Source organism: Hyperolius riggenbachi, chromosome 8 (genome assembly GCF_040937935.1).
Source record: "Hyperolius riggenbachi isolate aHypRig1 chromosome 8, aHypRig1.pri, whole genome shotgun sequence".
Lineage (NCBI taxonomy): Eukaryota > Metazoa > Chordata > Amphibia > Anura > Hyperoliidae > Hyperolius > Hyperolius riggenbachi.
Genome location: NC_090653.1, coordinates 257,565,788 through 257,833,053, shown reverse-complemented (window position 1 = coordinate 257,833,053; position 267,266 = coordinate 257,565,788). Strand labels below are relative to the sequence as shown.

Below are 267,266 nucleotides of genomic sequence, written 5' to 3'. Positions count from 1 at the left end.
GGTGTTATATAAATACTAAATAATAATAATAGGTGCTGCCAGGAATAGGTGCCTCAGTATAGGTAGCCAAGAGTAGGTGCCTCAGTATAGATAGCCAGGGAGAGAGACAGGGACACGGAGAGAGACAGGGACACAGGAGAGACACAGGGAAAGAGACAGGGACACAGGAAGAGAGACGCGGACAGGGAGAGACAGGGACAGAGGGAGAGAGACAGGGACACGGAGAGAGACAGCCACAGAGAGAAAGACAGGGACTCAGGAAGAGAGACATCCACAGGGAGAGACACAGGGAAACCGTGAGAGACCAGGACACAGGGAGAGACACAGGGACACAAGGAGAGAGACAGCCACAGGGAGAGACATAGGGACACTGGGAGAGAGACAGCTAAGGAGAGAGACAGGGACACAGGGAGAGACACAGAGAGACCCGGGACACAGGGAGAGAGACGAGGACACAAGGAGAGAGACAGCCACAGGGAGAGACACAGGGACACAGGTAGGGTGACAGCCACAGGGAGAGAGAAAGGGACACGGGGGGGGGGGGGAAGACAGCCATAGGGACATGCGGGGTGGGGGGGAGACAGCCATAGGGTTAGACAGGGACAAGGGGGAAGACAGCCTTAAGGCCCATACTCACGGGAGACGGCCGTCGCCGCAACCGCGTGGCACGCGCGTGTTGCGGCGACAGTTCCCCCGTGTGTATGATGCGCGCGCCCCGAACCGTCGCTCGTCGGAGCTGTCGCCAGGCGATTGAACTGTTCAATCGCCGGCTACAGTCGTCGCCGCAACCTCGCCGGAACTGTCGCTAGCCCCGCATGTGTATGCGGGCTAGCGACAGCTACCCACACACACCACATGGAGCTTCCGGCGGGGGGAAGGAAACTCGGCGACAGCTTCCGCCGCATCGCTAATCCCTCTGCTGCCGTGTGGATGCGGACGAGCTGTCGCCGAACTGCCGCCGAACTGTCGCGCACACGCTCCCGTGTGCGGCGACAGCTACAATTGTACCCCCGTGGGTACTTAGCTATAGGGAGAGACAAGGACACAGGGGGGAGAAGACAGCCATAGGGAGAGACAGGGACACAGGGGGGGGGGGGGGAAGACAGCCATAGGGAGAGACGGGGGGGGGGGGAGACAGCCATAGGGAGAGGCAGGGGCAGGGGGGGGGGAGAAGAGACAGCCATAGGAGAGAGTCAGGGGACACGGGGAGGGGGGAGACAACCATAGGGAGAGAAAGGGACACAGGGGGGGAGACAGCCATAGGGAGAGACAGGGGGGGAGACAGCCATAGGGAGAGGCAGGGACGGGGGGGGGGGGGGGAGAGACCGCCATATGGAGAGAGACAGGGGGGGGGGGTAGACAGCCATAGTGAGAGACAGGGACACAGGGGGGGGGGGAGACAGCCATAGGGAGAGACAGGGACACAGGGGGGCGGAAGACAGCCATAGGAGAGACAGGGACACGGGGGGGGGGGGGGAGGAGACAGCCATAGGGAGAGACGGGGTGGGGGGGAGACAGCCATAGGGAGAGGCAGGGACAGGGGGGGGGGAGAAGAGACCGCCATAGGGAGAGAGACAGGGACACGGGGAGGGGGGAGACAACCATAGGGAGAGAAAGGGACACAGGGGGGGAGACAGCCATAGGGAGAGACAGGGGGGAGACAGCCATAGGGAGAGACAGGGTGGGAGACAGCCATAGGGAGAGGCAGGGACGGGGGGGGGGGGGAGAGACAGCCATAGGGAGAGAGACAGGGACAGGGGGGGGGGGGGTAGACAGCCATAGGGAGAGACAGGGACACAGGGGGGGGGGGGAGACAGCCATAGGGAGAGACAGGGACACAGGGGGGGAGACAGCCATAGGGAGAAACAGGGACACGGGGGGGAGGGGGGAGAGACAGCCATAGGGACTAGGGAGAGAGACAGGGACACAGTAGGAGAGGCAATGCAGCCTGGACTTACAAAGCTCCAGACTCCTCGACCTCCCCACTGACTGTCTATTAGTGATGGGTCGTTCGCGAACGAGCCGGCTCTAAGAGCCGGCTCTTTGCTGCGAACGACAAGAGCCAGTTCTCAGCTTCAAAAGAGCCGATGCCTCAGCCGCCCCACACAGCTCTGGTTTGCTGTGTAATAAAGGGTGCTGAGGCATGCTGGGAGATGTAGTCCTCCTCGTGCAGCTTGTAGGAGTGTATGGGGCGGAGCAGAGCAGTAGCAGGAGGGATTGCCCGAGCCAGAGAAGCAGTCTGGAGTTGTCATGGAGACGGGGGCGGGGCTTTTACTCCGATTCTGATTGGCGTCTAGTGATATTTAATGAAGAGCCGATTGAGAGCCGTAAGAGCCGGCTCTTTAATGGGAGCCGATTCAGAAGAGCCGATTCTCCAAGAAGAGCCGGAATTCCCATCACTACTGTCTATGGCAGCAGTCCAGCAGAATTGCAGGCGACAAACACGACTCTCCCACGCTGACTCTGGCTGAACCTGCAGCTCACTCGAGGGATATGGGAGGAGCCAGGCCAGCCAGAGGTCAGTGAAGGGCCAACTGGAGCATGGAGGTGGCGGTCCGGAAGGAGTGAGTGACAGCAGCTGCAGAGAAGATGACGACTGAGGAGTAATCTCCTCAGAGATCAGAGCCAGCCCAGACAGCGTGACTTTGTTGTGTGTGTGACGTATAGCAGTCACACACACTGAAGTGGCCGCTGCTGTCTGAAGAGAGCGAGGGAGGGGGGAGATTTTCTCTGGAGACCAGGAAGGCAGACAGTGCGTGGATGTGTCTGCACGCACTGTGTCTTGGAGCCGCAAATGGAGTCAGCCGGAGCGTTCCGACGTATTAAGTGCCGCCGCTGCCAGTATAACACACGCGCAGACGGGGGCTCCGGGCCCCTCCCCTCAGGCTGCAGGAGCCGGGCCCAGTCGCGGGTGCGACCGCTGCGACCCCGGGCCCTACGCCCGTGGGTGCATTTTTAGCCCATTATTAAATAATTATAGGCCCTTTTGACACAGATATTATTTTTTTTCCCTAAAGTCAGTACATGTATTTTACTATTTGGCCACAAGATGTCCCCGCTGAGCAAAATTCTATGTAGCTTACAAGTACGCTACATAGGATACAATGTATTTGCTACATTGTAACTAGGGAAGTGACTCAAGGTTTCATTGAAAACCTGCGATCACAATGCCGACGGGGAGATTAATGAGTGGGAACTTTGTTCCCATTCATAAATTTAACTATCGGGCGGCGGAAACCGGTGGAAATTACGGTGGAAGATAGCACGGCGTCTCTATGTAAGAATAAACACTGTTTTTCAACAAAAACAGTGTTTATTCTCAGCTGTAATGTACGGATTGTCACAGGGGACTTTTGTTCCCCGCAGCCAATCCCCTCCTGCTCCCTGTAACATTGCGATCGTGGGCATCTGCTCGCACAATCGCCTGCAAACACCCCCCCCCCCCCCCCCCCCCCCCCAAACTGCAGGGACGTGACTAGCGCATCCCTGCGGCTGTACCAGCTGCCGCTGCGGACGTGATGCTCTCATCCGCACGGCATAAATGGTTCAAAAAAACTTTTAAGTATTTTACAATTGAAAAAGTACCAAAAAAGTAGGTGAGAAGGTACTGTCACAATGATTTTGAGTATTTTCTTGCTAGCTGGTGGTTTAAAAGGCATTTTATGAAAATGTGTGAAAATATTGTGAAAATATCACCTAGGAGAGAAAGAAAAAATGAATTGCATATGGGCCCGTCTTGTCACTTAGCTGTCCCTCAGAGGGGCTCACAATTTAATCCCAACCATAATTCTATGACAATGTATGTATTGTATCAAATCATACCACATTATGTAGTGGATGTATTGTAGTCTAGTGCCAATTTAGAGGGAAGCCAGTTAACGTATCTGTATGTTTTTGGGGCATGGGAAGAAACCGCAGTGCCTAGAGGAAACCCACACAGAGAGAACTTACAAACTCTATGCAGGTAGTGCCCTGAGTGTGATTCGAACCAGGGGCCAGTGCTGCAATGCTAGTCTCTGGTTGAACTCGATGGACATATGTACTTTTTCAAACCAAATAACTATGTAACCCTAACCTAAGCCTCCACAAACCAGTCCACTATGCCACCACTAACCACTATGCCACGCCCATCACTAACCACTATGCCACCACTAACCATTATGCCATCACTAACCACTATGCCACCACTAACCACTATGCCACCACTATCCACTATGCCATCACTGACCACTATGCCACCACTAACCACTATGCCATCACTAACCACTATACCACCACTAACCACTATGCCACCACTAACCACTATGCCACCACTAACCACTATGCCACCACTAACCACTATGCCATCACTAACCACTATGCTATCACTAATCACTATGCCACCACTAACCACTATGCCACCACTAACCACTATGCCACCACTAACCACTATGCCATCACTAACCACTATGCTATCACTAATCACTATGCCACCACTAACCATTATGCCACCACTAACCACTATACCACCACTAACCACTATGCCACCACTAACCACTATGCCACCACTAACCACTATACCACCACTAACCACTATGCCACCACTAACCACTATGCCATCACTAACCACTATGCCACCACTAACCACTATGCCACCACTAACCACTATGCCATCACTAACCACTATGCCATCACTAACCACTATGCCACCACCACTGGCGTAACAATAGGCCCTGCAGCACCTCCCCTCGTGGGGGGGGGGCGCTCTGGGCCATTTTGGGGGGCTGGAGGGATTGCAGCATGAGGGGAAAGCCATGCTGCACGTCGGTGGGGAGGGGGTACGGTCCCCCCTCCCTCACCTCGGGCTCTCCCCTCTGCGCTCCCGTTCAGCATCAATACCATTGTGTATGCAGGCGGCAGCTAGATACCTTCCGTGCGCTCCAGCGAGGACGTTCCTCTCTCTCTAGTATAAACAGGAAGTTGCATCAGACACTAGAGGGAGAAACGTCCTCGCTGGAGCGCACGGAGGGTATGTAGCTGCCGCTGCCCGACGCCTGCATACACAATGGTATTGATGCTGGAGGGGAGCGCAGAGGGGAGAGCCCGAGGTGAGGGAGGGGGGGACCGTACCCCCTCCCCACCGACGTGCAGCATGGCTTTCTCCTCATGCTGCGACCCCTCCAGCCCCCCAAAATGGCCCCGAGCCCCCGGGGGCCCGCTCAGAATTTCTGCAGGGGGGCCCGGGGGGACCTAGTTACGCCCCGGGCCACCACTAACCATTATGCCATCCAGAGCTGGATTTGTACTCTTTACTGTCCTAGGCCATTGTCACCAGCCACCCCCTTCAGTATAGGTAGCAAGATGACCCCCCCCCCCCCAGTATAGATAGCTAGATGACTCCTACCCCTTTCCCTCCAGTATAGGTAGCCAGATGACCCCTCCCCCTTCTCTCTAGTATATGTAGCAAGATGACTCCTCCCCCTTTCCCTCCAGTATAGGTAGCCAGATGACTCCCTTAATCCCTCCTTTTCCCACCTCCCCACCACCTTTCAGTATAGGTAGCCATCTTGCCTTCACACTGCAGCAGCCATCAGTGTCACTCATTTCTCTGCTCGTCTCCCGTGCAGAAGCTTCCTCTTCCTTTCCGTCTCCAATGCTGCTCAAGTCCATAGCCGCTGGCTACAATGCAAACATGCACAGAGAGCAAGGTGGCTGCTGCACAGGCGGCTAGCAGCAGAGTACCGCAGTCAGGCGCTCACCTGATCTCCCTGCATTGCAGCATTTGTAAGCTTGCAAATGCTACACCAGTTTAGCCTGCTGCTTTGGTACCCCTCCTCCTGTGGTGCCCTAGGCCATGGCCTAGGTTGGCCTCAGCCTAAATCCGGCCCTGATCATGCCATCACTAACCACTATGCGATCACTAACCACTAAACCACCACTAACCACTATGCCACCACTAACCACTATGCCACCACTAACCACTATGCCCCCATTAGTGATGGCATAGTGGTTAGTGGTAGCATAGTGGTGAGGGGTGGTATAGTGGTTAGTGATGGCATGGTAGTTAGTGGTGGCATAGTGGTTAGTGATGGCATAGTGGTTAGTGGCAGTATAGTGGTTAGTGATAGCATAGTGGTTAGTGATGGCATAGTGGTTAGAGGTGGCATAGTGGTTAGTGGTAGCATAGTGGTTAGTGATGGCATAGTGGTTAGTGGTGGTATAGTGGTTAGTGATGGCATAGTGGTTAGTGGTGGTATAGTAGTTAGTGGTGGCATAGTGGTTAGAGCCGAGGTGGCATAGTGGTTAGTGGTGGCATAGTAGTTAGTGGTGGCATAGTGGTTAGTGGTGGCATAGTGGTTAGAGGTGGCATAGTGGTTAGTGGTGGCATAGTGGTTAGTGATTGCATAGTGGTTAGTGGCGGTATAGCGGTTAGTGATAGCATAGTGGTTAGTGATGGCATAGTGGTTAGAGGTGGCATAGTGGTTAGTGGTAGCATAGTGGTTAGTGGTGGAATAGTGGTTAGTGATGGCATAGCGGTTAGTGGTGGTATAATGGTTAGTTGTGGCATAGTGGTTAGAGGTGGCATAAAATACCACCACTAACTACTATACCACCACTAACCACTATGCCACCACTATCCACTATGCCACCACTAACCACTATGCCATCACTAACCACTATGCCACCTCTAACCACTATACCATTACTATTCACTATGCCACCCACCACTAACCACTATGCCATCACTAACCACTATACCACCACAAACCACTATGCCACCTCTAACCACTATGCCACCACTAACCACTATGCCACCACTAACCACTATACCATCACTAATCACACTATGCCACCACTAACCACACTATGCCACCACTAACCACTATGCCACCACTAACCACTATGCCATCACTAACCACTATGCCATCACTAACCACTATACCATGACTAACCGCACTATGCCACCACTAACCACTATGCCATCACTAACCACACTATGCCATCACTAACCACTATGCCACCACTAACCACTATGCCACCACTAACCACACTATACCATCACTAACCACTATGCCACCACTAACCACTATGCCCCCACTAACCGCACTATGCCATCACTAACCACTATGCCATCACTAACCACTATACCACCACTAACCACTATACCACCACTAACCACTATGCCATCACTAACCACTATGCCATCACTAACCACTATGCCACCACTAACCACTATACAATGACTAACCACACTATGCCACCACTAACCACCACTAACCACACTATGCCACCACTAACCACACTATGCCACCACTAACCACTATACCATGACTAACCACACTATGCCACCACTAACCACTATGCCACCACTAACCACTATGCCATCACTAACCACTATGCCACCACTAACCACTATACCATGACTAACCGCACTATGCCACCACTAACCACTAGGCCATCACTAACCACACTATGCCATCACTAACCACTATGCCACCACTAACCACTATGCCACCACTAACCACACTATACCACCACTAACCACTATGCCACCACTAACCACACTATGCCATCACTAACCACTATGCCATCACTAACAACTATACCACCACTAACCACTATACCACCACTAACCACTATGCCATCACTAACCACTATGCCATCACTAACCACTATGCCACCGCTAACCACTATGCCACCACTAACCACAATACCATGAATAACCACACTATGCCACCACTAACCACACCATGCCACCACTAACCACTATGCCACCACTAACCACTATACCATCACTAACCACTATACCATGACTAACCACTATACCATGACTAACCACACTATGCCACCACTAACCACTATGCCACCACTAACCTCTATGCCACCAACCATTATGCTACCACTAACCACTATGCCACCACTAACCATTATGCCATCACTAACCACTATGCCATCACTAACCACTATGCCACCACTAACCACTATGCTACCACTAACCACTATGCCACCACTAACCACTATGCCATCACTAACCACACAATGCCATCACTAACCACTATGCCACCTCTAACCACTATGCCACCACTAACCACTATGCCACCACTAACCACACTACGCCATCACTAACCACTATGCCACCACTAACCACTATGCCACCACTAACCACACTAAGCCATCACTAACCACTATGCCATCACTAACCACTATACCACCACTAACCACTATGCCACCACTAACCACTATGCCATCACTAACAACTATGCCACCACTAACCACTATGCCATCACTAACCACACTAAGCCATCACTAACCACTATGCCATCACTAACCACTATACCACCACTAACCACTATGCCACCACTAACCACTATGCCATCACTAACCACTATGCCACCACTATGCCACCACTAACCACACTATGCCATCACTAACCACTATGCCACCACTAACCACTATGCTACCACTAACCACTATGCCACCCACTATGCCACCACTAACCACTATGCTACCACTAACCACTATGCCATCACTAACCACTATGCCACCACTAACCACTATGCCACCCACCACTAACCACTATGCCATCACTAACCACTATACCACCACAAACCACTATGCCACCTCTAACCACGATGCCACAAGTAACCACTATGCCACCACTATGCCATCACTAACCACTATGCCACCACTAACCACTATGCCACCACTAATCACTAAGCCATCACTAACCACTATGCCACCACTATGCCACCACTAACCACACTATGCCATCACTAACCACTATACCACCACTAACCACTATGCCACCACTAACCACTATGCCACCCACTATGCCACCACTAACCACTATGCCATCACTAACCACTATACCACCACTAACCACTATGCCATCACTAACCACTATACCACCACTAACCACTATGCCACCACTAACCACTATGCCATCACTAACCACTATACCACCACTAACCACTATGCCATCACTAACCACTATACCACCACTAACCACTATGCCACCACTAACCACTATGCCACCACTAACCACTATGCCACCACTAACCACTATGCCACCACTAACCACTATGCCATCACTAACCACTATGCCATCACTAACCACTATACCACCACTAACCACTATGCCACCCACTATGCCACCACTAACCACTATGCTATCACTAACCACTATACCACCACTAACCACTATGCCATCACTAACCACTATACCACCACTAACCACTATGCCACCACTAACCACTATGCCATCACTAACCACTATACCACCACTAACCACTATGCCATCACTAACCACTATACCACCACTAACCACTATGCCACCACTAACCACTATGCCACCACTAACCACTATGCCACCACTAACCACTATGCCACAACTAACCACTATACCACCACTAACCACTATGCCATCACTAACCACTATACCACCACTAACCACTATGCCATCACTAACCACTATACCACCACTAACCACTATGCCACCACTAACCACTATGCCACCACTAACCACTATGCCACAACTAACCACTATGCCACCACTAACCACTATGCCATCACTAACCACTATGCCATCACTAACCACTATACCACCACTAACCACTATGCCATCACTAACCACTATACCACCACTAACCACTATGCCACCACTAACCACTATGCCACCACTAACCACTATGCCACAACTAACCACTATGCCATCACTAACCACTATGCCACCACTAACCACTATGCCACCACTAATCACAATGCCACCACTAATTACTATGCCATCATGCTGCCCAAGAAGCTATAAGGTTGCTACAGTAATGAGGACCTTTTAGAGACACATCAGTGTAATTTCCATAATTATGAGTATTTTTCAGGACACGTTTATTCATGTGAAAAGCACAAAATTCCATTTTTGAATTACCGGTAACTTCATAATTTCATGTAATTTTCTTGTTTTGCAAGAAATGATGAATAACACTACACAAAATTACGATTTCATGCAAAATTACGACACAAAATAATGAAATACAAATTACGAATTTTCTGATAATCACAAATTACAATTTTGTGTCAATATTGCAATTTTCGTTTCTTAATTATGAAAACACGAAATTAGGGCTCATGCTAGTTCTAATCACCGGAGAGCTGATTGGTTGTAAGTCTAGAGGAGCAGACTGCATTCTGTAGTCGGATACTATGCACATCATAAGAATCCATCATATAGCAAATGGCAGGGGCAGGGGTGAGCCTGGGGTGCCTGGCACCTGGGTGCAAGATTTTCTCTGGCGCCTATGGGAGTGGTTAAATTAACCACGCCCAACCACATAACCACACCCATGTCCTTCCTAATCACACCCACACCTTCCACCTCTTTACGCATGCATGTGATACCCCATTCCTACCCCTCTTCCATGGGCTTGCTCCTGGCTGGCTTTGGCTTCCTGCGAGTGACAGTCTGCTAGTCTCTGGACTGACGAGTGCGACGCAGTCACACACTGCGTATTTATGGCTGCCTGCGGCCACCCTACTCTCGCTCGCTGACATCGGCTCCTCCCCCCTGCCAAGCCCAAGGTGGGCTGCCTGTATCTTTCCCGTTGCGCCACACAGCCTGCCAGTGTTGCCAACCTTTCACGTTATTTTTTACTGACAAATACCTAAAAATTTACTGACAAAAGATTATTTTTACTGACAAAAATTCCCCACTAAATGCACATAAGAGACAGCTTTTCCCCATGTAAATGCACATAACGAGAGACTGCTTTTCCCCATGTAAATGCACATAACGAGAGACTGCTTTTCCCCATGTAAATGCACATAACGAGAGACTGCTTTTCCCCATGTAAATGCACATAACAAGAGACTGCTTTTCACGAGCAAATGCACATAACAAGAGACTGCTTTTCACCAGCAAATGCACATAACAAGAGACTGCTTTTCACCAGCAAATGCACATAACAAGAGACTGTTTTTCACCAGCAAATGCACATAACAAGAGACTGTTTTTCACCAGCAAATGCACATAACAAGAGACTGCTTTTCACCAGCAAATGCACATAACAAGAGACTGCTTTTCACCAGCAAATGCACATAACAAGAGACTGCTTTTCACCAGCAAATGCACATAACAAGAGACTGCTTTTCACCAGCAAATGCACATAACAAGAGACTGCTTTTCACCAGCAAATTCACATAACAAGAGACTGCTTTTCACCAGCAAATGCACATAATGACAAACAGCCAGTGTCCCCAGGATATGTAGCCACGGGGTATATGTGCCCGGGATAGGTAGCCAGGGGGTATATGTGCCCAGGATAGGTAGCCAGGGGGTATATGTGCCCGGGATAGGTAGCCAGGGGGTATATGTGCCCGGGATAGGTAGCCAGGGGGTATATGTGCCCAGGATAGGTAGCCAGGGGGTATTATGTGCCCAGGATAGGTAGCCAGGGGGTATTATGTGCCCAGGATAGGTAGCCAGGGGGTAATATGTGCCCAGGATAGGTAGCCAGGGGGTAATATGTGCCCAGGATAGGTAGCCAGGGGGTAATATGTGCCCAGGATAGGTAGCCAGGGGGTAATATGTGCCCAGGATAGGTAGCCAGGGGGTAATATGTGCCCAGGATAGGTAGCCAGAGGGTAATATGTGCCCAGGATAGGTAGCCAGGGGGTAATATGTGCCCAGGATAGGTAGCCAGGGGGTATATGTGCCCAGGATAGGTAGCCAGGGGGTAATATGTGCCCAGGATAGGTAGCCAGGGGGTAATATGTGCCCAGGATAGGTAGCCAGGGGGTAATATGTGCCCAGGATAGGTAGCCAGGGGGTAATATGTGCCCAGGATAGGTAGCCAGGGGGTATATGTGCCCAGGATAGGTAGCCAGGGGGTAATATGTGCCCAGGATAGGTAGCCAGGGGGTAATATGTGCCCAGGATAGGTAGCCAGGGGGTAATATGTGCCCAGGATAGGTAGCCAGGGGGTAATATGTGCCCAGGATAGGTAGCCAGAGGGTAATATGTGCCCAGGATAGGTAGCCAGGGGGTAATATGTGCCCAGGATAGGTAGCCAGGGGGTATATGTGCCCAGGATAGGTAGCCAGGGGGTATATGTGCCCAGGATAGGTAGCCAGGGGGTATATGTGCCCAGGATAGGTAGCCAGGGGGTATTATGTGCCCAGGATAGGTAGCCAGGGGGTAATATGTGCCCAGGATAGGTAGCCAGGGGGTAATATGTGCCCAGGATAGGTAGCCAGAGGGTAATATGTGCCCAGGATAGGTAGCCAGGGGGTAATATGTGCCTAGGATAGGTAGCCAGGGGGTAATATGTGCCCAGGATAGGTAGCCAGGGGGTAATATGTGCCCAGGATAGGTAGCCAGGGGGTAATATGTGCCCAGGATAGGTAGCCAGGGGGTAATATGTGCCCAGGATAGGTAGCCAGGGGGTAATATGTGCCCAGGATAGGTAGCCAGGGGGTAATATGTGCCCAGGATAGGTAGCCAGGGGGTAATATGTGCCCAGGATAGGTAGCCAGGGGGTAATATGTGCCCAGGATAGGTAGCCAGGGGGTATATGTGCCCAGGATAGGTAGCCAGGGGGTATATGTGCCCAGGATAGGTAGCCAGGGGGTATATGTGCCCAGGATAGGTAGCCAGGGGGTATATGTGCCCAGGATAGGTAGCCAGGGGGTATATGTGCCCAGGATAGGTAGCCAGGGGGTATATGTGCCCAGGATAGGTAGCCAGGGGGTATATGTGCCCAGGATAGGTAGCCAGGGGGTATTATGTGCCCAGGATAGGTAGCCAGGGGGTATTATGTGCCCAGGATAGGTAGCCAGGGGGTAATATGTGCCAGGATAGGTAGCCAGGGGGTAATATGTGCCCAGGATAGGTAGCCAGAGGGTAATATGTGCCCAGGATAGGTAGCCAGGGGGTAATATGTGCCCAGGATAGGTAGCCAGAGGGTAATATGTGCCCAGGATAGGTAGCCAGGGGGTAATATGTGCCCAGGATAGGTAGCCAGGGGGTAATATGTACCCAGGATAGGTAGCCAGGGGGTAATATGTGCCCAGGATAGGTAGCCAGGGGGTAATATGTGCCCAGGATAGGTAGCCAGAGGGTAATATGTGCCCAGGATAGGTAGCCAGGGGGTAATATGTGCCCAGGATAGGTAGCCAGGGGGTAATATGTGCCCAGGATAGGTAGCCAGGGGGTAATATGTGCCCAGGATAGGTAGCCAGGGGGTAATATGTGCCCAGGATAGGTAGCCAGGGGGTAATATGTGCCCAGGATAGGTAGCCAGGGGGTAATATGTGCCCAGGATAGGTAGCCAGGGGGTAATATGTGCCCAGGATAGGTAGCCAGGGGGTAATATGTGCCCAGGATAGGTAGCCAGGGGGTAATATGTGCCCAGGATAGGTAGCCAGGGGGTAATATGTGCCCAGGATAGGTAGCCAGGGGGTATATGTGCCCAGGATAGGTAGCCAGGGGGTATATGTGCCCAGGATAGGTAGCCAGGGGGTATATGTGCCCAGGATAGGTAGCCAGGGGGTATATGTGCCCAGGATAGGTAGCCAGGGGGTATATGTGCCCAGGATAGGTAGCCAGGGGGTATTATGTGCCCAGGATAGGTAGCCAGGGGGTATTATGTGCCCAGGATAGGTAGCCAGGGGGTAATATGTGCCCAGGATAGGTAGCCAGGGGGTAATATGTGCCCAGGATAGGTAGCCAGAGGGTAATATGTGCCCAGGATAGGTAGCCAGGGGGTAATATGTGCCCAGGATAGGTAGCCAGAGGGTAATATGTGCCCAGGATAGGTAGCCAGGGGGTAATATGTGCCCAGGATAGGTAGCCAGGGGGTAATATGTACCCAGGATAGGTAGCCAGGGGGTAATATGTGCCCAGGATAGGTAGCCAGGGGGTAATATGTGCCCAGGATAGGTAGCCAGAGGGTAATATGTGCCCAGGATAGGTAGCCAGGGGGTAATATGTGCCCAGGATAGGTAGCCAGGGGGTAATATGTGCCCAGGATAGGTAGCCAGGGGGTAATATGTGCCCAGGATAGGTAGCCAGGGGGTATAGGGTCCCCCTTTAGGTAGTGACAGGAGCGCACCCAATCCTCCCCTCCCGCCGCTGCTGCCTCTGCCGCCGCCGCTCCCTCCTCACCTTGCAGCAGCTTCAGACCTCAATCAGCGGGCGACCCGACCAGTAAGAAGGCGGCAGGCGCACCCGCTCTATATGCGGAAGTGATGTCACTTCCGCATATCAGTGCGGCGTGCTAGGTCCTAGCGCCCGCCCGCCTGATCGAGGTCTGACGCGGCGCCGGCGGCTAGAGGGAGGGAGGGAGCGAGCGAGCGGCGGCCACAGGGGGAGAGCGGCGGCCGGGCGGCGCCTCTCAGAGGCAGGCGCCTGGGTGCCTTGCACCCGCAGCACCCGCCCAGGCTCGGCCCTGGGCAGGGGCATAACTAGAAATTACTGGGCCCCCCTGAAATGCTTTGGATGGGGCCCCTCCCCCCCCCCTTCTGCACAGGTAAACTAAGAACCAATGTTATTCAATTGGCTAGTGCACGCTTGAATGTGTTTTCCCTATGCAGGTTCAGGTTCTGCTTGGCAGAAGAGGGGACACAGAAAGGCCGAGAGGTGGGAAAAACGGGGCCCAAAGGGAGACAGAGGAAGACACAGGATGGCACAGAAGGGGACAAATGAGTCCCAAAGGGTGACAAAGGAAGACACAGGAGGGCAGAGAAGGGGACAAATGGGGCAAAAAGGGGAACAGAGGAAGACAAATGGGGCACAAAGGGGTACAGTGGAAGACACAGAAGGGCAGACAAAAGTTTGCTTTCTTAAAACAGAAAGAATTTGCGATAATTCAGGTTGGAGTGAGCTTGAGATGTCTCCCAGTGCATCACTGCTGAATATATGCAAATTAACCATTGTACCCTTAGAAGCTAAACACACCTCCAGAACCGCTGGAATGCAATGATGTGTCAGCTTGTTAATTTGTACAGAGCCATAATAATCCAACATGCATGTCTGCTGTGAAATCGATGCACAAACGCTGACCGTTCGACCGATTTCCGCCCAAAAACGATCAATCCTGTTGATCTGTCCGTGCAAAAAAATTTGCTCGATCGTCAGCGGGTCGGGAGTGCGTCAATAGCGGCGTTCAAATGTCCGACGACCGACCGCTAGCGGCAATACATTACCTGTTCCGCTGGCGCGTGTCCCCACAGTCCCTTCTCTTTGCTGAGCTCCGGCTGGATTCACTTTACTTCCTGTCGGGGGAAGTTTAAACAGTAGAGTGCCCTCTACTGTTTAAACTTTCCCCGACAGGAAGTAAAGTGAAGCTGGAGTCCAGAGTGGAGAAGAGACAGCAGAGACCAGGAGTCTTACACTGGCCGGATCAGGTAATGTACGCTGGGGCGGCGGCAGCTCCACAGACTGTGAATCAGTTTCATAGTGAAATCGATTCAAATCTGTTTCCAGTGTAGGCAGCCAATAGATCCCTCTTTCATCAGATTTGATCACAGAGGGATCTATCTGCTGGTTGATCTGGTGGCATAATCGACCAGTGTATGGCTGCCTTTATAGTCTGGAGCGTCTTATATGCCAAAAATATGGTAATTCATGAGATAAACAGAGGAGAGCTAAATCATGGGTTAAGTCAATTAAGGAGAGATAAACTATGAGTTAAGTTAGATAATGACAGATAAATCATGAGTTAAGTCAGATAAATTGTGAGTTAATAAGTAAGGTGGGATAATTCTTAAGATAAGTTTAGTAAATCAACCCCAATGTATAAAATGAAAAAAGAAAAAAAAAAGCAGTTTGCACTTATGTCTTAAAGCGGAATATAACCCTGCATTTCAACTTTGCTCTAAAACATTATTTACAGTATATTATATGCAACCAGCATTTTTTTTTTTTTACTAGACCAGCATTGGAAGAGTTACACAGGGCTTTAAAGTCCCTAGAGATTTCTGCAGACCGCATCCGAACTTGAGTTAGATACTTTTTGTTTACAAATATGTATCTAAGTTTATTGTGACTCATCTCTCTCACTGAGAAGGAGCTTGGAGGACAGCCGAAGAGTGTGTAACTGTTTATCAATAGTTACATCTAACTAAATAGAATGTAACTATCTGAACTTAAAACCTCTGTGTTTAACCCCTCCAATGCTGGTCTAGTAAAAAAAAAATGCTTTTTGCATATAATATGCTGTAAATAATGTTTTAGAGCAAAGTTGAAATGCAGGGTTATATTCCGCTTTAAGTTAAATAAAAATATTGTACACTTGCCTATTTGTTATTTCTTACTTTCTCCTGCAGAAGTTGTTTGGATGATACTGGAAGTTAACCCCACAATGAAACAAACAGGAAGATCCTGGACAGAGTCGGAGTCAGACTTTGGCCCTTATTCAATTCACCTTCACGGAACTACTGCGCCTGCGCAGTACAGTTTGGATGACGTCAGCGCGGGTGACATTAGCAGCACGCTGGAACGCAAATAGGCCTCTTTTACGGTAGGGAACCCTGGGCCACCGGCGGGGAGCAGAGCTGTGGCGAGGGCACAGTATGGCTGCCAGGTGCTGGAGGAAGCCCGGGGTAAGTAAAATCTTTTTTTTCATTCTGGACATTCCCTTTAAAGCCCCCAGCAAGCAAGACAGGGCCAGGCAGAGGCTGAGGAGGCACCAACCTCTGGACACAGAGCCCAGAATGCACGCCTGGGCCTGCCTTGTCCGTCCATATGCAGAGCAAAGAAAGCATGCTAGAAAACTCATCAGCACCACCAGGTTTTCAGCCTGTCACACTGTCTCAGCATCTCCTCTTTATGATGCTCTCTAGTAAGGGGAACCCCTGGCTATCTATACTTGGGAGGGGGCTGCCCCAATGTATTGCAGGAGTTCTGTAAACTGTAAGGGCCCTTTTCCACCAGCGCGTTTGCGCTGGCTGAATCGCAAAACCGCAAACCGCTAGCGATTTTACAATCGCTACGGTTTGCTTTTTAACATAGGAATTGCGGTAGGTCATTTCCACTACCGCGATTCGCTTTTGTCGGGAACGCGAACGCGCGGCGGAGCGATAATTGCCGCGATTTTGCTATGCAGTGCATAGCATAGCAAAATCGCGGCCGCAAACGTTGGGGGAATCGCCGGTTTTGCGATTCAGCAATCGCTAGCGTTCAGCGTGAACGCTAGCGATTGCAGGTGGAAAAGGGCCCTTAAGAAGGAATGTTTTCCTTTAAAGGTTATTATGAAATTTTGAGTTCAGGTCCGCTTTAACTTAGTCACACCAGGTAAGACACTAGAGTTTAAAAAACCTACAACAACCAGCAGGGCCAGCACACAGATAAAGGTCAAAAGGTATTCTACAGATAAACCAGCTAGTGAATTCCTAGATATCTGTCAATATGACAGATAAGCAGTGTGTAGGTATAAATTTACACCATTGTAATTTCACCATAAAGTCCACCTGCCGGCTAATTCTCTTTCCACAATCCTGTGTGCATCCAGGAGAGAGGAATTTTACCTGTCTGCTCTATGAGCTATTTAAACTTCAAACTAACCTTTATGGAAATTTGCTGAATGGATAAACTGTATTTGTAGAAGCAGAAAAAATATGCCCCGCCTTCTTCTATTAGGCCACTAGATGTCCTCAGTATATATGAAATCCTCAATAGTAATATGAATTAAAGTGATACCTCTAGCGATATATGGGCAGATTCGACCAAGAGACAAATCTCTCTCTTATCGAATCTGATAAGAGAGAGATCTGTCAGTTGCCCATACACCACAGGCTGATTCCTGATCAATTTCAGCATGAAATTGATCCGGAATCTGCCTTATGCGCCGCTGTGCCCCCTAACAGGGCCGGATTACCGACCAGGCAACAAAAGCAGTCGCTTGGGGCCCCATTCAGAGTCAAAGGGGCCCCATCAGCACATAAACCAGCCCTTGCCATCCTGTCAGCGGTGGCTGGATGGTATAATGGTTAAAGGGACTCTGAGCAGTGCAGTAACTATGGAAAGATGCATATCATTTTAAAGCTCTCTTTCTCCTCTTTCCAATGATGTATAAACGGCTGCTCTATGCCTTATAGTTTTCGATATTTTCGCAATCGAAATCGCGGCCACAGGACGACTTTTCTCCAAAGTCAGCGGTGGCTTGATGGTATAATGGTTAAAGGGACTCTGAGCAGTGCAGTAACTATGGAAAGATTCATATCATTTTAAAGCTCTCTTTCTCCTCTTTCCAATGATATATAAACAGCTGCTCTATGCCTTTTAGTTTTCGATATTTTCGCGATCGAAATCACGGCCACAGGATGACTTTTCTCCAAAGTCAGCGGTGGCTGGATGGTATAATGGTTAAAGGGACTCTGAGCAGTGCGGTAACTATGGAAAGATGCATATCATTTTAAAGCTCTCTTTCTCCTCTTTCCAATGATATACAAACGGCTGCTCTATGCCTTTTAGTTTTTGATGTTTTCGCGATCGAAATCGCGGCCACAGGACGACTTTTCTCCAAAGTCAGCGGTGGCTTGATGGTATAATGGTTAAAGGGACTCTGAGCAGTGCAGTAACTATGGAAAGATTCATATCATTTTTAAGCTCTCTTTCTCCTCTTTCCAATGATATATAAACGGCTGCTCTATGCCTTTTAGTTTTCGATATTTTCGCGATCGAAATCACGGCCACAGGACGACTTTTCTCCAAAGTCAGTGGTGGCTGGATGGTATAATGGTTAAAGGGACTCTGAGCAGTGCAGTAACTATGGAAAGATGCATATCATTTTGAAGCTCTTTTTCTCCTCTTTCCAATAATATAAACGTCTGCTCTATGCCTTTTAGTTTTTGATATTTTTGCGATCCAAATCACGGCCACAGGGCGACTTTTCTCCAAAGTTGGCAGCTCGATTCAGCACAATGCAAAGAAATATAAGGAACCCAGGGGGATATAATTACAAACATCATGCTGGTAGGTGTGAGGATGTAATGAATTAGTTGTGGGTATGCTTAAAGGCATATCCACAGGCACTGCTTGGAGTATCTTTAAGGGCTCTGCCGCTGACACAGGAGACCAGGGTTCGAATCTCAGCTCTGCCTGTTCAGTAAGCCAGCACCTATTCAGTAGGAGACCGTAGGCAAGTCTCTCTAACACTGCTACTGCCTATAGGGGGCGCGTCCTAGTGGCTGCAGCTCTGGCGCTTTGAGTCCACCAGGAGAAAAGCGCGATATAAATGTTATTTGTCTTGTCTTGTCAAATGATGCCGTGCGCTGCTGATTGTCTTCAGAGCCAGGCTCTCCTCCTAGGTCCCCCTCCTGCTACTGTGCGCTCTGCCGCTGCCCACTCTACCCTCCCTTCCCACAGAGAACCACAGCTGCAGCAAGAATGATAGCAGCAGATGGCAAACGCTCACTCACCTATCCATGATCCAAGCGATAGAGATCCCGTCATCTGAAACCCATCTGTCTCTTCTACAGTGCAGCCGCTCGCTCTGAACTTCCTGATTCTCAGATCAGACAGGAAGTAGGAAGTAGTAATAGTAGTAGTAACAGAGCGGCAGCACTCTAGAGGAGACAGATGGGCTCCGGATGACGGGACCTCTATTGCTTGGATCGCAATAGGTGAATGTGAGTCATCTGGTGCTGTCATTCTCCCCCACTGCGGCTGCCTTCTCTGCTGGACTATCGTATTCACTGGGATGGAAGCTGCATGGTGGCTGTCTAGTTTGGGAGGAAATTGGTTGTTCGGTGGTGGGGGTGGTTATGTAATTCTGTCTGGGGAACGGCTTCCGGTTTGGCGGTGTCCAGAGCTTTCTGCTATTGCCAGGCTGGAGATGCAGGGGGAAAGTGCTGCTGCTGTGATATCTGGCGCCCTCTTCACAGGGGTGCCCCAGCCCCTGAGTGCAAATGTCCCAGCCATTCATCTCTCACTCTGCATTTTGCTGCTGCTATTCCCTGCATTGTGCACCCACAGAGGAAAGCGGGGTGTTGTCCATAGCAACCAGTAGCTCGGCTGCCCGGTGTGTGCGGCATATTGCTGTGCAGCTGCATCTTCTGATTCTATTACGACATGATGGGGGGGGCCCAAATCAGTTACTTTGCTTAGGGCCCCATTTAGCCTTAATCCGGCTCTGCCCCCTAATCTAATGTACCCCCGTGCCATGTGTAAAGTGTATACATTACCTGTCCGGAATTCCTCCACTGCACACACGCATGCCCCAAGTGGTCTCCTAGTAAGGACCAGGAAACCACGTGGGGCGTGCGTGTATGGAGAGAAGAATGCGCCCGGAGCAGCGGCGGACAGGTAATGTATACTTTACACGGGGCTCCGGGGGGGGGGGGGGGGGGGAATAAATTGCACGCCGTTCACACACTCGACAAACCAACTTCGGCCCAACATCTTGCAGCATGTGCGATCGACAATGCGACCAATTTCTGTCCCGAAATTGGTCACTCTGCTGGTTGGGCATGAACTTGGCATTATAATAATTGAATTGGATGGTCGATCGGCTGCCAAGTCGCCTGATGTATGGCCACCTTTAGACTTAGAACATGCCTCAGACTGAGAGGAGCATAAATGAACTAAAAAATGTCCACAAACTGCTTACCCAACTCCCAACCCCCACTCTGCCATCGCTATCAGCTCTCGCTGATCACGCCGCTATCTCCCCACCGCAGCTTACTTGCTCTTCCCTCTATATGACGGCAGAGTTCCTGTGAGGCGTACGAGAGAAATCGCCGCAGGGAGACTTGGGCGCAGGATACAGCCGGTATGGCTCATCCTGCTCCTGCACAAGTTCCCAGCGACAATACTATTCCCCCTCTAGGTCCACGTGGATAGCGGGGAATGAAATAATTCTGCTTCCAGCAATTGCTGGAGGCCGAATTACAGTGTTTAAAAAGTAACTTCAGCTCCGTCTTCTGACGGCGCCAAAGTTACTCCCTGTGAGCTGCTATAGCCGTAATTCCTATTATGGTGTATGGTGGCGCCGGCTGCACCCAAATCTCCTGCGCTGGAATAGCAGTGTTTGCCTGTGAGCCGGGCAGGAGCTGCTTTCATTGGCTCCTGACCGTGTCTATATATATAAGCCAATGGGCAGGGTCGCCTCTAGGCATTTTCTAACTCCAGGCGAGAAAACCCCGCCCCCCCCATGGCATCTCCTTATGAAAATAATCATGGCAGCGTTTCACTAGAAAATAATCATAATGCAGCAGCATTTCACCAGAATATAATGCAGGAATATTTCACCAGAAAATAATCATAATGCGGCAGTGTTTCACCAGAAATTACACTTATTGCGGCAGCGTTTCACCAGAAAATATGCAATGTGGGCAGAGTTTCACCAGAAGATACACATAGGCAGGGCTCCACTCTCTCCTTCCCCCCCCCCTCCCCCTTCCCATTAGTTCCCCTAACAGCACTGATACCTGACTGCACCTATAAGAAGAAAAACATTTACTCACCTGCAGAAGACTCCTCTCTCGACCTCCCTCCGGCACGCAGCAGCTTCCCGATGATCTTCGTGAAAGCAACTCCAGCTGCAAGACTCCCACGCTGATAGGCAGAGCAGGGCTTCAGGAAAATTGCACCCCAAGACCTGCAATGGAGACACAAATAGTCTCCAGTGCAGTGCTTTGGAAGCCATTTTCCCATAGCCCTGCTCTGCTTGCCGGAACCCACAGACTCCGCAGGCTACAGAAGTGAGCTTATGGGCTGCTATTAGATGCCGCAAGCCTGGTCACCACCTGGGGACACAACATCTGGCTGAGGGGAGGCCGCACCCCAACCCCATGCCTCCCCCGCACACCACATTCATGACCTTCTGGTTTGCCTGGCGCCAGGTGCCTCTGCAAGAGGGTCAGAAGAAAGTACAAAGGGGACAGAAGGAGTCACAAAGGAGGACTGAAGGAGTCACAGGGGGACTGAAAGAGGCACAAAGGGGACAGAAGGAGGCACAAAGGGAACAGAGGGAGGCACAGAGGGTGACAGAAAAAAGCACAAAGGGGGAAGAAGGAAGCACAGAGAGACAGTAGGGGGCGCAAAGGGGGACAGACGTATGCACAAAGGGGGACAGAAGGTAGCACAAAAGAGGGACAGAAGATGGCAGAGGAGGTGGAAGGAGGCAGAGGGGGGGCAGAAAAAGACACAGGGAGACAGAAGAAAGCACCAAGGGACACAGAATGAGGCACAGGGGGACAGAGGAAGGCGTAGGGGACAGAGGTGGCACATGGGAACTGAAAAGGCACATGGAGACAGAAGGAGGCACAGAGGGAAACAGAAGGAGGCTCAGGAAGACAAAAGGTCACAAAGTGGAACTGAAGGAGGAACAGGGGGCAGAGGTGACACAAGGGGACAAATAAAGGCAAAGGGGACATAAGGAGGCACAGGGGACACAAGGAGGCACAAAGGGGCTCAGAAGGAGGCAGAGGTGGCACAGGGGGACTAAAGGAGGCACATGGAGACAGGAGGCACAAATGGAGACAGAAGGACAAACAGGGGGTCAGACATGGCACAAGGGACTGAAGGCGGCACAAGAAGACAGAAGGCGGCACAAAGGGGGAAAGAAGGATGCACAAGGCACAGAGGTGACAGCTGCCTGCAACTTAAGCTAAGTAGATGCAGCAGAAGCAAGTAATAGAACACCCATGGGGTGGGGCTTAGTCTGGGGTGGGGCTTAATTTGAAAGCAGGGCTTAATCCAGCAACATGGCGCCCCCCAGGACCAATGTCACTCCAGGCAATGGCCTGTACTGCCTATGCCTAGATCGTCCCCTATACTAAATATTGATTTCATTTCTTTTTTGTCGTGCCCCCATTTATGCACCTGCCTAATTTTGTTTAAACAATTATTGCACACTTTCTGTAAATCCAATAAACTTAATTTCACTTCTCAAATATCACTGTGTGTGTCTCCTATCTATATATATAATAGGCTAAGTGCCTCAATCTTCAAGCAAGAAGAAGAAGTAGCGCCCTGCCCCCAGGGCCAGTCCAAGCAAGAAGAAAAGGCCAGTCCAAGCAAGAAGAAGAAGTAGCGCCCTGCCCCCAGGGGCGGTCCAAGCAAGAAGAAGGGGCCGATCCAAACAAGAAGAAGTAGCGCCCTGCCCCAGGGGCAGTCCAAGCAAGAAAAAGAAGTAGCGCTCTGCCCCCCAGGGGCGGTCCTACAATTGTCGCTGAGCTGGAGGGGGTAGTGGGCTGGAAGGGGGTATTGGGCACACCTTGGTCTCCCATCTGCGCACCCCATCTAGCTTAAGTTCAGCAGCAGCCGCCGCTATTACTAAGAGGCAGCGGGCGGGGATAACACCTCTTCCGCGTTCCAGCGTGCGTTCCACTGTCGTCACTTCCTGCAATGCCGCCCACTTACAATACAGTGGGCGGCATTGCAGGAAGTGAGGACAGTGGAATGCACGCTGGAACGCGGAAGAGGCGAGTCATCCCCGCTCGCTGCCTCTTACCAATAGCGGCGGCAGCTGCTGCTGAGCTGGAGAGGAAGCGCAGATGGGGGTTCCAGGTGAGGTTCCGACCCCCTCTCCCCACCGCTGTGCCCAATAACCCCTTCCTGCCCACTTCCCTCTTATGCTACGCCGCGGGTCCGCTAGTTTGATATATTTAACTGACAATTTTTATCGTAACAACCGATTTATACAGAAAAATCATGATGATTAACAAGGTTGTCCAATATATGTTATATATATATATATATATATATATATATATATATAAAAACAAAATAGCAGGCAATGTCCTATATTTATCGCAACTTTTAAAAATTAATAAGTTGGTTTTGCCTTTGCATAAGTACATTGCATTACCAGTGCCCTACAGATAATAAAGCGAGGTCCTGAAATACCACACAGCTGCAGAGTGAGTGCTGTAGATTGAGCTGCTGTAGATTGTGCATAGGAGCAGTGCAGGGTTATCAGGGTGTACGCTGAACATATGTAACCTGCAGATAATGAGACGCCTATCGCCCTCGGACACACAATGGGGCAGGGAGAGGCGATCTGTAGGTATAATTATCCACGGATGAGCGTCACTGACAATGTTTCACTGTTTGCCCTCTTTTGTTTACATAATAATAATAGAACGTTTGGAACGTTTGAGCAGAGAGCAGGCGGCGCACGCGCACCAGACACAGCAGGGCAGGGAGGGGGGCAGGAAGAGGAGGCCGCTGAGTACCCAGGACAGCAGGAGGAGGAGGAGAGATGGACAGCAAGCAGCAGGAGGAGGAGGGGGAGCATTGCACAGGAACAATGGCTGAGGATTACAGAGAACTGGCCGGGCCTTCTCCATGTCATTGACCTTCTGCTACATGTCACTGACCCCCTGCACTGCAGACACAGGGTGAGAGCCCCCCCTCCACCACCACCTATGATCACTGCATGCCGCACACGGGGGCAGGGGTAGGATGTGGCATCCCAGGGAAAGGGGGGCTGATCAGGATGTCATCACACTGCTACACTGGGCAGGATTAGCTGGGGCAGAAATACCTACAGCTGCATGGATAGAATGGCAGGAGGTGCCAGGTAATGGTATAGCAGAATATGTACGGTGATCATAGAGGGCGACTTGAGCTTTGATGGAGACAGGCATGGGGATTTAATAGCAGGACTGGACGCAGAGGATCTCTGATTACAGTGCACGGATGTATAGAATTGGCATGAGATGTCAGAGTGGGGGCTGAATGTACAGAGACAGAAGAAGATGTCAGTTTTAGCTGTGTGGGGGCTGCTTGTATAGGAATAGCACAGTATCAGGAACTGGATGTATAGGAAACATACATATTATCTGGGTATAACGGGGAGACCGGATGTACAGAGATAGAAAATGTCTGTTAATGGTGTATAGGGCTGCATATGTACTTCTAACCGCCTTTGTCTGTTATAGTATACTGGAAGGTGGGATATATATATATATTTCAGGGGGTATATGGGTAAGTGTACAGTAAGGGATGAATGTATAGGTGTACTACAGAAGGTGTAGTTATGGTATAGTGCAGGGAACAAAGCTATAGTAATATCAGAGAAGGTCTGGTTATGGTATAATGCAGTGTTGCCAACTCATCCCTTTAATTACTGACACATCTAAGTTATACAGGTTCTGGGGCTATTTGCACATAATCAGTGTCTTCACTGCATCTAGATAGCCACAAAACCTGTATAATTCATGTGTCAGTAATTAAAGGGATGAGTTGGCAACACTGGTATAATGGAGGAAATGGATGTGTATGTATGAGTACAGTATAAAAGGACTGGATGTACAGGATATCTTAGTATGGTATAGAAGAGGACTGAATGTATAGAAACAACAGTGGATGTTTGGTCTTAGTACAGTGGAGTACTGGATGTACAGAAGTGAGGAGGGCTGGAGTGCTAGATGTATAGGAGTAGCAGGCAATGCCTGGTTATGGTATAGAGTACTGGGTGTATAGAAATGGTAAGGGGTGACAGGTTGGGGTACTAGATGTATAGGAGTAGCAGGCAATGCCTGGTTATGGTATAGAGTACTGGATGTATAGAAATGGTAAGAGGTGACAGGTTGGAGTACTAGATGTATAGGAGTAGCAGGTAATGCCTGGTTATGGTATAGAGTACTGGATGTACAGACATGGTAAGAGGTGACAGGTTGGGGTACTAGATGTATAGGAGTAGCAGGTAATACCTGGTTATGGGATAGAGTACTGGGTGTATAGTAATAGTAAGGGGTGACAGGTTGGAGTACTAGATGTATAGGAGTAGCAGGCAATGCCTGGTTATGGTATAGAGTACTGGATGTATAGTAATAGTAAGGGGTGACAGGTTGGGGTACTAGATGTATAGGAGTAGCAGGCAATGCCTGGTTATGGTATAGAGTACTGGATGTATAGTAATAGTAAGGGGTGACAGGTTGGAGTACTAGATGTATAGGAGTAGCAGGTAATGCCAGGTTATGGTATAGAGTACTGGATGTACAGACATGGTAAGAGGTGACAGGTTGGAGTACTAGATGTATAGGAGTAGCAGGTAATACCTGGTTATGGTATAGAGTACTGGGTGTATAGTAATAGTAAGGGGTGACAGGTTGGAGTACTAGATGTATAGGAGTAGCAGGCAATGCCTGGTTATGGTATAGAGTACTGGATGTATAGTAATAGTAAGGGGTGACAGGTTGGGGTACTAGATGTATAGGAGTAGCAGGTAATGCCTGGTTATGGTATAAAGTACTGGATGTACAGAAATGGTAAGGGGTGACAGGTTGGAGTGCTAGATGTATAGGAGTAGCAGGTAATGCCTGGTTATGGTATAGAGTACTGGATGTATAGCAATAGTAAGGGGTGACAGGTTGGAGTACTAGATGTATAGGAGTAGCAGGCAATGCCAGGTTATGGTATAGAGTACTGGATGTACAGACATGGTAAGAGGTGACAGGTTGGAGTACTAGATGTATAGGAGTAGCAGGTAATACCTGGTTATGGTATAGAGCACCGGATGTATAGAAATGGTAAGAGTGCTAGATGTATAGGAGTATAAGGTAATGCCTGGGTATGGTGTAGAGTACTGGATGTATAGTAATAGTAAGGGGTGACTGGTTGGGGTACTAGATGTATAGGAGTAGCAGGTAATGCCTGGGTATGGTATGGAGCACCGGATGTATAGAAATGGTAAGAGGTGACAGGTTGGAGTGCTAGATGTATAGCAGTAGCAGGTAATGCCTGGTTATGGTATAGAGTACTGGATGTATAGTAATGACAAGGGGTGACAGGTTGGAGTGCTAGATGTATAGGAGTAGCAGGTAATGCCTGGTTATGGTATAGAGTACTGGGTGTATAGAAATGGTAAGGGGTGACAGGTTGGGGTACTAGATGTATAGGAGTAGCAGGCAATGCCTGGTTATGGTATAGAGTACTGGATGTATAGAAATGGTAAGAGGTGACAGGTTGGAGTACTAGATGTATAGGAGTAGCAGGCAATGCCTGGTTATGGTATAAAGTACTGGATGTACAGAAATGGTAAGGGGTGACAGGTTGGAGTGCTAGATGTATAGGAGTAGCAGGTAATGCCTGGTTATGGTATAGAGTACTGGATGTATAGTAATAGTAAGGGGTGACAGGTTGGGGTACTAGATGTATAGGAGTAGCAGGCAATGCCTGGTTATGGTATAGAGTACTGGATGTATAGTAATAGTAAGGGGTGACAGGTTGGAGTACTAGATGTATAGGAGTAGCAGGTAATGCCAGGTTATGGTATAGAGTACTGGATGTACAGACATGGTAAGAGGTGACAGGTTGGAGTACTAGATGTATAGGAGTAGCAGGTAATACCTGGTTATGGTATAGAGTACTGGATGTATAGTAATAGTAAGGGGTGACAGGTTGGGGTACTAGATGTATAGGAGTAGCAGGCAATGCCTGGTTATGGTATAAAGTACTGGATGTACAGAAATGGTAAGGGGTGACAGGTTGGAGTACTAGATGTATAGGAGTAGCAGGTAATGCCTGGTTATGGTATAAAGTACTGGATGTACAGAAATGGTAAGAGGTGACAGGTTGGGGTACTAGATGTATAGGAGTAGCAGGTAATGCCTGGTTATGGTATAGAGTACTGGATGTATAGTAATAGTAAGGGGTGACAGGTTGGGGTACTAGATGTATAGGAGTAGCAGGCAATGCCTGGTTATGGTATAAAGTACTGGATGTACAGAAATGGTAAGGGGTGACAGGTTGGAGTACTAGATGTATAGGAGTAGCAGGTAATGCCTGGTTATGGTATAAAGTACTGGATGTACAGAAATGGTAAGGGGTGACAGGTTGGAGTACTAGATGTATAGGAGTAGCAGGTAATGCCTGGTTATGGTATAAAGTACTGGATGTACAGAAATGGTAAGAGGTGACAGGTTGGGGTACTAGATGTATAGGAGTAGCAGATAATACCTGGTTATGGTATAGAGTACTGGATGTATAGTAATAGTAAGGGGTGACAGGTTGGGGTACTAGATGTATAGGAGTAGCAGGCAATGCCTGGTTATGGTATAGAGTACTGGATGTATAGTAATAGTAAGGGGTGACAGGTTGGGGTACTAGATGTATAGGAGTAGCAGGCAATGCCTGGTTATGGTATAAAGTACTGGATGTATAGTAATAGTAAGGGGTGACAGGTTGGGGTACTAGATGTATAGGAGTAGCAGGCAATGCCTGGTTATGGTATAAAGTACTGGATGTACAGAAATGGTAAGGGGTGACAGGTTGGAGTACTAGATGTATAGGAGTAGCAGGTAATGCCAGGTTATGGTATAGAGTATTAGATGTATAGTAATAGTAAGGGGTGACAGGTTGGAGTGCTAGATGTATAGGAGTAGCATGTAATGCCTGATTATGATATAAAGTACTGGATGTACAGACATGGTAAGAGGTGACAGGTTGGGGTACGAGATGTATAGGAGTAGCAGGTAATGCCTGGTTATGGTATAGAGTACTAGATGTATAGTAATAGTAAGGGATGACAGGTTGGGGTACTAGCTGTATAGGAGTAGCAGGTAATTCCTGGTTATGGTATAGAGTACTGGATGTATATACATGGTAAGGGATGACAGGTTGGGGTACTAGATGTATAGGAGTAGCAGGTAATGCCAGGTTATGGTATAGAGTACTGGATGTATAGAAATGGTAAGGGGTGACAGGTTGGAGTGCTAGATGTATAGGAGTAGCAGGTAATGCCTGGTTATGGTATAGAGTACTGGATGTATAGTAATAGTAAGGGGTGACAGGTTGGAGTACTAGATGTATAGGAGTAGCAGGTAATACCTGGTTATGGTATAGAGTACTGGATGTATATACATGGTAAGGGATGACAGGTTGGGGTACTAGATGTATAGGAGTAGCAGGTAATGCCAGGTTATGGTATAGAGTATTAGATGTATAGTAATAGTAAGGGGTGACAGCTTGGAGTGCTAGATGTATAGGAGTAGCATGTAATGCCTGGTTATGATATAAAGTACTGGATGTACAGACATGGTAAGAAGTGACAGGTTGGGGTACGAGATGTATAGCAGTAGCAGGTAATGCCTGGTTATGGTATAGTGTACTGGATGTATAGTAATAGTAAGGGGTGACAGGGTGTAGTGCTAGATGTATAGGAGTAGCAGGTAATGCCTGGTTATGGTATGGAGCACCGGATGTATTGAAATGGTAAGAGGTGACAGGTTGGAGTGCTAGATGTATAGCAGTAGCAGGTAATGCCTGGTTATGGTATAGACTAGAGTACTGGATGTACAGAAATGGCACAGGGGTGACGGGTTGGAGTGCTAGATGTGTAGGAGTAGCAGGCAATGCCTGGTCATGGTATAGAGTACTGGATGTATATACATGGTAAGGGATGACAGGTTGGGGTACTAGATGTATAGGAGTAGCAGGTAATGCCAGGTTATGGTATAGAGTACTAGATGTATAGTAATAGTAAGGGGTGACAGGTTGGAGTGCTAGATGTGTAGGAGTAGCAGGCAATGCCTGGTTATGGTATAGAGTACTGGATGTACAGACATGGTAAGGGATGACAGGTTGGGGTACTAGATGTATAGCAGTAGCAGGTAATGCCTGGTTATGGTATAGAGTACTGGATGTACAGACATGGTAAGAGGTGACAGGCTGGAGTGCTAGATGTATAGGAGTAGCAGGTAATGCCTGGTTATGGTATAGAGTATTGGATGTATAGTAATAGTAAGGGGTGACAGGGTGTAGTGCTAGATGTATAGGAGTAGCAGGTAATGCCTGGTTGTGCTATGGAGCACCCGATGTATAGAAATGGTAAGAGGTGACAGGTTGGAGTGCTAGATGTATAGCAGTAGCAGGTAATGCCTGGTTATGGTATAGAGCAGTGTTTCTCAACATTTTATTGGTATGTACCCCTTTTAAAATCCTGTACTCACCAAGTACCCCCTAGCATGGTAAACATTATCACACGTACCCCTTGACAAATATATATTTAATCGTAGTACATTATAATTGGCTCTAAACAATTTCCAAGCATTTACTATTGCTTTTAATTAGCTAAAATACTAAATTTTTGCTGTTTAAATAAGATTTATCATTTTCTAAAACTCTAAATTTGTTATTTTTAGTTAAGTATATCAAGCCTGAGTACCCCCTGGTACCATCAGAAGTAGCCCCTGGGGTACACGTACCACACGTTGAGAACCTATGGTATAGAGTACTAGATGTATAGTAATAGTAAGGGGTGACAGGTTGGGGTACTAGATGTGTAGGAGTAGCAGGTAATGCCTAGTTCTGGTATAGAGTACTGGATGTATAGTAATAGTAAGGGGTGACAGGCTGGAGTGCTAGATGTATAGGAGTAGCAGGTAATACCTGGTTATGGTATAGAGTACTGGATGTATAGTAATAGTAAGGGGTGACAGGCTGGAGTGCTAGATGTATAGGAGTAGCAGATAATACCTGGTTATGGTATAGAGTACTGGATGTATAGTAATAGTAAGGGGTGACAGGTTGGGGTACTAGATGTATAGGAGTAGCAGGTAATGCCAGGTTATGGTATAGAGTACTAGATGTATAGTAATAGTAAGGGATGACAGGTTGTGGTACTAGATGTATAGGAGTAACAGGCAATGCCTGGTTATGGTATAGAATACTGGATGTATAGAAATGGCAAGGGGTGACAGGTTGGGGTACTAGATGTATAGCAGTAGCAGGTAATGCCTGGTTATGGTATAGAGTACTGGATGTACAGACAATAGTAAGGGATGACAGGTTGGGGTACTAGATGTATAGCAGTAGCAGGTAATGCCTGGTTATGGTATAGAGTACTGGATGTACAGACATGGTAAGGGATGACAGGTTGGGGTACTAGATGTATAGGAGTAGCAGGTAATGCCTGGTTATGGTATAGAGTACTAGATGTATAGTAATAGTAAGGGATGACAGGTTGGGGTACTAGCTGTATAGGAGTAGCAGGTAATGCCTGGTTATGGTATAGAGTACTGGATGTATATACATGGTAAGGGATCACAGGTTGGGGTACTAGATGTATAGGAGTAGCAGGTAATGCCAGGTTATGGTATAGAGTACTGGATGTATAGAAATGGTAAGGGGTGACAGGTTGGAGTGCTAGATGTATAGGAGTAGCATGTAATGCCTGGTTATGGTATAGAGTACTGGCTGTATATACATGGTAAGGGATGACAGGTTGGGGTACTAGATGTATAGGAGTAGCATGTAATGCCTGGTTATGGTATAGAGTACTGGATGTATATACATGGTAAGGGATGACAGGTTGGGGTACTAGATGTATAGGAGTAGCAGGTAATGCCAGGTTATGGTATAGAGTACTGGCTGTATATACATGGTAAGGGGTGACAGGTTGGAGTGCTAGATGTATAGGAGTAGCAAGTAATGCCTGGTTATGGTATAGAGTACTGGATGTATATACATGGTAAGGGATGACAGGTTGGGGTACTAGATGTATAGGAGTAGCAGGTAATGCCAGGTTATGGTATAGAGTATTAGATGTATGGTAATAGTAAGGGATGACAGGTTGGGGTACTAGATGTATAGGAGTAGCAGGTAATGCCAGGTTATGGTATAGTGTACTGGATGTATAGAAATTGTGAGGGGTGACAGGTTGGAGTACTAGATGTATAGGAATAGCAGGTAATGCCTGGTTATGGTATAGAGTACTGGATGTATAGAAATGGTAAGGGGTGACAGGTTGGAGTGCTAGATGTATAGGAGTAGCAGGTAATGCCTGGTTATGGTATAGAGTACTGGATGTATAGAAATGGTAAGGGGTGACAGGTTGGAGTGCTAGATGTATAGGAGTAGCAGGTAATGCCTGGTTATGGTATAGAGTACTGGATGTATATACATGGTAAGGGATGACAGGTTGGGGTACTAGATGTATAGGAGTAGCAGGTAATGCCTGGTTATGGTATAGTGTACTGGATGTATAGTAATAGTAAGGGGTGACAGGTTGGAGTGCTAGATGTATAGGAGTAGCAGGTAATGCCAGGTTATGGTATAGAGTACTGGGTGTATAGTAATAGTAAGGGGTGACAGGTTGGAGTGCTAGATGTATAGGAGTAGCAGGTAATACCTGGTTATGGTATAGTGTACTGGATGTATAGTAATGGTAAGGGGTGACAGGTTGGAGTACTAGATGTATAGGAGTAGCAGGCAATGCCTGGTTATGGTATAGAGTACTGGATGTATAGTAATAGTAAGGGGTGACAGGTTGGGGTACTAGATGTATGGGAGTAGCAGGTAATACCTGGTTATGGTATAGAGCCTAGGTTCTCAACGTGTGGTACGTGTACCCCAGGGGGTACTTCTGATGGTTCCAGGGGGTACTCGGGCTTGATATACTTAACCAAGAATAACAAATTAAGAGTTTTAGAAAATGATAAATCTTATTTACACAACACCAAATTAGTATTTTAGCTAATTAAAAGCAATAGTGAATGCTTGGAAATTGTTTAGAACCAATTATCATGTACTACAATTACTTATATATATTTGTCAAGGGGTACGTGTGATAATGTTTACTATGCTAGGGGGTGTTTAGTGAGTACAGGGTTTTAAAAGGGGTACATACCAATAAAATGTTGAGAAACACTGGTATAGAGTACTGGATGTATAGTAATGGTAAGGGGTGACAGGTTGGGGTACTAGATGTATGGGAGTAGCAGGTAATACCTGGTTATGGTATAGAGTACTGGATGTATAGTAATAGTAAGGGGTGATAGGTTGGAGTACTAGATGTATAGGAGTAGCAGGTAATGACTGGTTATGGTATAGAGTACTGGATGTATAGTAATAGTAAGGGGTGACAGGTTGGAGTACTAGATGTATAGGAGTAGCAGGTAATGACTGGTTATGGTATAGAGCACTGGATGTATAGTAATAGTAAGGAGTGACAGGTTGGAGTGCTAGATGTGTAGGAGTAGCAGGCAATGCCTGGTTATGGTATAGAGTACTGGATGTATATACATGGTAAGGGGTGACAGGTTGGAGTACTAGATGTATAGGAGTAGCAGGTAATGACTGGTTATGGTATAGAGTACTGGATGTATAGTAATAGTAAGGGGTGACAGGTTGGGGTACTAGATGTATGGGAGTAGCAGGTAATACCTGGTTATGGTATAGAGTACTGGATGTATAGTAATAGTAAGGGGTGACAGGTTGGAGTACTAGATGTATAGGAGTAGCAGGCAATGCCTGGTTATGGTATAGAGTACTGGATGTATATACATGGTAAGGGGTGACAGGTTGGAGTACTAGATGTATAGGAGTAGCAGGTAATGCCAGGTTATGGTATAGAGTACTGGATGTATATACATGGTAAGGGGTGACAGGTTGGAGTACTAGATGTATAGGAGTAGCAGGCAATGCCTGGTTATGGTATAGAGTACTGGATGTATATACATGGTAAGGGGTGACAGGTTGGAGTGCTAGATGTATAGGAGTAGCAGGTAATGCCTGGTTATGGTATAGAGTACTGGATGTATAGACATGGTAAGGGGTGACAGGTTGGGGTACTAGATGTTGGTGGTATATAAATACAAAGTAATAATATTTTAGCTTTATTGAGGTTGACATTACACTATTTAGGAAGGGCAGGGAAGCAGATGTGCAAATAGTCTTAAAGGATACACAAGGTGAGAGGTAAATGGAGGGTTGCCATATTTATTTCTTTTTAAACAATACCAGCTGCCTGGCAGTCCTACTGACCCTGTGTGTCTAATTCTTTTTTTAGCCATAGACCCTGAACAGGCACGCTGCAGATCAGGTACTCTGGGTTAGCCATATGCTTGTTCCAGGGTTTTGACTCGCTGCCAGGCAACTGGCATTGTTAACAAGGAAATAAATATGGCACCCTCTAATTACACCTCTCACCTCGGGTATCCTTTAAAAACGTTCTGTGCGCTTTGATTTGGCCAGTTTGATAATAAGTCCCACCCCTGTCATTTTACAGTGCGGTGGGACAGCCTTAGCTGGCGGCTGGAGGGCGGTCAATAAGTAGGGATGGTCGGAATTGGCTTATTCCGAATCGGCTCAAAATTCCTAAACTGCGCACTGAATTTAGAATTTTGCAGATTCCTAGTTTGCATTGCAAAATCGCAAACTTGTAATGTACTGTGAATATATTTTTGCACTAACCATATAAGATTAATTATGGTGAGTAAGTGTTGGCGAGCATTTGTTTACAATGGATTACAATTTTGCTTCATGTTTTCTCATTTTCACTTAGAATTTTCACATCCATTTCCCTTGAGCACGCTCAGTAGGCATTTTTCGCTACTAACGAGAATGAAAATGTTTGTGCACGACGTGTAATTTTACGTAACATTTAGAAGCTATCTATTCCGTGAATTACAAATTTTAACTTTCAATTCTAAATTGCGAAATTCCAATGCAAAAGTCCGGGTTCAGCAAGATCTGTGCACTCATCCCTAAGAAGGCAAAGCAGCTTGGCATAGGACCAGGCAAAATCGCCAGGAGGGGTATTTGGTCCAGTTCCAAATTGCACACAATATGAAGAGAAGTTGAACAGAGGCACCAGAATGAAGTAAAAAAAATTTAAAAACTCCTTACTGCTTTGATTGCCTGATGAAGTGGGAAAAAACCTGCGAAATGCGTTGCATTGTGGAGTACTTAAATAAACAGTATCTTGTTGAAACGTTAATCAACATGGTCTGTGTTTTACTTGTTGGGGAGGTTAGCCCACCACTGCCGCCCTTTTTAAACGTTTTTACTCTATTCTGGCGCCTCTGTTCAAGCTTCTCTTGGTATTGCCAAGTCCACCCCTGATGGAGGGTAGTTACCCCTTGTTTCCTATCTACAGAGAGCGACTTCTTATCCTGAGCTGGGTCAGGACGTAACATCCCCACCCGCCTATACATTGGTTGCCTTTGTGGTAACCCACATTTGTGAGTATAAGCTCTTATACACCTTACTACTACCAGTAGCTTCCTGAACGTACTATACTATTTTTGGGGTCTCTGTGTTCTTCTTCTTTTTTTCTTTTTTCTACAAGTTTAAAACGCATACAAGTTGCATGAAATGTGCATGCAAGGGGGATTTATTTGAATCTCAGTGATTTTCTGTAGCCAGTACTGGTCTCTGGAGCGACTGGAGAATGTGGCATACTCTGATGAATTGCATCTCCAAACTCCCCAGATCTCAGTTCGTGGTCACATACGTTTATTGGTGATCAGCCTGGATGCCATATTTAAAGAGACACTGAAGCGAAAAAAAATATATGATATAATGAATTGGTTGTGTACTATGAATAATTACTAGAAGATTAGCAGCAAAGAAAATATTCTCATACTTTTATTTTCAGGTATATAGTGTTTTTTCTAACATTGCATTATTCTATAATATGTGCAGATTACACAACACTCAGCATTCAAAATGATTCTTTCAGAGCAGTCTGTGAACTAATGACCTCTCCTCTAGCAGAGAAAAAGTAAACAGTTCACTTACAGTTGAGATAATAAAAGTCAGATAACAGCCCTCTCCACGACTAACTTAGTCGGAGAGCTTAATGGCTTGTTAGAGATAACTGGAGTTTCTCAACTCTTCCTGTACTGGAAACAATTAGACTGATGTATCTGATCTTAATGTTTTATTTCTTAGCTGTACTACACATACAAATCATAATATCATTTTTTTTTTCGCTTCAGTGTCTCTTTAAGACTGATCCTTGTGCAGATGCTGCTTCCTGGCAGCTCAAAATGCACTTACTGAAACAATAGAATGGGTGGGTTCGTGGAAGGACTTGCATATCATATTTAAGATCTATTCACAGATTTTTTCCTAGTTAATTAGTGACTAATCTTATTTTCATTTTTGAATCTGTGTAGAAGGTCCTCCATTTGCTGATGTTAATGAAATCTCCATTTAGGTCTTGTGTGCATAGACCTTTGACCAGTTCATCATCTGATTTCACCTTGACGTTAGTTTATCAGAGAGCTGGACGTATGCAGGTTGACAGCGCGTTACGTCTGGTGCATCATTTTTGAGTGTTTCTTTTAGTGATGGGAATTCCGGCTCTTCTCAGAGAATCGGCTCTTCTGAATCGGCTCCCATTAAAGAGCCGGCTCTTACGGCTCTCAATCGGCTCTTCATTAAATATCACTAGACGCCACTCAGAATCAGAGTAAAAGCCCCGCCCCCGTCTCCATGACAACTCCAGACTGCTTCTCTGACTGGGGCAATCCCTCCTGCTACTGCTCTGCTCCATACACTCCGACAAGCTGCAAGAGGAGGACTACATCTCCCAGCATGCCTCCTCGCCCTTTATTACACAGCAAATCAGAGCTGTGTGGGGCGGCTGAGGCATCGGCTCTTTCAAAACCGAGAACCGGCTCTTGTCGTTCACAGCAAAGAGCCGGCTCGTTCGCGAACGACCCATCACTAGTTTCTTTGATTCCCAGTGGAACTGTCTCCTCGCTTCCTTCAGACTTCCATATTGGATTGTTCACCCATTGCTCATCAGTGGTTTGACTGCAGGTTGATGTCAGCCGACCACTTTGTTTTCAGTTTGAGTTTAGGTTGACCCCAGTGAACTGATATAGATGGATCATGACCTGCTATGACCTAAAATTGAGTTGAAGACAAAGGTCATGTGCACTAGTCCTTAAATACCTAATTGATGGCCTTCTGACAGCTCTATTTCCCTCCCCCTTGTAGTCTGAACAGCCTTATGATAATGAGAGAAAGTTCTGTCATTGAGGACAGCAGTTATAGTGTGTGACTGTGCACCTCAAAGGATATGGAAGCTCAGGTATTTATTTCCTCTTAATCAATGCACATTGCTTGGCTGTCCTGCTGAACTTGTGTTTTCCTTTCCTCTGTCCTGCAGATCTGTTTGGCTGCAGTAGTGTCTAAATCACACCAGAAACAAGCATGCAGCTAATCCAGTCCGGCTTTAGTCAGGAATACACGGTCTGCATGCTTGTTCTGGGTCTATGGCTAAAAGTATTAGGGCCCATTTCCACGCGTGGCGGCACTTCCGGGTCTGCGGGTATGCAGACGAATCCCCTCAGCTGTGCCATGCACGGCTATGGGATTCGCAGCCTCCCACACAACTTCGGATGGAAATGCCGGCTGAATCGCTAGCACAAGTGGTTTGGCCGGCGGCGCTATTACTCCCTGTGGCAGAGTTTCCCTGCGATTTGCCTGCGGGGAAACTCTGCGGATTCGGCCCAGTTTCCATGCTAATGGAAGAGGATCAGCAGGATAGCCACGCAATGTACATTGTCTAAAACGGGCATGGGCAAACTCGGCCCTCCAGCTGTTAAGGAACTACAAGTCCCACAATGCATTGCAGGAGTCTGACAGCCACAGTCATGACTCATAAAGGCAAATGCATTGTGGGACTTGTAGTTCCTTAACAGCTGGAGGGCCAAGTTTGCCCATGTCTGAAGTATGTCATCCTCCACATGTCTCTCACTTCAGGTGTCCTTTAAAGGGGAACTGAAGAGAGAGCTATATGGAGGCTGTCATGTTTATTTCCTTTTAATCAATACCAGTTGCCTGGCAGCCCTGCTGGTCTATTTCTCTGCAGTAGTATCTGAATAACACCAGAAACAAGCATGCAGCTAGTCTTGTGAGATCTGACTTTAAAGTCTGAACCACTGAAACACCTGGGGCTCGATTCACAAAGCGGTGCTAACCCAGTTAGAGACTTTAGGCGTGATAACCATTGCACCATGCTGGTGAAAAGCCAGTTTAGGCGTGATAAGTTTAGGCGTGATAAGTTTAGGCATGATAAGTTTAGGCATGCTAAGTTTAGATAAGTGTAGATAGCGTGCAAAGTCCCGCATGCAAAGCAGCGCCATTAAACTCTATGCGAAATGCACCAGACTTTGCTAGCGCAAAACTTTAGATCAGCACTGCGGTACTAACCCAGTTGGTGCTTAAACTTATCACACCTAAACTTATCATGCCTAAACTGAGTTTAGGCGTGATAAAGGGCTTTTCACCAGCGTGCTAACTGTTAGCACCGCTTTGTGAATCAAGCCCCTGATCTGCTGAATGCTTGTTCAGGGGCTATGGTTAATAGTATTAGAGGCAGAGGATCAGCAGGGCTGCCAGGCAACTGGTATTGCTTAAAAGGAAATAAACATGACAGCCTCCATATACCTCTCTCTTCAGTTCCCCTTTAAGATTTATGCATTTGCCGCATGCTTGTTTCAGGTGTGTGATTCAGACACTAGTGATGCCAGAAAGATCAGCAGAATGCCAGGAAATTTGCATTGCGTAAAAGGAAATGAATGTGGCAGCCTCCCATATCCCTCTCACTTCCGGGGGTGCTTTAAAGTGGACCTGAACTCTTGCACAGGACAGAAGGAAAACAGAGAGAAATACACCCTGTATGTATTTAGAGAGTATTTAGCCTGTCTAATCCCCCCACCAATCTATGACTAATTACATGTGTAATTTGATCTCTCAGTTGTGTCAGCTGGCTTAAATTGTAAGCATCGGATGTTAACCCTATGTCTGCTTTCATGAAAGCAGGAAGTAGACACACTGTAGATTTATTGCAGGATTTGTATAAGCTTTAACAAAGACCTGTTTTTCTTTAAAAGTTATTAAGTTGGTGCTTATCTTTTAGAGCAGAGAGGAAGTTTTGAGTTCAGGTCCACTTTAAAGCTAATGGGAAGCTGTAATGGGGTTCTTTAAGGTTTTTTTTTTTAAAGTTTCACTTACCTGGGGCTTCTACCGGCTCCCTGCAGATGTCCTGTCCCTCGCCGGTCCCCCGCAGCGGCTCACTTTACATTTGGCTGACTTACAATTTGTCCGCGTCGGCGCGTCCGTGCGTGTCCTCGCTCCTGCTTATGTCACCGGGAGAGTCCTGCGCAGTCGCAGTACGAGATAACATACAGCGCCTGCGCAGGACGCTCTCGGCGAGGATGCGCATGGACACGCAGGCGCAGTGGCTGTAGTCGTCAAAACGGAAAGTGAGCTGCGGTGGTGTCTGAATAACACCAGGAACAAGCATGCAGCTAATGTTGTCAGATCTGACAATAATGACACTTAATCTGCTGCATGCCTGTTCAGGGTCTACTGCTAAAAGAATTAGAGGCAGAGGATCAGCAGGACAGCCAGGCAACTGGTATTGTTTAAAAGAAAAGAAATATGGCAACCTCCATATCCTGCTTGCTTCAGTTGCCCTTTAAAAACTGTCTCCCTGTTTGAATTCTCCACCGCGGGAGGCTTTAGCAGTGTTCGGGAGCCCGCGTGGGCTCACTATGGAGCGGCCCGTCTTTGGCGGCAGAGGAGCAGTGTTTGACCAGTTGGTTGAATACTGTTAGCGGGGGGAGCACTGCGCTGGAACGCGGGGACCGTGAGAGGAGCATGAAGGCTCTATAGGACCCAGAGCCTTTCCCTTCCTTAGGTAAGTATCTGGCTCATTTTTTTTTCTGGTTCACTTCAAAGCTCTTGCAGCCATTTTCCTGTCAGGCACAGAAGGTGTCAGCAGGGGAGAATGCGTGTGCTTGGAGCAATCTCCTCCTGCAGGCTGCTTTACAAGCTGTGGACAGGACATGGTTATGGAGTGAAAGTGGTGATGTTTATGCATGGAGGGAAGGAGTTAGCTTAGTGAGTCAGTCAGGTGTACAGAAGCGCAGGGAGGACTGGCTCAGCACACACTGACTCTACTGGGTGTTTCTGCTTTGGAGATTAGTATTCACAGCTCGGCAATAGCAGAAAACATGGTTAGAGGGTGAAGATGCCCATTAACAATGCAATGTTGTTGTTTTTTTAAAGCAACATTCATATTTTTGATAAGATCATTAAGATCCATGGAAAAGATCACATTTCCTATGATCTGCTGCATGCTTGTTCAAGATTTTTATAGTTAAAAGTATTAGAGGCAGAGGATCAGCAGATCAGCTAGGTGTTGCTTAAAGGGATACTTAAGTCAAAAATAAAAAATGATTTTTACTCACCTGGGGCATCCCTCAGCCCCCTGAAGCTGTATGGTGCCCTCGCAGCCTCGCTCCGATCCTCCTGTCCACGCCGGCGGCTACTTCCGGGTTCGGCAACAGCCGCTGACAGGCTGGGAACGCGAGTGATTCTCCGCGTTCCCAGCCGCTATATCACCCTCTATGCAGCAAAAGCGCATATGTAATACGCTACATAGCAACATAGAGGGTGATATAGCGGCTGAGAACGCGGAGAATCACTCGCATTCCCAGCCTGTCAGCGGCTGTCGCCGAACCCGGAAGTAGCCGCCGGCGTGGACAGGAGGATCGGAGCGAGGCTGCGAGGGCACCATACAGCTTCAGGGGGCTGAGGGATGCCCCAGGTGAGTAAAAATCATTTTTTATTTTTGACTTAAGTATCCCTTTAAAGGGAACATGAATTAAGAAGCATATGGAGGCTGCTATATTTATTTCCTTTTAAACAATACCAGTTACCTGGCAGCCCTGTCGGTCTATTTGGCTGCAGTAGTGTCTGAATTACACCAGAAACAAGGCATGCAGCTAATCTTGTCAGGTCTGATAATAATATTTGAAACACCTGATCTGCTTCATGCTTGTTCAGGGTCTGTGGCTAAAAGTATCTGAGGCACAGGATCAGCAGGATAGCCAGGCAACTGGTGTTACTTAAAAGGAAATAAATTAAAAATATGACCACCTCCATATCCTCCTCGCATCAGTTTCCCTTTAAAAGGAAATAAATATGGCAGCCTCCCTATACCTCTCATTTAAAGAGAAACCGTAACCAAGAATTGAACTTCATCCCAATCAGTAGCTGATACCCCTTTTCCCCTGATAAATCTTCTCCTTTTCACAAACTGATCATCAGGGGGCTCTGTATGGCTGATATTGTGGTGAAACCCCTCTTAGTTACATAGTTATTTTGGTTGAAAAAAGACATACGTCCATCGAGTTCAACCAGTATAAAGTACAACACCATCCTGCTTCCTCACATATCCCTGTTGATCCAGAGGAAGGCGAAAAAACCCTTACAAGGCATGGTCCAATTAGCCCCTAAAGGGAAAAATTCCTTCCCGACTCCAGATGACAATCAGATAAAATCCCTGGATCAACATCATTAGGCATTACCTAGTAATTGTAGGTGTGATGTCAGGACCATGGTTCTAACATCACACTGTGGGAGCCTTGTTGCATTGTGGGAAATCACAGCTGTTTACAGCTGTTTCCAACTGCCCAAAAAAAAGCAAGCAGCATCTCCTTCCACTGACATAACCTGCTAACAGTAAAAATGTCTCCATGTAATAAATTCCAGAATGTAAATCAGGGAGAGGAAGGATTTTACAATGGGCAAATCATTTATACATAATTACTGTAAAAATGAAGCACTTTTTTTATTACATTATTTTTACTGAAGTTCCTCTTTAAGTTGTCCTTTTAAAGCAGATCCGAGATGAAAAACTAACTATAACAAGTAACTTGTCTACAGTATATATCTTATCTAAAGTTTAGATAGTTTACACAGCAAATCTGACTGCATACAGCTTCAAAAGTTTATCATGATTTAATCCTGTGATGCAATGAGAGCGGCCATGTTCTGTTTGTCATCATTACACAGATAATCTGCAACTGCATCTCCACTGTAATGTCTGATTGCGCTGCCCGGAAGCTCCCTTCCACATTGAGTAGCACGCATGCTCAGTGTGAAGTTAATGATGCTGCTGGAGATAAAATACGAAATATCTCCGCTCTCACACCTCTTACACTCCCTAAATTTTTAGGGTAGGGAGGGGATCCCCCGAACGACCTCTATGCCAAATTGCAGCCCTCGAGACCCGCTGGTTCAGGAGATAGATTAGAGAAATGTATCTCGGGAACCAGCGGGTCTTGGGGGGCTGCAATTTGGCATAGAGGTCGTTCTGGGGGTCCCCTCCCTACCCTGAAAATTTGGGGAGTGTAAAAGGTGTAGGAGCGGAGATATTAGTATTTTACCTCCAGCAGCATCATTCTATAGGAAATGTGGCCGCACTGTCTCCTACTGCGCATGCGGAGCAGCGCAAATCCTCAGGCAGCGTAATCAGACACAACACCACCCCTAGCCTGTGACAAAAATCACTCCCCTCTGCCTCTGAAATCTCTGGCTAGTAACCTCCTCCTGCCCAGACTGAGCTCCCATAAGCCCTTGCTACTAAGGCTCAGAGTGCCTTGGCGTTTTGGAGGAGCTGTGGGCGAGGCTTGTTTAGTTTATAGGGAATTAGAGTACTAAAACAAAAATGTATTTGGCTTGAGGAATGCCCTATAAACTATATTGAAGGAACACAATTATGCAATGAGTAAAAGTTCATCTCGGATCCGCTGAGGAAACTGATCTGCTGGGGAAACATACACAATCTGGTTGGTATGTGATCTAACAGAATGGCAGCATTTGTAGCCACTGTCAGCTGCAAGAGTTTGAGAACGCTCAGTTGGGTCATGTTCTGCATTTTTTGAGGTTCTCTACAGCTGTTTTTTCTCAACATTTTATTGGTATGTACCTCGTTTGGTAGCCTGTGTTAACTAAGTACGGTACCCCCTGGTGTGGTAAAGATGATCTCAAGTACCCCTTGACACAGATATATTTACTAGTGGTACATGGTAATAGTTTCTAAACAATTTCCAAGTGCTTACTATTGCGTTTAGTTAGCTACAATTCTAATTTGGTGGTGTTTGGTATATGATTTATTTGAATTATCACATTCTAAAAAAAACCTTTCAATTTCTTATGTAAAATTAACTATATCAAGCCCGAGTACCCCCTGAATCCATCAGAAGTATTCCCTGTGGTATGCGTACCACACATTGAGAATCTAGGCGGACCAGAATACACTTATTGCCCCCTTAAAACGGACCTGAACTAAACTTCCTCTCTGCTCTAAAAAAAGAAAAACATTTCTTTGTTATGGCTGATACAAATCCTGCAACACATCTGCAGGGTGTCTACTTCCTGCTTTCATGGAAGCAGACAGAGGGCCTGATTCACAAAGCGGTGCAAACTGTTTGCATGCCAGTGAAAAGCCCTTTATCACGCCTAAACTCAGTTTAGGCGTGATAAGAAGAAACTCGCGCAAATTCCCGCGCGCAAAGTTCGCCCATGAAACCTTATGGGCGCTGCTCGCGCAAAACATTGCGCACGATCACCAGCACAAAGTGGTGCTAACTCAGCGGTGCAAAGGTTATCACGCCTAAAGTCTTGTAGGCGTGATAACTTGGTTATCACCGCTTTGTGAATCAGGCCCTGAGGGTTAACATCCTGTGTTTACATATTAGCTGTGTCTGCCAAGGCAGGGGAGATTCCTGAGCTGACACAGCTGAATAGATCAAATTACACTTGTGATTAGTCACAGCACATATGAGGGGAATTACACAGGTTAAACTCTCAAAACAGACAGGGTATCTTTCTCTCTGTCTTCCTTCTGTCCTGTGCAAGAGTTCAGGTCCACTAATAAAGGTCAGCTGAATAGTGTACTGGTTAAGGCGAGGCTACCTAATGATCCTGGTTGCCCGTGGTGCGCGCCCTAGTGGCTGCAGCCCTGAAGTGCTTTGAGTCCACTAGGAGAAAAGTGCAATATAATTGTGTTGTCTTAAAGGAGCTCACAATCTCAGTGAACATGGGGAGCATATCTAAAAGAGGTTATTGTATTAGCAGTTGTGTGATAGCAGTTGGTAACAGTGCTGTCACGTATTGCTATTTTTAATTCAAATAGTTCTCATTGAAGTTTTTCTTTGATGTCCTCTGTGGCCGGCTCGTGACTTGATAACTTGTGAGTTGTAAATTGTCAAAGAAATGATCATCCCCATCCTTACCTTCCCCATCCTTACCTTCCCCATCCTTACAGAGATGCCAAGCTTTCTCTTGACTCCATGCTGTGTATCACTCCTGTTATTTATTGCCTGAAGAAGCGGGACTTTACCTGCGAAACGCGTTGCATCTTTTCTTGAGAGTATATGAATAAATTGTTACTGCTTTAAATCGACAGTACATGTGTCTGTTTGGGGTTGGCTGGTCCATCACCGCAGCCCGAATATTTTAACGTTTTAGTGACTTTTATCCTACTGGCGCCTCTGTACAACTTTGCGTTACCTTCTCAGCTGTGTCACAAACTCATTAGCTGTTTATAGTGTACCTGAGACCAAAGAGGTCTCAGGTTTTATACTTACCTGGGGCTTCCACCAGCCCTCCCCCGGGCCGCTCCTGGCTGCTGCTGGACTGCTTTGTTGCATACGTGCAGCCCGGATGGAGAGCTCACCTGTCACGCTCCAGCAGGTGCAGATTGCTCCCAGCCGTGGGAGTGTGACGGGGGGTGCGTTCGGCCAGTCCGAACATGTGAGACAAAGCGACACTCGCCCAGAATACCAGGCCGTCCAGCGGCAGACAGCAGCCCAGGGACCTGGTGAGGGACTGAGCGGCCTCAAGGGAGCTGGAGGAAGCCCCAGGTAAGTATAAAACCTGAGACATCTTTGGTCTCAGGTTTCCTTTACCTTAGACTGTCCCTTCACTGTAAACTACTGCAGCCATTTTATCCCTCGTTCCTATTTTCATACGGCGATCTCTTTTTCACATCTACCAGCTGGCAGTCATGGACCGGATGAAGAAGATCAAAAGACAACTTTCCATGACACTTCGGGGTGGGCGAACGGCAGAAAAAAGCCCTGGTGACCACTCGGAGCCCATCACCCTGGAGGAGAATGGCAGCAGTGATAATGGTAAGTGACATCACCCACAAGAAATACGAGGAAAGCATGGATCATTTTGGGTGAGAGGGCTCAGGTGAGTGTATAGACAGGTCACGGACAACCACAACAACTGAAAGAATGCGAGTGGTTGGCTGGTTAGAATAGAAGAATAAAAAACTGAGAACATCTTAAAAATATCAAGAGTAAAAAAATATTAAGAAGGATAAGAATAAATACAGAACTGGTGAATGACTATGAAGTAGTCTAGCAGAGATCTTTTGGAGAATGCCAAATGGGGACAAAGTGGATCTGTTTTTATCTTATGGATAACTCTTTGGTGTTTTAGGAAAGACTAATTATAATAGGTCTGTAATAAGGAGGCTTACAAAATGTGGTCTGGGCAAGGTTGACCACCATAATTGTGTTGGACAGTTGTCCAGAAACCTTGGAGGACTATGGCAACTTGGGTTGCACGTAAGATACATTTCATACACTGGTGGTGAAAAAAGCTTTTTTTCACGCTTTGTTTTTTTTTTAGTTTCAGATAGCATTGGGAAGTTATAGAAACTCTTGTCAGGTTTGTATTCACAGCAGAAAGTCTCGAAACTAGTCCTCATATTTCTCAAACAAGGTGTGTTTTGTGGATTTTTACTCCAGAGCACAGGTGGGTTAAATAATGTTCAGTTGGCTAGATTTATATGTGCTCCTGTATGGGGAACTACAAAACATGCACCATTGACGAGGCTTGAGGACTTTTCTGAAAACTACTGGCCTAGATAAGCACAAATCCAGCAACTAGTTATAGAAGACTCAAGAAAAACACAAGCAGAAATTAAATCTTGACTTATCGTGACGGTTCCACAATCTTTTCAAAAGCTAAAATAAAAGTGTGAAGAATTAAAGTCCTTGACTATGATGATAGACGATAAATACTAGACTACATCAGGAATAATGCCCAAAGATTGGCATGGTTGGTACCAAAGGTAAAAGGATAATGAATTTCCGAGGATGATGGCCAACAGTATAGGGTTACAAAGCAGCAAGATACAAAGCTGGACTTCTAAAACTAAAACAAAAAATAGAGAACCTCCTTTGTTGAAAAGCAATAATAGTGGTAGCGATTTGCATCCCTAAGAAATTTTACCATCACTCCTCAGAAATTCAGTTGTCCTTCCTTTGGAAACTTTTCTCACGAATGATAATGTGAACATAAACAGAAAGACTTGGAGATATGTGCAATGGAGAGTATTCTGTCAGGTCCGGTAGATGAATTTCAGGTTTGGAAACCCGGGTACGGGTAAGGGCTCGTTTCCACTAGTGCGGTGCGGAATCGCCTGCATTCCACCACGGACGAAATCGCATGCGGGTGCGATTCTGCATGCGTTTTTGCAGCGATTTCGCATGCGATTCCGCATAGGTAAGGTATATGCGAATTTAACCATGTCACTGCCTGTGTAAATTAACATTAATACCTATGCGAAATCGCATGCGATTTCGCGGCAAAAAACGCATGGTCACCCCGCATGCGATTTCCCTATTAGATACATTAGCGGCGATTTGCGCACATTCCTTCTGCACACGAAATCTGACGGCTCTGCCGTGCAGATTTCTGCCGCACCAAAAAATGCTCCCGCAGCCGCACAAGTGGAAACGGCCCCATCCACTTACATTGCCTATGCGAATCCGCGTGCAGTGCCCGCATGCGGATTCGCTATAGTGGAAACGAGCCCTAAGAAAAGGAGACAAAAAGAGCACCAGGAGCGCCAATAGTGGGCAAAAATAAATACGGTCCCTTTTTGTAGAACTGGACTGTTAGTAAAGTTGCTGAGATTTTCAAAGTCCCTAACTTGGAGGTCCATAAGGGGCTTGGAGTCCTGAGCAATAGACCAGTTTAGTCCTATGGAAGCGTCAGCACTGTATTCTCTACTCCTTGTGGTAGATCATCTCACTTGTGAACTACAACTATGATTCTTCATCTTGAATTGGTCTTAAGGGTCCCTGCTACCTGATGACTAGAGGTGATCAGTTCTCCTAGGATGAATTACAATTTTTGGAGAAAATAAGGTGATCAGTTTGTACTCTTCTGAGTGGCTAGTCTTGGTCATCTCTTGGGTTCGCCTTCTTGTGTAAGCGAAAACAGATGTATAAATCAATCATATTCTTCTTCCTGAGTTATTTTTAAAGAGACATTTCCCTGGTAGAAATAATCAATCCCTACTGATGACCAGTCATAAAATGGCCTCCTCGATAATGCATATAGTCAATAACCTCTTCAGACCACACTTATATTGCCTGTCCAAAAGAAGGGTCACAAGCAAATGGGTAAGAGCCTGCTGCAGTTGGTCAGGTCTAGGTTCAGTAACGTTATGTGCTCAAAGAATGAGGTCAGTCAGCTGACTACCTGAATATACTAAATGACCACGTTATCCTAGCAGTGAATATCTTCTTCCCTGATGGTAAGGGGATATTTCAAGATGGCAATACCAGGATGCATTGGCTAAAATGAGATAAAATGGTTCAGGGAGCATGAGGCCTCATTTTCACACATGGATTGGCCACCACAGAGTCCAGACCTTAACCCCATTAAGAATATTTGGTAGTTGTTGGAGAAGAATTTGCACAGCCGTCCGACTCTCCCATCATCTCTACAAGATTTTGGCAAATAATTAACGCAGCTCTTGACAGAAATAAATGTTGTGACCTTGTAGAAGTTAAAGGTAGTCCAACAAAATCAAAGGTAAAGGTGGTCCAAAGAAATAATAGCGTGTGACCTTTGTTTTGGACAGGTAGTGTATTATTATAATAATAATAATATATTGGGAGCCTTTGATCTAAAAAAGAAGATTCTGTGAACCTCCAAGACCAGTCAAGCCATGCAGGATAGATCAAGTACCTCGGAAGTGGGGGAAAAAAAATCGAAAAGCCCATGGTGGGCTTGATTATCGAATGCTGCTCGTTGTCTTTAGGGTCCCTCCCATTCCTGGTTCTCTTGGAGTAAATGGCCGTGCCTGAGCGTTTCCAAACTGTGCATACGTAGCTAAAGGAAGCGAAGTTTAGAACCACTCTTCACCATTGGGGAGAACATCCAGGAGGCTGTGGGAATAGAGGACCTATGGCTTGAGGGGTCCCTGAAGACAAAAAAGCAGCATGAGTAGTCTTTTGGATCCGTTAATCTAGCTCACCATTGCTACATTAATAGTATCTTAGGAAGCAAAGACCACAACATTTCCTGATTCAAGCTCTTCTTCTATAGCAGGGGTGTCAAACTTGAATACAAAGGGCTCTATTCATGAAAAATTTGTGGCGAAAAAACTCCTGGAGAGAAAATACCGCAGCGGTATTTTAGACTTCTGGGTGGGCATTCATAAAAATGTTGGCAGCTGCGATGCAAGTGCGGAGATCTCCCGCTGAAGGCTGGCGGTAAGCTGCCGGAAGGCATGCGGAAACACTTACGCCGGCAGAGTGCCTCCGTACACTGCTCTCTCTGGGAGGTCTGTCCCATTCACTTGTATGTAATCCGCAGGCTTCTCGCTAATCAGAAGAAGCGGTATTTCCCGTCCACATACCGCTTCCTCTAATCTTTGTTAATGGCCATTTTGTTACTTTTTTCTAGATAAATCTAGAAAAACACTGCAGAAGGCGGAAATTTCTCGCTCTGCTGGGGGATTGTAGATTTTCATGCGGGAACAGCTTTCATGAATGCCCACTTTGCTAAATGGTTGGGAAAGTCCACTGTTTTGAGCGGAAAACTTGCGGAAACAGTTTATGAATAGAGCCCAAAGTAGGCTGAAATTGAACACTGGGGCCAAAGAGCAGGCCGACCTCAGTGTCTAGTGGCCAACTCTCTCCCTCATAAACTTTACTTGTTTCTAATGCTCCTCCCCCTATACAGTTTTATGGTGCTTAGTTTTCCTCAGTTTTTACCCTATACAGTTCCCTGGTGTCTAGTGGCCTCCTTCTTCCCCTATGCAGTTCCCTGGTGTCTGGTGGCCACCTTTATACAGTCCCCTGGTGTCTAGTGGCCACCTCCCTCGCCTGTACAGTTCCTGGTGTCCAATGGCCCCCCTCCATCGCTCATAAAGTTCTCTGGTGTTTAGTGGGCACCCTTCCCTCCCCTATACAGTTCCCTGGTGTTTAATGAAATTCCTCCCTTCCATTTAAAGTTCCTTGGTGTCTAGTAGGCCTCACTCCCTTCCCCTTTACCATTCCCTGGTGTCTAGTTTCCCCCTCCCTCCTCTTTTCATTTCCCTGGTGTCTAGGGACCCCCTCCCTTCCCCTTTAAGTTCCCTGGTGCCTATTGACCCCCTCCCCTATACAAATCCATGGTGTCTAGTGCTTTCACCTCCCTCTCCCATATGGCATCCCTGATGTGGGCTTTACCTCCCAATACAGCTTCCCTGGTGGTCTAGAGTGGGCCAGACATAATGCAAATGTGAGGAGACCACTTGTGGGCCAAAGTTGATGGCTCTGCGAGCCAGAGTTTGACATGTATCTTCTATAGGAGAAAAAGTAAGAATCCTGAAACATTGTACCTTTTGTGATACTATTAATGTAGTAAATATCACAGATTAGTTGAACCTTGCAGCTTAGATAAAACAAAAGAACCGTCTTGGAGAGTGTCTACAGTTATCTTCAAAAGCCTTCCTTTACAGGTCTACCATAACTGAATAATAGTTTTAAGCGGAGTATCTTAGTAATTAGCCATGTCATAAAAGGGAGAAGGAACATTATTTGGAGTTCATGGTAAGTCATGTGATGGATACTGTTGCTTGTTGAACGCCATGTTTTTTTCTGCATTTTGAAAAGTAATTTACCCACAAACCACTTCTTAATGGATTTTCACTGGTGAGTGCCCGCTTTGCATGCTGCTGGTTTCTGGTTAAAATCTGGGGATTTTTTTTCCGCTCTCTTTTTTTTTGGTTTGTTTCTTTTTAATTTGGATTTTTGTTTTCGTTGAATCTGTATTATTTTTTCTTTTTAAGTTAATTTATTCTTCCCTTACTGTTTTTCCCCTCTCTGGTACCTCATTTCCCTTTAAATTTGTCATTCCCACTTTTTCTGACCATTTAATTCAACCCCCTCTCCCTTGTTTCTCTATAACTATGCCATGGCTTCCTTGGTCCATTGTCTTTGCTTCCTTCGTCTTCTATGCCTCTGCCTCCTCCCCTCTTCTTCTTCCTGTACTGGATCTGTGCTCCTCCACCTTTTTGTGCTCCTTCCTCACCCCTCCCACCCTTGCTCTTGTCCCGCCCCCTCAGAGCCCATCGTCAGAAATGGGAGAAGCCTCTCGTCCCACAGCATGCAATCCTTCCTGCACCACTACACCGCCAGCTCCTTCCAAAAGCCGCCCATCCCCCGGCCCCACAGTGCCGTCTGCCGGAGCCTCAGCTCTTACCTGAACCGGAGCAGCCGACTAGGTACGTGTGTGTGCGCCCCTTTAAAGACCAATTGGGCCTATTCAGTAAGATGCTATGAAGAATTGTAATGGTGTGAAGCCCCTTAAAGAGAACCCAAGCCAAAACTCGGGTTCAGACACACATACTTACCGAAGGAGAGGGAAGCCTCTGGTTCCTAATTCGGCTTCCCACGGCATCCTCTGGTCCTACTCCGCTTCTTGGGACCCTCCAGTTGATCTGGCTCTGGCTTACTGCGCAGGGATGACCTTACTTGTGCAGGCGCAGTACGGCAGCACTCGTGCTTGAAGAGGGGCGTGTCCAAGATTGGACTACCGACAAGCCCTTGTCAGTCATTTTTGGAGGGTCCATAAGTGGCAACGTGGTACCGGTGGAGGCTGTGGGAAGCCTCATTAGGATCCAGAGGCTTCCCTCTTCTTAGGTAAGTGCGCGATTTTGTACTCAAGCTTCACCTTGGGTACACTTCAAACCAGCGCTTGACAAACTACGGCCCTCGGGGCGTATTCGCCCCTAGTGTGCTGTTACACCAGCACCCCCCCCCCCCCCGTAGAATTGCGCGTGGGCAGCAGGGAATTTGAAATTCACCTCACAAGTCCCATGTCATGTCTCCATGGCAACAGGACGTCACATGATGGCAACCAGCGTGTTGTACACTGGAACGTTCTGACGTCACATGATGTGACGTCCTGTTGCCATGGAGACGCGACGTGGGACTTCCGTGAGGTGAGTTTCAAATTCCCCGCTACCTGCGCGCAATTTTACAGGGAGGGAGGGGTGGAATTTTAAAAAATGTGCCCGTGGTCCGCACAATGTGGCCTGGGCCGCATAACCATTGCCCAGGCCTACTTTAAACCATAGCAACCAACCACACCTCACCACATTGGTGGTTTAACAGTGAAAGATGGCATTTCATTGGTTGCTGGAGATTTTGCACAGTGTCCTTGTCTTACTGAGTAAGCCCACAAGTGTGCACATCAAGCATTACGTGTGGTCTTACCACCAGACCACACGTAGCTCGTGCCTATCACTAGGTCATGTTGTGTTGTGTGTACACACCACTTTGTGTGTTTTTGTGCGATAGTTTGATTTGATCTTATATTATAGATGTATGTAAATATTTACAGTTTTAATTTATGTTGACACCACTCCCACCTGTCATTAAAGGGGCTTTTTGTTTCCCATTTTTGCTGTGTATATTTGTGTAATCCAGATCTTAGGCATGGAGTTAATTTTTTAACTTTTTCAAAGGAATTTGTTGACTTTCAGAGCTAATTATACTTCGCCTCTGTTAACTCCTCCCACCACTCTTGTCATCAGGCTTTGTAAGAGAGGTAATTCTCGTTTTTTTTATTTGACATCCATACTGTTGTCTTCCATTAATCTTGGCAGACGCCATTTTATCGTAATGAAAAATGGCTCTATGGTCTTAGCTGGAGGGGCTTGAGAAAGCTGAAAAAAACGCTATGTGTTGCCCCCCTACCAGCTAGGAAGTCTTCCAAGATTCATTTATATTGAGAAGTGTTTTAAGCTACATTTTGCATTACTTGGATGTTTTTGAATTTTTGGGGATTTCATTAGCCCTATAATTCATTAAATAGGGTCACGTTGATATTGGTGCTAGTCCCATCAAAACTCTAGAGCTTGTCCAGAGGCAAATGCAATAAACTGAATTCACTCAAATCTCACCGTGCCCGGGCGCAATAAGGCAATGCAGGTTCACACGGCCCCCCAAAAAAGAAGCAAAAGGACCCCCCAAAAAAGATTGCCTAAAACCTTTAGGGCTTGTTCACACTAGGGGGCATTTTTAGCCTTTTTTTCAAAAGCAGGCCATTTTCAAAATCGCCCGCAAAACGCTTGTGCAATGAATCTCTATGAGAAGGTTCATATTAGCGCGGTCCGTGCGCTGTGCGTTCAGCAAAGCGGTGCCTGGACCATTTTTGGGGCAATTTTTCGTATAATGGGAACGCTCACAAAACTGCTTTATGCTGCGATTTATGTTTTTTTAGAATAAATACATTGTATTTATTATTTTCCGGGTCAAAGTGTTCACTTCCTGGCTTGTGTCAGGGAGTGAATCTCAAAACCGCTCTGGCAAAGCGCTTAGAAAAGCGTCTTTTCCAAAAACGCAGCCAGCGGACAGTGGAGCGCCGGGAGGGGAAAAAGAAACCGCAAGCGAAACGCTTGCATTTGCGTTTTTGTTTTTAGGTGTGAATGAGGCCTTAGTGTATCATAGAGGTATCGGGTTTTCCAGCTGACATGTTTTGGACCCATACCGATCCTTCGTCCTAGTTGCCTATGACTAAGTACAGAATTGTCTTGTGCTAGAATCGGAACTTCAGCCAACGTATACGATAGTTCTTTTAGACCTACTGATTTTTTCCCCCTCTTGCCTTCAGTGTATTTCCTTTTCAGAAATTCCTTTTTTCAGCTGTTCAGTTCTTTGCCATGGTCATATTTTCTTCGATGATGAGACAGTGGGAAATTATGATAATTGAAATTCCTCTTCTGTTGCCACGCCTCAATCTGCAGCACCTTAAAGTGGATCCGAGATAAACTTTTACTCATTGCATAATTGTGCCCCTTACAGATGGCTTATATTGCATTCCTCAAGCCAAATACTTTTTTTAAAAATGGTTTTAATACCCTAATTACCTATAAACTAAACAAGCCTCGCCCACAGCTCCTCCAGCACCTAGGCACTCTGAGACCTATGTAGCAAGGTCTTATGGGAGCTCAGTCTGGGCAGGAGGAGGAGGAGGAGGTTACTAGCCAGAGATTTCAGAGGGAGCGAGGAAGAGAGGGGAGTGAAGCTTTCACAGGCTGAGAGGTGGAGATGAAGAACAGCTTGCCTGTGTGTAATGATCACAAGCAGAATATGGCTGCTGTCATTGTATCACAGGAAGAAATAATAAATAATCATCTACTGTTGAAGCTGTTTGTAGCTAGATTTGCTTTGTAAGCTATCTAAACTTTAGATTAGATCTATAGTAAGTTACTTGTTATAAGTTTTTCATCTCGGATCCGCTTTAAGATGATCTCATGATGCTGAGGGTAGAAGAAAATGATTATTATAGGTTTATGATTATTATTGTATTACTGTTGCTAATTTTTAAGTGCTCATGCATATTCCACGGCAGTTTATAGATTGGGGGTAACCTGAGTGACTGGATGAATCCCACGCAGACACCGGGAGAACATACTAGTTCAGCTAGGCACAAATGAGTTGATTGTGGCTCATTGTGCCAAGTCAATCGCTCCCTCGCCACTCATAATTAGATCGGAGGGTGAGCGATTCCTACACTACATTGCAAACTCAGTCTTGATAGATCTGAGCAGAGATCCATGGAGCATTGATGGGAATGCCAAGTGTTTTGTCTCTCTTTGCAATTCAGGGCTGTGCAGCCATCGATTTTTGCACTGTTTCCCCCCACCTGGTTACGCAGAGATTTTCCAACATGTCCAATCACACTTTTAATCGCAAAGCTTACCAAAATCCTTTAGAAGTCAGTTGATCTGAAGGTGATATATGTCTGGCAGATTTGATCACAGTAATCAAATCAGCCGGAAAAAAAATCGATATGTGCCTACCACCGAAAAAACTTCTCCGTTTTCTTTTAATTAACACACACAAAAAGGCTTTGTTAAAAGTAGTTTTGGCATCTTAAAAAAATAATACTTTTTGATTGAAGAAGACAAAATTGTATTTCGCCTTTATTCACGGGTTAAAATTGTTTAGATGACTATCAGAGAGTCTTTATTACCTCAGTATTGAGAATATAGCCAGTTTTGCCTGGGAACTAAGGATCTCAATCAATAACTCAGAATACTGCTATTTGTTTTTGTGTGATGTTAGTTGGTTTTAACCACAAGATGGCCAACACCATATCATAACGGTATGGCCCATGTTGAAACCTAATTTCGGTGTATAGCTGTGTATAGGTCTTCATCATCATTTCCTCCTTTTGTGGTACTTTTTGGTATATCCCTCTTTGTCTCCTGCAGTGTTGGATGTGACGCCCTCTGCCAGCTCCCCAGAATCTCTTGTCCCATGCAACCACTTTCCTTACTGAAACCACAAACTTTGCCCCCCCCTTCCCAACCCATTATAATATTGGCACTATTTTATCACTTTTGCCATGTTATGTGTGCAGGCAGTGCCTATCCTAGCCGTGCTTCAGTACCATATGCTGCTGACACTGCTTCCCTTTGGCACCATCATGGTGCTACCATGGTATCCTCTCTGACTCTCCGACACCTTTGTGGCATGGATACTGCTTTTTGCATGGCTTCTTATGCTGGTGCCACTCTCGTTCTGGAATAATGATATTGTTGGCTTTGCTTGCCCATCAGGGCTGGGTGTAATCCAGGAGCCAAGTTGGTCAAAGCCACCAATCAAGAGCTGGTATTTTGAAACTTTTTTTTTTTTTTTTTTTTTTTTTTATACAACCATCAGTGGTCCACAAACTCCCTTTTAAGCCCTTGTCCAGGCTTAAAGGGACACATAAGTCAAACAAAAAAAAATGAGTTTTACTCACCTGGGGCTTCCAATAGCCCCCTGCAGCTGTCCGGTGCCTTCGCCATCTCCCTCCGATTCTCCTGGCCCCGCCAGCAGCCACTTCCTGTTTCGGTGACAGGAGCTGACAGGCTGGGGACGCGAGTGATTCTTCGCGTTCCCAGACACATTAGCACCCTCTATGCTGCTATATGGTATATGATATATGCTATAGCAGCATAGATGGCGCTATTGTGGCCAGGAACGCGAAGAATCACTCGCGTCCCCAGCCTGTCAGCTCCTGTCACCGAAAACAGGAAGTGGCTGCCGGTGGGGCCAGGAGGATCGGAGGGAGATGGTGAGGGCACCGGACAGCTGCAGGGGGCTATTGGAAGCCCCAGGTGAGTAAAACTCATTTTTTTTGTTTGACTTAAGTGTCCCTTTAACCCAAACTTAAAATATGAAATGTAGAAATGAACCAAAAAAGTTTGTTAGCAATATAAGGAGAATCATAAACTAGAGTGACCTGAAAGGCAGGTGGGTAATGTGTGCCTATCCCCACTCAGGTCTATGATAACTCTTCCCAGGATTATCACACTCCAAAATAAGCAGAGGGTCAAATTAAAGATCTAGATTAAAACTGGGCCCAGCCTCCCACTGTAGGTGGGGCATGTCATGAAATGTAGCAACAGGAGGGGACAAAATATGTAAAATATCTAACAATCATTTTAAATGAGAAAAGGGTGGACTTTCGTTTCAAAAAATAATCCACAGTGAGTAACTGAATTTATCAAAGACACAGTGAAAACCTATTTTGTGGGAAATATGCCCAACTTCGTCAAAGATAAGGCCTTAAACCGCTGTTTGCTTAAGTTTTCCAAACTTTGGCCTCGGGCACTGAGCTTGACCTGAAAAAGTGGGTGAGATTTCAAATAAAGCCTGTTGTGTCTTTAAAGCACACCTGAACGGACAGGGATATGGAGGCTGCCATATTTATTTCCTTTTAAACAATACAGATTGCCTGGCTGTCCTGACCTCTTGCCTCTTATACTTTTTAGTCATAGACCCTGAACAAGCAGGCAGATCAAAATTTTCTAACTGAAGTCTGTCTGGATTAGCTGCATGCTTGTTTCTGGTGTGATTCAGACACTACTGCAGCCAGTAGTCTGGCAGGACTGCCAGGCAACTGGTATTGTTTAAAAGGAAATAAATGAAGGTGAAGGAGGAGTTTCTGTTTTAAGAGAAGTACAAACCAACTTCCTCCTGCTAATGTAATGGACAACTTTATTCAGGAACTGCAGCAAATGTTCAAATAAACCCAGGCAGGTTAAAATACAGGGCTGTGGATTCGGAGTTGGTGGGTACCTGGAGTCGGAGTCAGATGATTTTTGTACTCACTCCATAGCCCTGCAAGGACCTTAGAGTTGGAGTCGAGGAGTCAGAGCTAATTTTGGTACCTGGAGTCGGAGGTCTCATAAAGTGAGGAGTGATGATTTTTGTACCAACTCCACAGCCCCGGTAAAATCTGGTAAAGTCCCTGCTGGCTCTTAGACTGCACTTGCCTGACACTACCTGTCCCTCATCAATCCTTCTGGCACATTTCTTTGCTATTATGACTTGACATACCCAAGCGTAATATAGGAGTCACTGGACACTTTAAAGAAGGCGATAAATATCTTTCATTGGTGGCCATTTCATAAAGTTCTTTCATTGATGGCGATTTGAAAGATGATAAACACTTAAAACCAGTTGTAGTTTATTTATAGGCTCATTGTTTGCCTGGTTCCTGGCCCAACCCTTTACTTTATCCACTTGGCTGTAACTGACATTGCATTACCCCCTGGCAATTCAACGGAGCTGGCCCAGCAGACCCCTTCATTCTTCTGGTCTTCCATTCTTTTCACAACATTAATTGTCCTTCATACAGTACGTGTTTTGTATCTGTCTTCTTCCATTCATTCCATGGTATCGTGCTCCTTTTTATGGAATTCTCTCTCCACCATGATGTGCTAATTCCTGATGGCTAGTTTTTGTACTTTGCTCTTCTAGTCAGTCATTGCTTGACCACACTGAGGAGATTTCTACTAAGAGTTCAGGATCAGGTCTAGAGTTGATTCATATCTTCCAGACTTGACCTGTTTGGTTTGCATATCTCAGAGATATTTTGCCTCATGCAGACTTGACCTCTCTGGCATGTGATGACCCATCTCTTACACCTCTCTAGAGATTGTACATGAAGACCTAAAAATGGGCTCGGATGGAGAGAGCGACCAAGCGTCTGGCTCCTCGGATGAAGTTCAGTCACCAGTGCGAGTGAGGATGAGGAACAATGCAGCCCGCAAAATATCCTCGGAGGTGAAGCAGATGTTAACTGTTCTTTGCTTGCTGTCATCTTGTTTTTCTTACTCTACTCCAAGCAGTCTTCTGATGTTTGTGAAAAAAAAAATTCTCCCTTTTTTCCCCCCCCTCATTAGGATATTAATAAACGCCTGTCCCTACCAGCTGATATTCGTCTTCCTGAGGGTTACCTGGAGAAGCTTGCTCTTAGTAGTCCTCCATTTGATAAGCCACTCAGTAGGCGATTAAGAAGGGTCTCTTTGGTGAGTGCTGCTTGTCAACCAAGACTTGGTCTACTATAAGGTTCTTGGTTTTAACTTCATGTTTCAAGTTGGTGCTCATGCTGCTTTTGTTCTATTTTCCAGTCGGAGATTGGTTTTGGGAAGCTAGAGACTTATGTCAAGTTGGACAAACTGGGAGAGGTAAGAAACCAAAACTAGTAAAGGTTTGGTGGCTACGTGAACTTTAGCCAGATAAGGAGTCAGAAAACTTTCAGGGGAACTCAAGGTTCAGACATAACGGTAATTGATGTACCTGAAAAGATAAATATGGGTGATATAGATTCATACATCAAATAAGGGCGGAGTTATTGCTGAAATTTGAAAGTATTGTCTTTAACAATTTTTTTTTAATCGCATCTTTATCTGATATAGAATAATAAATATGTTACAAGTATTAAAAAGGGCGTGGTGTAAAGCTGGAATTGAAAACTATCGTCTAACAATGAAAATGAAAAACTATTTACAGTTGTAATGAATAATAAAAAATTATTACCGATATTTTACTACAACTAAACCTAACCCACACAGAACCCTCCCTCTACCGCTGCTCAACCCAAGAACCTTCCCTGGTGGTGCATAACCCTAAGACTTCCCACCCCAGTGGTGCCTAATCCTAGGATGCCCCCCCCCCCCTCTGCCGGTGGTGCCTAACCCGAAGACCCCCCTTCCTAAGGACTAACCCTAAAACTCCCTTTTTATGCTGAAAATAACGTAAATAAAAAAAGCAATACAACTCTACAGCAATAATTTACAAAATAATTGTGAGAACGATAGTTTTCAAGCCACAAATTCTTAAAACGAAATAATTTCCGTTGGACGGGCCTGGCCACTGATATTTATTGGGCGCCCAGATTTCTTCATTTGGCGCCCAATAGTTGATATTTTGCATTAGCGCCTAAGGGGCACCCAATCATTCCATTAGCCCCAGGTGCCCAGATTTCCTGATTACGATTTAGAGGGCGACAGTGTCATTCGTTAAGGATCAAGTAAAGTTCTGAGTGTGACATTGGTGTTGAGAATGTGTGACTTGGCATAATGATGACTAACAACAGATGGTCCAACTTACTAAGACCTTCCTTCTGGTATCTTGCCTGTAATTTAGTGGACTCTCTTTCTGTTAGGGAACCTACGCTACTGTTTACAAGGGCCGTAGTAAACTGACCGAGAACCTGGTCGCCCTCAAAGAAATTCGTCTAGAACATGAAGAGGGTGCGCCTTGTACAGCCATACGGGAAGGTGAGTGACAAACTCTCATGTATGCTTTTTTTGTAGTGAAACAATCACATGTGGACAAGGCATGCTGTCAAATTAAAAGAACAACTCTGGCCTGATCCCATAGGACTGAATGAGAAGGTGGATAGAGAAGCTGGATAGATGTAGACCCTCTCAGCAGACTCTAGGAGAGACCAGGCTGCTGTGATTCGGCAGCCCATTGTAGATTCTGAGTTTTTCGTAATACTTTTTCTCCCCCCAAAGATTGGGAGAAAAAAATCACTGCGTCGTATATTCTGCATACAGGGAGTCCCCAACTTACGAAACGCCCGCCTATACATACTGCTGACTTGCCACGATGTTGGGGACTTCCTGTAGTGTCCCCATGTCCTCCACTACTGGCCCCGCCCCCAACTCCCGGGTCCCGCATCACTCCCCCTAAGTAAACAAAAGCAGTGGCAGCATAGCTCATTTAATCCATCGGAGTCCGTGGCGATCAGAATCCTCTCCCTCACTGCTCCCCTAGTGCCGGCTTCTGCTGGTGACACCATAAGCAGAAACCGGTACTTGAGGAACAATCAGAGATAGGAGACTACTCTAATCGATAGGGGCTCAGATGGATTAGGTGAGCCGTGCTTCTGCTGTTTTCATTTATTCCGAGGGAGCGGAGAAGACATGGGGGACAGAAGGGGGCACATGGGAGACAGAAGGGGACACAGTAGGACACATGAGACACAATAATTAAGGAGAATATCTTCAAATGCTCCTTGATCATGGACAAACCAGGTTTAGTATATTTTTTCCCCTGCTTTTTGCCCTCTAAACCCAGGTGTGTCTTGAAGTTGGGAATGTCTTTTATATGCTGAAAAAAATATGGTAAATATTCAGCATTGATTTCATGTGTATGGGTAGGATATGGGCGGGATACCCTAGAGCAGAGTACCCCAACCCTGTCCTCAAGGCCCACGTTTTGCAGAAAACCACAAACATGCACAGGTTAGGTAATTAGTGTTGCAGCAGAGCTGATTAACTACCCCTGGGGATTTCCAGAAAACAAGCACTGTTGGTGGGCCCTGAGGACAGGGTTGAGGAATATTGCCATAGAGAGCAGTAGTCGGGGGAAAAAAATCCTGCCTCTGAACTTTCATTTTTTTTTTTTGTAGGAGATATTCTCATAGTAGTTGGTTATGTATCCTTTACAATTATAACAATTTATATAGTTTCATGGTTGCTTAAAAAAACACAACCTTCTCCTGTACTAATAATACCTCCTGCAAATTCTCCATTTTCAAAAATTTTGGGACGCTCTTTGAAATGTAAGTAAAATCAGACTGCGATGGTTTGCACATCATTTATACTGTTGACTGGATTGCAAAGACAAGTGTTATGCTGGGGATACACGGTACGTTTCTGTACCGTGTATCGACCAGCTGATCCGGCCAGCTGATAATATTCAGCTGGCCCAATCATGCCGCTCGATCCCCGTCGGTGGACAATGGCAGGGAATCGAGCGGTGATAAGGAAGCGCCGGCGGGGACGAGCGGCAATCGATCCGTGTGGACGAGCGGGCATGCGCCGGCATCGAGCCGCTGGCTCGATCCGGTGCATAAAACGTGCCGTGTATGCCCGGCATTACACCCTCAGTCATGCAAGGGGAGAAAGACTTTTTATGTCAACTGAAACCACGCCTCCCTGCTGTCTAAAGGCTGTAAGTCTTGAGTAGGGAGGCGTGGCTTCAGACTGATTGGGGGTGAGGAGGCAGTAGTAGGTTGCTCAGACTGTACGAGTTAATGCAAGAGAATGTTTTCCTTTCTTACACTGCAAAAAATGCAATGTTTTTACAAATATAACAATGCATGATTGATTTACCAGGATTATTCACCAAATATGTGTGATGATTTTTTAAGTGAACAAGCAGATATGTTGATATTAGGGATGGTCAGTGAGATGTTAAAGTAAATCTGAAGCGTCCTAAAAAAAAAGTATATAAATAAAATAAAATCAGATACTCACCTCATAGAGCCTTTTTGCTCCTCTCTTTATGTCCTCGTTCCTCCGCTGTCCGCCTCCAGAAGTCCTCAGAAGGCTTCAGAAACATTTGTGTCTCTGAGTGCCTCTGGAGACGTGCGCACTCGTGAATGTGCAGTACGGAGCCACCTGTCTTCGTAAGCGCTCAGATATGAGTTCTTTCAAAACCTTCCGAGGATCCTCAGAGGCTTATGCAACTAGTTGATCAAATTGGATCAATGGAGGCACCCAAGGTGGAAGGGGGGGGGGGGGGGGGTCCTGCAAAGACAGCAGTGAGAGGAATGGGAAGACTTTATGGCAGGAGTGTCCAAACTTTATGGGCCATATAGCCGTTCCGAGAGCGCTAGGGGGCTGAGCTAACGAAATTACATACAATTTTTGCTGATTGCGGTTAGGTACACTATGCTTGTGACATTTTGTCAAATAAAGAATTTCCACTGGAAATAACCCATATACTGTGCGCAGTTAGCACAGTGGCAGCTGCTAATCAGCCGTTGTTGTTACTGCTGCTGGCCTCTGCATGCTGCACTACAGCTACAGTCTGCGGGCCGCATGGACTTATCTGTAGAGAGCTTTGGGGCCACCAGAAATGGCTTGAAGGGCCATCCCCGGGCCAGACTTTGGAGGTGTCTGCTCTATGGGATCTAGAGCTTCCCCATGCATATGTTGAGTATCTGCTTTTTTTTTTCTTTTTACACATAAAGAGGAACTGTCGCGAAAATCTTAAAATGTAAAACCCACACAAATAAAAAGTACGTTTCTTCTCGAGTAAAATGAGCCATGAATTCCTTCTCTCTTATGTTGCTGTCACTTACAGCAGGTAGTAGAAATCTGACATTACTGACAGGTTTTGGGCTAGTCCATCTCTCCATGGGGGATTCTCAGCATGACCTTTATTCTTTATAAAGACACTTCCTGAAAAAGATTTATACAAAGATGCTGTCCAGCCTCCCTGCATACCTTCCACTTTTTTGGCAGTTGGATGGAGCAACTGCCATTCACTATGTGCATTGTGAAAATAAAAGAAATCCCTGTGAACCCCCCCCCCCCCCCCCCCCCAATGAGGAGATGGGATAGTCCAAAACCTGTCAGTTCTGTCAGATTTCTACTACCTTCTGTAAGTGACAGCAACATAGGAGAAAAGTAATCTATGGATAATTTTTGAAGAAACGCACTTTAATTGTATGTTTACATATATTTTAAATGTTAAAATTTTCGCGACAGAGGTCCTTTAAAAAAAAAAAAAAAGTTACTTGAATAAATACAAGTTGTTGCAACTACATTTTGTTGGCCTATTTCCATGCTGCATAAAGACTGGGATCCACTAGCGGCCTTTTTCTAAGCGCTTGTGATTTGTAAAGCCCTTGCTAATGCAATGCTATGGGGGATTTTTATAAAGCCACATCGCTCCAGTGGGATCACACCCATAGCATTACATTATCAAGAGCTTTTCAAATCACATGCACTTAGAAAAGCGCTGCTAGTGGGTTCCAGGTCTAAAATGTGCATCAACTCAGGCTCGTTCTATGATCATTATCTCCAAGATCATACTTGCATAACACCATATCTGGTTTGTTTTTCTTGGCAGTTTCTCTATTGAAGGACTTAAAACACGCAAATATTGTGACGCTTCATGACATCATCCACACGGAGAGGACGTTAACACTCGTCTTTGAGTACCTGGTTAGTGGAATTTAATAACAGTTCACTATAAATTACCATTATCATGGGGTAGGGGAGATTCAATGGCATAAATGGGAAATACATCCTAAGGTGGCCATACACCATTCAAAGCAAAATCAATCGTATCGATTGGATAGAAAAATTGAAAATTATTATTTTTTGATTGAGGAAAAACAATTTTTTGCCCCTAATTTTTTTTTAATAAATGTTGGATCGCATTTGTTGTAAAAATCAAATAGAAAAATACAAAAAATGTATTTTATTTTTTGAAAAATTGGTCCTATGTATGATATATTGGGTTAATAGTGGCTGGATAGTGTAATGGTTAAGGGCTCTGCCTCTGACACAGGAGACCTGGGTTCGAATCTCGGCTCTGCCTGTTCAGTAAGCCAGCACCTATTCAGTAGGAGACCTTGGGCAAGTCTCTCTAATACTGCTACTGCCTATAGAGCGCGCCCTAGTGGCTGCAGCTCTGGCGCTTTGAGTCCGCCAGGAGAAAAGTGTGATATAAATGTTATTTGTCTTGTCTTAATATTTCAAATTATAAGATCAAGTGGAAAAAATATTCATGTTTCTCAAAGATTAAAAAAAAAAATTAAATCGTGTGGCCACCTTAAAGAGAATCTGTACTCTGAAATTCTTACAATAAAAAGCATACCATTCTATTCATTATGTGCTCCTGGTCCCCTCTGTGCTGTTTCTGCCATTCTCTGCTGCAAACCTGGCTTGTAATTGCCAGTTTTAGGCAGTGTTTACAAACAAACTAACCAGCTTCTAATAGGCTCAGCTAAGCAGAGTGTGTTAGTCACACAGAGCCTGCAGGGGGTGTGTACAGCTTCTAGCTAATCACAAGCAGCCCTGCACATTCCAGTCTGACTGCCTCAGCCTGACTGTGCCGACTATAGAGAGAAGATTAGATCATATAACAGAGATAACACAGCTACTGTGCAATTAGGAAAAGCTGCAGTAAGCCAGACCACATTAGAAAAGGCATAGGAACTTATAGCATAGAAGAAATAAAGATAAACAATTTGTTACAGAGTCTCTTTAAGGCCTCTTTTCCATGAGCAGTTGAACTGTGTGCTCAACAAGCAGTCACCAGGCAGCAGCGAGCAGTCACCAGGCAGCAGCATGCAGTTTCCAGGCAGCAGTGAGCAGTTGTGATAGTTTGAGGGACATTTCACTGCCTATCAGCTGCCTGTGGAAAGGAGGCCTAACTCATTCAGAACGGACAGGCTCTGGCCCCTTAGCCTCCCTGGCATTCAATTTCTGCAGGATTTCTTGGCAAAACGTATTTCCATTCATTTTCATGAAATTTTTGCCTGTAACTGACCAAAATTTGTCATGCAAGCGTTTAGTATTCGTTTTGATTATAATAAAAGTTTCAAACACAATCATGTCAAAAAAATACAATTTCATTTAATTTTCCCTTTCTGTTGGGCCACAATTTCCTCACTCATCAGCTTTTTGGCAGAAAACGTGCAGTTTTTATGTTTTGTGTGCAAATTTGGGCATGCAGGTTTGCAAATCCTGCAAAAAAATTGCATACTAATGCAAATTTTTATGTGAAAAAATGCATGCAAAAAACGGGACCCAGCTTTACAACTGCTGGAGGAGCCTGACTCATCCCTACCAGTTTCAGCTATTTTTCCCTGGTGGAGTTAGGCTGGTCAATGCCACCAGGGAGGTTAGGGACCAGAACCATTTTTTCATGTTTTACTTCCTAATCAGAATCTAATCAGAATCGGAATATTTTTATTTTTATTACTCCAAGCACGACTGGGCCGTACCCGGAATTGGGTTTGGCAAGTACAGGGCAAGTGTGAAAAAGAACAGGACATACAATACAACTACATGCACGCATCAACAATATAAAGATACAGTTACAGAAATTGGTCACATTTGGATACATTCACATAGCAATATGCTTCCATGCGGTCAGATTTAGGGCCCTTTTCCACTAGAGCGATTGCTGAATCGCAAATCGCTAGTGATTTTTAAATCGCTAGGGTTGTTACTTTATCATAGAAATCACGAGAAGTATTTTCCACTACAGTGATTCGATTTGGAAATCGCTAATCGCAAATCGCAATCGCTTGCTGGAGCGATTTTTACAATGATAATGCAATGCAAATGAAAATCGCAATCGCATAACAGAATTAATGAAAAATCGCAATCACTGGCGTTTGTGATTTGTGATTGCGATTGCTAGTGGAAAAGGGCCTTTTAAGAGTTCAGGTAGTTTATGGCTGAGGGGAAGAAACTATTCCTGTGCCTTGTGGTCCTGGTGTAGATGGATCGGAATCTCCGGCCTAAAGGGAGTCTACTGAAGAAGCGAAAGCCTGGGTGGGACGGATCGTTAGCTATTTTTTGAGCTCTGGAGCGCAGTCTTGAGTTGAAGAATTGATCAAGAGAGGGGAGTGGTTTCCCGATGATTCTCTCCGCTGATCTGATGACCCTCTGCAGTTTGTGTCTGTCGCTGGCGGAGGAGCCAGCATACCAGACCAGGAAGGAGGAGCAGAGGACAGATTCAATTGTGGCTGTGTAGAAGCTCGTCAGAAGCTCGCGGGCCATACTGAACTTCTTCAGTTGACGTAGGAAAAATAGTCTCTGCTGAGCCTTTTTCTGGGTGGAGGTTGTGTTGGCTTTCCAAGTCAGGTCCTTAGAGATTGTTGTGCCGAGGAGGCGTGTGCAGGGAACATTCTCAACTACCATGCCATCAATGCTGATCGGGGGTGGGGTGGTGGCATGTTTCCTAAAGTCTACAATCATCTCAACCGTTTTTCCAGTGTTCAAGACCAGGCCGTTCTCCTTACACCTGTGGCAAATTCTGTCAACCTGAAGGCGATACTCCTGTTCATCATTCCCAGAGATGAGGCCAACAATGGTGGTATCATCCGCAAACTTGATGACTTTGACAGAGTTTGACAGTGGACCTGCAATTGTTCGTGTATAGGGAGAATAGGAACAGCAACAGCACACAACCTTGAGGGGCCCCTGTGTTCGTGGTCCTTGGTTGAGAGATGATAGTGTCCAGCTTGACGACCTGGGATCTGTCGCTTAGGAAGTCTGTGATCCAGAGGCGAAGGGTAGGGTGGACTCCGAGGGCAGCAATATTCTCTCGAAGTATTTGGGGGCTGATGGTGTTAAACAGGGGCGTTTCTAGGGTCCTTGGAGATCAGTGGCACCTGTGGGCACCAGGCGGGGAGGCAAAAAATGGGCGTGGCCATGCGGTGAGTGGGCGTGGCCATGGGTGGGGCCAAATGTACATGAACTTAGCAGCGGTGTAAGCTACGGATAACGGGCCTGCCCATCGAAATATTGGACGGAGCCCCCTGTCCTTTATTTCGATGATTTACAATCAGTATAGGCATAGATCAAAGATGTATACGCACATACAATTTTGATTGGTCAATCACTGACCCCCAATTTCCCACCCCCGTGCAGTAAGTGGGCCAACAGACAATGAATTTTATGAACAGAGCTAAAATTGGCTAATCAAAATTGTATGTGTGTACCAGGCTTTACAGCTAATACTGTACATACTGAAAGTAGCAGGGATCAGCATACAATACAGCTGGTTTACAATCAATAAAGGCACAGAGTAACACCTTACACTGTACACACTGGAGGTAAATCAGCACACAGTGCAAGCACTAGAGAACAGCGTATACTGTACATACTGTAGGCAGCAGAATTCAGCACACTGCAGCTAGCGTGCCAAAAATATGACGATCACGTTGTGCGGCGTGCTTATCGCGCCGCACCAAAAAATGGGTGGGCCATGGACCAAAATATAGGTGTGGTAACGGGTGGAGACAAATTTACATGAACCTAGCAATGGTGGGACATCAGATTAGGACAGTGGTGGCGAATCTTTTGGAGGCCGAGTGCCCAAACTGCAACCCAAAAGTCACTTACCGGTATCTATCGCAAAGTGGCAACAGCAATTTAAACTAAATACTGTACAAACGTTTTAACTCATACATGAACATTATGGAAAATCCAAGTTGAAAATAAACTGTGAAGATAAACAATTTCATCCATCCTACTCCTGAAAAATGTATTCAATTTTTTAGAACCTCCCAGTTTTATTTTCTGTTTTAAAACGCTAAAAAAGTAGGTTTAATGCTATTGTCTCATATGATAAGGATTCAGCTTTTCCCATAGTCTCGCAGTTAGCAATCATGTGACCCCCAACAAGACATATTCAGCAATCATGAGGCCCCCAACAAATCAGGAGGCCCCCAACAAGACAAATTCAGCAATCATGAGGCCTCCAACAAATCATGAGGCCCCCAACAAGACAAATTCAGCAATCATGAGGCCCCCAACAAGACAAATTCAGCAATCATGAGGCCCCCAACAAATCATGAGGCCCCCAACAAGACAAATTCAGCAATCATGAGGCCCCCAACAAATCATAAGGCTCCCAACAAGACACATTCAGCAGTCATGAGGCACATAAATATACAGCATTTCACATAAATAGGCAGAATGCCCCCTTAATATGGTAGCCCCCCCAAGTTAGGTAGTGAGTGACAGGGACCCCCAGGTTAGCTAGTGAGTGACAGGCGCCTCCAGTTAGGTAGTGAGTGACAGGGACCCCGATAGTGAGTGACAGGGAGCACCTTTAGGTAGTGAGTGAGTGCCAGGGAGCCCCTTTAGGCAGTGAGTGAGTGACAGGAAGCCCCTTTAGGCAGTGAGTGAGTGCCAGGGAGCCCCTTTAGGCAGTGAGTGAGTGACAGGAAGCCCCTTTAGGCAGTGAGTGAGTGACAGGGAGCCCCTTTAGGGAGTGAGTGAGTGACAGGGAGCCCCTTTAGGGAGTGAGTGAGTGACAGGGAGGCCCTTTAGGGAGTGAGTGAGTGACAGGGAGGCCCTTTAGGGAGTGAGTGAGTGCCAGGGAGCCCCTTTAGGAAGTGAGTGAGTGCCAGGGAGCCCCTTTAGGAAGTGAGTGCCAGGGAGCCCCTTTAGTGAGTGAGTGCGTGCCAGGGAGCCCCTTTAGGGAGTGAGTGCGTGCCAGGGAGCCCCTTTAGGGAGTGAGTGCGTGCCAGGGAGCCCCTTTAGGGAGTGACAGGGAGCCCCTTTAGGGAGTGAGTGAGTGACAGGGAGCCCCTTTAGGGAGTGAGTGACAGGGAGACCCTTTAGGGAGTGAGTGAGTGAGTGAGTGACAGGGAGCCCCTTTAGGGAGTGAGTGCGTGCCAGGGAGCCCCTTTAGGGAGTGGGTGCGTGCCAGGGAGCCCCTTTAGGGAGTGGGTGCGTGCCAGGGAGCCCCTTTAGGGAGTGAGTGAGTGACAGGGAGCCCCTTTAGGGAGTGGGTGCGTGCCAGGGAGCCCCTTTAGGGAGTGGGTGCGTGCCAGGGAGCCCCTTTAGGGAGTGGGTGCGTGCCAGGGAGCCCCTTTAGGGAGTGAGTGACAGGGAGCCCCTTTAGGGAGAGAGTGAGTGACAGGGAGCCCCTTTAGGGAGTGAGTGCGTGCCAGGGAGCCCCTTTAGGGAGTGGGTGCGTGCCAGGGAGCCCCTTTAGGGAGTGAGTGAGTGACAGGGAGCCCCTTTAGGGAGTGAGTGAGTGCCAGGGAGCCCCTTTAGGGAGTGAGTGAGTGCCAGGGAGCCCCTTTAGGGAGTGAGTGAGTGCCAGGGAGCCCCTTTAGGGAGTGAGTGAGTGCCAGGGAGCCCCTTTAGGGAGTGAGTGAGTGCCAGGGAGCCCCTTTAGGGAGTGAGTGAGTGCCAGGGAGCCCCTTTAGGGAGTGAGTGAGTGCCAGGGAGCCCCTTTAGGGAGTGAGTGAGTGCCAGGGAGCCCCTTTAGGGAGTGAGTGCGTGCCAGGGAGCCCCTTTAGGGAGTGAGTGAGTGACAGGGAGCCCCTTTAGGGAGTGAGTGAGTGACAGGGAGCCCCTTTAGGGAGTGAGTGAGTGAGTGAGTGACAGGGAGCCCCTTTAGGCAGTGAGTGCGTGCCAGGGAGCCCCTTTAGGGAGTGAGTGACAGGGAGGCCCCCCCTCTAGCCGCCGCCGCTCCCCCCCTACCTCTCAGCAGACCTCAGGATCAGCGGCGACCCGACCAGATGTACGAGCGGGCGCTGGACGCACCCGCTCGATATGCGGAAGTGATGTCACTTCCGCATATCAGTGCGGGCGCTGGGTCCTAGCGCCCGCACGATTGGTCGCCGGCTCGCCGCCTGATCCTGAGGTCTGAGACTGTCAGTGACGCGGCGGCTGGAGGGAGCCGCTGAGTCTTGACAGAGGGGGCGGCCGGGCGGAGATCCGTGGCACCCCAGGAAAGATTGGGGGCACGTGCCCCCCTAAAACAGGGCTAGCGACGCCCCTGGTGTTAAACGCCGAGCTGAAGTCAAATAGAAGGATCCTGGCGTATGAGTCAGGTCTATCCAGGTGTTCATTTACGAGTTCCAGGCAGATGTTTATGGCGTAGTCAGTAGACCTGTTTGCTCTATACGCAAACTGGAACGGGTCCAGCAGGGACTCAGTGGATAGCTTGAGGAGAGGCAAAACCAAGCTTTCAAAGGATTTCATGATGACAGATGTGCGAGCCACTGGCCTGAAATTGTTGAGGTCTGAGACACCATGTTTTTTGGGGACAGGGATGATTGTGGACCTTTTGAAGCAAGCAGGGACCCTGCCTTCCTGGATGGACTTGGTAAAGATGGATGAGAGAATAGGAGCAAGCTGCTGCGCGCAAGTTTTCAGACAGGCTGGTGAAACTCTGTCTGGGCCTGAGGCTTTCCTTGCATTTAACTTTGACAAGTGTTTCCTGACATCATCCTTGTTCACCGCTAGAGGGGGTGGGCTTGGGGGCGGGGCAGCTAAGTCAGGGGAGAGGGCAGGAGGCTCAGGGGGCCTAGCTGGAGCTGGCAGGTTCTCAAATCTGCAATAGAACTCGCTGAGGTTTTCAGCAAGCTCGGAGCTGGGGGTTGCGTGCTGGGGTGGGGGCTTGTAGTTCGTGGCAGCCTTAAGCCCCTTCCAGACAGTCCTTGTGTCCCTTGAGGAGAGGTTCTGTTCCAGTTTTACCGCGTAGTTCTTTTTGGCGGCCCTCAGTTCCCTGTTTAGGGTGTTTTTTGCCCTCCTATACTCCTCACGGTTACCCGACTTGAACGCCAGTTCCTTGCTAGTGCGCAGGTGCCGAAGTTTATTGGAGAACCATGGTTTGTTGTTTGGGTAGTGTTTGCGGATTTTTGTAGGTACACACTGGTCCTCACAGAAGCTGATGTACGAGGATACAATGTCTACCCACTCATCTAGGTTCGGTGTTTCCAGAGCCTTCCAGTCCGTACAATCGAAGCAGGATTGAAGTTGAAGTTTAGCCTCATCTGACCATACTTTGCTGGATCTTAGGACTGGTTTTGCAGTTTCCAGGCGTCTCTTGTAGGTGGGTATCAGGTGAATGATGCAGTGGTCCGATGAGCCTAGTGCTGCCCACGGGAGACTGTCCTTAGGAGGTGGTGAGAGCCCTCCGGGCACCGCTAGTTATACTGCATGCTAGTTACCCGCTCCCCCCGCAGCCTAATATCTTGCAATATGATAAGAACTGCCTAATTAATTATACAGTAGAAGTGGAGCATTTCCTTGGAGCTGTTGTTATCAGGATAAGGACTTCTACTGGCAGCTAAGCAATCTGGACCAAAGAATTCCTGTATGGACACACTTTATACCATTAGTCTGAGCTAACAGGAGAGACACTCCCGGGAGTATAAAGACATTGGTGTGTGTGGACACAGGATGATTGAGAAGCATGTTTGACACAGCCGGCTGTGTATGTCTAGGCTGAGAATCACTGTAGGCTCACGGTTTTATGGGGGATATTGGGGGGTTTGTATTGCTATTTCAATAAAGTATAGTGTGATATGAAGACTTGATGGTAGTTTGTGGTTGATTGAAAATTATTAGAGGCAGTAGATCAGCTGGCCAGGCAATGCGTATTGTTTAAAAGAAAATAAATATGGCCGCCTCCTTATCCTTCTAAGGACAGTTGTCCTTTTAAAACAGATTCTCAGATACTTACTTTTTGAGTCTTTCCTGGTGTTCTTTAACCACTTGAGGACTGCAGTGTTAACTGAAACCCCCCCCCCCCCCCAAAGACCAGGCCATTTTTTTGTAAATGGGCCACTGCAGCTTTAAGCTGTGCAGGGCCGCACAACGCAGCACACGAGTGATTTCTTCCCCCCTTTTCTACCCACCAACAGAGCTTTCTGTTGGTGGGGTCTGATCGCTCCCCCAGTGTTTATTTTTTGTCAATAGTTCTTTATTTATTTATGTTACTATTAAATTTTACTATTTTTTTCTTTATTTTTATGTTCCCCCCATCTTCCCCTCCGCCAGCAAATCAGCGTGATCGGCTGTCATAGGCTTCAGGGGACAACTGTGTCACAGGGCTGTCCCTAGTACAGCGCTGTCTTATATTGCAGTGCTGTACAGCAATAAAAGAAGGCGCTTTCACAGTCTAACAGTCTCCCAGTGGCGGCCGCTGCTGGGAGACTGAAGGCGGAGCTCCGCCATCAGAGCGGGGAGGCGCGTGAATAGGTGCCCACGATCGCCCGCAAACCGCGGCCACGAGGATCTTGCGCTGATCTGCGTTAAGCGGTCCTGGGGCTGCCGCCGCGTCCACGCCCGTTGGCGTGATGCGGTTGGGAAGAGGTTAAAGGATACCTTAGCGCTGTGACAAAGTTAACTGGGGAACAGGCATGTGTAGGATGCTCTCGTCATGCCCACCGCTCCCCCCGTTCTGCATAAAGTGCTGCAGAAGATGTCACTGCTATATAAATACATAATAATAATAATAATAATAATATGGTGGAGACATTAGACTATGACTATAGTAGGATTAGACTGAGCTCCTCTGAGGACAGTCAGTGACATGACTATGTACTCTGTAAAGTGCTGCAGAAGATGCCAATGCTATATAAACACATAATAATAATATGGTAGGGTATTAGACCATGACTATGGTAGGGAATAGATTGTGAGCTCCTCAGAGGACAGTCGTGACATGACTATGTACTCTGTAAAATGCTGCAGAATATGTCAGTGCTATATAAATACATAATAATAATAATAATATGGTATGACATTAGACTATGACTATGGCAGGATTAGATTGTGAGCTCCTCTGAGGACAGTCAGTGACATGACTATGTACTCTGTACAGTGCTGTAATAATTTTGTCTTGCTTTTTGCCCGTGTAGGACAAAGATTTGAAGCAGTATCTGGATGACTGTGGGAACTTAATAAACCTGCACAACATCAAGGTGAGGCTGTAGAGGTTATAGGCTTGTGTACTGAAAAACGTTTCTTTGTAGCACCACAGATAATAAACTTTGTCTATGTCTCCCGCAGCTCTTTCTTTTCCAGCTGCTCCGCGGCCTCTCGTATTGTCACCGGCGTAAAGTCCTTCATCGAGATCTGAAGCCACAAAATCTGTTAATCAATGAGAAAGGAGAGCTCAAGCTGGCCGACTTCGGTGAGCAAGGGGGAGGGCTGAGAGGAATGCTAGCCAGTGGACTTGCTGACGAAGGGGGAGGGCTGAGAGGAGAGCTAGCCAGTGACATGCTGACCAAGGGGGAGGCCTGGGAGGAGAGCTAGCCAGTGAGATACTAACCAAGGGGGAGGCCTGGGAGGAGAGCTAGCCAGTGACATGCTGACCAAATGGGAGGACTTGGAAGAGAGCTAGCCAGTGACATGCTGACCAAGGGGGAGGGCTTGGAGGAGTGCTAGCCAGTGACATGCTGACCAAGGGGGAGGGCTGGGAGGAGTGCTAGCCAGTGGCATGCTGACCAAGGGGGAGGCCTGGGAGAAGAGCTAGCCAGTGACATGCTGATGAAGGGGGAGGGTTGAGAGGAGAGCTAGCCAGTGACATGCTGATGAAGGGGGAGGGTTGAGAGGAGAGCTAGCCAGTGGCATGCTGACCAAGGGGGAGGGCTGGGAGGAGAGCTAGCCAGTGACATGCTGACCAAGGGGGGAGGCCTGGGAGGAGAGCTAGCCAGTGACATGCTGACCAAGGGGGGAGGCCTGGGAGGAGAGCTAGCCAGTGACATGCTGACCAAGGGGTAGGGCTGGGAGGAATGCTAGCCAGTGACATGCTGACCAAGGGGGAGGCCTGGGAGGAGAGCTAGCCAATGACACGCTGACCAGGGGGGGAGGGGCTGGGAGGAGTGCTAGCCAGTGAGATACTGACCAGGAGGGAGGGCTGGGAGGAGAGCTAGCCAGTGACATGCTGACCAAATGGGAGGACTTGGAAGAGAGCTAGCCAGTGACATGCTGACCAAGGGGGAGGGCTTGGAGGAGTGCTAGCCAGTGACATGTTGACCAAGGGGGAGGGCTGGGAGGAGTGCTAGCCAGTGTCATGCTGACCAAGGGGGAGGCCTGGGAGGAGTGCTAGCCAGTGGCATGCTGACCAAGGGGGAGGCCTGGGAGGAGAGCTAGCCAGTGACATGCTGATGAAGGGGGAGGGTTGAGAGGAGAGCTAGCCAGTGGCATGCTGACCAAGGGGGAGGCCTGGGAGGAGAGCTAGCCAGTGACATGCTGACCAAGGGGGAGGGCTGAGAGGAAAGCTAGCCAGTGAGATACTGACCAAGGGGGAGGGCTGAGAGGAGAGCTAGCCAGTGACATGCTGACCAAGGGGGGAGGCCTGGGAGGAGAGCTAGCCAGTGACATGCTGACGAAGGGGGAGGGCTGAGAGGAGTGATAGCCAGTGACATGCTGACCAAGGGGGGAGTGCTGGGAGGAGTGATAGCCAGTGACATTCTGACCAAGGGGGAAGGCTGAGAGGAGAGCTAGCCTGTGACATGCTGACCAAGGGGGAGAGCTAGCCAGTGAGACACTAACCGGTGGGGGCCTGGGAGGAGAGCTAGCCAGTGACATGCTGACGAAGGGGGGAGGCCTGGGAGGAGAGCTAGCCAGTGACATGCTGACCAAGGGGTAGGGCTGGGAGGAATGCTAGCCAGTGACATGCTGACCAAGGGGGAGGCCTGGGAGGAGAGCTAGCCAATGACATGCTGACCAGGGGGGGAGGGGCTGGGAGGAGTGCTAGCCAGTGAGATGCTGACCAAATGGGAGGACTTGGAGGAGAGCTAGCCAGTGACATGCTGACCAAGGGGGAGGGCTGGGAGGAGTGCTAGCCAGTGACATGCTGACCAAAGGGGGGGAGGGCTGGGAGGAGAGCTAGCCAGTGACATGCTGACCAAGGGGGGAGGCCTGGGAGGAGAGCTAGCCAGCGACATGCTGACCAAGGGGTAGGGCTGGGAGGAATGCTAGCCAGTGACATGCCGACCAAGGGGGAGGCCTGGGAGGAGAGCTAGCCAATGACATGCTGACCAAGGGGGGAGGGCTGGGAGGAGAGCTAGTCAGTGACATGCTGACCAAATGGGAGGACTTGGAGGAGAGCTAGCCAGTGACATGCTGACCAAGGGGGGGGGGCTTGGAGGAGTGCTAGCCAATGACATGCTGACCAGGGGGGGGGAGGAGGGGCTGGGAGGAGTGCTAGCCAGTGAGATGCTGACCAAGGGGGGAGGGCTGGAAGGAGAGATAGCCAGTGACATGCTGACCAAATGGGAGGACTGGGAGGAGAGCTATCCAGTGAGATACTAACCAAGGGGGAGGGCTGGGTAGAGTGCTAGCCAGTGAGATGCTGAGCAAGGGGGGAGGCCTGGGAGGAGAGCTACCTGTAACATGCTGCCCAAGGGGAGGGGGGCCTGGGAGGAGAGCTAACCAGTGACATGCTGACCAAGGGGGAGGGCTGGGAGAAGAGTTAGCCAGTGACATGCGACCAAGGGGGAGGGCTGGGAGAAGAGCTAGCCAATGATGTGCTGACCTGGGGGGGGGGGGGGGGGGGGCTGGGCGGAGAGCTAGCCAACGAGATGCTGACCATTCCTGAATTGGTGCAAACTTTATGCAAATATACATAGTTTCAATGCAGTGCTAATCTGCAAATGTAATCCTTGCCAGCCACAGGAGAAGCTCTCTGCCTATCCTATCCACTCTGCTACCCCTCCTCCTCTGCTGAATCGATACATCACCATGGCAACAACTGATGAGACACTTTAGCAGAGGAAGAGACCAGGGAGAGAGCTTCTATTGGGGCTGCATATTGTACAGGTTAAGGCTACTGCTTTTGACATAAGAGACCATTGTTCAAGTCCTGGCTAGGGTCAGTACTTATTTAGCAAGGAGTCCTTGGGCAAGACTCCCTGACACCGCAGGGTGGCCTATTGAGAGGGCAGCTCTCATGTGCTTTGAGTCCGACAGGAGCCAAGCACTATATGTTATTACTATTACTGTGGCTGGCGATGATTACATTTGCCGATTAGTCTCTGAATTAAAGATAAACTATTTTACACACAGGTAATACCCACATTTAAAGTAAACCTGTAATTTTAAAACAAAACAAAAAATTAATGTTAATTAAAGTGCACCTAAACTGAGAGGGATATGGACGTTTCCTGTTAAACAATACCAGTTGCCTGGCAGCCCTGCTGATCTCTTTGGCTGCAGTAGTGGCTGAATCACACACCTGAAACAAGCATGCAGCTAATCCAGTCTGACTTCAGTCAGAGCACCTGATCTGTATGCTTGTTCAGGGGCTGTGGCTGAAAGTATTAGAGACACAGGATCAGCAAGAGAGTCAGGCAACTGGTATTATTTGGAAAGGAAAAATCCATATCCTTCTCAGTTTAGGTTCCCTTAAAAGGGAACCCGAGGTGAGAATAATATGGAGGCTGCCATATTTATCTCCTTTTAAGCAATACCAGTTGCCTGGCTATCCTGCTGTTCCTCTGCCTCGAATACTTTCAACCACAGACCCTGAACAAGCATGCAGCAGGTCGGGGGTTTCCGAAAATATTGTCAGATCTGGCAAGATTAGCTGCATGCTTGTTTCTGGTGTGATTCAGTTCACTACTGCAGCCAAATAGATCAGCAGGACTGCCAGGCAACTAGTATTGTTTAAAAGGAAATAAATATTGCAGCCTCCATATCACTCTCACCTCGGGTTCACTTTAAGGCTAATGAGAGGCGCTCATACTCGACACCATTGTATTTCAGGCACTTGTATCGACCTGCGGAAGCAGGCCAAAGCCCGTGAAATGCAGTGCTTTAACACGCATGAATAAATATTTTTTTTTTACATTATACATGGTTTGTCCTTCTGAGAAGGCAAGGCATTCACTTCTCACTTATACTATAGCATACAGGATCTTCTCAAAAAATTAGCATATTGTGATAAAGTTCATTATTTTCTGTAATGTACTGATAAACATTAGACTTTCATATATGTTCGATTCAAATACACACAACTGAAGTAGTTCAAGCCTTTTATTGTTTTAACATTGATGATTTTGGCATACAGCTCATGAAAACCCAAATTTCCTATCTCAAAAAATTAGCATATTTCATCCGACCAATGAAAGAAAAGTGTTTTTAAAACAAAAAAGTCAACCTTCAAATAATTATGTTCAGTTATGCACTCAATACTTGGTCGGGAATCCTTTTGCAGAAATGACTGCTTCAATGCGGCGTGGCATGGAGGCAATCAGCCTGTGGCACTGCTCAGGTGTTATGGAGGCCCAGGATGCTTCAATAGCGGCCTTAAGCTCATCCAGAGTGTTGGGTCTTGAGTCTCTCAACTTTCTCTTCACAATATCCCACAGATTCTCTATGGGGTTCAGGTCAGGAGAGTTGGCAGGCCAATTAAGCACAGTCATACCATGGTCAGTTAACCATTTACCAGTGTTTTTGGCACTGTGAGCAGGTGCCAGGTCGTGCTGAAAAATGAAATCTTCATCTCCATAAAGGTTTTCAGCAGATGGAAGCATGAACCCACTTTTGAACCAGAAACAGCGGCAGAAGCGCCTGACCTGGACTACAGAGAAGCAGCACTGGACTGTTGCTCAGTGGTCCAAAGTGAATGAAAGCAACTTTTACATGTCATTCGGAAATCAAGGTGCCAGAGTCTGGAGGAAGACTGGGGAGAGGGAAATGCCAAAATGCCTGAAGTCCAGTGTCAAGTACCCACAGTCAGTGATGGTCTGGGGTGCCATGTCAGCTGCTGGTGTTGGTCCACTGTGTTTTATCAAGGGCAGGGTCAATGCAGCTAGCTATCAGGAGATTTTGGAGCACTTCATGCTTCCATCTGCTGAAAAGCTTTATGGAGTTGAAGATTTCATTTTTCAGCACGACCTGGCACCTGCTCACAGTGCCAAAACCACTGGTAAATGGTTTACTGACCATGGTATGACTGTGCTTAATTGGCCTGCCAACTCTCCTGACCTGAACCCCATAGAGAATCTGTGGGATATTGTGAAGAGAAAGTTGAGAGATGCAAGACCCAACACTCTGGATGAGCTTAAGGCCGCTATCGAAGCATCCTGGGCCTCCATAACACCTGAGCAGTGCCACAGGCTGATTGCCTCCATGCCATGCCGCATTGAAGCAGTCATTTCTGCAAAAGGATTCCAGACCAAGTATTGAGTGCATAACTGAACATAATTATTTGAAGGTCGACTTTTTTTGTTTTGAAAACACTTTTCTTTTATTGGTCAGATGAAATATGCTAATTTTTTGAGATAGGAATTTTGGGTTTTCATGAGCTGTATGCCAAAATCATCAATATTAAAACAATAAAAGGCTTGAACTACTTCAGCTGTGTGTATTTGAATCTAAAATATATGAAAGTCTAATGTTTATCAGTACATTACAGAAAATAATGAACTTTATCACAATATGCTAATTTTTTTGAGAAGATCCTGTATAGTTATGCTTTTAGAGCCCCTCCACCACTGTTTTTAGTATATTTTGGAAAGCACAACTCGCATAAGATGGGAATCACTTCTGTCACTCGAGGACAGAACAACTGTCCCTGGTTCAGACCTACATTTTGCCTATCGAAGTAAAGAATGTGGAGCTGCCGTTGGCATCCTCGTAACATCCACACTGTTATGTTCATCCTTAATGGCCAGACTGTAATGCTGATCTTCGGGCTAGAATGCTTAAGTGCCTGAAGTACTCAGATAAATCTCATGACTCACTTGATTTGCAGGTTTTATTTGTTGAGTGGGTCTTTGGAAAGCGTTTTAGCCAGAGAATAAGCACAGTAAGCAGGCATGCAGAATGTTAAATAATGTCAGTATCCTATTTCTTGATTGATCCTTTAATAGAACGTTATGAACTATGAATGATAATTGCCATACTGGTGAAGCAGTAGTCAGAGAATTATTGTTTATATAGCACTGACCTCTTCTGCAGTGATTTACATAGCGTATGTAGTCCTGTCACTAATTGTCCTCAGAGGAGCTCACAATCTAATCCTACCACAGTTCTAGTCTAATGCTGGATACACACCATGCGTTTCCGCGTCGAATACGTCCGTCGATACGTGTCGATTATTTCCCAGCATTTCCGAGTGCATTTCGATGATTTTTAGGTCGATTGCCATGTAAAGTATGGCAAATCGACCTAACGATCAATCGACACGTGAATCGGACATGTCGGAAATAATCGAAACGATGCGTATCGACAGATGCAATGAACGCGGAAACGCATGGTGTGTATCCAGCATAATGTCCTACCATATTATCACTATGTATAGTACTGCCATCTTCTGCAGCACTTTAGAGTCACTGACTGTCCTAAGAGGAGATCACAATTTAATCCTACCATAGTCCTAGTCTAATGTCCTCCCATATTATTATTATGCATTTATATAGCACGGACATCTTCTGCAGCACATTACAGAGTACATAGTCATGCCACTGACTGTCCTCCGAGGAGCTCACAATCTAATCCTACCATAGTCATAGTCTAATGTCCTACCATATTATCACTATGTATTTATATAGTACTGACATCTTCTGCAGCACTTTACAGAGTCACTGACGGTCCTAAGAGGAGATCACAATTTAATCCTACCATAGTCATAGTCTAATGTCCTCCCATAATATTATGTATTTATACAGCACTGACATCTCCTGCAGCACATTAGAGTACATAGTCATGTCACTGACTGTCCTCAGAGGAGCTCACAGTCCAGTCAGCGGTTTACGATTTATTGTTGACTATGAGCTGATGTGCCTATCCAATCGATCACTCTCCATTCAGATTCTGATTCGATTAATTAATTCCTTCCACACAGGGCACATCGATTATCAATAGATTCCAGCAAGATATCTATTGAAAATTTATCTAACCACAGAGCTGCATTGTTTGATGCAGTGCAACGCTATGGTCCATCGATCTACCACCAATCCTGCCCTGCCCATGATTGACAAATTGTCATATCCACTCAATACTTTCAATCAGTTTTAAGTTAAAATCTATGTAAATTGGATTGATAGGACGTTTTGGGGCAGTAGATTCCTGGCAGTTTTGATCAGTTTTCACTAAAAACTAGCGATCAACCTGGTAACCTGAAGTGAGTGGGATATGGAGGCTGCCATATTTATTTTCTTTTAAACAATGCTAGTTGCCTGGCAGATCTGACAATAATGTCAAACACCTGATCTGCTGCATGCTTGTTCCGGGTCTCTGGCTAAAAGTATTAGAGGCAGAAGATCAGGAGGGTAGCCAAGTTGCCTGATGTATGGCTACCTTAATGGACACACGAAGCGAAAATAAACTAATGAAATAAACGATTGTATCTATCTTCCTTCTCCTAAAAATGACTTTTTAAGATATTCCAGTTTTATTTTATGTTTAAATCTACTTTTTAAGTTTTTTTAAGTTTTTTTTTTTTTTTTTTTTTGCTCAATGACACATTCATTGAAGTATAAAACACTGTGGGAGGCGCCCTTACGAATCAGAATATATAGCACAACATAAATATATATCACATAGGTAAGCGTAATACGTCTTACCTGGTGCGAAGACTCAAACACATAGAGTAGTAGAATTCGAATTTATTTATTGCACTGGGGACAACGCGTTTCGCGACCACAAGTCGCTTCTTCAGGTCAAATAACGTGCTGTATGTCAGGGATGCTCAGCGTGGGTGCCCCTGACATACAGCACGTTATTTGACCTGAAGAAGCGACTTGTGGTCGCGAAACGCGTTGTCCCCAGTGCAATAAATAAATTCGAATTCTACTACTCTATGTGTTTGAGTCTTCGCACCAGGTAAGACGTATTACGCTTACCTATGTGATATATATTTATGTTGTGCTATATATTCTGATTCGTAAGGGCGCCTCCCACAGTGTTTTATACTTAATACCTCACAACGTGGGGTTATATCATTATAGTTCTATAGTGGTATTTTTTCCTCCGGGAACGGCGACCGACAAGGCCGAGTGGAGACGGTACTTCTCCACATGCTCTGATGGTGGTTGCCGTAAAAGCAACCCAGAATTGTGAGTATATTTTCACCATAATAGACCAATTTACGCAACGATAATACTCGATATCGGGCTCCCGGTGTCCTTGTGCTTTTCTGTTTCTACTAGTTCTACATTCATTGAAGTATGCAAGAGCTAAAATCTATGAACTATTGTCCCTTTTTCTCTTTCCTGCTCTCAGAAGCCATTTTCTGCTAGGAAAGATGTTTTATAGTTGGAAATTCTTATCAGTGGGGGTCACACTGTAGTCACTTCCTGTCTGAGTCAGGACTGAGTCAGCCACTTACATACCTGATGTTTAACTCTTTCAGACGGAGAAAGAAAAAAGGAACACAGCATAGTTATTAGTGTGCTAGGCATTGTACATACCCACGTCTATCTCATCATGCCACATGTCACTTCGGGTATCCTTTAAGTGAACATGGGAGGTATTGTGATTGGATAATGATATTGGGGGATTTTCCCTTTGTTTAATATTTTTTTCTTTCTATGTCTAGGCTTGGCCCGAGCAAAATCGATCCCCACCAAGACCTACTCCAACGAAGTGGTGACGCTGTGGTACCGACCGCCTGATATTCTTCTGGGGTCCACAGAGTACTCCACCCAGATTGACATGTGGTAAGTAGAAGTACAGTCCGACAACCTGGGTCTACAGCAGTTAAACTCCCAGAATGCATTGCTGCTTCCTATAACGTACACTTGTCATTGCAGAAATATGGGAGCCATCATTGCTGACTCTCAGATGTTCGAAATCCCTTGCCAGATCTTGCTTATCCTGCTGTCTTCAGTACTTTAGTGAGTCGGTAATCTGGAACACACATGTGGTCAGTGAAAGTAGAAGGTTCTAGTCTCAGGGTACCGACTCGCTAAACCCTGAAGCCAAAGAATGACCTAATGACTCTTTTATATAAAGGACAACAAGCTGAAATGTTAAAGTGTAACTGTCGGGCATAAAATAAAAAATCAATTCTTTATTTTTATCTGGTAAACAAGTAATAAGGATGCTAACCAGGCAATTCAAATGTAAAAAATCTCTTTTACTTTTCTTGTTTATAAATGATCATTCCCCAGTTTATCTGACTCTTATTTGGTACATTGCCGCAAAAAGGAAGTAGCAGGGCATGCTGGGTTGTGCTTTGTTGCTTCTGTGCATTAGTTAAGTCTGAGGGGAAATAAAGAAGCAAAAAAAGACAACCCAGCATGCCCTGCAACTTCCTTCCTGCTGCAGCGTACCAAATAAGAGTCAGGTAAACTGGGGAATGATCATTTATAATCAAGAAAAGTAATAGAGATTTTAACTTTTGGATTGCCTGATTAGCATCCTTATTACTTGTTTACCAGATAAAAATAAGAATAGATTTTTGATTTTATGCCCGACAGTTACACTTTAAGAGAACCTGAAATGCTGTAATAGGGTGTATTTATACTTACCTGGGGCTTCCTCCAGCCCCCTGAGGACCGCGGGCTCCCTTGCTGTCCCCTTCGGCCCCTCCGTTCTTGCGCTATGCCTCCCGTTAATCCGGCGACACTTTTTGTTTGTGCACGTATGGCTTGGCCGCGAGCACACCCGTCATCGAGCTTCTGCATCCGGGAGCATTTTGCACCTGCGCAGTAGTACTGCCCAGGTGCAGAACGTTCCAAGGCACGGGGGGGGGCGCGACCGAGCTGTGCATGTGCAGAAGCCCACGGCTGGCCGCCACTGACTGGATTAGCTGCAGTTATAGCACCAGAACTGAGCAGCTGAAAAGGATGGCAAGGGAGCCCATAGCAAAATCGATCAAGCGGAGAATCGAGCAGAAAAAAAACGCATTGTGTATGCCCAGCATTAAAGAAAAATGTCAGCTCCCTTATCTCTGTTTTGACACGCCTACTTTGAGGTATCGCTTACATCCCAAATCCTTTGCTTTCAGGGGCGTTGGCTGCATCTTTTATGAGATGGTGACGGGACGACCTCTTTTCCCAGGATCCACTGTGGAGGAACAGTTGCACTTTATATTTCGGATACTCGGTAAACTACATTCAAGTTTTTAAAATGCCACTGTTGAGATATATATCTATACAAATATAATATCGGATGTGTGTGCATGTGAATGTGCTGCCAGAACTCAAAAACGCCAAGTGATCAAGTGTGCCTTATTGCTGTGAGAATGACAGCCTTCTAAATTTTCCCATGGACACCAGTGGGTGAAATCTGATTGGCTGTTTGTAGCTCCGCCCAGGTATGCAGAGGGGCCGCGAGACCCACAAAACATAACATATCCCAGGTAATAAGGGATCTGTGCACCAAGTTTCGTTAAAATCAGTCAAGACATTTTCAAGTGATGGTCACACACCCACACCCACACCCACACAATTTCATTTTACTCAAAATAGGCTGGTAACTATGATAAAGTAATTGTTCTGTGCAGAGATTGCATTTTAGGTGCGTTTGTGAAACGAGCATTTACAATATGCCTCCTTTCTTTACAGGGACACCTACTGAAGAAACGTGGCCTGGTATCCTATCTAATGAAGAATTTAAATCCTACAGTTACCCCAAATATTACCCTGATCCTATCCAGAAACACGCACCCAGGTATGGACAGCTGATACTCAAATTTTCTCAAAGCTGAGGGTGATTAGACAGGTTTAAAGAGGAACTTTAACCTTCCTGGCGGTATGATTATTACCGTATTTTAGGGTCTAAAAGTGGTGCATTTTTTTAGCACGCTTTCAGACCACAAACTGCGATCTCACCCGAGGGATGCAGAGCCTCGGAGGACAGGAAGGAGAATGGCTACCGGCGTCTGGATCCTGGGGAGGTGAGTAAAAACGCCCGCTGCACTCTGCAAAGACCTCCCTGCGGCTACCATGAGTCAGACTCGGGGGTTACCGCTCTGAGCTGCGGTTTTCTGCCCCAAGCCTGACTTGGGGTTACCGTCAGGCAGGTTAATGCAATATTCAACTTCATCCTAACTAGTAGCCAATACCACACAAGAAATCTTTACCTTTTCTCAAATAGATCATCAGGGATGTCTGTATGGCTGATATTGTGATGAAACCCCTCCCACAGTGTGATGTCATGGCCATGACAGTTTCCTGTCTGTAAACCTGGTTGTATTGTGGGAGAGAACGGCTGTTGCCAAATGCCTAGCAAGTATATATAAACCAACCTTTTGGCCTTTTAGCCATTGTTAGTGGATGTATTTATAGAAAAGGACTGTCTGTTTCTGCTGTCTGTTTTGTTTTTGTGTTTTTCATGCCTGCCAGCAGTAATCGTGCTGACCTGCAGGCTCAGGGAGGTGTAAACAACATGAATTATTATCTTGATCAGTGTAGCAATGTCTTGATTTATCCCCACCCCCCACTACCATCTTTCGTTCCTCTTTAAAGCAAAGTGGAGCAAAAGTAAAGGTGGCCATACACTGGTCGATTTGCCATCAGATCCGACCAACAGATAGATCCCTCTCTGATCGAATCTGATCAGAGAGGGATCGTATGGCTACCTTTACTGCAAACAGATTGTGAATCGATTTCAGCCTGAAACCGATCACAATCTGTGGAGCTGCCGCTGCTACCGCCCCCCCCCGCATACATTACCTGTTCCGGTCCGGCGCAACTCCCCGCTGTCGTCTTCTTCTTCACCGCTCCGGCTACTGAACTTCCTGTCCAGGGGAAGTTTAAACAGTAGAGGGCGCTCTACTGTTTAAACTTTCTGCCGGGACAGGAAGTTCTGTGTAGTTCTGGAGCTCGAAGCGGAGAAGAAGACCAGGGGACTCGCACCGGCTGGAGCAGGTAATGTATTACCCGATGTATTGCGTCGGTCTTCCGCCCGGATGGGTCGACGGGAATCGACGGGAACGATCTATTTCGGACGGAAATCGATCGTTCTATCAGCGGTGTGCGCGGCGATTTCACAGCCGTTTCGATCACTGTGATCGAAACGGCTGTACATCGGCGGGAAAATCGTTAGGTGTATGGGCCCCTTAAAGCAGTTACGCAGGTCAATCAGTTCAGCCTAACTTAAGCCTTGTACACACTTTCAATTATGATTGGCCAATCACTGACCAATTGTATTACCTCAATCTGCTACACAATCTGCTCATAGTATTCAATATCTGTTGACCCTCCTCCTAAACGGAGGTGGTAAAATTGGTCAGTGAGTAGCCAATCATAATTGAAAGTGTGTTCCAGGCTTTAAACAAGGAACCCGATTGGTTCTGCTCTGAGCAATGCCTTTATTTTTGCTCCAAATTCTTTTGCACTGATCTTCATTCACCTGGCCTAATGTGTCTTTGATGCTCAGCTAAGTAGACTTTTTACTTCTTAACAGGCTGGATTCAGATGGGGCAAATCTACTTTGTAAGCTCTTACAGGTAAGCAGGAGAGATTATTTATTTATAAAGCACCCATCTATTATGCATCGCTGTACAATACAAAATGCTGGCACAACAAGTACAAACTAACGAGAGGAAAAGAGGAGCTGTCCTATCAGCCTTACATGTACGGAAATGTGGACTGTGGGGATCAGAATTCAATCCTGTGGACAACAGTTTGGGGCAGAATTTTCCACCAATTGATTTTCATTTACCTCTCAGCTCTCTGTGACGAGATGGCTGATAGACAAGATGAAACTACTGAGGAAATAGCAGTGCTGGTTTTCTGGGAAGGCTACAAAGGCCCAGGCCTAAGGCAAGGAGGTTTGTTTCACCTGAAACACAAGGCTGCGAATGGGAAGCTAAACATAGTGTTGAGCCGAAAATTTCGCGTTACTATAATTACGCATGCGAAATTTGCTATTACGATGCGAAATTATGGTAGCGTAATTGCCATTAAAATCGTAATTGAAAATACCGTAAGCGTAATTTTCAACGCGTAATTTCGCGTTTCGTTCATAACGTAATTTCGCGTTAAACCATAACGTAATTTCGTGTTAAACCATAACGTAATTTCGCATTTCTTCGTAATTTCGCGAATTTCGTAATTACTTGGTAGCAGGGTTGCTCGCGAATTTTCGCCAAAGGCATTTTCGTCTGCATGGCGAAATATCACTACATGGCGAATTTTATATGCGAAATAGCATTCCGTAACGCGAAAATGACGCGAAAATTAACGCTTACAGTAATATGAACTATCGCGAAATTACGTTATGTAACTACGCTTACAAACGGTTGCATGCAAGGCAAACGTAATTTCGCGATACCCACTGTAATACGAAAATTACGCTTACGCGGAATTTCGTGTAATCCTTCTTCATTACGATTATGTACTTACGGCCATAATCGTAATTACACTAATTACGTGAAATTTCGCGAAATCGTAATTAAGTCATTACGCTCATCTCTAGCTAAACATGGAAAAGTGGAACGGTGGATGGATGAGGGGGTTGCACATGGAAGAGGGGGCTGCACATGAAGTGGGAGGGGCTGTTTTACATAAATATTACATATGCATAGGGGGCTGCACATGGAGTGGGAGGGGCTGTTGTGCATAAATGTTACATATGGAATAGGGCAGTGTTTCTCAACATTTTATTGGTATGTACCCCTTTTAAAACCCTGTGCTCACCAAGTACCCCCTAGTATAGTCAAAATTATCACAAGTACCCCTTGACAAATATATATTTAATGGTAGCACATGATAATTGGTCCTAAACAATTTCCAAGCATTTACTATTGCTTTTAATTAGATAAAATACTGATTTGGTGTTGTTCAAGTTAGATTTATCATTTTCTAAAACTCTAAATTTGTTATTCTTGGTTAAGTATGTCAAGCCTGAGTACCCCATGGAACCATCAGAAGTACCCCCTGGGGTACGCGTACCACACATTGAGAACCTAGGGAATAGGGGCTGCACATGGAGTGGGGAGGGGCTGCTGTGCATAAGTGTTACATATGGAATCGGGGCCTGCACATGGAGTGGGGAGGGGGGGGGGGGCTGTTGCACATGGAAGGGGAGCCAGAAGAAATTTGGCCTAGGGGCAGGAAAAGTCTAGCCTTGAGGCAAAGGAAGGTAAGTAAGAGGCTAATAACTAAATGTGGGTGTTATCCATATACAACTAGTACTGTAGGCCGAGGAGGATTAACATTTACTAATAAGAGATGTAAAGAGAAAATCGCACAGGTCCCAAAATAGCACATTGGGGGTGAATGGGAGAGGTAGGTTACCACATAAAGAGATTTGGATTGAGCAGTCAGATAAATAGGAAGTGAACCAAGAGAGGGCATTTAGGTTGGTTCATTAAGCTGCGCTGCTGTAGCAGCTACAGTATGTGCAATAGTTGTGCGCAGTGTGCACATTTAAGTGACGGGTGCTCCTTTCATCTGCTGTACGACCGCGATACTTCACTAGCTTGGCCGCTACTATGTCATTTAAATAGTAGCAGTTCCTCAAAGGATCGGCACCACACTGAAGATGTATTGTTAGCACTTTAACTTTTATTGCATCATAAAAAGATGACAAGCAGCAGGTACAGGCATGTGAGTGTGGCGTGGGTTGGTTTTTTTACCTTTGTTGCTATGGGAGGGTGCTGCGGTTACTTGCTGCCTGCAGCGCTCTTCCCATATGTGAAGGGCACGCCTCCCTGCCTCTGACATCCGAGGCTACCCACCACCTATTGGCCGAAATAGGATGCAGATGATTGGCTCTCATGCTGTTCATGTGACTGAAGTCACGTGACCGGCCTCAGCGTCTCGCCGCTGTTTACACATCGGTGATTGGGAGAGAGTGATGCGTCCTTGTATTCGCCACTGTAGGGGCGTTTGGATGGTAGTTTTCAGATGAAAGGGGACAGCTAAGAGCTAACAATACATCTTCAGTTTGGTGCCAATCCTTTAAGGAACGATTGCATGTGGACCCTTCTGGTACAAGGGTGAGAACCTTGGCACACACTTAAGACTTTGAGCCTGGTGTGTGCTCCTGGACGCACGTTTGCATTTAAAGGGGCACTACAGCGAAAAACTGTAACATTTAAAATATGTGCAAACATATTTTAACAAGAAGTACATTTTTCCAGGGTAAAATGAGCCATAAATTACTTTTCTCCTATAATGCTGTCACTTACAGTAGGTAGTAGAAATCTGAAAGAAGTGACAGGTTTTGGACTAGTAGTCCATCTCTTCATAGGGGATTCTCAGCAAGGCTTTTATTCTCTATAAAGATATTCCCTAAAAAGGATTTATACAATGATGCTGGCCAGCTTCCCTGCTTGCTACACAGTTTTTTGGCAGTTGGACAGAGCAACTGCCATTCACTAAGTGCTTTTGAAAATAAATATATCCCTGAGAATCCCCTATGAAGAGATGGACTAGTCCAAAACCTGTCACTTCTGTCAGATTTCTACTACCTACTGTAAGTGACAGCAACATAGGAGAAAAGTAATTTATGACTCATTTTACTCTGGAAAAAAATGTACTTCTTATTTGTATATGTTTGCACATATTTTACATTTTACAGTTTTTCGCCCCGGTAAATAGTAGCGGCCGGGTTAGTGAAGTATCTTGGTTAATTATTGCTGTAGAGGGCGCGCTAGTGAAGTATGGTTGCGCTACTTCACATCACGCGCAGATAAAAGGAGCGCGTGTAACTTAGGCGCGCACGCTGCGCGCCACTACAACGTGCACATGCTAATTCTTAACCCTCGTTGCTGATTTTTAACTCGTGCTGCTACAGCAGCGCAGCTCAATGAATCAACCGGATTGTCACATATAACACTAGAGTGCAGCCTCTGGATTAGAAGAGGGGGTTTGACAGTTTCACAAAATAAGAGGGAGCCATTAGGGAGAACCCCGTTGGTGCTTTGAGTGTAGAGGAGCAGACCAACACCACTCTCTGTCCAGTTGGCAGGTCTGGAGTATTGTGTGAAGGGCATGCATCCATAGGACAATGCAGAAAAGTCAGAATACTATCAAAGCTACTGGAATCTCTATATATAATAGAGTAAGTGCCTCAACCTTCAAGCAAGAAGAAGAAGTAGTAGCGCTCTGCCCCCAGGGCCGGTCTAAGCAAGAAGAAGGGGCCGGTCCAAGCAAGAAGTAGTAGCGCCCTGCCCCCAGGGGTGGTCCTACACTTGCCACCGAGCTGGAGGGGGTAGCGGGCAGGAAGGGGGTATTGGGCACAGCAGCGGGCAGGGGGGTCGGACTCAACTCTTCCGCGTTCCAGCGTGCGTTCCACTGTTGTCACTTCCTGCAGTGCCGTCCACTAACAATGCAGTGGGCGGCATTGGAACGCACGTTGGAACGTGGAAGAGGTGAGTCACCCCCGCCCACTGCCCCTTACTAGACAAAGACAAGACAAATAACATTTATATTGCGCTTTTCTCCTTGCGGACTCAAAGCGCCAGAGCAGAGCAGCAGCCACTAGGGCGCGCTCTATTGGCAGTAGCAGTGTAAGGGAGACTTGCCAAAGGTCTCCTACTGAATTAGTGCTGGCTTACTGAACAGGCAGAGCCGAGATTCGAACCCTGGTCTCCTGTGTCAGAGGCAGAGCCCTTAACCAACTAATAACTTACTAATAGCGGTGGCTTCTGCTGAGCTTAAACTGGAGGGGGAGTGCAGATGGGGGACCCAGGTGAGGGAGGGGGCTTCTGCTGAGCTTAAGCTGGAGGGGGAGCGTATATGGGGGACTCAAGTGAGGGAGGGGGGGGTCCGACCCTGTGCCCAATACCCCCTTCCTGCCCGCTACCCCCTTATGCAGCGTATGCTACACCGCGGGTCGGCTAGTAATGTATAAAACATCATACTGTACTTCTGAGTGTGTAGTCTCTCTCTCTCTCTCTCTCTCTCTCTCTCTCTCTCTCTCTCTCTCTCTCTCTCTCTCTCTCTCTCAAACTCTGGTGAGGTCACCAAGTAACCCCCAGCACAGTAAACATTATCACAAGTACCCCTTGATAAATATATAATTTAATCCTAGTACATGATAATTGGTTCTAAACAATTTCCAAGCATTTACTATTGCTTTTAATTAGCTAAAACAAAAATGTGGTGTTGATTAAATAAGATTTATAAAGTTAGTTAATTCTCTGCGCCTGCTATTTAATTGAATTGACACTATTTAAAGTAGTAAAAGTAAGCACTTTTAATAAAAGTGCTTACTTTTACTACTTTAAATAGTGTCAATTCAATTAAATAGCAGGCGCAGAGAATTAACTAACTTTATTTGTACAATCGGTGGGGACGGAGCAACCCCATAATTTCTCCTTGCAGCCTTAGTTACAGGTGGAGCGCCACAGCTAACTCTATTTGGTTTTAAATAAGATTTATGATTTTTGTAAAATTCTAAATTTGTTATGCCTTGTTAAAGTGTAACTGTTGGGCATAAAATAAAAAATTCAATTCTTTATTTTTATCTGGTAAACAAGTAATAAGGATGCTAACTAGGCAATCCAAAAGTTAAAATCTCAATTACTTTTCTTGTTTATAAATGATCATTCCTCAGTTTACCTGACTCTTATTTGGTACGTTGCCGCACAAAGGAAGTTGCAGGGCATGCTGGGTTGTCTTTCTTTTGCTTCTTTATTTCCCCTTAGACTTAACTAATGTACAGAAGCAAAAAAGAGGGAGAGAGAGAGAGAGAGAGAGAGAGAGAGTACATAAGTACATAAGTACATAAGAGGGCAATACAGAAGCTTGGCAGATGAGCTTTTTGCCCCTAGGGTTGTACAACAGACCAGGGGACATGATCTGCTATGTAGAAAGGGGTCCTTCCCAGTAAGAGTGGTTTAAAATCTGGAATAACTTACCCCAGGAAGTAGCTATGGCAAACTCTGTATCTGCATGCAGGCTTTGTTCACATTATAAATCGCCAGCGCTATCACAAGGGCTGAGCGTTTTATGAAGGGTTTTTCCTCCGCTTTTCCCTGCACTTTGCACTTAGAAAAGCGATTTTCTAAGCGCTTTTGCAGAGCGACTTGTTTTTTCACTTCCTGATGTCAGTGAACTTTCACCCGGTAATGAATAAATACAATGTATTTATTATACAATACAATACAATAACATTTGTAAAGCGCTTTTCTCCCATAGGACTCAAAGCGCATATTCATGAAAGCGCTGGGGAAATCTCTATACAAAGCGATTTTTCAAGCACTTTGCGATTTCCGTATACCTTCTATTGAGCAAAAGCGCTCAGAAAATGGTACAGGCAGCGCTTTGGTGAGCGGATCGGAAACAAACCGCTCAGATGTGAACTCTCTCATAGGGAATCATTGCACAAGCGCTTAAAAAAACCCGAAAACTCCCTAGATGTGAACAAGCGGGCTTGGATGCTTTACTTGCATTGAAGGGCATCCACGGCTATAATTACTAGATAATTCCTGGGAGAGTTGATCCAGAGATTTATCTGACTGCCATCTGGAGTCATTGGTTATTGGCTCAGGCCTTGTAAGGTTTTTCGCCTTCCTCTGGATCAACTGGGATATGTGCGGGTTCAGGATGGTGTTTTTTTTCCTGGTTGAATTTGATGGATGTACTTTTTTTCAACCAAACTATGTATGTAGAATTGTGATTCCTCTTTTGCAGTTGGAGGGAAGGAGAAGGATATCCGCGGATGAAGCCATGAAACACTCGTACTTCCAGGAACTGGGCGACCGAATTCATAAGCTACCAGACAGTAAGGGCCGTCCAGTCTTATTTGCATTTTTTTTAGGACAGTAAAAAATTGTGCTTATTGTTTCCCATGCGGGTGTTGCATTTTGGCATTTTGGTTTCTTTTGCTCCAAAAATAAGTACACTGGAATTTGGACAAACTCACTTTCACATGTAGGAAGTCAGGGCTGATCCCATGAATGGTGGATTAACTTGCAAATGTCAAAATTGCTCCCGCGGTTTGTAAAGTTTGTTCCACGGATGGACAAAAATGCCGATGTCCGATTCCGTTAAAATTCTGATTTCCACCATTACAGATTACCGATTACGCAGATTTCCGATTTCATTTTCACAGAATCCAAATGAGCTTCTCTAGTCTGTTCAGTTTTCATTCTCAGCTCTGAAATGACCTCGGAATATTTTTGTAACTCATAACAAGCCAAGCGTCTTTGAAATTGAATTTGAAGTCTGAAATGCCAAAACAACAAAATCTGTGGAAGTGCCATTATTCCCCCCCCCCCCCCGGCCTCTAAAATGTCTTTATTAACCCCTTTCCGACAGCCTAACACCGATAGGCGTCGGGAAGGTGGCAGCCCCAGGACCGCCTAACGCCGATCGGTGTCAAGGGTGGTGGGCGGAGATCGGGAGTGCTGTTGCGCACGCATCCCCATTTGAAGCTGCTGCTGCGATTGCCACTAGCAGACTTAAGGTGGCCACACACGATACAATAAAATGATCCGATTTTACAGTAATTCAATAAAAACGATTGTATCTCTCAAAAAAATCGAAAGCTTTTTTTTCATTTGACCGTTTTTTTTTTTTTTCCGATTTAAATCGTTCCGGAATGCCAGATATTTCTCTTCAATTTCTACTAAAGATTGTACGGTCTGTGTTGGATTGTTAATTTATTCATATACATACCCTAGCAATTTTCTCTGAGTTTCCAATCATTTTTATCATAATTGAGGAAAAAATTGAACATCGGTGTGTGGCACATTGGTCATATTTTTGAAATGTTACAATCAGTCAGAAAAATTTATTGCAATTCTTAAATTGAACAGATATTTAAAAAATTGTATGGTGTGTGGCCACCTTTAGATGGATTGTACAGCGCTGCGATCTACTGCAGCGCTGTACTGGGGACAGCCATACCACTCGGCTGTCCCCTGGAGAGGCTCCGATTGCGATCCCCTCTCATAGGCCGATGCCTCAGGGCTCGTTTCCACTATAGCGAATCCGCATGCGGGCACTGCACGCGGATTCGCATAGGTAATGTAAGTGGATAGGGCTGTTTCCACTTGTGCGGCTGCGGCAGCGTTTTTTGGTGCGGCAGAAATCTGCACGGCAGGGCCGTCAGATTTCGCGTGCAGAAGGAATGTGCGCGAATCGCCGCTAATGTAACTAATAGGGAAATCGCATGCGGGGTGACCATGCGTTTTTTGACGCGAAATCGCATGCGATTTCGCATATGTATTAATGTTATTTCACTCAGGCAGTGACATGGTTAAAATCGCATACAGCCTTACCTATGCGGAATCGCATGCGAAATCGCGGCAAAAACGCATGCGGAATCGCACCCGCATGCGATTTTGTCCGCGGTGGAATGCAGGCGATTCCGCACTAGTGGAAACGAGCCCTAAGAGAGAGAATTGCCGTGATTGGCTGTCGGGGGAAGGGAGGGAGGGGAGAATTTTTTTTTTTAAAGAATAGCAATTTTTAATGATTAAAAAAATAAGAAATTAATAAAAAAATAAATCTGGCAGCAGCGATTAGAGCCCACCGACAGAAAGCTTTGTTGGTGGGCAGAAAAGGGCGCGCGCGGGGGGGGGAATCGCTTGTGTGCTGAGTTGTACGGCTCTGCAGCGAGGCCTTAAAGCTGCAGAGCACTAAATTGTAAAAAATAGCCTGGTCACTAGGGGGGTTTAAGGGCTCATTTCCACTAGTGCGTTGCGGAATCATGGCGAATCACCGCAGGCGAAATCGCTTGCGGGAGCGATTACGCATGCGTTTTTGCCGCAATTTTGCATAGGTTAGGGTAATGCGACTTTAACCATGTCACTGCCTGTGTGAATTAACATGGGTACCTATGCGAAATCGCGACAAAAAACACATGGGGAAAACGCACGCGATTTCTCTATTCAATACATTGCGTGCGATCCGCCTGCATGCCACACGCAAGCGAATTCTGAGGGCTCTGCCGTGCAGAAAAATCCTGCACAGAAACATGCACAGCAAAACTGATAAGTGGAAACAGGCCCATCCACTTGTATTGGCTGGGCGAATCTGCATGCGGGCAACGCATGCGGATTCGCGATAGTGGAAACGGGCCCTAAGCCTGTGGTCCTGAACTCGTTAAAGTACCCCTGATCCAAAATGAAAATGACTGAATGAAGCCCGTGGTGCGTCAGATTACTTCCTCCTGAGTGTGCCGACGCTGCTTGTTATCCTCGTCTTCTTCATATTCGCTGGGATCTTCCAGTCAGATGCCTTTTCTCCCGAGAGGCAACGCGCAATTTAGAATTGCACCTGTGCTGCTCAGAATGGCTCTGCGCCGCTTGCAGGAAATTCATGGAGGCTGCAGAGATAAGAGGACCAGATACTGGGAGCAGGGGAGACCCTGAGAACAATCAGTAGTAAGGGCTGGAACCCACTAGGAACCACTGCAGCGCTTTGAAATTGCGCCAGCGCTGTGTGCAGCGGTTTCATAGGGCAATTGCGACCGCATTTTTGCTAATATTTAATGCATTAGAGATTCAGTTTTTTTTCAAATAAACTTTATTATACATACCAGGTGTCCTGATGTCCAGCTTCTGTCCATTGCCCCACCCCCTAAAGGAAGAGGTCATAGGGGCTCCTCTAGAACCAATCAGAGAAGCGCCTGTGACCTCTTCTGCTAGGAGGTGGGGCTACAGACAAAAGCTGGATACCCGGTAAGTATAATTACGGTAACTTTATTTAAAGATCAAATTGCTGCAATTTTGCAGCGTTTCTATACATAGCATTGAGCGCAAACACACTGAAAATGCTGCAATTGCTATTAAAGTGGAACTGAAGATCATTTTAAAACAAATGGTTTCACTTACCTGGGGCTTCTGCAAGCCCCCAGCAGCCATCTTGCCCGCGCCAGTCCTACACGATCCTCCGTTCTCCCGTCGCCAGCTACTTTCGGTTTCGCTGCCAGGCCACTGTGCAGCTCTGGCCACACGTATCCTTCTTCGCGTTCCAGTCTGCAATAGCGCTATTGCAGACGGGAGCGCGTAGAACGGATACGCTTGGCAGGCCTGCGCTGGCCTCGACTTACAATTCGAAAAACGGAGCGGAGGATCGAGGAGGACCGGCGCGGGACAGGTCGGCTGCTGGGGGCTTGCAGATGCCCCAGGTAAGTGAAACCGTTTGTTTGTTTTAAAATGATCTTCAGTTCTGCTTTAACCCTAATCACAATCGGAATAGTGGGTTCCCCACTATTTAAATACATCGGAACAGCGTTTTTTGGAATCGCCGGCGATCTAAAAACGCTGCCAAAAATGCCCTAGTGGGTCCCTGTCCTAACGGCGCACTCAGTACGAGGTAATCTGGCCCACCATGGGATTCCATTAATAGGGTACTTAAACTTCTGCAGAGCTGGACGGGAGGACAAGAGGCGGGGCATTACCTGTTGGAACAGACAGATGGGTTACCAGTAGCAATGGTCAGCCAGATGCTAATAATTCTGTCTTGCATGTAAATTTAGTGCAAACCATGTTTTTTTTACATTTAGAACTGACCAATCATTGGCTGATCAAAATCGAAAGTGTGTACCAGGCGTTACCCCCTCTTCTAATGCCCAACACGAAGCTCCTCCTCCCAGTGCCTAACATCAAACTCCCCTTGTCCTAACATTAATCCTAGCAACAAAATGACTGCTATATGTTGCCGACCAGCTGCCTATAGACTATTGGCTGTAACAATTCTACCCTACATAGTAGCCAATCGGCTACTATCTGCATTGCACGCCAGACTCGCTGTCTGGGCACCCGATTACCGATACTTTACATTGGCGTCTATTACTGTCCTGCAGATCATAACACCCAAACGACCTTATCTGGTCTGCAGATTAACACAGGTGTGTCATGATCAGTTCCCTTCTGCTTCATAACTAATACATTTTTTTTTCTTTTTACAGCTACTTCCATCTTTGCACTGAAAGAGATTAGTCTGGAGCCAGAAAACAAGCACAGGCCAGTCCCAGACCCAGGTAACAGACTAACCACTGAGCCAATGCTTATGAACCTTTGACTGGTCTGGTTTTTCAGCTATACTAGTGCATGGGAAAGTGGGGTACGTTTGTGGTGGCAAAACTGATTTGAACTTGAAATGCAAACTGATTATTAAACTGACATTAAAGGGGCACTATGGTGAAAAATTTTAAAATTTAAAATATATACAAACGCATACAAATAAGAAGTACGTTATTTCCAGTGTAAAATGAGCCATAAATGACTTCTCTCCTATGTTGCTGTCACTTACAGTAGGTAGTAGAAATCTGACAGAAGTGACAGATTTTGGACTAGTCCATCTCTTCATAGGGGATTCTCAGAAAGGCTTTTATTCTTTATAAAGACATTCCCTAAAAGGATTTAAACAATGATACTGGCCAGCTTCCCTGCTCGCTGCACAGTTTTTTTTTGGCAGTTGGACAGAGCAACTGCTCTTCACTAAATGCTTTTGAAAATAAATAAATCCCTTAGAATCCCCTATGAAGAGATGGACTAGTCCAAAACCTGTCGCTTCTGTCAGATTTCTACTACCTACTGTAAGTGACAGCAACATAGGAGAAAAGTAATGTATGGCTCATTTTACTCTGGAAAAAACGTACTTTTTATTTCACATATTTACATTTTACAATTCTTCGCCATAGTGCCCCTTTAAAGAAAATCTGTAATGGTAAAAAACCCCTCTGGGGGATACTTACCTCGGGAGGGGGAAGCCTCTGGATCCTAATGAGGCTTCCTCCGGTGTCCCGGCAATCCAGTGCTGCAGCCCCCCGAACTGTGGCCAGGTAAATATTTACCTACCGCCATCCTAGCGGCTCTCTGTTCGGGTTGAGACGGAAATAGCTGAACCCGATCGGATCCGCTCTACCGCGCAGGTGCGAGTTCTTTTCTTTGAGCGGATACGACCCGGTTTGGCTATTTCCGCCTTAGCCTGAACGAAGAGCCGCTACTGCGCCTGCACTGGATCCCAGAGAGGTAAATATATCACCGCTTGTCGGGGGAGGTTTTCGGGGGAGCCAGCGCTGTATTCCTCCGAAGCTACAGAGGACGGGCAAGCCTCATTGGGACCCTGAGGCTTCCCCCTCCCGAGGCAAGTATCCCCGTAGTGCTTTTTTTTTTTTTTTTTTTTTTTAGTACAGGTTCTCTTTTAAGGAAACCCGAGGTGAAAATAAACTGATGAGATTAACGATTGTATCTATCCTCCTTCTCCTAAAATTACCTTTTTAAATACCCCACTGGTTTTTTTTGTTTGTTTGTTTTTTTATATTTAAAGCTACTTTTTATATTTAAAGTGAGTGTCCAAGCAAAATGAAAAAAAAAAAAAGGATCCACTTACCTGGGGCTTCCTTCAGCCCGTGGTAGCCATCCTGTGCCCTCGCCAAAGCTCTAGAGGCGCCCGGTCTTCTCTGCTGCAGAACCCGAACTCGCCAGGTGGGGTTCCGGGTCGGCGTCTTCTCCGCTCCATGGCGTGAGTCACGTGGTCCAGCCGACGTCATCAGGACTGTACTGCGCAGGCGCCGTAGTTCTGCGCCTGCACAGTACCGTCCTGATGATGTCGGTCGGACCACGTGACTCACGCCATGGAGCGGAGAAGACGCCGACCTGGCGAGGTCGGCTGCACCAATGGAGAAGACCGGGAGCCTCCGGAGCTGTGGCGAGGGCACAGGATGGCTGCCAGGGGCTGGAGGAAGCCCCAGGTAAGTGGATTTTTTTTTATTTATTTATTTATTTATTTATTTTTAGGTCTGCTTGGATGTTTCCTTTAAATCTACTTTTTAGGTTTTTACTGTTTCATTATCTCTGCTCAATGACACATTCATTAAAGGGAACCTAAACTGAGGTAAAAAAACAAAACAAACGAGTTTAACTTACCTCTGGGGCTTCTACCAGCTCCCTGCAGCCACTCTGTGCCTGCACTGTCACTAAGTGATCCTTCAGTCCCCCGCAGTGACCCTTTTCCAACTGGTTAACTGGCGAGTCGACCTTCTGAGCATGCACAGTAGAGATTTTTTCGTACTGTGCATGTGCAGACTACTCCCGTCCACGGGAGTGCTATTAGGAGCTGCGCAGACTAGGGCCACGCATCCAAATGACAGAGGGTTGCTCAGGGGCCAGGAGGATCGCTTGGTGACATTGCAGGCACATGGTGACTGCAGGGGGTCTGGTAGACGCCCCAAGTAAGTTAGTCTTTTTTTTTTTTCCTTCAACTAGGTTCACTTTAAAAAAAATGCCAGAGCTAAAATCTATCAACTATTGACTTTTGTTTTAGCTCTTTCCTGCTCTCATAAGCCATTTTCTGCTAGGAAAGTGTTTTATGGTTGTAATTCCTTATCAGACAGGGTTACTGTACAGTCTGACCCAAACAGAAACTGTCACTTGCGTAGCTTATTTTGAACTCCGTCAAACAGAGAAAGAAAAAAAAAAAAAAAGGAACGCCTATTTTTTGTGTGTGCCTGGCAGTGTACATACACTTGTCTATCTCATCATATAATGTCACCTCGTGTGTCCTTTACGGTCAAAGGCACGCTAACCCTTCAAGGGCATTGAGCACCGTAACTTATTTTTTATATACAATTAACCTCCCCATAATGGAGGAGGTTGATGTGTGCCAGGGGTTGGCATGAACCTCACTACCCACCTACAGGGTGCTGCTCCTCTGGTCTATGACCTGTACGGGATGTGCCGTGAGATGTAGTCCGTGGATGCAAATACAACCCTGTGCTCTACATCAGCTGACCTGCATTGCGGCATGTGAGAGACATTCCTGGGAACTACAAAATGCAGCAGATGTGTCCGGTCGAAGAAGATGGCACATCCCGAACGGGCCTGGAACCAGAGGAGCAGCACCTTGTAGGTAAGTAGTGAGGCTCACCCCAACCCCCAGCTTGTTCTTTTCCAACTTCGGAAAAAAGTATTGGGTGGTGGTAGGTATGTTGTTGGAATTCGGGTAGAAGCTTAAACAGAACCTGATGTGTCACAAAGTTAAAAAAAAAAAAAAAGTAAATCCTTACGGTGGCTTTCCACACTGTCCTCTGGCCCGCCCTCTAACATTGGTGGTGCACCCGCACAAGCCTAAAAGTGGCCATACATCTAGCAAGTTGGTGGCCCGATCGACCAACCAATTTGATCATTTTATCGAATAAAGAGAGTCGAGGGTGTTCCAGTATGCGCCATCAACAATAACGGACTCATCTCTGGGTGAATCACGTTGATTGAGCAGGATGGAACATATGGGTTGATTGTAACGGAATTGCCTACTGTTCACATGACTTCAGTCGACAAAGAATCGATTTTTGGATCCAGAGCGTGGAGGCACAACATCGTCCAGATCGATTACTGAAAGATGAATCGCATAGGATGTCGCTTGTAGTGTGTGGGCCACTAGCCCATCAGCCACGCTGTTGTTGATCGCCCAATAAAGTCAATTGCTTGATGCAAAATCGCTAGATGTATGGCTACCTTTAGGGAGGTTTGTTAATTGTGTGAGTGCTGCAGGTAGGGCTGCTCAGTAGCCCCCCCCCCCCCCCCGCCCATTTTCTGTCCCTGTGCTGCAGAACGATATAGGGTGCCCCCGGTGGTCGCAGTGCATGCCTGGAGATGTAATTCCCATTGATGTATCGATGAACTTATGCCCGGCATGCATTGTGGCCACCAGGGCCGCAGAAGATGGAGGCTTCCATACAGACGAGGGGAGGATACGGAGAAGACCCTTGTAGGTAAGTAAATACACGTTGCCCACGCAATTAACAAACCTCCCTTAGTTTGAAAAGTTTTCTGCACTTAGAATCACCCAGGTGCTCAGTATGATCTGGGAACTAAAATTGACGTGTTTGTTAGAATATGTCCCAAGTCCAGTTGTAGGTCCAACAACAAAGTGAAATGTTCTAACAAAGTGAAACCTGAGTACTCACCACACTAGTTCCAAACTTTGGAAAGCACCGACTTTGGAAAGCAGAGGTTTGTTGGGAGGGTACACGTTCCACTTTCATCAGTTATATGTGAAATAAGGAAAGACTTGCCTGATCTAACATCTTTCTCAAAACTCAATGGTAAGGGAATTACATTGTTTTGTTTTTTTGTGTGCACAGTTAACATACAGTCACGTAGACTCAGCCTCGTTCTCGGATGAGTGCTTGGAGTGTCATCTTCGACCAGAAGAGTGTTAAACCCTACGAGCTGGAAATGGACTTTGGCTGGCTGGAGCCCGACGGACTGCTCTTTGTGCCCGCAGTTGATGGACAATTAAAAAAAACTAATAAAAAAAAAAAACTGTGGATATTAGATCGTGCCAGCATGTGGCACCTGCAGTACCCATATAATCTTTCCCGTTGCCGTGCGGACACTCTGTGCCGATCTGCTGCTGTTCCTCCGAGGAATTTTTTTCTCTCTAATTTTATTTTTGGCCACACTCCCTGCCGTGTGTTGCACCGTGCCCTCCTGCATCGCCTCTCGTTCTCCCTGGTTGACCCTCCTCTCTTTATCCTTCTTCGCTCTTGGGGAGTTCTCGTATGTGCTTAGTTTTCCTACCCAGAGATTTAACATACACTAGATCTTGAAATGACATGAGAACCTTTGGACCTTGGTGGACAACAAATGTCTGTCCATTGAGCTGGCTTAAATTACAACTCCATGCTTGGCGTTGCAAAATCAAATATTCTTCTTAAGGAATTGGTCTTCAAAAACTGGCATCTTGCAGGAGCTGTACAGTCCACTGTGAGCAGGGGAGGGCTTTATAGAATTATTTTTTTTGAGGATACTACTCTTTGCCGTTGACTGGTGGGGAACATGGACAGTTGGAAGGAGAGCTCTTGCTACGATTTTAGTTTTTAAAGGGCTGGTCTAGGCCATGAGTGGAAAAGGGCTTATTATTATTTTTGTAAAACCTTTGTTTACTTTTTGAGTAAGTTATATTGTGGGTGATTCCTTGCTCTCGTCCTTTTTGTTGGTGGGGTGAAGGCCTCAACGATGTTAACTGTGGCGACAGATGGGTCTCCGTGGTTAAGTCAAATTTTTTTCTCAGGAATTAAGAAGCAGGGGCTGTGCCTGAGGCAGGTCTACTCAGTATTACACGAGAGGGTGTTGTTTACTACGATCTCCAGTAACTGCGTGCAGGTACCAAAGCTTAGCGGGAGTCCAGATGTGAAAAGGATATGTCAGACCAGGAAAGACTATGGTTTTATAATTGTCCATCGGATCCCTCTACCCCTCTCCCTATTGCGAAAACCTTTTAGTTTGTATCCCAGGGGAGGAGTGAGGCAAAGACTCCAAACCCTCTTCCTGCAACATATCAGATGTATGAACAACCATTAAAAACCGTGAAAACCAAACTCTGCCTTCCGTTGTGTGTTTCAGTGGGCCTAACCGTTTAAGGGAAACTCTGTCAGTGTGTACATTGATGTGGTACTTATCCAGACAGACTCAACCTTTCTACAAACACTAGATAAGTTGTTTGAAATGATTGCATGACGCGCTTTGGATAATTAGAAAAAATGTAGCACAACGAGTGACCGATATTTGGTAGTCTGCCCGATCCTACTGACAGATCAAGCCAGACAACTATTAGCCCTCATAATACATGAAGGTGGTTATATTGGCTAATCAAAATTGGATGTGTGTACCAGGCTTGAAGGTGACAAAGGTCATTGATCTAAAGGTGCATACACACATCCAATTTTAATTGGGCAATCATTGGACAATTTTATTACTTCCATGTTATATGAGGGGCTCGTTGGAGGTGTGTACCAGGCTTAAGAATACGGGACACCAGGAAAGTTTGGATTAGTTATAGATAAAATGATTTCTCGTCTTTAAAATTCTTGAGTATATGGAGGCCGCCATATGTATTTCCTTTTAAATTGGACCTGGACTCTTGCACTGGACAGAAGGAAAACATATATAAATGCACCTCAGATGTATGTAGAGTTTAGCCTAATTCCCTCATCTGTGACTAAGCACAAGTTATAATTTGATCCCTCAGCTGTGTCAGCTGACTGCCATGGCAGAGAGCTCATTTGTAAATACAGGGTGTCAACAATATGTCTGCTTCCATGAAAGCAGGAAGTTGACAAATTGCAGGATTTGTATCAGCTGTAACAAAGAAATGTTTTTTCTTTAAAGGTTATTATGCTGTGCCTTATCTTTTAGAGCTGAGATGTTCTGATTTCAGGTCTGCTGTAAATGATACCAGTTGCCTGGCAGTCCTGCTGATCTGTTTGGAGGCAATAGTGGCTGAATCATACCAGGAACAAGCATGCAGCTAATCTTATCAGAAACAACTGGTATTTTGTAAAAGCAAATGCATATGGCGGCCTCCATATGTCCCTCACCTTGGGTTCCTTTTAAGGAGGATCCTCAGCATGGCTCTTTCTGTATCTTGAGGGGGAGGGGCTATGCGCCAGAATCTGGCCCTCTTGGAGGGATTCGAAAAAATTACCTGGCAGGCTGTTAAAACATATTAGATGACTATCTATTAATGTGGAATTTATGCTGAATAAGCTCTTTAAAGTGCTTCTTAAAGGAGAACTGTAGAGAGAGGTGTGTGGAGGCTGCCATATTTTTCCATTTAAGCAATACCAGTTACCTGGCTATCCTGTGGACCCTGTGTCTCTAATGCTTTCAACCATAGACCCTGAACAAGCATGCAGCAGATCAGGTTTTTCTGACAATTGACAGATATGACAAGATTAGCTGCATGTTTGTTTCTAGTTGTTTCTAGTGCGATTCAGACACTACTTCAGCCAACAAGGGCTGCCAGGCAACTGGTATTGCTTAAAAGGAAATAAATATGGCAGCCTCCATATTCATCTAACTACAGTTCTCCCTTAAAGGACAACTGAAGTGAGATGAATATGGAGGCTGCCATTTTTTATTTTCTTTTAAACAATACCAGTTGCCTGGCAGCGCTGTTGGTCTACAGTAGTGTGTGAATCGCACCAGAAACATGCATGCAGCTAATCTGTCTACAATCAGATCTGCCAATGTCAGAAACACCTGATCTGCTGCATGCTTGTTCAGGGTCTGTGGCTAAAAGTATTAGAGGCAGAGGATCAGCAGGACAGCCAGGCAACTGGTATTGCTTAAAAGGAAATAAATATGGCAGCCTTCATATCTCTCTCCCTTCAGGTGTCCATTAAAAAAAAAAAAAAAAACCTTAAGGCCCCATTCACACTTGAGCGGTAATCACGCGATTCCCGCTCAGTACAAAACGCTAGCAGTTTTTAAAAACCACTAGTCCATATAAGCCTATGGCAGTGTTCTCACCGCCGCGTTTGCGGTTAGTGTTAACTGCAAACACGTAACATGCAACGTTTTGCTGGAGATTTGCGATCAGCATGCCTAGCACCGCTAATAGCGATCGCTCCCAAAACGCTGCAGTGTCCAGTGATTTTTCCGCATTAATCGCCGGCGTTTTGAGCTTTTTATGTGTGAATGGGATCAAAAGCAAACCTGAAGTTACTGGAACAGTGGGGCTGGAGAAGGATCTGGACTATTTGAATGCCATCCAACTACTGAGGTAAGGTTTTTTTTTTGGGGGGGGGGGGGGTAGAGGAATTCATGATTACTTTAGTTAACATTTTCCTCTCACTGTGTTTGAATATGATCCAGGTGAAGTTGCAATTTAAAAATAAATTTAGGTTGGGTTTGTTTCTTCCCACAATACCCTTACAAGGAGTTGCCAAGTAATGAGGACATATGTTTTAATATCAACCATAAAAGTGACCCACAGAGATGGTCGATAAAATGGGAATAATTTAATCTTAGTAAAATAATGCAGTGGATGCAGCTTAGGAGCGGGGCAATGACATGCACTCCCTGCTGACTCCGATTAGCCTGGATTCCATAATGCATTAAATTTGCACACAAGCCAGAATCGCTCCCATTGCATGTGAATGGTAATAGGGTTTGAATCGTGTGCAGGGATGACAGCTGCTGGTGCATTCTGGAGGCATCTGATAGATTGCACAGAAACCCCAACAGCTCCAAACATCAGAAGAAAATCCAACCAAATTTAACCCATTCCACTCCTATGTCAGAATATCAGGTTGATTAATCAATGTATATCGTGTGCTCTTAAAGGAGAACTGTAGTGAGAGGGATATGGAGGCTGCCATATTTATTTCCTTTTAAGCAATACCAGTTGCCTGGCAGCCCTAATGGTCTATTTGCCTAAAGAAGTGTCTGAATCACACCAGAAACAAGCATGAAGCTAATCTTGTCATATCTGTCTAAATTTGTCAGAAACGCCTGATCTGCTGCATGCTTGTTCAGGGCCTATGGCTGAAAGTATTAGAGGCAGAGGATTAGCTGAATAGCCAGGCAACTGGTATTGCTTAAAAAAGGAAATAAATATGGCAGCCTCCATATACCTCTCACTACAGTTCTCCTTTAAAGTCATTGGGTGTTGTGATGAAAAAAGAAAGCCAGATCTTTACTTAAGGAGAGGGAAGGCTTTGGGTCCTATACAGCCTTTCCTCTCCCGGTGCAGCACTAAATCCCCCACCGCTGGGGACACAAGGCTCTGTACTGTGAGTGCGCATGTGCAGTATGGAGGTCTTCGGGGAGCACTTGGGACTGCATAGCAGCATTTGACCAAATTAGTCAAATGCTTATGCTGCTACGGGGGATCCTGTGCTGGAACGGGCATTGTGCATGCAAGGTGGGTGGAGCTAAGTAAGGCACATGTGATGAGCTAGCATTAAACCCCCCCCCCCCCCACCACCACCTCCCAAGTGCCCCCTCACTCTAGAGCAGGCATGGCCCTCCAGCTGTTACAGAACTACAAGTCCCACAATGCATTGCAGGAGTCTGACAGCCACAGTCATGACTCAAAGGCAAATGCATTGTGGGATTTGTAGTTCCTTAACACCTGGAGGGCCAAGTTTGCCTATGCCTGCTCTAAAGCAAAGGTGTCAAACGCATGCCCCAGGGCCGAATGCGGCTTCCAATGTCCATCATTGTAAGACACTGCACTGCCTTCCCAGTGTTCTTGACTGAAACATTGTCAGTTTGAGCCGGGGTGCAGCAGCATCTCATAGGACTTCCCCCCCCCCCCCCCCCCCCCCCAACAAAACTGGCAAAACCCTACCCAACTTCCCCCTGGTAACACACACCTACAGACCCCCCCCCCCCCCCCCCCCATATTACATAGTGCAGTGTAGTATTTACCTGCATTGCATCTTCTGTTCTTCCTGGCAGCTGCACGCTTTGTGCCTCCATACTGCCTTCTCCTGATCACGTGACATGAGTGAGCCAGAGGTAGGTAGCATAGAGCGTGTGGCTGTGGGCAAGATCAGAGGAGACCCGGCAGTGCGGGAGCAGGAAAATATTACACTGCTCCACTCTGCAGAAGCGGGAGGAGCAGGCCCCAGTCACTAAAGTCTTAAACTATTTGACCTGAGACTTACTAGGTTTTAAGCCTCGTCTACACGGGGAGGTGGAGGCGATCCGGCGGCTCGATTAGCCGCCGGATCGCCTCTTCCGCATCCCGCGCGTACCTGCTCGTGCGTCAGATTCGATCCGTCCTCGTCCCCACCCCGATATCTTCCGCTCGATTCCCTGCCATTGTCTCCCTGTGGGGAACGAGCAGGGAATCGGCGGTGGCAAGATCCAACCTGTCGGATCTTAATTGATAAGCCACATCGCTGCCTCATCTACGCGTGTAGATGAGACTTTAACCCCTTACGTGATTGAGTTTGACACCCCTCCGGATCATTGCTGCAATTTCATGATCACCTGACACCTGCACCTCCCAAGACACCAGAAAAAGCGGGGGGGGGGGGGGGTTGAAAGGTATGGGCAATTGGAAAGAGTTGACCTTCATTTCTTTCAGTAGACATTTCCTTTAATTTCAAGGTGTGCTGACCAGTGAAGAATCAAGCTACAGCAGGCAGCTGTTGACTTATAAAATATTTGATCTTTATTATGAGCTTATGGCACGGCTGTGTAAGAATAATACTCTAGTTAAAGAATCTCTTTTGGCGACAAAGGGGAGATCAGTGGGTGTCATCCAAGGCCAAGTCCTTTGCAATCAGCTCCTCCTCCACATTCTCCAGCGCCCAGTGATGTTCCGTGATCTCCATGGCTTCCCATTCAGCCTAAAAAACAAAAAAAAGTGTATTTAAAAAAAAAAAAAAAAATTAAATGTATCTATTCACTAAAATACATAAAAATCTCTCCAAAAGAGCATCCGAGGTGAAAGTAATTAGGGATGGTCAATGAGATGCAAATAATAATAATTTACTTACCAGGGAATTCTTCCATCCCTCGCTACACTTCTGCTCTCCTCCAGCACGTGGTGAACCCCTCCGTAATGTTCCCTGACTTGCAGGGTCGGTAGTTTCAGCGCATGCACAGTAGCAATGCGCAGAATGCTCCCAACAACGGGATTGTAAGAGGTGTGCCATTGCGCAGAGACTGCCAAACCTATGGGTCAGTGATCACTACTGAGGTGATGGAACTGCATCGAGGGACCGCATAGACTTCAAGAGGGACAGAAGAGGCACAACATAAGAATGTGTGGCTCCCTTAAAGTAAACCTCCAGACTAAAAATCTACTCAGCAATAGAGATGTTGCCGGCAAATATCTCTGAAGCTATGGGCCTTACACTACTTCTGGGTCGCTATGACCCGGAGTAGTACGTCTGCGCTGGCCCAGCGGTGCGCATCCTAGATCACGCTCCTGTTGCCGGGCACTTTCTGCACATGCGCGTGACATCATGCTCGTGCGCAGAGAGTGCCCGGCAACAGGAGCGCGATCTAGGACGCGCACCGCCGGGCCAGCGCAGGCGTACTACTCCGGGTCATAGCGAGCCGAAAGTAGTACAAGGCCCATAGAGATTCGCCCGGTGAACGGTTCGGGCCATCTCTACTCAGCAGCACTGAAACCACTTGGTGTTTTAGTTTCACAGCATCAGAACTTTGTTTTTCTTACCTAAGCCTCATTTTAGCTACACAGAAGCTAAGCTCCGCCCCCTTTCAAGAAATCTGCAAAGCATGATGAGCTTTCTGATGTTTTCATTGCCTAGCAACTGGGAGGGGTGATCAGGACAATTGGAACTATGTCATGCTCCCTGTCACCTCCTTTCAACCAAAAAGATGGCTGCCCCCATGCAATTACAAACCTTTGTTCTTTTAAAACAGGGTGGGTAAAAGATTATATTACCTATCTATTCTAATAACATAACTAATGTAACTTAATGACAGTATGTTTGTTTAGGCTGAAGTTCCTCTTTAAGGCTGCATTCAGTGGGTTGTAATGCGACGTTAAAGTGGCAACGCAGCATTACAATGCAAAAAAAAAGTGGTAGCGCACATTAACACTGTTTTACTGTCACATACAGTAAGTACAGTAAAGCATAAAGATAATGAAAACTATGCTTTCCTGTACCTGTTAACGTGTGCGTTTAGAGAGGACACTGCAGCAGTGCGCTACCATAATGCTACACGTTACAATGCGACGCTAACGTCGCACTGTGAACGCCCCATAGGATTAGCATTGCAGTGCGGTAAGCTGCGTTATAACCGTTTAACGCAGCTCCACAACATCCCACTGTGAATGTAGCCTAAAGGTAATATCAGAGCTGCAAAAAAAAAAAAAAAACCACCTACTTACCTGGGGCAGCTTCTATGTCCCTCGCCGCAGCTCTGCTCTCAGCCGCTGGCTCACAGTCCCCAACGATGCAGAGGCCGACCTCGCCAGGTCATCCTCCATTGCGCCTATGCCACTGTCATTCACTCGCAGGTGGTGTGGTGGAGTGTGCTGCGCCTGCGCAAACAACGTCGTCCCACGTGTGAGTGATTGACAGCAGCTCTCGCGCAGTAGATGACAACCTCGAGAGGTCGGGGAGCGGGAGCAAGTGGCTAATAGCGGAGCGGCGGCGAGGGACATAGTGACTGCTAGGGGCTGGAAGAAGCCCCGAGTTTTTGTTTTTTTTCCTGTGAAGCTCAGACTTTACCTTTGAAAATGAACTTGAGATGGAGGCTGTCATGTTTGTTTTCTTTTAAATAATGCACATTACCTGGCTGTCCTGCTTTTAATACTTTAAAGGGGCACTATGGTGAAAAATTGTAAAATTTAAAATGTGCAGAAAGACAAATAAGTATGTTTTTTCCAGAGTAAAATAAGCCATAAATTACGTTTCTCCTATGTTGCTGTCACTTACAGAAGGTAGTAGAAATCTGTCAGAAGCAACAGGTTTTGGACTAGTCCATCTCTTTATGGGGGATATTCTCTTTATAGAGATTAAAAGCCTTGTTGAGAATCCCCTATGAAGATATTCCCTAAAGGATTTAAACAATGATGCTGGCCAGCTTCCCTGCTCGCTATACAGTTTTTTGGAGTTGGACAGAGTAACTGCCATTCACTAAGTGCTTTTGAAAATAAATCAATCACTGAGGATCCCCCATAAAGAGATAGACTAGTCCAAAACCTGTCGCTTCAGACAGATTTCTACTGCCTACTGTAAGTGACAGCAACATAGGAGAAAAGTAATTTATGGCTCATTTTACTCTGGAAAAAACATACTTGTCTGTTTGCACAGATTTTAAATTTTACAATTTTTTGCAGTAGTGCCTCTTTAAGCCATAGACCCTGAACAAGCATGCAGCAGATCAGATGTCTATGACAAATCTAACAAGATTAGCTGTATGCTTGTTTCAGGTGTGCGATTTAGACCCTACTCACCAGAAATAACACCAGGACAGCCAGGCAACTGGTATTGTTTAAAAGGAAATAAATATAGCAGCTTCCATAGATCTCACACCTCGGGTTCCTTTTTGAGGGATCATTTCAGCCTGACTGCATGCGGTAAAGGAGAAAACAGGTGACTTTACCAAACATTTTGTGAAATGTCATTTCACTAAGGCAATTTGCATCAAAAGTCAAATGAAATACCGAATGAGGCAAAAATCTTAGCGAATAATGATACCGGTTTTTGGTAAATCACCAAAACTATTACCCCATGTGTGAATAATGGAATATGGGGTACGTTTTCAAACACGACAGTTTTACGGGCTGTGTCTTATTGGATTTAAAGAGAACCCGGGGTGGATCTTCGGGGGGAGGAAGATGGGACACAGAGACATGTTCTCTGCCTAATGACATGGCTCTGTGTCCCCAACCACCGCTCTCTGCTATGCCCCCCCCCTTCCTCCTGAGTAAACATTGAGGAAAGCAATTCTGTTTAAAACACCCGCCAGGGGCGTTCCTACAGGGTTTACAGAGCTGCCACTGGGCCGCCCTCTTTACTTAGTCACTCCCCTGCACACTATAGAAACAGTCTCTCAGTGCAGCGTTGTGACCTATAGGTCACGCAAGTGCAAAAACCTGATAGGAAGGAAAATAGAAGGGTGGATTGTACGCACCAAAGAAGCAATAAAGCTTATTTACTTAAACTGTGTACACTTTATTTATCAAAAAAGAAACATAAAAAAAGGCTTTGTCCTATAACCCACTCCCTAAAACCCCCATCCCCTGGACTCCATTCTCATTCAAACCCCACAAACCCTCACTACATTCCATCTCCTCAGACACACAAGGCCAATGATCCAGGTGCACCTTGATCTGAAAGGGAAAGGCATAAAATATGTGATCACATATATTCACTGAGAGTCACTTCTGGGGACCAAGAGGTCACAGTGTTCCGTCACAATTCCACAGTATGGTATATGGGGGCAAGTGAAATATCCACTTCCTAGTTATTCCTCACAAGAGTGTAGTGGTAGCAGTCCCTTACAAGATACAAGCAGCAGGAAACAAGGCACTTGTGAGCCACGGCAGACTATTGCAGCAAAGCATAGCATAAGCCCATATTGTCCACAGCAATTAATCAGATTATTCTTCTAAGCAAAGCATGAAGCAAAGATGCAGTATGTGTAAAGTCCGCAGCGGAGTACTTTCCGTACAGGCATACATGCCTTCAGCTGTCAGTCTTACAGTGAAAAGCAGCTATGCAATGGCTCCATATCAGATGCCGTATCGTGTGTCCCTGGATTTCACAGAACGATTGGGCGGCCATATACCGCTGTGGCATGAAGCGTTTGGTGGATTTGATCGAGGGTATCCGGGTACAAAGAGACTTCCAGTGAGGCAGAAAGGTAGGGAGGGTCGGACAAGCATGCGGTGATGCCACCTAGAGCAAGTGGAAGTGGGCCGTTGTGGCCCATGGGAGCGGCGTTTGAGGCTCACAGATCTGTTCAGCCCTGCAGATCAGGTAGCCTACTTTAGTTTTCCATTTTTTGAGCCCACCTCAGGCACTCTTTAAGCGCTTATTAGACATCCCGAGGAGGAAAAGGCTAGCAAATCACTAACCAGTATGGCTGTGTCTGTGTTAAGAGGCCTGGCATAGGCTCATCATGGTCAATGACATCCTAATAATTTCAAGTTGATGTCAATTTTATGCAGCTTGGAAACAGACCAGCTGTTTCATTTGATAGGTCCATTTCCAAACTGCATAAATTTGCAACAGCTTGGAAATATTTGCAGCTCATTGATCATTTCTTATGCATATGAAATCTCCTTGAGGAGAGCACCTGTCTTTAAATGTCCAAACAGAAAACACAATTTTTATACTTTCAAGAGACTGTTAAAACATAACTTTTACTATAAGTAGTAAAAAAAACTATGCAGATATTAAATTACTTTTCTGGGAAAAAGGATACAGTCCAGAATGCTTAGAGAGCTCATAATTCCCCATCAAATATAATGTGTCTAACTCAATCTGGGTAAAAAAATTTACAAACACATCACCCTCACCATGTTTCACCCCCTAAGAAAGAAGGGGCTTCATCAGGGGGAAATACAAAGTGCAAGGTGCTTACAGTGCTAATATATGAAGTGCAACATCAAGGGAAAAAAATAATCTACAACATAAGACTCACGACTGTAGCCGAGAGATGGGATGTACTCAGAATCCTCTTTTTTCTTTTTTTTAACAATACTCACTTTAAAAGCTTTATTGGTATCCTGAGGAACAGCCATGGCAGCTCCCGTCATCTGATCTTGCATTATACGGCTCTGATCAGCGGCTGTTCAAAGAAAGAAGGAAATCTGAGAATGGGCTCCTTGATCTAATGCCTGGTACACACCATGCAATTTTTTGTCAGACGGGTTGAATCGATTATTGCTGACAGGTTCGATCTGATTTCCGATTGTTTTTGCATGGAAGTGATCTGAAATCAGGTTGGATCTGTGGGAAATAATCAATTTGCCCCATCTATCTGATGGGAAATTGCATGGTGTGTACCAGGCATTAGGACGGTAATTCCAGCAACACCACCATTTCTCATCAGCTCATTAAAAAAAAAAAAGGGGGTACCGGCTGTCAGGATGAGGTCTACATGTGTGACTCTAGTACAAATCCTCCCAGGGGTGAAAGATTTCATAACAGACGATATTTGAATCGTGAAGTTTAATTTTTCAACAATAAATACTCTATTGTTTGGTGATCTACTGTCTTGGTTCAGTAAACAATAAATGAAAGTAAAGGTGCCTATAGATTGCACGACTTGGCGGCCGATCGACCAGCCGCTTCGATAATTATTATAGAATGGGATGAAAATCTGTGCCGCCAAGAGCATACCCAATCAACGATGCACCCCGATTGTGGGCCAAAATTGGTTGCATGTATTGATTGGACATGATGGAAAATCTTGGGGCGACATACTCGATCAAATGCAAGGCAGTAATCAGGGCTGTGGAGTCGGTACAAAAATCATCAGAGTCTAACTCCTCAGTTTATGAAACCACCGACTCCAGGTACACAAAATTGCTCCAACTCCTTAGTCTAATACTTGCCAGGGCTGTGGATTTGGTACTAAAATCATCCGACTCAAGCTCCCGACTCCTCAGCTTATGAAACCTCTGACTCAAACTCTAACTCCAGGTACCCAAATTTGCAGGGCTGTGGAGTCGGTAGAAAAATCATCAGACTCCTCAGTTTATGAAACCACCGACTCCAAAATAGCTCTGACTCCTTAGTCTAATACTTACCAGGGCTGTGGATTTGGTACAAAAATCATCCGACTCCTGACTCAGACTCCTCAGTTTATGAAACCACCAACTCCAAAATAGCTCAGACTCCTTAGTCTAATACTTACCAGGGCTGTGGATTTGGTACAAAAATCATCCGACTCCTGACTCAGAGTCCTCAGTTTATGAACCCTCCAACTCCAGACACCCAAAATTGCTCCGACTCAGACTCCTCAACTCCGACTCCACAGCCCTGCAAAACTGCTCCGACTCCTTAGTCTAATTTTTACAAAGGCTATGGATTTGGTTCAAAAATCATCCAACTGCTCAGATTATTGATACCTCCGACTCCAGATACCCAAAACTGCGCCGACTCCACAGCCCTGGCGGTAACGGTGTACAATAATCATGAATGTCAGATGCGACAGAAATCCCAACCTATGTCCGCTTTTTATGTTTTATGTCCGCTTGCATGCAGTTCTACTTTACCTATCACACCACCTGCTGTGTCCACCACACTTCCACATTCTGGCCCCACGTGACTACCGGCATATAGCAAGTGGGGCACGCCAAGCATGCACCCCATGTGCTATAATGCCGGCAACCACATGGGGGTGAAAATTCCGAAGTACAAGGGTGGCAGTAGGTAACGTACTGCTGAATATAAAACATTAGGGGGGATGTTGCCAGTGGCAGAGAGGCGGTTTTACAAGTCTGATTCCTTCAAGATTTCATGCCGAAGTCCATTGGGATTCAGCCTCCGATTCATGGCGGCCAACAGATCTCTCTCCCATCAGATTCGATCACAAAGATCTACCGCCAAAGTTGCTAGATGCAGTGTTTTTCCCAGAAATATTTTCTAGCCGGGTGGCATGAAAAAGTAGCCGGGTGGGGGAGAATGCAGGTTCGGCGCTTCTCTGCGCAACACTGCTTACAGCATTAAAAGCAGATGAGGAGGCGAGCTGCTGATAGCTGGGTGGCCACCAAAATTAGCCGGGTGGAGCATCCGGCTAAAAAAAGAGCCTGGGGATAACACTAGATGTATGGCCACCTTTACTGTTCAGCACCTCTCTACATGACAGGTCGTGCCTCCCTCCACAGAGCAGGCTGCATCTGTGCAGCAATCATTCCAGGCTACAGTAACTGAACATCTGTAAGAGCCTTAAGGTGGTCACTATGGATACAATGTGCTGAATGAACATTTACATTAGTATGAATAATCGTAAATGTTCGTTTGGGATCACTAACAGACGAAAGTCTCCTAGCTATGCCGATCAGATTAATAAGATCGATCCGATTTTTTGGGGATGGATTCCTTCAATCCGATTGGATAAGAGATTTTCATCCATTAGTGGTCCCAAACGATCATTTACGATCCTTCAAACGAATAATCTTTCATAAACGTCCATTCAGCAAATTCTATTGTTAGTGGCCACTTTTAAAGCAACCTCGAAGCAAAAGGCCCCCCAAAAAACAGGTTACTTTCATATTCTCTTGGAGACTGTCAGGATGCCAGCAGGAAACGGTGTCCCACTGCAAACAAAGCAAAGATCTTATCTGTATAGTGACAGCTACACTGATTCTAAGCAGCAGACTGCCATTTCTCACTATACAGTAGATGGCCAATGAGACGCTAATAATTCCGCTTGCATGCAGATATAATGCAAATTATACGTAGTTTAGGATTGGGCCAATCAAATACACATCCTGCTGACTGCGAATAAATTGGGTCCAAGCTGCATACAATTTGCATCTCACTGTCCATCTCTATTGTACAGCTAAACGGGTTATGTGATCATACATATGCAATGGCTGCACTGCAACCAGGGTTAAGAGTGGGGGTAACTTGTGGATTTTACACTGATGACATTACATCATAACAAAGGCAATCAAAATGACTGTATGGGCACTAAGAACTTTGTATAATATGCCAGACTGCAATTTCACTTTAAATTGATATTTCAGGGGTAAACCCAATAGACAAAAAGGACATGCTCCATAAAAACAATATACATTTCCATTTATAGCGACTAACTATAAAAATATTTAAAACAAACCTTATAAAGGATGTCTACTTTGTGGTGGTAGCAATGTGTCAGTGTTAAATTAACTTAACTACAGGGTTGCTCAGTAGCCCCCCTGTCTTCACAAAAGCGTCCATCTTACTGCTGCCGTTCAAAGTGGCCACACGTTTATTACAGTGGTCAGGCACGCTACATCTCTCGGCATACATCAGCAGCCAGGAACACGCTGGACTCGCGGCCACTGTGAACTGCAACCATAAGATGGACACTTTCGTGGAGACGAGGGCTATGGAGAAACCCCCGTAAGTTACTGTATGTTTTGGACTATAAGACCCAAAAGTGGGGAAAAAGTCACTGTGTCTTACAGTCCAAATGCAGGGAGTTACTGACTTGTGAAATCCCGCCAATACAAACCTCCAACCTACCGCAATGTCGGGGACTACCTGTATACTGTGCCCATGCAGAGGAGGACACATCCTCCTCTGCATATCTATCTATCTATCTATCTATGCCCTACTACGTTTTTATCTTTGATCTGTCATTAAAAGTATTTTTGTTTTTCCTCTTTCAAGGCTAATCTGTGTTTAAATATTTAAATCAGGTGTATCTATCTATTTTTTCCCCTGGGTTTTGGTCCTCTAAACCTAGGTGCGTCTTATAATCCGAAAAATATGGTAATTTAACGCTTCTCCGCCCCAAAGGTAGACATAATTTACAAACCAAAAAAGGTTTGTTTTCATTCTATAGTTGAGGTGCTGGGGTCACTAACACGTTATACTGCACTCACCATTGTCTTGTCCCAGGATGAGTGTGTACATACTGCGCAATCCAAACACGTTCAGGAAGTACCAGGAGGCAGAACTCACCCTACAGGCAGAAGACAGGTCAGTGGTGACGTCATGCAAACTAAACAGGAAATGACGCTTATATAGCGCTCTTACCAGGAAGCATCCAGAGAGACCAGTTCTATCCCGCGCTGCAGCATTGGCTTGAACCGTAGGGTTAACGGGAATGGAACTTTTGCTAAAAAAAAAAAAATGAAACGGTGCAATGATATAAATGGTTCTATGGCATATTTGTACCATTTCAGATTTACTTTAACCACTTGAGGACCCAGCCTTTAACCCCCCTTAAGGATCAGCGCTACTTTTTATGATCTGTGCTGGGAGGGCTCTGCAGCCCCCAGCACAGATCATGTTACATGCAGAGCGATCAGATCGCCCCCCTTTTTTCCCCCCCGGTGATCGGGGCTGCACAGGACTCTATCAGTCTTGTGACAGGCTGTCCCCTGTCACATGGGGGCGATCCCCGGCCGCTGATTGGCCAGGGATCGCCGATCTGCCTTACAGCAGCGCCGTACAATGTGAACAAAGGAGACATACGTCTCCTACGTTTACATTTAGTCTGCGAGCCACGATCAGCAGCTCGCAGGCTATTCACGGAGACCCGCTCCGTGATCTAACAGGAAACGGCCGTTCGCGCGAGCGGCCTTTCCTGATTAATTAGGGAGGCACCCTAATTAGGTCCTCCAGCTACCACTTTGCCGCCGCACGGTATGAGTGAGCGGTCGGCAAGTGATTAAAGAGGAACTGTAGTGAAAACAATAAAATTGCTTTTTTTTATTTTTAAAACAAAATTAATGTATAGATTTGGTTTCTTTCCTCTCCCTGATTTACATTCTGAAATGTATCACTGGTTTAGTTCTGCCAGGTGATTTGTACGGAATGATTGTTACTAAGAGTTATATGCACTGAGGGAGATGCTGCTTGCTGGACAGCTGGAAAAAAAGCTGTCATTTCCCACAATGTAACAAGGTTCACAGGCCGTAGACCATGGCCATGACCTCACACTGTAGGAGGAGTTTTATTACAATATCAGCCACACAGACCCCCCAATGATCTAATCGAGAAAAGGTAAAGACTTCTCATGGGAAAGTGAGCATCAGCTACTCATTAGGATGAAGTTCAATCCTGGGTTACAGTTCCTCTTTAAAGCACACTCCATACATCAGAGGGGAGCGTTCCCGCTAGCAGTCTGACATTAAAGTTAAAGTTTGTTTAAAGGTGCCCAGTGCAGCAAAGGACAGGCGTACTGAGATCGGGGAAGCCTGTAGATCATACAGAGGCAATTATCTACATTTTCTTTACCTTAACCCGATAACAGGCATCTGTTGAACTTGAGGAAGCTGAATAGACTGCACCAGATGAGAGACACTCAGTGGCGGACCTCAAGGATTCAGCCTTTGTCCAAGGAGATCCAATAAAGATCCAATAAGCTGGGCACTGAAGTCAGCAAATTTCTTTATACAAGCAGTTATAGGCCAGGAACTGCGGTGGAGGGTGGGTAGGAGAAATATGGGCCTTGACAGCAGTTCTTAGCGTCAAAAAGGTCTTAAAGAAAAAACATAAGCAAGAACTGAACTTCATACCAATCAGTAGCCGATACCCCCTTTCCCATGAGAAATCTTCCTTCTCACAAACGGATCATCAGGGGGTGCTGTATGGCTGATATTGTGGTGAAACCCATCCCACAGGAAACTGACGGACGCAGAGAAGGTGACGGCTGCCTTAAAGAACAAGCGACACCCATGCTAATCTATATATAAAAAAAACACATAAGTAGATAAATACTACTTCTACTTACATAACAGATGTATTGTGCTATCCATGTAATGATCCATGTGAATTTTATAAAGGAAAAGCAGTAAATCCTATTCTAGGCAGTGGCCATCTTGCCAAGCTAATGCTGACATCATATCCTCCCTGACTCGTTTTCCCCCCTCCCTTCTCTTGCTCATTGTGTATTCATTAGCTGCCCTCCTCCCAGAGTCTTCAGACACTCCCACTGAGGTGTATACTAACAACTGCACGGTCTTTTTTTTTTTATTTACACATCCAATCACTGAGTCACCTCAGCTTTGCTTGTAAACACAAGTAATCAGAGGGTGTTTCTGACAAGCAGCCAGGCAGGGAAATAAATGAAAGAGGAGGAATATATTATAGATAAAAAGAACTCCCAGCATTCAACTGTTTGTCACTGTTTGGCACTAGGGCCAGCGCTCCTAAAGTATGTGATAACTACAAACCATAACAGCAGAAACAGTTTTGCAAGTTTTGAATGCAGGATTAGCATCTTTTTCACTTAATACACTCAGACCAGTTGTTGTTGAAATTTGACAATACCACTTTAAAAAGGACAAGTGTAGCAAGAGGCCTATGCAAGCTGCCATGTTTATTTCCTTTTAAGCAATACCAGTTGCCTGGCTGTCCTGCTGATCTTCTGCCTCTAATATGTTCAGCGATAGCCCCTGAAAAAGCATGCAGCACATCAGGTGTTTAGGACATTATGGGTCAGATCTGACAAGATTAGCTGCCTGCTTGTTTCTGGTGCGATTCAGACACTACAGCAGCCAAATAGACTAGCAAGGCTGACGGGCAACTGGTATTGTTTAAAAGGAAATAAATATGGCAGCCTTCCTATCTCTCTCGCTACAGTTGTCCTTTAAGAACACTAGAAGCAAGGACAAGTATAAAATCACCTACAGACACTTCCTTACCCCTTTTGGGGTGAAAGCGTACAGCCATATATAAGATTCTTTGATGTTGGACCAGAAAAGGACAACTTACTTGTCAGGAAGCCAGAGAATGCCCAGTTGATCCAGCCTCCAATGACGATCATAGGCAAGACGTTCGTAAGATTACCCTTCATCATGTCTGTCATCATGGTGGGATCTGTAAAGCAGAAAAAAGGAGTGAATGAGAGAAAAAAAAAACAAAACAAAACATAAATGACCAGTGGCAACTACAACCTAAACAGCTTAAAAGGACTAGGGGTGGGGGGGAAATGAAAGGAAAAAAAAAAAAAGGTTGAACTTACCCGGGGCTTCTAATGGTCCCCCGCAGACATCCTGTGTCCGCGCAGCCGCTCACCGATGCTCTGGCCCCGCCTCCGGTTCACTTCTGGATTTTCAGACTTTAAAGCCGGAAAACCACTGCGCCCTCACAGCCGTGTCCTCGCTCACACTGACGTCACCAGCAGCATACTGTGCAGGCGCAGACTGTACTGGGCCTGCACAATACATTCCTGGTGACGTCAGCAGGAGCAAGGTCGCGGCTGTGCAGATCAAGTGGTTTTCGGACTTTAAAGTCGGAAATTCCCGAAGTAAACTGGAGGCGGGGCCGGAGCATCGGTGAGTGGCTGCGTGGGCACCGGATGTCTCCGGAGGACCATTAGAAGCCCTGGGTAAATTCAACTCTTTTTCTCCCTACACTACTTTTAAGCGTACCAAAGCTCAGTAACATAAAAAGATATATACATAGCTGGGGCTTCCTCCAGCCCCATTCGCTTGGATCGCTCCCACACCGCCGTCCTCCACTTCCTGATACCGGGTACCGCCACTGATGTCAGTCAGAGCCAATCTACACAGGAGAAGTGCGCCCTCTACGTATCTCTCCAGCAGCCACTGGAAAGATACGTAGAGGGCGCACTTCTCTAATGTAAGACTGGCGCCGACTGACATCAGTGACGGCACCCGGTATTAGAGCTGCGGGAAGTGGAGGACAGCGGCGTGGGAGCGATCCGAGTGGATGGGGCTGGAGGAAGCCCCAGCTATGTATATATCTTTTTTTTACTGAGCTCTGGTTTCCTTAAAAGGAGTTTTGTGGAGTAAACAAAAAAAAAATAAAAAAAAAACAAGACACTTACCTGGGGCTTTTAACGGCCCCCTGTAGCTGTCATGTCCTGCACAGTCTTTCTACGATCGTCTGTTTCCCGCCGCCGGTTCAATTATCCCTTCAGCGAGACTGTAAGCTCCCAGAGACCCGAGCGGGAGTGCGCATTATTCGTCCTGTTAGATGAATAATTGACCGGTGCCGGCGGCAAGGAACGGAGGATCGTAGGAGGACGGTGTGGGACATGACAGCTACACTTTTATTTTATTTTTTTAAGCTCCACAGAACCCCTTTAAAGGAAATATAAAAGTACAGAAAAAAAGCAAAAACAGTTGAAGCTTCATGACATTAAAGTAAGTCTATGCACTCTCTTCCCTACAAAATGCTAGATAACACTGTTTAGTTATCTCTGAGCTGATAAAAATGCTATACAGTTGTAACAGTATGAAAGCAAAGCACTCTCCTTCCCATGGGGATATCAATGGCAAGCCTAATGAATTAAATGGAAAAATAAACATTTTAGGAGCAGACAAATGTAACAATTAAGGTGGCCATACACTCGTTAAGCCCAATCTACATGATACGATTCTTTGTGCGATTCGATTACGATTCTTTTTACGATCCGATTAAATCCGACATGTCCGATCGGGATTCGATTCAATTCAATTTGCCATTGTTTTGATATGACAAATCGAATTGAATCCCGATCGGACATGTCGGATTTAATCGGATCGTAAATAGAATCGTAATCGAATCGTACAAAGAATCGTATCGTGTAGATTGGGCTCTAGATTAGCAGCAGATTTCTGATCTATCTGATGTGTTTAGGAACATTTTTTACTATGAATAGATTTCCAATAGATTTCAGTATGAAATCTATTGAAAATAGATCTGATGGCTTTTTTTGCCATCAGATTTCCGTTAGGTCCAATGCAAAATGATAAGCAATCTCAACAGATCGTCCTAGATTTTCCAGCACGAAATCAGCTACAAATCGGTCAAACGATTTGCGATCGATCTGCCGCTAATCGGCTGAGTGTATGGGCCCCTTAAAGAGAGTCTATATAGCAGGGGCACGTGTGCCCCTGCTAAAACGCCGTTATCCCGCGGCTTAACGGGGGTCCCTGTCCCCCCAAATCCCCTCCGTAATGCGGGGGAGCGCTTCTGCATTGGGGCAGGGCTAACCGCCGCAGGCCCTGCCCCACGCGCGTCTGTCAGCGCGTATCTCCGCCTCTCCCCCGCCCCTCTCAGTCTTCCTTCACTGAGAGGGGCGGGGGAGAGGCGGCGATGCGCGTCTGATAGACGTGACTGGAGGCAGGGCTGCGGACGTTAGCCCTTGCCTCCAGGAAGCAAAGTCCACGACCAACTTTGCGAACAACTTTTGCGGGGGGTGGGTTGGGGGTGAAGGGACCCCCGTTTAGCCGCGGGATAGCGGCGTTTTAGCAGGGGCACACGTGCCCCTGCTATATATGAGAGCTGAAGCGAGATTTAGTCTCGCTTCAGTGTCTCTTTAAGGTAGTGTATACAATGTGTTACTAATACATTATCAAAACAACAAAACAAAAGAACTGTTTAAACAGGAGAGATAGAAAAATAAAATGTGTGGGTTTAATGTACAATAGGACTGTTTACATTAAAGCTATAATGGATAGTGGCTGGATAGTGTACTGGTTAAGGGCTCTGCCTTTGACATGGGAGTCCAGGGTTCGAATCCTGGCTAGGGTCAGTACCTATTCAGTAAGGAGTTCAAGGCAAAACTCCCTAACACTGCAGGGTGGCCACTTGAGCGCGTCCCAGTGGCTGCAGCTCTTGAGCGCTTTGAGTCCAAACAGGAGAAAAGCGCTAAATAAATGTTCGGATTATTATAATGTATGACAGTAGATAAATTGTGTATTTTCACTTTTATCCCTATTTTCTTTTTAAAATGCATAGAAATTAAGGTAATTACTTAAAACAACTATAAGCCACAAAAAGCCTAATTTGCCCTGAAAAAAACAATATAGAGAATAAATTAGTTGTGATAGCTATTGATCACGTTATTGCCAAAGTAATCAGAACTGAGCTGATCTGTGAAAATGACCAGGGTAAGGAAGTGGTTAACTTAGCAGGGGCTTTTTAACGCCATCCCACACCTTTATCCTGTGCTGTCCTTCGAGACCTTCTGGCCAGAGGCAACAACCCCATGAATCCCCATGCACTGTAGCGTTCTGCGTGTGTGCGGTATGGGAAAATTGCTACTGTGCATGCATGCTCCTGGTAACTGGAGTGTGTTCAGGGTGTGCGCATGTGCAGTAGCCTGCCAGCTTTTTGAAGTTCGCAGCTACTTGCTGGAGGGTCCCGGAAGGATGACACATGACTACTGGGGGCTGCAAGAAGCACAAGAAAATGTAAACTTTTTTTTTTCTTTTTGTGGGGGGAGGGGGGGCTTAAAGGACAACTGAAGTGAGGCTGTGATGTGTACCACCTTTTAAGCAATACAAGTTGCCTGGCTATCCTGCTGATCATCTGCCTCTAATGCTTTTAGCCACAGACCCTGAACAAGCATGCAGCAGGTTGGGGGGTTTCTGACATTATTGTCAGATCTGACAAGATTAGCCGCATGATTGTTCCTGGTTTGATTCAGACACTACTACAGACCAACAGGGCTGCCAGGCAACTGGTATTGTTTAACCAGCCTGGCGTTCTATTAAGATTGCCAGGCTGGCAACCGGACGTTTTTTGTTTAATTAAAAAAAAAAAAACCTATTGCATGCAGCCAGCTGAAAGTTGGCTGCATGAAAGCCCACTAGAGGGCGCTCCTGTTGCGTACAGGTAGCACACGCGGCTGGCAAAGAGCCGGCTGCGTGTGCTCCTTTTTATTTGAAGCAAATTGGCCCAGCAGGGCCTGAGCGGCAGCCTCCGGCGGTAATGGACGAGCTGAGCTCGTCCATACCGCCAGGCTGGTTAAAAGGAAATAAAAATGGCAGCCTCCATATTCATCTCACTTCAGTTGTCCTTTTAGAAGCACTTTAAAGAGCTAATTGAGCACAAATTCCACATTAATAGATAGTCATCTAGTATAAAGTTATAACAGCCTGCCAGGTCTTTTTCTTCCAAATCTCTCCATGCTGGCCATCTTCCGGCGCACAGCCCCTTCCCTTCAAGATACAGAAAGTGTCACGCTGAGGAGTCTCCTTAAAAAGGAATCCAAGGTGAGGGACATATGGAGGCCACCATATGCATTTGCTTTTACAAAATACCAGTTGTCTGGCAGCCCCAGCTGATCTCTTTGGCTGCAGCACTGTCTGCATCACACACCTTAAACAAGCATGCAGCTAATCTGATCTGTATGCTTGTTCTGGGGCCATGGCTAAACGTATTAGAGGCAGAGGATCAGCGGGACCCCCAGGCAGTCTGCATTGTTTTAAAGGAAATAAATATGGCAGCCTCCGTATATCTCTCACCTCGGGTTCTATTTAAGTAACAGTGGGTCATTGAGCTGGGTGCCACTTATATTGGGTGGCGTAATGCAAATGAGGGAGGAGTGAATCCTCACTTGCTTTATGGCAGGATGTGTGCTGAAGGCTGACGACAGAGAAACAACTCTGTAAAGGATTCATATACTATTTAGCCGGATTGGAGTGGACCGGAGTGGAGTGAGGGTTCTTCTCCCACAACTGTGCCTGACACATGAGTGACAATGGCAGGACAATATACTGCTGCATCTTCCAACCTGCAGGACAGGATGTGCTAACTATACACTGAATACAAATGTTTTAGACGCCAGGGACGGGGGGAAAATCCAGGCGACACTTCTGTACTGCATTGGGCCCCAAACTCTTGCCCAAGGGATGGAGTGCCAATCCCTGCCAGGTAGTAGTCTCCCTACGTTCGTATGAGGCTTGATATGCCTCAGGCAAAGTCTCAGACACTCCCCGTATGCCAGCAGAGCGTCAGGAGTAGGGTTGATCAATGAGATGCAAATTATTCCCAAGTTGATGCAGAATTGTGTAAATTTGTATGCAAGTATATTCAGCTTGAACATGGACCAATTAATGTAAACCTTGGTGGGACGTGATTGGTCCATTTTCAAAATAAATCTACCGTATTTGCATATTTGCAGGAAATCGGAAATATTTGCATCTCATTAATCATCCCTAGTGATGAGGTGATCTTATCACTCCACACCCCCAAGACCTGCACACCACACTGCATTATAATTGGGAAGGGGGGGGGGGGTAATTACCAGTCATGGGGTTCTTTGGGGTAACTTTCCTCTTGGTCTTCTTAAAGAACCCGGTTTCAGCATCATTGAAGTAACATTTTCTCATGAGGAAAGACTGTATGGAGAGATTGTGAGAAGCATTAAATAAACAGACAAATGTGTCGCTAACAAATCTTACAACAGAAATGTTCAACTTTGTAAAGGGACACATGCTTAGGATTATAAGTGGAGCTAGACCTTTTGAATTAAATTGCTGGCCAAGAAGCAGTAGCCAGCACAAGATTTGCTGCATAAAACATCCTCACGGAACTACCCAACATCCTGCCCTCTAAGTTAAAAGGAACCCGAGTTGTGAGACCTATGGAAGCTGCCATATTTATTTCCTTTCAAACAATACCAGTTGCCAGGCAGTCCTGATGATCTTTCTGGTCAGTAGGGTCTAAATCACATACTTGAAACAAGCATGCAGCTAATCTTGTGAGATTTGTCATAGACATCTGATCTGTATGCTTGTTCAGGGTCTATGGCTTAACCACTTCAGCCCTCAGTCGTTTTCATATAAAATATTTCATCTTTACATAGATATTTAAAAAGTTTAGACCCTTAGGTAAATATATGTGTTTTTTTTATTGTAATGTTTTATTATTAAACATTTTATTTGGGTATTTTTGGGTGGGTGGGATGTAAATAGTAATTTTTTTTATGTAAATATATGTTTATTTTTTTAATGTACATGTAGTTTTACTTTTTGGTCACAAGATGGCAACCTTAGATTTGTTTACATGAGGTCACTAAGCGTAACAGGCACGCTTAGAGGGACGTAGGAGGCAGAAAAAGCAAGGCTTCCGAGAGAACCTGTCGCTTTTTCTGCGGGGGAGAGGAATCAGTGATCATTCACCATGGCCCGATTTATTGATTCCTGGGCTAACGATCCGCAGCAGGGAGCACGCGTGCGATCAGACGCGGGAGCGCACATGGCCTCCTGGACGTAGCTCTACGGCCAGGAGGAGAAAGTGGTTAAACAACAACTGAAGTGAAAGGAATATGGAAGCTGACATGTTTATTTCCTTTTAAATAATGCACATTGCTGTCTTGCCCATCCTCTGCCTCTTATACTTTATAATGACACTGAAGCGGAAAAGAAACGTATGATATAATGAATTGTATGTGTAGTATGGGTAATTCATAGAACGTAAGTAGCAAAGAAAAGAGTCTCAGATTTTTATTTTCAGTTATATATATTTCTGCATCATGCTCTAATATTTGCAGTTTACAAACTATACTCTGTATTTTAACCACTTTACCCCCCGCGGTACGAATTTCTCCGTCCCTTTTCCCCCCCTAAAAAAACCAAGGGACGGAGAAATCCGTACCTCTCACGCTACAGCCGCTGTCCACGCTCCCGCCGCTCGTGCGTGCCGCCGCCCGCTCGCCCGGAGATCAATGAACAGGAAAATCAATTCCCGTTCCTTGATCTAAGCCCCCGCAATGATCTGCTGCTTCTATGAGAAACAGTGCGATCATTGTGATTTTCCCGGCCTCGTAGTGCTTCCTGTAAGCGTCCTTCTGGACGCTTACAGGTCACATGAACACAAACTCACTGTGGCCATCTTGTGGCCAAATAGTAAAACTACACCCTAAAGCATTTTACATATACAAATACATTAGTTTTACACAATAAATTAACTCATTACCTCCTACACCAATTTTTTTTTTTTTGTAATAAAAAAAAAAAAAATACAATAAAAAGAAAACAAACATAAATAGTTACCGTAGGGACTGAACTTTTTAAATATTTATGTCAAGAGGGTATAACACTGTTACTTTATAAACGACGGGCTTGTAATTAGGGATGGATGCAAAACTGAAAAAAATGCACCTTTATTTCCAAATAAAATATTGGCGCCAAACATTATGATAGGGACATAATTTAAACGGTTTTATAACCGTGACAAATGGGCAAATACATTTCATGGGTTTTAATTACAGTAGCATGCATTATTTAAAAACTATAATGGACGAAAACTAAAAAATTATAATTTTTTCCCACTTTCCCATTAAAACACATTTAGAATAAAATAATTCTTGGCATAATGTTCCGCCTAAAGAAAGCCTAATTGGTGGCGAAAAAAACAAGATATAGTTCATTTTATTGCGATAAGTAATAATAAAGTTATAGATGAATGAATGGAAGGAGCGCTGAAAGGTGAAAATTGCTCTGATGTTCAAGGGTTAAAACCCCTCAGTGGTGAAGTGGTTGAACTCTGAAACAGAGCAGGGAAGTTCAAAGAGTCAATAGCTCTGCAGTAAAACCTTAAACAAACAAGAAACAGTGAGAGACAGGTTGAGATAAGTGCTTCAAAAAAGAGCACTGCTCTATGACTAAATTAGTCAGAGAGCTCAGATAAGCTCTATTGCATAGATAACAAGTGAAGTTTCTTAACTCATCCTGTACTGGAAACAATATGAGATTCATATCTGTGCTACTAATGTTCCATTTCTTGGCTGTGCTACACATACAAATCATTACCTCATAAGTTTATTTTCACTTCAGATTCCCTTTAAGCCATAGACCCCGGACAAGCGTGCAGATCAGATGCCTATGACAAATCTGACAAGATTATCTGCATGCTTGTTTCAGGTGTGTGATTTAGACCCTAACAAACAGAAAGATCAGCAGGGCTGCCAGGCAACTGGTATGGTTAAAAAGGAACTGAGAAGGATATGGAGGCTGGCATATTTATTATTAACCAATGCACATTGCCTGGCTGTCCTGCTGATCCTCTGCCTCTAATACTTGTAAGCGACCGTAGACCCTGAACAAGCATGCAGATCAGGCAATCTGACTGAAGTTTGACTGGACTAACTGCATGCCTGTCTCAGCTATCTGATGCAGACACTACTGCAGGCTGCAAGCGGAGAGAACAGCAGGTTACTTCTTGATGTGTGTTAGGCTGCTTTCTTTACGTGTTATTGGTTTGATTTTAGTGTGAATCTCTGGGCAGTGAAACTTCTATCAAGTACCAGCTCTGAGTAATATCCGTTAGCAGATGTGGTGTATATGAAGATCTCACACGGAATACTTATGCCTGGCATACACTGCTCGACTGCAGGCTTATCAATCCAGCCGCTGATGGCTCGATTGATAATATCCGACAGGTCCGATGACCTGCCGGATAGATTCCCCGCTCGATCCCCGCCGGCGGACAATAGCGGGGAATCGAGCGGCTGGTAAGGAGCGCCGGCGGGGACACGCGGGAATCGATCCGTGCGCACACGGCGGGAGTCGATCCGGTGGCTAATCGGCTGCCGGACCGACCCGTGTATGCCCAGCATTAGAAAGGCTTTACTTGTGCCTCACCATGGGATAGCCGCTGCTCAGCAAGATAATCTCATACAGTGAAAAAAAAAATTAAACAGCCAGATACTACAATAGAGCAGAGTAGAACAATAGCATAAAACACGGAACATGCAGATTAACACAATGCACAGTGCCATCTTGTGGCCATTTAGCATGCACACCATCTAATCATGAAAACTGTTGCAATGTTGGATGTTCCAACTTCATTAAACACTGAGACGCTTCTTTGTGATTGGGCCAGTACTGACCTGCCGAGTGATGTATTTGCCATTTTCCCTGAGGACCCGGCTTCTTATCAGCACCTGACTGGTAAACAAAAACAGATTACATGAAGCTGAGAGAATGAGTTACAGAAAGGTCACAGTGACATATCCACACCTGCCACTCATAACTGGCCCTGTCTATAGCCTCATCTAGACGGTACAATGTTCTGTCAGATCAGATCTATTAGGTAATTTCAAATCGGATTGCGTTCGATTTTGCAATAGATTTTGGGTACTTATCAAAGCAAAATCTATCGCAAAATTGATCTGCAACAATTTGGAAGTCTACACACGATGCAATTTCTTATTAGATCCATCTAATAGATCCGACTAGCTGATGGAAAATTGTACTGTGTAGATGAGGCTTATGACAAAGCAGTAATGCTGCTATGGCAACATTTGTACAGTTTCTTGCACTCTGTAATATGCTTACTTTGTAGTCACATCTCCCCCACATTTCAGAGGACCCCCAGTCACATCTCCCCAACATTTCACAGAGGACCCCAAGCCAGTCACCCCTCCCCCACATTACACAGTGGACCCCAAGCCAGTCACCCCTCCCCCACATTACAGAGGACCCCTCAGCCAGTGACCCTTCCCCCCACATTACACAGAGGACCCCTCAGCCAGTGATGCCTCCCACCACATTACAGAGGACCCCAAGCCAGCCACCCCTCCCCCACATTACACAGAGGACCCCAAGCCAGCCCGCCACCCCTCCCCTACATTACACAGAGGACCCCTCAGCCAGTGACACCTCCCCCCACATTAAACAGAGGACCCCAAGCCAGCCCGCCACCCCTCCCCCACATTACACAGAGGACCCCAAGCCAGCCCGCCACCCCTCCCCCACATTACACAGAGGACCCCTCAGCCAGTGACCCCTCCCCCCCAAATTACACAGAGGACCCCAAGCCAGCCACCCCTCCCCCACATTTTACAGAGGCCCCCTCAGCCAGTGACCCCTCCCCCACATTACACAGAGGACCCCCAGTCAGTCTCTCCTCCCCCACCTGTCACTGAGGGGCTCCAGCTCGGTCTTCTTCTCTCCCTGCAGCAGGCGGGTCACGTGGTGCCGCAGGAGGCCGCTGAAGAAGGTGATGAAGACGATGGGCAGCACTACCCATAGTCGGATACTGGAGTCCAGCAGCAGCTCCGGACTCGCCATCGTGCCCTGACCTTACCCCGTCACCCGGAACCACTGCCTCTCCCAGACTAGTCCCACCGCTTCCTGTTCCCGAGAGCCACTTCCGCCCAAAGCCAAGATGGCTGCCCGGGGCGCCCGTGAAGGTCCGCAGCTCCGGTGACGGCGGTGAGAGGACGGGGGCGGAGCCTCTCCTGAGATGGAGGAGAAGGTGCAGAGATACGAGGCCTTCGTGACTGACACCCTGCAGCGAGACCTGAGGTGTGACCCACGTGACCTGCTGCCCTGACATGTGACTGGACCTGTGCAGGGAATCACGTGACCAGAGGTGGCCATACACAGGCAGATCCGACCAATCAAGCATTGTCTTTTTCTGGCAGTTATTACTGCATCTGGCAGTTATTATTGCATCCATGCCTAATCTCTGCTATCCATGCTGTAGATCAGTCCACCTATAGCGACTATCCAATATCTACCATACAACCAGTAGTAGAACAATCTGCCTATAGCGACTATCCAATATCTGCCATCCAACCAGTAGTAGAACAATCTGCCTATAGCGACTATCCAATATCTGCCATCCAACCAGTAGTAGAGCAATCTGCCTATAGCGACTATCCAATATCTGCCATCCAACCAGTAGTAGAGCAATCTGCCTATAGCGACTATCCAATATCTGCCATCCAACCAGTAGTAGGGTGGCTGGATAGTGTAATGGTTAAGGGCTCTGCCTCTGACACAGGAGACCTGTGTTCGAATCTCGGCTCTGCCTGTTCAGTAAGCCGGCACCTATTCAGCAGGAGACCTTGGGAAAGTCTCCCTAACACTGCTACAGCCTATAGAGCGCGTCCCAGTGGCTGCAGCTCTGGCGCTTTGGGTCCGCCAGGAGAAAAGCGCTATATAAGTGTTTGTCTTTTAGTAGAGCAATCTGCCTATAGCGACTATCCAATATCTGCCATCCAACTAGTAGTAGAGCAATCTGCCTATAGCGACTATCCAATATCTACCATCCAACTAGTAGTAGAGCAATCTGCCTATAGCGACTATCCAATATCTGCCATCCAACCAGTAGTAGAGCAATCTGCCTATAGCGCCTATCCAATATCTGCCATCCAACCAGTAGTAGAGCAATCTGCCTATAGCGACTATCCAATATCTGCCATCCAACCAGTAGTAGAGCAATCTGCCTATAGCGACTATCCAATATCTGCCATCCAACCAGTAGTAGAGCAATCTGCCTATAGCGACTATCCAATATCTGCCATGTAGCCGGTAGTAGAGCAATCTGCCTATAGCAACTATCCAATATCTGCCATCCAACCAGTAGTAGAGCAATCTGCCTATAGCGACTATCCAATATCTGCCATCCAACCAGTAGTAGAGCAATCTGCCTATAGCGACTATCCAATATCTGCCATCCAACTAGTAGTGGAGCAATCTGCCTATAGCGACTATCCAATATCTACCATCCAACTAGTAGTAGAGCAATCTGCCTATAGCGACTATCCAATATCTGCCATCCAACCAGTAGTAGAGCAATCTGCCTATAGCGACTATCCAATATCTGCCATCCAACCAGTAGTAGAGCAATCTGCCTATAGCGACTATCCAATATCTGCCATCCAACTAGTAGTGGAGCAATCTGCCTATAGCGACTATCCAATATCTGCCATCCAACCAGTAGTAGAGCAATCTGCCTATAGCGACTATCCAATAGTTACCATCCAACCAGTAGTAGAGCAATCTGCCTATAGCGACTATCCAATATCTACCATCCAACTAGTAGTAGAGCAATCTGCCTATAGCGACTATCCAATATCTACCATACAACCAGTAGTAGAACAATCTGCCTATAGCGACTATCCAATATCTGCCATTCAACCAGTAGTAGAGCAATCTGCCTATAGCGACTATCCAATATCTGCCATCCAACCAGTAGTGGAGCAATCTGCGTATAGCGACTATCCAATATCTGCCATCCAACCAGTAGTGGAGCAATCTGCCTATAGCGACTATCCAATATCTGCCATCCAACCAGTAGTAGAGCAATCTGCGTATAGCAACTATCCAATATCTGCCATCCAACCAGTAGTAGAGCAATCTGCCTACAGCAACTATCCAATATCTGCCATCCAACCAGTAGTAGAGCAATCTGCCTATAGCGACTATCCAATATCTGCCATCCAACCAGTAGTAGAGCATTCTGCCTATAGCGCCTATCCAATATCTGCCATCCAACCAGTAGTAGAGCAATCTGCCTATAGCGACTATCCAATATCTGACATCCAACCAGTAGTAGAGCAATCTGCCTATAGCGACTATCCAATATCTGCCATCCAACTGGTAGTAGAGCAATCTGCCTATAGCGACTATCCAATATCTGCCATCCAACCAGTAGTAGAGCAATCTGCGTATAGCGACTATCCAATATCTGCCATCCAACCAGTAGTAGAGCAATCTGCCTACAGCAACTATCCAATATCTGCCATCCAACCAGTAGTAGAGCAATCTGCCTATAGCGACTATCCAATATCTGCCATCCAACCAGTAGTAGAGCAATCTGCCTACAGCAACTATCCAATATCTGCCATCCAACTGGTAGTGGAGCAATCTGCCTATAGCGACTATCCAATATCTGCCATCCAACCAGTAGTAGAACAATCTGCCTATAGCGACTATCCAATATCTGCCATCCAACCAGTAGTAGAGCAATCTGCGTATAGCGACTATCCAATATCTGCCATCCAACCAGTAGTAGAGCAATCTGCCTACAGCAACTATCCAATATCTGCCATCCAACCAGTAGTAGAGCAATCTGCCTATAGCGACTATCCAATATCTGCCATCCAACCAGTAGTGGAGCAATCTGCCTATAGCGACTATCCAATATCTGCCATCCAACCAGTAGTAGAGCAATCTGCGTATAGCGACTATCCAATATCTGCCATCCAACCAGTAGTAGAGCAATCTGCCTATAGCGCCTATCCAATATCTGCCATCCAACCAGTAGTAGAGCAATCTGCCTATAGCGACTATCCAATATCTGCCATCCAACCAGTAGTAGAGCAATCTGCGTATAGCGACTATCCAATAGTTACCATCCAACCAGTAGTGGAGCAATCTGCCTATAGCGACTATCCAATATCTGCCATCCAACCAGTAGTAGAGCAATCTGCGTATAGCGACTATCCAATATCTGCCATCCAACCAGTAGTAGAGCAATCTGCCTACAGCAACTATCCAATATCTGCCATCCAACCAGTAGTAGAGCAATCTGCCTATAGCGACTATCCAATATCTGCCATCCAACCAGTAGTAGAACAATCTGCCTATAGCGACTATCCAATATCTGCCATACAACCGGTAGTGGATCAATCCACCTATAGCGACTATCCAATATCTACCATCCAACCAGTAGTAGAGCAATCTGCCTATAGCGACTATCCAATATCTGCCATCCAACCAGTAGTAGAACAATCTGCCTATAGCGACTATCCAATATCTGCCATCCAGCCAGTTGTAGAGCAATCTGCGTATAGCGACTATCCAATATCTGCCATCCAACCAGTAGTAGAGCAATCTGCCTATAGCGACTATCCAATATCTGCCATCCAACCAGTAGTAGAGCAATCTGCCTATAGCGACTATCCAATATCTGCCATCCAACCAGTAGTAGAGCAATCTGCCTATAGCAACTATCCAATATCTGCCATCCAACCAGTAGTAGAGCAATCTGCCTATAGCGACTATCCAATATCTGCCATCCAACCAGTAGTAGAGCATTCTGCCTATAGCGACTATCCAATATCTGCCATCCAACCAGTAGTAGAGCAATCTGCCTATAGCGACTATCCAATATCTGCCATCCAACCAGTAGTAGAGCATTCTGCCTATAGCGCCTATCCAATATCTACCATCCAACCAGTAGTAGAGCAATCTGCCTATAGCAACTATCCAATATCTGCCATCCAACCAGTAGTAGAGCAATCTGCCTATAGCGACTATCCAATATCTGCCATCCAACCAGTAGTAGAGCAATCTGCCTATAGCGCCTATCCAATATCTGCCATCCAACCAGTAGTAGAGCAATCTGCCTATAGCGACTATCCAATAGTTACCATCCAACCAGTAGTAGAGCAATCTGCCTATAGCGACTATCCAATATCTGCCATCCAACCAGTAGTAGAACAATCTGCCTATAGCGACTATCCAATATCTGCCATCCAACCAGTAAGTAGAGCAATCTGCGTATAGCGACTATCCAATATCTGCCATCCAACCAGTAGTAGAGCAATCTGCCTATAGCGACTATCCAATATCTACCATCCAACCAGTAGTAGAGCAATCTGCCTATAGCGACTATCCAATATCTGCCATCCAACCAGTAGTAGAACAATCTGCCTATAGCGACTATCCAATATCTGCCATCCAACCAGTAGTAGAACAATCTGCCTATAGCGACTATCCAATATCTGCCATCCAACCAGTAGTAGAGCATTCTGCCTATAGCGACTATCCAATATCTGCCATCCAACTGGTAGTAGAGCAATCTGCCTATAGCGACTATCCAATATCTGCCATCCAACCAGTAGTAGAGCAATCTGCCTATAGCGACTATCCAATATCTACCATCCAACCAGTAGTAGAGCAATCTGCCTATAGCGACTATCCAATATCTGCCATACAACCGGTAGTGGATCAATCCACCTATAGCGACTATCCAATAGTTACCATCCAACCAGTAGTAGAGCAATCTGCGTATAGCGACTATCCAATATCTACCATCCAACCAGTAGTAGGGTGGCTGGATAGTGTAATGGTTAAGGGCTCTGCCTCTGACACAGGAGACCTGTGTTCGAATCTCGGCTCTGCCTGTTCAGTAAGCCGGCACCTATTCAGCAGGAGACCTTGGGAAAGTCTCCCTAACACAGCTACTGCCTATAGAGCGCGTCCCAGTGGCTGCAGCTCTGGCGCTTTGGGTCCGCCAGGAGAAAAGCGCTATATAAGTGTTTGTCTTTTAGTAGAGCAATCTGCCTATAGCGACTATCCAATATCTGCCATCCAACTAGTAGTAGAGCAATCTGCCTATAGCGACTATCCAATATCTACCATCCAACTAGTAGTAGAGCAATCTGCCTATAGCGACTATCCAATATCTACCATCCAACCAGTAGTAGAGCAATCTGCCTATAGCGCCTATCCAATATCTGCCATCCAACCAGTAGTAGAGCAATCTGCCTATAGCGACTATCCAATATCTGCCATCCAACTAGTAGTAGAGCAATCTGCCTATAGCGACTATCCAATATCTGCCATCCAACCAGTAGTAGAGCAATCTGCCTATAGCGCCTATCCAATATCTGCCATCCAACCAGTAGTAGAGCAATCTGCCTATAGCGACTATCCAATATCTGCCATCCAACCAGTAGTAGAGCAATCTGCCTATAGCGACTATCCAATATCTACCATCCAACTAGTAGTAGAGCAATCTGCCTATAGCGACTATCCAATATCTGCCATCCAACCAGTAGTAGAGCAATCTGCCTATAGCGCCTATCCAATATCTGCCATCCAACCAGTAGTAGAGCAATCTGCCTATAGCGACTATCCAATATCTACCATCCAACTAGTAGTAGAGCAATCTGCCTATAGCGCCTATCCAATATCTGCCATCCAACCAGTAGTAGAGCAATCTGCCTATAGCGCCTATCCAATATCTACCATCCAACTAGTAGTAGAGCAATCTGCCTATAGCGCCTATCCAATATCTGCCATCCAACCAGTAGTAGAGCAATCTGCCTATAGCGACTATCCAATATCTACCATCCAACTAGTAGTAGAGCAATCTGCCTATAGCGCCTATCCAATATCTGCCATCCAACCAGTAGTAGAGCAATCTGCCTATAGCGCCTATCCAATATCTGCCATCCAACCAGTAGTAGAGCAATCTGCCTATAGCGCCTATCCAATATCTGCCATCCAACCAGTAGTAGAGCAATCTGCCTATAGCGCCTATCCAATATCTACCATCCAACCAGTAGTAGAGCAATCTGCCTATAGCGACTATCCAATATCTACCATCCAACCAGTAGTAGAGCAATCTGCCTATAGCGCCTATCCAATATCTGCCATCCAACCAGTAGTAGAGCAATCTGCCTATAGCGCCTATCCAATATCTGCCATCCAACCAGTAGTGGAGCAATCTGCCTATAGCGACTATCCAATATCTGCCATCCAACCAGTAGTAGAGCAATCTGCCTATAGCGACTATCCAATATCTACCATCCAACCAGTAGTAGAGCAATCTGCCTATAGCGCCTATCCAATATCTACCATCCAACTAGTAGTAGAGCAATCTGCCTATAGCGCCTATCCAATATCTGCCATCCAACCAGTAGTAGAGCAATCTGCCTATAGCGCCTATCCAATATCTGCCATCCAACCAGTAGTAGAGCAATCTGCCTATAGCGACTATCCAATATCTGCCATCCAACCAGTAGTAGAGCAATCTGCCTATAGCGACTATCCAATATCTACCATCCAACTAGTAGTAGAGCAATCTGCCTATAGCGACTATCCAATATCTACCATCCAACTAGTAGTAGAGCAATCTGCCTATAGCGACTATCCAATATCTGCCATCCAACCAGTAGTAGAGCAATCTGCCTATAGCGACTATCCAATATCTGCCATCCAACCAGTAGTAGAGCAATCTGCCTATAGCGACTATCCAATATCTACCATCCAACCAGTAGTAGAGCAATCTGCCTATAGCGACTTTCTCCCATCGTCCTCCAGGACGGCTGCTGTTGAGACATTGTATGTCTCCGGCGAAACTGGAAACACCTGAAATAAATTAAAAATGTAAATGACCTCTGAGCCCATAAAGGAACTCCTCCCTCCCCCTGACTTCAGTTTTTTGTTGTTTCCCATGCGGGCTGGACACCTGGATAGATAGGGAGTTTGTTATTTTGATCTAATACAGGATTTGGCCTGGGGCACCTGTATTTTAGATAGGTAGGTTGCCTCATGGCGGTTGGGGTCGGTAACGGGATGTTCCGATCTTCTCAGGAAATGCTGGGGTAGGTTACCTTGTTTCCTGTGGCTCTGAGGTAGGAGAAGCCGCCATGGCCGCCTTCTCTAGCGTCCGGGGAGCGTGCAGCCGGGGGTGGATCTGGCCGGAGCAAGTCTCGCGCTGTGAGACTGAGAGCAGGGCGTCATTTCCACTTCCGGAACTGGTGGAGGGCAGGGGGCGGCGCCTAAAACCAGGAAATGCGGCTATACAAGCCGCACTTCAGCGCACGAGAGACGCCGTTCTGCTGCACAATGGAGAGGGTGCAGACCTCCAACAGTGCAGAGGAGAATACCCCGGCGGCCATTCCAAGTGAAAAGAGCGCAAGTCCGCGGGTATGTAAGGAAGATTAGCTTCCTATCTTCTCCCCATTCTTCCAGAAACTGTCAGTTCTCTAAAAAGCGCTGTTTGTGTCTTTGTGTTTTCTCCACAGAAAGCGGCTGCAAAACAAAAGATTAGATGCAGAGTGTGTAATGCCAGGTTACAAGATGGAGCTACTAAGAATATATGTAGAGATTGTTATTTAGAATCTAAGCAGCCTCCGGGTCCTGGGGGGGAGGGACCCCAGGCAGCAAAAGCTTTATTAGACTTAATGAATTCCAGGGCGAATTGTTGTTTGGGAAGGACCTTGATTCAGTTTTAGAAAGATCCTCAGATAGGAATAAAAAGTTTCCGGATAGAAGGAAAAAAATTCCGAAAAAACCCTTTGTCAATAAAAGATCCCAGTCACGGGCGGAAGCCACAACAAGGGGAGGTTTTCAGTCCAAAAGATGGACATATAATGCAAGTAGGGGAAGAGGTTCATTTCTGTTTAACAGACCCCAGAACCCTCCCAATAAACAGTCAAAGTGACTATCAGGCTGTGGGGGGGAGGCTGAGTTTCTTTCTCCCGGCTTGGAAGAAGATAACCAAAAGTCCGTTCATTTTGGATTTGATTCAGTCAGGCTACAGAATCGAGTTCAGTTCAGTTCCCCCTCGCAGCAAATTAGTAACAGGAGTCCCAAGGGACCCTCGGAAAGCGCAAGCTCTAAGGGATTCAGTAATCTCATTACTAGAGAAAAAAGTAATCGAAAGAGTGCCTCTCCAGGAACATTTTCAGGGGTTTTATTCAAAGGTGTTCCTTGTTCTCAAACCCTCGGGGAAGTTCAGGATGATTCTGAACCTAAAAATGTTGAACCCTTACATTGTGGAAAAGAAATTCCGCATGGAAAGCATTGCCTCTGTCAGAAATTCAATGATTCCGTATGCGTTTTTGGCGACGTTGGATTTAGAGGATGCATATCTTCATATTCCAATACACCCGTCGTGCCTCAGATACCTCAGATTTGCAGTACAGATCGGAGAGTCAATTTGCCATTATCAGTATCGTGCTTTGCCGTTCGGGATTACATCCGCCCCGAGAATCTTCACAAAAGTGATTGCAGAGGTAAGTGCTTTCCTACATCTCCACAATGTAAGGGTTCTACCCTACTTGGACGATTTCCTGTTTCTTGCAGAAACAGAGGAAATTTTAAAGAAGCAGCTAGATTTTTCAATACAATGCTTAAAAAATCTAGGCTGGATCATAAGCAAAGAAAAGTCCAATTTGATTCCAACCCAAACGCTAGTATTTCTGGGATTGTTATGGAACACAGAGACTCAGAAGGTGCTCCTGCCCGAAGACAAGATCGCCAAGTTAGTACAGAGGGTGCAAATGTTCACAGGGGAAGAGAGTGTGTCATTACGAGTCGTAATGTCTTTACTAGGACAGATGTCCTCAACCTTCCCAGCAGTAGAGTGGGCCCAGGCTCATTCGAGAGTCACTCAGGCATGGTTTCTGTCTGTTTGGGACAGAAATCAGGAGTCTTTAGACAGTCTGGTACGGCTACCAGACCAGGTGCGAACATCTCTCCAGTGGTGGACTCGCCGAGAGCATCTGTCTCAGGGGAGACGTTGGTTTCAGACGGCCCCAATCAAAGTGTATACGGATGCCAGTCTAACAGGTTGGGGAGCTCATTGCTCAACCTTTCAGGTCCAGGGTTATTGGGGTCAGGAAATAAGGGACAGTTCTTCCAATTTCAAGGAGCTGATGGCAGTGAAACTGGGTCTGTTACGTCTCCAGGAGCAAGTAGTAGGAAAGGAAGTCCTGATTTACTCAGACAACATAGTGACGGTATCTTACCTGAGGAAACAGGGGGGTACCAGAGTGGAAAATTTACGGGAACTCTCGTTACAAATAATGTCCTGGGCAGAATCGAACCTCATATCTCTGGCAGCAGTCCACATTCAGGGGATCAAAAACAGGTGGGCAGATTCACTGAGCAGAGGCATGACTATGGAGGCAGAGTGGCAGCTCAATCAAGAAGTCTTTTTACAGATAGTACAGGAATGGGGGAGTCCGATAATAGATTTATTTGCGACCCCTCAAAATGCGAAAGTAAAGGACTTTTGTTCCCTGCACCCCACAGTTCCGGAAAATCGATTAGATGCCCTGATGGTAGATTGGCCTACGGGCCTCCTTTATGCATTTCCCCCATTTTATCTAATTCCCAGGGTGCTGAGGAAGATAGAATTATCGGATTGCAGGGTGATATTCATAGGTCCATGGTGGCCCAGGAGGTCCTGGTTCCCACGGATTCAGCAGCTAGCTATCAGGGGTCCTTGGCATTTAGGCAGCAGGGGGGACCTGTTATTCCAGGGGAGCCAACTACATCCCAATCCTCAAATGCTGAACCTCACGGCCTGGATTCTGAAGAAAGCATCCTAGAGGGGTGGGGATTTTCGAAGAGGGTAGTTTCCACGTTAGTTAAATGTAGGAAGCTTACAACGAGAAAAAAATACGAGAAAATTTGGAGAGCTTTTTTACTTTGGAAGGAAAAAAATGGGGTCAGAACGAATGACTTAAAGTTTATTTTTGGGGGGGCGTGGCTATGCGCGGGACCTGAGAGGACGTGAGGAAGAGGAGCTCCGTATGCGGCCGACCCAATCTATACTAATCCTGCTTTAAATATCACTCTTCGCCGCTGCTGCTTACCTGGCAATAATCTCCTACACCTGTACGCCCGTTTGATGTCCTCCGAAGCTAGGAAGTCGCGGGGAACCAAAACTACTAAAGGCTCCTCGCGCACGACGGAAGTAGGCCCAGTCGCCATCTTGCCCAAGCAGATGAAGACGAAGGGCATCCAGACCATGGAGCTCGAAGGCACCACAGATCAGCCGGATCTAGCCATGGTCTTTGCTGCGGTCACAGCCTGCAAAGATCTTATCGCTGAAACGCGAGATTCGCTTGCGCTGAAGATAGACCATGTTGAGACTCAGGTTTCCACGCTCCGACAAGATGTACGCAATATCCGAGACCGCGTGGGTGAAGTCGAGCGCCGAGTCGGGGAATGTGAGGATGCTATCCCTCCCATACGGAAAACCTCAGAGGAGGCCATCACTCGGATCCGACGCTTAGAAGAAAGGGCGGAGGACAGTGAGAACCGCAATCGGCGGAGTAATGTGCGTATCCTTGGCCTACCGGACGGAGCAGAAGGTAACGACCCGGTATCGTTTATTACCACCCTCCTTCGCCAACTGTTTCCCAATGCTCCCTTCTCTACCTGCTTTATTGTGGAGCGTGCACACCGCATTCCTGTTACCACCAAACTGCCCGGGAACCGCCCGCACCCTTTCATCTTCAAAATGCTGAATTTTCAGGACCGAGACACCATTCTCAAGGAAGCAAGAAAGATGGAGGATATCCGCTATGAAAACGCTACTCTCATGTTTTTCCCTGACCTGGCCACGGAAACACAGCGCAAGCGAAAGCTGTTTGACACAGTAAAGTCACGACTACGCAACAAAGGCCTTCAATACGCCATGCTATTCCCGGCCAAGCTTCGTGTGACACACAACGAAAAAGCACACTTCTTCCTAACTGCGTCAGAAGCTTCAGACTGGCTTGATGAGCTGAAAGGCTAAAGGAGGATGGTAAGACTATCTTTATTTCTTCTTCCCTTGCTGCCCAGAGACTGATCGAAAATATCTCGGTAATTTATACTAACAGCCACGCTGGAAGTAGGCCCGATCCTATCGCCACTTTACACTGATTGACACTTATTACAACTCCCCCCGGTATCATGTGTACCCATGGAACTGATACGGCTATCCAAGAACTGTACCGCCTGGATTTCCCATTAGGCTTACCGCATCTATTGCTGCCAGGCCATGCACTTTTGTTGTTGTTAGCAAATCCTGACCTGAACATGATCGGTTATATGCAACTCTTACTCACCTAAGGATGGACATTGTAAGCAAATGATTATGGGTGCCACCTGCCCCTTGGTGGGTCACGGAGTCCTCGGTGCGTGATTATATGTGCACGGGGGCCCTGGGATCCACGTGGGGACGAGTCTTTATGAAAGGGAGGGGGGATTACAGAAACGGTATTGTGATTCAGTCCTGCTCCATAAGTGATCAGAATCGAGTTATCTTCAGATAACCCTGCTACTGGAGGTCATTAGAACTATACGCTATGTATTTATGGTCTGATAGATGGCACAGTGGGAGGGGGGAGTGTTCAGTTCCTGGGCAACGACGACCTGTTATAATGTTGGGTTTAGGAGTTAATCAACAGCACGTATAAGAAGCAGCAGCTGCTTTCCCCTTTTTTCTTCCTATATTATGTTTTCCCTTTTACTGATGGTGAATCCGCATGCGGAGCAAATAGGGATCAGTTTACTGCGCAGACAATGCTTCATGTTTTGGGGGTTCAGGGATTAGACAACTTCGAGTTTGGGTTGAAGCTGTGGGGTGGGAAAAGGTATGGGAGTGGGGGGTGGGCAAAGGGGAGGAATTCTCCGGTTCCCGGTCAAACTAATGTCACCTGGTCTCTCTGCTCGCTTAACGGGCGGATCCTTCTTACATCTGCTGTGTGGATACTTGTTTTTATGCTGTGCATACTTATAGATTATGGCTAACAAGAGAGAAAAAGTTAACTGTATCCTATGGAACACTAGAGGCCTGAACTCCTCTATAAAACGGTCACTGGTTTTTAACTTTCTTAAAAGACATGCTCCCCATTTAATAATTTTGGTGGAAACCCATCTGACTGGCAGCAAGCTATTAGCGCTCAAAAAACCGTGGATAAGTAACTCTTATAACTCCACATATTCCTCATACTCCAGAGGTGTTAGCGTGATAATCAGGAAGGGGCTACCATTCCAACTGCTACACTTAGAACTGGATGCTTCCGGTCGCTACGTCATTCTCCATGCCAAAATACATGAGATTACCTTGTTGGTTGTGGGACTATATAATCCACCGCCGGGATCAACAGAGCTACTTTACACTCTGATGCAAAAAATATCAAAATTCTCGACCCCCTATGTTTATCTCCTAGGTGATTTTAACATGGTCCCGTCTGCATCATCAGATAGATTGATCCCAAGACCCTCCGAATCCCCTGCACTATATGACTGGTCGCAGGCATTCTCTCTCCATGACGTGTGGCGCTGGAAGCATCCAGACATCTCAGGATTTACTTGTCACTCAGCCTCATATCACACTTTATCACGTATTGATCTGGTATATGCCACCTCCATTGGTCTCTCGCTCATTCATGACATCAAGATGCTGCCCAGGGGTATCTCGGACCACTGCCCACTGGAACTGCAATTAGACTTTGGCATTTCACATTCTGATTCTGTATGGAGGATCGCACCGCACTGGTTCGAGATACCTAGAATAAAATACTATGTGATGGATAGAGTGAGGGAGTACTGGCAAATACCACATGACCCTGTTCCCCCCCTGTCACAAGAGCCCCACTGGCCGTTAACACGCAAAACCGTCCGATCCGATTCTAGCACACAGATTGAGAGCTATGGACGCAATCTGCGTAGAATTGGCGGAGTTTGAGCGTCACGACGCAGTAGGGAGCCTGTGAGGTTACGAAAATACACTTTTACTCCAACCCAGGGGTAGATTTGCCACCATCTCTGTTTTCTATCAGCCCAGAGATAACTGCTAACTGGCTATAGACCTGTGAAACGAACAACCGGTTAAAACTGTGCAATTCCTATCTATCTATCAAAACAGTAGCGTCCCTTCGGAAGTTTAGGTCTCGTCTGTGTATACTGAATAGAAGGTTTTACTGAGAGGTAAAGACCTTTTAAAAAGCCTTTATTTGTTACAATATAAATAATTAATATATACAGACAATCGTGAACAATTAAACGATGAGAGACAGTGATAACACAGTACATAAAAGAAAAAGGGATAAAAAGAACGAATACTTATGATTCTGTGGAAAGTCCGTTCGGGAAAAGACAAAGTTCCTTTGTTGCAGTTAGTTCGCAATATGGCCGAACCACATGGCCGTTGCTCCGCCTGCAAGATGGCCACTGCTATTTCCCCAAGCAGTGGCAGTCTTTTCGGTATGATGGAAAGTGGGGGAATTGGCTGGGGGTCCTCATGCAATCAGTTTTGAGCACTGACATTTCTGGGCGGAGTCTCAAGCTCAGCCCAGGGGCGTGTCAGGCAGTGAGTTCTCAGGGGAGGAACTTCCAGCCATCCACAAAATATGTCCAATTTCATACCCCGCCGGGGTTTTGTCGCACATGCAAACCGATTTCATATTCAGATTGGGCTGAGAATACACGTTCATAGGACATCAAACTTGCAATATTTGGGGCGCACGGGGACCCCATTATTCATATCTCAGCCCCTGCTCGGGTTACCTGGCTATGTCTAGTATCACCATATTCTACAGAATTAGGGAAACAAAATTATGTAATTTTCATATTCCTCCCATGGATGGTATTTGCAAAATGTGACAAAGTTATCAACACCATGCATTCCATACTCAGTTTAGTCGGTGCCGTCAAGACTGGGAGGAATGTAGGTGTCAATAGACCTCATGCTGTGCTAGCTTCCCCTGTTGAATAGACTCTGTTGGTATTTCAGCTCTGCCCAATTAGCACATTAGTGTCACCAGAGCTTTTCCGGGAGCCTTAACAGGATTTCTTGCTAAACCAGGTTGCTTTAGCCATATGCTAACGCAGGCCCATTCAGCCCTCATGGCAAAAGGGGGGGGGGGGAAGGCAGGAAGGAAAAACTTCTATTTTAAAAATAAAGAATGTCAGTTTTCCGATCACGGTTGCGATCAGACACTCGGCCGCGAATCCTCGGACGACTGGGCGTCGCCCGGCGTCACACCTCCCCCTTCCCGAGCTCTGCTCAGGGAGGTGTCAACAGGACGCCTTCCGTAGCAGCTATTGGCGCTGTTGGGTCGGGTTCCCCCTGACACCGCGACAGCCCATCAGCGTTTTGGTGTCGGCTGCCTGCTTTGTGTTGGATCGTAAAGTCGTACTGCTGCAATGACAGGCTCCACCGTAGGAGCTTGCCGTTGGTTCCAGCAGTACGGTTTAGCCAACTCAGGGGATTGTGATCAGTGACGATCGTGAAGGAGCGGCCGTACAGATACGACTGCAGTTTCTGTAGGGCCCACACGATCGCCAGGCACTCCTTTTCAGTTGTGGAGTAGGCTACCTCTCGGGGCAGGAGCTTCCGGCTCAGGTAGAGGATAGGGTGTTCATCCCCCTTTCCATCCACCTGGCTGAGGACTGCGCCGAGACCGTAGTCAGAGGCATCGGTTTGCACCACAAACCGACGACTGAAGTCTGGGGCCTGAAGCACAGGGGCGCTTGCGAGGGCCTGCTTCAAGGCCTGGAAGGCATTCTCGCAAGCGGGGGTCCAGCTAACAACCTTGGGGTGCTTCTTGCTAGTGGCATCGGTCAGGGGCTTCGCCAGTGTACTATAGGCGGGAACAAATTTCCTATAGTAGCCGGCGGTCCCCAGGAACGCCTGGACCTGCTTTTTCGTGATAGGTCGAGGCCATGCCAGGATGGCGTCCACCTTTCCCGTGTCAGGTTTCAGGGTGTTACCCCCCACCCGGTGACCTAAGTACTGCACCTCGGTCATGCCAATCTGACACTTACTCGGTTTAACCGTCAGATTGGCCATGGCCAGCCTCTCTAGTACCTGGGACAGGTGTTTGAGGTGTTCTTCCCAGGTGGGGCTGAACACCGCAATGTCATCCAGATACGCTACAGCGAACCCTTGCATTCCCTCTAGCAGGTCGTTCACGGCCCGCTGAAACGTGGCGGGGGCGTTCTTCATCCCAAAGGGCATCATCGTGAACTCGAAGAGGCCGAAAGGGGTGATGAAGGCCGACTTTTGCCTCGCGTCAGGTGCAAGTGGTATCTGCCAATACCCCCGGCTCAGATCCATGATTGATAGGTACCTGGCTGATGCCAGTGTATCTAGCAGCTCATCAATGCGAGGCATGGGGTAGGCGTCTGTAGTGGTGATGGCGTTCAGTTTCCTGTAGTCTACGCAGAACCGAGTTGTCTGGTCCTTCTTGGGGACCAGGACAACGGGGGCTGCCCAGGCACTACTGGACTTTTGAACCACCCCTAACTCCAGCATCTCCCTCACCTCCTTCTGCATGTCCGCCTGTACCTCGGGAGAGACACGGTAAGCGGATTGCCTGATGGGGGGATGGGTACCTGTATCTACCCCATGCACCGCCATACTGGTCCGCCCCGGGATACCGGAGAAGGTGTGCTGGTACTGGCCCAGCACCTTCTGTAACTGCTCTTGCTGGGCTGAGGCGAGCTGTGGATTGACGTTTAGGTCGCCGTCCACATCTCGTACGTCAGCCAGCAGGTCTAACAGGGGGTCTGCCTCTCCCTGCTCTAACCGGCTGCACACTGGCAGCGCATACTGGGTCCTGTCATGGTGGGCCTTCAGCATGTTTACATGAAAGCTCTTCTGCTTCCTGCCCCCCATGTTCACTAGATACGTCAGAGGGTTTAACCGCTGCACTACAGTAAAAGGCCCCTCCCAGGCTGCTTGCAGCTTGTTCTGCCTCACGGGAAGAAGGGCATATACCTTGTCACCCACATCAAATGACCGCTCTCCAGCAGTGCGGTCGTACCATGCTTTTTGTTTGGCCTGAGCCTGGGCCAGGTTGTTGGTCACTACTGCGGACAGGGACTCCATTTTGTCCCTGAACTTGAGGACGTAATCGACCACGGAGACATCAGTGGGGTCGCCCTTGCCCTCCCATGTCTCCCGCATCAATTGTAAGGGTCCTCGGACATTCCTCCCATACAGGAGTTCAAACGGGGAAAACCCGGTTGACTCCTGCGGCACCTCCCTGTACGCAAACAACAGATGAGGCAGGTATCGTTCCCAGTCCCCACCTTGCGACTCAACAAACGTGGTCAGCATTTGCTTCAGCGTCCCGTTGAACCGTTCACACAGTCCATTGGTCTGCGGGTGGTAGGGACTGGAGACAATGTGCGTCATGTGTATCTTTTTGCACAGGGCCTCCATGAGTTCGGACATAAACTGGGATCCCTGATCGGAGAGCATCTCCGCAGGGAACCCGACTCGGGAGAAAATGTTAAGTAGCGCGTCTGCTACCTTGTCCGCCCTCAGGGAGGAAAGCGCCATGGCCTCAGGATAGCGGGTGGCGTAATCCACCACCGTCAGGATGTACCTTTTGCCACTGCTGCTGGGAGTGGGCAATGGTCCAATTATGTCGACTGCCACTCTGTGAAAGGGCTCACCTATGATTGGCAGTGGACACAAGGGAGCCTTGCGGGGGTTCCCAGCCCGTTTTACCTTTTGGCAAACAGTACATGAGCGGCAATAGTTGGTCACATCGATCCGCATCCTGGGCCAGTAGAAATGACCCTGGATACGGTCAAGTGTCTTGTGGATTCCCAAGTGCCCTGCCAGGGGAATGTCATGTGCGGACTTCAGCACATGCCCCCGGAAGGCACTGGGTACCACAAGCAACTTGGTACCCACACTTGTTTCACCTTCGGTGGGCTGTACAGGCTCGCTGTACAGCTTACCACCTTCCCAATATACCTTGAAGGTATCTTCATTCGTGAGGGGCTCCGAAGCCTGCCTTCTGAGTGCCTCGAGGCTAGGGTCAGTCTGGAGTGCTTGCACAAATGCAGCACTCTCGCTCTCAGCCAGCTGGCCCGTGGCATATGCAGTTAGTGGCTGAAGGCTACCATCCCTGTGGTCAGAGGAGGGGGAGGAGGCCGGAACCTCTTCCACCTGCTCTGAGCCCAGGTTCTGAGCAGCGCGGCTGCGTGTTACTGCCAGTACAGGTACACCTTCAGACTGGCACATACTGGCATTACTCACATCCTGGCTGCATGCATGAATTACAGTGACAGGTACAACAACATTTTCATCACAAACAATCGGTATATCAAACACAGGTACCTGTGACACAGGTACTATTGGACTCGGTACCCCTGGACTGGGCACATTCAACCCACCTCCCCCCTGTTCTTGCCCCTTGGTGCAAAGTACCTTAGTGTGGGCGGAGAGTCCGTCTCCCTCCTGGCAGTCTGAGGGGCTTGGGGCAGGTTCATAATAGGACACAAGCTTGCCCAGGTCGGTCCCCAACAAAACTGGGACCGGCAGTTGGTCCAGGACCCCAACAACCTTCTCTTGAACCCCCACCCCCCAATCGATGGACACCCGAGCCTGGGGAATGCGAGAAAGAGTGCCCCCCACTCCAGTGAGGGTAAGGTATTTGTCAGGGAGGATATTTTCCGTCGGGACCAGGTGCGCACGCACCAGGGTGACATCCGCTCCAGTGTCGCGGAAACCGGTAACAAGCTGGTCGTTCACTGTAACCAGCTGGTGGTTGCTCGTAGCGGAGTGGATCCCTCTCCCACCTGCGAACATGACGTTGTTGGGTGCTCCCGGCTGGGGTGCGCTGGCTGGCGGCAGTTGCCGTGGGCGAGGTGTAGGTGGTGCAGGAGCTGGCGCGGTCTGCCTCCGCTCCGGGCAGTTAAACTTCCTGTGTCCGGGCTTGCGGCAAAAGTGACAGGTGATGCCCTCTGTTACTGCAGGCCTGGACGCAGCAGCTGCGCTGGAGGGCCTCTGGGGCGCACGGCTCACAGAGGTAGGAGAGTCTGCAAAATTGTGGGACTGACCTCCTCTCCAGCTAGATGGGGCAGTCCTGCGGGTCTCCGGCACCCTGGTCGTTGCAAAGGTCTCAGCGAGGTCTGCAGCGACCGTCGCTGACGCCGGTCGGCGCTCCAGCACAAACTGGCGTACATCAGCCGGGCAAATGTTCAGAAACTGCTCCAGGACGATTAAGTCCTCCAGGACACCGTAAGACCCTTTAGTGAGGCCTAGCGTCCACTGGCGGAGTGTGGTGAGCAGACTGCTGACCACATCTTGATAAGAATCAGTAGATTTTTTCTGCCAGGACCTGAACCTTTTCCGGTAGGCTTCTGGCGTCAGCTGGTACTTAGTGATTATAGCCTCCTTTATAGCGGTATAATCATTGTCCTTTTCCACAGGCAGCTCTGAGAAAGCATCAAGCGCTTTGTAGCGCAGCAAGGGTGTCAGATGTCTGGCCCACTGGTCTTGGGACAGACGATACTGACGGCAGGCCTTTTCGAAAGACCTCAAAAACAAGTCAATGTCAGTGTCTTTTTCGATAATAGCAAATTTAAATTTTGCACTTACTGGAGCGGCAGTCCCTCCAGCAGGGAGGCTGGGCGTTGAACTCCGGCTGGCTTGCTGCACTTTCGCCATGTTCAGCTCATGCTGTCGTCTCTCCCGCGCCTCTGCGGATTGGCGTTCCTCTCGCTTTTGCTCCGCCATGTACTGCAGGTACTTGTCCACATCAGTTTCCATCAGCTTTTGCAATGCCTGCTGCATTACTGGATCAACATAACTGGACAGTCCAGTACTGGCCGGTTCCAGGCGAGTACTTTCAGGGGTTCTGGGGTCGGGGATCACACTGACAGCCTCCTGCGTATCTGTTGCCGCATTGCCCGCGGGTTGCTCAACCTCGGTACGCACAGGATCTTCAGTCTCTGGTTCCCCTCGACTTGCGTTAGATGAGCCGGTGTCCTCCACAGTGGACACCTCCAGCGTCCGCAGATTCTGGCTATCCCATCGGTACAAGTCCGTTATCAGGTCCTGCTGTTTCTTGCCGCGGATGTCCATGCCTCTCGCCTCGCACAGACTCTGCAGGTCGGATAGGACCATGACCTTGTAATTCCCGGACATTTCCATGCCAAATAAAAGAAAACTTAGGGGAGGGGTACTGGTTACACAGTCTCTCTGTATATATGAAAAATATATTGCACTCAGTCACTACCAACGAATTAGTTCGTTTCTCGATAGGGCTAATTCGATAGCCCTACCTGAGATACTATCAGCACACACAGATCCCAAACGCTGCCGACCACTGTCACAAGAGCCCCACTGGCCGTGAACACGCAAAACCGTCCGATCCGATTCTAGCACACAGATTGAGAGCTATGGACGCAATCTGCGTAGAATTGGCGGAGTTTGAGCGTCACGACGCAGTAGGGAGCCTGTGAGGTTACGAAAATACACTTTTACTCCAACCCAGGGGTAGATTTGCCACCATCTCTGTTTTCTATCAGCCCAGAGATAACTGCTAACTGGCTATAGACCTGTGAAACGAACAACCGGTTAAAACTGTGCAATTCCTATCTATCTATCAAAACAGTAGCGTCCCTTCGGAAGTTTAGGTCTCGTCTGTGTATACTGAATAGAAGGTTTTACTGAGAGGTAAAGACCTTTTAAAAAGCCTTTATTTGTTACAATATAAATAATTAATATATACAGACAATCGTGAACAATTAAACGATGAGAGACAGTGATAACACAGTACATAAAAGAAAAAGGGATAAAAAGAACGAATACTTATGATTCTGTGGAAAGTCCGTTCGGGAAAAGACAAAGTTCCTTTGTTGCAGTTAGTTCGCAATATGGCCGAACCACATGGCCGTTGCTCCGCCTGCAAGATGGCCACTGCTATTTCCCCAAGCAGTGGCAGTCTTTTCGGTATGATGGAAAGTGGGGGAATTGGCTGGGGGTCCTCATGCAATCAGTTTTGAGCACTGACATTTCTGGGCGGAGTCTCAAGCTCAGCCCAGGGGCGTGTCAGGCAGTGAGTTCTCAGGGGAGGAACTTCCAGCCATCCACAAAATATGTCCAATTTCATACCCCGCCGGGGTTTTGTCGCACATGCAAACCGATTTCATATTCAGATTGGGCTGAGAATACACGTTCATAGGACATCAAACTTGCAATATTTGGGGCGCACGGGGACCCCATTATTCATATCTCAGCCCCTGCTCGGGTTACCTGGCTATGTCTAGTATCACCATATTCTACAGAATTAGGGAAACAAAATTATGTAATTTTCATATTCCTCCCATGGATGGTATTTGCAAAATGTGACAAAGTTATCAACACCATGCATTCCATACTCAGTTTAGTCGGTGCCGTCAAGACTGGGAGGAATGTAGGTGTCAATAGACCTCATGCTGTGCTAGCTTCCCCTGTTGAATAGACTCTGTTGGTATTTCAGCTCTGCCCAATTAGCACATTAGTGTCACCAGAGCTTTTCCGGGAGCCTTAACAGGATTTCTTGCTAAACCAGGTTGCTTTAGCCATATGCTAACGCAGGCCCATTCAGCCCTCATGGCAAAAGGGGGGGGGGGGAAGGCAGGAAGGAAAAACTTCTATTTTAAAAATAAAGAATGTCAGTTTTCCGATCACGGTTGCGATCAGACACTCGGCCGCGAATCCTCGGACGACTGGGCGTCGCCCGGCGTCACACCCCCTTATTAAGTGGGACGCTTATAAAGCGGTGACAAGAGGAGCCTATCTGGCTGCCATAGCGGAAGAGAAACGACAATCCATTATACTACTACAAACGCTTGAAAGGAAGGCGCAAGAAGCAGAGCAGGCATACATTCAAACTAAGACCAATGATGACTATAATATATGGCAAGCGTCACTACTTGCACTTTCAGCTAAACAGACAGACTATACACAACAAAATCGTCAAACCAAGATAGTTAGGATATTTGAACATGGGGATAAGACCGGTCGGTTACTAGCCCAGTTAGTAGGCCAGGAAAAGTGTATGACCCAAATTGCCAAGATTAACTCTAATGAAGGGGTTGAGCTGACCCACCCTGGGGACATCAATGCAGAGTTTCGTACATATTATGAAAAGCTATATACTTCCGTTGTTACAAAAACACCATTAGATATAGAGGAATATCTTTTAAATATACACCTCCCTAAGTTATCTGCTGAGGACACAGACTTATTGGAGGCAGACATTGACCTCCAGGAGGTCTGTCAGGCTATATCCTCCCTGAAACCCAGGAAAACCCCAGGATTGGACGGAATACCCTCTGAATTTTATGCAAAATACAGCAAACAACTGGCCCCTAAACTCCTATCCTTATTTAAAGAAATTCTAAAAGAAGGGGGGGTTTCACCCACAATGTCTGAAGCCTTAATTACGGTTATCCCTAAAAAAGACAAAGACCCATCCCTGTGCTCGTCGTATCGACCCATCTCCCTCCTAAATGTAGACAGTAAAATCTTAGCTAAGATCCTGGCCATTCGCTTAAACACTGTAATCACATCAATAGTTCATAAAGACCAATCAGGATTTATTCCTGGAAAGGGATGCGACATTAATCTGAGGAGGTTGTTCACAAATATATCCACTCGGCACATCAATAGTGGCTCTAGGGTCATTGCATCGCTTGATGCAGAAAAAGCATTTGACAGTGTCGAGTGGATATATTTGGAGGAGGTGCTCAAGAAATGTGGGGTGGGCCCGAAGTTCATTACTTATATTAAAGCTCTATACTCAGCCCCCAAGGCCAGGGTCCGGACGGGGAACAGAGTCTCCCCCTTTTTCAATCTGGGTCGTGGTACCCGGCAGGGGTGTCCACTGTCACCTGCGCTTTTTGCACTGGCAGTGGAACCCCTGGCGGCGATTCTTCGCTCCTCAGCCGAGGTCTCTGGATTTAAAATAGCAGGCTTAGAGGAAAAAGTCTCCCTGTATGCGGATGACTTGTTACTATACTTAGCCGACCCGCACACATCCCTACCCGCAGCTCTCTCTATAATTCAGGAATTTGGGAAATACTCTGGACTAGTGATTAATTGGCACAAATCGCTACTATTGCCGTTAGATCCCTATCTTCCCCCACCATCACAATCACACTCCCTTCAAGTAGTTTCTACAATTCGGTACCTCGGCATTGATGTCTCGGCTACTGAGTCAGACTACTGTAAATTGAATCTGGCCCCCCTTTTGACCCTCATTAAGGGGAAGTTAAGAGCATGGGCAACACTCCCTCTGTCCCTAATTGGGCGCAGCAATTTATTCAAAATGTGTGTGCTCCCTAAATTATTATACATCTTCCGGAACACACCTGTGTTGATCCCTAATCATATTTTTTCTGAATTGGACAAGCTTGTGGGATCATTCCTGTGGGCCTCTTCCTCTCCCCGTATTGCTCTCAACAGCTTACAGCTTCCTGTAGACAGGGGTGGGATTGCACTTCCTAAACTCAAATTTTACTACTGGTCGGCTGTTCTCACTACTATATATTGGTGGTTTGCCCAATCCGAATATAACCCAGCCACAGTGCTGGAAGCAGCCATACTGGGATCCTTCAACGCCCTCTCTAGCCTCCCTTTTCGAGGCCCCAAAGCTCTTCCCACATTAACTACCTCTATGAAAACTTCTGCCGCTATATGGGAAACTGCGGGTAAATACCTGTCACGTATTGGGCAATGGTCCCCCCACACCCCGATTTGGAACAATGTTAAACTACGGGATTTTGCCTCGGTTCCTGATCCCTGTGTATGGGCAAATAAGGGTATACTCAAGCTGCGAGATATCACTGAAAATAACTCTATTCGCCAGTTTAATGACCTTAAACAGTCATTTGACCTGCCGAATTCAATGCTATTTCGTTATCTTCAGCTGCGCCATGCCTTTCAAACCCAGTTTAAGACAGCTGACCTCTTAGTGCAATCCCACCCCTTGGAAGATCTTCTCTCACACTCTGGACTGACTGGAGTGACCTCTCAAATATATACTGCACTCATTAGTGAGGAAGCCACCCGCAACACAAGACTTCTGCTTAAGTGGCAAGCCGATATCCCAGACCTTACACAAAAAGAATGGGATGACGCTCTGGCCCATATTATAACTACCCCAATAGCTGCACGACACAAACTAACCTCGCTCAAGTACCTGTATAGAACTTACTTTACCCCTTATAAACTCTCTAAGATGAAACGGTGAATCCGGGAGGTGCTGGAGATGCCAGGAGGATAGGGCTGATTTTATACATGTGTTCTGGAATTGTCCTAGAATACAGGAGTTCTGGGCCGCTGTTCATGATATGCTGTCTGTAATATTTAATGGGATAATACCTTACACTATTAAGGCCCTGCTTCTTGGCGTCTTTGGAGACACCTCTCTTTCTGATAAAAAATTACACTTGGCCCGTTTAGTGCTCATGTATTCCAGAAGAGCAATTGCATTGCAGTGGAAAAAGCAATCCCCACCCTCATTATCGGGTCTAAAAAAAGAAATTAACCAGGATGTTCCTATATATAAATCTGTTTATGAAGCTAGGAAATCTACCAAAAAGTTTTATAAAATATGGAAGTGTTGGCTGAAATTCTGCAACTTGGATTTGTGACTGCTATATATATAATGTTAGATGTAATCCTTTAATCTGAATGTATTTATGTATCCTATGTATTCTGCCTGGAAGAGTGGGAGGGGACCGGGTGAGGGGCGGGAACGGGAGATGCCTGTTGGGCTTGTTATGTTGTTTTTCATGTTAAAAAACAATAAAAAAGTTTTACACAAAAGTTTATTTTGGAGTTTCTGCAGAGTGGAGTGGATCTGGGGTTAGCGGTTAGTTCCCTAAGAGTCCAAGTGTCTGCGTTATCAGTTTTTCTTAATAGACAGTTGTCAAGAAACAATTTTGTTAAGAATTTTCTTTCCTCAGTAGCTAGGTCTCAGCCTCTCCCTGAGAAATTAGTCCCACCTTGGGATTTGTCACTGGTTCTTGATTTCCTGACTTCGGAAAGATTTGAGCCTTTGACAGAGGTACCATTAAAATTTTTATCAATTAAAGTGGCTTTTTTGGTGGCAATCACGACAGCTAGGAGGATAAGTGACATCCAAGCCTTATCTATCAAAGATCCATACATGGTAGTGCATCCTGACAGGATAGTTTTTAGGCCAGATCCAGCATACTTACCCAAGGTGGCTTCGGCTTTCCATAGATCGCAAGAAATAATTCTGCCTTCCTTTTCTACAAGTCCTACTAATGACCGAGAAAGAAAGTGGAGCACTCTAGACGTTAGGAGAGCGATCTTAATATACCTCCAACGAACAGCGGAGTGGAGGAGGTCAAGTCATTTGTTAATCTCTTATGCAGGAACAGGTAGGGGCTTACAGGCATCAAAGGGCACCATTTCTAGATGGGTGAAAGAAGTTATTTCATTAGCTTACAAATTTTTAGATATCAGAGCCCCTTCCAGAATAACGGCTCACTCTACAAGGTCTTTGGCAGCGTCATGGGCAGAAAGGTCAGGGGCAACTCTAGAACAGATCTGCAGGGCGGCAACCTGGTCTTCACATACCACGTTCATCAAGCACTATCGCGTGGAGCTGCTGTCAAGCCAGGACCAAAGCTTTGGACGCAAAGTCTTACAGGCCATCATCCCTCCCTAAGGTAAACATTTCTCGCTGGTCTCAACAGCAGCCGTCCTGGAGGACGATGGGAGAAAGTCCCAGCTGCTTACCGGTAGCCGTGTTTCGGCGAGTCCTCCAGGACGGCTGCCTGAGTTCCCAACCCTATATGATGTATCTATGTGAATGTATATGTTGTGCTTATATGCATGGGTACTCGGTTTTGAACTGAAGTCAGGGGGAGGGAGGAGTTCCTTTATGGGCTCAGAGGTCATTTACATTTTTAATTTATTTCAGGTGTTTCCAGTTTCGCCGGAGACATACAATGTCTCAACAGCAGCCGTCCTGGAGGACTCGCCGAAACACGGCTACCGGTAAGCAGCTGGGACTATCCAATATCTGCCATCCAACCAGTAGTAGAGCAATCTGCCTATAGCGACTATCCAATATCTGCCATCCAACCAGTAGTAGAGCAATCTGCCTATAGCGACTATCCAATATCTACCATCCAACTAGTAGTAGAGCAATCTGCCTATAGCGACTATCCAATATCTGCCATCCAACCAGTAGTAGAGCATTCTGCCTATAGCGACTATCCAATATCTGCCATCCAACCAGTAGTAGAGCAATCTGCCTATAGCAACTATCCAATATCTGCCATCCAACTAGTAGTAGAGCAATCTGCCTATAGCGACTATCCAATATCTGCCATCCAACCAGTAGTAGAGCAATCTGCCTATAGCGACTATCCAATATCTGCCATCCAACCAGTAGTAGAGCAATCTGCCTATAGCGACTATCCAATATCTGCCATCCAACCAGTGGTGGAGCAATCTGCGTATAGCGACTATCCAATATCTGCCATCCAACCAGTAGTGGAGCAATCTGCCTATAGCGACTATCCAATATCTGCCATCCAACCAGTAGTGGAGCAATCTGCGTATAGCGACTATCCAATATCTACCATCCAACCAGTAGTAGAGCAATCTGCCTACAGCAACTATCCAATATCTGCCATCCAACCAGTAGTAGAGCAATCTGCCTATAGCGACTATCCAATATCTACCATCCAACCAGTAGTAGAGCAATCTGCCTATAGCGACTATCCAATATCTGCCATCCAACCAGTAGTAGAGCAATCTGCCTATAGCGACTATCCAATATCTGCCATCCAACCAGTAGTAGAACAATCTGCCTATAGCGACTATCCAATATCTGCCATCCAACCAGTAGTAGAGCATTCTGCCTATAGCGACTATCCAATATCTGCCATCCAACTGGTAGTAGAGCAATCTGCCTATAGCGACTATCCAATATCTGCCATCCAACCAGTAGTAGAGCAATCTGCCTATAGCGACTATCCAATATCTGCCATCCAACCAGTAGTGGAGCAATCTGCCTATAGCGACTATCCAATATCTACCATCCAACCAGTAGTAGAGCAATCTGCCTATAGCGACTATCCAATATCTGCCATACAACCGGTAGTGGATCAATCCACCTATAGCGACTATCCAATAGTTACCATCCAACCAGTAGTAGAGCAATCTGCCTATAGCGACTATCCAATAGTTACCATCCAACCAGTAGTAGAGCAATCTGCCTATAGCAACTATCCAATATCTGCCATCCAACCAGTAGTAGAGCAATCTGCCTATAGCGACTATCCAATAGTTACCATCCAACCAGTAGTAGAACAATCTTCCTATAGCAACTATCCAATATCTGCCATGTAGCCGGTAGTAGATCAGTCCACCTATAGCGACTATATCTACCATCCAGCCAGTTGTAGAGCAGTCCACATATAGCGACTACCCAATATCTGCCATCACCTACAACAACTATTCAATATATACCATCCAACTGGTAGCAGAGCAGTTCACTTATAGCGACTATCCAATGTCTGTCATCCAACCAGTGGTAGAGCAGTCCACCTACAACGACTATCCAATATATACCATCCAACTGGTAGTAGAGCAAGTCCACCTATAGTGACTATCCAATATCTGCCATCCAACCAGTAGTAGAGCAATCTGCCTATAGCGACTATCCAATATCTGCCATCCAACCAGTAGTAGAGCAATCTGCCTATAGCGACTATCCAATATCTACTATCCAACCAGTAGTAGAGCAATCTGCCTATAGCGACTATCCAATATCTGCCATCCAACCAGTAGTAGAGCAATCTGCCTATAGCGACTATCCAATATCTGCCATCCAACCAGTAGTAGATCAATCCACCTATAGCGACTATCCAATAGTTACCATCCAACCAGTAGTAGAGCAATCTGCCTATAGCGCCTATCCAATATCTGCCATCCAACCAGTAGTAGAGCAATCTGCCTACAGCAACTATCCAATATCTGCCATCCAACCAGTAGTAGAGCAATCTGCCTATAGCGACTATCCAATAGTTACCATCCAACCAGTAGTAGAGCAATCTGCCTATAGCGACTATCCAATATCTGCCATCCAACCAGTAGTAGAGCATTCTGCCTATAGCGACTATCCAATATCTGCCATCCAACCAGTAGTAGAGCAATCTGCCTATAGCGACTATCCAATATCTACCATCCAACCAGTAGTAGAGCAATCTGCCTATAGCGACTATCCAATATCTGCCATCCAACTGGTAGTAGAGCAATCTGCCTATAGCGACTATCCAATATCTGCCATCCAACCAGTAGTAGAGCATTCTGCCTATAGCAACTATCCAATATCTGCCATCCAACCAGTAGTAGAGCAATCTGCCTATAGCGACTATCCAATATCTACCATCCAACCAGTAGTAGAGCAATCTGCCTATAGCGACTATCCAATATCTGCCATCCAACCAGTAGTAGAGCAATCTGCCTATAGCGACTATCCAATATCTGCCATCCAACCAGTAGTAGAGCATTCTGCCTATAGCAACTATCCAATATCTGCCATCCAACCAGTAGTAGAGCAATCTGCCTATAGCGACTATCCAATATCTACCATCCAACCAGTAGTAGAGCAATCTGCCTATAGCGACTATCCAATATCTGCCATCCAACCAGTAGTAGAGCAATCTGCCTATAGCGACTATCCAATATCTGCCATCCAACCAGTAGTAGAGCAATCTGCCTATAGCGCCTATCCAATATCTGCCATCCAACCAGTAGTAGAGCAATCTGCCTATAGCGACTATCCAATATCTGCCATCCAACCAGTAGTAGAGCAATCTGCCTATAGCGACTATCCAATATCTACCATCCAACCAGTAGTAGAGCAATCTGCCTATAGCGACTATCCAATATCTGCCATCCAACCAGTAAGTAGAGCAATCTGCCTATAGCGCCTATCCAATATCTGCCATCCAACCAGTAGTAGAGCAATCTGCCTATAGCGACTATCCAATATCTGCCATCCAACCAGTAAGTAGAGCAATCTGCCTATAGCGACTATCCAATATCTGCCCTCCAACCAGTAAGTAGAGCAATCTGCCTATAGCGCCTATCCAATATCTGCCATCCAACCAGTAGTAGAGCAATCTGCCTATAGCGACTATCCAATATCTGCCATCCAACCAGTAGTAGAGCATTCTGCCTATAGCAACTATCCAATATCTGCCATCCAACCAGTAGTAGAGCAATCTGCCTATAGCGACTATCCAATATCTACCATCCAACCAGTAGTAGAGCAATCTGCCTATAGCGACTATCCAATATCTGCCATCCAACCAGTAAGTAGAGCAATCTGCCTATAGCGCCTATCCAATATCTGCCATCCAACCAGTAGTAGAGCAATCTGCCTATAGTGACTATCCAATATCTGCCATCCAACCAGTAGTAGAGCATTCTGCCTATAGCGACTATCCAATATCTGCCATCCAACCAGTAGTAGAGCAATCTGCCTATAGCGACTATCCAATATCTACTATCCAACCAGTAGTAGAGCATTCTGCCTATAGCGACTATCCAATATCTACCATCCAACCAGTAGTAGAGCAATCTGCCTATAGTGACTATCCAATATCTGCCATCCAACCAGTAGTAGAGCATTCTGCCTATAGCGACTATCCAATATCTGCCATCCAACCAGTAGTAGAGCAATCTGCCTATAGCAACTATCCAATATCTGCCATCCAACCAGTAGTAGAGCAATCTGCCTATAGCGACTATCCAATATCTACCATCCAACCAGTAGTAGAGCAATCTGCCTATAGCGACTATCCAATATCTGCCATCCAACCAGTAAGTAGAGCAATCTGCCTATAGCGCCTATCCAATATCTGCCATCCAACCAGTAGTAGAGCAATCTGCCTATAGCGACTATCCAATATCTGCCATCCAACCAGTAAGTAGAGCAATCTGCCTATAGCGACTATCCAATATCTGCCCTCCAACCAGTAAGTAGAGCAATCTGCCTATAGCGCCTATCCAATATCTGCCATCCAACCAGTAGTAGAGCAATCTGCCTATAGCGACTATCCAATATCTGCCATCCAACCAGTAGTAGAGCATTCTGCCTATAGCAACTATCCAATATCTGCCATCCAACCAGTAGTAGAGCAATCTGCCTATAGCGACTATCCAATATCTACCATCCAACCAGTAGTAGAGCAATCTGCCTATAGCGACTATCCAATATCTGCCATCCAACCAGTAAGTAGAGCAATCTGCCTATAGCGCCTATCCAATATCTGCCATCCAACCAGTAGTAGAGCAATCTGCCTATAGTGACTATCCAATATCTGCCATCCAACCAGTAGTAGAACAATCTGCCTATAGCGACTATCCAATATCTGCCATCCAACCAGTAGTAGAGCATTCTGCCTATAGCGACTATCCAATATCTGCCATCCAACCAGTAGTAGAGCAATCTGCCTATAGCAACAATCCAATATCTGCCATCCAACCAGTAGTGGAGCAATCTGCCTATAGCGACTATCCAATATCTGCCATCCAACCAGTAGTAGAGCATTCTGCCTATAGCGACTATCCAATATCTGCCATCCAACCAGTAGTAGAGCAATCTGCCTATAGCGACTATCCAATATCTACTATCCAACCAGTAGTAGAGCATTCTGCCTATAGCAACTATCCAATATCTACCATCCAACCAGTAGTAGAGCAATCTGCCTATAGTGACTATCCAATATCTGCCATCCAACCAGTAGTAGAGCATTCTGCCTATAGCGACTATCCAATATCTGCCATCCAACCAGTAGTAGAGCAATCTGCCTATAGCAACTATCCAATATCTGCCATCCAACCAGTAGTAGAGCAATCCACCTATAGCGACTATCCAATATCTGCCATCCAACCAGTAGTGGAGCAATCTGCCTATAGCAACTATCCAATATCTACCATCCAACCAGTAGTAGAGCAATCTGCCTATAGCGACTATCCAATATCTGCCATCCAACCAGTAGTAGAACAATCTGCCTATAGCGACTATCCAATATCTGCCATCCAACCAGTAGTAGAGCATTCTGCCTATAGCGACTATCCAATATCTGCCATCCAACTGGTAGTAGAGCAATCTGCCTATAGCGACTATCCAATATCTGCCATCCAACCGGTAAGTAGAGCAATCTGCCTATAGCAACTATCCAATATCTGCCATCCAACCAGTAGTAGAGCAATCTGCCTATAGCGACTATCCAATATCTACCATCCAACCAGTAGTAGAGCAATCTGCCTATAGCAACTATCCAATATCTGCCATCCAACCAGTAGTAGAGCAATCTGCCTATAGCGACTATCCAATATCTGCCATACAACCGGTAGTGGATCAATCCACCTATAGCGACTATCCAATAGTTACCATCCAACCAGTAGTAGAGCAATCTGCCTATAGCGACTATCCAATAGTTACCATCCAACCAGTAGTAGAGCAATCTGCCTACAGCAACTATCCAATATCTGCCATGTAGCCGGTAGTAGATCAGTCCACCTATAGCGACTATATCTACCATCCAGCCAGTTGTAGAGCAGTCCACATATAGCGACTACCCAATATCTGCCATCACCTACAACAACTATTCAATATCTACCATCCAACTGGTAGCAGAGCAGTTCACTTATAGCGACTATCCAATGTCTGTCATCCAACCAGTGGTAGAGCAGTCCACCTACAACGACTATCCAATATATACCATCCAACTGGTAGTAGAGCAAGTCCACCTATAGTGACTATCCAATATCTGTCATCCAACTGGTGGTAGAGCCAGCGCCAGCATCTTCCATGGTGCTGTACAATAGCATACAGGTTATAGCAATACAAAGTATACAACAGTTAATACAATACAAGAGCGGATAACAGCTGATGCAGTGAACAAATTAACTACATATTTTACATAGGGGTGGGAGGTATACACACCTAATACACAGCATTGTGAGACAAAAGGGGAAGTGAGACAAAAGGGGAGGAGTGCCCTGGCCAAAAGGCCTTACAGTCTAAACATGTATGGTATAGGACAGTAGGTAAAGGGAAGCTGTGTGTGGAGTGGTAGAAATGGTAGTTAATGGGCAAGGTGTCCTAGGCAGGAGTAGATCAGTCCATTTAAAGTGGCTGTTCAATTTATATTCACACCACATGTATTGACTGTCCAATCTCTACTATCCAGCTGGCAGCAGATCAGCCCACATATACAGCAAGTGTGCTTTACTTAGCAATGAATCAGAAACAAACCAGTCCACATACAGGGACTGTATACTGTAGTTTTTACTGTCCACCTGGTAGCCCTTGTCCAATGGCTGTCTGCTCTCTACCTTTGAAGCATTAATAGATCAGTTCATGTACAGCATCTGACCAACTGGTAGCAGATCATCCCTCATGCAACCACCATGCAATATCTGGTATAGCACCAGTAGTAGATACACCCTGTACAGTAACTCCCTGCTATTTACCTTTGTGTCATTTCAGTAAACCCAGAGCTGTAGGGTTGACAAGGGATGTCATTAAAGCCACTTACCGCTGTGTGCAGAAGGCAAACAGTGAAAAGTTCTGCGTTAGAAACCAAACTATATACTGTTGCCATGGTATCCATCAAAGCTACCTGAATTAAAATGATATAACCTCATTTAACGTAAACCTGAACTTGCGTAAAAAAAAAAATGCTGAATGCCCATGGGGGGCTAGATTACCATTCAAGAAGTATCTTGGTGCTGCTCATTCTCGTCAGGTTCCCCCCCCCCCCCTCCCCGGTCCCTGGTTGTCTTCATATTCAATGGAGTCCTCCAGTCCAGTATGAAAACCAGGAAGCTCCATCTAGCATGGCGCTTGAATCGGAACTGCTAGGCGCAAGTTTCAAACTGCGTGAGCACAGAGAAAGCAACTTCAGAATAGCTCTCCTCCTCTCTGAGGAACTTCCACGAGGTGCAGGAGCTATGGGGAACCGGGGGGGGGGGGGGGGAGAGAGACCAACAACAACAAGCATGGCCAGGATACTTCCTAAGCAGTAATGTAGCCCATCACGGCTTCATGTAAACGTTTAATTGATTGTACCCTGGTTCAGGGGTACTTTAAATACTAGATTTCATTTCACTGAAAAATAGTTTAGCAGTGAAATTTCAAATGTTGAAACTGAGGAATTACATTATTTTTAAAAAAAAAATATATATACTGTGTGTATATATATATATATATATATATATATATATATATATATATATATATATATATATATATATGCTCATTTCTAATTTGATGCCAGTGATACTACAAAAGTGTCACTACAAAAGTATCACTACAAAAAAACACATATATAAGTCGATAAATACTACCTCTACTTACATAACAGATGTATTGTGCTATCAACGTAATGATTCCTGTTAGTTTTATAAAGGAAAAGCAGAAAATCCTATTGTAGGCAGTGGCCATCTTGCCAAGCTAATGCTGACATCATATCCTCCCTGACTCTTTCCCCCCCCCCCCCCTTCTCTTGCTCATTGTATATTCATTAGCTGCCCTCCTCCCAGAGTCTTCAGACACTCCCACTGAGGTGTATACTAGGAACTACACTGTCTTATCCTCCAATCGCTGAGTCACCTCAGCCTTGCTTGTAAACACAAGTGATCAGAGGGTGTTTCAGATAAGAAAGCTAGGAAGGGAAAAAAATGGAAGAGGAGGAATATATTATAGATAAAAAGAACTCCCAGCATTCAACTTTTTGGCACTGTTTGGCACTAGGGCCAGCGCTCCTAAAGTATATGATAACTCCAAACCATAACAGCAGAAAGAGTTTTGCAAGCTGTGAATGCAGGATTAGCATCTTTATCACTTAATACACTCAGACCAGTTCCTGCTGAAAGTTGATTTTTATGGTGACAATACCGCTTTAAAGCACTCCAGTGAGTCTCAGAATTAAAGGTAGGAAGCAAATAGTGGAACAATTTAAGAATAATGTACGTCAACGTAAAATTTAACAGAATTTGGGGATTTTTTTTTCATCTACAGTCTATTATCATTAAAAGATTCTGAGAATCTGGAGGTGTGTATGTACGCAAGGGACAAGGCCAAAAGCCAATATTGGATGGCTCTGGTCTTTAAAGCGAACCCAAACCAAACATTTTTTTAATTAAAAATATTTAGTTGCACCACTCTGACACACAAATATAAATAAACACTCATTCAGGCCTATGAGCATTTCAGTGCATGCTTTTCACCCTTCTCTTTTCATAGCTAGGGTTATACTGGGGGCAGCCATTAGCAATTCCTCCATTGCCTGACACCATCTACTCCACCATTTTGCCGGAAAAATCCCGGCAATTTGAAAGGAAGGGCGGGGTTCCTCCAATGAATGTAAAATATTTTATATTTGTCATCATGCAGCTGAAAAAAGGCTGCTATTTATTATTATAATTTAGAAAATAGATTTTATTTCTGAAATCTTGTATTTTTAATTTGGGTCCACTTTAAGCCTTCAGGTGTCACTGCATTAAAACAGACATAATCCTATAGAAGAAATCAGGGGGCTAAGAACTATTTCTGAAATTACTGTCTGTGAACACAGTTCTTCACTGCATCCACAGTTGTATATCTAAACTTTACCAAGAAAACAAGAAGCCATATACAGACCATGATATAAAAAAAACCAGGGCTGTGGAGTCGGTCCAAAAATCCACCGACTCCGACTCCTCAGTTTAGGATTCCTCCGACTCCTCGACTCCGACTCCCCTAATTTGCATATTACAATTTTGTTGATTAAAAGTATGTAACATGAAATTCGTCTCTTAACTGCCAACGCTTAGGAATTTTACAAGTCAACTGAAGTGAGAAGGATATGTAGACTACTATATTTATTCCCTTTAGACTAAAACTAGTCCTTGGTAAGAGTACTTGTAAAAGGTACAAACCGGAACAAAGAACATCTATCAGGCCCTAGGCAATGTAAGTGTGGGTACATGTAAGAATGATGTGCAGGTACTCTGCAGGGGAATGAGGAGATTGTAAACAGACAACACCTCTGTGTTCAATGTGCACAGCATTCTCAGTGGATTCCCTGCAGCTCTGTGGGGAGTGCATATGTAGAGTATAGTACTACTGTGTAACAAAGTAAACCTGAGACAGATGAAATTAAAGTTTTATACATACCTGGGGCTTCCTCCAGCCGCCTTCAGGATAATCAGTCCCTCGTTGTCCTCCTCCACCACCTGGATCTTCTGCTATGAGTCCAGGTACTTGAGCCAGTCGGGCGTAGTGCGCATGCACACACTCCGCCGCCAGGAGCATACTACACCTGTGCAGCACTATTGCGCAGGTGCAGAATGTTCCTGGCTGTGGAAGCGACATGAGGCCGGACAGCGCTGACTGGCTGAATTACCAGGACTCATAGCAGAAGATCCGGGTGGTGGAGGACAGCGAGGGACTGATTAGCCTGAAGGGGGCTGGAGGAAGCCCCAGGTATGTATAACACTTTACTTTTCATCCGTCTCAGTTACCCTTTAATTTGTAGTCACCAAACCAAATTTTAACAACATATCAAATTATTTGATTTCATGAGCAAAGGGAGTGCATACATTTGCATAAATCAGCATCAGTGCAGAATTATTTCCATCTCATTGACCATCTCTATTAGTGACACAGCTACACATCAGGCTTTATTCTTACAGCATAGATGTTATTTAGTATATATAAGAGATTCCTGTGTACACATCATATATACAGTCACAATCAGATATGTATATCTGACCTTAAAAATACGAGGACTGCTTTATTGAAGCAGCACAAGTAACTAATTTTGGTTTATTTCATTTTTGTGGACTAAGCACAGCTATTACTGTGTATATATACATTATTTTTAAAGACTATTATCTGAGAAATAGAACATTTTATCATATATTCTATTTTAATTACAGTTACAAATTCATTAGGAGTCGGAGTCGGTGCATTTTTTCCCGACTCCGACTCCAGGCACCCAAAATTGCCCGACTCCACGACTCCGACTCCACAACCCTGAAAAAAACACCACAGTCTGGGCCCAAACTCCTTTAGGACAGACTGTGGCAAAGTGACAGCTTGTTCAGGGAATACCTTGATTATTCCAGGAGGATGCCAATGCTGAACTGCATTCTGCACATATTACAACAACATGGGGGTGGTAGCAATCACAAAACATATTTCTCATAGGGCTTATTTACATTGATATATAGACTTTTTTTTCGCATAAGTGGAGTTACTGCCTGAGGTCAAATTGTTGTTTCCCGCAGGAAAGTCTTGGAAAATCGTGATAGCGTATATGAGAAGATTAGCCAATACTTGCAGCTGAAGAATGTCATTGAGAGGTTACAGGTAAGAAGCCTTAGAAGCCTTTGTTGCCAGCATTAATGATAACACCCGCAATCTTACGTTCACTATGACATGCGACCAGAGAGCGATCTCTTTTCTAGATATATGCATATCTATTGATATGGATGGCCATCTTTCTACTGACCTTTACAGAAAGGAAACCGCGACTAATGCCCTGTTACATGCTTCTAGTTTCCATCCATCCCACACTATCAGAGGGATTCCTACTGGCCAATATATGAGAGTGAGACGGAATTGTTCTTCTGATGAAGCATTTTACTCTCAGGCCAAGGCATTACGAGCAAGATTTAAAGGGAAGGTTCAGGGACTAGCTAAAAAAAATAAAAATCCATTTCCACTTACCTCGGGCTTCCTCCAGCCCGTGACAGGCAGGAGGTGCCCTCGGCGCCGCTCCGCAGGCTCCCGGTGGCCGACCCGACCTGGCCAGGTCGGGCCTCTTCTGCGCTCCATGGTGCGTTCCACGCCGGCGCGCTGACGTCATCGGACGTCCTCCAGGCTGTACTGCGCAGGCTCAGTAGTCTGGAACGCACCATGGAGCGCAGAAGAGGCCCGACCTGGCCGCCGGCCTGGCCAGGTCGGGTCGGCCACCGGGAGCCTGCGGAGCGGCGCCGAGGGCACCTCCTGCCTGCCACGGGCTGGAGGAAGCCCCAGGTAAGTGGAAATGGATTTTTATTTTTTTTAGCTAGTCCCTGAACCTTCCCTTTAAAAGTCGAGGCTATTCTGATGTAACGCTGCGACGAGCATTCAACAGGGTCAAGAAAAGGGATCGCTCAAGTCTCCTCGTTCAACGCCCCAACCATAAAATTAAACAACAAGGATCAGATTTGCGTTTTGTGACCAAGTATTGTGCCCAACATTCCAGTTTGAGATATATCCTACAGAAATATTGGTATTTGTTGCAGAATGACCCAGCGATAGGTCACGTGTTCCCAGAACGCCCTATTGTTACTTTTAAAAGGGCGACATCCCTCCGAGACACTTTAGTGCAAAGTCACTTTGGAGGGGTCAACCCCAGACGTCATTGCATCGTTCTAGGATCCTATACCTGCGGCGGCTGTTCGTATTGTCAATTTATCAGGGTGGGAAAGACAGTCACCCTACCTAATGGTAAATCTCACACTCTAAAACATTATGTTAACTGCCAAACCGAGTTAGTGGTCTATTTGCTGCTTTGCCCATGCGGCTCCTTCTATATAGGTAAGACTAAGAGACCTTTATGGAGACGCATTTCCGAGCACATGCAAAATGTCGGAAATGATGAATCCTTAACCCCCATTTCCCGACACGTGAGACAGTGTCCCACGTGTACAGGCAAGAAATTACGTTTTGTAGGACTAGATAGAATCCACGGTACTATACGTGGAGGCAACTTTGACCGCCTTCTTCTGCAAAGAGAAACAAGGTGGATCTTTGAGTTGCAGGCATGTCAGCCTCCAGGTTTGAATGAGGCCTTCAGTTATGCCTCATTCTTGCCCCTCTAAAGAAAATTGAGGGAGTATGACAATTTCATTACACCTGCTGTGAATCCTGTTCCCCCGTCTCCCCCTCCCCCCCCCCCCCCCTTTCTTCCCCTCCTCCTTTTCTCTCCCCATCTCCCCCCCCCCCCCCCCCTTTTTGCTCCCCCTTCTGTCTGTCGGTTGTTGAGCTCATGGTCGCCTCCCCTCGGACACAGTGTTTCAACCTGTAGGGACTTTTTTCTTACCGGTTGATGAGTGCGCAGTTCCGCTTCGCTTATGCTGTGCACTGCTCGCTGGCACCTTATCTTATATAGACGCTTTTGAGCTATATTTATAGATGTCCCTTTATCCCAATTTGTCTTCAATATCTCTTCTTTTTTCTTTTTTATATATAACTACATGTATACATGAATTTCAGGGAGCGCAGTTGAGGGATTACCCCTCTGTCTCACCTGAGTAATGTGCGAATGGGATGAATGTCACTAGTTTGGCTGATCAGAGCCACTGTAGCTCGGAGGTGCAACAATACGGACCCATGTGATGCGAGGGCGAGAGCTTGCTGTCCATCTGCTCGCTCGGGTGGCCCGCACGCATCACTTCCGGTCCGGACGGGCACTTCCGCCTAGCTCCTATTGGCTCTGCAAGCGGATTTATTTCCGCATCGTAGATACACAGGCACGCCTTCTGATGACGCCGTGAGAACGGCGAAACATGTAAGGGCCTTGCCTGTATGAGACGCCGTCTCCTCCCGCGGACCCCCTGCTCACCCTGCTCTACTGCACAACTTTGGGGGACACCACGCAACACTTGACCAGCGCTTTGAGCGCTTCCAGCACACCAGGACTGGCACCTTAGCACGTGTTTGTGCATTCTTTGGACATACCATCACGTCAGTGGATACCTACAGGTACGACACTGACAGCTCCACGCACACCAGCCTGGCAATCAGCGGGTCAACCATCTTGACAGACAGTCTGCCTGCATCCCTGGACACACATGGATCACAGGAGGGTGAGATACGGATGGTACCCATATGGTGATCATGATTGACACATTGTGATGCATGGCTTGAAGCTACGCTTTTTGCTTTTTTATATGCTGCCAGCTTGCTCCTGTCTCTGCTTTGGACCGTGAAGTGCTCTTTCTTGCAGTGTTTATTCTGGATCGCCCCTCAAATAACGATCTAGTGTTGAATAGCTCTTTCACATCCACACGAGCTCATATCATTACCTGGCCAGTGATGTATGTCAGAGGTGTGCATGGGGTCTATGTGAGGAGATGGCCATCTCATAGAGTTTTTTAATCATTATATGATTCTTAGATGGAATTTCAATAAAATTTATATTTTTATAGATTCTTGATATATCTCTATTTCATATTTAGTATAATCACTGATAGCATCTGTGGACCTTTGTCTTCTCCAAATCTGTGTGTGTGTGTCATTTACAATAGAAGGCATCCCGACATCCCTTTAGATGTAAACATTTGTTACATTCACTGTTTTCTATACTGCCTCTGCTGCTCTAAATCTGTCCATCAGTCTTTCTTAACATTTTATTTAATTGCCACAGCTTAGATGAACTTCCTGGAGACATTACAAATGCCATGCTTGGTGATTTCACCACTAGCAACTTTGCTTTTTCAAACAGGGTCTGAAAGGGTTAGACCACTGAAGGGTATCTGAAAAATATACTTTGTCCCCTTCTCTCTGCTCACTGCCTGGGTGGTCTGAAAGCTTGTTCCACTGGAGAAGCCTGTGCAACCTATCCGGCACTTGCAGGAGAACAGGGGCTGTTTCTATTGGCTGCCTCCTCCTGTGAGTCATGAGGACATCCACAGGAAGGCATTCCAAGCTAGTGGAGATAATCGCCAAATGTGCTAGCGAATGCTGTAACCTTGATGAATTGACATTTACTGACATTTGCTGACATGTGTTGAGCACAAGTCGGTAATTTATCTCATTGCTCTGTCATTTCAGCTTTTCATGCGGTAACAGCTTTGATGAATCAACATTTTCTTAAGTGCTCCGTAAAGTCAGTTGTTTTCAGCATTACCAAATGCGGTAATGCTTGATGAATTGAAGCATTTGTCTGCTTATTGAAGAAAAGAATCTAAGTGTGGAATTATGTTTACGTACACTTTCTCAAAAGTAAGTAAATATGATTGCAAACTTATCACGGAGGACCTGATTAACATTAGTCTAGGTCCTCTGCAAAAGTGTATTCCAAATTAGCTTTTCCAGCTGAAATCTGCCTGGAGGGATATGCTCAATGCCAATGCGCTCGTCCATGGATGTGGGGGCTGCCGGTCGACTGGCCGCTGACCCTGTAGCCTACAGAAACATGTAAATGATTCAAATTAATTATAGAAGCACCATTATGTCATTTTCAGTTCAGGTACCCTTTAAGGGTGGATTATGGAAAGGTTTTGGTGTTTCCTATAGTAGGCTCATACTCCTGGGACACCTAGGTGCAGTATCGTTACGTTTAGGGATAATTGTAAGTATATTTGCTGATACTCACAAGGTTGGGCGGCAGATCCCTGCAACCACCATATAGGCTTATGGGGAATAAAACGTCCCCAGTCGGCTTTCCAGGTCTTGCCGGATGCTGGATGGTCGCAGTTTTGGGTAAAACTGTTACCTCCATGGGACTGGAAGTTTTGGGGATGGAGGCTGCCTCTGACACAGGAGACCTGTGTTCAAACCTCGGCTCTTCCTCTTCAGTAAGCCAGCATGTATTCAGTAGGAGACTTTGGGCAAGACTCCCTAACACTACTTCTGGCTATAGAATGCGTCCTAGTGGCTGCAGCTCTGTTCTGTGTCTTGTCTGTGACTATCTCTGATGCAATATATGTCTGTAATCCCTGCTGTCTGTACAGGAATTGGACTCTGGGCCTCTGAATACACAGGTTGACCTGGGCTGCAACTTCTATGTGAATGCTGAAGTGTAAGTATTTACATCATGGCATGCATGAGACCTGCTTGGGGTGTAAAGAAGGTGTCATATCTAAGAGTTCGCTATTCACTGTTCTCAGCAGTCTACAAACGTCTAATCCCGCCCCTGCATCTGTGTAAGGATACAAATTCTTACTGAGCTGTTGCTTTATTTAATTCAGGGATTATTTATACTTTATAAAACAATAAACTCTCATACCTGTTCTGGATGTTCTACCTTCTCTCCTGACTCCTCCATCTGCACTTACCTCCTCTCCTGACTGCTCCTCCCCTGGCTCCTCCCATTCCTTATCTCCTGTCCTGACTGCTCCTCCTCTTCTCCTGGCAGCTCCCTCTCTTCTCTCCTCCTTTCCGGACTGCACTACATCCACTCACCCCTCTCCAGACTGTACCTCCACCTCTTCTGGCTCCTCCATCTGCACTTACCTCCTCTCCTGACTGCTCCTCCTCCTCTACTGGCTCCTCCCTCTGCACTTACCTCCCCTCCTGACTGTGCCTCCACCTCTCCTTGCTCTTATTCTCATGTCCTCCCCTGGCTGCTCCTGCCCTCTCATGTCCTCACCTGGCTGTGTTCTCCACTCACCATTACAGCAAAAAGAACCATAACAGGGCACCGGATACTACAGGCATCCTGCTTAAAGAGACACTGAAGCGGAAAAAAAATGATATAATGATTCGTATGTGTAGTTCAGCTAAGAAATAAAACATTGGCAGCAGAGACATAAGTCTAATATTGTTTCCAGCACAGGAAGAGTTAAGAAACTCCAGTTGTTATCTATGCAAAAGATACATTGAGCTACCACGACTTGAAAGTGGCAGAGAGCTCTGTCTTCTAAAGTTTGTTATGTCAACTGTCAGTCACAATATTTTCTTTCTCTCTTCAGAGAACAGTTCAAAAGTTCACTGGCCTGCTCTGTAAAATCATTTAGAATGCTGAGTAGTGTGTAAACTGCAAATATTAGAGAATGATGCAATGTTATTAAAAAAAACTATATAACTGAAAATAAAAATGTGAGAATATTTTCTTTGCTACTAATGTTCTAGTAATTATCCGCACTACACAACCAATTCATTATATCGTAATTTTTTTTTCATGATGTATTCCATAAAAATATTCCCACACTTCTATCAGTTATGGAGATTCATCTTCAGACAACTCTTTTCCCTCACTTTCCATCAGCCTTATAAGATGACTTAACACTGCTAATTCTGTCCCTGAAAATTGTGTGTGCATTTCTAGAAATCTGTGCTTAGGCCCGGGGTCGGTAACAAGGTGACTTTTTACATTATTTTTTCTTTCTATTTCTCTTCAGACCCGACTCATCCAAAATATTCCTGGCGTTGGGATTTGGATTTTATGCCGAGCTGACATTGGATGAAGCTCTGCGATTCATTGAAAAGAAGAACAAGATGCTGACCCAGTAAGAATGTCTATAGCACTGCCTGAGTGTAATCATCCGCTCAGCTGGCTGCACAGGCAGACAGCTGTTTGACCATTCCTCAAGCCTGTGGGATGCAGGTCTCTGGATAATAGACCTGTCTTTGCTTTGCAAGCTTCAGACCTGCTCTGCTGCTGAGGAATTTGCATGTACTGATTATGCAAATTTCCTGGTCTCCTCCCTTGGAGGCTTGCAGCATAAATACCATGTGATCCCACAATCCTTTGCTGGTCATCATGGTTTGTTACTGTTGAAACACTCCTGGAGTGTCAGCCTTGCTATTGTTTGCTAAAGATTATCTTGGAGTATTCCTGGGGACTGCATTAGGCATCCCTCTAGTACAGTCAGGTTGTATTATTTGTATTGCCTGTTCTGTCTTCTGTTTGTCCTTGCGATTGCACTGTCGCCAGCGGTTGGCGATGGTGAATCGTTTGTTCCAGAATCTGGATCACACTTGCTCTGGCGGAAAGAGCAGTGGATTCTACTAAGCTCTGTTGCTGTACTTGGATCACACTTGCTCTGGCGGAAAGAGCAGTGGATCCCGCTAAGCTCTGTTTCTGTACTTGGATCACACTTGCTCTGGCGGAAAGAGCAGTGGATCCTGCTAGCCTGTTTCGGTACTTGGATCGCACCTGCTCTGGCGGAAAGAGCAGTGGATCCTACTAAGCACTGTTTCTGTACTTGGATCGCACTTGCTCTGGCGGAAGAGCGGTGGATCTTATCTGACCTGTTTCTGTTTGTTTGTCTGTCTGGATCCCACTCGCTCTAGCGGTAGCAGCGGTGGTTCCTTTTGAACTCTGTCTGGGAGTGTAGGCCAGAGCTGCGGTTGCTGCTGGCTGCTCCTTCTCTCTGTCTTGTCTGATACGAACGCTTGCTGTAGGATCGGTGGGGTAACCGTTAAGCAAACGTTCGCGTTCTCTGTTTCGTGTTTGTGTGGCGTTGGGTAGTTAGGGTGGCGTGCTTGTCTCTATTGCGCTTATCGTGCGGGGACCGCACCGTAAACGCGTTCGCTGTTGCGAATGAGTGCGGTGTTCGCGTTTAGCTAGCGTTTGTTATTTTCCTTATCTCCTCATTGTTGTTTGCTGCGCCTTTGCTACTCTCGTGCTCTGTCTTGCTCAGTCTTGTGTCCCTTCTGGTGATCGCCTCTCTCGCGATTGCGTTCCTACTTTGTTTCTGCTGTTGTGTGTTCACCGTCGCGGGTTGGCGACTAGATTGGTGCACACACATACATTCTGTCTCTGTGCTCATTCTCATTGGCAATCGCATCTCTTGCGATTGCGTTCTCACTTGGTTTCCACTGTTGTGTGTTCACCGTCGCTGGTTGACAACGAGGTTGGTGGACATACATACATTCCTTCTCTGTGCTTATTCAGTCTTGTGTCGCTGTTAGCAATCGCCATCTCTTGCGATTGCTTTTCCACCTGGTCTTCACGGTTGTGTGTTCATCGTCACTGGATGGCGACTAGATTGGTGGACACACATACACCCTGTCTCTGTGATCTCTCTCTTTAAGGGCTATCTTGCCCTGCATTGCTTCCCCTCGTACAATTCCTAACTGGCATCTGTGGCTGTGCAGAGGATCTGTTTCTCTGCACTCCACAGCTCCATCTGCCGGCAGGAATTCCCCTCTACAGGTGCATAGCACCTTTTGCTGGGTTCCCTCAGATTATACGCTTGTGGCGGATTTCCGCAGTGTCAGCGCGCATCCTGTGCGCTGACCACAGAAATAATTCCGCAATCGTTACACTGAGACAGGGCCTCTTAGGGGCCTGCATAACTTTACTTTTCACTTAAAGGGAATCTTAAAGAGGAACAGTGAAAATAATGTAATATAAAAGTGCTTCATTTTTACAATAATTATGTATACATGATTTAGTTAGTGTTTGCCCATTATAAAAACTTTTAAATCCCTGATTTACATTCTGACATTTATCACACGGTGACATTTTTACTGCTGGCAGGTGATGTAGCTGCTGCTTTTTTGGCAGTTGGAAACCGCTGTAAACAGCTATTTCCCACAATACAACGAGGTTCACAGACAGGAAATTACCAGGACCATGGTCCTTTAGAGTTTCTTGTGGGAGAGGTTTCACCACAATATCAGCCATACAGAGGCCCCTGATGATCCGTTTGTGAAAAGGAAAAGATTTCTCATGTAAAAGGGGGTATCAGCTACTGATTAGGATGAAATTCAATTCTTGGTCACGGTTTCTCTTTAAGTGTAATAAAAAAAAGTGTTTAACTTACCTGTGGCTTCTTGCAGCCCCCTGGAGTTGTTATGTGCCCACGACGTCATTCTGAGACCCTCCAACCAGACCCCTGCAATGGTGGCCAGCCACGCACCTCCTCACTGCGCCCCCGCCGCCGGGAGCGTTCTAGCATGAGCAGTATATATATGAAAATCGCTACTGCGCATGTGCAGAACACTCCTGGCCATGGGAGTGCGATCAGTATGCGCGTGGCTCACGGCCGCGCATGTGCATTAGCTGCTAAGTGGCGTTGACTGGCCAGCTTTGCACGGAGTCGCCGCTGCTGGCTGGCCGGACTCAGAAGGACGGCATGGGAACCGGATGATACCAGGGTGCTTCACGAAGCTCCAGGTAAGTTAAACTCATGTTTTTATTATCAGACTTAAGTCTCTCTTTAAAGGTAACCTGAAGCGAGAAGTGTATGAAGGCTGCCATATTTATTTTCTTTTGAACAATACCAGTTGCCCGACAGTCCCGCTGATCTGTTTGGCTGCAGTAGTGTCTGAATCACACCTGAAACAAGCATGCAGCTAATCTTGTCAGATTTGACAATAACGTCAGAAACATTTCATTATCTGCATTAGGCCTGAAAGATAAATCGAATTTAAACCGAAATCGGGATCATCAAGATCACAATTTCGGAATCGTCAAAGTGGCGATTATCGTGATCACGTCATTTCCACATGGGGGAAGTTTGAAGAAGTGGCTTCGAACTTCCCCAAAGTCCCGGGGCATGCGGTCCGCAGCGTTGGACATACCTTCCAAACGAGTCCAACGCTGTCCGTCCTCTATTGCCGTCTGCTGGCTCTTGAGCTTGGCAAAACTCCGGGTTCCTGTATGTCACATGACATACAAGAAGTATTTTGTGCATTAGAGCCTGCAGGAGGCGAACTGGACAGATGGGCATTGCGGGACTCGTGCTTGAAGCTATGTCCAGAATTGATGCAGCTTGGGGGAGAGAGGAGGCACAGAGAGAAACAGAGCGGGCACAGACATAAAGGGGGCAAGAGAAAGACCCAGAGGAGGCATAAAGGGGGCACAAAGAGAGACTGGGACAGAGGGGGAACAAACAGGCACAGAGGGGGAACATAGCTTGATTTAAAGGAAATCGTGAATCGAAATCGCAATTTCGGATAGAAATCGCTCAATTCAATTTTCTCCTAAAATCGTTCAGGCCTAATCTGCATGCTTGTTCAGGGTCTATGGCTAAAAGTATTAGAGGCAGAAGATCAGCAGGATTGCCATACAACTGGTATTGCTTAAAGTGAACCAGGGACAAAGCACCCTCATGTATTTTACCATATAGATCAGTGGGAACATTAGAGAAAACACCTACCCTGCTTTTTGTTTCATTCTGCACTGCACAGCTTGCTTCTAATCATCCCTGATAAAATCCCTGACTGCGCATTCAGTCTGGCTTTGCTATAATGACTCAGCTAAAATGATTCCTGAGCAGAACCAGCAGGGGGCAGGCTTGGACTTGAAAAGACATGAGAGAACACAGACTGAGCTATAAATATTCCTGAGCAAAGCCAGACTGAATGCTCAGTTGGGGATTTTATCAGGGCTGTTTAGAAGCAAGCTGTGCAGTGCAGAATGAAACAGAAAGCAAGGTAGGTGTTTTCTCTAATGTTCCCACTGATATATATGGTAAAATACATGAGGGTGCTTCGTCTCTGGTTCCCTTTAAAAGGAAATAAATATGAAAGCCTCCATATTCCTCTCACGTCAGGTGTCTTTTAACCACTATCCGACAAGCAGATTAAGGGTGTAAGAGGCGCCCTGGTGTAGTATAAAAGCATCTAAAAACAGTTTAAATTAACAAAATAAATTTTGAGGTAGCTTACCTCAATGACGGAAAAATCTTCGTATTAACAAAGGTTTTTATTAGTAGCACAGGCAACACGTTTCGTGGGTCTGGGCCCGCTTCCTCAGGCCAATAATAGTGCCAAACTAAATGATAGATTCGGCAGAGGGAGCCTCTTACACCCTTATTGTGCAATTTATACCCCCATACCTCACCCGTTTGAGGGGTGGAGACAGAACACACGTGGCCCCCACCACAGAGGACATCTGTCTCCTTTCTTTCACCAAGGAGAGCGAACGCATCCAGGTCCCCAGCGACCACCCCGAGTGGAGTCGGGTTAATTGTTTCCACCTGCTTCCTGCGTTCGGTTGCCCCCATGCAGCCCACCTTTGTGAGTAGCATCTTACTTTCTATTATTTCCAATTGTTTTGACGTACCACACCATTGGGCTCCCACTTTTGTCTCCTGTGCCTTTTTCCCAGAGGGTGCCCTGACACCCACATCCCACTACGGACAAGCAGATGCTTTAAAACGTCCTGTTGGATCCTGTTAACGGCTCCAGGACATTTTAATGCGTCGCTCCCGCCGTCGCTGTGGACCCGTGTGACTCCCCCCCCCCCCCCCCCTCCCCTACGCTGTTATCCATTGGGACACCGCGATCCGCGATTGGGGAAGGAGAGCGATCATTCCCCTACGCAATCGCAATGCCGGGAGTGAATGGACATGACCCCGATCACCATACATTGTGATAGGGACATCATTTAAAGGGGAACTGAAGAGAGAGGTATATGGAGGCTGTCATGTTTATTTCCTTTTAGACAATACCAGTTGCCTGGCAGCCCTGCTGATCCTCTGCCTCTAATACTATTAGCCATAGCCCCTGAACAAGCATGCAGCAGATCAGGGGTTTCAGTGGTTCAGACTTATAAGTCTGATCTGACAAGACTAGCTGCATGCTTGTTTCTGGTTTTAATCAGATACTACTGCAGAGAAATAGACCAGCAGGGCTGCCAGGCAACTGGTATTGATTAAAAGGAAATAAACATGACAGCCTCTATATAACTCTCTCTTCAGTTCCCCTTTAAATGGTTTAATAACCGGGACAAATGGGCAAATAAAATGTGTGGGTTATATCCACAGAAAAATGTTTTGTTTTAAAACTATAATGGCCGAAAACTGAGAAATAATGGATTTTTTTTTATTTGTCCCGTTAAAATGCATTTAAAATAAAATAATTCTTAGCAATATGTATTACCCACAGAAAGCCTAATTTGCGGCGGAAAAAAAAAGGTATAGATCATTTTGTTTCGATAAGTAGTAATACATTTATTGGTGAATAAAAGGGAGGAGCGCTGACAGGTGAAAATTTCTCTGGGTATGGTAAAAACCCCTTAAGGTGGTCACTAATGATCCAATTTCTAGCGAAAAATCGTTCGAGCGATCAGAAATTCTGATCGGAAGTGAAATATTGTAATACATCCTTCACTACACCATCAACGAACCAATCTTTGCTTCCTATCTATCACAACCAACAAGAAAATCCAAATATTGGTTCAACGAAAATTCATTCGGACGACATTTTTTTCACTCGTTCATAATCGATTGTGTCCATCAACGGAGGTTATTTACAACCAATTCGATCAGAATTTCTGATCGCTCGAACGGTTTTTCGCTAGAAATTGGACAGTTAGTGGCCACCTTTAGGGGTGAAGTGGTTAAGTTGCCTTTCCCTATTTGTTTAGTTAGACATCATTTTATGTCCTAGATATACCCGTGTATAGAAAACTGTCACTGTCATGTGACCGCTGGGAGCTTTAAGCGGCGAGTTACGAAGATGCCGGGGTGACGTGTAGCTATGATGTCCAGTATGCTTCCAACATGTACTCTACCTAGGGGGCCATCCATGTAATTAAGGCGCCCAGAAGATTTAAGTGCAGGGTAAAACTGAAAAACGACTCACCTTGCTCCTGCTAATGTCTTGGCTGCGTTAATTACCATTCCCCCTCCAGGCCGCCACGAACCAAGGGGTGCGACGTAATTCGGCTTCCAGCTATTGCTGGTGGACTAATTACACTGTTTTTGTAGTAATTTAGGCTCCACCTTTTGACGGCGCTCAGAGCGCTGCTATAGATGTAATTCAAATTACAATCTATGGCAGCGCATGGTGCGCCTAAATTTCCCTGCGCAGTTTTGCGCTGTCTTGCATAGGGAGCCCCACCTACACAGTCTGTTCATAGTATTCAAAATCTGTTAGCCCTCCTACTACATGGAGTGGGTAAAATTGGGCAGTGATTGGGCAATCAAAATGGGATGTGTGTACGCACCCTTACTGGCTGTATTGTCTCAGGAGGTGTGTGCACCTACAATAACTTATGCTCCTTTTTAGCATTTGAACGCTTTTATCCCCCTGGCTTCCTCCAAGCTCCCATTGATCTATGCAGACATGTTTTTTTGTGTTGACCAAACTAATTCTTCAGCTACTGTGTACCATTTTAATTATTTTAGTTTTGTTTTTTTTCAGGATCAGCGAAAATCTGACCAAAGATGCTGCAAATATCAAGGCTCATATCAGGCTGGTTTTAGAGGTGAGAGAGATCAGAGCCTGTTGAGAAAATAATCCAGAAATGTGACTTAGAAATCCCCAGCCCAAGCACATTATGCCTTGAATCTGTATGTATAAAAATATTTGTAAAATGCTAACATTCAAATCCCTACACAACCTAGGACCGCGGATACCTGAAGGATTTGTTGCAACTGCGTCACACCCTCCACAACCTCAGATCAAAAGGATCTATTAACTTAACCACCCTCAGAGTCCAGCTAAAAACCCTGGGAGCCAGAGCTTTCTGTCATGCTGCCCCTACCCTTTAGAATGCCTTGCCAAACTTAACCATTTCAGCCCACGGGGATTTTTCACCTTATGCAACAGAGCAATTTTCACCTCCCATTTATTCGCCAATAACTTTATCGCTACTTATCACAATGAATTGATCTATATCTTATTTTTTCCGCCACCAATTAAGCTTTCTTTGGGTGGTGCATTTTGCTAAGAATTATTTTTATCTAAATGCATTTTAACAGGAAAAGTAAGGAAAAAAAAGGAAAAAATTCGTTATTTCTCAGTTTTCAGCCATTATAGCTTTTAAATAATACATGCTACCGTAATTAAAACCTATGCATTTTATTTGCCCATTTATCTCGGTTATTGCACCATTTAAATTTTGTCCCTATCACAATGTATGGCGCCAATATTTTATTTGGAAATAAAGGTGCATTTTTTCAGTTTTGCATCCATCACTATTTACAAGGTTATAATTTAAAAAATAGTTGTAATATACCCTCTTCACATGCATATTTACAAAGTTCAGACCCTTAGGTAACTATTTATGTTTATGTTTTTTGTTTTTGTTTTTTTAATTGTAATTTTGTTTTTTTATTTAAAATTTTATTTAGGTAATTTTTGGTGTGGGAAATAAACAGTTAGTTTTAAATGTAATAATGTGTGTTTATTGTACTAAAAATGTATGTAGATGTAGTTTTACTATTTGGCCACAAGATGGCCACAGTGAGTTTGTTTGTTTTTCCAGTCCTCCTGAGGATCACGTCGAGATGGCATAAATGGTTAATAATACTTAATAAAATCAAAACTTAAAAGCCACCTGTTTAGTCTGGCATTTATGATCACGTAACTTGTCCCCCTGTACACATCACTATGTACTGATCAGAGACAAGCTTATGCACTTTGGGTCCTCAGGGAGAAAAGCGATTTACAAATGTTTTGTTGTAAAAAAGAAAGAAAAAGCTGTTTTGCAAAATAAAAGAAGATACCTGCTGCACCATCTCCCCCCTCTGTGACCTGCAGATGCCTGTTCATACCCAGTCTTTCTAAACCACGCCCACGTCTCACAAGGGCATGCAGGGGGTGAGTGTGCGGGCTGAGGCCACGCCTCCATGTTGACGGAGTTTACCTATCACCGCTGTCAGTCTCTAGGAGGCGTGGCCTCAGATTGACAGGTGTATGTGTGTGATTTGGCGTGCAGGAGTAAGAACCTAACTGGAAGTGGTGGTGGAGATAGTGATCTATAAATTGGTGTAGCACGTATTCCCCTTTTTTTAAATAAAAAAATCAACTTGTTTCCTTTTTTACAAAGCTTTATGCATACAGTTAAGTTTTTTTAAAGGCATATACACAAACTGTGCCTTATCTTGGAATTGAATGCATGTGTCCACACAAAATTGATGTCTCAGTTATGTGTGCTGAAGCATTGAGGCAATGTTAGTTACACTGTAGGGACATATGGTAGAAGGCAGTAAATTATTCAGGATACCCACTCTTACAGTAATTTTCCTGGTTTCAGTACCAGAAACACTTCCTGTATCTATATATTGGTATCTAGCCCCGCCCTCCCAGTGATGCCTAGCCTAGGCTGTTTAGCTACACAGAATTCTCCCAGAGCATTCTGGGAGACCAGGTATTACTTTGACTGGCTTTGGAATTCTCAGAAACAAACATTTCGCAGAGCTGCACCTGTCACAACTAAAGATGTCCACCGTACATTTCAGAATGTAAATCCCTTTAAACCGTTTCTTGAATCTCTGCAGGGCCTGCGGGAGCTCCAGGATCTGCCGAGCGAGTGATGGAGCGAGATTCTGAGGAGGGAACGCGAGGATTCGGACATCCGGTCACTTTGTGGGGTTGATGACTCTGAAATCTGCTGCGAGACCTGCGGCTCTTCTGTATGGAGTGTGTCTGTTTACATGTCCTGACGCCTGTCTGCCGACTCACTGCAGATCTGTGTCACTGGGGAATAAACCCGGCAGAAAATAAAGCTGGTGTGACAGCTGCTCCGTTGTGTATTTATATTTATATATTTTTTTTTATTTTAAACCTGCAGAAGTGATCACTCTCAAAGAGACACTGAAGTTAAAAAAAATATGATATAATGATTTGTATGTGTAGTACAGCTAAGAAATAAAACATTAGGAGCAGAGACATTGTTTCCAGCACAGGAAGAGTTAAGAAACTCCAGTTGTTATCTATGCAAAAGAGCCATTGAGCTCCATGACTTTCAAAGTGGCAGAGAGCTCTGTCTTCTGAAGCCTGTTATCTGAAGTGTCTGTCACTGTATTTTCTTTTTCTGGGCATAGAAGGGTTCAAAAGTTCACAGCACAGACTGCTCTGTAAAATCATTTAGGCTCGTAACACACCAAAAGCGTGCAGGAGAACGGCTCCTGCACGCGTTGCGGCGTGTCGTCAGGAAACTCCGGTGCGACGCTGAGTAGCGGCGGTGGTAGTTAATTACCCCGATGGGGAAACGGCGATTCCCGACGATAAAATGCGCCGGGACGCGTCGTACCGCAACGTATCGAAACGCAGCGTCGGGTGTGAAAGGTAAAAGGAAAGTCTATGGACTTTCCTTTTACCTTGGTCATCGTTAAAACGCCAGAAGTGGGCTCTGGTGTGAAAGAGCCCTTAGAATGCTGAGTATTATACAGACTGCAAATATTAGAGAATGACGCAATGTTATTAAAAAAACTATGTAACTGAAAATAAAAATATGAGAATATTTTCTTTGCTACCAATGTTTTAGTAATTATTTGTACTGCACAACCAATTTGTTATATCATCATTTTTTTTCCGCTTCAGTATCTCTTTAAAGGAGTCAAAAGGGGGAAAAGTGTAAAATAAGTGGTACTTACTGGGGGCTTCCTCCAGCTCCAAGCTCCCAGGACGTCCCTTCGCCGCACCTCTGTCCGCAGCCGTTCCACGCAGGTCCGTCCTGGTCCCCGGCGATGACGTCAGAGCGACCTCCAGGTCGCTCTGTACTGCACCTGCGCGAGCGGCGCTGTCAATCACCGCCATGTGGGCCGGAGCGGAAAGTACTGCGCCTGCGCAGTCCGGAAGGTACTGCGCCTGCGCAGTCCGCTCCGGCCCACATGCCGGTGATTGACAGCGCCGCTCGCGCAGGTGCAGTACAGAGCGACCTGGAGGTCGCTCTGACGTTATCGCCGGGGACCGGGACGGACCTGCGTGGAACGGCTGCGGACAGAGCTGCGGCGAAGGGACGTCCTGGGAGCTTGGAGCTGGAGGAAGCCCCCGGTAAGTACCACTTATTTTACATTTTTCCCCCTGATGACTCCTCCTCCTTAAAGAGATACTGAAGCGAAAAAAAAATGATGAGATCATGAATTGGTTGTGCAGTACAGATAATTACTAGAACATTATTTTTCAGTTAAATAGCTTTATTTATAACATTGCATCAAACTTTCACAAATGCAGTTTAGAAACTATACTCTGTATTTTAAGCTATAAAACAGCAGAGCTAATGACCCTTTGAACTTTTCTGCAGTAAAACCTTATCAGAAGCTGTCTCTCACTATTTGTGAAAGCATCTGGTAACAACTAAACCTGTACTGGGTAGGGGGCATAATCAAATACTCACCGCTCCTCCCATTCCCCCTCCGTCCCCCGCCACTCTTCTTTGGTCCGTTTGGTCCTGGGTGACTTCGGCACCAATCAGTTCACACCGGGACGCAGGAGTGAGCACACTTCTGTCCTGTGACATCACTCTGCATGGTAATAGGGGAGCAGAATGGACATATTGCGCATGCGCGGTGCAGTATGTCCAGGTTTGGAGTCGCCCAGGACAACGGGACGGACCACAGAAGAGTGGCGGGGGATGGAGGGGGAAGGGGAGGAGCGGTGAGTATTTGATTATGCCCCCCCTACCCAGTACAGTTTAGTTTTTAAAGAGGAACTCCAGTGAAAATAATGTAATAAAAAAAAGTGCTTCATTTTTACAATAATGATGTATAAATGATTTAGTCAGTGTTTTAAATCCCTAATTTACATTCTGACATTTATTACATGGTGACATTTTTACTGTTGGCAGGTGATGTAGCTGCTGCATGCTTTTTTGGCAGTTGGAAGCAGCTGTAAACAGCTATTTCCCACAATGCAACAAGGTTCACAGACAGGAAACTGCCAGGAGTACCACGGTCCTCAGAGTTTCTTGTGGGAGGGATTTCACCACAATATCAGTCATACAGTGCCCCCTGATGGTCTGTTTGTGAAAAGGAATAGATTTCTTATGTAAAAGGGGGTATCAGCTACTGATTGGTATAAAATTCAATCCTTGGTCGGAGTTTCTCTTTAACCATTTACCGCCATCCTAACGTATTAAAACGTCATGCTTACCGCTATTAACAGCAACATGACGTTTTAATACGTCGCGCATTCCCGCCGCTGCTACCGCCGTGTGTCCGCCGCTACCGCCGCCATTACCGTCGGGATCCCGTGCTGGGCGATTGGGGAAGAGGACTGAACAGTCCTCTACCCAATCGCAGTGCCTGGAGTGAATGGACGTGACCGCGAACAGCGGCTACGTCCATTCACATAAACAGGAAATGTAACAGTTTAATAAAGTGTGTACAAAAAAAAAAAAAAAAAGTGAACACGTCCTATGAGTGTTCACCAGCGCCATCTTGTGGCCAAAAAGTATATTACACCTACAAAATACATACATTTTCAAGTATATACACATCATTAATAAAATTACACTTCCAACCCTCCCCCCCAAAAAAAACACTTGTAAAAAAAAAAAATCAGCTTAAAAAAAATAAATAAATAGTTGCCTTAGGGACTCAGCTTTTTTTATTCTATATTTTATGGGGGAAAACTAATTTTAATTTATTACATAGGGGCTTGTAATTATTGCCAGAACAAACAGAAAAATAACCACTTATATTTCAAAATAATATACTGTCGCCATACATTGTGGTAGGGACATAATCTAAACGGTTTAATTATCGGGACCACTGGGCAAATAAAACGTGTTTGTTTTATCCACAGGAGAATGTTTAATTTTAAAACTATAAAGGCTGAACACTGAGAAATAATGATTTTTTTTCTGTTTTTCTCATTAAAATGCATTTAGAATAAAAAAATTCTTAGCAAAATGTACTATCCACAGAAAGCCTAATTGGTGGCGAAAAAAACGAGGTATAGATCATTTTCTTGTGATAAGTAGTAATAAAGTTATTAGGGAATAAAAGGGAGGAGCGCTGACAACTGAAAATTGCTCTGGTCCGTTAGGATAAAAACCCTTGGGGGTGAACTGGTTAAAGTGCACCTAAAGCCAAGTAAAAAAAAAAAATGAGATTAACTCACCTGGGGCTTCCCTCAGCTCCCTGTAGCCGATCGTTGCCCTCGCAGCCCCGCTCCGATGGTCCAGGACCCACCGGCAAACACTTCCGGTTTCGCCGTCACCGGCTGACAGGCATGGGAACGCGAGTGATTGTTCGCGTTCCCAGCCTGTATATCCCCCCCTATGCTGCTATTGCGGCCTCCTGGCTGGAAGTGTTCGCCGGCGGATCCTGGACCATCGGAGCGGGGCTGCGAGGGCACCGATCGGCTGCAGGGGGGCTGAGGGAAGCCCCAGGTGAGTTAATCTCATTTTTGTTTGGCTTCAGGTTCACTTTAAGCTCTTTGACCAAGTTGAGTCCAACAGCTCAGAGAAGCTCTTTTTGCATAGATAACAACTTTTAGCCATTCAAAGTTTTTTTTTAACTCTTCCTGTAGTGGAAAAAAACATGAGACTCTGTTCTTTACTATTTATGTTCTATTTCTTATCTGTGTTACGCATACAATTCATTATCTCATAAGTCTATGCTGCGATTGCGTACACGAAAAACCAGAAGAGATGGCCTAACCCAAAACCTGTCGTTAATGTCAGATTTCTACTACTTACTGTAAGTGACGGCAACATAGGAGAGAAGTAATTTATGGCTCATTTTACTCAGGAAGAATCTTACTTATGCTTCGGTGCAGCGACAGGGTCATATGCATAGGCCCGCCCCCGCTCAGTGACACTCTTTACTTGGCAGGAACTATATCACTGGGATTCCCATCAGTCCGTGCAAGCGTGCCACACACTATGTTCCTGTCGTTCACACTCACTGCGTCACCCATTGACTTGCATTACTGCATGATCTGTGCAGTAGGCAGGGTTCACGCAGTAACTCGCTGCAGGCTTTGCGACGCCATTGTGGCAATTTGGATACTTTCTTTGCATTGCGTTTGCTTTGCATGTCTCCATAGACTTGCATGTCCCTTGCGACAAGCTGCAGTGGGGGAGAGTACCGCGGTGCATCCAGCGTGCAAGGGGCCTCAAAGAAGTCTTATAAAGGGAACTTGAAGTGAGATAGCGTACAGAAGTAACAGAGGCGCCAACAGGGGGGTAACGGCGGACTTACCTCCCCAGGACAAACACAACGATTCTATATGATCAAAAGTTTTAATTCTTACTCCAAAAATATGCAACACGTTTCATGGGTCTCGAGCCCGCTTCCTCAGGCAAAAATACAACAGGAATAACTTAGAAGTGTGTGTATAAAGCACAGCGCCTCTGTTGCCTGAACTTTGGCAACCCACACTTGTAAGTATATTTCAATTTGCTGCTACAATTTATCCACCATCATCAATAATACACTATTTGGGGCTCTCGATTTTATTTTTCTTGTTTTCCATATTGAAGTGAGATGAACAATTGTATCTATATGGACCTTGTCCTAAATAGGACTTTCCTGCAATCTCATACTTAGTTTGGTCTTAAAGGTTAAAAATCAAGACTTTTTCCTCCATGCAAGAGCGGGTTTGTACTATTGGGTGTGTGCAGACCGTACTCACCTAGAACAGACAAGCTTGCACACATACGGAAGGGCAGCCACAAAGAATAGGGTCCTGGGCAGCAGGGGTGGGCTCACAGAAGATCTGGGAAGCTTCTGCACCAACCAGAGGCTTCTCACTACTGAGGTACATATCTAAAATTTACTCCCCCTCCTCTCAGGTTTGACATGATGGGGTAGACGTGTATGTACGGTGCAGAGTACACAAAACTATGCTGTGTTCCTTATTTTCTTTCACTGCTTGAAAGAGTTAAACGTCAGGTATGCAAGTGACAGTTTCTGACCGGGTCGGACTATAGCGTAACCCTCGCTGGTAAGGAATTACAGCCATAAAACACTTTCCTGGCAGAAAATGGCTTCTGAGCGCAGGAAAGAGATAAAAAGGGTAATTAGTTCATAGATTTTAGCTCTGGCATACTTCAATGCATGTGTCTTTGAGCAGAGACAATGAAAGAGTAAAAACAAAAAATGAAATAAAACTGAGATATCTAAAAAAAAAAAATGGTTATGGAGGATAGAAAAATAAGATTTAGGATATGGAGGATAGATAAAATTGTTTGTTTCATCACTTTATTTTGATCTTGTATTTCCTTTAAGCGCAGTTTACATACTACAAAGAAATAATGCTGTATATAATTACTTCCTGAGAAAAAAATAATAAAAAACAACAAAATCCCACATCAAATCTGACTGCGCTGAAAGGAGTTTAAAGGACACCCGAGGTGAAAATAAAGTAATGAAATAAACAATTGTATCTATCCTCCTCCTCCTAAAAATGACAAATATATTCCACAGTTTTATTTTATATTTAAATCTATTTTTTACGTTTTTACTGTTTTATTATTTTTGCTCAATGACACATTCATTGAAGTATGCCAGAGCTAAAATCTATGAACTATTGACCCCGACCCCTTTTTATATCTTGCCTGCTCTCAGAAGCCATTGTCTGCTAGGAAAGTGTTTTATAGCTGTAATTTCTTATCAGTGTGGGTCACACTGTAGTCTGACCTTGTCCTGACTCAGACAGGAACTGCCACTTACATACCTGATGTTTAACTTTTTTCAGGCAGAGAAAGAAACAAAAGCAACACAACATAGTTATTTGTGTGCTACTATACATACACATGTCTATCTCATCATGTAACCTCAGGTAGCCTTTAAAACTAGCCTGCAGCTCAGTATAAAACATCTTGGTTGAGAAGGAGTTAACAGTGTTCTCTACGTTTTACAGCAAAGATGAACACTGCCACCTGGTGGCCATACAATAGATGTTCCAGGTGGCCAATTACAGATAAAAAGCCACTTTATATGTGGGAATTGCTTTCTGAGAATTCTGTAGGCGAAGGATTAAACTTCACTTCACAGAAAAGAACAATTCAGTACACACTTCTGGAGGGAAGAGGTTAATTCTTATGAAAAAAAAGTGGGGGTTCGGCTTTGAGACATGGGCACTAAAGAAGGTCTCCACACTGGATTGGGTGTTTTGTTCAATAGAAATAACGTTATTATTAGACGTACAGAGGAACCTTGGTTTGCAAGCATAATTGGTCTCAGATACGTTCCATAATCCTAAAACACTTATAGAAAACGAATGCAAAATATTGTATAGAGTGAAAATGTTCAAAACACTTTCACTATAGCAGAATCATTGCTATCTGTCGCCTCTAGCCATTTTTTCACTCCAGGCAAAAAAAACCCTGTGCCAACCCCCCCCCCCTCCCCATGAAAATAATTGTAATGCAGCAGCGTTTCACCAGAAAATAATCATAATGTGGCAATCTTTCACCATAAAATAATCATAGTGCGCCAATGTTTCACCATAAAATAATCATAATGCGGCAATGTTTCACTAGAGAAAATTGTAATGCAGCAATGTTTCACCATAAAATAATTGTAATGCAGCAATGTTTCACCATAAAATAATTGTAATGCGGCAATGTTTCACCATAAAATAATTGTACTGCGGCAATGTTTCACCATAAAATAATTGTAATGCGGCAATGTTTCACCAGAAAAAATTGTAATGCAGCAATGTTTCACCATTAAATAATTGTAATGCGGCAATGTTTCACCATAAAATAATTGTACTGCGGCAATGTTTCACCATAAAATAATTGTAATGCGGCAATGTTTCACCAGAAAAAATTGTAATGCAGCAATGTTTCACCATTAAATAATTGTAATGTGACAATGTTTCACCAGAAAAAATTGTAATGCAGCAATGTTTCTACATAAAATAATCATAATGCGGCAGCTTTTTACCAAAAAAATAATAGTAATGCAGCACTGTTTTACCAGAAAATAATTGTATTGCAGCAATGTTTCACCAGAAAATAATTGTAATGCGGCAGTGTTTCACCAGAAAATAATCGTAATGCGGCAGTGTTTCACCAGAAAATAATCGTATTGCAGCAATGCTTACCTAGAAAATAATCGTAATGCAGCTATGTTTCACCAGAAAATAATCGTAATGCAGCAATGTTTCACCAGAAAATAATCGTAATGCAGCAATGTTTCACCAGAAAATAATTGTAATGCAGCAATGCTTCACTAGAAAATAATTGTAATGCGGAAATGTTTCACCACAAGATAATTGTAACGTGGCAGTGTTTTATCAGAAAATAATCGTAATTTGGTAATGATAGTATAGGGTTTAGTATTGGGTGTCAGATGCTGCCCCCCCTCCCCCCTTAGTATCTGGTAGGACAGGCTGTCCCCCATCTGTCCCCTTTGGTGAAGGTGGCTAGATGCCTTCCCTTCACTCCTACTCCTGCTTACCCAGTCCATGGAGATCAACACAGCACAGCGGACCGGCCACATATGTGTGCTAGCAGCCGGCATGTCGCATGCCCACCACCACCACACACACACATACACAGTGCTCCAGGCAAGACTTGCACACTTCACGAGATGCAATGCACACTTTCTTTGATGCTGCATTTTCTTGCGTGCAGAAAGAGTAAGCCTATAGGACACCTGAACTGAGAAGGATATGGAGGCTGCCATATTTCTTCTTTTTGAAAACAACACCGCTTGCCTGGCAGCCCTGCTGATATCTTTGGCTGCAGTAGTATCTGAATCACACACCTGAAACAAGCATGCAGCTAATCTTGTCAGATTTTTGTCAGAAACTTCTAATCTGCATGCTTGTTCCAGGTCTATGGCTAAAACTATAAGAAGCAGAGGATCAGCTGGACAGCTAAGCAGAGCCGGATCATCCACAAGGCAAACCTAGGCAGCTGTCTAGGGCCTGTAGAGAGTCTAGGGCCTGGTGGATGCTAGCCCCCACCAAATCTAGCTAGAAACCCAGGTGACCATCAGCAGTAGGTGAAATCTGCTATCTTGCTGAGGGCCCCATTTCATCCATTTCTGCAGCCAGGCAACTGGTATTGTTAAAAATGAAATACTGTAACTATGTCAGCCTCTATCCCTCTCACTTCAGGTTTCCCTTAAAAAAAAAGGATTCAGGATGCCAAAATGCTGATGGGAGTGAAAAAATGCTACGTCAAGCACAAGGGCCAAAAGTGCCAAATCATAATATACAGCACATAAGCGCTGAACGGGTTAATTCAGAGCAAAATATGTTCAGGAGGAACTTTATCCCAGGATTGAACTTCATCCCAATCAGTAGCTGATACCCCCTTTCCCAGGAGAAATGTATTCCTTTTCTCTAATAGATCATCAGGGGGTCTGTATTGCTGATATTGTGGTGACGCCCCTCCTACAGTGTGATGTCAGGACCATGGTCCTGACAGTTTGCTGTCTGTGAACCCTGTTGTTACCACCGCCCATTAGTGGGGAGATCAGTGAATGGGAACTCAGTTCCCATTCATTGATCTAAGTCAGTTTCAATGATTGCCGGGATCAAAGAGATGCCTGCAGTCATTGAAATAACAAAAGTCACACATACCCGCATAACTTCCTGTTAGCTTACTAACAGCACAAAATTATGTGTGGGGACCTCTTGTGGCCAAATAGTACAATTACACCTACATACATTTTTTTTAAAATAATTACACATACACGTACCATTAAAATTAACCACTAAGCGCATCCGCGGCAGTATATCTACGCCCCACAGAAAGACTGTTTGCACCCCAGAGGCGTAGCCTCTGTGTCATATTGCAACAGGATCTGGATAGGATGGCTATATGGGCACATACATGGCAGATGAAATTCAATGTTGACAAATGTAAGGTCATGCATTTTGGACGTACCAATGGTCTAGCACCATACAAAATAAATGGGATACAGTTGGGGACATCAAACTTGGAGAAGGACTTAGGAGTACTCATCGACAACAAGTTAAATAATCGTACTCAATCGTACTCATTAAAAGGGAAATAAAAACTTGAGATGCTAGCATAATATTGCCCCTGTTTAACTCTCTTTTAAGGCCACATCTGGAATATAGAATTCAGTTCTGGGCACCACATTACAGGAAAGATATTGCAGTTTTAGAGCAGGTGCAGAGACGAGCAACAAAATTAATACGTGGGATGGAAGGTCTCGCTTACCAAGAAAGGTAGGGTTTATTTAGTCTAGAAAAAAGACGCCATAGAGGAGATCTAATTAACATGTATAAATACATCAGAGGGCAATATAATAGCTTGGCGGATGAGCTTTTTGTCCCTAGGCCTTCTCAAAGGACATGATCTGCGCATGGAGGAAAAACGTTTTAGACATTTATTTAGGAAAGGGTTCTTTACAGTAAGAGTGATTAAGATGTGGAATGCATTGCAACAGGAAGTCGTTATGGCAAACTCTATACCTGCATTTAAAGGGGACTTTGTAATAGATTGCGGAAAAGCCACCGCGCGGACTGGCAGCGAGGCGGCTGGTTCCGCATTCAGCTCAGCGGTTTACACGCGGCGGCATGCGTCTGATGTGGCTGGGCCTTCTAGTGCACACAGATTGAGTAATGCGCGCGCGGAAAGGCGGAACCTTTATGACAAACGGAGAGGGATCAGCTGACCAGGTTGGTCAGCTGATCTCAGAGCGGGCGGCTATTGGTTGATCAGCGCTGGGTGGCGCCAGGGAGCGCCGCTCTATATATAGTTATTGCTGGTCAGTCTCAAGTTGTCTGCCATTGCGAACACTTACGTGAAAGCACTCAGACCATAGTCAGATCCCACAGTGTGTTACAACCAGGAGGACCTGGAGATTCACACTGAGCCAGATTACTACTGTGTTACTATTGTGTTATACTTCAGACTAGTTCCAGGGTGTTGAGAGACCACGGACCTCACACCCAAGACTAGGGACACTGTGTTACTACTGTGTTATACTTCAGACTAGTTCCAGGGTGTTGAGACCACGGACCTCACACCCAAGACTAGGGACACTGTGTTACTATTGTGTTATATTTCAGACTAGTTCCAGGGTGTTGAGACCACGGACCTCACACCCAAGACTAGGGACACTGTGTTACTACTGTGTTATACTTCAGACTAGTTCCAGGGTGTTGAGACAATGGACCTCACACCCAAGACTAGGGACACTGTGTTACTATTGTGTTATATTTCAGACTAGTTCCAGGGTGTCGAGACCACGGACCTTACACCCAAGACTAGGCCTTATTTGTTACCTGTTATGACCATTTGCTCTGTTGACCTCGCTCTTGCTTTCTGATTCGGTACCTCAGCATATCTGCCTTCCTGTTGCCAAACTCTGCCTGTCCCCGGCTACTGAATCAGTCTACTGTCTCTGTACTTTATCTGCCCGTGTGTTGCCGACCTAGCCTGCCCGACCTTGCGAGCTATCACTCTCTCTAGAGAGATTAGCCTACAGTGCTACCTGTGACGCCCACCTTCCAGGGGTCAGTTAGCCACAAGGCCTTCCTGCTATTCAGCCTGGGGCTCCATCCCCTTGGAAGTCTCAGGCTGCTGGAAGGTCTTCATACTTCCCAGAGGGAGGTATTCCTCATACTGCCAAGGGCCGCCTGCTCCTCGGGTGGTCCTACTCAAAGTCATTACTGTTGCACCAAACACTCACACTATATAGGTGTCCAGAGGTTAGTCATATCTGTATTATTGGTGATTCTGCAGGTCATCAATAATCAGGTATACATCTGTATTCTTGGTGATTCTGCAGATCACCAATAATCAGATTCTCTCTGTGTGCTGACACCGATCGTTACAGGCTTAGATGCTTTACTTGCGTTGAAAGACATCCATGGCTACAATTACTAGGTAATGCCTAATGATGTTGATCCAGGGATTTTATCTGATTGCCATCTGGAGTCGGGAAGGAATTTTTTTCCCTTTTGAGGCTAATTGGACCATGCCTTGTAAGGGGTTTTTTTTCGCCTTCCTCTGGATCAACAGGGATATGTGAGGGAGCAGGCTGGTGTTGTACTTTGTTCTCTGGTTGAACTCGATGGACGTATGTCTTTTTTCAACCAAAATAACTATGTAACTGTAACGATCGGTGGGCGCAGAGAGGTCTGATTACCGGTGACCTGCAGCGTCACGGGGAATACAGACGTATACTAGATTATATGTGATCTGCAGTATCACCGATAATCCAATATACTAGCTAACCTCTGTTCACCGGAGTAGAGTGTAGTGTTTAGGTGTAACAGTAACACTTAGAGGACTAGGCCTCAGTACAGTAAGACGTACTGTACAGATTACTTCCGCAACCCTGAGCTCTCCAAGACGGGAGGAGTCAGACTGCTAGCAGGAAGTATCTTCTGAAAGTCACCCTCAGGCGGAAGGGTTACTAACAGAACGAGGAACCTCCTCCAATGGTGAGGTCGGTTCTCGAGGTCGGACAAGCCAGGTCGTACACACACAGACAGATAAAGTACAAGATCGAGAGGCAGAGGCGGAGTCAAAGTACAGGCAGGGTTCGGCAACGGGGTATCAGAAATATCGGAGTACAAAATCAGGAGGCAGAGGCGGAGTCAAGGTACAGGCTGGGTTCAGCAACGGAGTATCAGAGATAACGAGGTACAAGGTCAAGGTTCAGAAGGATAGTCGAGGCAGGCAAAGGTCATAACAAATAATCACAATCAAACTAGTACTTTAAGCTATCAACAAATCTAGCTTAGTGTAGGATTACAGCTCCAGCTGGTCCCGGCACACTAACGGATCTGACTAACGGATCTGGGTGCTCCCACGTAAGTGAACGCAACGCCAGACAAGGAACAAATGAACAGCTAGCAGTATATATACATATCCTCTCTCCAGCACCTCCCTAAGTGCTGGACCAATGAGGTGTGGAGCCAGGATCAGCTGACCAGCCTGGTCAGCTGACCCCTTCCTTGCTGCCATATATCCCCTGCCTGAGTGCGCGCGCGCGCGCGTCACTCTAAAACTAGAGGGACTACGAGTCCCAGCCAGCGCAGCCCCGCTCAGCGGTGACTCCACAGCGGGGACCTGCGGGCTACTCGCCGCACCCAACGCGGCGGTTTCGCCGCGTTCTGCGGCCTCATGCACGGAGGCAGCCGCCTCATGATGCGAGGAGGCGGCTGCCTCTCCGTGCGAGACAAGGCTGAGTGCGGAAGGAGCCGCCCGCCGCCGGCTCATGGCGGCGGCTCCTCCGCGCTTTCTCACAGTACCCCCCCCCCCCCGAGGAGTGGACTCCGGACAGCTCCTTCCAGGTTTCCCTGGATGTGCCGCATGAAACTCTCTCACCAACCCGTCCGCATGCATGCGGTTCCCAGGCACCCATTGCCTCTCCTCAATACCGTACCCCTTCCAATGTACGAGATATTGCACCGAATTCTGTACAGTACGTGAATCAATTATCTTTTCCACCTCGTATTCAGGTTGGGCATCCACCAACACAGGAGGGGGAGGAGTGGGACCCACCTGGACCGCTGGCTTAAGAAGGGAAACATGAAAAGACCTTACCCCCCGCATGCTAGTGGGAAGTTCGACAGTATAAGTAACATTGTTGATCTTTTTGGTTATCGGAAATGGACCCACAAACCTGGGACCAAGCTTATTAGAAGGTTGTTTTAGGGCCAAGTGACGTGTGGATACCCAAACCGGGTCTCCTGGTTGGAATCTCCACTCCACCGACCGTCTCTTGTCGGCTTGACCCTTCTGACTCAAGAAGGCCTTCTCCAGGTTATTTCTTACTGTCCCCCACAGGTCCTTGAATGACCTTTGCCAGACCTCCAGGGCTGGAAACGGAGTGGAGGCTATAGGCTATGGGGAAAATTTGGGTGATCTTCCCGTCACTACTTGAAAAGGCGAAAAACCGGAGGACGAGTTTTTTAAATTATTTTGGGCAAATTCTGCAAACGGCAGAAATCTGACCCAATCGTCCTGTGCTTCAGCTACATAACACCTTAAGAACTGCTCTAACGATTGATTTATTCTCTCAGTCTGGCCGTTGGTCTGAGGGTGATATCCAGACGAGAAAGACAGTTTTATGTCCATGAGCTGGCAAAAAGCTTTCCAAAAACGTGAGACGAATTGAACTCCCCTGTCTGAAACTATGTTTTCGGGAATACCGTGCAAACGAAAAACATGCGTAATGAACAACTCGGCCAGTTCTTGAGCGGAGGGGAGTCCTTTCAAAGGTACAAAATGGGCCATTTTGCTAAACCGGTCGACCACGACCCAAATGACCGCCATTCCCTCAGACCTGGGAAGTTCGCCTACAAAATCCATGGACAGGTGGGTCCACGGTTCAGTCGGGGTGGGCAATGACTGCAAGGTACCGACAGGTGCCAGCCGGGAGGGTTTACTCTTGGCACATGTCACACACTCCTTCACATATTCCTTGCAATCCGCCGCCAGAGAAGGCCACCAGGCGCATCTGGCTACTAAATCTTGTGTTCTGGATGCCCCCGGATGCCCTGCATTCTTATGTGCGTGGAACATCTCCAGAACCTGAAGGCGAAACGGCAGAGGAACGAACAGAACCCCTGCGGGCTTCCCTTCCGGGATGTCCTGCTGAAAGGGACTCAGCGTCTCCCTCCAATCCTCCCAAGTACCAGTGGCTGCCAGTATCAATCTCTGAGGAATAATGGTCTCAGGAACGGAGGGCTGTGCTGTCTCTGCCTCAAAGCATCTGGACAAGGCATCTGCCTTAACATTCTTGCTCCCCGGGGTATATGTAATGATGAAGGTGAACCTGGAGAAAAATAGCGACCATCGAGCCTGACGAGGGCTCAACCTCTTAGCCCCCTCGATGTATTCTAAGTTCTTATGATCGGTGTAAACCGTAATGGTATGCTCAGCTCCTTCTAACCAATGTCGCCATTCCTCGAAAGCCAATTTGATGGCCAGGAGCTCCCTATTACCAATATCATAATTCTTCTCTGCAGGGGAAAACCTGCGAGAGAAATAAGCGCAAGGGTGCATTCTACCCTGCAAGCCTGATCGCTGAGACAGCACAGCCCCCACTCCTACCTCTGAAGCATCCACCTCCACAATGAACGGGAAGGACGTATCCACATGTCTGAGGATGGGTGCTGAACAGAATAGGCCCTTCAGAGTGGAAAAAGCATGTAAAGCCTCAGGAGACCAGTGAGTTGTATCTGCCCCTTTCTTGGTGAGACTTGTAAGGGGAGAAATGACTGTGGAGTACCCCTTTATAAACCGTCTATAGTAATTGGCAAAGCCAAGAAAGCGCTGCAGAGATTTCAACCCCACCGGCTGTGGCCACTCCAGCACAGCCGAAACCTTGGCAGGATCCATTGACAGGCCTGTGGTGGAAATTATATACCCCAAGAAGGCGACGGACGTTACTTCAAAGATACATTTTTCAAGTTTTGCATATAAGGAGTTCTGCCTTAACAGATTCAAAACAAACCTCACATGGTCTCTATGTTCAGAGAGGTTGTTGGAGAAGATAAGAATATCATCAAGATAGACTAAAACAAATTTCCCCAACACCTCTCTAAATACCTCGTTAATGAGTTCCTGGAAGACGGCCGGGGCATTACAGAGCCCAAAGGGCATCACCAGGTACTCGTAATGCCCGTCTGGTGTATTAAAGGCCGTCTTCCACTCATCGCCCTTTCTTATGCGTATCAAGTTATACGCGCCCCGCAAATCTAGTTTAGAGAAGATTTTAGCGTCTGTAATTTGTGTGAACAAATCGTCTATCAGTGGCAGGGGATAGCGGTTCTTGACTGTAATTTTGTTAAGGCCGCGATAATCAATGCAGGGTCGCAGGCCTCCGTCTTTCTTTTTAACAAAAAAGAAACCAGCTCCAGCAGGTGACCGAGACGGCCGAATGAAACCTTTGGCCAAGTTTTCACGTATATAATCCTGCATGGCTACTTTTTCGGGTCCCGACAGGTTGTACAAATGACCCCGGGGAGGTACACATCCTGAACGGAGGTCAATGGGACAATCGAAAGGGCGATGTGGGGGCAACTTGTCTGCTGCCTTGGGACAGAACACATCGGAATACTCGGAATATTGGTCGGGTACCCCCTCCACCTGAATTCTGGTTTGCCCCAGGGTCAACTTCCCCAAACACTGCTGAAAACAACGAGGTGACCAAGTGGTTAACTGCCCTGTGGCCCAGTCTATTTGAGGTGAGTGGAGTTGCAACCAGGGCATGCCTAAGATGATAGTGGAGGTTGACATGTGCAATACAAAAAACGATAATTGTTCCCCATGAAGTACCCCTATGGTGACCTTCACCTCCGGAGTCTGAGACAGTGCACGATTCCGTTGCAGAGGGGAATCGTCCACTGCTGTGACCTGAATGGGGGGTCTCACAGGAGAAAGGGGGATACCCAATTCCTGCGCAAACTCAAAATTCATAAAATTGGCCGCTGAGCCCGAATCAATAAATGCCTCAGTGGCCATAGACTTATTCTCCCATGCAACCGTACAAGGGAGCAGTAACTTCTTTTCCTTAAGGGGTGCAGTTTGTGTGCCTAGGGTGTCACCCCCCACTATTCCTAGGCAAACTCGTTTCCCGACCTGTTAGGACAGTTTCGCACCCTATGCCCTGCTGCTGCACAGTACAGGCACAGCTGTTCTGTCATTCTTCGCCTTCGCTCTACCTGGGTCAGTCTCGACCGACCAATCTGCATTGGTTCGGGCGGCGGCAAGGCTGGGGAGGGAGAGACAGGCGGAGAAGGTGTTACTAGGGGTGTAGCGGACAGTGCCACATATGATGTCACCCTGACACGGTGACTGCCCCTAGCCTGCCTCTGATGGCGCAACCTGCGATCCACTCGGATGGCCGATGATATGGCCTCGTCAACTGTCTTGGGCTCGGGTACTGTTAACATTAAGTCGGAGACCTCCTCCGACAACCCAGACAAGAAGTAATCCATTAAAGCAAAGTTGTCAAATCGAGCCGTGACTGACCACCTACGGAACTCTGCCGCATAATCCTCAACCGAACCTCTGCCTTGCCGCAGGAGTTTGAGCTTCCGCTCAGAGGACGCAGCAAGGTCAGGGTCGTCGTAAATTACGGCCATGGCCTTAAAGAATTCTTCTACTGAGGTCAGAGCTATATCAGTAGAGGGTAGGTTATATGCCCAGGACTGGGAGTCGCCAATCAGCAACGCTTTAATAAAAATGACCCGTTGGGTCTCAGTCCCCGAGGATCGGGGTCTCAATTCAAAATATGATAGCACTCTACTCCTGAAATTCCGGAAGTCAGACTTGTGGCCGGAAAATTTTTCAGGTACAGGCATACGTATGTCAGTACTAGGAGAGGATCGCACTGAATCAACTGACGTCTGGAGGGTTTGCACAGAGCCTGACAGGACATCAATCATAGTCTTGTGGCTACCCAGCACTTGGTTGATGTTTTCCACCGAAGTGGCAAGTGCGCCCAGACGGTCAGTATGTGCGTCCATTTGCATTTTTTGGGTCTGGCGTTCTGTAACGATCGGTGGGCGCAGAGAGGTCTGATTACCGGTGACCTGCAGCGTCACGGGGAATACAGACGTATACTAGATTATATGTGATCTGCAGTATCACCGATAATCCAATATACTAGCTAACCTCTGTTCACCTGAGTAGAGTGTAGTGTTTAGGTGTAACAGTAACACTTAGAGGACTAGGCCTCAGTACAGTAAGACGTACTGTACAGATTACTTCCGCAACCCTGAGCTCTCCAAGACGGGAGGAGTCAGACTGCTAGCAGGAAGTATCTTCTGAAAGTCACCCTCAGGTGGAAGGGTTACTAACAGAACGAGGAACCTCCTCCAATGGTGAGGTCGGTTCTCGAGGTCGGACAAGCCAGGTCGTACACACACAGACAGATAAAGTACAAGATCGAGAGGCAGAGGCGGAGTCAAAGTACAGGCAGGGTTCGGCAACGGGGTATCAGAAATATCGGAGTACAAAATCAGGAGGCAGAGGCGGAGTCAAGGTACAGGCTGGGTTCAGCAACGGAGTATCAGAGATAACGAGGTACAAGGTCAAGGTTCAGAAGGATAGTCGAGGCAGGCAAAGGTCATAACAAATAATCACAATCAAACTAGTACTTTAAGCTATCAACAAATCTAGCTTAGTGTAGGATTACAGCTCCAGCTGGTCCCGGCACACTAACGGATCTGACTAACGGATCTGGGTGCTCCCACGTATGTGAACGCAACGCCAGACAAGGAACAAATGAACAGCTAGCAGTATATATACATATCCTCTCTCCAGCACCTCCCTAAGTGCTGGACCAATGAGGTGTGGAGCCAGGATCAGCTGACCAGCCTGGTCAGCTGACCCCTTCCTTGCTGCCATATATCCCCTGCCTGAGTGCGCGCGCGCGCGTCACTCTAAAACTAGAGGGACTACGAGTCCCAGCCAGCGCAGCCCCGCTCAGCGGTGACTCCGCAGCGGGGACCTGCGGGCTACTCGCCGCACCCAACGCGGCGGTTTCGCCGCGTTCTGCGGCCTCATGCACGGAGGCAGCCGCCTCATGATGCGAGGAGGCGGCTGCCTCTCCGTGCGAGACAAGGCTGAGTGCGGAAGGAGCCGCCCGCCGCCGGCTCATGGCGGCGGCTCCTCCGCGCTTTCTCACAGTAACTATGTAGCTCCTGTGCGGGTTCTAGCCGCTGATCCTTAGAGGGAAGATCAATGCGTGGGAACGTTATTCCCATTCATTGATCTAAGTCCCCATGTACATAAATAGTTAACTTAGGGACTGAACTTTTTTAATATGTGTCAAGTGGGCATATTACTGTTATTTTTGAAAATATGGGTTTGTAAATAGTGATGGATGGAAAACTAAAAAAAATACTTTAAATTTTGTTTATACTAAAAATACACTTTAATTTCCAAATAAAATATTGGCGCCATACGTTGTACTAGGGAAAATTTTTAAATGTTGCAATAACCGGGACAAATGGGCAAATAAAATATGTAGGTTTTAATTACGATAGCATGTATTGATTGAAAATTATAATGGCCGAAATCAGAGAAATAATCAATTTTTTCTTATATTTCCTGTTAAAATGCATTTAGTATAAAATAATTCGTAGCTAAATGTATCACTCAAAAAAAGCCTAATTGGTGACAAAAAAAAACAAGATATAGATCTTTTTATTGTGATAAATAGTAATAAAGTTATTGGCGAATGAATGGAAGGAATGCTGAAAGATGAAATTGCACTGGTAGAGGAGGAAAAAAAACCCCTCTGTAGTGAAGTGGTTAAAGAATGCTTTGAAGTGCAATAACTATGCACAGGGTGCCGTTGCACTATGTATAGCAACAGTGTCTACCCTGCTGAATCGATACATTCCCCTGACATGCCTTGTCAATTAACGTTCAATCGATTGACTAGTTTGTTGAAAGGGTGATCGGGCAATTCGGAAGATCAACAACAACTGTATTGTGATACAATGCTAGCGATTCAGTCAAATATTTTTTAGATTTTCTATTTTACCGTTTTAAAATGAAAATTCAATAAACAGTATCTGTTCAAAAAAAGAAGTATATTGATTAGATTTGTGCTGATATCTAGATTGAGAGGACAAGGTGGTAGGATCAATCAATGTTTAATCAGTTAGTGAGTGATCGAGCGACGTATGGCTAGCTCATTTTCGGTGGGCGGCACGGTGGTGTCGTGGTTAGTGCTCTCGCCTTGCAGCGCTGGGTCCCCAGTCTGGATCCCAGCCAGAATACTATCTGCACTGAGTTTGTATGTTATCCCTGTGCGTAGGTTTTCATCCAGACACTCCGGTTTCCTCCCACATCCCAAAAACATGCAGATAAGTTAATTGGCTTCCCCCTAAATTGTCCCTAGACTACAATACAAACACTACACGATACATACATAGACAAATGACTACGGTAGGGATTAGATAGTGAGCCCCTCTGAGAGATAGTTAAGTGACAAGACAATATACTCTGTACAGCGCTGCGGAAGATGTCAGCGCTATATAAATACCAATAATTATAAATGCTCTGTGAAAGCAGCCTCAAACAGGGGACGTGAGCGTTTTCCAGGTCAGAGGAGGGTTAAAAAATGCCGCATAGACACCGGCAGCCAAAGGGAGCATTGACAGTTTCTTGCAATTGTCCCGTTTTTCCCAGGTTCTGCATCCTGGGTGTTGGCAACAGAGGGGTTAAGCCAGCCACTTCTAAAAATGTGTCAGGGGGGAGGGTTTAGGTAACGGGAGAGGAAGGGTTAACGGGCCGCCATACAGAGAAAAACAGTTAATCCCTGCTTCTCTTTCCATTGGCAGCACCGTCTCCGCTTGTTACCACGGCAACCAGGCCTTGTCACTGAGCCTGTAATAGGGTGCCTGCATAGAGTCACCTCCACACAAACAAGTCTTATTGTAAGGCTGAATGCGCTCGGAGGCCTTACACCCACCCGCGCCAAAAGATATAGGCGTCCTTGACATTGCTAGGCCAGAATCCTGCGCCTCTCCTCCCGCCATTACCTATTTCCTGTAAATACAATGGCAACTGCTTATTTTACTTTGTGCGTCCTCACTGGCTCCATCATCAAACCTCACTGTCCCCCAGCGCAACACGACTAGCTGTAATTATGTCGCCAAGTGGCCTTGTGACAACCTTCTTTGGTTAATTAGCGGGCTAAATAAACCCGATAAACAGAAAACAGAAGCAAATTAGCATCTCACATCAGGCTGGACTGGCGTCTGAGTGGCACTAATTTACCCGCTAATCAGATTCGTATTCCCTTCTGCATGCTTACTGAATGCGATCCGCATGACGGCCCTGGCGTTACGATTCCTCGCCATATTGTGATAAATATTTATGTGAATTCTGTTTTGAATTATTTGTGGGTTTTTTTTGCTTTTTTTTTTTTTAACCTGATTAGCTGTCACTGAAAGTTTGGCATGAACGTGATGTCATCGGTTGGCTAAGACAGACGAACGTGCGCCGTTCTGAAATGCGTTGGTTTGTTAGTTGGGTTGGATACAAGAGGGAATCTGAGAAGCGAACATTTAGCATAAAATAACCATGGTCAAAATTATTCACCCTATTGATGAGTGATATTCAGGATAAAAAACATGCATACGTGCAAAAACGGCAACGGGAAATTTGGGCGCAGGGCAAAGCCAAAAAACGGCTCACCCTGCTCCTGCAAAAGTCCCAGCAGCGTTTATTACTATTCCCTCTCCAGGCCCCCATGGACTAAGGGCCCGTTTCCACTATAGAGAATCTGCATGCGTTTTCTGCATGCAAATTTGCATAACCAATACAAGTGGATGGGGCTGTTTCCACTTGTCAGGAATCCTTTGCGGTTCTCTGTGCAGGAATAATCTGGCGGTGTGCGATTAGCATACAATGTAATTAGTAGGAAATTTGCATGCCTTTTTCGCTATGCGAATTTTCCATGCGAATTCGCGTACGTTTTCGCATAATATCAATGTAAAAGTACACAGGCACTGACATGGTTAAATTTGCATACTTACTAACAAACGCAAAAACATACGCGAATTCGTGTACGAAATTCGCATCCGCATGTGAATTCGTTTTTGCGTTAAGGGAAAAGACGTACTCTAATTTGGCTGCCAGCTATTGCTCCTGCGCCGTTTCTGCCTGTCTCATAAAAAGATACAGAATATGGGGCCTGTTTACAGTATGATAAAACAGGTGATTGAAAACAACTGCTTCTTTTTGGTTCTCTTTTTAAAAATGTTTTAAAACATTTTAATCGCCCCATGTTCAAAGTGGGAGATCAGATTTTGGTGATGTACAAAGTTACGTCCAGTCCTTAAAGAAACACTGAAGCGAAAAAAAATGATGATATAATAAATTGGTTGTGTAGTACGGATAATTGCTAGAACATTAATAGAAAAGCAAATATTCTCATATTTTCATTTTCAGTTATATCGTTTTGTTTTTTTGTTTTTTTATATTGCATCATTCTCATATTTTTGCAGTTTACACACTACTCAGCATTCTAAATGATTTGTCCTCTGCAGGAAAAAAAAAATACAGCGCAAGACACTTGAGATAATAAGCTTCAGAAGACAGAGCTCTCTGCGACTTTGAAAGTCGTGGAGCTTAATGGCTCTTTTGCATAGATAACAACTGGAGTTTCTTAACTCTTCCTGTACTGGAAACAATATTAGACTTATGTCTCTGCTCCTAATGTTTTATTTCTTAGCTGTACTACACATACAAATCATATATCATAATTTTTTATTCACTTCAGTGTCTCAGAGCTGCGAGCCCATTTTCCAGAGAAGTACCCCACCTCTCCAGGCTCCAGCAATGCATCTTTCATCTTTCACACCTCGGTTGCTTAGCCTCCCACCTTCATAGCTCCAGCAGTGTTGGTGCGTCTCTCATCATGTGACCCGTCGGCATTTACCGTTGAGAGAAGCTGCTGCAGCTATAGCCATAGGCCCATAGAGACAGGATTCTAAGTGACTGAGGTGAGGAAGATGTAAAATGTATTACTGGTGCAGAAACTCATTGCTATTATGGAGATCTAAAACCACTAATACAATGTTGCCCTCCTAGAACACAAGGTATTAATTGTAAGTATTCAGTATCACATGATTAACAAGTCACCCCAATAATATAGTCACGTTTAAAATGAAATACAGGCGCTGTTCCAACTCAAAAAATCCTCTGTATATCTTTCACCAGCTGCTCAGGATGACCATATCCACAATAGGTATCACAAGCTCCAAGTATATATCCACAGCGCTAGGTAATCACAACGATATCTGCAGTCACACCACAGTGTATAAATAAGTTCTCAGACAGTGACCATCAGCAAAGATAAAACCATCAACAGTTCACACACTGTCCTTAAAAACATAATATTTTAATAAAAAGATCCAAAAATAACACATATACAATACCTTACTTTAGGGGTCCTTTTGGCAGGGACCCTTAGTAATAACAAGCATATAGTGTATACCAATACACATCAAATAGTCTCACGATCTCTGTTCATTTGCCCAGTCTCCAGTTCCGACCGGTTTCGGCCTTTCGCCGTTGTCAGGGAACCAGAGGTCGGGCTTACCGCCAGGGAGGTTAATCCTATAGTGTACTTTTTACTAAATACACGTGGTACGGGAAGTAACTAATTCTTGCTCTACTTTCACTTTTGTCAATGAACATCGGCATCTCATTGATGCTGGTGATCTTTGATGATCACTGTGCACTAACAGGTGGCGATAAGAATGCGCGCGGGAGTGAGCAATAGCGCGCACAGTGGCAGTAGACGAATATCCACTTCCCTGGGACTTCAGATTAAGTCCTGCAGGGCGTAGATATACTGTATGCTGTGCGGTAACTAGTTATAGTCTGTAAAGTACCCCATTATCAGCCACATGTAGCAATGCTATATGTGCGCTGCGTGGACGATTTTTTTTTCTGCCGCTAAGGAAGTGTGCCTTCCAGCCTGGCAGGGTGGGCAGAGCGGCGCAGGGAGCTGTCATGTATACCTGTTCCAGGCAGCTGGTTCGGCTTCTCCTCTCCTCCATAGTGGTGCTGCACTCCCGACATCCTCTTCGGAGTTCCGATCACATGACATGACATGTGATCATCACAACCCAGGGGATGTTGTCAGCGTTGCAGCGACACCCGGGCAATGGAAGAGTCTCGTTCATCACTTCCACGGCCGGGCGGTGCTGCAACACTGACACCATCCCCTGGGTTATGATCACATGTCGTGTCATGTGATCGGAACTCCGAAGAGGATGCCGCCAGTACATTCGGTGGATGTAGAGGAAACGCCAATCCAGCCACCAGAGCACATAAATGTAAAGAAGCTCCCTGCACCGCTCTGCATAGCTGCATCAGGCAGCTAAATGGCACATGCCGTTAGAAGACCCCCAGGCACACATTATCTATCCCAAGATAATGCATGCAGGGCTGCTATTAGGTTAAGTGTACTTAAAGGACTACTGAAGTGAGAAGAATATGGAGGCTGCCATATTTATTTCCTTTTAAACAATATCAGTTGCCTGGCAGCCCTGCTGATCTATTTGGCTGCAGTAGTGTCTGAATCACACCAGAAACAAGCATGCAGTTAATCTTGTCAGACCTGTCAGTAATGTGAGAAACACCTGATGTGCTGCATGCTTGTTCAGGGTCTATAGCTAAAAGTATTAGAGGCAGTGGATCAGCAGGACTGCCAGGCAACTGGTATTGCTTAAAAGGAAATAAATATGGCAGCGTCCATATACCTCTCGCTTCAGTTGTCCTTGAAAATGTTTTACAATGGGTCTTGATCAGTAATGCAATATACTGTACTTGCACTACAGATTTTAGTCCTTTTTTTTTATAGTGTTGGTATGTCACCTGCAGAATTGGTAGCATAAGCTGTTACTCTCTGCCTGTAATGACAAAAGTCTACATGTGTGCAGTTTCCTGCATGAAGAACTTTTCCCTCTTTCTATAGATTTAAACTGTTTCTCTACACTCCTTATCATTCCTGTCCTGAGCTTACCAGCAGTAGGGATGATCGGAAAGAGGAAATTCTGTTCCGCCGTAATTCCGCCAGCGGTAAATTCCGTAACCGTTACATTTCAGCGGAATTTTGCGGAATTCCGCATTCCGGCGAAAAATTAAAGTAATCGCAATTGAAACCTTGTTTATGCTAAATGGTAGCCCATGGGACCTAGTGGCTGTTCCACCGGTAATTTTCGCGTAAGCCATGGGACCTAGCGGTAGTCCCATGGCATTGGTTTTGACGCCACAGGAGGTGTCGCGTAAGCTTTGGGACCTGGCGGTGGTTCCATGGGGGTGGTTTTGGCGCCGTAGGAGGTGTCGCGTAAGCTTTGGGACCTGGCGGTGGTTCCATGGGGGTGGTTTGGGCGCCGTAGGTGTCGCGTAAGCTTTGGGACCTGGCGGTGGTTCCATGGCGGTGGTTTTGACGCCACAGGAGGTGTCGCGTAAGCTTTGGGACCTGGCGGTGGTTGCGTGGCGGTGGTTTTGGCGCCGCAGGAGTTGTCGTGTAAGCTTTGGGACCTGGCGGTGGTTCCATGGGGGTGGTTTTGGCGCCGCAGGAGGTGTCGCATAAGCTTTGGGACTTGGCGGTGGTTCGATGGTGGTGGTTTTTTTGCCACAGGAGGTGTCGCGTAAGCTTTGGGACCTATACAAAATGGTTGAGATAGCTAGGGAGCTAGTTGCTAACATAGGGTTGATTGGTTTTTGTTAAGACTGTAATTGGTGCTGAAATAATTCTGATTTTCATGCAATCCGTTTGGTTGGTTTTTGTAAGCCTCTAATTGTTGCAGAAATTCCTATTTTCATGCAGAAATCGTGTTGTTTTCACTTTAAGGGGTTTCCTTGTGATTGGCGTACAAAAATCCGCATTCCGGCAGAATTACGCATAGCAATTCAGGAATTCGTTGGAACGGTATAGCAATTCCGTTCTGATGCGATGGAATGGAACCACCAAATTCCGGCCGGAATTGCGGAAAACGGAATTCCACGGAATGCAGTGAGCATCCCTAATTAGCAGTGGTGCTCATCACAACCTCATGATCATGACTAGTGATCACGAGACGATTTTTGCATTCACGAGGTTGAAATTGGCATTCATGATCAGCCGCGATCACGAATGCCAGTTTTGAATGCACTTGTGATTGCATTCGAAGTCCGACTCCATTTGGATTCCAGTCCTAATCATGAGTCGGTTAAAAATCCGCCGACTTTAGCGGTTAATAGCAAAGCCCCTTTACATGCTAGAAACACCAATGTTGCAGAATATATTAAAGTGGACCCAAATTAAAAATACAAGATTTCAGAAATAAAATCTATTTTCTAAATTATAATAATAAATAGCAGCCTTTTTTCAGCTGCATGATGAGGTGATGGGGTGGGGTGGAGTATGGTGAGTATGGTGAGTTCATAGAAGATTTTATTTTTTGTCACAAGTTAGCGGAAATTGATTTTTATTGTTTTATCGTTTTTTTTCACAAAGTTTTATTTTCTGCTAACTTGTGACAAAAAAATAAAATCTTCTATGAACTCATCATACACTTAACTGAATACCTTGGGGTGTCTTCTTTCTAAAATGGGGTCATTTGTGGGGTTCCTATACTGCCCTGGCATTTTAGGGGCCCTAAACCGTGAGGAGTAGTCTTGAAACCAAATGTCGCAAAATGACCTGTGAAATCCTAAAGGTACTCATTGGACTTTGGACCCCTTAGCGCACTTAGGGTGCAAAAAAGTGCCACACATGTGGTACAGCCGTACTCAGGAGAAGTAGTATAATGTGTTTTGGGGTGTATTTTTACACATACCCATGCTGGGTGGGAGAAATATCTCTGTAAACGACAATGTTTTGATTTTTTTTTTACACACAATTGTCCACTTGCAGAGAGATTTCTCCCACCCAGCATGGGTATGTGTAAAAATACACCCCAAAACACATTATACTACTTCTTCTGAGTACGGCGATACCACATGTGTGACACTTTTTTGCAACCTAGGTGCGCTAAGGGGCCTAACGTCCTATTCACAGGTCATTTTGAGGCATTTGTATTCTAGACTACTTTTATTCCGTTAGGTGTATGGTGAGTTCATAGAAGATTTTATTTTTTGTCACAAGTTAGTGAAAAATGACACTTTGTGAAATAAACAATTTCCGCTAACTTGTGACAAAAAATAAAATCTTCTATGAACTCGTCATACACCTAACAGAATACCTTGGGGTGTCTTTTTTCTAAAATGGGGTCACTTGTGGGGTTCCTATACTGCCCTGGCATTTTACGGGCCCAAAACCGTGAGTAGTCTGGAAACCAAATGTCTCAAATTGACTGTTCAGGGGTATAACCATCTGCCATCTGCAAATTTTGATGACAGGTGGTCTATGAGGGGGCGAATTTTGTGGAACTGGTCATAAGCAGGGTGGTCTCTTAGATGACAGGTTGTATTGGGCCTGATCTGATGGATAGGAGTGCTAGGGAGGTGACAGGAGGTGATTGATGGGTGTCTCAGGGGGTGGTTAGAGGGGAAAATAGATGCAATCAATGCACTGGGGAGGTGATCGGAAGGGGGTCTGAGGGGGATCTGAGGGTTTGGCCGAGTGATCAGGAGCCCACACGGGGCAAATTAGGGCCTGTTCTGATAGGTAGGTGTGCTAGGGGGTGACAGGTGGTGACAGGAGGTGATTGATGGGTGTCTCAAGGTGTGATTAGAGGGGGAATTAGATGCAAACGATGCACTGGCGAGGTGATCAGGGCTGGGGTCTGAGGGCATTCTGAGGGTGTGGGCGGGTGATTGGGTGCCCTAGGGGCAGATAGGGGTCTAATCTGGTGGGTAGCAGTGACAGGTGGTGACAGGGGGTGATTAGATGGCAGAACAGATGTAAACAATGCACTTTGGAGGTGATCTGAGGGTAGGTCTGCGGGCAATCTGATGGTGTGGGAGGGTGATCAGATGCCCGTAAGAGGCAGGTTAGGAACTGATCTGATAAGTGGCAGTGACAGGTGGTGATTGACGGGTGAATGACAGGTGATTACAGGGGAGAATAGATGTATACAATACACAGGGGGGGGGAGGTCTGGGGAGTCTGAGGTCGTTCTGAGGGTGTGGGCGGGTGATTGGGTGCCCTAGGGGCAGATAGGGATCTGATCTGATTGGTAGCAGTGACAGGGGGTGACAGGGGATCATTGATGGGTAATTGATGGGTGATCAGTGGATGATTAGATGGCAGAACAGATGTAAACAATGCACTTTGGAGGTGATCTGAGGGTAGGTCTGCGGGCGATCTGATGGTGTGGGAGGGTGATCAGATGCCCGTAAGAGGCAGGTTAGGGTCTGATTTGATAAGTGGCAGTGACAGGTGGTGATTGACGGGTGAATGACAGGTGATTGACAGGTGATTACAGGGGAGGATAGATGTATACAGTACACAGGGGGAGGGGTCTGGGGGGGTCTGGGGAGGATCTGAGAGTGTGGGGGGGGGGGTGATCAGGAGCCCCCAGGGGGCAATTTAGGGACTAATGAAAAAAATAGCACTGACAGATAGGGACAGGGAGTGATTGATGGGTGATTAGGGGGTTGTTTGGGTGCAAACAGGGGTCTGAGGGGTGGGCAGGGGGGGTCTGTGGGGTGCTGTGGGTGATCAGAGGGAAGGGGGGGAGATCAGTGTGCTTGGGTGCTTACCTTCGTGGCTGCAGCCTGCCCTGGTGATCCCTCGATCACTGGGACCACCAGGGCAGGAGGCAGCCTGTATAATACACTTTGTATACATTACAAAGCGTATTATACACTTTGTAGCGGCGATCTGGGAGCTAGTACAGCGCGAGGGGGGCGGAGCCTGACGCCGGCGGCTGATCGCGTCACGAATGACGCGATCGCCGCACAGCCACGCCTGCAGCCGCCACCGCCGATGGGCGTATTGCGGTCGTTTGGGCCCAGCCCTTGCCGCCGCCGCCCATCGGCTTAAGGTGGTCGGCAAGTGGTTAAAGTTTCAGTAGGAAAAAAATATACATTTAAATGCAGTAAATGGCAGATAATGTAGCAAACCTACCGGTAGTGTAAATTTACATATATCAAAAGAAAGAGCAATGAATTTCATGATCTAGTTTTCAGGGGGCCCGTACACACTGCATACGGACCTCCTGGAAACCCCTCTGGAGCTGCAACGCTTTGGCCAGGGAAGGCTATACAGCTGTAATATGGCTGTATAAAGATCCCTGGCAACTTTTCCTATTTCTATTCCTAAATTTTTTTTTTTTTTATATGTTCAGAGTGTGGGAAATGTAAAAAAAAATGACGTACGGTCCCCCTTCCAGAGCCTCTTTAACCCCTTGTCCCCGAACTGGGATAGCCAGAATGCAGAGCCCTATCCGAGTGGGGCTTCGCACCCTGAGGTATGATAGCCCGCATGGTCCATGGTATAGGGGGGCTCGGGGGGAGGGGCAGCCAAGCCTTCCTCTCCCGAGCTCTTGTCCAATCCCCAAACAGGGGGCACTTCCCCTCCTCCGGTGCCCCAGGAAGAGGTGGGGTGACGACTCCCTGGGGAGCTTCATGGTGGCATCTAGGAGTCCCCTTTAAGAAGGGGACCCCCAGATGCACGCCCCCCTCCTAGGATAAATGAGTATAGGGGTACAAAGTACCCCATACCCATTTCCACAAAGGGTTAAATGAAATTAAAACACAACAACGAAAAAAGTCCTTTATTAATCTTAATTAACCAGAAATACTTACCTGTACCTTTAAAAAAATGTTCCCACGCCAATATCCTTGGAAAGGTCCCACGCCAATATCCTCTAATCTTGCGATCTTCAATTACATGTTGATTAAAGATCTCCACCGGCTGCTGCCACACAAGCCAACCCTGCCACACTGCTCTCAGCTATACTAAGTATAGCTGAGAGCACCTCCTATGCACCGAGAGGGGGAACCCTACGTCATTTTTTTAAAAAAAATTCCCACACTCTGAACATAAAAAAAAAAAGTTTACCAAAATAGGCAAAGTTACCAGGGATCTTTGCAGCCATATTGCAGATGTATAGTAATCCCTGGCCAAAGCGATGTTGCTCCGGAGCGGTTTCCAGGGGGTCCGTATGCACTGTGATTTGAGGGCGATCAGAGGATCAGTGTACCTAAAATGAGTGTGTGGGCTTGTACTTACAGGGCTGCCATCCTCTCTGGTGGTTGATCGAGCAAGGAGACCAACAGAGGAGGAGGCAGACAGTATAATACGCGTCGTTTACTAAGCAGTTTCTATTGGCCTGATTGTAAATCTACAGCCTGCCAGTGCTGCTGATTGGCCGGCAGGCTGATGACACAGGGGGGCGGCGTAAACTGTCGGGGATGCGCATGCATGCCCAGCAAAAGATGCCCCCAGGACTCCATGCCAATTGGCTTTCCGCGGTCCTGGGGGAGTCACCTTGTGACCTGACGATCAGCGTTAGGTGGTCGTAAGGTGGTTACAGTGGACTCAGACAAAAAAAATTGATCATGCCTTGCACAATACTTAATGTTCAATTTTACTATGAAATCCTGATTTATTATTCTTACTTATGAACATTAGTTTAAAGTGGACCTAAACTCTTGCACAGCACACAAAGAAAACATAGAAGTTGCTGAAAAATTAACTTTATGTGTGTATAGGGAAGGAACTAGGCAGAATCGCATGAGTTTTCCCCATAGCACATAGTGGAAAATGCATATGCAATTCTGCCTCGTGTGTTCCTACCCTTAACCACTTGAGGACCGCCCCCAGCCGATGGGCGGCGGCAAAGTCCGGGCCCAAACGACCGCAATACGCCCATCGGCGGGGGCGGCTGCGGGAGTGGTTATGCGGCGATCGCGTCATTCGTGACGCGATCAGCCGCCGGGGACTGGCTCCGCCCACCGCTCGTAGTAACCCGCCGGCCGTTCGGAAGCGCCGGCGGGTTACTAGCACCCGGATCGCCGCATTTACATTGTATAATAGGCTTTGTAATGTATACAAAGCCTATTATACTGGCTGCCTCCTGCCCTGGTGGTCCCAGTGTCCGAGGGACCACCAGGGCAGGCTGCAACCACCCTAGTCTGCACCCAAGCACACTGATTCCCCCCCCCCCCCTGCCCCCTGATCGCCCACAGCACCCCTCAGACCCCCCTCTGCCCACCCCCCAGACCACTGTTTGCACCCAGTCATCCCCCTAATCACCCATCAATCACTCCCTGTCACTATCTGTCAACGCTATTTTTTTTTTATCCCCCCCCCCCTGCCCACTGCCCCCTCCTGATCACCCCCCACCCCTCAGATTCTCCCCAGACCCCCCCCCCCCCCCGTGTACTGTATGCATCTATCCCCCCTGATCACCTGTCGATCACCCGTCAATCACCCGTCAATCACCCGTCAATCACCAGTCAATCACCCCCTGTCACTGCTACCCATCAATCAGCCCCTAACCTGCCCCTTGCGGGCAATCTGATCACCCACCCACACCAATAGATCGCCCGCAGATCCGACATCAGATCACCTCCCAAATCCATTGTTTACATCTATTCTCTCCTCTAAACACCCACTAATTACCCATCAATCACCTATCAATCACCCCCTATCACCACCTGTCACTGTTACCCATCAGATTAGACCCTAATCTACCCCAATCACCCGCCCACACGCTCAGATTGCCCTCAGACCCCCCTTTATCAATTCGCCAGTGCAATATTTACATCTGTTATTCCCTGTAATAACCCACTGATCACCTGTCAATCACCTATCAATCACCCCCTGTCACTGCCACCCATCAATCACCCCCTGTCACTGCCACCCATCAATCAGCCCCTAACCTGCCCCTTGCGGGCAATCAGATCACCCACCCACACCAATAGATCGCCCGCAGATCCGACATCAGATCACCTCCCAAGTGCAGTGTTTACATCTCTTCTCTCCTCTAAACACCCACTAATTACCCATCAATCACCCCCTATCACCACCTGTCACGGTTACCCATCAGATTAGACCCTAATCTGCCCCTTGCGGGCACCCAATCACCCGCCCACACCTCAGAACGTCCTCAGACCCCAGCCCTGATCACCTCGCTAGTGCATTGCTTGCATCTATTTCCCCCCTCTAATCACACCTTGAGACACCCATCAATCACCTCCTGTCACCCCCTAGCACACCTACCCATCAGATCAGGCCCTAATTTGCCCCGTGTGGGCTCCTGATCACTCGGCCAAACCCTCAGGTCCCCCTCAGACCCCCTTCCGATCACCTCCCCAGTGCATTGATTGCATCTATTTTCCCCTCTAACCGCCCCCTGAGACACCCATCAATCACCTCCTGTCACCCCCTAGCACTCCTATCCATCAGATCAGGCCCAAAACATCCTGTCATCTAAGAGGCCACCCTGCTTATGACCGGTTCCACAAAATTTGCCCCCTCATAGACCACCTGTCATCAAAATTTGCAGATGCTTATACCCCTGATCAGTCATTTTGAGAAATTTGGTTTCCAGACTACTCACAGTTTTGGGCCCGTAAAATGCCAGGGCAGTATAGGAACCCCACAAGTGACCCCATTTTAGAAAGAAGACACCCCAAGGTATTCTGTTAGGTGTATGATGAGTTCATAGAAGATTTTATTTTTTGTCAAAAGTTAGCGGAAATTAGATTTTTATTGTTTTTTTCACAAAGTGTCATTTTTCACTAACTTGTGACAAAAAATAAAATCTTCTATGAACTCACCATACCCCTAACGGAATACCTTGGGGTGTCTTCTTTCTAAAATGGGGTCACTTGTGGGGTTCCTATACTGCCCTGGCATTTTAGGGGCCCTAAACCGTGAGGAGTAGTCTAGAAAACAAATGCCTCAAAATGACCTGTGAATAGGACGTTGGGCCCCTTAGCGCACCTAGGCTGCAAAAAAGTGTCACACATGTGGTATCGCCGTACTCAGAAGAAGTAGTATATTGTGTTTTGGGGTGTATTTTTACACATACCCATGCTGGGGGGAGAAGTATCTCTGTAAAAGGACAATTGTGTGTAAAAAAAATCAAACAATTGTCATTTACAGAGATATTTCTCCCACCCAGCATGGGTATGTGTAAAAATACACCCCAAAACACATTATACTACTTCTCCTGAGTACGGCGGTACCACATGTGTGGCACTTTTTTGCACCCTAAGTGCGCTAAGAGGCCCAAAGTCCAATGAGTACCTTTAGGATTTCACAGGTCATTTTGCGACATTTGGTTTCAAGACTACTCCTCACGGTTTAGGGCCCCTAAAATGCCAGGGCAGTATAGGAACCCCACAAATGACCCCATTTTAGAAAGAAGACACCCCAAGGTATTCCGTTAGGAGTATGGTGAGTTCATAGAAGATTTTATTTTTTGTCACAAGTTAGCGGAAAATGACACTTTGTGAAAAAAAACAATTAAAATCAATTTCCGCTAACTTGTGACAAAAAAAAAAAATCTTCTATGAACTCACCATCCTCCTAACGGAATACCTTGGGGTGTCTTCTTTCTAAAATGGGGTAATTTGTGGGGTTCCTATACTGTCCTGGCATTTTAGGGGCCCTAAACCGTGAGGAGTAGTCTTGAAACGAAATTTCTCAAAATGACCTGTGAAATCCTAAAGGTACTCATTGAACTTTGGGCCCCTTAGCGCAGTTAGGGTGCAAAAAAGTGCCACACATGTGGTATCGCCGTACTCAGGAGAAGTAGTATAATGTGTTTTGGGGTGTATTTTTCCACATACCCATGCTGAGTGGGAGAAATATCTCTATAAATAGACAATTGTGTGTAAAAAAAATAAAACAATTGTCATTTATGGAGATATTTCTCCCACCCAGCATGGGTATGTGTAAAAATACACCCCAAAACACATTATACTACTTCTCCTGAGTACGGCAATACCACATGTGTGGCACTTTTTTGCAGCCTAACTGCACTAAGGGGCCAAAAGTCCAATGAGCATCTTTAGGCTTTACAGGGGTGCTTACAATTAGGCACCCCCCAAAATGCCAGGACAGTGAACACACCCCACAAATGACCCCATTTTGGAAAGTAGACACTTCAAGGTATTCAGAGAGGAGCATAGTGAGTCCGTGGCAGATTTCATTTTTTTTTGTCGCAAGTTAGAAGAAATGGAAACTTTTTTTTTTCTTTTTTTTTGTCAGAAAGTGTCATTTTCCGCTAACTTGTGACAAAAAATAAAATCTTCTATGCCTCTCACTGAATACTTTGGGATGTCTTCTTTCCAAAATGGGGTCATTTGGGGGGTATTTGTACTATCCTGGAATTTTAGCCCCTCATGAAACCTGACAGGTGCGCAGAAAAGTCAGAGATGCTTGAAAATGGGAAAATTCACTTTTGGCACCATAGTTTGTAAACGCTATAACTTTTACCCAAACCAATAAATATACACTGAATGGGTTTTTTTTAATCAAAAACATGTTTGTCCACACTTTTCGCGCTGCATGTATACAGAAATTTTACTTTATTTGAAAAATGTCGGCACAGAAAGTTAAAAAAATCATGTCTTTTTTGATGAATATAATAAAAAGTAAAAATCGCAGGAGCAATCAAATAGCACCAAAAGAAAGCTTTATTAGTGACAAGAAAAGGAGGTAAAATTCATTTAGGTGGTAGGTTGTATGAGCGAGCAATAAACCATGAAAGCTGCAGTGGTCTGAATGGAAAAAAAGTGCCTGGTCCTTAAGGGGTAGAAAGACTGTGGTCCTGAAGTGGTTAAAGGTGTCCATACATGGTACAATTTTTCATTTTTTTTCGATTAGATCATTTAGTTTGATTATTCCATTAGATCGAATATAATGATGTTTCCAACATGTCTGATCTTTTTATAGAAAAAATGGGATAATCGTTCGTTTTTCGAAAAAAAACCACTTTTATTTGATTTGATCATTTTGGTCGAAAAAACAGGAAAATCAAAGGTTTTTCTTGTACCATGTATGGGCACCACTAGAGAGATCAGCCTGTGGAATTCGCTGATAAAAGCATGGAATCAGCAAGTATAAATCAGGGCTGTCAGCTATGCTGGGGTGTGCCGTTTTTCTAGGCTAATATGTAAACATAGGAGGTTAACCCTTTCTGTGCTCCCAGGAAGTAAACACTGCAAAGTTTCTGTAGAAGTTCTATAAGTTGTAACCAAGTAATGTTTTTCTTTAAAGGTTATTATGCTGCTGCTTTAGATCAGAGAGTAAGTTCTGAGTTCAGGTCCACTTTACTAATTGCAGGCTAAAAGATGGAGTTAGTGGGGAGGTTTGGGTTAAGATAAGAATAATTGGTTGGCTGCAGCCAGGAAAACGGGTGGCAACGCTACTGAGAATAGCATCACATAGCGGAGATTCCAGCCTAAGGCCCCGTTCACATCTAAAATCGCGAAACACCGGCGATTACCGCTGGCGTTTTGCGGGAGTGATTTTCCCGCGATTAACGTGGAAAAATCACTGGACACACAGCGATTTTGGTGCGATCGCGATTAGAGGTGCTATGCATGATAGCTAAACGCTAATCGCGAATCGCCGGCAAACCGCTGCATGTAACACGTTTGCGGTTATCGCTAACCGCAAATGCGGCAGTGAGAACACTGCCATGTGTTACATGCTGCAGCGGTTTATAAAAAAACGCTAGCGGTTTGCCTTGAGCGGGAATCGCGCGATTCCCGCTCAAGTGTGAATGGGCCCTATAGGTGCCTATTGATGACCCAATTTCCCAAACAATTGATTGTCCAATTAGTTCTGGCGCACCAACCGCAACGAATAAGCAATCCAATCAGACCAAAAGAATTGTTCTAAAATTCGGATTGACGGAATCGATCAACAGAACGATCACCCCGATCGTATGGGAGATTATACGTTTTGGGCACCTTTATTACCAAATTTCATGCTCAGTGCTGAGATAATCAACGTTCACAGGTATCCTGGCCTTTTCTGCATGCGATATACCCCATTTACCAATCTGCATTTGCGATTTTTTTAGGGTATTTTTCCGTTTGCACTCTTTTGCAATTTTTGTGCACGTTTAAATGAGAATTTTCCTTTTGGGATTTTTTTTCTGCATGCCAATAAAGTTAATTAACGTAACCATGTATCTAATTAACTTCAACTTAACATGAGATTTTTCACACTGCGTTTTTTCTACATTTGAATTGAAACTTGCATGAAACGCAATTCGCACATTGGAAGAAAGCATCCGGGCCCTATTCCACTATCAGGAGTTCGCAATCTGTTTGCTTGCCGATCGCAAAGCGCTAGGTACTGAAAAACTGGAAACCGCAGTGAATGTTTCAATCAGGGCAATCCGTTTGGTACGCAATTTATTCTCAATCGCAATCACCGCCTGCTGCTTTTTTCGTGTGATTACTTTTATACAGGAACATCGCCCAGCAATCGCACCGCTATGTGATTTTTTTTTAAGCGATTCGGTAATTCAGAATGTTTTCCTACGCACAATTTTTCTCCTGCCACGAAACGCAAATGCACCGCAATCGCGCCGTACACCCGGAATTGGGTTAGTGGAATATACACAGAAACACATCGCAGCACGTTTGCGATTGCATTCGCAGTTCAGTGAAAAGGGCCATCACTGTTGCACGCTTAAAAAAAAGCAGAAATATAGCACACAAACGCACGAAAAAGGCGGTTTACACTGAAATATTTAATGTCTAGTACACACTACTATAAGTTCCCACGTGTCCTATCTGCTCCTGATCGAGAGAAGGATCGATTTTCAGATCATTACTGCACAAAATCGATCCTGTTCTCAATCGGTAACAGATCAGAGCGCAACTCAAAATTATTGATTCGACCCATCGATCTGACGGGAAATTGCATGGTGTGTACCAGGCATTAGCCATCGGCGAATACAATTTCACAAATTACACTCTGGATTCTAATAACGGGGGCCTTAAATGGCGCTGAATCCAAGCATTTCTTATTTGCGGGGCTCTCTTTGCTAATCTCTGAGATGGTGTCTTTACAGCTGTGCTTGGAGTTTGTCCTTGTCACTCTAGTTGGGGACACAGGAGGGGGCCGGTCCCACTAGCTGTGGGCCAGAGGTTGAACGTCTGTAGGACCAGCTGCTGCAGGTGTTTACCAACCATCTCTCACATTTGTTTTTTTTGTTTTTTTCTAATTCTTCTTGAAGACCAGAGTCCTCCTCTCTCCTCCCTTGTCACCTCCCTTCTCCTCCCTTCTACACTGCTTTCCTTGCCTCTGACGTAAAACAAGGATTCTCTTCTCTATCTGCTGGGTGAAGGGGGGAGAGAGAGAGGGACAGACAGTAGAGCAGGAAAAAAAACAGGAGGTGGAGGGGCTGTGCATAGGAGAGATGGAGCAGAGAGGGAGGGAGGAAGCCAAATAGAGCAGTGGCAGCAGAGAGGAAAAACAGGCCAGAATTAAGCCTTCCTCATCTCCTCTTCTCCTTGTTTCTCCTTCCTGCAGGCTTCGGGAACATGTTTCAGGCTCTCTCCTCCTCGCCTTGGGGCTTGTTGCAGGCGCTGGAGGCCACCTGGAGTCCTCGCTGGAGAGAACTGGCCCAGACTTGTAGAGGAGCCTGAGTCTCCGGCAGACAGGTAGGAGGCTGGCTGGGGGACGAGCAGAAGAAGGGGGGACTTGTTTGGTGGTTAGGTTGGCGTGTGTTGCTGTGTGCCGTCCGATTCATTTGCTTTGCTTCTGTCCCTTGTGCCCTCCTTGTTTCCTCCCACTCTGGCTGCCTCTATCATGCAGTGTCCGTCTGCTTCTGCTCAACAACACACCATCTACTTGTTAAGCGACATGAGCGCGGGGGAGACCGAACAAGAGCGCAGAGTGGCGGGGGAGAAGGCTGCCGCTGCGGCGGCGCGGTGACCGGGGGGAAGCATGGAGTACGGCGACGCTCAGGTGAGACCATCGTGTGTTCCGCTGTGTGCTGTCAGCATCACCGCCAAAAGCAGCCTTCACTGTCTAGCCCTCAACTCTTCTTCCACCTCTGGAGGGTCTTTAAGGGGGGGACCTGTCATGTCCTGCTAGATTTACATAAATAACAGTAGGCACAACAACAAGGTACATTGGTGCTTTAAAAGTCCAATGTCGCAAAAAATTTTACAATTTGAAATACATACATATTAAGCGTTCATTTCTACCAGAGTAGAATACACTGTGAATTGTTTTATTTCTTATTTTGATGTCGCAGTACATCGTGAAAATGTGACAGATCTGTCAGATTTTGGGCTAGTCTACCTCCTCGTGGGGAATTCTCAGTTATTTCTTTATTTACAAAAGCACTAAGGTCTCTTTTCCATGGACAGTTGAACTGTGTGCTCAGCAAGCAGTTGCCAGGCAGCAGTGAGCAGTTACCAGGCAGCAGCGAGCAGCTGTGAGAGTTTGAGAGGCATTTCACCGCCTATCAACAGACCATGGAAAAGAGGCCTTACTGTGCAGCAGTTGCTCAGTTCAACTGCCAAAATGATGTGCCAATCAGTAGGGGTGCTTTTGTAAACAATGAGTATTCCCCAGGACGAGATGGACTAGTCCAAAACCGTTCAAATCTGTTGGCTATTTACTATCTACTGTAAGTGACAGCAGCATACTAAATTTATAGTGCATTGCACTCTGGGAGAAATGTACTGTATGTTTTAGATGTATGCATTTTAAGTTTTACAATTTTTCGCGATAGAGGCCCTTTAAAGTTGGTGAACCAATTTTAATTTTTTTTTAAGAATTGAAAAGTCAAAGTCCTGAGCCTAAAGAACAAGTTCAAGTTCAGACTTTTTGATACTCCTTTAAGTAAACATTATTTTAATTGAATTAAGCATTACAAATGTTATACAAAAGAAGAAAAAAAATAATTCTTGCAACGCTAAGGGCGTGCTCTCTTTTTTGTAGCGGTACATAGTTATGCCACCAACTGTCCTCAAACGAGCTCACAATCTTGTTCCTACCATAGTAATAATCTAATGTCCTATCATATTATTATTATGCATTTATACAGCACTGACATCTTCTGCAGCACATTACAGAGTACATAGTCATGTCACTGACTGTCCTCAAAGGAGCTCACAATCTAATCCTACCATAGTCATAGTCTAATGTCCTGCCATATTATTATTTTGCATTTATATAGCAGTGACATCTTCTGCAGCACATTACAGAGTACATAGTCATGTCGCCAACTGCCCTCAGAGGAGCTCACAATGTAGTTCCTACCATAGTAATAATCTAATGTCCTACCATATTGTCACTGACTGTCCTCAGAGGAACTCACAATTTACTCCCTACCATAGTCATATCCTAATGTCCTACCAGATAATGAATATGTATTTATCAGTGATGAGTGAAATGGTATTTACAGTATATAGCACTGACATCTTCTACAGCACTTTACAGAGTACATAGTCATGTCACTGACTGTCTTCAGAGGAGCTCACAATCTCATCCGTGCCACAGTCCTAGTCTAATGTCCTACCATATTATTATTATCATGTATTTATATAGCACTGACATCTTCTGCAGCACTTTACAGAGTACATAGTCATGTCACTGACTGTCTTCAGAGGAGCTCACAATCTCATCCCTGCCACAGTCCTAGACTAATGTCCTACCATATTATTATTATTACTATAAATTATTATTATTATTATTATTATTATTATTATGTATTTATATAGCACTGACATCTTCTGCAGCATTTTCACATTACTGTCATGAGCAGGGAGAGACAGTCAATTTATCAGAAGCTGTTTGAAGAGCTAGCATTGCTTGTGTATAGTGTACAGGCTTTTACTGAGGGAAGATAAATGTAAACATTAAGCAGCCAGGGGTCCTCACATCTCTTCAGAGAACCATAAGCAGTTAGTTATTATAGCTATATTGGAGGTCAAGGGGCAAAATGTTTCACTTATTCTATAATCTAGAATTGCCCTTCCTGCTTTAGCTTAGGAGACAGAATCGAGATATGATTGTTACCAGCAAACCCGAACCTTATAAATCTATCACCTGATCAAACTGATCACATCCCTGAATTCAAGGATGTTTATTCAGAAGGCAGTATGTGCCTTCCCCACCAGCCTCCCTCGCAGCATATCAGATTCTCAAGAACTACAGGTGCCCCATAGGTCCATCTCACTTTCATGTTACATGCCTTCTGTACCTCTCACTGTCATAGTGCCCTCTAGTGTCTGGTGGTCTCTCCCTCCTCACCCGTTTTCTCCCCCTCACCAATCTCATAGTCTTCTGTCCCACAGAGATGGACCCTTCCGGTACGCTCTGGCAGTTTCTCCTGCAGCTGTTGGAGGAGCAGAGTCATCGTCACCTCATCTCCTGGACCTCCAACGATGGCGAGTTCAAGCTCTTGGACGCAGAGGAGGTAGCTCGGCTCTGGGGCCTGCGGAAGAACAAGACCAACATGAACTACGACAAGCTGAGCCGAGCTTTGAGATACTACTATGATAAGGTGAGGAGGAGCTGGGGGGAAAAGTGTGTGTGTACGGGATACGGGATTACTGCATCCATTTGCCTTTTAGTTTTGGAAAGCTTGTAGGAGGACTGAAATAGTGATAGTCATGTCTAGGAATCAGAATTACATTTATTCGCCAAGTACGCCAATTGTGTTCCCGGCTAGGGTGCCGCTGGAGGGCAGGCCTGGCAGGGAGGCTAGAGTTCAGCAGCATTACTGCCTGGGGGAAGAAGGTGCTCCTGTGCCGGGGAATGGGGAGGGGGGGGGATCCGTAATGGCAATCCGGTGGGAATAGCTTGAAGAAGCGTCTGCCCGGATGGGAGGTGTCCTGCGAAATCTTGATAGCTCTCGTCTCTTCATTCTGGTCGATTGGAGGATATCTAACAGTGGCAGGGAGACACCAATGATCTTTTCAGATCCGTTAATAACTCTTTGGAGTTTGTACTTGTCACTGGCATACCAGGCAATGACCGAGGATGGATTCGGTGGTAGCGGTATCAAAGCTTGTCTACAGTCCTCGTGGCATTCCAAACATTTTTTTGTTAGCACAAGAAGAATAGTTTCTGCTGTCCCTTCTTTTGAATTTTGGTGGTACTCTGCCCCATCTTAGGTCTCTAGTTATGGTTGTGCCAAGGAACCGAACATATGGTACCCTGGAGACCTCACACTCATCAATGTGGACTGGGTGGAGGGGAGTTTCCTGAAGTCCACAATCAGTTCAACAGTCTTTGCCTGGTTAAAGAGGCACTATGGCGGAAAATTGTAAAATTTAAAATACGTGCAAACATATACAAATAAGAAGTACGTTTTTTCCAGAGTAAAATGAGCCATAAATTACTTTTCTCCTATGTTGCTGTCACTTATAGTAGGTAGTAGAAATATGACAGAAGCGACAGGTTTTGGACTAGTCCATCTCTTCATATGGGATTCTCAGGGATTAATTTATTTTCAAAAGCACTTAGTGAATGGCAGTTGCTCTGTCCAACTGCCAAAAAACTGTGTAGCAAACAGGGAAGCTGGCCAACATAATTGTTTAAATCCTTTTTAGGGAATGTCTTTATAAAGAATAAAAGCCTTGCTGAGAATCCCCTATGGAGAGATGGACTAGTCCAAAACCTGTCACTTCTGTCAGATTTCAACTACCTACTGTAAGTGATAGCAGCATAGGAGAAAAGTAATTTATGTCTCATTTTACTCTGGAAAAAACGTACTTCTTATTTGTGTATGTTTGCACATATTTAAAATTTTAAAATTTTTCACCTTAGTGCCCCTTTTAGGACAAGCCATGGAGAAGCATGTGATTTGTTTGATCAGCTGATAGGTTTGCAAAGCTCTGATTTGCTGTGATGGCTTCTTGCTTTAGCACATGATCATGACTAGCAAATCAGAGACTTACATATCCATCACCTGGCCAAACTGATCACATGTTTCTACATGAGTTTCTCCTAGACATGACCATCACTAGACGGCAAGCCTTTGTTCGGTATGCCTATGAAGATTCCCATTGTTCCAGGACACCGACAACATACAAACAGTGGGAAACCAATTTGATTCTACCCCAAATGTAGACATGGTGCCTTCTGCTTGTTCTTCCGTTTCTGTCTGAGTTAAAATAAATGGGAGTGCAAGAAAATTAAATGCCAAACAAGGTGCTATGCAATTTTCTTGTGAGTTCCCCTTTTTTTTCTGTACTAAATGGTTGAAAAAACATACAAACACCAATGATCACACAAACATTGTGTCAAAATGCACAGTAAAAAACGTTACTGTAAATAGAAAAATCTCTAACAGTGTTTTTGCAATTGTAATTACAGGGGAACACGACCCCCAAAGCCTGATACAGACATCCAATCTTGATTGGCCAATGACTGGCCCATTTTACAACCACCATGTCGTATGAGGGCCAACCAACAGATTTTGAATACTATGTACAGATTGTGTACATAAACTCTAAAACGACATGGAGGTAGTAAAATTGGTCAGTGATTGTCCATTCAATATTGGATGTGTGTAGGAGGCTTTAGACTGTTAACAGACAGATGGAGCTTCTGTAGTCAGTCTTGTCTCTGCAGCCATAAACCTAAGGTGACATATAACTTTGGTGGTGTCCTTGAAAGATAAGAAACACGTGTGCGATTTTTTCCGGCACCGAAATTTCAGTGGGTGGAGTTTTAAGCCCGGTACACACCTCCAAATTTGATTGGCCAATTTTACCACCTCCATGTGGTATGAAGGCCAACAGATTTCGAATACTATGAGCAGGTTGTGTAGGTAAACTCTCATAGATGGTGGTAGTAAAATTGGTCAGTAATTGGCCAATCAAAATTGAAGGTGTGTATAAGGCTTTAGATCTTGATAAGAAGCCCTTGGTTTTTTTCTCATTTTCCCAATCTCTAGTGTTAAAAAATGCTGCTAATTTTGATCCTCTCATCAATGGGCTTTGAGCAGTCTTTGACCAGTCAATGACAATTCCTGACTGTCTTTAAAGAGACTCTGTAACAAAATTTTCATCCTTATTTCTTCTATCCTATACGTTCCTATGCCTGTTCTAATGTGGTCCGGATTACTGCAGCCTTTCCTAGTTGCACAGTGCCTGTGTTATCTCTGTTATATGATCTAATCTTCTTTCAACAGTCGGCTCTGTCGGGCTCAGGCACTCAGGCTGGAATCTGCAGCCCTGCTTGTGATAGGATAGCAGCTATACACACCCTCTCCAGGCCCCCTGCAAGCTCTGTATGAGTCACACACTGACCTACTTTCAGCCTATCACATGCTATGCCTTTTGTTTGTAAACACTGCATAAAACTTGGAATTACAAGCCAGGATTGCAGCAGGGAGTGGCAGAAACAGCACAGAGGGGCCCAGGAGAACATAATGAATAGAATGGTATGCTTTTTATTGTAAGAATTTTAGAGTACAGATTCTCTTTAATACTGTTCTTCACTCCTCAGAATATTATCAAGAAAGTCAGTGGGCAGAAGTTCGTGTACAAGTTTGTGTGCTATCCGGATCCTGGAGCGGGGGAGGCCTCGAAGGATGACGGGAAGTGCAGGGAGTCGGTGACTGAACTGGCCCAGACCCCTAAACCCGGAGATTGCTCCCCCTACGTCCCCAAGCTGGCCAGAAGCAGCCCCAAGACTAGCCGCAACGAATACATGAGATCCGGCCTCTACTCCACCTTCACCATCCAATCCCTGCAGGCCCCGCCCAGCACACAGCCCAGGAGTAGCAAATTGGAAGCCCTGCCTACTGCTGAAGCTCCTCCCCTCCAAGAGGAGAGGAGTCAGAGCATTGACATTTCTCAGTATGAGTCTATGGATCAGAGCGATACAGACCTCTCGCTGGAAGTCAATATCCACAGCTCCAAAGAACTGCAACTACATGTAACATTTATAGTTTTTTATAACTTGCTATTCATGTTCTGTTTATACTTTTAGGCAGCATGCGCACTAGACTTTTTGACGTGCGTTTTTCAGCATGAAAGTTTGCATTAGAACTTAGCACCAATGCAAATGAATGGGCTTGTTGACATCTAAAGGTGGCCATACACCAGGTGACTTGGCAGCCGATCGACCATCGATTTGATTATTATAATCGGAATTGGATGAAAATCGGTGCCGCCAAGTGCATGCCCGACCGACAATGTGACCAATTTTAGACCGAAATTGGTCGCATATTTCGGTCAGACATGCTGCAAGATGTCAGGCCGTCGTGGATGGTCGGGTGCGCGGCAGTAATGGCAAGTGATATTGGGAAGAGCGATAAACGCAACGAACCCCCAGGCGCCGTTCACGCAATGTATAAATGTGTATGTAAGATCTGCATTTATACATTACCTGTCCCGTATTGCAGTGTCTGTCCGTCTTCCGAATCCTCGCTCTTCTGTCAGCCCCATACACGCTGCCGGCGCATAACACGTGTCACGTGACGCCATGCCAGCAGCGTGTATGGGGCTATGGAAGAGTGGAGGATTGACAAGGCGGACAGGCACTGCAGCACAGGACAGGTACATTACATACACATTTATACACTGGGGGAACAGCGGCCAGGCAGCAGATGCAGCGAGCTCGGCTGATTTCCAAAGAGATTTCAGCATGAAATTGATCGGAAATCGGCCTGCAGTGTATGGGCAGCCGACAGACCTCACTCTAATCAGATTCCATTAAAGAGAGATTTGTTTCTTGGTCGAATCTGCCCATCATCGACAGATGTATGGCTACCTTAAAGGGAAGGTCCAAGCAAAATAAAAAAATGAGTTTCACTTACCTGGGGCTTCTACCAGCCCCATGCAGCCATCCTGTGCCCTCGTAGTCACTCACTGCTGCTCCAGTCCCCCGCTGGCAGCTTGCCGACCTCGGAGGTCGGCGGGCCGCATTGCGTACATTTTTACGCATTCCCGCTAGTGCAGGAACATTAACACATAAATTTTTACGCGTTAGTGGTGCAATGCATACAAATTTACGCATTGAACCAGTAATGCGTAAAAATGTATGTGTTAATGTTCCTGCACTAGCGGGAATGCGTAAAAATGTATGCAATGCGGCCCGCCGACCTCCGAGGTCAGCAAGCTGCCAGCGGGGGACTGGAGCAGCAGTGAGTGACTACGAGGGCACAGGATGGCTGCATGGGGCTGGTAGAAGCCCCAGGTAAGTGAAACTCATTTTTTTATTTTGCTTGGACCTTCCCTTTAATTCGATTTTCACATGTATGAAAAAAGCTTGCAACCTGCAGCTTAAAGAGGAACTCCAACCTAAAAAACATACTGTCATTAAAGTGAACCTTAAGCAAGAATAAAATAATGAGTTTTACTCACCTGGGGCTTCTACCAGCCCCCTGCAGCAGTCCTGTGCCCTCGCAGCCACTCACTCATCCTCTGGTCCCCCGCTGCCAGCTAGTTTCGTTTTTGCCGACAGGCCCGTCAGGACTGGCCATGCGTACCTTTTTCTGCATTCCCGACTGTAATTAGCGCTATTGCGGGCCGCAACGTATACAAAAATATGCGTTGTCGCATATCTATGCGTGCGTAATGCGGCAACGCATATTTTTGTATGCGTTGCGGCCCGCAATAGCGCTAATTACAGTCGGGAATGCAGAAAAAGGTACGCATGGCCAGTCCTGACGGGCCTGTCGGCAAAAACGAAACTAACTGGCAGCGGGCGACCAGAGGATGAGTGAGTGGCAGCGAGGGCACAGGACTGCTGCAGGGGGCTGGTAGAAGCCCCAGGTGAGTAAAACTCATTTTTTTTCCTGGCTTAAGTGTCCCTTTAAGTTACATTAGTTATGTTAATTAAAATAGATAGGTAATATAATCTCTTACCCACACTGTTTTAAAAGAACAGGCAAATGTTTGATTTCATGATGGCAGCCATCTCTTTGGTTGAAAGGAGGTGACAGGGAGCATGAGACACAGTTCCAACTGTCCTGTGTCCTGAGCACCTCTCCCAGTTGCTAGGCAACGTGAATAACAACATAGTAAATCCCATCATGCTTTGCACAGCATCAGGGAAAAGAAGCCCCAGCTTTTTTTCTTTGGTGAGGGGAGCTTAGCTAAAAATGCAGCTAAAAATGATTCTTTGGCAAGAAAAACAAAGTTCTGATGCTGTGAAACTGTTAAAGAAACGCCAAGCCTTTTCAGTTCTGCTGAGTAGATTTTCAGTCCGGAGGTTCACTTTAATTTGGCACACCGCAATGCCTTGTGAACGGTTACTAGCTACTGCGGCAAAACGTGCGTAGCGTCTGAAAATGGATGTGTGAAAATACATGCATGTTTGTACACACATCCAATCTTGATTGGCCAATGACTGGCCAATTTTACCACCTCTATACAATATGAGGGCCAACAGATTTTGAATATAATGAACAGGTTGTGTTGGGAAGTTATAATTCTACATGGAAGTGATATAATTTTCCATTTGTTGGCTGATGAAAATTGGATGTGTGAAGCAAGCTTAATGGTCAACCTTTTTAGGTGGTTAACCCACCTTGACCAAACCAGGGAAGCTCACCGGATGCAATCACGAGTAATCACCAGTAATAACTTGTGATTCAAATGAGATTTAATTGGTGCAGGTGTGCAGTGGGGATACAAGGGGTTATTTACCCATAATTCAACCATCCGCCCTGCGTTCCAAAGAGCTTGCACGCAGGGCGGACGGCAGAATTATGGGTAAATAACCCCTTGTATCCAGGGACGGATCTAGAACAAATTGCGCCTGGGGCAAGGTCAGGTTTTGGCGCCTAAACTGCCTTTCCCTATCCAGTTTTGGCACCTTTTTTAAGAATTCAACAAACTGCGCTTGGGGCAAGAGACCCGCTCGCCCCCCCTAGATCCGTCCCTGCTTGTATCCCTGACGCACACCTGCACCAATTAACCCTCATTTGAATCACTAGTAACGACTCATGATTGCATCCGGTGAGCATCCGTGGACCAAACCAACAATGATGCAAGAATATGGAACTTCATAGTCCCTCTGTGACCCTACAGTTGACCTCAAATCAATCTTTATGGTATTATTGTACCTGCACTTTAAGTGGTCCTCAAGGCAATAGTATAAGGATCTGTTTTATTTCCCCAATATGCAGTCCACCAGATGATAGCTGACATATTTATAGAGTTATCCGCGCTTACTTGAAAAACACCACAATAAATATCCTCCCCTTGATTCATTGCACACATTGATACATTCAAATGGTACTTCTCTCGGGTAGCAAGGCTTCTCTTTCTGTCTCCTCCCCTTTCTCAGCTCCACTGGCGATCAGTCAGAGAAGGAGGGAATTTGGATGTTGCTCAGGTAGCATGGCTTCTATTTCTGTCTCCTCCCCCTCCTCAGTTCCACTGGCGATCAGCCAGAGAAGGAGGGAATAGGGATGTTGCTCGGGTAGCAAGGCTTCTCTTTCTGTCTCCTCCCCCTCCTCAGCTCCACTGGCGATCAGCCAGAGAAGGAGGGAATAGGGATGTTGCTCGGGTAGCAAGGCTTCTCTTACTGTCTCCTCCCCCTCCTCAGCTCCACTGGCGATCAGCCAGAGAAGGAGGGAATAGGGATGTTGCAGGAGAAGCTTTAAGCAGCTGTATTATTCACATTGTGGTGATGGGTGCAATGGTGCCTCACTGGGGGGAAGGCTTTCACAACTGATCCCTCTCCAATTTTATAGTAAGGGCTACAAAGCATAACAAACATGGCACGGATGCAAACAGGTACAAAATTTCAAACAAAATGTACTCAAAATATACTCAAGTATAGCAACTTCTTTATGAAATGTCAAAGATTGTTGCACCTGAACAGATGTCATTTTTACTTTGTCAGAAAATACCAACGTTCATTACTATAAGCCTTGGAAAGTGGGAATAATAATGTCATACAAAAGTAAAAATACTAAATGTAATAACTTGCTGTGGGTTAATGCTGTTACATTTGTTTCCCTCGACTCATACTCAAATCAATAATTGTTCCCATTTCTTTGTGTGTGTGTGTGTGTGGGGGGGGGGGGGGGGGGGTAAAAGTTTGGGGGTCGGCCTATACTCGGGTCGGCTTATATATATATATCCCTATTAGTTCAGGTGTACTTCAAGACAGGATTTGAGGCAGAGATAAAGTCACATGGAACAGAGAAGTTAACAATACCAATATTCTACTAGTTAATTCTGACAGTAAAATATCGGTTACCTTTATTTTATTATGACTTATGGGGCCCATACATGGTACAATTTTTTTATGTGTTTTTTTATTTTTAGGTGAGCATGGGTGTCACTTGTTCTTTAACTACCCCCCTCACCTAACCCTAAAGACACCCCCCCAACCGCCTAACCCTATCTGCTGATAATTTCTGTGGCAATGTTCGTCATGGCAATTAGCTGTATTTGCCTAAATTACCACTAATAGGCGCTAATCTTGGCTATTATGCTTTGAATTTTTGTAGAACTATTGTGTGGACGGCCTAGATTTCCCCTTTAATATTGTACATTTTATCCCCCTCAGATCACAGTGGATCCCCCAACCCCTGATATCAAACTGGAGGACCCCCTTGAAGACGCATGGGATGAGGTTGAAGACCTTACCCTAACACTAGCCTTTCTATCAATGCCTAACACTGACCAATCCACCGGGCGGTGCGCTGCCTAACCCTAAAACCCCCTGGTGCTGCCTAACTCTTAGGACCGCTTTGGGGCTGCCTAACCCTTAAACACCTCCCACCATGCTTAACATTAACTTATCCCTTGCCTAACCCTAACCCACCTCCACCGCCTAATCCTATCTGCTGATATTTTCTGCGGCAAAGTTCGTCACTGCAATTAGTGGCAACTATTAGCGGTCATTTCAGCTGTGGCCAGGGCCACTCCCTATGCTTCTGGTGCCTAAATTACCGCTAATAGCCACTAATCTTAGCTATTAACATTGCCACCTGTGGCGGTACCATTTACACCTGTTCTGATCAGAAGTGCAACTTAATGAGGTGTCACAGGTGTTTTTTTTTTTTTTGCATGTCTGCAGATATGAGAAGTTAAATAACTATGCTTTGAATTTTTGAAGATCTTTCGAGTGGGCAGCCTAGATTTCCCCTTTGATGTTGTATGTTTTATCCCCCCCCCCCCCAGGTCACAGTAGACCCCCCAACCCCTGACATCAAAGTGGAGGACCCCCTTGAAGACACTGGGGATGAGGTTGAAGACCTGTCGGAGCCTCAGGTCTTCCTGGCCTCTCTCCCCGAGATCAAGACGACCAGTGAGGATCAGCCGCTGGCCCAGGAGATCCTGGTGGTGATCAACTCTCCGGAGAAGGAGGACGGGAAAGCCAAGGAGGACTATCTGGAGGAAGTGAAGAAGGAGGAGGAGAACCTGCCACTGGCCTCAGGGCAGGAAGGACATCCCATGAAAGGGAAGAAGCCAAAAGACCTGGAAATCCCCTTCTCCACTGTGATCGGGCAGGAGAAGATGAACGCTGCTGTGAACTCCTTGCTGGCCCCTGGGAGCGCCTCATCTGTCATCACCTCTCATTCGCTGGTAAGAGAACACATTGTCTACTGCGGATTATAGTCAGGCAGGACTGTCGGTGGTTTCCTAGGGTGGGAATACAGGAGGGGGCTCGTCATCCCTCCACTGTGGGACTTAAAGAGGCGTACGTTAAAAAGGGGCGCTGGGAAAAAAGGGTGCGGGGTTTTAAACAATAAGCATGGATAACGTTTAAAAATGTATTGTACTGTATTTCGTTTAAAATTAATGTTTTATAAAGTTATAAATCATTAAATAATGTGCATTAAATCGGCAATTGTAAAAACGTTAATCTTTCGTTTAACTAGTGAAACGTATAATAACGTTTAAAAAAAAATTACTAAGTAACCCTCCCTGTACCTACCCCTAACCCCTAGACCCCCCTGTTGATGTCTAAACCTAAGACCCCCCCTGTTGGTGCCTAAGTAACCCTCCCTTAACCTACCCCTAACCCCTAGACCCCCCTGTTAGTGCCTAAACCTAAGACCCCCCTGTTAGTGCCTAAACCTAAGACCCCCCTGTTGGTGCCTAAACCTAAGACCCTCCTGTTGGTGCCTAAAGCTAAGACCCCCTGTTGGTGCCTAAACCTAAGACCCCCCTGTTGGTGCCTAAACCTAAGACCCCCTGTTGGCGCCTAAACCTAAGACCCCCCTGTTGGTGCCTAAACCTAAGACCTCCCTGTTGGTGCCTAAACCTAAGACCCCCCTGTTGGTGCCTAAACCTAAGACCCCCCTGTTGGTGCCTAAACCTAAGACCCCCCTGTTGGTGCCTAAACCTAAGACCCCCCTGTTGGTGCCTAAACCTAAGACCCCCCTGTTAGTGCCTAAACCTAAGACCCCCCTGTTGGTGCCTAAACCTAAGACCCCCCTGTTGGTGCCTAAACCTAAGACCCCCCTGTTAGTGCCTAAACCTAAGACCCCCCTGTTGGTGCCTAAACCTAAGACCCTCCTTAGTGCTCACTGTATTGTGTGTAGAATAATGTTTTAAAAACAGTAAGGGATAAAATATATTACAATTTACATTACGTACTGATCGCTTTGTTTCGTGAATAATAATGTTTTACAAACAGTAAGGGATAACATTTAAAATAATGTTTTATTGAAATAAGAAACGTAAATCATCACAAGCAGTTATAAAACATGAAAAATCTTCGGGCGCCGTTGGAAAACGTTATTATTCTCGGGCGCCCTTTTTTCCTGTTCGGCGCCCAGTAAACGATAATTATTATAGGAGTGAATGGCGGCGCCCGATTTGTCCACTAGCCTCCTGCGCCCTTTTTTACTGTTACCCTTAAAGAGGCCCTGTAGTGACATAAAGTAGAATGTAGCAAGTTATTATACTGAAATGTATCAGAAATCATCCAGAGGCAGATGGGTTGGCAACAGATCTCTCCAATGGCGTATCTACAGACCTCGGGGATCCCAACGTGGAATTTGGACCTGAGCCACCCCCCAAATTAAATAATGTGCTCCCTCCCACCCCAGTATGGTAGCCAGATAGGTCCCCCTCCCCAGTATGGTAGCTAGATATGTCCCTCTCCCTCACTCCCCCCCCCCCACCCCAGTATGGTAGCTAGATGTCCCCCCCCCCTCCCACCCCAGTATGGTAGCTAGATGTGCCCCCCTTCCTCACCCCCCACCACCCCAGTATGGTAGCTAGATGTGTCCCCTCCCACCCCAGTATGGTAGCTAGATGTGCCCCCCTTCCTCACCCCCCTCACCCCAGTATGGTAGCTAGATGTGTCCCCTCCCACCCCAGTATGGTAGCTAGATGTGCCCCCCCTCCTCACCCCCCCACCCCAGTATGGTAGCTAGATGTGTCCCCTCCCACCCCAGTATGGTAGCTAGATGTGCCCCCCCTCCTCACCCCCCCACCCCAGTATGGTATCTAGATGTGCCCCCCCTGACCCCCTCCCTCACCCACCCCACTCCTGTATAGCAAGCCAGGTATAGGTGCCCCCAGTATAGGTAGCCAGGTGTAGGTGCCTCAAGTATAGGTAGCCAGGTATAGGTGCCCCAAGTATAGGTAGCCAGGTATAGACGCCCTCAGTATAGGTAGCCAAGTATAGGTGCCCCTAGTATAGGTAGCCAGGCATGGGTATCCCCAGTATAGGTAGCCACGTATAGGTGCCACGAGGTGGGAGGAGGTGGATGATCCTGCAGGGTGGAGGGCGACATCACTCCTCCCTCTCCTTGGGTGTCCCAATGTCCAGCCCTGATAAAGGTATGTTAAGTGAGATGGTAATTATTTCAAGCTATTGCAATTTTTCACTCAGTTGCAGCAGCAGTGCAGTTGCATTGGATTGGTCAATTTTTAAGCTGCATATATTTGCATGCTGTGTGCATCAACTCAGGAGTATTAGCATCTGGCTAAACATCCCTAAAAATATATCCAAGTAATGCACCTAAAACAATTATTACGATTTTCAGTGAGAAACTTTGATTTAATTAACACAAAGAATGATTTAGATGATATGCTCTTGGAGTCAATTTGGTTCATTTATTACAACATAAAACTCGCTCCCCATCTGCTTTTATTGTGATACCTCTATTTAAAGCTGACCGTACACAAGTCAGTAACTGCCCGATCTTACATGTGATCAGCCGCCCCCCCAGCCAGGAATCGATTGATCAGTAGCAGTCGATGTAGCATATTACCCCTTTCTACCCAGAATATCGATTAGATTTAAAGCACGCCCAATTTGAGGCAAAGCTATCTATGGTAAGAGACACTAAACAAGTGACAGCGCTCCAGGCTGCAAACTGAAATGTAAGCCAAAGTCTAGTAGGGAATAATTTGTGCACATATTATTTACAGTATACTGAAGCTAACATCCTCCTTTGCGGTACCTGTTTTGAATGCATGTTGTGCAATTTTGTCCACATTGTGGAGCTCTGCACATCTTTGCAAATAGCCACTTCCTCCTGCTATCTAGTAAGCACAGAGGTATGTCCAACCTGGATCCACGTACCTCTGTGCGTTGTCCGTTCTCCTCCTCATCCCACCATCCCTTCTATCACCCTCCCTATCACTGGTGGGTGGGGGGACATTTATACTTGGGGGGGGGGGGTAGAGCTGTTGTCAATTTGATTCTGAATTGGCCTGCAGAGTATGGGCAGATCTCTCTGTGATCAGATTTGTCTCTGGGTCAATCTGCCCATACATCGCTTGATGTATGGGCACCTTAAAGAGGGACTTTAACCAAGGATTGAGCTTCATCCCAATCAGTAGCTGATACCCCCTTTCCCATGTGAAATCTTCACCTTTTCACAAACAGATCATCAGGGGACTCTGTATGGCTGATATTGTGGTGAAACCCCTCCCACCATGGTCCTGACAGTTTCCTGCCTGAGAGCCTTGTTGCATTGTGGCAAATAACAGCTGTTTCCCACTGCCGAGCAAGCAGTATCTCCCTCTGTGCATAGAACTCTCAGTAACGAGCATTCCGTACAGATCACCTGACAGAACTAAAGGTGTCGCCACCTCTGATAAATTTCAGAATGTAAATCGGAGAGGAAAGATTTTACAAGGGCCAAACACTGAGTAAATAATCGATAAATGAATATTGTAAACAATAAGCAATTTTATTCATTGTCATTTTCGCTACAGTTTTTCTAAAAGCAACCTATGTGTAGAAAGCTTTATTTCACAGAATAATAGCAGGCGTGTGCGCTGGTTTTAGGTGCTGCTTTCATGGGCCTGTCATTTAAGCAAAGAGTTTGGGGCAAGTCTGTTCTAATCAATCCGCCCACGACCCGGCGTCATGAAAGGACCTCTGCCGACGTGACTGGCAGCGGTGAAAGAAGCCGCTAACAGCAGCCCGGCATACCAGGCAGTGGGTGTGTTTTCTGCCTGTTGTGCCGCTGCCAGCCGACATTCCCTTCAGCGTGGAAAATGAGGCCCAGCACCGCATTTCACAACAACCACTCAGAGCTAACGGATCCTGAGATGTTTGGCTGCGCTCCCGCTTCAGTGCTCTGCTCACACAAACATGCAGGCTCAGACATGCTGAGGTGATGGAAGCCTGCATGTTTGTGTAAGAAACCCTGCGGAATCATATAGCTCCGATTAGGTGAATAATGTCTAAATGCCCAACTGTTTTTTTTAAATGTTACTGGGTTTGTATTTAAAGTAAATCTGAGATTGGACAGGAGAGAAAATGTATACATAACTGGGGCTTCCTCCAGCCGCCTCCAGCCTGATCACTGCCTCGACATCATATGCCGCCTCTCCGTTCATCCACAATCGGCTACGGTAAGTCCGCTGGTCTGGGGCCAACTGCGCATGCGCAGCCTAACCGCACGCACACCCCATCGCAGGCGCAGAACGAGACGTGGGAGCGCACAAGGTTAGACTCCGCCGGCTGGCCCTGACTGAACAACTTACCAGGGCCGATTGCGGACAAATGGAGAGGCAGCGGAGGACGTTGAGGGAGCGATCAGGCCGGAGGGAGCTGGAGGAAGCACCAGGTGTGTATACATTTTCTCTCCTTCTCCATCTCAGGTACACTTTAAAGAGGAACTTAATGAATAATATTACTTTTTTTTTTTATTTACAATATTAATTTATAACTTATTAAGTCCGTGTTTGTCCTGTGTAAAATCTTTTCTCTCACTGATTTACATTCTGAAATTTATCACAAGAGGTGGCAACATCTTTAGGCCTGTCAGGTGCAGCTCTGCGAAATGTTTGTTTACTGAGAGTTCTGAAGCCAATATAGCTGGTCTCTCAGAATGGGCAGTCTACCTATGCTTAACACTAATCCCGATTACATTCACCTACCACTAACCCCCCCCCCCCCCCCCACCCCACCCCATGCCTAACACTAACCTCCCCTTCCCACGCCTAACTCTAAACCCCCTGATGGCCAGTTACTTACCCCCTAGCTGATTACACCACTATTTGGATGGACCTCTGTTATTCTCTGAACATAACTGTAACAGTTGGTGTCAGCAACACAGATTTTTCTGATTATTGGTGATCTGCAGTATCACCAATAATACAGATGCTATACCTGATTATGTGGTGATCTGCAGAATCACCAATAATACTAGTATAGCTAGACACAGGACACCTAATGTGGTATTGTGTTTGGTGCAACAGTAATTGGAGAAGTTATCTCCCGAGGAGCGGGAGATGCAGACAATACTGCAGCCAAGGATCCCCTGAGGGGCAGGGGATTCAGACTGCACTGCAGCCAGTGGACACCTGAGAAGCAGGGACCACTGACGGTGTTTGAGAGTATGATCACCTGAAGAGCAGGTGATCAAGACTAGGCTATAGCCTAGGATCCCCTGAGGAGCAGGGAATACAGACTGTACTGCAGCCAAGAATTCCCTGAGGAGCAGAGAATTCAGATTGTACTGCAGCCAGTGGACACCTGAGGAGCAGGGACCACTGTCTGGGCTGCAAGGGTGGTCACAGGTGGAATGAGTGATTATGACTGTACTACAGCCAAGGATTCCCTGAGGAGCAGGGAATCGGACTGTACTGCAGCCAGTGGACCCCGGAGGAGCAGAGACCACTGACTGTGCTGCAAGATGATCTCCTGAGGAACAGGTGACCAACAGACTCTGCTTGCAGCCAACAGGCACCTGAGGAGCAAGTGTCACAGACAGCACAGCAAGGCTGATCAACTAAGGGTAGGTGACAACCCTTAAGAATTCCCTCACTAGTGGTAAGACCCACTAGTGAGGGCAGAAAGGTCAGACAAGCAAGGTCAGCAACGAACGGACAGATATAGTACAGAGGCAGAAGACTGATTCGGTATCCAGGTACAGGCAGTGTCGGCAACAGTTATCAGATAGGCTGAAGTACTGAATCAGTAAGCAAGAGAGTAGTCAGGAAGGCGAGAGATCATAACAGATAAACAGTAGTAATATAGCAATATCCTAGTCTAGGTGTGAAGTCCTTGGTTTCAACACCTGGGAACTAGACTAACAGATGAACAGTAGCAATATAGCGAAATCCTAGTCTAGGTGTGAAGTCCTTGGTTTCAACGCCTGGGAACTAGACTAAAGAATGGTACACAAGTCTTACAATACAATAGTACTTAAAGCTATCAATGGTATCTGACTAAGTGTAAATTCCCAGCTCCGGCTGGTTCTAACACACTGTAAGATCTGACTATGGTCTGAGCGCTCACACGTAAGCATTCTCAACAGCAGACAACTCGCAACTGACAGGCAAGTCCTATAAATACCCAGAGCGATCCACAGCGCCGCCCCAGTCACTCAGCCAATCCGGAGCATAGCTGGAGTCAGCTGACCGGCTTGATCAGCTGACTCCCCTTTTACTTGCATAAAGGTCCTGTCGCCTGGCGCGCGCGTAGCTCTTAATCTGTGTGCACTAGAAGGACCAGGCGAACCAGCAGCATGTAGCTGCACGGCAGAAGCCGCCGGCTGGAACGCGGAGATGGCCGCCATGCGGCTTGCCCATGCGGCGGCATCTCCGCTATTCTTGTGGTGGCTGGAAGGTGTAATGGTTAAGGGCTCTGCCTCTGACGCAGGAGACCAGGGTTCGAATCTCGGCTCTGCCTGTTCAGTAAGCCAGCACCTATTCAGTAGGAGACCTTTGGCAAGTCTCCCTAACACTGCTACTGCCTATAGAGCGCGCCCTAGTGGCTGCAGCTCTGGCGCTTTGAGTCCGCCAGGAGAAAAGCGTGATATAAATGTTATTTGTCTTGTCTTGTCTTGTCTTGTCTTTACAATAACCAAATTGTTCACTCTGCACCGCCATAGCTTCAATTCACATTGCAGGCTATGGCAGCGCCCAAGTCTCCAGCCTTTCTGTGCACCCAAATTTCCCATTTCCAGTAATTCATAGTGGTGCCAAATAATGTATACTACACTCTGCAAGTCCCTGCTGCCTGCCAGATGCAGGAATAACAAACACACTGCTAACACGTAAAGTGTCTCGTATAGCAGATTCCGGTAACCTTTAAAAGAATGATTTGCATATTCACTCACTGAGCGCAAGGGATGCATCATGGGAGTTCCTTTTTGCTCGAAGCTGAATAATTGCAAATACCTTCTGTTTTAGCAAGGGACATTTATACTAAACCTGCGACAGACACAGGATTATTAGGATTGATCTTTTCTTGAGCAAGGATGACTGACAGATTATGTAAATGAGAGTGACTGATTGTCCTTTAACCTTTTGCCTTTTCAGACTCCTCTGCTGCTGACGCCAAGCTCATTGCCTCCGTCCATCCATTTCTGGAGTACCCTCAGCCCTATCGCCCCCAGGAGTCCCGCCAAGCTGTCCTTCCAGGTAACCCTTTACCGTAAACGTCATTTGATCTGTGAAACTGCTTAAAGTGGGTTGAAACTCCATATTAGCTGAAAAAGTAACATAAAAATTATCCAGTAAGAAATTACTTATTTAGCTTACCTATCCTGTTTTATTTTCCACAGTCAGATTTAGGAGAAATGTGATATGAAGAAAAAGAAAATAATATTGCTGCTGGTTTCCATTTTTATCGTTTCTCTGTGATGCCAAAAGTGACATCACATCTGCCCTTTTCCTATTTTTTTTCAACCCTGCCCCTCCCACATCAAACATCTCCTAGACAACAGGCTTATATCACTGTGTAAACTCTTCAAAGGGTTAGGGGGATTTAGTTACTTTCTTCTACTCATAGTGTCCTTATGCAATCTGAAATAGGAAGCTTTCTGTTATTTGCATGCTGAGATGCGCTCTTTACTGTAGCTAAGATGACTCACTTCTTGTTTGATTGACGCTACATTATCTATCAAAATCTACCAGGCAGTAGAGATTAAGGTGTTGGTGGTCCTGGGGCACCTCTTAGTCTAAAAGCAATGAACCTAAGAGGCTCCCCAGGACCCCCAACATGTTAATCTCTACTTATCTGGCTGGGATGGGAGGAATGGAGGGCGCACTTTGGTGTCTCAGCCTCGGGTGCTGGAGAACCTTGTCCCGGCTCTGCTACCAGGTATCAATATCAGGGTGCACAGCACAGGGTGACTACGACTAAGTCCTCGATAGTTCGATTAGTGTATGGGCAACTTTAGAAATGGACCAGTTAAATGCAGCAGGCCCATTGCCAAGCTGAATACATTTGTATAATATTTGTATCATCTCGGACTTAAAACACCTTATTAACCATCCCTACTGTAGTGCTAGACAGGTGAAAAAGATTAGTGTTAAAGGATACTTCCGAGGTTCTGCGGGACCAATAGAGTCCGAGGACCTTCCAAAGTAGACAAAAAACTAGACGGACACCAGGAGCCCCTGATAGTGTAGCACGTCGAGGGCAGGGCCGGCCCTAGACTTTTTGCCGCCTGAGGCAAATTTTTTTAAAAAAATTGCCACCGCCGCCCCTACCCCCCCCCCCCTCGGGGGGGGGGGGGCGCTCTGGGGGGCCGTCGAGCTGGAGGGGTAGCTGGCAGGACGGGGGTATTGGGCCAGCGGCGGGGAGGGGGGTCGGACCCCCCCCTCCCTCGCCTGGGTCCCCCGTCCTCCGCTCCCCTCCAGCCTAAATAGACGCAGCCGTATATGTAAGAGGCACGGGCGGGGAGGACACTCACCTCTTCCCAGCATGCGCTCCACTGACATCACTTCCTGCAGCGTTGCAGGAAGTGATGTCAGTGGAGCGCACGCTGGAGCGAGGAGGAGGTGAGTGTCTCCCCGCCCGTGCCTCTTACATATACGGCTGCGTCTATTTAGGCTGGAGGGGAGCGGAGGACGGGGGACCCAGGCGAGGGAGGGGGGGGGTCCGACCCCCCTCCCCGCCGCTGGCCCAATACCCCCGTCCTGCCAGCTACCCCTCCAGCTCGGCGGGCCGGCTCCCCGCACCCACGGACGGGCGGGTGCCGCCCCTGGAAATTTGCCGCCTGAGGCAAAAGTTTCACCCCGCCTCATGAGCGGGCCGGCCCTGGTCGAGGGTATGGGAGGCTCAACAACGGTATGTGCAGAATACTCACAAGAATAGGTTGCAAGACCGGCAACCACAGTGTAACGGCTGGTGAGAAAAGCCCATCCTTACTGGGGCTCTTTAGTCTTCAATAAATATGGGTCGCTCTCCAGGAAAAGAGATAGGGGTGTAAGGGTTCCAAGGAACCAACATACATGGCCAACACCCCGAGCTAAGGGGGTTGGTGTGGTATATTACTGGGAGGGAGGAGAAGCCGAAAGATGTGATGTGTGGAAGGGTTACCTCTAAAAGAAGGGGGTAGCCTGCTCCCTGCTTGGATAATGCTAGTATTGAGACACTTTTGTTATTTGATCTGAGGAAGCGGACTACGATCCGCGAAACGCCTTATCATTCAAGAGTCTAGTTTCTATTAAAATGTTATTAATTTTTTTGCTGAGCTACCCCATTCTTTTAGAGGTAAGCCTATTTATTTTCGTTTTATCTAGCTGACATTATCCCTTCCACACATCACATTTAAGTACACACGCCGTATAGTATGCTGTGTATAAAGTCAGCCAGGTAAAAACAACATTCTCGCCGCCGCACTCAAAGTCCCGAGGGCTTCCTAATCATAACGCTGTGACTAAGAGAGTCCCTGGGGGCTTGACATATATTAACAAGGACTGTTGGTGTTATCTGGCTGACGTTACATAGTGTACAGGGTTTGGCGTTGCTGATACTTTTCTTTACTTCATACAACTCTTTTGGGACTGGTTCACATTTGGAATGCAAATTATGAATTGCAACAACAATCACGATCGCGATTTCATGTAGCGAAAAATACACAATTTGGACGTGATTTGCGTTTGTGATTCTCTTTCAACAGAATGAGAATCACATCACAATCACCCCCAAAAATGCTGCATGCAGCATGTTTGCGATTTATGCAAATCCCAAAAGCGATCGAGTGTGAACCAACCCTTAAAGGGAAGGTTCAGGGACGCTTTGAAAAAATTAAACATCCAAATCCACTTACCTGGGGCTTCCTCCAGCCCGTGGCAGGCAGGAGGTGCCCTCGGCGCCGCTCCGGAGGCTCCCGGTCTCCTCAGGTGGCGCACCCGAACTGGGCAGGCTGGCTGCCAGGTCGGGCTCTTCTGCGCTCCAATGTGCGTCTCACTGGTGCGCGCTGACGTCATCGGACGTCCTCTAGGCTGTACTGCGCAGGCTCAGTAGTTCTGCACCTGTGCAGTACAGCCAGGAGGACGTCCGATGACGTCAGCGCGCCCACGTGAGGCGCATTTTGGAGCGAAGAAGGGCCCGACCTGGCAGCCGGCCTCAGCAGGTCGGTTGCGCCACCGGAGGAGACCGGGAGCCTGCGGAGCCGCGGCGAGGGCACCTCCTGCCTGCCACGGGCTGGAGGAAGCCCCAGGTAAGTGGATTTGAATTTTTATTTTTTTCAAAGCGTCCCTGAACCTCCCCTTTAAAGAGAACCTGAGGTGGGGTTCTGACAATGCAATCCACACACAGAGGGTGGGTCTGCCTATACAGCCCAGCCTCTGTTGCTATCCAGATCCCCTAAGCCCCCCTGCGCTCTGCTATGCCCCATAAATCACAATGTGCGGGCTGTGTTTACATCTATACTGTCAGTCTGCTGCTCCCTCCGCCTCCTGCATAGCTCCGGTCCCCGCCCGTGTCCCTTCCCTCCAATCAGCGGGGAGGGAAGGGACGCAGGCGGGGACCGGAGCTATGCAGGAGGCGGGGGGGAGCAGCAGACTGACAGTACAGAGATAAACACAGCCCGCTGTGGCACACTGCGTGTCGGCAGTGCGGCTGTGATTTATGGGGGATAGCAGAGCGCAGGGGGTGCTTAGGGAGGATCTGGATAGCAACAGAGGCTGGGCTGTATAGGCAGACCCAGCCTCTGTATGTGGATAGCATTGTCAGAGACAATGCTAGTTGAAATCTACGCCCTCTTTGGGACCTGTTATTCCTACCAGGGAGTAGATTCCGACTTCCCCCGCCACAGGCTCCCGCCACTACCACCAATTGCAACGCTGTCCGGTCCCTAAACCCCACTCATCCTGCTGTTGGTATGACAGCAGAGCTCAGTGAGCTGGTCAGGAGCCAATGAGGCTCCTGACCATGTGATCACCGGTACCCAGTCTTCCCAGGCGCCCCCAATCAGTGAGAGATTTTCCATCCGGTCTAATTGTAGAGTCAATCGGTTTTAAGCCGAAGCTTCAGGTTGTGCTATAGATTCCCGTCAGATTCAATAGAGGGGAAAAATCGATGCATGACAGGAATGCTTTAATCCCGGTAGTAATCAATGACGCTGTTGTCAGATCGACACTTTACACCATACATGTCAAACTCCATCCTGCTGGCCAAATCTGGCCCTCAGAGCAATTCAATTTGGCCCTCAAGTGGTTTCCCCACTTTGAATTATGTTTGGCCCACTCTATACCACCAGGGAAGCTTTACTGGAGGTGAAGCCTAGAATACCAGGGAAGCCATATGGGGGAGGTGGGGAAAGCATTAAACACTAGGGAACTGTATAGGGGAGGAAGGGGGCCAGTAGACACCAGGGAACTGTATGGGGGGAAGACCACTAGAAAACAGGGAACTGTGTAGGGGTTGGAGAGGGGCCATTATACGGAAGCAGTAGATTTGGGCGCATGAGACAAGTGGACAAAAAGGGCGCCCCATTCACTTCCATTATAAATATCGTTTAATGGGCGCTGAACGGGGAAAATAAGGCGCCGGAGATTTTTAAGGATTTATAACGGCGCCCGGAGATTTTTAAAGAGCACCCGAGGTGTGTTTAAAGAATGTTATCTGCATACAGAGGCTGGATCTGTCTATACAGCCCAGCCTCTGTTGCTATCCCAAACCCCACTAAGGTCCCCCTGCACTCTGCATTCCCTCATAAATCACAGCCGTGCTGTGAGGCTCTGTTTACATCTGTAGTGTCAGTCTCAGCTGCTCCCCCGCCTCCTGCATAGCTCCGGTCCCTGCCCCGTCCCTTCCCTCCAATCAGCAGGGAGGGAAGGGATGCAGGCGGGGACTGGAGTTCTGCAGGAGGCGGGGAGAGCAGCAGACTGACACTATAGAGATAAACATAGCCAGCTCTGACAAGCTGTTTGTCAGCAGCGTGGCTGTGATTTATGAGGGATTGCAGAGTGCAGGGGGACCTTAGGGGAGTTTGGGATAGCAACATAGGCTGGGCTGTATAGGCAGATCCAGCCTCTGTATGCAGATAATATTCTTCAAACCCACCTCGGGTTCTCTTTAAGGATTTATAACTATGTTTGTGATGATTTAAGTTTACAAAATGAGCCCGTGACGAATAACGTTTATGAAGATAATAAATCACTATTTCTAAAACATTTCTAACACATTATTATCCACCCAAAAAAATAATTTACATTTTTTTTCTTTACATTTTTTATTTATTAATGTCTGTAAAACATTATTATCCATAGGGGGTTTTAGGTTTAGGCACCAACAGGGGGGTCTTAGGTTTAGGCACCAACTGGGGGGTCTTAGGTTTAGGCACCAACAGGGGGGTCTTAGGTTTAGGCACCAACAGGGGGGTCTTAGGTTTAGGCACCAACAGGGGGGTCTTAGGTTTAGGCACCAACAGGGGGGTCTTAGGTTTAGGCACCAACAGGGGGGTCTTAGGTTTAGGCACCAACAGGGGGGTCTTAGGTTTAGGCACCAACAGGGGGGTCTTAGGTTTAGGCACCAACAGGGGGTCTAGGGGTTAGGGATAGGTACAGGGAGGGTTTTTAATAAACGAAAATATAAGTTTCACTTTACAAACAGGGAAGATTAACGTTTTAAGAATTGCCGATCTCATACACATTATTTAGTGATTTATAAATTCATAAAACACTATTTATAAACGAAATTCTACACAATAATTTCTATAAACGATATTTCCATTTATCGTTTATACCACGCGCCCTTTTTTCCCGACGCCCTTTTCGTACGTACGCCCATTATACACCAGGGAACTTTATAAGGTGGCCAATAGACATTGAGGTTGGCCCATGACTAGGTACCAGTGTTTAATCTTGGACAACTTTGTATTTGAGTTTGACACCCCTGCTTTACACTGAGTGGCTAAAATTTTTAGACCCCCTTTAACAACAAGTTGGTCCACCTTTAGCTCTGATCACAGCCGATATTCTTTATGGCATGCACACAAGATGCTGATACTGTTGCTGAGGAATGTTGGCCCTTGCTGACATAATGGCACTCTTGAGCCCAATCTACACGATATGATTCTTTTTTGCGTTTCGTTTACGATTCTATTTACAATCCGATTAAATCTGACATGTCCGATTGGGATTCGATTCAATTCGATTTGCCATTGTTTTGCAATGGCAAATCGAATTGAATCGAATCGAATCCCGATCGAACATGTCGGATTTAATCAGATCGTAAATAGAATCGTAATCGAATCGCACAAAGAATTGTATCGTGGATGGTGGTGTTTCCTAGCTTTGAAGTGATCTTCTGACTTCGTCCCACAAATGCTCAATAGATGTGAGGTCAGGGATCGTTTGCATTGTATTTATATTTTATCCTTGAATTGGCCCCGTTTCAGGCGTGTTTTTAAGGTTGTGTGTACTTTGTAAAGGGTTAACGCCTGTTACAGCAGGAATTGTAGCATTCCATCCTCATTCCACTCTCTGTAATCTCCTGAGGAACATGTCCAGATCAGAAACTTTCGTATTGTGTAATTTGTGTACGATATGTTTTACTCCTGTGGGTAAAGCCCTGGCCAACGGCGTACACCGATCCGCTGCATTCCATCCTCATTCCATTCTCTGTAACCTCCTAGGAACATGTCCATATCAGAAGCTTTCGTATTGTATATGATATGTTTACTCCTGTGGGTAAATCCCGCCCTCCTCATCTGTGATCTCCTGAGGAACATGTCCAGATCAGAAGCTTTCGTATTGTTTACAATATGTTTTACTCCTGTGGGTAAATCCCGCCCTCCTCATTCCATTCTCTGTAACCTCCTGAGGAACATGTCCAGATCAGGAGCTTTCGTATTGTATACAATATGTTTTACTCCTGTGGGTAAAGCATCAAAATAAGCATTTTTATGCATCGTAATCGTAATGCAAAATTTCAGGAAAAATCTTCATTAATTTTGTATGTAATAGTAATATTTCATAATTTTGCATACTTTTTAGCGTAATTTTCACGCAATGTTGTGAAATTTTGTGCCGACTTTAGCGGTAAATAGCAAAGCCCGCCTACATGCTATTGCTACCACAATTGATACATATGTTAAAGAGACTCTGTAACAACAAAAACCTCCCCTGGGGGGTACTCACCTCGGGTGGGGGAAGCCTCCGGATCCTAATAAGGCTTCCCACGCCGTCCTCTGTCCCACGAGGGTCTCGCCGCAGCCCTCCGAACAGCCGGCGACTGTGCCGACTGTCAGTTCAATATTTACCTTTGCTGGCTCCAGCGGGGGCGCTGTGGCGACTTTCGGCACAGAAATAGACGGAAATACCAGATCTCCGTCGGGTCCGCTCTACTGCGCAGGCGCCGGAAACTTGCGCCTGCGCAGTAGAGCAGACCCGACGGCGATCGGGTATTTCCGCCTACTTCGGCGCCGACAGCCATCAGAGCGCCTGCGCAGGAGCCAGGAAGGTAAATATTGCGTCACGGCTGTACGGAGGGCTACAGCGAGACCCCCGAGGGACGCAGGACGGCGTGGGAAGCCTTATTAGGATCCTGAGGCTTCCCCCACCCGAGGTGAGTACCCCCAGGGGCCATTTTGTCGTTACAGTTCCTCTTTAAGTAGCATATTGGGTACAAGTCGAAAAAATAATTTTTCAAAAAGACGTAGTTTTTGAGAAAACCGATTTTAAATATGCAAAGAAAAACAATTTTATAGTTAAACTGTCATTTTTTACAGTAGTTTAAAAAACATTTTTTTCTTAGCATTTTCAAAAACGATTTTCTCAAAAACTACAAGGTCTTTTTCGAAAATTCTTTTTTAAATTTTTTACTTGTACCCACTATTCTCCTTAACACGTAGCAATTTTGGTGTTACTATGATCCATGGGGGCTTTGCTAATTACTGCCAAATTCGGCGCAAAATTTTAGGCGAAATTACAAATCGCTATACGAAATCAATTGAATTTACAGATCAAAATTACGTATAAGTGTAAATGTGAAAATTTATGGTAAATTTTGCAGAATCGTAATCAGCTGATTACGATTATCACTGGGGTAAAGCACTCTTTGTGATCTCCTGAGGAACGTGTCCAGATCAGAAGTTTTCGTATTGTTTACAATGTTATACACCTTTGGGTAAAGCCCCGCCCACCTCATTCACTCTGTAATCTCCCGAGGAACATGTCCAGATCAGAAACTTTCGTATTGTGTAATTTGTGTACGATATGTTTTACTCCTGTGGGTAAAGCCCCGGCCAACGGCGTACACCGATCCGCTGCATTCCATCCTCATTCCATTCTCTGTAATCTCCTGAGGAACATGTCCAGATCAGAAGTTTTCGTGTTGTTTACAATATTTTTTACTACTGTGGGTAAATCCCACCCTCCTCATTCCATTCTCTGTAATCTCCTGAGGAACATGTCCAGATCAGAAGCTTTCGTATTGTTTACAGTGTTATACACCTTTGGGTAAAGCCCCGCCCGCTGCATTCCTTTGTTTGGCTGTCGCAGAAATATTCAGCACTTGTCACGAGCGCTGCTTCCACTGAATAAATACAGTAAAGTTGGCTTCAGGGAGAGGACTTTGACCCTCACTATGAATGGAATGAATCGCTCCTTTTTTTCGTTGGCTGCTTACAATATTTTCTGTCAATCAGTGAAACTAATAAAACCTGAATTCCTTTTTGTTAAAAGACACCTAAAGCGAGAGGATATGGAGGGTGACATGTTGATTTTTCTTTTAAATAATGCACATTTACTGGCAGTCCTGCTGATCCTCTGCCTCTAATGGCCCATACTCACGGGCGAGAAATGTGGCCTGTCGCCAGCACACGTGAGCGTGTGGGCGACAGGCCGGCGACAGCTTCTCGCCAGGTCCCTCCGCGTACACACGCGGAAGAGGGACCAGCGGCAAGGCGGAAGCTGTCGCTGACGTTCCTCCTCCCCCCGCCGGAAGCTCCATGTACCTACATGGAGGTTGCTGTCGCTAGTCCGCGTACTCACGCGGACTAGCGACAGTTGCGGCGGGGGGGCAGCGGCGACTGTCGCCATGCGATTGAAAGTTTCAATCGCATGGCGACATGAGCGGCGGGCGACAGTTCGGGGTGCGCGCGTGTGCGACGGCCCATACTCACGGGCGACCTGTCGCCGCAACACGCGCGCGCCGCGTGTTGAGGCGACAAAAGTCCCTCGTGAGTATGGGCCATTAAGGCCCATACACACGGGCTACAACTGTTGCTGGAAACATATGGCCCGCGCATGTTGCGGCAACAGGTCCTCCATGTGTATGAGGCGCGCGCAAGCAACTGTTGCTAATCAGAACTGTCTCCAGGCGATTGACTTGTTCAATCCCCGGCAACAGCTGTTGCAGCAACCGTCCCTAGTCTTAAGTCGGTGCAGTCGTGTGTATGCTAGTCTCTAGCTACTCTTGTGAGTCCGACAGTTCATTGAACCTGCGACCAGTGGCGTACCTAGGGCATTTGACACCCGGTGCTGGGCATTATAAGACACCCCCCCCCCCCAAAAAAAGGTGAAGGGGCAAAAAATGGGAGGCGCTATAACATGCGGCGCGCGAAGCGCGCCGCGGCAAAAAAAATGGGCGTGGCCATGATCGGATGAGGGCGGAGCTAACTGTAATTTGACGTGAACCCGGGTGAAAATACACGTAATGTGTGCAGATTTGCCCAGAGAATACGTTCAATCATGTCTGCAGATTTGCCCAGAGAATACGTTCAATCATGTCTGCAGATTTGCCCAGAGAATACGTTCAATCATGTCGGCAGATTTGCCCAGAAAATACATGCAATCATGTCGGCAGATTTGCCCAGAGAATACGTTCAATCATGTCGGCAGATTTGCCCAGAGAATACGTTCAATCATGTCGGCAGATTTGCCCAGAGAATACGTTCAATCATGTCGGCAGATTTGCCCAGAGAATACGTTCAATCATGTCGGCAGATTTTCCCAGAGAATACGTTCAATCATGTCGGCAGATTTTCCCAGAGAATACGTTCAATCATGTCTGCAGATTTGCCCAGAAAATACATGCAATCATGTCGGCAGATTTGCCCAGAAAATACATGCAATCATGTCGGCAGATTTGCCCAGAAAATGCATGCAATCATGTCGGCAGATTTGCCCAGAGAATACGTTCAATCATGTCGGCAGATTTGCCCAGAGAATACGTTCAATCATGTCGGCAGATTTTCCCAGAGAATACGTTCAATCATGTCGGCAGATTTTCCCAGAGAATACGTTCAATCATGTCTGCAGATTTGCCCAGAAAATACATGCAATCATGTCGGCAGATCTGCCCAGAAAATACATGCAATCATGTCGGCAGATTTGCCCAGAGAATACGTTCAATCATGTCGGCAGATTTGCCCAGAAAATACATGCAATCGTGTGGCAGACCTGTCCAGAAAACACTTCAATCGTGTAGCAGACCTGGCCAGAACATAAATGCTACCCCTGGCTGCTAATATAAATTAAAAAGAAAAAAAAAACCATTTACTCACCTGCAGCAGAGCTCCTGTTCCGGCCTCCGTCCAGTGCGCAGCTCCCACGATCCTCTGCAGCCAGCAACTCCCAAAGTCTCCAGAGCAGGGCTTCGGACATTTTACTATAGCCCTGCTCTGCCGCTGCGGTGAACTGATACGGCGTCTATTAGATGCCGAAAGTCAGTTCACGCTGGGGGGTGCTTGGAGAATTTTAAGGGGTGCTTCAGCACCCTAAGCACACCCCCCCCCCCCCCGCCACTGCCCCCAGTATAGGTAGCTAGCAGTTGCCCCCAGTATAGGTAGCTAGTTGCCCCCAGTGAAGGTAGTATAGTTGCCCCAATATAGCTAGTATAGTTGCCCCCAGGATAGGCAGCATAGCTGCTGCCCCCAATGTAGGTAGTGTTGCTGCCCCCAGTGTAGTTTGTATAGTGGCCCCCGTAGAGCTTCCCTCCAGTATAGCTAGTATAGTGGCCCCCATAGTTGCCCCAGTATAGCTAGTATAGTGGCCCACAGTTTAGATAGTATAGTTGCCTCCATTGTAGCTGGTATGGTGCCCCCCCCCCCCCAGTATAGGTAATATAGTGGCCCCCATAGATGCCCCCAGTGTAGCTAGTATAGTGCCCTGTGCCCCCCCCCGTTTAGCTGCCTCCAGTATAGTGGCCCCCAGCTGCCAGCTAGTATAGTGGCCCCCAGTTTAGGTAGTATAGTTCCCCCCCTCCCCCCCCGTGTAGCTAGAAGGAGGGGTGACAGCAGGGATAGCGGCGGGGAGGGGGAAATATCCCCCCCTCCCTCACCTGGGTCCCCTCCTTCTGCCTCTCTTCTCCCCCAAAAATGCGGGCAGCGGGCCGGTGGCAGTGGGCAGCGAGCAGGCGAGCGCGGAGTATACTCACGTTACTTCCGCGTATCAGCCTGGAACGCTGCGTCGCCGTCACGTGCCTCTACTGCGCCTCCAATGATTGGAGGCGCAGAAGAGGCACGTGACGGCGACGCAGCGTTCCAGGCTGATACGCGGAAGTAACGTGAGTATACTCCGCGCTCGCCTGCTCGCTGCCCACTGCCACCGGCCCGCTGCCCGCATTTTTGGGGGGAGAAGAGAGGCAGAAGGAGGGGACCCAGGTGAGGGAGGGGGGGATATTTCCCCCTCCCCGCCGCTATCCCTGCTGTCACCCCTCCTCCTAGCGCTGCTCTTCCCCTCCTTAGTCAGGTGTAGGGGGGTCGTGGCGACACCCCCCTGGCTGACTGGTACCCGGTGCGCCCCGCCCCCCTGCGCCCTTAGGTAGGAACGCCACTGCCTGCGACAGAAGTTGCTGAGCAACAGTTTCCGCTATGTTGCAGACAGGTTGTTGCCGCGTGTATACATTCGTTGCTTGTATACAACTGTCGTTGCTGGAGACTTTCAACTGATGCTTGTCTCCATACAACTGCAGACATTTGTGCCTCATGTGTATGTAGCTTAAGGGGCAAATGCAGGATTTTTAAGGGGGGGATTCCTGAAAGGTCCGGAAACACTTATGTCCCCGAGTGCTTCCGAAGACAGGTGGCTCCACACTGCCCATGCACAAAAGTGCACTGGCGTATTACAGGGCTGCCTGTCTTTGGAAGTACTCAAGGACACGAGTGTTTCTGAGGGCTTCTGGTAGCAGCAAATGTGAACGGGGTACAGCGCTGGAACAACTCCCCAAGAGAGGAACAGGAGATAGACTTAGTTTGGACAATTCAGTGGAATATGCTACATAGTGTCACATAGCGCAAGCGATAGCCATATGATGCAGGGATATATGCATCTGCGGAAGATGGCGGCGCTATATAAATACTAAATAATAATAATTTGCCTCACCAGGATTGCTTTTTTATTTAGCTTTCCTGTATGACAAGAAGACACAGCCAGCCAGCACTAGGGGAAGAGGGGAACAAAGGTGAATGAGGGAGGGCTGGTGCACACCAAGAGGGTTTCTGAGCGTTTTTCAAATCGACAGTGACTTGAAAAGAGCTTGGCTAATGTTACCCTTGGAGGGTGTTCTCACAGCAGCGTTGTGATTTTTTTCAAAATCGCAGGTATATTGCATGTAGCATTTTTTTGAGCGATTCATTCAGAAATCGCTCTGAAAATCGCTTCACAAAATTGCACTCACTAATTGCTAGCAATTGCTATAGTGATTTTGGCGTGCATTAGCCCAGTAAGAGGAGGAGTGGAGAGAGACTGAGAATAGCCTGAGATGGAGCAGAGAGCTTATCTGTATTGCAGAAAGCAGCCCTCCTGGAGTCTCCAGACTGTCAAAAACTTTTCACCTTGTTTAACACCTTCAGTCATTATAACAATGAGGAGAGACCAGACAGATGTTTGCCCACAGACCCTCCAGGCAAGCTCTGCATCACTCTGTGTATATTTACCATCTTGCCTGCCCTTTAATTGCACTTTTATCAGCTAGCCTAGTGTTTCACTTGAATACACCAGACACAAATCTCTGAATGAAAGGCTGCCTGGGGGGAGATTGCCCCCCTTCCAGCCAGCACTAGGGGAAGGAGGAAAACAATAGTGAATGCAGAGAGAATGCAGCGAGAGTATCTGTATTGCAGTCCCCCATCACACAGGCTACTTGCATGTGTCTCCTGTTCCTGCCAGCCAAATCCAAAAAAGCCTCTCACACAAGCTGCAGGCAGCCCTCCTGGAGTTTAGGGACTGTCAAAACTTTTCAACCTGTGAAATACCTTTTGTAGCTGTCTACATGCAGTCTTTACAATAGTGAAAGAGCTGAGTTTTTCCCACAATCCCTGCAGGAGGCAAGCCTTTACCAGCTCGCCTGCTTCAGTGATTTCAGGGAATTTTTTTTAAAGGGACAGGAGTCTCAGGGGGGTGTTCCATACACCCAGAACCCTGGTCTGGATACGCCCTGTACAAGCATGCAGATCAGATGTTTGACTTAACCTCCTGGGCGGTACGTACGACACTCACTGTGTCGGGCAAGAAAAATTACCTGCAAGCGGTATGCCCTGCATTCCACCCAGGAGGTTTTTCAATGTATTGCGTGTCCCCAGTATAGGTTAGCCAGCTAGAGGAGCCACAGTATAAGTTAGACAGCTATAGGTGCCTTAGTATAGGTGCCCCCTCCCCCTGCAACGCTGTAACTCAATTTGCCTATCTCCAGCGCCGATGGCAGCACCCCCCACCGCATACAGCTCATGTTTTCGATTGCTTCAGTCGATTCTCTGATCAATGTTGTATAGACGTGATTGGAAAATTGATTCGAAAAATGATCGGAAATCAGACCAGACCTGTCAGAAATAATCAATTCAAGCCGTCTATCTGACAGGAAATTGCATGGTTTGTACCAGGCATTAGGGGGAAAGAGGGGGGGGACAATACAGTAAAGTTGATGAGGAAGGGGGGGGGGGGGTTCCTTTTTAAACTTTGTAAAAACAATAGCTTTTTATTCTTTAATGAACTTGAAGTAAACCTGGGGTGAAAGTGAGAAATGGATTTTCACTTACCTGGGCCTTCCTCCAGCCCCCTGTATAAGCCCCCTTAATGTGAACCTAAACTGAAGATAAGGAAAAGAGTCAGCCCCTGCCCCTGGCAGCCTCCCTGTGCCTGTGGCGTGGTTGCCATGCCTACGTTTGGTTTCTGCTGACTGATCAGTCAGCAGGCCACTGTGCCTGTGTGGCCCTGGCCGCGCGCACCCTCATACACGTTCACGACGGCGACAGCGTCCTACGCAGGCATAGTAAGAGAGAACCTTGTGAACTTGTACGAAGATGCGTGCAACTAGAGCCGCGCTGGCGCAACGGCACACTCGCTGACATCAGTCTGCAGAAACAAAGCTTACCAGCGGCGGGGGACCCGAGTATCGGTTTGGCACACTGCTGGCACAGGATGACTGTGGTAAGGTAAGTTAAAATCTTTTCCTTATGTTCAATTAAGTTTCACTTTAACTGCTTGCCGACCGCGTCAAGCCGATGGCTGCGGCGTGGCCGTGGCGTCAGCCCTAGGACAGCCTAACGCCAATCGACGTAAAGTCCTTGGGGCTCGCTTTGCAGGAGATTGCACGCACTGATGCACACGCATCTCTGCTAGATAGGCGGAGCTCAGCTCCGCCATCAGCCTCCCAGCGGCGATCACCGCTCGGAGACAGACGGAGTTTGGCCGTCTAATTACCTTGTACAGCGCTGCAATCTACAGCACACGATGTCACACGTCTGTCCCCTCCAGGGGATCAAAGGTGATTGGCTGTCATAGGCTGAAGCCTATGACAGTCAATCACAGTGATTGGCTGGGGAGGGAATAAATAAAAAAAATAAATGTAAAAAAAAAAAAGAAAAAATATTAGAAAATCAATGCAAAAAATATATACAAAAAAACAAACACTGGGGGAGCGCTCAGACCCCACCAACAGAGATCTCTGTTGGTGGGGAGAAAAAAGGGGGGGGGGGAAATCACTTGTGTGCTGAGTTGTGCGGCCCTGCAGCGAGGCCTTAAAGCTGCAGTGGCCCTTTTTCGTAAAAATGTACGCGTTGAACCACTAACGCGTAAAATGTATGTGTTAATCTTGCACCAGCGGGAATGCGTAAAAATGTACGCAATGCGGCCCGCCAACCCTACGGTTGGCAAAAACTAAACTAGCAGACGGAGGGGGACCAGAGCAGCAGTGATGGCTGCATGGGGCTGGTAGAAGCCCCAGGTAAGTGAAACTCATTTTTTTTTTGCCTGATAACTCCTTTAAAGGACTTACAAGGCCAACTATGTAAAAAAAGGGTCGGCATCTCCTTCCCCTCCAAAGATGGCCGCTTCCTCTGGCCGTGGCTGCGCAGCTCTAGGGCCAACCCCTCCGATCCACGCTACGTAGCGTGGATCAGAGGGGTTGGCTCTAGAGCTGCGCAGCCACATTCGCGGCCAGGTGGACTGCGCAGCCGCGGCCACAGGAAGCGGCCATCTTTGGAGGGGAAGGAGAGCCCGGGCCGTGGGGTCGGGAGCCGGCCCGGGGGGATAATGAGCGGGGGGACCTGGCAGAGTGGCACGGAGGACGCGGACGGCGTCCTCCGTGCCTGAAACGGAGAGGCAAGTAATTAACTTTTTTTACACAGTTGGCCTCATAAGTCCTTTTAAAAAATGTATAATAAAAAACCATTTCAGTAAATTTTTGATTTTTATATTTACGTGATTTACATCCAGACCTCATGTACAAAGAATAGTAAGCACCTAAAGCTAGAACCATTTCTAGTAATAATTCAAATAACCTTTTTGGTTGGTTATTAGTTAAACCCACACTTTAAAGTGGTATAAAACCCAGCATTTCTTCTTTACTCTAAAAGATTATTTACAGCATATAATATATTACCACCATTTTTTTAAGCAGAACAGCATTCAAGGGGTTAAAACACAGGACTTTCTTTTTTCAATTGAAAGCTCCCTGCAGGGAGATCCACATCCGAACTGGTGATAACATTATCTTGTTTTCCCTTATTTGTAGCAAAAGAGGAATGTAAACATTCCCTGACTGTGCAGAAACTCCTTGTAATGTGTCCAGAACGGATACACTGCTCAGAAATCGTTACTGTATTACAATATGAATTCTCCAGTTATGAATAAAATCCAGTGGCAGCTTTCAGAGCAAATACAATGTACTTTGGGAACTTGTAATTTCTAAATGAATAAGAATACTTATGCACACAAGCAAAGAGGATAACTGTATGGGATATAAAAAGTAGGAAAACACATTTTTGTTGAATATTATGTCAGAGTTTAATACCTCTTTAAATTAAAACTGAAGGGACAAAAAAAATGGTCTGATACTTACCTATGAAGAGGGAAGACTTTGGATCCTATTGAGCCTTCCCTGTACCCTCTCAGTCCCCTCAATCCAGCTCTGTCACCCCCGTTACAGCTAATCAACCATTTGGTCAAATACACCGCCGTGAGCCCTCAGAAGGCTTCAAAAACATTTGTGTCTCTGAGTATGTGCACTAAAGCATCAGCTCTACTGCCTGTCACTAGGAGACCTTGGGAACATGAGTGCTCCTAAAGCCTTCCAAGGGCTCCAAGTGCTGATGTAAATGCACCAGGGGACAGCGCTGGAACAAGGGGGCCGAGACGGGACAGGAAAGGCTCAATAGTATCCAGAGCCTTCCAATTCCATAGTTAAGTATCTGTCTTTTTTTCTCACTACAGATTTGCTTTAAAAGTTCATTTTTTAACCACTTTTTCCACCTCTACAGTATATCTATGTCCTCTGTGACTGCATCTAAGCCACAAGGACGTAGATATAAGTCTAGTAGCTGAAGCACAGCTTTGCATGATTGGGCTTGCTCTTGTGCAAAACTTCTGGCACTATCTGCTGCAGCACTAATTGGTGAAAGGGAATATATGTTCCCTGAGCCAATAAGATTGATTTGGACCATTAAAAGTACCGTATATACTCGCATACAAGCCGAATTTTTGACCAAAAAGGGGGCCAAAAGTTGGGGGGTCGGCTTGTATGCGAGTCGTGGGTGGTGGTCCGTGGTCCGCGCCAACCCATCCCCCCCCCCCCCCCCCCCGCCCGCTCCCTCTCTCCGCAGCGGCCGCTGCTATTACCTGCTTTAGGCAGCGGCCGCTTCCTGATCCGGGTTCCCCTCTTCATCATGTGTACATCGTAAGTGTATCACAGCAGCGCGCTCGGCGCTGCTGCTGTGACGATGCAGGGGACAGGAAAGAGCAGGTTCCCTGGTAACGGCAGAAGCCGCGCTCTTTCCTGCCCCCTGCATCGTCACAGCAGCAGCGCCGGGCGCGCTGCTGTGATACACTTACGGTGTACGCATGATGAAGAGTGGAACCCGGATTAGGAAGCGGCCACTGCCTAAAGCAGGTAATAGCAGCGGTGGCTGCGGAGGGAGGGAGCGGGCGGGAGGGCAGTATACTGGGCACTATACTGGCTATACTGGGCACTTTACTAGCTATACTGGGCACTTTACTGGCTATACTGGGCACTTTACTGGCTATACTGGGCACTATACTGACTTTACTAGGCACTATACTGGCTATACTGGGCACTATACTGGCTATACTGGGCATTATACTAGCTATACTGGGCACTATACTGGGCACTTTACTGGCTATACTGGGCACTATACTGGCTATATTGGGCACTTTACTGGCTATTCTGGGCACAACACTGGCTATACTGGGCACTATACTGGCTATACTGGGCACTATACTAGCTTTACTGAGCACTATACTGGCTATACTGGGCACTTTACTGGCTATACTGGGCACTTTACAAGCTATACTGGGCACTTTAATAGCTATAATGGGCACTTTACTAGCTATACTGAGCACTATACTAGCTATACTGGGACACACTGGGGGATCACGCGCCTGCACCAATCCAGCATTTCCTACCCCCTGCTGATATGGGGGTCAATCATTTTTTCCCTGGTTTTTCAGGTAACAGTTGGGGGGTCGGCTTATATGCGGGTCGGCTTATATGCGAGTATATACGGTACTTTTATTTTCTCTATTCGTAGTGAAGAATACACACTGTACTACTGTAGCATTATTTCAGAATCAAATATCTTCACCATAAATTGTGACAGGAACATAATCTAAGTTTTGTGATAAACTGTAGAAATAGCCAAACAACATTTTTGTTTTTATCTAACATAGCGCTTTTTATTTTTTTAACTGGAATTGGTAAAACTGAGAAATAATGTGTTTTTTCTATTTTTTTCTTCTTTTTCCTATTAAAGTGCATAGAAAACAAAATAGTTTGAGGGAAAAATGCCATACAATGAAAGGCTAGTTGGTCTTGAAAAAACAATATATATTTAATTTAGATGTCATAAGTAATGATTACGTTATTGCTGATTAAATAGGGACATAGCTAAGATGTCAAAACTGCTCTGGTCAACAAGAGGGAATCAAGGTATGAATGCAAAGTCGTTTAATGTAAGTAACATACCGTAACCAAATCTTTTCTTTTTAATTCCAGTTCCCGGCCAACGGAAACACTCAGATCCATGTTCCGACTCTAAGTGTTGATGGACTCTCCACCCCCGTAGTTCTGTCTCCAGGACCTCAGAAGCCATAAAGAAACCCACAGAGCTGTGACCTCTTGCGACAACTTTTTCGAGACACAATCTTTGATCTCTTAACGCACCAACACCCATGCGATCTGCCATGGGATCTGAAGTAGCTTTTTGTCTGCGTTACCTGTTGAAAGAGATGTAATTTTTGTGTTGTACCACCTGTTCGGACACGCTCTATCTTTAACTGGCGGGATGACTCTACGTGGTCCATGTTATGATGTCGTCCTGAACATATTTCACAGAAGAAGACCTTGCGTATTTCAGAGTGTGGCTCGTCCGTGGAACAGAGCTGATCATGCTCTTTCTCACTTGTAGACCATGCCAGGGTTGGCGTCATCGAGCCAGTACAGCGCCAACTGATGAAGAAGCTTGGGTTGAAAAGAAGAACATTACTCTTTTTGAGCACAGTTATGGTTAGGATCAGGTACAGAAGGAGAATTAAGGAGCAAAAATCAAGGTCAACAAATGAAATTCGTTGTGATAGTCACCACCGAATTTCAAGTCAGGTTGTTCTTTTTTTCTTGTTTGGTGGCTGGGAAGATGTCCACCAAGAACTTATCCTTCAAGAAATTAGAATGGTTGACTGCAGTATACAAAATAGGAATGATTGAAAAAAAAAAAAACACTAAAAAAAAAAACACTGGATATCATGTGCTTGTCCGGCCATGTTTAGATGAAGCCGTTGGGAAAAATTATTTTTGTTACGCCAAACTTGCCATCAACTTGGAGCCTCCATTTTAACTAATATTCTTTGAAATATTTCAGAACAGCCTTTCTGACTTGCGTTTTGCTTTCAGCAAACAGCACAAAATACAGAGTTCTGATTATTTTTGTAACATGGAGCTAAGGGGAATAGAATTTTCGAGTGAGGTTTGGTTTAAATGATGACTGGGGAGAACAAGCCTATTTTTGGACCGGAAAAAAAAAAAAAAGAAGGGAAATATTTTATTACCAAATAGAAGGATTTTCCAAAGGAGAATGTAAGAATGTAATGAGTTTTTGTGAGGAATTAAAAAAAAAAAAAATCTCAAGGTTATAAGGGATTAATACAGTTGCCTAAAGCAAAAAGGCCAACAGGCATCTGCCATTTAAATGAAAAAAAAAAAACCAACACATTTCTGAAAAAAAAAAAGATGGCTACCGAGTAGTTCATCGAGGAATGCTGTTTTCCTTCAAGGCATGGAAGGTTTGACATTATTTAATGCCCAGCCTGACATATTTTTCTTGAATATACGAGAAACGTTTATTTAGCACTTAGCACAGAGAAAATCGATTTGCGTCTTGTCGTGTGTAATTTAAAAGCGGGCGAGCATCAGATCTCTCGCTTTCTCCAGGGTGTGTAATCTTTGTTTATTATTTTATCGAGATACGGAGACACCAAGTCTTTTTCAAATTAGAAGTTTACACCTCTCCTTCTTGTTTAGCTGTGAAAGGTTTAGCTGCAAAAAGAAAAGGAAAAAAAGGTCTAAATTTAGACGTTGTGTTGCTACCCATGGTTTTTTTTACTTTTGAATTGTTTTATTGCCTCTGGCCTCTTGTGGTGCCAACTGCCCTCTTCTTTGTGAGCCGATGGGCAATAGATTTGTTTTTGTTGTTACGTTTTCCAGGTTGCGCGTCTCAAAAGAAATGCTTTTGGTTTAAAGCCTTAGTTTGCCCACATTATTTTTAAAGGTGCATTTGGTTATGTAAAATATATATATTTTTAGGCTTTTTTTTAACTTATTATTTTTATGATCATGATTATGTAGTTATTATTATAGCATGTAAAACAATATTGAAGAGTTCATGCCACTTCCTGTCCTTCAGAGGGGCTCACGCTCCAATCCCTGCCAAGGTCTAGAGCAAGGGGCATAACTACAGGGGAGTAGCCCCAGGAATCGCAGGGGGGCCCAGAACTGTGGGGGCCCGACTACTAACCTTTCCTTCCTTCAATACAGGGGTTCATCCTTTAGATCAGGTGCTTTTTTTTGCCTACACTTGTTATGGGTGTCCACACTTGTTTTATGACCCTTGTGAGATGGGCCCCCAGGCTGTGAGGGTCATCAGTGGTAGGCAAGGGATAGGGTGTGAGCATTGTGGGCCCAATCAAAGTTTCCCGGGGGGCCTCAGGATTTGTAGTTCGCCCCAAGTCTAGGGTCTATTTTTTGGGAAAAGCCAGTTACCTATCAGGATGTTTTTTGGGGATGTGGAAGAAAATTCAGTTTCCAGAAGAGACTAAAGGTTCGTATACACGTCCGATAAAGATCGTTCGTTACGAACGATTCGTGACGTTTACACGATATTCAGATTAGACCGAAAAGATCGTTCGTAATGAACGATTGTGTACACACGTGAACGATATAAGTATAAAGTACTGAACGACGAACGATTAAAAAATGCGTGCGCAAACGGAAGTGACGTTATGACAGGCAATAAGAACATGCGTTATCGGACGATCTTTGTACACACTGCAACGATTGAACGATTATCTTTCGAAAAAATCCGCCGGGTTGGATCGGTCCGATTGAACGATAACGATCGTTATCGTTCACAAAAACGATCGTTCACACTTTTTGAACGCACGATTATCGTTCCGATTGTCGTTATCGTTCGTTTTTGAACGATCGTTATCGTACGTGTGTACTCAGCTTAAGGCAAACCTACAGGCATATTAGAGACTTCAATGTTACAAGTTTAGAGTGTTAACCAATATGCCTTATTTTTGCAAAAAATCAAAAAGACCTGGCTACTCTGTCCCCCATCCAGGTAACTGGCATCCAGTGTATGGTAACCTCGAAACACCTAGCTCACGGTGACCCAGAAGATCCACCAGGAAGGCATTAGAGGCTAAAAGAGACTGAAAAGTCCTCCTACTAGAAAGCAGCGCCGAGTATAACTTTGCTTACTTAAAACAGAAGGTATTTGCACTAATTTAAGCTGTTCTGGATGTGTGCCTGGCTTTCAGGGGCATAAAGAGATGATTTGGATATTCAGTAGTGATGCATTATGGGAAACCACAGTTGCTCACTTAAATCGGGATTGTCAGCCATAAAAATCAAATTCTATTTATCCACTGCTCTGTGTTTATTATGTAGTCTTCATGCAGTCTGCATTGCAAGCATTCCAATATAATCATAAATGTTTCTGCTGTAATGAATCTTATCTCAGTCAGGCTGGCTCTATTCTGGTACATTGCCAGGGAGAGGGAAGCCTGTTATCTTCCCTCCCACATTACTGCTCCTCACTGATTGGCTGAAAGCAGTTCAGCGTTACAGGAGACTGAGAAGGGAAATACACCTCACCCCTCTACCGAAACTACTGAAATCTGATCTATGCTGTGCTCACATGTGTTTACAAAGCAAGCTAGGTATGACAATGCAGTTTCTACCGAGCTCAGTGGGGAGGAGAGCTGGCAGTGAAAACACCATTTCATTCAGGCAGGAGAAAAAAAAGACTAAGGGCTCTTTCACAGTGCGACGTTAAAGTCGCACGTTATAAAATACTTTAACGCAGAGTAATGCACAGCAATGCAAAGTCTGTGCGACATTCACAGTGCACACGTTGCGTTAGTGTGTAACGTGTAGTGTTATTAACCTCCCTAGCGTTCTGGACGAGCTGAGCTCATCCAGAGACGCTAGAAGGCACTGCTCAGGCCCCGCTGGGCCGATTTTGATAATTTTTTTTTTCAAACACGCAGCTAGCACTTTGCTAGCTGCGTGTTTGCCCCAATCGCCGCCGATCCGCCGCCACCCGACACGAAAGAGGGCCCCCCCCCGCAGACCCTGTGCGCAGCCTGGCCAATCGCCGCCAGGCTGCGCTTTGGGGTGGATCGGGAGTCCCAGTGACGTCACGACGTCGATGACGTCACTCCATTCGTCGCCATGGCGACGGGGGAAGCCCTATCGGAATTCCCGTTCAGAACGGGATTTCCTTATGGGCGTGATCGCCGGCAGCGATCAGAAGGGTAGGAGGGAAAGAGAAGGAAGGGGAGAATCATGTAGCTAGCGCTAGGCTAGCTACATGATAAGGAAAAAAAATCGGGTGAAAAAATCCTCCCGCGGCCATGGGAATTGAAACACCCAGCAGGTTAAACAGTGCTGCATGCTGTGCGTTTAGCAATGTATCTGCTGTGTTATGTGTGTTGCACATGCTCAGAAATGTTTTTTGTTTTTTTAATGTAACGCATGCCCCGTTTTCGTTCCATCAGTATGCAACGAAAACGGAGCACCAAGAGACACATAACGCAGTGCAAAATAATATCCAATTTCATAACCTACATGCGCTGCGTTAAGGGCACGTTGTGTGACTTTAACGAAGGAAGGAAATTACATCAGGATTGACTTCAGTCAGAGGCCGTAAAGATGGAAAATGCCTGGAACAGTTTTCTTTTTATTTACTAAAACTAAAATTCACTAAATCCCAAAAATGTGGACCGTACAATACATATGTTATGTAAGTAGAACAAGTATTTCTATACTTATAATACTTATATATCTGTTTTTTTTTTCTGGGATAGTATGGTTGTCCCTGCTGCCTTAACCTCCTTGCCAGTCCAATTCCCCCGGCAAGGAGGCAGCGCATCACTTTTTTTTAATTATTTTTTTTTTTAAATCATGTAGCGAGCCCCGGGCTCGCTACATGATAGCCGCTGAGCAGCGGCAGATCTGCAGCCACTCCGATCGCTTCCGGCGATCGGAGTAAGCAGGAAATCCCGTTCAGAACGGGATTTCCTGCTGGGCTTCCCCGTCGCCATGGCGACGGGGCAGGATGACGTCATCGACGTCGGGACGTCATAGGGAATCCCGATCCACCCCTCAGCGCTGCCAGGCACTGATTGGCCAGGCTGTGCAGGGGTCTGGGAGGGGGGGGGGCGGCTCGGCGTTGCGGGTAGCGGCGAATCGGCGGGTAGCGGCGGCGATCGCGTACTACACGCAGCTAGCAAAGTGCTAGCTGCATGTAGGAAAAAAAAATTATGCAAATCGGCCCAGCGGGGCCTGAGAAATCCTCCTGCACAGGTTACCCCGAGCTGAGCTCGGGGTAACCGGCAAGGAGGTTAAAGCGTAATTATTGCAAATATCTTCTGTTTTAAGAAGGCAAAATTATATTCATGGTAATGTTAGTGATACAGTCCACGTAACAAGGGAGAGGCCTGGAACCCACTACAAATCGCTAGCGTTTTTAATTAGCATTTTGTAAGAGATTTCATGAGCGATTTCTGGCGCTTTTGGTAGCGATTTTAAAAAGTGTAAGCTTTTTTCCAGCGATTGTGATAGCGATTCGCGATTAGTGATTTTAATTCTGATTGGTCCTTTCAAATTATTATATTTTTTTTACAGTTTGCAGTAATTTAAAATGGCACAAAAATCGCTATGTGCAGCAATTCATGAGTGACTTGCCAACGCTTCAATACTTTACATTGACACGTAAACGCTCCCAAAATGCTGCAAGTCCTGCAATTGTGATTTTGCTCATCACAATCGCTACTGTGGAATTTTTTACATTTATTTACATTGGCGTTTAGGGAAATCGCTAGCGATTCAAAGCGCTCCCTAAATGCTCAAAAAAGCTCTCTCTAGTGGATTCCAGCCTTGAGGGGGGATCCCAACTTCCTGCTGGGTGGTCATATGGAACAAGAATGGAACAAAGACATTGTTGAGAAGGAGACCATTCAGCACCATATGAAAATTTAATTTTTTTTCTTACCAAATACTAAAACTGTTTAAAAAAAAAAAAAAGATGAATGCATAGAAATGTATAAAGTTTACACAGCCAAATGCATGTTTAAAATATTTGCGTGCAAGTGGGTAGAGAGTCCACACAGAATGGATATTTCAGTTTTTGGGTGGGAAATTATCGCTGTGGGGAATAATCACCAATTCTCCAAACAAGTAGCAAGCGAATTACCACCGACTCTGGAAGTAAAGAATTTTAGCCTAGCAAAAGCAGCGGCTGCTGATCATTTAGCTGACAGCTTGTTAGTTAACCAGCAGCTAGAGGCTCCGCGGGTCAAAGGAAGTTTACACGGTAGCAGGATATTCTTTGCTCACCGTGAGAGATGGCAGTAGCCAGTTGGCGAATAAAAACTTTAAAAGAGTACCGAGGTGAAAATAAACCGATGAGATAAACAATTGTAACTATCCTCCTTCTCCTAAAAATGACTTTTTTTTAGATGTTCCACAGCTTTATTTTATATTTACATCGACTTTTTACGTTTTTACTGTTTCATTGCCTCTGTTCAATGACACATTCAGTGAAGTATGCCAGAGCTAAAATCTATGAACTGTTGACCCTTTTTTATCTTTCTCCTGCTCTCAGAAGCAAAAAGTGTATTATGGCTGTAATTCCTTATCACTAAGGGTTGTGATACAGTCCCAACTGGACAGAAACTGTCACTTGCATACCTGATGTTTAACTCTTGCAGGCAGAGAAAGAAAAAAAGGAACATGGCATTGTTATTTGAGTGCTGGGCACTGTACATACACATGTCTATCTCATCATGTCACATGTCACCTCGGTATTCCTTTAAGGCCAAGCTAAAAGTGAAATATACATTTTGGGTGGAGCTGCACTTATATACGTAAGTCTTGAATGAATATAAGTCTTTAGAGGTGAGCGGAGAGCCTCATTCCACTGCAACCAGCACGATGTGTATAGATGAATTTGTTACTCTACAAGTTATCACTGTCTTTAATGCATAGTGTCACTTTGCTTTATTATCCTGTAGGCTTACCTAGTGGGTTGGTTTATGACTGACTGGCAGCCACACATCCCTGCAGATCTTATCTATGCCTTCTCTTTTTGCGGAACGTAATTGCTACTATGCTGCTTAGTATACTCTTTTTGTATATACTTATATTTTTTGTATGTATTGTGCTCTTCCCCCCCCCCCCCCTCTTTAGCCAATCATGGAACAGTCTTGCATTCCCTCTTGGTGATCCAGGTCACCTACTCCAAAGAACTGCTCAGGAATGTTCCACAGATGCCAGACAGAGGGGGAGCCCAGTAATGTCTCTTGTCTATAGACTTTTCAGGGTATCTAGCTGTTTTTGTTTTTATTTATTTATTTTTTTCTGATTTCTGGGAGCGTGTAATATCTGAGGCTCCCCCTCAACTTTCCTAAGGCCTTTCTCTTAATCGCAAGGGCGTCTTGTCCTTGAAAGGGCTTTTAGAGAAAAACGAAAATACGACCTTTTCTTATTTTGTGTGGCAGGTATGTGTTTTGTTTTACACAGGGTCACGGTCTGATTTTTCAAGCGTTTTTGTTGGCTGGGCATAGGATGTAATGCTTTAGTCTTTGCTGCTTACGTCTACAAGCACAACTGGTAGGGTTGGACCTAACAGGAGGCATGTGAGGCCTGTGCCTTGGGCGCTTTAGAAGCAGTGGTGCTGCTTTCATCATTGCAGATCTTAACGTCTAATTTATCTTATGTTTGTAGATGAAGAGCAGCTCTCCCCAACTACTGCGTGTCTAAATATTATGTGCACGGTGAATTCAATACTGAAAGTCAGACTGAAGAGAGTAGCTCAATCCTTTGAGATGAAATTAAAGAGGAGCGGTAACGGCGTATAGTAGAATCTGTTAAATTATTCGGGATTCCCACTTTTACGTTAAACATCCTGGTTTAAGCATCAGAAACACTTTCTATAGCTATATATTGTTGTATATTGGGTATTTAGCCCCGCCCTCCCACTGAGGCTTAGCCTAGGCTATTTATTATGCCGAATGCTTCCCCCCACTAGATCATTCTGGGAGACAAGAGATCTTTTCTAGTGGCTTTCGAACTCTCAGTAAACTAACATTCCGCAGAGATTCTCCTGCCAGTGCTAAAGATGTCGCCGTTTGTGATACATTTCAGAGAGTAAATCAGGGAGAGGAAAGATTTTATAATGGACAAACACTTATAAATAAATATTTTAAAAATTAGCAATTTTATTCATTATGTTATTTTGACTACAGTTCCTCTTTAAAGAGACTATAAAGTCTAAAAATGCACTTGGTGTGTGTGCCGTTCCTGTACAAAGCTGTACAGATTTTAGTAGTCCTTCTGGTGGTTAGCCGAGCCCCATTACAGCCGAGTGCATTGATACAGAGAAAGACGCATTTCAGGGGTACTTTAAAGAGAACCTGAGGCAGATTTTTTAAAATCTGAATAAGACACAGAGACATGTTCCTGTGCACAATGACACGCCTCTGTGTCCTTCTGGTGCCACTGCCAGTCACCCTCCCCCTGCTGTCCCCTCTGCAAAATGGCGCCAGTCTAGCGACATACTGCTTGTCGCCAGCCTTCTATTTAACTGCAGCCTGTCACTCAGCTCCTCCTCCCCACCTCCTCTATTGCAGGGCTCCCCACCTCTGATCCTCGCTGCCCGCCTCCGTCAGCTTCCTCCAATCGGAAGCTAAGCCACGACCCAGAAAGTGCATGAGCGAGGGGACAGAGGGGGGAAGCCCTGCAATAGAGGAGGCAAGGAAGGAGAAGCTGATTGACAAGTAGGAGGTGAATTGCAAGCTAGCGACAAGCAGATTGTAGCTAGCCTGGCGCTATTTTGCAGGGGGGATAGCAGAGCCCAGGGGGGATTGGCGGCGGCACCAAAAGGACACAGAGGCATGTCATTGTGCGGTTGCCCTGCCCAAGAAACAGCCCTGGCTCCATACACGCGATTGAGCGGTCCTCCGCGGTTTGTGGTGAACAAACAACGTCTGGACTGGATTCAACGATGGCATAATGACGGTCTACCAATCGCATCATTAGCAGAAGTTCTGAAATGAGTACCCATAAGCCCGTCACAAGCCACTTGCGTGGTTTTGTTGTCGTATCATATAGAAATGACTTTGAAGGCCTACCACCGATTACCGTCCGAACCGGCCTGTCAGGACAGACAAGTCTACATGGACAACAATTGTTGTCATTTACCATTGTTAATATTCTTGTTTTTTACGATTCGTGGCCAACCTGTCGTTTTTCATTTGTTACAGGTGACGGTGGTCAATCGTGTGTATGAGGCTTTTTTTCCAAGTCCAATTAGACTCCATCTCCCACGTTTCTTAAGCTCTGGTCCCTTAGCGTCAAAGCCTAAGTTCAACCAAAACTTTTATTGTAGTTGTATTTAGACGGAGTAGAAACGTGTTGGAATTGCTTCTGTACTTCAGTGCTTTTGTTGCGCCAATCTTGACCAATTGAGTTTGAGATAGCTGAAAAATTTATAGTTTGACCTGAATAGAATGCATATCATACTGCTACCCAGACTAACCTGCTAATGCTGGTATGGTATTGAGCCAACATACGGAGGGACATCTAGCGATGTATGGGCAGATCAACCAAGAAATCAACCTAATCAAATCTGATTGGAGGGAGATCAGTTTGCTGTCATGTACTGCAGGCCAATTCCCAATCAATTTCAGTTTGGAATCTGCTTTGTAACACCGACAATTCAGCCCACCTGGCTGACCGCATCACAAATGTTAATGTCCTTTGCCGGTGCCCATGCGTTGTAAAGTTACCTGTCCAGCGTATAGCACATTGCACATATGTGACGTCACAAATGCGCCTGGCGGTGCTTGAGGGAGGCAGTGTGCGAAACCGGGGGTCGCAGAAACTGGACAGGTGACATTTATAATGCACGAGCAACAGGGGGGAACATTCACATTTGGGGGGACAGGGGCTGGCGGTAGTCGCAATATTGCACATAGATACTGCTGTGCACCCGATCAACCACCCTAGACCGAAATTTTCCAGCTTGCTAGATCGATACATCCTTGATCGGGCATGCTTCTTGTGGCACATATTTTTATCTGATTCAATAAAATTATCGAATTGGATAGTCGGGCCACAATATCGCTAGATTAATGGCCATCTTAAGAGTTGGCCTCACAGATTACGTTCCAGAATATGCTTTGTATGGTGTGGGAATAGGTTATCTGGTGGGTTGTATGCTACTGTGGCTAGTGTCTCCTGTGGAGAGAAATAACTTTGTTTCTTGCCCATGTGGCCATCTGGCCTCCAGCTTTAATAAATGGGTCAACAGTAGAAATGGAGGGTTTAACTCTTACCCATCGTCCAAGAAAGAAGTTTCTGTTATCGTTTCCTGCTTGCGAATCTCTGTCTAGTTCCTGTTAGGGGAGAAAAAGTAGGAACCCTTTTCTGCGCTATAAAAAACTGAGGTAGAAGTTATGACCTGAGTAAAACTTATATCACTTGAAGGTCCATATACAATTCACTTTTCTCCTACGTTTTCTCTTAAGTGATCATTTTTCATCTTCTCTTTATAATACAGTAACTGTTCAGTATTTTGCAATTCAAAAAAATACCAAAAGTAGTCGAAAAAGTACTATCAAATTGGTTTTGTGTATTTTCTTGCTTGCTGGGGGGTTAAAGTGAATTTATTTGACAAGGTGTAAGAATATCATCTTGGAGAAAGATTATGTGAAAAAGTGAATTGCATGTGGGCCAAAGAACCTCTAGAAAGTCTAGAGTTATCTGCTTTTCCTTCCATCCTCATTTCAGCAGAATGTTCACTAGAACCACCTGAGATGGCCACAAGATGTGGCCATCAGCTCTATACTGCAGCTCTTATGGTTGCCCATAAATAATTACGCATAAACATATTGATGAGAATTCTGTGATATCTACTTTTGTGTTAACACAAGATGAGATAAGAAGATACGTCAATGTTGCTTCTATTGAGGTTCCATGGCAAAGAGAGTAGAACCTGACCTCGCTATTTTTGCTCCTTGTCCTTGGCTGTGCTTGATTGGTTAAGCTTTTTGCCATAACCAAATATGTACTTGATGTATTTACTCTTTAAATCTCATTGGATGCTACGAGCAACACCTCTTTTTCATGCAACATAGAAGGTTCTGAATAGGTGAAAAGCCCTTTGGTTGTGGTTGGTGGATGTAAAAGCCTTTATTTCACTTTGCAGAGTGTAACACTCTGCTTTTTTTTTATATACGACTATGTTGCATGTGAGCACAATCTCGTAACTATTGTACTTTTGTTTTGCTTTACGAATGACCAGCAGTGCTGGTCAGTGATTTTTAAAGCCATATTACTAACAGCATCACAGCAGCCAAAGGCACTGATTTTGTTTTGATTCTACTGCAGCAGACTTTGAAGATTTTATTCTTGTATACTGTGTTTTCCCTGTGGTACTGAATCTGTCTGAGCAGCACTTACTGGTCCATTTGTGTGTGTTGTTTTAAGGACTATAAGAAAGAGGAGTTTTTGTCTTGGGCGTGGTAAGCAAGCAAGTTCCACCTGCCAAAGTAAAACACTGTATCATTGCTCTTATGAAGAATATGTGGTAAAGTCTATAATTATGCACTTTTATTCAATAAGCCACATTTTGGGTTGAAGCTCTCTATGTACCCTCACTTCTCTGACAGACGAGGCACAAGGGCTCTAGCCCGGATCCCGCACCCCTTACGACGCACCTTGGTTAAATTATTAACTCACCTCTCCGATCAACGAACCGCATAGTCTTCCTATTTCTGGGCATCTTGTTGCATGGTAACAGCTCTCCCGGTGATGTCATCATAGGAGACGCTGTTACCATGATACGGGACACCCAGGAACAGGAAGTTACATAGTTATTTGGGTTGAAAAAAGACATACGTCCATCAAGTTCAACCAGTATAAAGTACACCACCAGCCTGCTCCCTCACATATCCCTGTTGATCCAGAGAAAGGCGAAAAACCCTTACAAGGCATGGTCCAATTAGCCTTAAAAGGGAAAAAATTCCTTCCCGTATATGTGGCGTGTGGATTGGAGAGGTGAGTTAGTGTAACAGCTCATATGAGACATATGTCCCCCTTTGCCCAGCCTCCCAGGCTACATCCCTGCATGCATTGGTAGTCATGTCTAGGAGAACTCATGGAGAAGCATGTGATTTGTTTGATCAGCTGATAGATTTACAAAGCTCTGATTTGCTGTGATCACATCCTGCTTTAGCACATGATCATGACTAACCAATCAGAGACTTACATATGTATCACCTGACCAAACTGATCACATGCTACTCCATGAGTGACAGGAGCATCACTACTTATAGAATGAAGATGAAGCCTACTAGCATTGGATAAGTATGAAGATCAACATAGTGATTTTTTTTATTTTCAGTCATGAAGGTGCACTTACTAAGTTCAAAAACGTATTTCATGAGCCTAAAAAAAGTATAGGCGAAAAAAAGACCTCTATCCATTTTGTTTTTGATAATTTCCCTTGTACATATTTTATATACTTATTGCCAGTTGTAGGCCTTGGGAAAGGTAGGCAGCATTCAAAGGTTATACAGTATTTAAAGATTTGGCCACAGTGTGCTGTTTTATTATGGTAGAGTATAAATGACTCCAACTGGAATGCTGATTCTAACTCATATGACAATATATAAATGACTGTAGTTTTTCTTTGTTGGGCGGCATTTAATGATAAAATATTCTTAGTGCTCCAATGTCATTCTGAATCTACTGGACATTGCTTCACGGTGGGTCTTGGACCTCCATCCAGCCCAGGCTTAGAGTACTGCACAGCAAAAAAGTCATAGTCCTGCCCAGAGGCGTCAGCAGGGCTGGTGACACCCAGTGCGGGTACTCATGGTGTCACCCCCTTTCTGATCCTCCAACTTCACCAGGCTAAACAAAACCAATAATTCTAGTTTGTAGTAAAAAAAAGGTCTGTATCTGCTTCCTGGTAAAAGCAGAGCTGTACTCAGTAGCTCTGCTACAGTCAATCTCCGCCAATCTCTGCCTCTCCCCACCCTTCTGTCTCGGAGCAGAGCTTTTCAGCGCAGGAAGATTTATGCGCAGCCGGCGCTACCATAGACTGTAATAGGAATTACATCTATAGCGGCGCTCAGTGAGTAACATCGGCGCCGTCAGAAGATGAAGTTACTTTTAAAACACAATAATTCAGCCTCCAGCATTAACTGGAAGCCAAATTATTTCATTCCCCACCATCCATGGCGGCCTGGAGGGGGAATAGTATTTAACACGGCCGGGACTTGTGCAGCAGCAGGATCAGCCATGTACAGGCTGTATCCTGCGCCCAAGTCTACCGGCGCCGATTTCAAATGTATGCCTCTGTCTTCTTTCACTAAGGGGGTGGGGAGAGGCGGAGATCGGCAGAGAGTGACTGTACTGGAGGCAGAGCTACTGCGCACAGCTCTGCCTCTACTGGGCACCAAAATCTGTGACTTCAAAAGTCGTGGAATTTTGCCCTAGTATTTCAGGGGGATAAATACCTCGTTCTGCCACGGGGATGCGGCAAATCAGCTTGTAACTCAATGCTGAAGATGACTGATTAATAAAAAGAAAAAAAAATCAGACTCTCTTTAAAGGGAAGGTCCAAGCAAAAGTAAAAAATGAGTTTCACTTACCTGGGGCTTCTACCAGCCCCATGCAGCCATCCTGTGCCCTCGTAGTCACTCACTGCTGCTCCAGTCCCCCGCTGGCAGCTTTATGACCTCGGAGGTCGGCGGGCCGCATTGCGTACGTTTATACGCATTCCCACTAGTGCAAGAACATTAACACATACGTTTTTACGCATTACTGGTTCAATGCGTAAACATGTACGCATTGAACCAGTAACGCGTAAAAATGTATGTGTTAATGTTCTTGCACTGTCGGGAATGCGTAAAAACGTACGCAATGCGGCCCACCAACCTCCGAGGTCGGAAAGCTGCCAGCGGGGGACTGGAGCAGCAGTGAGTGACTACGAGGACACAGGATGGCTGCATGGGGCTGGGAGAAGCCCCAGGTAAGTGAAATTCATTTTTTTATTTTGCTTGGACCTTCCCTTTAAGCAAAGGCACTGCAAAAGTTTGAAAATTGACTTGGTCCTTAAAGGACAACTGAAGTCAGAAAAACATGGATGCTGCCAAGATCAGCCAGGCAACTGGTATTGCTTAAAAGGAAATAAATATGGCAGCCTCCATATCGCTCTTTTTTCAGTTGTCCTTTAAGTGGTTTTAATACTTGAAGATTTGATGCAAATTTATGCATGGGCCAATCAAAAATAACCACTGGGTTTCATTAGTCCATTTTGAAGCTGCATAAACCTGGGATTATTAGTAAGGTACTTTAAGTGGAACTAAACTCAGAACTTCCTCTCTGCACTCAAAGATTAGCCACAGCACAATAATCTTTATAGAAAACAATTCTTCAATTCAATTTATGGGAATCCTAAAAAAAAAACATGCAGTTTTACATGTTTTTACTTTTGCAAAAGGCACTAAAAGGGTTAACTATAGTGAGAGCTGCCAATAGCAGAGCTCTTGCAGTCGTTCACAGCTGCTGTTGAGAGCTAATTAGACAAGTTGATCTGCCTAAACAAAAGCAAAACACATTGATGCAAATTTCTTCAGCAACTAAATGTGGAACCAAGACTTTTCATCACGTGCCGTACAAGAGTCCAGGTCTGCTTTTAAAAAACAGTAGGAATAAAAATACAAATGAAATATCATTCTCAGTCAGCGCACATTCCAATGCAATGTTTTTTTCCCCTCCAGCGTTTGTCAGAGCAATGTCATAAGTTAACCGTATTTTGCAAATTTGGCTGCTTGCGAAAATTTGTCCTGTTGTAGTATCCTGTATTTTTGTGATTGATGGTTTTGATGTCTGGAGGGTTAGGTCCAGAGATGGATTAAGATGTAAAGGGGCCCTAAGCATGGGGCCCCCCCTTGTGATCTTTTTGGTAAGCTAAAGTGGAGAGAGGTCAGAGAAGGTGCCTGGTGGGCCTCTTGACACCCATTAGGTCCCAGGCACCTGCCTAGGTTGCCTGGTGGCTGATCCTGTTCTGGTTAGGTCATGTACAGTAATGTTGTGGTGGAAAGAAGAGTTTTGGGTGGCTTTAACTACGATGGGCCATGCTGCTTGCCCCAGTGCCCTTTCGCTTACCGATAAAGGCGTTATTTTTTTAATTTTTTTTTTTTGTGGGTCGATTTATTTACACTCGGCGAGACCGGGATGGCCCTACAATACTTTCACATTTTTAAACCATGACTGAAACGTTTAGCTGCTGTGATTTTTTTTTCAGTTTTTTTTTTTAGCCTAAACAGGACCTGGCAGCAATGTGCTTTGTAAGCAAGTCAGCTGACTGTCCTTTGTGTCCTGGTAGCTGCACGGCAGCCATCTTGTGCTCTCTGGTTGGCGATGGTCCAACTCTTTGTGTGCCAAATAAAAATAATAATGAAAAAAATGATATACATATATATATATATATATATAAATATAAATATATAAATATATTTAGACATTTTTTTAAATAGCTCTAGGACGGTTACAAATTTAAAGCAAAGTTTCAGTATTTCAGATTTTGTTCAGGTGACAAATCTAAGTCTTATGCAATACTTTTGTGAAGTGTTTTCTGAATGTGCTCTGTCTGTGAGGCGTGCGTACACTTTAAAAGGGAATTTAATACTTTTAGGGTAACTGGACTTTTATATGAATCCTCACGGATAGCTTTAAAAGTATGCCACAATCAAAAACGTGGACAAATTCATTTTATGATCTTGCCCCTGTATGTTTACATGTAGCCTGTCTGTTGTCAACCTTGTCTACAGAGTCAACTCTGTCTCTCAGTTCCTTTCTAACTGTTCAAACTGCTCTGAAAGCAAAAAAGACAACACTTAAATCATTCAAAACTCTCCTGCTCTACCAAGTCCTTTCTGAATATCAGGAACTCAGTTTGGGCTGCTGAAGAAGCTGGGGGAAGAATCTGAGGGAATACTCAAGAGGTAAACCGAGCAGGAGAGTTTCTGTAAGCTGACCTTAGTTTTCTCTAAAGACTACCAGGTACTGATTGAATATACTGACTGATTTCAAATTTGTCCTTCCTTGAAATCAATGTGTAATATTCAATTGGTTTAAAAAATAAAATAGTTTAGAAAGTGACAAAATTGACAGCTGCAAGTAGTTTAACAAATATGCAGATAGGCACTGTAGACAGGGCTCAGTGCACATAGGCACCATAGACGGAGCTCAGTGCAGATAGGCACCATAGATGGAGTTTCGTGCAGATAAGCACCATAGACGGAGCTCAGTGCAGATAGGCAACATAGATGGAGTTTAGTGCAGATAGGCACCATAGATGGAGTTTAGTGCAGATAAGCACCATAGATGGAGCTTAGTACAGAGAAGACAGAGCTCAGTGCAGATAGACACCATAGACAGAGCTCAGTGCAGATAGGCACCATAGATGGACCTCAGTGCAAATAGGTGCACTATAGATAGAGCTCAGTGCAGATAGGCACCATAGACAGAGCTTAGTGCAGATAGGTACTGTAGACACAGCTCAGTGCAGATACAGTAGGCACTATAGACAGAGCTCAGTGCAGATAGGCACAGTAGACAGAGCTCAGTGCAGATAGGCACCATAGACAGAGCTCAGTGCAGATAGGTACTGTAGACACAGCTCAGTGCAGATACAGTAGGCACTATAGACAGAGCTCAGTGTAGATAGGTACTGTAGACACAGCTCAGTGCAGATACAGTAGGCACTATAGACAGGGCTCAGTGCAGATAGGCCCTGTAGACAGAGCTCAGTGCAGATAGGCACCATAGACCGAGCTCAGTGCAGATAGGCACTATAGACACAACTCAGTGCGGATAGGCACCATAGGCAGAGCTCAGTGCAGATAGGCAATGTCTCAACACACACAGTTGCTGCCTTGTGACGATTTCCTGATTCGGGAATACTTTTAAAGCTCTCCAGGTAGAAGTCAATAAAAGTTCATTTATGCTCCACGCTGAAGTCTTTCTTCTGCTGACTTTAGTGTGGTTTGTTATTATGAAATATATTTATGCTTTAAAAGGATAAAAAAAGATTATTGCTTTTTGCTGAAAAGAAAAAAAAAATCTATAAATATATATATATAATCATGCAAATATTTTTTATTATTTATTTTGGGTTTTCAGAACTGCCGATTCCAGGCGAAACCATATTTATTGAACGGGAGAGTTGCAGGTGGCTGGTGAGATGGGCAGTATGGAGCGGTCTGGCAGATGGACGATCACAGGTGCATGCGTCTGAACCCTATCACCCTAACCCCGCCCTTGTCTCCGCACACACACGCCTGCAGTCAGACAGGTTGCTAATCCATCGCTGCATTGCCCTGACACCCCTCTTGTCTCTGCACACACACACCTGGCTGCTAATCTATTGCTGCATTGCCCTGACCCCGCCCTTGTCTCTGCACACACACACCTGGCTGCTAATCTATCACTGCATTGCCCTGACACCACTCTTGTCTCTGCACACACATACCTGCAGTCAGACAGGCTGCTAATCTATCACTGCATTGCCCTGACCCCGCCCTTGTCTCTGCACACACACACCTGGCTGCTAATCTATCACTGCATTGCCCTGACCCCGCCCTTGTCTCTGCACACACACACACACCTGGCTGCTAATCTATCACTGCATTGCCCTGACCCCGCCCTTGTCTCTGCACACACACACCTGGCTGCTAATCTATCACTGCATTGCCCTGACCCTGCCCTTATCTCTGCACACACACACCTGGCTGCTAATCTATCACTGCATTGCCCTGATACCCCTCTTGTATATGA

General features: G+C 46.1%; 4 protein-coding genes across 10 annotated transcripts; 3 read left to right on the top strand and 1 right to left on the bottom strand.

The window, feature by feature from the left end:
* The first annotated feature begins 24,147 nt into the window (after positions 1–24,147).
* Positions 24,148–99,533, top strand: CDK16 (cyclin dependent kinase 16). Of its 2 annotated transcripts, XM_068248690.1 has the most exons (17): positions 24,148–24,318; positions 44,517–44,652; positions 49,881–50,039; positions 56,753–56,883; positions 57,003–57,128; positions 57,231–57,287; positions 58,268–58,382; positions 61,975–62,069; positions 71,258–71,320; positions 71,409–71,532; positions 79,891–80,011; positions 81,304–81,401; positions 81,863–81,968; positions 83,706–83,748; positions 89,888–89,978; positions 94,116–94,187; positions 98,295–99,533. In XM_068248690.1, the coding sequence occupies exons 2-17, from the start codon at positions 44,526–44,528 to the stop codon at positions 98,333–98,335; spliced, it is 1,569 nt and encodes a 522-aa protein (XP_068104791.1). In that variant the 5' UTR covers positions 24,148–24,318; positions 44,517–44,525; the 3' UTR covers positions 98,336–99,533. The 2 variants fall into 2 exon arrangements, with proteins under 2 accessions (XP_068104791.1, XP_068104792.1); XM_068248691.1 differs by lacking the exon at positions 49,881–50,039.
* Positions 99,534–104,099: 4,566 nt separating this feature from the next.
* On the bottom strand, positions 104,100–126,052 carry LOC137527787 (ER membrane protein complex subunit 3-like). Its single transcript, XM_068248687.1, has 8 exons — positions 125,709–126,052; positions 124,681–124,738; positions 121,093–121,186; positions 115,824–115,928; positions 113,139–113,220; positions 112,985–113,064; positions 109,148–109,230; positions 104,100–104,300 (listed from the first exon to the last, which is right to left on the bottom strand). Exons 1-8 carry the CDS (start codon positions 125,861–125,863, stop codon positions 104,199–104,201), a joined length of 759 nt encoding a protein of 252 aa, XP_068104788.1. The 5' UTR covers positions 125,864–126,052; the 3' UTR covers positions 104,100–104,198.
* On the top strand, positions 125,929–176,028 carry UXT (ubiquitously expressed prefoldin like chaperone). Of its 2 annotated transcripts, XM_068248688.1 has the most exons (6): positions 125,933–126,100; positions 161,175–161,256; positions 165,612–165,679; positions 167,001–167,108; positions 173,704–173,767; positions 175,785–176,028. In XM_068248688.1, exons 1-6 carry the CDS (start codon positions 126,039–126,041, stop codon positions 175,818–175,820), a joined length of 420 nt encoding a protein of 139 aa, XP_068104789.1. In that variant the 5' UTR covers positions 125,933–126,038; the 3' UTR covers positions 175,821–176,028. The 2 variants fall into 2 exon arrangements, with proteins under 2 accessions (XP_068104790.1, XP_068104789.1); XM_068248689.1 differs by lacking the exon at positions 173,704–173,767 and having other exon boundaries at positions 125,929–126,100.
* A 35,900-nt stretch (positions 176,029–211,928) lies between these two features.
* ELK1 (ETS transcription factor ELK1) lies at positions 211,929–253,290 on the top strand. 5 transcript variants are annotated; one of them, XR_011023421.1, is made up of 8 exons: positions 212,483–212,546; positions 214,889–215,097; positions 218,052–218,483; positions 223,077–223,142; positions 223,694–224,098; positions 231,257–231,358; positions 249,627–250,147; positions 252,469–253,290. XR_011023421.1 is itself a non-coding variant. In XM_068249849.1 (7 exons), exons 2-7 carry the CDS (start codon positions 214,891–214,893, stop codon positions 249,723–249,725), a joined length of 1,311 nt encoding a protein of 436 aa, XP_068105950.1. In that variant the 5' UTR covers positions 211,929–212,239; positions 214,889–214,890; the 3' UTR covers positions 249,726–251,723. The 5 variants fall into 5 exon arrangements, 4 of the variants coding, with proteins under 4 accessions (XP_068105950.1, XP_068105949.1, XP_068105951.1 ...); XM_068249849.1 differs by lacking the exons at positions 212,483–212,546; positions 252,469–253,290 and adding an exon at positions 211,929–212,239 and having other exon boundaries at positions 249,627–251,723; XM_068249848.1 differs by lacking the exon at positions 252,469–253,290 and having other exon boundaries at positions 249,627–251,723.
* Positions 253,291–267,266: the final 13,976 nt, after the last annotated feature.

What these genes read in the sequence shown, in the direction of transcription:
- UXT (XM_068248688.1), top strand. Translation starts at nt 126,039, where the DNA reads ATGGAGGAGAAGGTGCAGAGATACGAGGCCTTCGTGACTGACACCCTG. An exon ending in ACCCTGCAGCGAGACCTGAG is followed by an intron (nt 126,101 to 161,174) that starts GTGTGACCCACG and finishes TGTTTCCCGCAG; the next exon opens with GAAAGTCTTGGAAAATCGTG. An exon ending in ATATCAGGCTGGTTTTAGAG is followed by an intron (nt 173,768 to 175,784) that starts GTGAGAGAGATC and finishes GAATCTCTGCAG; the next exon opens with GGCCTGCGGGAGCTCCAGGA.
- ELK1 (XM_068249849.1), top strand. Translation starts at nt 214,891, where the DNA reads ATGGACCCTTCCGGTACGCTCTGGCAGTTTCTCCTGCAGCTGTTGGAG. An exon ending in TGAGATACTACTATGATAAG is followed by an intron (nt 215,098 to 218,051) that starts GTGAGGAGGAGC and finishes TTCACTCCTCAG; the next exon opens with AATATTATCAAGAAAGTCAG. An exon ending in TTGAAGACGCATGGGATGAG is followed by an intron (nt 223,143 to 223,693) that starts GTTGAAGACCTT and finishes CCCCCCCCCCAG; the next exon opens with GTCACAGTAGACCCCCCAAC.
- CDK16 (XM_068248690.1), top strand. Translation starts at nt 44,526, where the DNA reads ATGGACCGGATGAAGAAGATCAAAAGACAACTTTCCATGACACTTCGG. An exon ending in GAACCGGAGCAGCCGACTAG is followed by an intron (nt 50,040 to 56,752) that starts GTACGTGTGTGT and finishes ACACCTCTCTAG; the next exon opens with AGATTGTACATGAAGACCTA. An exon ending in TTGTACAGCCATACGGGAAG is followed by an intron (nt 58,383 to 61,974) that starts GTGAGTGACAAA and finishes TTTTCTTGGCAG; the next exon opens with TTTCTCTATTGAAGGACTTA.
- LOC137527787 (XM_068248687.1), bottom strand. Translation starts at nt 125,863, where the DNA reads ATGGCGAGTCCGGAGCTGCTGCTGGACTCCAGTATCCGACTATGGGTA. An exon ending in CCCAAAGAACCCCATGACTG is followed by an intron (nt 115,929 to 121,092) that starts GTAATTACCCCC and finishes TCTGCTTTACAG; the next exon opens with ATCCCACCATGATGACAGAC. An exon ending in ATTCTCTGGCTTCCTGACAA is followed by an intron (nt 113,221 to 115,823) that starts GTAAGTTGTCCT and finishes TTTTTTTTTTAG; the next exon opens with CAAAAGTTCCATTCCCGTTA.